Source organism: Pituophis catenifer, unplaced genomic scaffold, assembly GCF_029215685.1.
Source record: "Pituophis catenifer annectens isolate HBS135680 unplaced genomic scaffold, rPitCat1.0.hap2 SCAF_1, whole genome shotgun sequence".
NCBI classification, from domain to species: Eukaryota; Metazoa; Chordata; class Lepidosauria; order Squamata; family Colubridae; genus Pituophis; species Pituophis catenifer.
The window spans coordinates 338,949,224-339,236,796 of record NW_027256881.1 but is presented as its reverse complement, the minus strand read 5'-3'; the positions used below and the strand labels follow the sequence as shown (position 1 = coordinate 339,236,796).

At 45.0% G+C, this 287,573-nt stretch overlaps 8 protein-coding genes across 9 annotated transcripts in view; 5 read left to right on the top strand and 3 right to left on the bottom strand.

Annotated features, from left to right (window-relative positions):
* Positions 1-10,402, bottom strand: part of LOC139317263 (cytochrome P450 2G1-like) — a 14,282-nt gene extending 3,880 nt beyond the window's left edge. The window contains exons 1-5 of the mRNA XM_070944291.1: positions 10,219-10,402; positions 3,603-3,765; positions 3,365-3,514; positions 1,117-1,277; positions 25-201 (exon numbers count right to left, since the gene is read on the bottom strand). Of these exons, the coding sequence (XP_070800392.1) occupies positions 25-201; positions 1,117-1,277; positions 3,365-3,514; positions 3,603-3,765; positions 10,219-10,398 (831 nt within the window). The 5' untranslated portion in view covers positions 10,399-10,402. The remainder of the gene's footprint in view (positions 1-24; positions 202-1,116; positions 1,278-3,364; positions 3,515-3,602; positions 3,766-10,218) is intronic.
* A 22,425-nt stretch (positions 10,403-32,827) lies between these two features.
* Positions 32,828-42,954, top strand: LOC139317254 (cytochrome P450 2G1-like). The gene is made up of 9 exons (XM_070944278.1): positions 32,828-33,007; positions 35,858-36,020; positions 36,109-36,258; positions 38,343-38,503; positions 38,868-39,044; positions 39,948-40,089; positions 40,436-40,623; positions 41,573-41,714; positions 42,037-42,954. Exons 1-9 carry the CDS (start codon positions 32,828-32,830, stop codon positions 42,216-42,218), a joined length of 1,485 nt encoding a protein of 494 aa, XP_070800379.1. The 3' UTR covers positions 42,219-42,954.
* A 3,007-nt stretch (positions 42,955-45,961) lies between these two features.
* LOC139308339 (gap junction beta-3 protein-like) lies at positions 45,962-59,191 on the bottom strand. The gene is made up of 2 exons (XM_070931849.1): positions 59,131-59,191; positions 45,962-46,850 (listed from the first exon to the last, which is right to left on the bottom strand). The coding sequence occupies exon 2, from the start codon at positions 46,840-46,842 to the stop codon at positions 46,114-46,116; it is 729 nt and encodes a 242-aa protein (XP_070787950.1). The 5' UTR covers positions 46,843-46,850; positions 59,131-59,191; the 3' UTR covers positions 45,962-46,113.
* A 32,241-nt stretch (positions 59,192-91,432) lies between these two features.
* APC2 (APC regulator of WNT signaling pathway 2) lies at positions 91,433-145,454 on the top strand. The gene is made up of 14 exons (XM_070931848.1): positions 91,433-91,585; positions 105,300-105,390; positions 107,731-107,920; positions 108,637-108,745; positions 109,651-109,764; positions 112,128-112,205; positions 122,715-122,807; positions 125,532-125,916; positions 128,871-128,966; positions 131,291-131,430; positions 132,670-132,747; positions 134,489-134,605; positions 135,876-136,090; positions 139,733-145,454. The coding sequence occupies exons 1-14, from the start codon at positions 91,445-91,447 to the stop codon at positions 145,452-145,454; spliced, it is 7,569 nt and encodes a 2,522-aa protein (XP_070787949.1). The 5' UTR covers positions 91,433-91,444.
* An 8,515-nt stretch (positions 145,455-153,969) lies between these two features.
* Positions 153,970-226,972, top strand: TJP3 (tight junction protein 3). The gene is made up of 20 exons (XM_070931847.1): positions 153,970-154,031; positions 182,998-183,054; positions 190,788-190,912; positions 193,856-193,958; positions 196,416-196,911; positions 199,444-199,547; positions 199,921-200,083; positions 202,220-202,310; positions 204,532-204,599; positions 206,035-206,110; positions 206,983-207,139; positions 208,350-208,458; positions 210,356-210,575; positions 218,233-218,432; positions 220,219-220,314; positions 221,044-221,114; positions 222,093-222,404; positions 223,783-224,040; positions 225,006-225,058; positions 226,864-226,972. The coding sequence occupies exons 2-20, from the start codon at positions 183,007-183,009 to the stop codon at positions 226,970-226,972; spliced, it is 2,859 nt and encodes a 952-aa protein (XP_070787948.1). The 5' UTR covers positions 153,970-154,031; positions 182,998-183,006.
* A 3,906-nt stretch (positions 226,973-230,878) lies between these two features.
* LOC139317246 (amyloid-beta A4 precursor protein-binding family A member 3-like) lies at positions 230,879-261,425 on the bottom strand. Its single transcript, XM_070944268.1, has 12 exons — positions 261,292-261,425; positions 256,251-256,604; positions 253,537-254,383; positions 250,961-251,000; positions 250,154-250,299; positions 249,351-249,437; positions 247,592-247,750; positions 247,216-247,416; positions 242,007-242,219; positions 238,475-238,594; positions 237,788-237,928; positions 230,879-232,823 (listed from the first exon to the last, which is right to left on the bottom strand). The coding sequence occupies exons 2-12, from the start codon at positions 256,562-256,564 to the stop codon at positions 232,752-232,754; spliced, it is 2,340 nt and encodes a 779-aa protein (XP_070800369.1). The 5' UTR covers positions 256,565-256,604; positions 261,292-261,425; the 3' UTR covers positions 230,879-232,751.
* Positions 261,426-266,489: 5,064 nt separating this feature from the next.
* Positions 266,490-272,569, top strand: MRPL54 (mitochondrial ribosomal protein L54). The gene is made up of 3 exons (XM_070931846.1): positions 266,490-266,628; positions 268,740-268,896; positions 272,293-272,569. The coding sequence occupies exons 1-3, from the start codon at positions 266,526-266,528 to the stop codon at positions 272,423-272,425; spliced, it is 393 nt and encodes a 130-aa protein (XP_070787947.1). The 5' UTR covers positions 266,490-266,525; the 3' UTR covers positions 272,426-272,569.
* A 4,441-nt stretch (positions 272,570-277,010) lies between these two features.
* Positions 277,011-287,189, top strand: CUNH19orf25 (chromosome unknown C19orf25 homolog). 2 transcript variants are annotated; one of them, XM_070931845.1, is made up of 3 exons: positions 277,011-277,057; positions 281,857-282,018; positions 285,622-287,189. In XM_070931845.1, the coding sequence occupies exons 2-3, from the start codon at positions 281,883-281,885 to the stop codon at positions 285,816-285,818; spliced, it is 333 nt and encodes a 110-aa protein (XP_070787946.1). In that variant the 5' UTR covers positions 277,011-277,057; positions 281,857-281,882; the 3' UTR covers positions 285,819-287,189. The 2 variants fall into 2 exon arrangements, with proteins under 2 accessions (XP_070787946.1, XP_070787945.1); XM_070931844.1 differs by lacking the exon at positions 277,011-277,057 and adding an exon at positions 278,363-278,716.
* The last annotated feature ends 384 nt before the right edge of the window (positions 287,190-287,573 follow it).

Here is a 287,573-nt window from a genome sequence, read left to right as displayed (position 1 = left end):
CTGGGCTCCCTCCCCGTCTCCTACCTTCTCCATCTGGATGAGAAAGCAGTCGATGTAATCCCGGGGAGAGTTGGGGTCCAGGGTCTCCTTGTTCTTCTTCACCCTCCTGGCAATGAAGAGCCTCATGTCCTCCAGGATGTCAGAGATCTTGGTGTGGGGCCCTGGGAAGTATTTCAGGAGGTTGGCGTAGATATCGTAGAACTGCAGAAAATGAGAGGAAAAGAATATGGCTCAGTGGCTAAGACACTGAGCTTGTCGATCAAAAAGGTCGGCAGTTCGGCAGTTCGAATCCCTAGTACCGGTCTCCTGCGTGAGCAGGGGGTTGGACTAGATGACCTCCAAGGCCCCTTCCAACTCTGTTACCGTTACATATGACATGTTACAAAAGAGCTCATTCCAGCCGATGGATGCATAGCCGAAGGTACTCAATGAGATCGATTAATCAGTTAATGAATGCAGCATTTCAAGAATAAATCAGCAGATGCATTTGCAGAATAAAGCTGATATGAGAGGAACTTAAATAATCATATGAACTTAAATAATCAAATAAACATATGAAGAACGGTTGCAGGAACTGGGTATGTCTAGTCTGATGAAAAGACATGATAGCAGTCTTCCAATATCTCAGGGGTTGCCACAAAGAAGAGGGAGTCAAACTCTTCTCCAAAGCACCTGAGGGCAGGACAAGAAGCAATGGGTGGAAACTAATCAAGGAGAGAAGCAACCTAGAACTAAGGAGAAATTTCCTGACATTTAGAACAATTAATCAGCGGAACAGCTTCCCTCCAGAAGTTCCAACACTGGAAGTTTTTAAGAAGAGATTGAACAACCAATTGTCTGAAGTTGTGTAGGGTTTCCTGCCTAAGCAGGGGGTTGGACTAGAAGACCTCCAAGGTCCCTTCCAACTCTGTTATTCTAGTCTAATCTTGGAGATTTTTTCTTTCAAGGGCCCTTTCCTCCCTCCTGGCTGCCCCTTGGGTCTTGGACCAGAGTTCTCATCCTCCCAAGCCATGGCAGCTGCCCAGTGTTTTTGGATAGTGCCAGATTGTCCGAGGGAGGAGCAGTCTCGGATCCTCCCATTTTGCTGAAGAGAGGCGAGAACCTGTGTGGACCTACCTGAGCCCAGCTGTTGCTCATCTGCCGAAAGCTGTCGTTCATCATCTTCATGAGAGCCAGAAATTCCTTGTCTTTGTAATCGAAGCGATCGCCGAAGATGATCGAACAGATGACGTTGGACACGGCGCAGCTGAGGAGGAAGATGGGGTTGAAGGGCTTCTCTGGTGCGGAGGGAGAAAGAGAAAAGGAAGGGGGGGTCATGGTGTTGTAGGAACCGCTTAGGCCAGGGATGGCGAACCTTTTTGTCACCAAGTGCCAAAAAGGGAGCATGCGTGTATCTGGACCGCAACCCGGAAGACGAGCTGCCCAGGGCACATGCGCACGCCCAAAAATGAACTTCCGGTTTCAGCTGCTAAACTTCCGGTTTCAGCCAGCTACTCTTCCGAGTTTCTGGTCTGCATGCACTCTCAACAATCACCTGGATGGTGCGCATGCTCACGCAGGAAAACAGGAGACCAAGTCTTCCAGTTTCTGGCACTGCCGCATGCAAAAAGGCCAAGTGATCGTCGCGCTCGCATGTGCGCCAGAAACCCGGAAGAGAAACAGGTAATGCCGCGCATGCCAGGTGACATGGCTCTGCGTGCCACTTCAGGCCCACGTGCCATAGGTTCACCATCACGGACTTAGGCCAAAGAGGTGAACAATTTTCTCCAGATTTGTTTTAGGAGGGGTGTGGGGCAGTGGTGGGTTGCTACCAGTTCTCCCCAGTTCTTGCGAACCGGTAGTAGAAATTTTGAGTAGTTCGGAGAACCAGTAAATACCACCTCTGCCTGCCACCCCCCCCCCCAATCTATTCGCTGCCTCCCGAGTCCCAGCTGATCAGCTAGAAGGAAAAAAAATTGTTTAAACTCTTGCCGTGGTGCTGCAAAGGGCCGCCCTACAGCTGATCAGCGGTAAAAGGCAGTGTGGTGGTAGACCAGTGCGCTCCAAAAACAAATGGGTGGACCGGCTCTGCAAGCAGCTAAAAGCCTGGTAGACCAGTACCTCTGCTAAATCCTAAAGCCATGATGGCGAACCTATGGCACGCATGCCACAGGGGGCACGTGAGCGTTGCCCTAGCTCAGCTCCAGCGTGCTTGCACGTGCCAGCCAGCTGATTTTCAGCCTTCTAGGCCCACTGGAAGTTGGGAAACCGGCTGTTTCTGGCCTCTGGAGGGCCTCCAGGGGGTGGGGAAGGCAGTTTTTGCCCTCCCCAGGCCCCAAGAAAGCCTCTGGAGCCTGAGGAGGGCAAAAAACAGGCCTACTTGGCCCCACCATGTCATCGCATGCCAAAAGCGGGGGTCGCGTGAGGGGGTCACACGTACATGTGCGGGGGAGCAGGGCACATTGAGTTATGGGTGTGGGCACACACGCGCGCGACCCCCCGCGCTCCCCCTGCTTTTGGCACGTGACGGCAAAAAGGTTAGCCATCCCTGTCCTAAAGAATTGTCACATGACCATCAAACCACGCCCAAAAATAAGCCACGCCCACGGAACCAGTAGTAAAAAAAATTTAGAACCCACCCCTGCTGTGGGGTGGTTCCTATCTTCCCCTCTACGCAATTATTTAGAGAGGAAATGATGCCTGATGCCTGTTTGAGTCAGCAAAGAAAGAAACCACATTCTGTGATGGTCTTTTTCAGCCCAAGCATCTCCTGGACCAGAAGTTTTCTAGTCCGAGCCCCTCCTCAAGGTCTCCTGCCTCTCAGGTCCCCTCCGGCCGTGTGATTCTATGTTTATGTTCTGGACATCTTAATATCTGACCTCAGCATTGCTGCAATGGGTTGGATCCATGGTGGGATTCAGCCAGTTTGGGCCAGTTTGGGCAAACCCGTAGTTAAATTGTTGGCTGGCCCGCCCCTTCCCGCCCCACCCCTTCCAGGAGTCCCCACACACCCCATTTTGGCTCGCAGGTAAGTACAGTGAGGCCTACTAGCCCCAAAATGGGGCACGGGGGGCGTGGTGTGTTCCCCCACCCTCGCAGCCCGTTTTCACTCTTGGGAAGCCTCTTAGGCCCAAAATAGGACATGGGGGTGCAGCGCCTCCCTCGTAGCCTGTTTTCATTCCCAGGGGGCTGCAGGAGGCCGAGTGCTCCTTGTCACCCCCCTGGCCACGCCCACCATGGCCACGCCCACCCAGCCGGTCATTAGGGCAGAGAACTGGTTGCTAAATTATTTGAATCCCACCACTGGGTTGGATGGTCGGTCAATCGGTCCAGCGGCCTTTCAAACCGTCCCTTCCCCTCCTGTCTCCCCCTCCCGCAGCCTCACTTTGGGTCCTCTGAAATTCCTCCAGCAGGAACTGGGCCTCCTCTTGAATCCTCTCCTCGATGGATTTCTTCCCCATTCCAAAATTCCTCAGGATGGTTAGGGAGAACCGGCGCAGCTGCTTCCAGCGTTCCTCATTGGCAAAGGCCACCCCTGGGAACAGAGGAGAGCAATGGGCCCCGTGACCAGGAAAGGGGGGGCAGCCTGGCCTGCTCCTGCCCCACCAGCCTGGGGCCCTCACCATAATCCTGGAAGGTCTTCTGTAGGGTAGGGTTGGTTTTCCTCCCGGAGAATTCTTCCGCCTTGTCAATCAGGGCCTCCTTCACTGCTTCGTAGCCACACAAGACCACAATCGGGCGGTTTCCAAAGTAGACTGTGAAGACGGGGCCGTATTTTTCCCGCAGCTGCACAGGAACCAAAAGGAGAGATGGAAATACAACTTGCAACTACAATTGAGGCCAACATTTCGGTTGTTAAGTGAGATGTTTGTGAAGTGAGTTTTGGCCTCTTTTACGATTTTTTTCTTGCCATGGTTCTTCAGTGAATCGCTGCAGTCGTTAGTAACCCGGTTGTTAAGTGAATCTGGCTTCCCCATTGACTTTGCTTGTCAGGTCACAAAAGGGGATGATGGGACACAGGGACGTGGCAGCCATCAGAAGTATGAGACTGCTGCCAGGACTTCCGGTTTGCTCTTCGTAGCCACCAGACGGTCCCTCGGGACCGCCAGCCCCTTCGCCTGTAAAATGCCGCCTGTACAGCGGAAAGGCGGCTCGAAAAACTCCATTTCCAGGAGGAAATGTGAGACAGAGCAGGTGAGTGTAGGTAGAGCTCTCCGTAGCCCCCAGAGGTTTTTTTTTTACTCCTGGGGGCGAGCGGATGATGCTCCCTATAGCACTCGCCGTTTGCTCCGGGCGTTGGGAGACCTCTGCCTTTTGCAGAGCAAGGCTACGAAGACAAGCTTTCCAAGATAACTAACAGATTAATCAAAGAGGATGAGATCTGGATCTGGACCTGGACCCTAAATTGCAAGTATTAATACTTATTTTGCAAAGGATATTCAATAAAGTAAAAAAGGTCTTTTAAAATGGCGACTGCCGAAACTGGAGCAGAGAAGCTGAAAAGGGAAAGTCCTTCCGTTTCTTATTAAGCCACAAAGTAGCGGAATAAATGCTCCTGGCTACATTTGAAGAAAAAGCTACACTTTTGTGTTTTCTCCTTCCTGGAGATTTGATTTGATACTGATCCTGTTTGGAAAGAGGCTTGGGTTTTTTTTTCTTTTCTAAAAAGTTTGCCTGTGTGGAAATATGGCGTTTAGGCTTATAAAGCTGGACAAACAAGCAGGGGGGGGATTCCCCCATCCACAAATTATATGAACAAGTTCTTAACTTACAGTCTCAGAAAACTGATTTTAATATAATTGAATTTCTTTTGGAGGAGATTGTAAGAAGGGATGAGATTATGAATCAGAACTTTGAGAAATTTAAGCAGGAAACTAAAGAATTGGTGCAATTAAAGTTTGATATTTTGCATCGAAAGATTTTAAAAATGGCTAATGGTTTCTCAGAATTTATGATCAGGCTGGATACAAATACTAATCTATTAGAGTCCAAAGTGGAGGAAATTGAAGACAATTTGGAAAATAAAATAGAAAAAATTGAGAATGATTTGATAAATACTCAAGACAATAGTTTAGAAGAAAAACCTGAAATGGAAGCTGATTGTAATGTAGAAAATATACAGCAATGTATTGAAAAGGAAGTTTTATTGATGCAATATAATTTTACTGAATATGCGATCAGACTGAGAGGATTACATGAAAATAACAGAGAGGATTTAAGAAAAATATCTTCTGAAGTTCTGGCTGGGATTTTAAAGGTTCAACCTGAGGAGGTACTTTGTAGGATCGATAGAGTTTATAGAATAAACTCCTGGATTGCAAAGCAAAGGCAATTGCCTAGAGATGTGGTGATTTATTTTACAGATAAAGATATAAGAAATAATATTGTGCAGAAATCCTTTAAGTCTACTTTGCAATTTTTTCGAAGAAAGATTTGGATTTATAAAGAGCTCCCGCCTAAGATATTATTGGAAAGAAAGAAATTTGGCTTCTTGGTGGCTAAGTTTAAAAAAAGAAATATCTTATTCAGATGGAATATTCCAATTGGTATAATATTGAGATATCAAGGAGAAAGATATCAATTAAATACTGTTGAAAAAGCGGAAGAATTTTATCAAAAAATTTTAAAAATGAACTTAACATCTTTATGCACAACACAAGACAAGCAGAAGGAGCTAGAAATAAACGAAAAATATCGAGTTACAGAGGCCTTTGCAGATGAATTGCCTTTGGATTCTTCAGATACCTCAGATGGATTATTTATAAATAAGAGAGAAGTGGCATCGGATTCTAACGTGATGACTCGCCAAGTTACAGATAACCATGGAAACCAACCAATTGATATACAACTTACAGAAAAGAAATATGATTCACAAAAACAAAACCAACAGGATCAAGTTATAAAACAGAATGAAAATCGACCAGTTGATACACAACTGGCAGGAAGGAAATCAGGATGGAGAGCCAACCCACAAAAAGAAAGGAAAAAAAGAAACAGGTCTCACAAAAATAAAAATTTCTAAACTAAGCAACAGTAAAGCCAGTTACTTTGAAAAAATACATGACTGAATATATGAAAAGATGGATGAGGCGAAGTAGTGGTTGATATCATCCTGAGGAGAGTGACAGACCTCTGCAATGCTGTAATTTTGGGATGTGAAAAGGGCCTATGAATTGTTGGATTGGAATTATCTATTTTTGGGGTTTTTTTATTGATTAACGTATTATATTTATGTTGAGCTATAAGGCAAGAGAGTTATGCTGGGGCATGCAGAAGATCTGGATGTTACCCCATTATGAGAATGGGAATTAATAATCCTGAAGAAAGCCACTATTACAGATATGGATTACAATTATAAAGTCACTCGGGTGGTTGTTTTCTTTTTTATATATATATGTGAAGATATTCATTACTGATGGGGGCAGATGATAACTGAGGATTTTGAATACTCTGTTGCAACTGGGATGTTATGTTACCCTAGTCCGGATGATGGAGTCAGCAATCCAGTGGAAAGACATCAAAGAAGATATTATATGGATTATAAGTTTAAAGTCATTGATTTTGTTTATATAAGGGAATTTTTTTTTAGTGGGATGGGCAGAAGAATAAAGATATTAAGAATTGTTGTGCATGGTAATCTTGTAGGAAAGTGGGTGGAGACAGGCTAGTGTATTGATTGTATAGATTAAAAAAAGGGATGCTTAAGAGACATATATATGGGAGTGGAGGAAATGGATAGAGTAGAATAAATGTAAAACTAGAATTCATGGGGAAGGCTGCTTTGAAATGTTATATTAATATATACAAAAGATTAAATGTTAAAGTAGGATTTATTATATAGTTTTAAAGTGGAAGGTTGTTTTGAAATGTTATATTAATATACAGACATAAGTATGGGGAAGGGGGGAAAAAAAGGGCAGACTATCGATAAATTGGGAGTTATAATAATATTACTGTGTTAAATCAGAAGTTATACAGTGTTATAATGGAATGTTATTTTGAAGTGTTTGGTAAGAGGGGGAAGTAATAATATTAATAATATCACTAGAAGTAAGGGTCAGTATTTGGAGGGGGGAGTAAGGGGATGGTAAAATATTATATAATCTGTTATGTACTAGGTTTTTATTTTGAAGAAGTCACAGGGGGGATGGGGTGGTGAGGGGGGGTTAGGGAGGAGGGGGGGGGAAAGGGGGAAAAATTTGTAATTGAAAACTTTTTCAATAAAAAAAAAGAAAAAGAAATATGAGACTGCTGCCAACAGTCCAAATTTTGATCACGTGATCATGAGGATGCTGCAAAGACCGTAACTGTGAAAAAGAGTCATAAGCAGGGGTGAAATCCAGCAGGTTCTGACAGGTTCCGGAGAACCGGTAGGGAAATTTTGAGTAGTTTGGAGAACCGGCAAATACCACCTCTGGCTGGTCCCAGAGTGGGGGGGGAATGGAGATTTTGCAATATCCTTCCCCCACTCTTGGGGGAAGGATACTGGAAAATCCCCATTCCCTCCCCACTCCTGGGGAAGGATACTGCAAAATCCCCATTCCCTCCCTCTCCTGGGGAAGGATACTGGAAAATCCCCATTCCCTCCCCTCTCCTGGGGGAAGGGTACTGCAAAATCCCCATTCCCTCCCCTCTCCTGGGGGAAGGGTACTGCAAAATCCCCATTCCCTCCCCACTCCTGGCAGGAGGATGCTGCAAAACTCCCATTCCCAGCCCACTCTGGGGCCAGACAGAGGTGATATTTGCCAGTTCTCCGAACTACTCAAAATTTCTGCTACCGGTTCTTTGGAACCTGCTGAATTTCACCCCTGGAACCACCCATCTCAAATTCACCAATTGGGTAACCACGGAAAGCCAAGGAAGGTCAGTAACAGTAACAGAGTTGGAAGGGACCTTGGGGGTCATCTAGCCCAACCCCCTTGCTCACACAGGAGACCTCTACGAGGGATTCGAACCGCCGACCTTTGATCGGCAAGCTCAGCGTCTTAGCCACTGAGCAGCCTGAGGACAAACTCGGCTGGAGAACTGAGAGGGTTCCCAGGGCTGCAGGGCAGACGAAGGAGAAGGCGGCCCAGGAGGTGCCCTTGCCAGAGGCTGACCCTCAGTGCCATCCATGTGGAAACTTGAAAGGGTTGGCATGCATCCAAGCTTCCTTGGACTTTGCTTCCGAGCTCTTCCATCTGCCACAAATTGCATAAAACCAACAGAACATCTGGTCACTGGATTGGTAGAAATTCTTGGAACGTAATCAGAGGTTCTCTGCTGTGGAAAAGAGCCTCCACCGCCCTTTGAAGAACAGCAACAAGGAGGGGCCGCTTCACTTTTGCCTTGGACTGAATGACCGAGAGTCACTCAGCTGGCAGGACTGTTTTATGATGGACAGGCGCAGAGCGTTAGTTGCTCAAGCGCCTGGCGATTTACACAGTGCAGCCATTGAAGGTGCCGTGAGATACAATCTTAATGCCAGAAGATCTGCCTCATGAACCAGTTCAGTTCTTGGGAATAGGAAAATTAATATTAAATTAACATTCCTGTATTCATGTATTCATCCTGTAGCATAACACACTGTGTACCCAGGGGTGAAATCCAGGAGGTTCTGACAGGTTCTGGAGAACTGGTAGTGGAAATTTTGAGTAGTTCGGAGAACTGGCAAATACCATTCCTGGCTAGCCCCAGAGTGGTGTGGGAATGGAGATTTTGCAATTTACTTTCCCCAAGAGAGAGGTGGGAATGGGGATTTTGCAGTATCCTTCCCCCAAGAGAGGGGTGGGAATGGGGATTTTGCAGTATCCTTGCCCCAGGAGAACGTAGGGAATGGGGATTTTGCAGTATCCTTCCCCCAGGAGAGGGGTGGGAATGGGGATTTTGCAGTATCCTTCCCCCAAGAGAGGGGTGGGAATGGGGATTTTGCAGTATCCTTGCCCCAGGAGAACGTAGGGAATGGGGATTTTGCAGTATCCTTCCCCCAGGAGAGAGGTGGGAATGGGGATTTTGCAGTATCCTTCCCCCAAGAGAGGGGTGGGAATGGGGATTTTGCAGTATCCTTGCCCCAGGAGAACATAGGGAATGGGGATTTTGCAGTATCCTTCCCCCAGGAGAGGGGTGGGAATGGGGATTTTGCAGTATTCTTCCCCCAGGAGAGGAGTGGGAATGGAGATTTTGCAGTATCCTTCCCAGAAAAGACGGGTGGGAATGGGGATTTTGCAGTATCTAACCGCCAGGAGAAGGGTGGGAATGGAGATTTTGCAGTAACCTTCCCCTTCCACACCCACCAAGCCACCAAGCCACACCCACAGAACCGGTAGTAAAAAAAATGGATTCTTTGTGTGTACCCCTTAGTCCAAAGAAAAATTGCACAATGCCCCGAAGTCACACCAAGGCAGAACCCTAACTCTAAACACACACACACACACACCTAAAATATTGGAAACAAAGTTTCCACAATTCTAGAAATTGGCTCTGGGGGATCTTTTTGACAACGGTGGCAGCATTGGCATTCTTCAGGCGTGTAGCTTAGGAAAGGAGATATTTGCATTTCCTGATTTTTCCTTGTTAATATTCCAGACCCTAGACTCATTAAAAATGGGTGGTAGGGCTGGTTATAGCTCTAGGTTATAGAATTGCTCCCAAAACAACTTTGTGTGCCATGCCTTTTTGGAGGGGGGGGGGGGCGCTGGACATGCTTCCCTCTGCCAGCCTGTCAGCCAATAATCTTGACAAAGTTCCCCAAGGAAAGCAAACCATTTTCCCAGCCCCATCAAGGCTTCCTTTAGCCTAGAAAAGTGTTCTCTAATCTCGGTTTGTGTGGCTCCTTGGGAAACACGCAATCTGCTTGATCAGAAGGCGATTTGGCCAAATCCGAGATACAATGGCCAAGGGGGGGAAATTCCTTTCCCAGGCTTCATGTAGGTGTGAATGCCTAAATGGAAGCCGAAGAAGAAGAAGAAGAAACGAAAGACCCAGATTGGATCCCGAAAGAAGACATAACCCGGAGAATCTAGTCTAACAGTAACAAAGTTGGAAGGGACTTTGGCCACTCAGTGAATTGGCCACTGAGCCACCTAGTCATCTCACAGAAGCTACAAGGAAGGTGGTGCTGGAAAGAGATGGCGGGGAACGTTTGGGATCATGGAGAAGGAAAATCCAGGGCGCTGGCTGAGGAGACCCAAGAGGCCAGATGGAAGTGGACGAGGGGAGAACATCTCTGGGGCTTCCCCTGGGCAAGAGAGGTGGACTTACCTTGAGGAGGGAGGACAAGGTTTTGAATGCCTTCATCTGCAAGAAGTTCCCAACCAGAGGCAGAGGAGGGGGTCCAGGAGGCAGCCGGCCCCTGGCAGAGGACTTCCTCCGGACGAACATCAAGACGAGGCAGGAGAGGTAGGCGACCAAGAAGACGGAAACTGCACTTGCCAGCTCCATGGTGTCAGCCTCTATGCAGGCTCGGTGGGGTTGCGGGCATTTAACTGCGGCTGGGTTTGGCACCACTTCTGGGTTATGTAAGAGCACCAGGTAAATATATCAAGTGCCAAATCAGAAAGAAAGTATTTGTTGTTGTTTTTTGTAACATATGACCTAGAATTCATGAGTTGTATCTCTGCAAAGTGCTGATGCCATGCCTTATCGCCTGGTGCCCATAGGCATGGCTGCATTCCTGCCCAGGGACAGTCCTGGCATTGGGAGCCTCCCTCTGCCTCTCCAAGACTCAGGAGCCATCACCTCTGAGGCCAGCTCAAGCTAGGGCCCACTGGGGGCTCCAGCAGCTGCACCCAGAGACCAGGGAGGAGAGAGAGACAGTGGCAGGCCTGGGGATGGGGACCAGGCAGTTCCTCTGGGCAGTGCAAGGTTTGCTGGGGATTGATTCGATTGATTTAAAAGATTTATAAAGCCTCGACTTGCAGAGCAAGAGTCCAGAGGCTCCCCTTTAGGACCAGATGGGTCTGAACCAAGAAAACAGGAGTTGAAACAACAAATAGATACAATCAAACATAAATGGAATATTATTGAAGTGGAAAGTATGGCACAACAAATAAAAAGTATTAAACAAATTTTTTTTAAGAATGCAAATAAGCCAGGATGCTGGTTGCTGGTTTCAATTAAAAAAACGAAAGGAAAAAAGTCAGATTAGTCAACTATATTGTGATGGGGGAGAATTAATATGCCAAAATGAGGGGAGAGAAAGATAGCCTATGAGTTTTTAAAAAATCTGTATGAGGATAAAGAAAAGATAGAGGAAGGTAAGATACTCCAATATCTGCAAAAAATATGTCAGGGTAAATGCCTAACTGTATTGCCACCCTGGGCACCTGGCTCTGCAGGGGTTAACTAATCACATATCCCATCACCCCCATAGCCACTCCTTACCTCCTGGCCCCTCCTCCTGAGTATAATAGCTCTCACCACGAGGTACTCCAGTTGTTCCAGATATATACCTGAAAGAGAAAGGTTTAAGGTCAGTGACCTCTGGTGCCACAGGGCCTAGGATTCATCTAGGCCTGCAATAAAGGAATTCAATTGAAAACTAGAATTTGTCTTTGAGTTATCGGGCTAGATCCATCATTGAACAATATGGTAGCAGAGGATGGTTGCCCATAACTCCAAATGATGACTGAACCCAACATCTGCCCTGAAGAGACTAACAGAGTACAGACAAGAGCACTCACCAAGAAGATGGCTGAACTACTTGCATCCAAGGGCACCACCATGGAGGAAACAGCAGCTGAGAGCGAGCAGGACTCCAGCCTGGACTCACAATCAGACGAGGAAGGGTCACCTGAAAAGACCACCACCCTGGAAGAAAAAACAACACAGAAAATGAACAAATGTAAACTCTCCATCCTGAAACTGATGGAGGCAAGCAACGACAAGGAAAACCTCATTGCGGACCTTCAAAGTCTTCTCGAGCAGCAAGAAGCAGCAATCGAGGCCCCAAAGACACCCGAGGAAGAAACTCAACCTGAAAAGGGTAGGCCATCCCAGCCCAATGACCTCGAGCTAGCCGAACCCATTTTCACGCCTTCTTCCCGGTGCCCATCTTGGGATGGGCCCCAACCAATGGGAAGCCAGGATTTGAATCCCTTGGCGCGAAAATGCCCGAACCCCGAAGCAGACGTGGGGCACCCAGAAAGCGACCACGAAGAACATGCAACAACCGAGAAAAGGTTGCCTACCGATCTCGAAGTGCAAAAGGCAATCGAGACCCTCACCGCTGCACTTGGCTCCGCTTTCGAGCCTCCCGCAGCACTCAAGAACCGAAAAAAAAAATCCTGGAAGCCACAAGAACACCAGGACAGCCAACAACGACCGGGCGACTGAGTCACAGCCACCCAGAGAGACCATGCACACCAACAACCAGTGCCAAAACCCGGACACCTGCAGGAAGGCTCAACCGCAGGATTCGAACCCACCACCTGCAGCACCAACTACACGAGACTCCTCACTTAAGGAGAGACTGTCCTGGAAACCACAGGGATAGGAGACACAACAACAACAGAGGAGGGCGATCACCTGAGCGCAGGTACCCCAAAGAAAAAGGGCGAGGGTGGTCCCCCAACCCCAGGAGGCATTATGAACGCAGGGATAACTCTAGAGACAGTAACCGGGTTCTATGTATGGGCTCAGACACGATGACTCAGACACTAAACACAAGATAGAGAGAGACACATAGCTTCTGGATTCAGGAGCCACAAGTCACACAACCTGCAACCCCAGACTACTAGACTCACTCACAGAAGCAGACTTCGAATTAAAGGTAGCAAACCAAAGCAAAGTTCAAGTAGTAGGGAAGGGGAACACATACATTACACAAATAGGGAAAATAGAGGGGGTACTGTACGTGCCAGGGATACCCCACAACGTACTAGCTATTACCAAGCTGACACGGGACACAAACATCGAAGTAATGTTTAAGGATGGAAAGGCCTACATGATCAAGCAAGGGGAGGAGATAGGAAAGGTATCCATACATGAAGGTCTACCCTACTTCACACCCAAGGCAAGAGAGGGAGGAAGCATTAACACCAGCACAGACCGCAAGGCAGATGAAAACACAGAAACAGAGGGGGTAAAACAGGGGGCAGCCAAATGTAAACAAAATGTCAATGAAACTGTATCCATTGGGAAGCCATTGCATTATAACTGCGCCCACCTCCTTCACAGGAGGCTGGGGCACATCAGTTTTCCTATTGTAAAGAGAATGTCAGAGTGTACCGAAGGCCTCAAAGTAAAGAACTGCGAAAATTACTTGGAGTGTTCAATCTGTAAGCGTTCAAAGATTAGAGTTAAGGCCATACCCAAAAGGTCAAAACGAACCACAGAGTCCCCCTTCCAATTAGTACATATGGACTTGGTAGGGCCATTGAAGCCATCTGTCGGGCATAGGAAGCGATTCTTCCTCACCATTGTAGATGACTATACCAGATATGGGTATGTTTACTCCCTCAGACACAAAAACGAGGTGTTCCAAAGATTTAAAGAATTCCACAAAAGAATAGAAATGCAACACAATATGAGAATAAGGCAAATAATGACAGACAGGGGCTCCGAGTTCATGGCCAAGGAATTTACAAGGTGGCTGAGGGAGCGGGGCATAGCGCACTACACTTCTTCGCCTTTTTCGCCCTTCCAGAACGGGGTCTTAGAGAGAAAAAATGGAGTTTTGCAAACGATGATGAGATGCGCCTTGGAGGATGCTGGGATGGGGCAGCATTTTTGGTTAGAGGCATTGCACTACTCCAATTACACTCTAAATAGACTATGGTCAAGCTCCATCAATAAGACCCCATACGAGATGCTATACAACAGAAAGCCCAACATTGCACACCTACACATATTCAGCACCCCAGTTGATGTCCACATCCCCAGACAACTGAGAAAGAAGGGGGAGAGAAAATATCAAAGAGACTGAGATTCGTGGGTTATGAACCAGGCACAAAGGGCTACAGATTCATCGACAACAACAACAGGTTTGTCGTATCCAGGTCTGCCAATTTTCACGAAAACGCCAACTGGTCAAGGGTCCACTCCAACGACACCATCACCAATAGAGACACAGTCGAACATGGTCAGGGGGAAGGGAAGGTGGAAGCACATAAAACCAACCACCACAAAATAAACATCAAAGAGTGGAAAGCAGGGCATCCCTCTCTGAAGCTAGATAACCTGACAAACAAAGAGGCAGACAACATGCAAGAGACCGAGCCAACCCCCAGTAGGCCAATCAGAGAGAACAGGAACAAGCTACCGAAGAGACTGGAAGATTACGTCATGACCACCCATGACAACCACATCACACCCAATTCGTATGAGGACATACTTGGCCTTCCCCAGGAAGAGAGAGAGAAATGGATATCAGCCATGGAGAGGGAGATGGAGAGCCTCAGGAACCTGCAAGTGTATTCGCCCGCTCAAGTTCCAGAGAACAAAAAGCCGATAGGAACCAAATGGGTATTCAGGGTCAAGACACTAGAGGACAACAAGGCCCTGTACAAGGCGAGACTGGTTGCGCAGGGTTTCGCCCAGAGATACCCCGAAGATTACACAGACACCTACTCACCCACTGTCAGGGCCAAAAGTGTCAAAAGTGCCCTGGTAGTGGCCACCATCCTAGGGCTGGAAGTTTTCCAATTCGATGTACAAACTGCATACCTCCATGCCGAATTGGATAAGGAGATATACGTCAAAGCACCACCTGGATATAACGAAGGCGAGAACAAGACTTGGCTACTGAATAAAAGCCTATATGGACTAAAACAGTCAGTCAAGAGGTGGTATGATTGCCTAGCCAAGGCCCTCAGATCCATGGGCTTTGAAGCCACCTCAGCCGACAAATGCCTCTTTACAAAGAAAGAAAGTAACTCATTCGAAGGTGTGCTCATTTACGTGGACGACATCTTGTACATAGGCAAGCATAAGGACAGATGTGACAAATTTGCGACTGAACTGGGTAGCCACTTCTCCTTAAAATCACTAGGCAAAATCGATAAGTATCTAGGAGTCCACGTGATAAAAACTGATAAAGGGTTTTGCCTCTCCCAGAGAGAAAAAATCATCGAATTACTATCAAAATGTAACATGTCTGAGGCAAAACCCAGCGAAACTCCCATGCAGCCAGAGTTCCTGAAGAGTATGTACAATGAATTCGCCGACAATAGATTGTACAGATCAACTATAGGATCACTTCTATATATAGCCAACTGGACCAGGCCAGACATCGCCTTAGCCTTACTATCTAGGCACGTAAGCAAACCTACCATATCCCATTGGAACGCCATCAAAAGATTGCTTAGATACTTAAAATTCAGCATAGATGCCCAGCTCTGCCTCAAACCAGAAATATCAGAAAAACCAAAATTAACCTGCTACGCTAATGCCGATTGGGCTGGGGATATAAAAAGCAGGAAAAGTACCTCAGGCTACGTGCTGCTGCCCCATTCATTGGTACACAGGGAAGCAAAAACTGGTAGCCACCTCAACCACAGAAGCAGAATTTGTTTGCCTGTCCAAGGCCGTAAACAACCTGGTATGGTTCGACGACCTGGTCAGCAGTATTTGGACTGAACCCTCATACCCAATAGTCATTCATGAAGATAACAAAGCAGCGATTGAAATCTCAAGAGCCGATGCCGTAGGTCAGCGATCTAGGCACATTGACATCAAATGCAAACATGTCAGGCAGTTCTCAGAAATAGGTTTCATTAAGGCTGTACACTGTGATACTGAGGAACAAACCACAGACATACTCACAAAGCCCCTGCCACACAAACAACATGCATACCTCATGTCGAAAATATGTGTTTATATGTAACCTACGCATATACATGTGTATAACTTGTATGTATGTATGTATGTATGTAACTTTTGTATACCTGTACTCAGTGAGACATTTAGAGGGGTTTTTGTCATGGTAAATGCCTAACTGTATTGCCACCCTGGACACCTGGCTTTGCAGGGGTTAACTAATCACATATCCCATCACCCCCATAGCCACTCCTTACCTCCTGGCCCCTCCTCCTGAGTATAATAGCTCTCACCACGAGGTACTCCAGTTGTTCCAGATGTATACCTGAAAGAGGAAGGTTTAAGATCAGTGACCTCTGGTGCCACAGGGCCTAGGATTCACCTAGGCCTGCAATAAAGGAATTCAATTGAAAACTAGAATTTGTCTTTGAGTTATCGGGCTAGATCCATCATTGAACAAAATGGGACTGCCAAAAATCCCAGCGGAATGTAAAGATATATTAAATAATGAGATAACAACATTTGAGATATCCGAGGCACTCAAAAAACAAAGAAGTAACAAAGCACCGAGTCCTGATGTTTTTGTATTTACCAGTTGAGCTCATTATTTCTGGACTATCAGACTTTCCGTAGCTTGCCAAGAATCCTTATCAGTAAGCTAAACTGCACATGTCCACCCACATTCCTTCACACACTTTCCTTTGTTCTCTTGCCAAGAAAGGTCCGGCTGCTGAGAAGCAGCTGGCACGAACTTTATTTCAAAATGTAACTAATTAGATCAGTAAGATGTTTTATTTTCTTCTTTACAATAAATATGAGTTTAATTAGAAGATGCATTCCGGTTTTATTTTTCAAAAGTATACACAAGGAAAATGCCACGATCCAGGCAATTAACGGGGCTGATTGCCTCTGACAATGGTAGCAGACGATGGTTGATTTATGTTTTTTTTCTTTGCTTGTTACTTTTGATGATAAGCACATAGGCAATTAGTTTTTAGCTACTGAGGTACGCTAATTATTTTTTGCAAAAATGCCGAGAAAGAAGAAAAAGGGCAAAATGAAGGAAAAGGGCAAAATGAAGCCCAGAGCTTTATCCTCTTCGGATGAAGAGCAGGCGATAGAAAGACCCTCAAGATTTCAGCCCCTGGCATCAGCCACTCGGCTAGAAGCAGAAGAAACAGACAGAAAGCTTCAGGAGGAAGATAAGATAAAAACTGCTTTTATTTTATTTTTATTTTTATTTTATTTCCAATTTATATACCGCCCTTCTCCCTGAGGACTCAGGGCGGTGTATAGCCAGAATTAAGAACATGAAATACAAATATTAAAAAACAATTAATATATATATAAATTTGGCTCAAAAATTAAAAATCACAAACCAATTAAAACATTTAAAAATTTCTTCTTAAGCCAGCCCGGCTTGCTGGAAAAAATGGGTTTTAAGGGCACGACGGAAGGCACTGAGGTCTTGGATTCTCCTTATCTCTGGGAGCAACTGATTCCAGAGGGTAGGTGCCCCCACAGAGAAGGCCCTCCCCCTGGGGGTCACCAGCCTACATTGTTTGGCCGATGGCACCCTGAGGAGGCCCTCTCTGTGGGAGCGCACGGGTCGATGGGAGGTCGTCAGTAGCAGCAGGCGGTCTCGAAGATAGCTAGGCCCTATGCCATGGAGCGCTTTAAAGGTGATGACCAACACCTTGAAGCGCACCTGGAAGACCACCGGGAGCCAGTGCAGCTCGCGCAGGAGCGGTGTTACATGGGAGCGCCATGCTACTCCCGTCACTACCCGCACTGCTGCATTCTGGACCCGTTGGAGCCTCCAGGTGCTCCTCAAGGGGAGCCCCATATAGAGAGCGTTGCAGTAGTCAAGGCGAGAGGTGATGAGGGCATGAGTGACTATGCACAGGGAATCCTGATCAAGAAAGGGCCGCAACTGGCGAATCAGGCGAACCTGACAAAAGGTCCCCCTGGTTACAGCCGTCAGATGTTCCTCCAAAGACAGCTGCATATCCAGGAGGACTCCCAGATTGCGAGCCCTCTCAGTGGGGGCCAAAGACTCACCCCCAATAGTCAGTGATGGAGTCAACTGACTATATCGGGATGGCAGGAGCCACAGCCATTCAGTCTTGGCAGGGTTGAGCTTGAGCCTGTTCCTCCCCATCCAGATCCACACAGCCTCCAGGCACTGGGACATCACTTCAAGGGCATTGTTGGGGTGGCCTGGGGTGGAGATGTACAGCTGGGTGTCATCAGCGTACTGATGGTATCTCACCCTGAAGCCACGGATGATCTCGCCCAGCGGTTTCACATAAATGTTGAACAGAAGGGGCGAGAGGACCGATCCCTGTGGCACTCCACAGATGAGAGGCCTCGAGGTCGACCTCTGCCCCCCTGCCAACACAAACTGCGACTGGTCGGAGAGAAAGGAGGAGAACCACCGCAACATGGTGCCTCCCACCCCCAACTCTTCTAGCCGGTGCAGCATGATACCATGGTCGATGATATCAAAAGCCGCTGAGAGATCTAACAGAACAGAGGAGCAACCCCTGTCCCGAGCCCTCCAGAGATCATCAACCAACGCGAAAGAAGAAAGAAAAAAAAGGGCAAAATGAAGCCCAGAGCTTTATCCTCTTCAGATGAAGAGCAGGAGATAGAAAGACCCTCAAGATTTCAGCCCCTGGCATCAGCCACTCGGCTAGAAGCAGAAGAAACAGACAGAAAGCTTCAGGAGGAAGATAAGATAAAAGCTGCTTTTGAAGGCAAAGTACTACAACTGAGGTCAGTAGTGCCCCCTTCTAATTATGCGTGCTCTCAAACTGTCTCCCCAGAACTGTCTGAATTTGTAATGTTTGGTGCAGGGCCAGATTTCCTACAAACGGCCGAGCATTTTCACCCCCACGCAGAGAGAGAAATAATTCATTATTCTCCTCGAAGCTCTCAGCTCGCCCTGGATGAGCAAACTACAAAAGCCTATCATAACCATATAAAGTTTTATGAACATGAGCTGTCCCAGGCAAAAATGGCTTTATCTATGCTTGAGCAAGATAAGGGAGAATCTCGTGACTTCAAAATCTCTAAAAGTGCCATTTTGGCTTCTTTGGAGCCAAAGACACACCCCTGGTGGATTTTGTGTCAGGCCAATCAGAACAGAGAGCTGTGCACACGTCACATGTCTTACATAATCACTCCTACTCTAAAGTTCCAAGTGCCACGTATGCAGAGAGATTATCTGAGCTGCCTGAAACTAAAGGTGCAGCACCATCTGCTGGCGAAAGTAATTTACTAGAGAAAGCTGCAATGCAACAAGTGTCTCTACAGGCCCAAACTCAAGCACCCCCTGGTGGTGCTGGTGATGGAACACAACAACGCTTAATGCAGCAAAGGCAAATGACTGGGTCTCCAGCAGGCCATGTCAATATTGCAGCTCAAATGCCACAGCAGCCACAAATGCATGCACACGTGCCTCCAGCTGTACAACCAGGGCCAGCTCCTGGTCCACCTCCAGCACAACAAGTGCCTTTACTTCCACAGCCAGCATACCAAATGCACATTCCTCAACAGGCATCTTCTGTTGCTCCACTAGCTGGTGAGTCCAAATTAAAGATGTCAGGACAGAATTATAAGGCCTGGGTCAGTGAGATTGGATTGTTACTTCGCAGAGAAGGCACTCACTGTATGATTTTTAATCCACCTGCTCAGCCATGGTCTCCTGCAGTAAGAGATTTAGAAATTAAAGCTTGCACAACATTATTGATGTCCATGGATACTGAACTGCAAGTTACATTTCCGCCTGATGGAACGGCCCAACAAATTTGGGTCCAATTGGAAAATTGCTACAGGCCTGTCTCAATTGAGTCTTCATGTTTGCTCATGTCTGAATTCCATGGTTCGAGATTGAAACCTGGTGAACAAATTGGAGGACATTTGACCAAACTGAAAGGACTGAGAAAAGAATTAAGAGAAAGAGGCTATCCTATTGAAGATATTCAAATGATCAGCATTATCATTAATTCTCTGAACTATGAATGGAAAGATGCCATTATAAAGATTAACCAAGTGCCTATTGCTCAACGCACAGTGGACAATGTATGTAGACTTTTAATTGAAGAAGAAGCACTCATGCTAGCTACTCCACACGTGAGAGGACCACCCGCATCAAGAGCTCCAGCTAGGCGCCCCTTCTGAGGAAGGACCTATGCTCCAAGGATGCCAAGATGCTACATCTGTAATCGTGTGGGACATGCCACCCGGGATTGTCCCCAACGAGTTCCAGCTCCCGTCACGTACCAGCCCAGAGGAACAGACTCCAGAGGCAGAGGCAGAGGCAGAGGCGGAAGACAAGGTCGTCGTGGTCCCCGGCATGATCCACAAGCTCCACTCACCACATTGGCTTTAACCAATGATCCACAACCTCAACCAGAGTATGACAGAAGACTCCTGTGGACTTTGGACAGTGGTGCAGCGTTGCATGTTACCTACAGAAAGGAACTTTTCACAGAGATGCACGAGCCTGAACCTGAACTACGTGAACTTTATTCTTTTTCCAATCATCCTTGTCAGGTCAAAGGAAAAGGAACTGTTTATGTTGAAGAGCTCGATGCATTCATTCCCGATGTTTATTACATACCAACAGCAACCAGTAATTTGCTTAGTCAGTGTCACTTGTCTAGAATGTTAAAATTCCAGGTTCACCACCTTGAAAAAGCAAGTTACATAGTTAAAGATGGAGATATTGTTGCTGAAACCATATTAATTGATGGTGTTTATTACTTAAAGCCAAAGCCTAAACCACAAACACAGGCAAGTATACAAACTCCAAAAAGAGAGAGCACAGGCCCAGAGAGAGATGCTCCAGAGAGAGATCCTGTTGCTATTCCAAAGGCTCCTAAAGCCAACAAAAAGAAAATTGGGAAACAGGTTGCTCAGAGCAAGCCTGAGGTGCCTCATAAAACTGTTAATGTTGAAAATTCACTAACTGGTAAGCCTTTGCATTCTAGGTGTATCCATAAATGGCATAGAAGATTGGGGCATGCCAGTTTCCGTGTTCTTAGGAAGATGCCGGAGTTCGCAAAAGGTTTGGATCTAAAGGGGTGTAAGGTGTTTTTGGATTGTGCTGTCTACAAAAAGGCAAAATCCAAAGCAGCAGCCGTTCCCAAACGCGCTACACGCCTGTCAATACACATTTTTGATTTGGTTCACATTGACATAGTTGGTCCTTTTCCGCCATCATTTGGTGGTAGAAAATATTTTCTAACAATTGTTGATAATTACTCTAGATATGGATATGTATATCCTATGAAAGAAAAATCAGAGACCTTTCAGATCTTTAAAGACTTTGCAGCCCTTGTTTCTACCCAACACCAAGTTTGCATCGCCAGAATCCAGAGTGATTGTGGTGCTGAATTCACGTCTCAGCGTTTCCAGGACTGAATGCGTAAGAATGGAATTCTTCATCAGATGTCAGCCCCTTACACACCGGCTCATAATGGGGTCGTAGAGAGAAGACAGGGGGTACTGCAAACCATGATGCATTGTCTCCTAGAAGACGCCAACCTTGGTATGATATACTGGGGTGAAGCTATAAAATATGCAAATTACATTGTCAACCGTACTTGGAGCAGTGTAATGAATCAGACTCCTTTCTTCATGTTGTATGGCTACAAGCCCGATCTTAAAAACATCCATATTTTTGGTTCATATGCTATGGTGAACATTCCCTTAGCTCAAAGAAGAAAAGGAGGTCCAGCATCAAAGAGACTGAGATTTATGGGTATTGATGATAACTCAAAATGGAGTAAATTTATTGACTCTAAACATGTAATTGTGATTTCCCAATCTGCTAATTTTGAGGAAGATATTGACTGGTCCAGGATTCATTCCAATGATCCTGGGGTTTATTTTCCTAGAGAAGATACTGCTGATGCTACGCAGATTGATGATCAAGATTCCACTAGTTCTTCTCAACCTGATGTTCCATCTTCGCAAGCCATGGATGCTGATGCTAGCGACGAATGTGAGGACGAGGACGAAGCAGAAGAAGACTGGACTGTTGTCCCGAGACGTTCCAAGAGGGCCACAAAAGGAATCCCTCCACAACGATATTCTGGCAACTGACAAAAGCACCCTTGCCTTTGATTTGCAATGTTACACTTCCACCTGATAATTTCACACAAATCAAGCAGCTTCCTGATTCAGAGCAAGACAAATGGTATGATGCAATGCAGGTTGAAATGGGCAGTCTAAAGAAACTTAAAGTGTTTACACCTGCAAAACCTCCAGCAAACAAAAAGGTCATTGGCACTCGATGGGTCTACAGAATCAAAAAGAAGCCAAATGGTTAGTCACTGTACAAGGCCAGACTTGTAGCTCAGGGTTTCGTTCAACGTTATCCTGAGGACTACACTAATACCTATTCACCGACAGTCCGAACTGAGAGGGTAAAAATTGCTTTAGCAACTGCAACTATCCTTGGTTTAGAAGTTTTCCAGTTCGATGTTGACACAGCTTATCTACATGCAGACCTAGATGAAGAGATCTACGTGAGAAGTCCTCCAGGATTCCGACAGCAAGAAGGGGATACCTGGTTCCTAAACAAAAGTCTTTATGATCTGAAACAGTCTGGTTTAATGTGGTATTTATGTCTTACTGACAAACAAAATTCAATGGGCTTTATTAAGTCCGAAACTGATGAGTGCGTGTTCACAAAAAGATCTAACAATGCATATGAGATAGTTCTTGTTTATTATTATTATTATTATTATTATTATTATTATTATTATTATTATTATTATTATTTATTAAATTTTTATACCGTCCCCTCTCCCGAAGGACTCGGGGCGGTGAACAGCCAGAATTAAAAACACACAATACGAATATTAAAATACATTAAAACAAAATTAAATTATCTTAGGCTTCTCCAATTTAAAACCCCGTTACCCATAAAATTCACCCAATTAAAAATTTTTAACCCAGCCCGGCTTGCTGAAATAAAAAAGTCTTCAGGGCCCGGCGGAAGGTCCGGAGGTCCGGGATTAGTCGTATCCCTGGGGGTAGCTCATTCCAGAGGGCGGGTGCCCCCACAGAGAAGGCTCTTCCCCGGGGGGTCGCCAGCCGACATTGCCTGACAGACGGCACCCTGAGGAGACCCTCTCTGTGGGAGCGTGTTGGCCGGTGGGAGGTTATCGGAGGCAGAAGGTGGTCTCGTAAATAGCTGGGTCCTAAGCCATGGAGCGCTTTGAAGATGAGAACCAACACCTTGAAGCGCACTTGGAAGACCACCGGAAGCCAATGCAGCTCGCGCAGGAGAGGTGTCACATGGGAGCGCCATGTCGCCCCCATAAGTACCCGCGCGGCCGCATTCTGCACCAGTTGGAGCCTCCGAGTGCTCCTCAAGGGGAGCCCCATGTAGAGAGCGTTGCAGTAGTCGAGGCGGGAAGTAACGAGGGCATGAGTGACCGTGCATAGGGAGTCCCGATCCAGAAAGGGGCGCAACTGGCGTATCAGGCGAACCTGATAGAAAGCCCCCCTGGCCACAGCCGTCAAATGCTCTTCTAAAGACAGCCGTGCGTCCAGGAGGACACCCAAGTTACGCGCCCTCTCCGTGGGGGCCAATGTCTCGCCCCCAATAGTCAGCGATGGCACCAGCTGACTATATCGGGACGCCGGCAGCCACAGCCACTCAGTCTTGGAGGGATTGAGTCGGAGCCTGTTCCTCCCCATCCAGACCCGCACCGCCTCCAGGCACCGGGACATCACTTCAAGGGCATCGTTGGGGTGGTCTGGGGTGGAGATGTACAGCTGGGTGTCATCAGCGTACAGATGGCACTGCACCCCAAAACCACGGATGAACTCGCCCAGCGGCTTCACATAAATGTTGAACAGGAGAGGCGAGAGGACCGACCCCTGTGGCACCCCACAAACCAAGTGCCTTGAGGTCGACCTCTGCCCTCCAGCCAACACAGACTGCGACCGGTCGGAGAGATAGGAGGAGAACCACCGTAAAACAGTGCCTCCCGCTCCCAACCCCTCCAACCGGCGCAGCATGATACCATGGTCGATGGTATCAAAAGCCGCTGAGAGGTCTAATAGGACCAGAACAGAGAAACAACCTCTGTCCTGAGCCCTCCAGAGATCATCAACCAATGCGACCAATGCCGTTTCCGTGCTGTACCCGGGCCTGAAGCCGGACTGGAACGGATCTAGATAGACGGTTTCATCCAGGTACTACGGGAGCTGTCGCGCAACCACACTCTCAACAACCTTCGCCAAGAAGCGAAGGTTGGAAACTGGACGATAGTTTGCTAAAACAGCTGGGTCCAGAGAGGGCTTCTTGAGGAGGGGCCTCACCACCGCCTCTTTCAAGGTGGGAGGCAAGAACCCCTCACTCAAGGAAGCATTTATAATCCTCTGGAGCCAGCCTCGTGTAACCTCCCGGGTAGCCAGCACCAACCAGGAGGGACACGGGTCCAATAAACATGTGGTTGCGTTCAACCTCCCCAGCATCCTGTCCACGTCCTCGGGAGTCACAGGGTCAAACTCATCCCAGATAACCGTCTCAAGACAGACCTCGGACAACCCGCCTGTACCTACCCAGTCAGAGTCCAAGCCTTCCCGAATTTGAGCGACTTTATCGTGCAGATAATGCGCAAAATCCTCAGCACGACCTTGCAAGAGGTCTTCCCGCGCTCCCAGATGGAGAAGGGAGTGAGTCACCCTAAACAAGGCAGCTGGGCGATTTTCTGCCGACGCGATAAGAGCGGAAAAGTAATTACACTTCGCCACCTTTATCGCCACTAAGTAGGTCCTGATATAAGACCTCACTAGTGTACGATCAGATTCGGAGCGACTGGCCCTCCAACTACTCTCTAGGCGTCTTTTCCGGCGTTTCATCCCCCTCAGCTCCTCGGAGAACCAAGGAGCTGGGAAGATTCAGCGCCGGGTCAGAGGCCGCAAAGGCATGACCCGATCTAAAGCACCAGCGGCCGCCCTATCCCAGGCGGCCACCAGGTCTTCCGTCGAGTTGCGCGCCAGAGTCTCAGGAAATGGCCCAAGCTCCATTCGGAACCTATCAGGATCCATCAGGCGCCTGGGGCGGAACCACCTGATCGGTTCCGCCTCCCTGCGGTGGGGCATAGCGGTCAGGAAGTCAAGTCTAAGGAGAGAATGGTCTGACCATGACAAGGGTTCGACAACTATATCCCCTGTATCTAAGCCATTCAACCACTGACCAGAGACAAAAACCAAGTCCAGCGTGTTTCCTCCTATGTGAGTGGGGCCCTGAATTAACTGGGTCAGGTCCATGGCCGTCATGGAAGCCATGAACTCCCGAGCCACCTCAGATGCTTCACCGATAGATGGCAGGTTGAAATCCCCCATGACTAAAAGCCTGGGGGTATCAACCACCACCCCGGCTATAACATTGAGGAGCTCGGGCAGGGTCGCTGCCACGCAGCAAGGAGCCAGGTACGCAACCAGCAGGCCCATCTGCCTCCCATGGCCCCACTTCACAAGGAGAGACTCACAACCGGCTATCTGAGGTACAGTGGCCTCCCTAGGATCAAGACCTTCCTTTACAATAACCGCCACCCCCCCCACCCCTACCCTGGGCCCTTGGCTGATGGAATGCATGGAAACCCAGTGGGCACATTTCTACGAGGGGGACCCCCCCCTCCAAGCCCAGCCAGGTCTCAGTAATACCCGCCAGGTCCGCTCCCCCCTCCTGAATCAGCTCACAAATGAGGGGGGCTTTATTAGCCACGGACCTGGCGTTGCACAGCATCAGCCTAAGACCCAGGCTCTGAGACTCCGGACAACCCAGGGAACAAGAAGAGCATTGGGGGCCGGAGCATGTCACCGCTTGGAGACAGCGGATACGTGCCCCCACAACATGATATGGCCCCCTGCTCCCACCATAACTGCCCCTCCCACCTACGGTCCTGATGACATCGCCCTCCTCCCTACCAACACCAACCCCCTCCGATCCCCGCTCCGCACCTCCCCTAGCGCAACCCTGTGCCGGGCCTGGTCCCCTCCCCAACAAATCACCCTCCCTATCCTTTGCCAAACAACCCTCCCCCCTCCCAAAACCCCTTAAAAGATTGGCAAACGACAATTTTAAAAAACCCCTCAACCCCCTCTTCGCCGCATGCCACCTCTCGGGATTCCAAAATCCGTCATCGAGGTAGGCCCTCGATAGAGTGGAGGGCCAATCCTGCGAGAGGGGGGAGTCTCGCAGAACAAGAAGCTCAGCTGCCGTATACATTTTGCCACAGAGGATAAGTGACCATGTCCCAAGGGTCAGATGACAAATAAGAGGTCCAAAAGGGAGCAAATAAAGTGGGGGCATCCAAAGTCCGAGGTCCAAAGTCCACTGTCCCCTCACCACAGTGGGAAGGATCTCTTGCCAAGTTGACACAGTTCAAGGGGGATACAATCCAACCACCCTCTCACGGTGATTGGTCTGATGGTCGGTCCCCTCTACTGGTGAGATGGAAGTAGTGAACCTTTGCAATATCAGTTCAGCAGGGGTTAAGGTCCATAGCCACCCTCTCACAGTGGCTGGTCTAATAGTCCACAACCACCCTCTCACAGTGGTTGGTCTGATGGTCAGTCCCCTCTGCTGGTGAAGTGCAGATGATACCATACCGACTCCGCTCGAGGGGCACAAAAAACCAAGACCACCCTCTCACGGTGGCTGGTATGATGGGCAGTCCCCTATGCCGGTGGGATGGAAGAAGTGAACCGGCTCCCATAAGCTCCCAACACAATTTACAGTCCCCCTCCACGGCAGGGGGAAGGGCTCTGATGAATATGAGCTGGATTTCAGTGCCAGCTGAAATCATTATGTTGATGATATTGTTTATATTGGTCCAAATAAGCAAATGAGTGAAATTTTTGCCAAAGTTTGCAGAGATACTTCACATTGAAATCATTAGGTCACATTAGCACTTATTTAGGTGTTCAGATTAAAAAAAACACAGAAGGGGTTTAGTCTTTCACAAGAAGATAAAATTGAACAAATTTTGCATCATTGCAACATGAAGGATGCTAACACAACAAAGACACCCATGCAAACAGATTTTCATAACTTGACACAAGAAGCAAGTCCTGAGTTCGAGGATCAAACACTTTATCGTTCAGTTATTGGGTCACTGTTGTATATTAGTAGTTGGACCAGACCCGACATTGCACTTAGTGTTAATCTCTTGTCTCGACACGTAGGTAAGGCAAAACAGTTTCATTGGACATGCGTTAAGAAATTATTGACATACCTAAAATATACTAAACACATGAAGTTATTGTTAGAACCAACACATACTGATTATGCAGAATTATGTTGTTATGCAGATTCTGATTGGGCAAGTGATAAGAAATCATGTAAAAGTACTTCAGGTTATATGATGTTCTTAAATGAATGTCCTGTTTATTGGCAAACACGCAAACAGAATTTTGTTTCTTGTTCATCTACTGAAGCTGAATATGCTTGTGTTTCAGATGCATGTTATTCTCTAACTTGGTTTGATGCTTTAGTCACAGATATCTGGACACACCCAATCAGACCGATCACCGTGATGGAAGACAATGAATCGGTGGTTTATATTTTTGAATCACATTTCACAGGTTCTAGGTCCAGACACATTGACATCCGTTATCAAAACATAAAACATTTGGCGAAAAAAGGTTTTGTTAAAATGCAGTATGTATCTACACATGATCAAATTGCTGATATGCTCAACAAACCACTTCCAGCAGCTCAACACGAATATCTGCGTAAGAAGATGTGCCTTATTTGATGATGTACCTGATATTCGCTCAACTGGTAAAAGAAGGGGATTGTCACTGCGTTTTTGTATTTACCAGCTGAGCTCATTATTTCTGGACTATCAGACTTTCCGTAGCTTGCCAAGAATCCTTATCAGTAAGCTAAACTGCGCATGTCCACCCACATTCCTTCACACACTTTCCTTTGTTCTCTTGCCAAGAAAGGTCCGGCTGCTGAGAAGCAGCTGGCACGAACTTTATTTCAAAATGTAACTAATTAGATCAGTAAGATGTTTTATTTTCTTCTTTACAATAAATATGAGTTTAATTAGAAGATGCATTCCGGTTTTATTTTTCAAAAGTATACACAAGGAAAATGCCACGATCCAGGCAATTACCCCAGGAAGGTAACGGGGCTGATTGCCTCTGACAGGTCTGCCGTCAGAAATCTATAAAAATCACCAGGAGATACTAAGTCCATTGTTCTTAGAGGTATATAATGATGTATTGAATGAAGCCAAGATCCCAGCATTGTGGAAAGAAGCAAAAATCACACTGATCCCTAAGGAAAATTCCGATTTGACTTATGTTAAAAATTATAGGCCGATATCTCTACTAAATTTGAATTATAAAATTTTTATGACAATCATGGCAGACAGATTAAAGAAATTTTTAGAGAATTTTATTCATTCTGACCAAAATGGCTTCCTGCCCAGAAGGCATATAAGGAACAGCATCAGGACTATTATAGATACCATAGAATATTATGAAGTCCATAATGAAAAACAGATGGCACTGATATTTATCGATGCGCAAAAAGCTTTTGATAACATTAAATGGGACTTTATATTGGAACAATTAACTTATATGGATTTTGGGGAAAAATTTATGAAGCAATCTATTCTAGGCAGGAGGCGAAAATGGTAATCAATGGGGAAACAACAAAGAATTTTCCAATACAAAAAGGAACAAGACAAGGTTGTCCGCTATCACCATTACTGTTTATTTTATCATTAGAGATCTTAATTAGGATAATTCGAGAAGACAAACAGATCAAAGGTTTAAAAATAAGGAAAGAGAATTTTAAAGTACAGGCATTTGTGGATGATCTTGTCTTTATTATTGAAGAGCCCGTGTTAGGCTGATGGTGTTAAGCTGATGGAAGTGCTGGAGGAATATGGAGAAATAGCAGGCCTAAAAATAAATAAGGAAAAAACGAAAATGATAGTCAAAAATATGACTGAAGAGCAAAAAAAAAAAAAAAAGAATTGGAGGGAAAGATAAATATTCAGATTACAAAAAAAAAAAAATAGATATTTAGGAATTCAATTGACTGCAATATGCATCACACTCAAAGAAGACAATTACGATAAATTAATGGCACAAATTAGGTCCAATTTGGAAAAATGGGGGAAAATAACAGCTATCTTTAATGGGCAGGATAGCCACCATTAAGATGAATGTCTTATCGAAAATGATGTTTCTATTTCAGTGCATACTAATTTGGCTCAAAAATGATGTTTTTACAAATTTGGATAGACATATTTCAAAATTAATCTGGCAAGGGAAAAAATCAAGAATTAGATTAAAGTTATTACAAGATGCTAGAGAAAGAGGGGGATTTGGCTTGCCAGATTGGGGAAAATACTATCAGGCAGCAGCTTTGGTATGGATAAGGGAGTGGATGCATCTCAAAAATACAAGATTATTGGCACTAGAAGACCACAATCTACAGACAGGGTGGCATTATATTAGGAGGGCTCTATTAGATATTTGGATTAAGACAAAAAGAAGTAACTATATGGAAATTCCCAACTGGGTGTCAACATTGGAAATGTATACCCATCCAAATTTTACTAAATTAGGCGGGGGGCTGTCACCTATAAAGATATTCTGAATGAGAGAGGAGAACTGAAAGCGAGAAATATTTTAAAGGAAGAAGGAATTGAATTGGAATGGTGGGCATACCTTCAAATACAATCTAAATTTAGCAAAGACAAAAAGGAATGGGGCATAAAGCAAGAATTATAAGAATTAGATAAGATTCTATTAAGTAGGGAGGGCAAGACCATAAGTAAATTATATTGCTATTTATTGGAACAAGATACGATCGAGGAACAAGTCAAAGAAACAATGATAATTTGGAGTCAATATTTTGGTCATGGTATTGATTTGGACAATTGGCAGATTCTATGGGAAAAAAACTTAAAAATCACATTAGCAACTTCATATAAGGAAAATTTATATAAGATGTTCTATAGGTGGCACCTCCCCCCCCCCCAAGATTAGCATGAATTAATAAGGGAAATTCTTTGGCATGCTGGAAATGTGAGGTGGCCTCGGGGAATTTCTACCATATGTGGTGGGAATGCCCAAAGGCAAAAAAATATTGGAATCTAATAAAGAGTTGGTTGGAAGAAATTTTGTTAATAAATATAGAAGTCAAACTGGAACTTTTCCTTTTGGGAATGACAGAGGGTAAATACAAGAAGGACATAAATTATCTACTACTGCATACACTTACAGCGGCACCGATAACTTTTGCTCAGAAGTGGAAGGAGAAAGATACCCCAACTGAAGAGGAAATACTACTAAAAATTTTCAACTGCGCAGAAATGGATAAACTCACCTTGGAACTCAAGGATAAAAGCGAAACATCGTGCTATAAAATCTGGATAAAATTCTACGAATGGTTAGACAAAAGGAGGATAGCCGAGACAAATGTTTAGTGTTAGACTAGAAATATATAAGTTATTATAGTTAAATGAAGTGAATTGTATGGATAGGTACATATATGTATAGATATGTATAATTGTATAGAAATAAGGTATGAATTATTATTATATTATGTTTAAATAACGTATAAGGTTTAAGAAACATATTAGCATATTATTATGAGTATATTATGTTTTAGTTTAGTGTTGGAAGATGCTTGGGACCAGTGATGTCATATCTTTGTCCAATGTTTTTAATTTTGAATTATTAATGAAAAACTTTTTAAAAAATGGGTGGTAGGGGTGGTGGCTACTCTAGGTTATAGAATTGCTTCCCAAAACAACTTTGTGTGCCATGCTTTTTGGGGAAGGGGGTGCTGGACAGGCTTCCCTCTGCCAGCCGAAGAGTCTTGGCAACGTTCCCCAAGGAAAGCAAACCATTTTGCCAGCCCCGTTAAGGCTTCTTTTAGCTTAGAAAAGTGTTCTCTAATCTCGGTTTGTGTGGCTCCTTGGGAAACACGCGATCTGCTTGATCAGAAGGCGATTCTGCCAAATCGGAGATACGATGCCCAAGAGGGGAAAATTCCTTTCCCAGGCTTCACGTAGGTGTGAATGCCTAAATGGAAGCCGAAGAAGAAGAAGAAAGGAAAGACCCAGATTGGATCCCGAAAGAAGACATAACCCGGAGAATCTAGTCTAACAGTAACAAAGTTGGAAGGGAGCTGGCCCTGGTTGTACAGCTGGAGGCACGTGTGCATGCATTTGTGGCTGCTGTGGCATTTGTGCTGCAATATTGACATGGCCTGCTGGAGACCCAGTCATTTGCCTTTGCTGCATTTAGCGTTGTTGTGTTCCATCACCAGCACCACCAGGGGTTGAGTCTGCTTGAGTTTGGGCCTGTAGAGACACTTGTTGCATTGCAGCTTTCTCTAGTAAATTACTTTCACCAGCAGATGGTGCTGCACCTTTAGTTTCGGGCAGCTCAGATAATCTCTCTGCATACGTGGCACTTGGAACCTTAGAGTAGGAGTGATTATGTAAGACATGTGACGTGTGCACAGCTCTCTGTTCTGATTGGCCTGACACAAAATCCACCAGGGGGTGTGTCTTTGGCTCCAAAGAAGAAGCCAAAATGGCGTTTTTAGAGATTTTGAAGTCACGAGATTCTCCCTTATCTTGCTCAAGCATAGATAAAGCCATTTTTGCCTGGGATAGCTCATGTTCCTAAAACTTTATATGGTTATGATAGGCTTTTGTAGTTTGCTCATCCAGGGCGAGCTTACTGATAAGGATTCTTGGCAAGCTACGGAAAGTCTGATAGTCCAGAAATAATGAGCTCAGCTGGTAAATACAAAAACATCAGGACTTGGTGCTTTGTTACTTCTTTGTTTTTTGAGTGCCTCGGATATCTCAAATGTTGTTATCTCATTATTTAATATATCTTTACATTCCGCTGGGATTTTTGGCAGTCCTATTTTGTTCAATGATGGATCTAGCCCGATAACTCAAAGACAAATTCTAGTTTTCAATTGAATTCCTTTATTGAAGACCTAGGTGAATCCTAGGCCCTGTGGCACCAGAGGTCACTGACCTTAAACCTTCCTCTTTCAGGTATACATCTGGAACAACTGGAGTACCTCGTGGTGAGAGCTATTATACTCAGGAGGAGGGGCCAGGAGGTAAGGAGTGACTATGGGGGTGATGGGATATGTGATTAGTTAACCCCTGCAGAGCCAGGTGCCCAGGGTGGCAATACAGTTAGGCATTTACCCTGACATATTTTTTGCAGATATTGGAGTATCTTACCTTCCTCTATCTTTTCTTTATCCTCATACAGATTTTTTAAAAACTCATAGGCTATCTTTCTCTCCCCTCATTTTGGCATATTAATTCTCCCCCATCACAATATAGTTGACTAATCCGACTTTTTTCTTTTTGTTTTTTTAATTGAAACCAGCAACCAGCATCTTGGCTTATTTGCATTCTTAAAAAAAAATTGTTTAATACTTTTTATTTGTTGTGCCATACTTTCCACTTCAATAATATTCCATTTATGTTTGATTGTATCTATTTGTTGTTTCAACTCCCGTTTTCTTGGTTCAGACCCATCTGGTCCTAAAGGGGAGCCTCTGGGCTCTTGCTCTGCAAGTCGAGGCTTTATAAATCTTTTAAATCAATATCAATCAATCCCCAGCAAACCTTGCACTGCCCAGAGGAACTGCCTGGTCCCCATCCCCAGGCCTGCCACTGTCTCTCTCTCCTCCCGGGTCTCTGGGTGCAGCTGCTGGAGCCCCCAGTGGGCCCTTGCTTGAGCTGGCCTGGGAGGTGATGGCTCCTGAGTCTTGGAGAGGCAGAGGGAGGCTCCCAATGCCAGGACCGTCCCTGGGCAGGAATGCAGCCATGCCTGTGGGCACCAGGCGATAAGGCATGGCATCAGCACTTTGCAGAGATATGACTCATGAATTCTAGGTCATGGGTTACAAAAAACAATAAAAACTTTCTTTCTGATTTGGCACCGGTTTCAGTGATTAAGAATTTGATATATTTACCTGGTGCTCTTACATAACCCAGAAGTGGTGCCAAACCCAGCCGCAGTTAAATGCCCGCAACCCCACCAAGCCTGCATAGAGGCTGACACCATGGAGCTGGCAAGTGCAGTCTCCCTCTTCTTGGTCGCCTACCTCTCCTGCCTCGTCCTGATGTTCGTCCGGAGGAAGTCCTCTGCCAGGGGCCGGCTGCCTCCTGGACCCTCTCCTCTGCCTCTGGTTGGGAACTTCTTGCAGATGAAGGCATTCAAAACCTTGTCCTCCCTCCTCAAGGTAAGTCCACCTCTCTTGCCCAGGGGAAGCCCCAGAGATGTTCTCCCCTCGTCCACTTCCACCTGGCCTCTTGGGTCTCCTCAGCCAGTGCCCTGGGTCTTCCTTCTCCACGATCCCAAACGTTCCCCGCCATCTCTTTCCAGCACCACCTTCCTTGTAGCTTCCGTGAGATGACTAGGTGGCTCAGTGGCTTGACAAGACGCGTGACTAGGTGGCTCAGTGGCTAAGACACTGAGCTTGCCACTCAGAAATGTCGGTGGTTTGAATCCCAATATAGGTTTCCTGCGTCAGCAGGGGGTTGGACTGGATGACCTCCAAGGTCCCTTCCAACTCTCTTACTGTTAGACTAGACTCTTCGGGCTGAGTCTTCTTTCGGGATCCAATCTGGGTCTTTCCTTTCTTCTTCTTCTTCTTCTTCGGCTTCCATTTAGGCATTCACACCTAAGTGAAGCCTGGGAAAGGAATTTTCCCCCCTTGGCCATCGTATCTCGGATTTGGAGGAATCGCCTTCTGATCAAGCAGATCGCGTGTTTCCTGAGGAGCCACACAAACCGAGATTAGAGAACACTTTTCTAGGCTAAAGGAAGCCTTGATGCGGCTGGGAAAATGGTTTGCTTTCCTTGGGGAACGTTGTCAAGACTATTCGGCTGGCAGGCTGGCAGAGGGAAGCCTTTCCAGCGCCCCCCCCAAAAGCATGGCACACAAAATTGTTTTGGGGAGCAATTCTATAACCTAGAGTAGCCACCAGCCCTACCACCCATCTTTAATTAGTCTAGGGTCTGGAATATTAACAATGAAACATTAGGAAATGCAAATATCTCCTTTCCTAAGCTACATGCCTGAAGAATGCCAATGCTGCCACCGTTGTCAAAAAGATCCCACAGGGCCAATTTCTAGAATTGTGGAAGCTTTGTTTCCAGTATTTTAGGTGTGTGTGTGTGTGTGTTTAGAGTTAGGGTTCTGCCTTGGTGTGATTTCAGGGCATTGTGCAATTTTTCTTTGGACTAAGGGGTACACACAGTGGTGAAATCCATATTTTTTTTACTACCGGTTCTGTGGGTGTGGCTTGGTGGGCATGGAAGGGGAAGGTTACTGCAAAATCTCCATTCCCTCCCCACTCTGGGGCCAGCCAGAGATGGTATTTGCCAGTTCTCCGAACTACTCAAAATTTCCACTACCAGTTCTCCAGAAGCTGTCAGAACCTCCTGGATTTCACCCCTGGGTACACAGTGTGTTATGCTACAGGATGAATACAGGAATACAGGAATGTTAATTTAATATTAATTTTCCTATTCCCAAGATCAGAACTGGTTCATGAGGCAGATCTTCTGGCATTAAGATTGTATCTCCCGGCACCTTCAATGGCTGCACTATGTAAATCGCCAGGCGCTTGAGCAACTAACGGCTCTGCGCCTGTCCATCATAAAACAGTCCTGCCAGCTGAATGACTCTCGGTCATTCAGTCCAAGGCAAAAGTGAAGCGGCCCCTCCTTGTTGCTGTCCTTCAAAGGGCGGTGGAGGCTCTTTTCCACAGCAGAGAACCTCTGATTACGTTCCAAGAATTTCTACCAATCCAGTGACCAGATGTTCTGTTGGTTTTATGCAATTTGTGGCGGACGGAAGAGCTCGGAAGCAAAGTCCAAGGAAGCTTGGATGCATGCCAACCCTTTCAAGTTTCCACATGGATGGCACTGAGGGTCAGCCTCTGGCAAGGGCACCTCTTGGGCCGCCTTCTTCTTCGTCTGCCCTGCAGCCCTGGGAACCCTCTCAGTTCTCCAGCCGAGTTTGTCTTCAGGCTGCTCAGTGGCTAAGACGCTGAGCTTGCCGATCAAAGGTCGGCGGTTCGAATCCCTTGTAGAGGTCTCCTGTGTGAGCAAGGGGGTTGGGCTAGATGACCCCCAAGGTCCCTTCCAACTCTGTTACTGTTACTGACCTTCCTTGGCTTTCCGTGGTTACCCAATTGGTGAATTTGAGATGGGTGGTTCCAGGGGTGAAATCAGCAGGTTCCAAAGAACCGGTAGCAGAAATTTTGAGTAGTTCAGAGAACCGGCGAATACCACTTCTGTCTGGCCCCAGAGTGGGGTGGAAATGGGGATTTTGCAGTACCCTTCCCCCAGGAGTGGGGAGGGAATGGGGATTTTGCAGTATCCTTCTCCCAGGAGAGGGGAGGGAATGGGGATTTTGCAGTATCCTTTCCCCAAGAGAGGTGGGAATGATGATTTTGCAGTATCCTTCCCCAGGAGAGGGGAGGGAATGGAGATTTTGCAATATTCTTCCCCAGGAGTGGGGAGGGAATGGGGATTTTGCAGTATCCTTCCCCCAGGAGAGGGGAGGGAATGGGGATTTTGCAGAATCCTTCCCCCAAGAGTGGGGGAAGGATATTGCAAAATCTCCATTCCCACCCCACTCTGGGACCAGCCAGAGGTGGTATTTGCTGGTTCTCCGAACTACTCAAAATTTCCCTACCGGTTCTCCAGAACCTGTCAGAACCTGCTGGATTTCACCCCTGCTTATGACTCTTTTTCACAGTTATGGTCTTTGCAGCATCCTCATGATCACGTGATCAAAATTCGGACTGTTGGCAGCAGTTTCATACTTCTGATGGCTGCCGTGTCCCTGGGTCCCATCATCCCCTTTTGTGACCTGACAAGCAAAGTCAATGGGGAAGCCAGATTCACTTAACAACCGGGTTACTAACGACTGCAGCGATTCACTGAAGAACCGTGGCAAGAAAAAAATCGTAAAAGAGGCCAAAACTCACTTCACAAATATCTCACTTAACAACCGAAATGTTGGCCTCAATTGTAGTTGCAAGTTGTATTTCCATCTGTCCTTTTGGTTCCTGTGCAGCTGCGGGAAAAATACGGCCCCGTCTTCACGGTCTACTTTGGAAACCGCCCGATTGTGGTCTTGTGTGGCTACGAAGCAGTGAAGGAGGCCCTGATTGACAAGGCGGAAGAATTCTCCGGGAGGAAAACCAACCCTACCCTGCAGAAGACCTTCCAGAATTACGGTGAGGGCCCCAGGCTGGTGGGGCAGGAGCAGGCCAGGCTGCCCCCCCTTTCCTGGTCACGGGGCCCATTGCTCTCCTCTGTTCCCAGGGGTGGTCTTTGCCAATGAGGAGCGCTGGAAGCAGCTGCGCCGGTTCTCCCTAACCATCCTGAGGAATTTTGGAATGGGGAAGAAATCCATCGAGGAGAGGATTCAAGAGGAGGCCCAGTTTCTGCTGGAGGAATTTCAGAAGACCCAAAGTGAGGCTGGGGGAGGGGGAGAGGGGAGGGGAGGGGATGGTTTGAAAGGCCGCTGGACCTATTGACCGACCATCCAACCCAGTGGTGGGATTCAAATAATTTAGCAACCGGTTCTCTGCCCTAATGACCAGCTGGGTGGGCGTGGCCATGGTGGGCGTGGCCAGGGGTGTGACAGGCAGCACTCGGCCTCCTGCAGCCCCCTGGGAATGAAAACAGGCCACGTCCCATTTTGGGCCTAGGAGGCTTCCCAGGAGCGAAAATGGGCTGCGAGGGTGGGGGAACACACCACGCCCCCGTGCCCCATTTTTGGCCTAATAGGCCTCACTGTACTTACCTGCGAGCCAAAATGGGGTGTGTGGGGACTCCTGGAAGGGGTGGGGCGGGAAGGGGCGGGCCAGCCAACAATTTAACTACAGGTTTGCCCAAACTGGCCCGAACCGGCTGAATCCCACCATGGATCCAACCCATTGCAGCAATGCTGAGGTCAGATATTAAGATGTCCAGAACATAAACATAGAATCACAGGGCCGGAGGGGACCTGAGAGGCAGGAGACCTTGAGGAGGGGCTCGGACTAGGAAACCTCTGGTCCAGGAGATGCTTGGGCTGAAAAAGACCATCACGGAATGTGGTTTCTTTCTTTGCTGACTCAAACAGGCATCAGGCATCATTTCCTCTCTAAATAATTGCGTAGAGGGGAAGATAGGAACCACCCCACAGCAGGGGTGGGTTCTAAATTTTTTTTACTACTGGTTCCATGGGCGTGGCTTATTTTTGGGCGTGGTTTGATGGTCATGTGACAATTCTTTAGGACAGTGATGGCTAACCTTTTTGCCGTTGCGTGCCAAAAGGAGAGGGAGCACGGGGGGTCGCGCGCGTGTGTGCCCACACCCATAACTCAATGTGCCCTGCTCCCCTGCGCATGCATGCATGACCCCCTCACGCGACCCCCGCTTTTGGCATGCGATGACATGGTGGGGCCAAGTAGGCCTGTTTTTTGCCCTCCTCAGGCTCCAGAGTCTTTCTTGGAGCCTGGGGAGGGCAAAAACTGCCTTCCCCACCCCCTGGAGGCCCTCCAGAGGCCAGAAACAGCCGGTTTCCCAACTTCCAGTGGGCCTAGAAGGCTGAAAATCAGCTGGCTGGCACGTGCAAGCACGCTGGAGCTGAGCTAGGGCAACGCTCACGTGCCCACAGATATGGCTCCGCGTGCCCCCTGTGGCACACATGCCATAGGTTCGCCATCACGGCTTTAGGATTTAGCAGAGGTACTGGTCTACCAGGCTTTTAGCTGCTTGCAGAGCCGGTCCACCCATTTGTTTTTGGAGCGCACTGGTCTACCACCACACTGCCTTTTACCGCTGATCAGCTGTAGGGCGGCCCTTTGAAGCGCAGCAGCAAGAGTTTAAACAGTTTTTTTTCCTTCTAGCTGATCAGCTGGGACTTGGGAGGCAGCGAATAGATTGGGGGGGGGTGGCAGGCAGAGGTGGTATTTACTGGTTCTCCGAACTACTCAAAATTTCCACTACTGGTTCGCAAGAACTGGGGAGAACTGGTAGCAACCCACCACTGCCCCACACCCCTCCTAAAACAAATCTGGAGAAAATTGTTCACCTCTTTGGCCTAAGCCCGTGATGGTGAACCTATGGCACGTGGGCCCGAAGTGGCACGCAGAGCCATGTCGCCTGGCATGTGCGGCATCACCTGTTCCTCTTCCGGGTTTCTGGCGCACATGTGAGCGCGACGATCATTTGGCCTTTTTGCATGCAGCAGTGCCAGAAACTGGAAGACTTGGTCTCCTGTTTTCCTGCGTGAGCATGCGCACCATCCAGGTGATTGTTGAGAGTGCATGCAGACCAGAAACTCGGAAGAGTAGCTGGCTGAAACCGGAAGTTTAGCAGCTGAAACCGGAAGGTCATTTTTGGGCATGCGCATGTGCCCTGGGCAGTTCGTCTTCCGGGTTGCGGTCCAGATACGCGCATGCTCCCTTTTGGGCACTTGGCGACAAAAAGGTTCGCCATTGCTGGCTAAGCGGTTCCTACGACACGTTGACCTTCCCTTCCTTCTCTCTTTCTCCCTCCGCCCACAGAGAAGCCCTTCAACCCCATCTTCTTCCTCAGCTGCGCCGTGTCCAACGTCATCTGTTCGATCATCTTCGGCGATCGCTTCGATTACAAAGACAAGGAATTTCTGGCTCTCATGAAGATGATGAACGACAGCTTTCGTCAGATGAGCAACAGCTGGGCTCAGGTAGGTCCACACAGGTCCTCGCCTCTCTTCAGCAAAATGGGAGGATCCGAGACTGCTCCTCCCTCGGACAATCTGGCACTATCCGAAAACACTGGGCAGCTGCCGTGGCTTGGGAGGAGGAGAACTCTGGTCCAAGACCCAAGGGGCAGCCAGGAGGGAGGAAAGGGCCCTTGAAAGAAAAAATCTCCAAGATTAGACTAGAATAACAGAGTTGGAAGGGACCTTGGAGGTCATCTAATCCAACCACCTACTCACGCAGGAGACCAGTACTAGGGATTCGAACTGCCGAACTGCCGACCTTTCTGATCGACAAGCTCAGTGTCTTAGCCACTGAGCCATATTCTTTTCCTCTCGTTTTCTGCAGTTCTACGATATCTACGCCAACCTCCTGAAATACTTCCCAGGGCCCCACACCAAGATCTCTGACATCCTGGAGGACATGAGGCTCTTCATTGCCAGGAGGGTGAAGAAGAACAAGGAGACCCTGGACCCCAACTCTCCCCGGGATTACATCGACTGCTTTCTCATCCAGATGGAGAAGGTAGGAGACGGGGAGGGAGCCCAGGATGATTTCCCCAGCTACAAAGCTGTGGGTGGGCACAGGGCAGTGGTGGAATTCAATTTTTTTTATTACCGGTTCTGCGTGGCTTGGTGGGTGTGGTGTGGTGTGGCTTGGTGGACGTGGCTTGGTGGGTGTAGCAGGGGAAGGATATTGCAAAATCCCCATTCCCTCTCCACTCCTGGGGAAGGATATTGCAAAATCCCCATTCCCTCCCCAGTCCTGGGGAAGGATATTGCAAAATCCCCATTCCCTCCCCACTCCTGGGGGGAAGGATATTGCAAAATGTCCATTCCCTCCCCACTCTGGGGCCAGCCAGAGGTGGTATTTGCCGGTTCTCTGAACTACTCAAAATTTCCACTACCGGTTCTCCAGAACCTGCTGAATAGCACCCCTGGCACAGGGGGCTTTGCCACAGGGCAAAAGATGCGGCTCCTTTCCTGCAGAGGGCACTGGGGCACTGGTGGAGATGGGGACAGAGACAGGTGAAGCTGGAAAGGGGCTGGCGGCAGAGACAGTCCGTCCCCTGGGAATCCCTTGGCCAGTCCAGCCACTCGCTAGGACCAAGGGGCCATTTCTGTTTTGGGGAAACCGGGCAGTGGTGGGTTGCCCCCGATTTGCACCGGTTCTATAGAACCGGTAGTAAACCCGGAGGGAGGCTCCGCCCACTGACCCCGACGTCATCAGAACGCTTCTCCGCATGCATGCGGCCCCGTTGCGAACTGGTAGTAAAGGTAAGTAGAACCCACCCCTGAAACCGGGCGCTTAGTCAGCCTCCAATCAGGGCTTGTCTCGCCTGGTGTGCTCCCCCCCCAACCCAGCTGGAAAGCCTCCTTCGAGCCCCCCCCGAGCTTCTCATGCACTTGGGTTCTACTTTGCCTTCAGGAGAAGGACAATCCAGACAGCGAATTCAACCAGAAGAACCTGGAGATGACCACGCTGAGCCTGTTTTTTGCTGGGACGGAGACAGTCAGCTCCACCCTGCGATACGGATTTCTGTTGCTGATGAAGTACCCTGAAGTGCAAGGTATTTTGGGGGTGTGTGTGATTCAGCCCCAACGCAGCATATGTCTCTAGCCCAGGAAGCAGACCCCCCCACACACCCCGAGTGCCACTGGGATCACTAGGCCAGCGAGAAGTTGCTGTGAGCTGCACAAATGCCCGGATTCAGCCTGAGAGCCACCCATGGAAGAGGTCAGACCAGAAGCTGTTGGGTGAAGGGGAGGGATGCCAGCCCCACGGCCCTTGAGAACAGCCCCCTGAGTAGGTGGAGACCCCTCCTGTCCAGTTCTTTGGGGCCCCCCAGCCGCTGATCCAGGTGCATCAGAGAGCGTGCAGTTGAAGCCACTAACTTTAAGGCCACATTTTGCCAGCAAAGATGCAGGAAGAAATCGACCATGTGATTGGCCAGAACCGGATCCCCAACATTGAAGACCGGAGCCAGATGCCCTACGTGGACGCGGTTATCCATGAAGTACAGCGGTTCAGTGACCTCATCCCCATGAACGTGGCCCATGCGGTCACCCGTGACACGGAATTCAGAGGCTACCTTATTCCGAAGGTCAGAGCCTTGGGGAGGGGGAGACTGGCCCAGGGGCATCGGGCTGGCATGTTGCCACCTGTTCTGACCTAGGCTCCCTTAATAAGCCGGAGGCAGGAATTACTGGCAAAGCCTCTTTTATTTACATGACTGTGAATTACGTTCATTCACAGTCAGCAAGTTTTGTCCAAATAGTTTTTCAAAGGAATATTTCTCAACACACCTAATCTCGTTTGACAAGCTGCCACAAGTTTCTAACCGCAGTACAAGACAAAACTTGGCACAGCGTGTCTCAGAGTCATGGAACGAACAAATTGTTTCCTGCGAAAGCCCCCTCCCTGTTCACTCCTCTTTTGTTTCCTATGGGAGGGGCCAATCACCTCCAAAATGTGGGTTTAGTCCCGAGTCGACTCTGCTTTCTCAGTTGTTCTTGTCTTCTGGCAGCTCTGTGCATACGCACACTGGGAACAGGCTCCAGCTGTTCCTCTGCCTCTCTGCTAACTCCCTCTCTGCCTCCGACGCAGAGCCCTCATCCAAGCTTTCCCCAGCCCCCAGGACTGGCCCATGTTCCTCCCCAACCTCCTCACTGTCCGACTCTGCTGCCAGCTCTGCTGGCCACTGATGGGCCACAACAAAACCCTGGGCACTGGCTGGACTGCCCAGCAGGATCGGGCAGAGAGATCAAGGGGCTGAGGAGGGCTGGCCACGAGGCAGGAACCCCGGCTGGAGAGTTCTAATGGCCCAAAGGCAGTGCCCCCTCTCCTCCCACCCAGCCGGCCAGGTGCGATGAGAGGAGGGTGTCGATGGGGTCCCAAAGGATCCGCAGGACAGAAGGTACTCGGCACGTGTCCAAACCGGCCACCGCTCTGTCACTGCAAAAAAGGAGATCGTCTCTTGGCTGCCTTCCCCAGATCACTTGGGCGTTTTGTGCCAGCTAGGCGAAAGAACCTCTGCCCCTTCTCTTCCTCAGGGCACAGAAGTCTTTCCCGTGCTCAGCACCGTCTTGCATGACGGCACCAAATTTAAAAGCCCTGAAGGGTTCCACCCCGAGAACTTCCTGGATGAGAAGGGGTGCCTGAAGAGGAATGATGCCTTTGTCCCCTTCTCCGCAGGTACAGCCACACCGAGCCCACCTTCCCCCCACCACACCCTCCCAGGCCAGGCTTCTTGGCTGTCCTTGGGATTTTTCCTTTTACAGGCGGCTTTTCCGGTTTCCATACCAAGCTGGCATTGGGGGCTTCCTTGGCATTTCTTACGCATGCTGGACGCCCCTTTGGCCCCGCTGGCAACTCAGGAACCCAGGTGGCCCTCTAGGCAGCGGCCCTGCCTTTCCCAGAGTGTGCTGAGCAGTTCCTGGCCATCCAGCTTCCGGCCAGGAAATGGCTTGGACCTGCCCGGAGGCTCTAAGCCACTTCTCCCGGTCTCTCCTCGCAGGGAAACGCATCTGCCTGGGGGAAGGCCTGGCCCGGATGGAGCTCTTCCTCTTCTTCACCACCATCCTACAGCGGTTCCAGCTGAAGCCCGTGGTGGAGCCCAAGGACATCGACCTGACACCCCAGGAATTCGGCTTTGCCACCATCCCACCCTTGTACGAGCTCTCGGTCATCCCCCGCTGAGAGGAGGGAGCCATGCGGGCGGGCGAGTGTGCCCTGCCTCTGGACTCCTGTGCTTTTGCACCAGCTGGGCTTTCAGCAAGAGCTGCACGCAGTGGTGAAATGTAAAATTTGTTACTACCAGTGATGTGGGCGTGGCTTGGTGGGGATGTAATATGACTGAGTGGGCATAGCCAACTTTTTTTTTTTTTTACTTTTAAAATCATTTTTTCTACAATCTCTTCGGCAGAAGAGGTTGTAGAAAAAATGCTTTTAAAGCCTCTGATGATCCCAGCTAAGCCGTGCCATCATCAGAGGCTTTTTTTTTTTTACTCTTAAAAGCATTTTTTCTACAATCTCTTCGGCTGAAGAGGTTGTAAAAAAATGCTTTTAAAGCCTCTGATGATCCCAGCTGACTTCCCTGATTGGCAGAAGCTTTATTTCCTTTTAAAAACATTTTTTCTATAACCTCTTCGGCCAAAGAGGTTGTAGAAAAAATGCTTTTAAAAATTAAAAAAAGCCTCTGACGATTGCGCGGCTCAGCTGGGCAATGGGGGGGAGAGAGGAATTTTTGCTACCAGTTCTCCGAACCACCCGCCTCCATCGCTACCAGATCGGGCGACCCGGTCCAAACCGGGAGCATTTCACCCCTGACTGCACGGCCCCCTTCTCTGCACCCCACCCGGGGCCAGGATCTCTGAGGGGGATGGGAAAAAATACCTCTTCCAGGTGTTTGCCTTGAAAATATAAAGCTTTGCGAGGATGCAGATGATCTGAACTGGTGCAGCCCTGGTTTCTTCTAAGCTCTCTCTCTCTCTCTCTCTCTCTCTCTGTGTGTGTGTGTGTGTGTGTGTGTGTGTGTGTGTGTGTGTGAGGGCTTGTTTCCTGGTTGTTATTGTGCCCCAACACAATCACTGGGGTAAATCTATGAGAGGGGCCAATCACCTCCAAGGTGGCCTACGTGATGTTGCTTCAAAAGAGCAAAGCAAAAGAAGTATGAGAGAGCAAAAGCCAGAGAAACGGTCATCTGCCCAGCACGTTGCCATAAAAAGCCACAGGATCCCCTTGCCTCACCCCCACCCCTGGCCTGTCCCGGATCCGATGGCCCCGAATGTGACACTCAGGAAGTCCATGCCCCCTGTAAGTGGACTCCCTCTCGCTCAGGCCGTGAGCTTTGTGGGGTGAGGAAAGGGCTGGACAAAAGACCAGGGATCCTTCACCCCTGTTTCTTGGGCTAGTAGAACAACTGGTCTGCATTGTCTGGGGCTTCCTTCAGCCATCTTGGAGGGCTGGAGAAGAATGGCTACCAGGCAGCACCTGTGCGCACCAAGTCAGATACTTGGGCCAGATTCTGGGCCAATTCCAGGACAGGCCCATCAGTGCCAGCTGAGCTGGAGCAACTCTCTGGGCAGAACAAGAAGATCCAGATGGACTGGCCGAGTTTCAGCGGGATCTGGAACATATGCTGATGGGTTTCAGCCATCTGAAGGGAAAGCAGCTCACCCAGAAATGAGAGGACCCCCAAAGCAGCAACACCTTTGCCAAACCACAGTTCCCAGGCTGCCTTCACACAAGGTGCCTGTCGGTGGTGAAATCTGAACCGGTTTACTACCGGTTTACCGTGGTCAGCCAGGCTAGCTGAAGCCCAGTTGCCAACTTCTGGGCAAGCCGAAGCCTTCAAAAACTTTAGCAAGCAGTTCTCTGCCCTGTGGCCTAGTCGGAATCCTGCACCACAGCTGGGGGTGGGGGCGTTTTTTTCCCTCCCTGGGCTCTGGAGGCTTTCTTCGAGCCCCCGGGAGGGCGAAAACAGCCTCCCCAGGCTCTGGGAAGCCGGAAAGCCCACTCCTCAGTGGTGGGTTTCAAAAATTTTTACTACCGGTTCTGTGGGTGTGGCTTAGTGGGCGTGGCAAGGCTTGGTGGGTGTCCTTGGTAGGTGTGGCAGGGGAAGGATACTGTAAAATCTCCATTCCCACCCCACTCCAGGGGAAGGATACTGCAAAATCCCCATTTCCTCCCAATCAGCTGGGACTTGGGAGGCAGAGAATAGATGGGGGCGGGGCCAGTCAGAATTTTTACTACCGGTTCTCCGAACTACTCAAAATTTCCACTACCGGTTCTCCAGAATTGATCAGAACCTGCTGAAACCCACCTCTGCCACCCCTGCTTCCCATGCTTGGGACACTTTTGCAGTTGGAGAGCAGCTATTTTAAAGAGAGTCTTGTCTCTATTCTGTCTCCTGGGCTGTGAGCCACTGAACCCCCTCCCCCAATCCTCCTGGCTCCTCCAGGCCCTTTAGACAGACTCAGGGTCCCCCTGGTGAGCTCAGCAAAGCCTGGCCTGCGAAGGGAGAGAGCTTTGCATAAGCTGAATTTCGATCATGTGACTTATGGGGGGGGGTGCTGAAACAAGTTTTAAATGTGAGGACCAGGTTTGGGACAATTTTTTTCGGTGCCATTATAATTTTGAATGGTCACTAAACGAACGGTTGCAATTCAAGGACCACCTGTAATGCAAATTTCTGGCAGAGTTTGCAGAACTGAAGGAGCTTCTTGGATGAGAAGCGAAACGTCTTCAAGGAAAAACAAAATCCGGTTGCCTTTTGAAAAAGCATTTTTGTGACAACCACGACCTGGATGATTGTGAATCTCCACGGACACTAAGCCATGATGTGATTTTTTTTTTTTTCTGTAGGAGCCCAGCTGTCCATTTTAGGGGCAAAAAAAGCCTTTGGTAAGTTTTACTAAGTGAGTAAAAACTTTAAAATAAACGTACAGTGCTGCATTAACAGAAATGTCAATTGCAAATAGGCTGCGATTGACACCCTTAGAATTCCACAGTAGATTTAGCAAAAATCATCTAGAGAGGTTGCATTTAAAATCCTGCATAGATAAGCCCACAGGCACTTTGATGGGGATGAAGCACCACAAAGCCCCAGCCTTTCAACACATTCTCCGCCTCTCCTTGCAAGGCACCTGCGCAGGTAATTCTTGTCTTAACAACCATTCTTTTACCAGCTGTTCCAAGTCACGGTGGCTCTGACAAAGGTGACTTAAGATCTGCCCTTAGGACCATTGTGTCAGGGTCTGCCCCTCAGGCACATCATCAGATTTCCAGCTCTTGACAACCTGCATGTATTTATGACGATTGCAGCATCCTAGGGTCACATGATCATAGCCTGAACTCATCCTTTCTGGTTTCTGACAACCAAAGTCAATGGGGGAAGCTGGATTCATTTAACGATTGTGTGATTCACTTAAAGGTAAAGTAGTGGAGATAAAGTGGAGGAATTACAGGCTGGGAGAGGAGGTAGCGATCCATTTTAGATCTCCCAAAATGAACCTTGTTTCTGCAGGCAAGACAAACAATTGATAAAGGTTAAGGTTCCCCTTGCACATATGTGCTAGTCGTTCCCGACTCTTTGGGGCGGTGCTCATCTCCATTTCAAAGCCGAAGAACCAGCACTGTCCAAAGATGTCTCCGTGGTCATTTGGCCGGCATGACTAAATGCCAAAGGCGCACGGAACACTGTTACCTTCCCACCAAAGGTGGTCCCTATTTTTCTACTTGCATTTTTTAACGTGCTTTCGAACTGCTAGGTTGGCAGAAGCTGGGACAAATAACAGGAGTTCACCCTGTTACGCAGCACTAGGGATTCGAACCGCTGAGCTGCCGATCTTTCGAGCAGCAAGCTCAGCGTCTTAACCACAGAGCCACTGTGTCCCTGTGTGATTCACTTAAGTGATTCACTTAAGCGTGGCAAAAAAAAAAAAAGTTATAAAATGGGGCATGACACACTTAACCGCTTTGCTAAAGAACAAATTCTGGTCCCAGTCCTGGTTGTAAATCGAGGACGACCTGTAGTTGATCTCCAGACAAGGCCGCAGAGGTGATGACAAAGATTTCCAAATAGCCAGACCCCTTAAACTGGAACCCAGTTGGAAGATCTCTTCCACGTAAAGTCCCATTTGGAAGGGGGCGAGTGCACTGAACGAAGGAGAGGCGTTCTCCTTGGTGAGATTTTGCAGGCCGAGAAGGCAGTTTGGAGCATTTCCCTGATCGCAAGACACAAAGCAATGACGGTCACTGTGATAGAAATCCAAGATGTTGCGGCTATGAAGAGGCTGAATGCCTCCTTCCAGCTGGCCTCCTGGATCGTACACCGTGTGGCTTCAGGACAAGACACAGAAGGGGGAAAATAGAGCGTCTCTGGATAGTGGCTGTAGAGGCTGTGGAAGGTCATCACGAAGAGGCCCTCCAGAAGAATCTTGGCCAAGAGGTTGACCAAATGCGACCTGAGCTCTAGACCACTGCGCCACAGCTGGCTCTGTCCCCCAAGGCCTTTGCCCTGGACGTCCAGCGAAGGAAACAGGAACACGCAGGCCAAGCCGTGAGTGAGGAGGCTGGCCGCCTGCAACAGGAAGAGGTTGAAAGGGGAGATGGGAAAAGCTTCATCCCAACAAGCAAGGAGGCAGCTCCGCTGGGTGGAATTGCACCGCAGGTCAGCCGACTCGTCCCGCCAAACCGTTGCGGCTCCTAAGATCAGGAATCCCAGACGGAAAACCGCGAGACTGGCCAGGCTGACTCGGCACAGCCGTGGGGCTTGAGCGCCAGTGCCACTGAGCAGAGTTGTGACCGTTTCTTTCTCCATGGACTTGTCTGCAACGAAAAATATTGCATACGGTGATTGTTACGCTAGCTGCTCACGTTTGTTGGAAGCTGCCCTGTATTAAATCACGCCCTTGAATAGAATGGAAGGGACCTTGGAGCCTTCTAGTCCAGCCTACTGCTCAAGCAGGAGACCCTGTACAATCTCAGACAAGTGACTGTCCAGTCTCTTTTTAAAAACCTCCAGTGATGGAGCGCCCACAATTTCTGGAGGCAAGCTGTTCCACTGGTTAATTGTCCTCACTGTTAGGAAGTTTCGCCTTAATTCCAGGTTGCTTCTCTCTTTAGTTAGTTTCCAACCATTATTCCTTGTCCTGCCCTCTGGTGCTTTGGAGAATAATTTGACCCCCCCTCTTCTTTGTGGCAACCCCTCAAATACTGAAATACTGAACTATTATTGTCACCCCTAATTCTTCTTTTCTTTTAGGACTCAGAGATTGGTCCACAGATGGACCTGGTGCATAATCTGGGGGGGGCGGGGGGCGGGAGAGGAGTGTTCTCCTGGACTCACAACTGCCACTTGAGGAGCAGGTGGCAGTCGTGGCCAGGAGGGCCTTTACACAACTGTTGGGTTGTGGATCAGTTACACCCTGCTCACCATCGCCTACACCAGAGGCCTTCAAACTTAGCAGCTTTAAGGCTTGTGGACTTCAACTCCCAGAATTCTCCATCCAGCATAGCTGGCTGAGGAACTCTGGGAGTTGAAGTCCACAAGTCTTAAAGCTGCCAAGTTTGAAGGCCTCTGGCCTACATCCTAGTCACTTTTTTTTTAATTATTTTTTTAAAAAATTTGATTTATATGCCGCCCTTCTCCGGAGACTCAGGGCGGCTTACAATGCGTTAAGCAATAGCCTTCATGCTTTTGTATATTTATACAAAGTCAGCTTATTGCCCCCACAAACTGGGTCCTCATTTTTCCTACCTTAGAAAGGATGGAAGGCTGAGTCAACCTTGAGCCTGGTGAGATTCGAACTTACAGTAATTGCAGACAGCTGGTGTTAATCACAATGCTATCAATCTGCTGAGCCACCAAGCCACTACTTCCCATCTTGACTGCTATACTGTGGTCTATATGGGGCTGAACCTTGAAAAATATCCGGTAGCCTCAATTGATTCAAAATCCAGTGGCCCGCCTGGTTTCACGCAGGTCTAGATTTGCACATGTGTCACTTCTCTTGAGGGAGCTGCCTTTAAAAACCCTACATGGCCTGGGGCAAGGTTTTTTGAAGGGCCATCTTTTCTGGCCCACCAGAGCAGGGAAGAAGATATGTTATGGGTCCCCTCCAGTGGAGAAATCTGAACCGGTTTGCTACCGGTTCGCTGGCCCCGCATGCAGGCTTTGCGCCAAGTGCGCGCTGGGCACATGCATGCACATTACACACCAAAAGGAGGTTTGGGAAGGTAAGTAGAACAATCGGGGGGGGGGGTAATCAGCTGTGGCGCACAACCTTGGGAACCTTTTTTTAAAAAAAATTAAAGCATTTTTTACTACCGGTTCGGCCAAACTGGCCCGAACCGGTAACATTTCACCCCTCGTCCCCTCCCCTATGGAGATCTAGCTAGTACAGGTGTGTCAAAATCGATTTCATTGAGGGCCACATCAGGATTCTGTTTGACCTCGGGATGGGTGGGTAGGCGTGGCCAGGGTGGGTGTGGTCAGCTTGTCACTCGTGTCAGGGGCACCTATGCTGGCCCACCATTCTGCCAGAGGAAACGAACTCCCGAGCTCCGTTTTCGGCTGTGACAGCCTCCTGCAACCCTCTGCCAGGGTAAATGGAGCTCGGGAGGGCCACCCATGGACCTTCCTAAGCTCCGTTTTAGGTTGCGATAGTTTCCTGCAACCCTCCACCCGCAGCCCTCCCAAGCTCCGTTTTCGCTGGCAGATGAACCGTGGGTAAGGTGACCAGACGTCCCGCTTTTGGCGGGACAGTCCCGCTTTTGAGCAATTTGTCCCGCGTCCCGCGGCGTTTTAAAAAAGTCCCGATTTTTCATTCTGCCTCCTGAATCCCCGCTGATGGCTAGAGGGAAAAAAAACTCTTTAAACTCTTGCCGCGGGGCTTCAAAGGGCCGACCTACAGCTGATCAGTGTTAAAAAAAAAAATGAATAGACCCATGCCTGCAAAAATAGAAAAAATAGCCCCTGTTAACAGCTTCCGCTAGGTTAATTAGCTGCAAAAAGCTGCAAAAAGTTCCTGGAGCAGATTTCCCCCCCCCCAGCTATACTGAAAACAAAGGCGAAAGCGAAACTAAACCTGCAACGTGACAAAATGAGGCAGAGAGAGATTTCTTTCTTTTTCTTTTTCCTCACCAAAAAAGGTAGGTACAAAACTGCAAACAATGGGAAATTTTGGGCAAAAGAGGAGAGTTCAAGATTTTAAAACACAAAAGAAAAAAAGCTCTATTTAACTAGGGAATTGTAATAATTGAGATACTATTAATAATTGTATATTGTGTTGAAAGCAGAAATGGTTAAGTTGTGGTTTGGAGGAATATATGGGGGAAATTATTTGGTTTATTATTATTGGTAAATATAATTAATTGATTTGTAAGAAATTGGATTGCATGGAAATAATTGGAATATTCATGTTCATATTGATTAATATACAAAAAAATATAGTTATATAACTAATTGATTTATATTAAAATGTTGAATTTGTATTAAACAACTGTATTACATAATTACATAATTAACCAATGTGAGGATGGATATAAAAATAGATGACAATGGGAAGGGGTATAATATAGAATAGAAGGGAAAAATTGAATTTGATTAAGATTAGAGATGAGGATGAAGGGTAATATTGTTTTTTTAAAAAAATAGATGAGGAATAAATATGGCAAAAAGGAAATATAGAAATTGTAAATTTAATTGAAATGACTAAACGCTGTTTAAATTTGTGAACCAGCCAAATATTCTGTTCAAAGAAAATACATTGCATGTTTGTATGTGTGTTTCTAAATTCTAATTATTGCTATTTATTCATATTTGTTCTCTTTTATTCTTTAAAGTTTAACAATTCATTCTTAATCTTAATATCTTTATATTTGCTTGGGGTTGGCTTTCTTCCCTTTCATCTTTTTTATTGTACAGCAATCTTTCTCCTCAAACCTACCACCACTCTCTTTTCTTTCCTTCTTACTTTCTCTTCCCCCCACCCTCTTTTTCTCCTCCCTACTTCCTCTTCCTTTCTCCTTCTCCTCCTCTCTTCCTCCCTCTCTTACCCTCACTCCTACTCTAATTTCCATTCATTCATCCCTCTCTATTGCTGTATCCTTTAATGCAGTGGTCCCCAACCTTTTTATCGCCGCGGCCCGCTGAGCGCACGCAGGGGTGGGGGCACGGCCCAGGAGCCTTTGCGCTGCAGCGTTCATGTCCCCCGGCCGCTGCGTGGCCCGGTGCCAGGTACTCCACGGCCCGGCACCGGTCCGCGGACCGGGGGTTGGGGACCACTGCTTTAATGCATATGGACTACTCAGAGGGCTGAAAAAGTTATTTTTGACTGGTCCTCACACTTTTGACCAGTCCTCGAACTTATGACTGTCCTCACATTTTACATTTTTGCCCTATCTTATCATCATGGTGAAGAGAAGCAGTTGTGAAATGAGTGACATGGTTGTTAAGAATGCTGCATGGGCATAAATATGAGGATGGTCATAAGTGTGAGGACCAGTCAAAAGTGCGAGGACCTGTCAAAATGACTTTTTTCAGCCCTCTGGTTAGTGCTTTTGTGCATATGGACTACTCAGAGGGCTGAAAAAGTTATTTTTGACTGGTCCTCACACTTTTGACCAGTCCTCGAACTTACGACTGTCCTCACATTTTACGTTTTTGCCCTATCTTGTCACCATGGTGAAGAGAAGCAGTTGTGAAATGAGTGACATGGTTGTTAAGAATACTGCACGGGCATAAATGTGAGGATGGTCATAAGTGTGAGGACCAGTCAAAAGTGTGAGGACCTGTCAGAAATGACTTTTCAGCCCTCTGAGTAGTCCCTATACACATAGCCATGGCCACCCGGTCACATGACCAGCTAGCCACGCCCATCCAGTCACATGGCCTCCAAGCCACGCCCACACAACAAGTCACGCCCACAATGGTGTCCTTCTTACCAATGTTAAAATCTGTTCACCTTACCCTATACGCATAGCCATGGCCACCCGGTCACATGACCAGCTAGCCACGCCCACCCAGTCACATGACCAGCTAGCCATGCCCACCCAGTCACATGACCAGCTAGCCACGCCCACAAAATAAGCCACGCCCACAATGTCCCTCTTTACCAATGTTAAAATCTGGTCACCTTAACCGTGGGTCAGTCCTTCACTGTTTCCAGAGTGGCTCTGTGGGCCAGAACTAAGCAGCCCGCAGGCTGGATTCAGCTCCCGGGTCTTGAGTTTGACACCACTGATCTAATAGGATCAAGAAGGGCCTTGTCATGGCTGAATCGCCACACACCAGTGGTGGGTTCCTCCCGGTTTGGTCCGGTTCGGCCAAGCCGGTAGCGGTGACGATATGACGTCACCGAACCGGTTCTCCCCCCCACCCTCCCACCCCCCCCACCCACCCACATTATTCTTACCTTTTATTTGGTCCCACCCCCAATCTATTGCTGCCTCCTGAGTCCCAGCTGATGACTAGAGGGAAAAAAAACTGTTTAAAGTCTTGCCGCGGGGCTTCAAAGGGCCGTCCTACAGCTGATCAGTGTTAAAAGCAAACAAATGAGTCGGGTCGTAAGTGCGAGGACTGGTCGTAAGTGCGAGGACCTTCCAGAAATGACTGACCAGCTAACCACACCCACCTAGCCACATGACCTCCAAGCCACACCCACAAAATAAGCCACGCCCACAGAACCGGTAGTAAAAAAATTTAGAACCCACCCCTGCTTGGGAGGGAATTCAAGCGAGCCAACGCAACCCGGGACAGTCCCAAAACACGCTGTAAAGACAAACGCTGGGAAAACTCTGAGCTGCTCAGAATGTTCCCAAAACAAAATGAATACAATTTGATTGGTGGACAATGAACCGTGGGGAGGTCCAAGGGAAAAAGGGGATTTTAACTCTGCTGGTTTTCGCAGGAAAACTTTAGAACTGGCTTTGCTACTTCTGTGCCTATATGGAATCTTCAGTAAAGTTATATTCTTGGTAAAACAATGTCCCAGGAGTTTCTTTTACTGATTTTACCAACGGGACAGTTGACAGGCCTTCTTTGGGGTGGCCTCCTCCCTGTGGAACATCTTCCTATGAAGATAAAGTGGACTCTAACCTTGATACTCTTTCTAAATGCCCTGAAGACCTGTCTTGTCAGCAGGCCTGAGAAACTCAGGTTGATATGAAGCTGGTCAAGTGGTTGCTTTGATGGTGGTCACCAGAGCAATTGGGGTTTATTGGGTCCTGTTTTGGGGGTTTTATTTCTGTAACTGTTGTGGCCAGGGGTGGGTTCTAAATTTTTTTACTACTGGTTCTGTGGGTGTGGCTTATTTTGTGGGCGTGTCTTGGAGGTCATGTGACTGGGTGGGCGTGGCTAGCTGGTCATGTGACCGGGTGGCCATGGCTATGTGTATTGGGACTACTCAGAGGGCTGAAAAAAGTCATTTCTGACAGGTCCTCGCACTTTTGACTGGTCCTCACACTTATGACCATCCTCACATTTATGCCCGTGCATAAATGCATGTGACTCATTTCACAACTGCTTCTCTTCACCATGGTGACAAGATAGGGCGAAAAACGTAAAATGTGAGGACAGTCGTAAGTTCGAGGACTGGTCAAAAGTGCGAGGACCAGTCAAAAATAATTTTTTCAGTCCTCTGAGTAGTCCATATGCACAAAAGGACTACCCAGAGGACTGAAAAAAGTGATTTCTGACAGGTCTTCGCACTTTTGACCGGTCCTCGCACTTATGACTGGTCATCATTTATGCCCATTGTAGCATTCTTAACAACCATGTCACTCATTTCACAACTGCTTCTCTTCACCATGGTGACAAGATAGGGCGAAAAACGTAAAATGTGAGGACAGTCATAAGTTCGAGAACTGGTCAAAAGTGCGAGGACCAGTCAAAAATAACTTTTTCAGCTCTCTGAGCAATCCATAGGCACAAAAGGATACAGCAATAGAGAGGGATGAAGGAAGGAGAAGAGAGATGGAAGAAGGAAGGAGAGAGAGGGAAGGAAGAGAAGGGAGGAAGGAAGAGAAGGAAGGAACCGGTTCGGTGACATCATATCGTCACTGCTACCGGCTCATGGGAACCGGGCCGAACCAGGAGGAACCCAACACTGGTTGTGGCCCACGAGCAACCAGCGGAGCTCAGACAGTGAGGAGGTTGAGGAGGAACATGGGCCAGTCCTGGAGTCTGGGGAAGGCTCTGATGAGGGCTCTGCATCAGAGGCAGAGAGGGGGCCAGGGCCGTCTGATAGTTATCAGCTGCCTTCGGAGTCGGATATCAGTGGGGCAGAAGAACAGCTGGAGCCTGTTCCTGATGTGCGCATGTGCAGAGCTGCCAGGAGAAAGGAACAGCTAAGGAACAAGGGTCGACACGGAAGTAAAGCCACAGGTGAATGGCCTCTCCCATAGGGAATAAAGAGGAGCGAAAGGGGAGGGGAGTTTGCAGGAAACAATTAGTTCAATTCATTAGGGTTAAGATCTGTTCCTGATTTCTTGCCAAGTAACTTTTGCTCCAGCGTGGCGGTTTGGAAGATATCTGCCTGGCAACCCTCCAAGTTTGATAAAGGTCTGTAGTTATGAAATCTCTTAAAAGACTGTTTGCCGGGACTTTGCTGGAGAGGGATTTCCCTTTAGCCTAAATAAAAGAGGTTTAATCGGAGTGAGGAGTCTGCTTCGTGATCTTGGGAAGCCTAAGTCAGAACAGTAATCCTCCCAGTGAGCGAGATGGCCAGCTGTATACATTTTCTGAATAAATAGATAAAAGTTGCTCCCAGGTGCCTTTTCAAATAAGGTAGACTCCAGGCCCAAAGTTAGTTAGCCAGGAGCTTAGGATGGTGTCAAAATGTCCTTGAGTTGACCCAATTCACTTTCAGACCACTTGATGTCTATGGAGATTCTCAATTAACCAAGTCATGGTTCTCTCTAAGATGCTTTTCCAAAAGGCAACTGAACTTCCTTGGTTTTTTTTTTCCTTTGAAAACATTTAACTTCTCATCCAAAGACCTTCTTCAGTTGAATGAACTGAAGAAGCGTCTTGGATGAGAAATATTTTCAAAGAAAAACAAACCAAGGAAATCCAGTTGCCTCTTGAAAAAGCACCTTTGGGAGTTTCAGACCACATAAGCGCATAAACACGCCACAATAGCTGGGCTGCTTGGGGTTTGCAGGGGTTCGGGAGAATCTCTAGCTAAGAACCCACAAATCAGTGGTGAAATCCAAATTTTTTTTACGACCAGTTCTGTGGGCGTGGCTTGGTGGGCGTGGTGTGGTGTGGCTTGGTGGGCATGGCAGGAGAAGGATACTGCAAAATCCCCATTCCCTCCTCAATCCTGGAGGAAGGATATTGCAAAATCCCCATTCCCACCCCACTCTGGGGCCAGCCAGAGATGGCATTTGCCAGTTCTCCGAACTGCTCAAAATTTCCGCTACCAGTTCTCCGAACTGCTCAAATTTTCCGCTATCGGTTCTCCAGAACCTGCCAGAACATGCTGGATTTCACCCCTGCCCCAAATCCCACTCTTGGTTGGCCCACCCCGCCTGCCCCTCCCAGGAGTCCCCACACGGCCTGTTTTGGATGCAGGTAAGTGCAGGATGGAGGCCTACCGGAAGATCAGGAAGGCCGGAAACGGCCAGTTTCCAGAGGGAAATGAGAGGCTGGGGAGGGCCTCTGGAGCCTGGGGAGGCTGTTTTCGCCCTCCCAGAGGCTCGAGGAAAGCCTCCAGCGCCTGGGGAGGGCAAAAACGCACCACCACCACTGCCATGGTGCAGGAGGCTGACTAGGCCACACCCACCATGGCCATGCCCACCCAGCAACCAGTCAGAGAATCCCTTGCTAAAAGGTAAACCAAGTTGGACCTGGTTAATCCGTGGATGGGGAACCCCAGAAACAATAGACTAGCCAAGAGACTGAAAAACATTCTCGAAGAAGGCCCTGGCAAACCACTTCTGCACTTGTTGGCATGGGAACAGCAGACAGCCCTTTTGTAATGAGCAGGAGTTAAACTTGGCTCAAGGGAGAAAGTTATATTCAAACATCACACTAAGGCATTGTTCACCGAATAAGACACAATTGACCAGATTCGCACAATGCAAAGTTGAGGATGGGTGGTCTGTGAACCTCCTACAGCTTTATTTCCAGAGCTCCTGGAGGGCTGTGAAAAAAAAACAGACTTACACAGACTTGTTGGAGGCAAATTGTATTATAAATTTCCTGTAAGACTTTCACGTTGCAACATCTTAACTTTGTGTTTTAAATGAACCTCTTCCAAAACATTCAGCACCCCAGTACTGAGCCCAATGAACCCAATCCTGCATTTGGTTAACTAATAAAATACACACACACCATGTCAGTTAATCCTTAGGTGAGTAACCTTTAGCATGAATTACGGCCTTACAACATCTTCCCGTGGAGTGAACCAAGTCTTTTAGTTCCGCAGCTGTCATAATGTGAAACCAAGATTGAATGATGGCTTCTATTAACTGGGTTTTATTGCCGGGTCGCTTCTGACCAACAAGTTTCTTTAGTCGGCTCCATAGATTTCCAATTGGGTTAAGGTCTGGGCTATTCCCAGGCCATTCCAGCAATGGAATAGGATTATCTTGAAACTCCAAAAAAAAAAAGTGGTGTTATTAGCCATCAAACCTCAAAAATACACTTTTCCCAAAAGGTTTCCACAATTTTGGCCACTACTGTGTATCAGTGGTGAAATGTAAAATTTGTTACTACCGGTTCTGTGGGCATGGCTTGGTGGGGGGGTGAGTAATGTGACTGGGTGGGCATGGCCAACTTTTTTTTTTTTTTTACTTTTAAAAGCATTTTTTCTACAACCTCTTTGGCCGAAGAGGTTGCAGAAAAAAATGCTTTTAAAAGCCTTTGACGATCCCAGCTGAGCCGCATGATCATCAGAGGCTTTTTTTTTTTTACTTTTAAAAGCATTTTTTCCGCCGAAGAGGTTGTAGAAAAAATGCTTTTAAAAGTAAAAAAAAGGAAGCCTCTGATAATCACGTGGCTCAGCTGGGCATGGTGGGGGGGGGCAGGGATTTTTGCTACCAGTTCTCTGAACCACCCGCCGCCATTGCTACCGGATCGGGCGATCCGGTCCGAACCGGGAGCATTTCACTCCTGCTGTATATATATATAAATACGTGTTTGTGTGTATACAGGTAGTTCTCAACTTATGACCACAATTGAGCCCAACATTTCTCTTGCTAAGTGAGACGTCTGTTAAGTGAGTTTTGTCCCATTTTATGACCTTTCTTCCCACAGTTGTTAAGTGGATCACTGCAATTGTTAAGTTAGTAACACGGTTCTTAAGTGAACATGGCTTCCTCATTGCCTTTGCTTATCAGAAGGTCTCAAAAGGTGATCACATGACCTTGGGACACTGGGACTGTCATAAATATCAGTCAATTGCCAAGCATTTGAATTTTGCTCACGTGACCCTGCAACAACGGTTGAAAGTGTGAAAAACGGTCATAAGTCACTTTTGGTCAATGCTGTTGTAACTTTGAATGGTCCCTAAATGAACTGTTGTAAGTTGAGGATTACCTATATGCGCATTATGCATAGACACATAGAGACATATTAGGTAGCCCTCGACTTACAATCATTCATTTAATGACTATTCCAAGTTACGACAGTGCTGAAAAAAGTGACTTGCCATTGGTCCTCACACTTACAACCGTGGCAGAATTCCCACAGTCACGTGATCAAATTTCTGATGCCTGGCAACCAGCATGCATTTACCACAATTGCAGCATCTCGAGGTCATGTGACTGCCGTTTGTAACCTTCCCAGCCAGCTTCTCACAAGGGAAGTCAATGAGGGAAGCTGGATTCACTGAACAACCACGTGATTCGCTTAACAACCATAGTGATTCACCCAACCGTGGCAAAAAAAAAGGGTCATAAAATTGGGTGTGACCCGCTGAATAGCTGTCTCAAAAACAAAAGTTCTGGCTCTTAATTGAGGTCATAAATTGAGAACTACCTGTATATACACATAGATGTACCTTTTGTTGTTTAGATGCCTTTCTGTCTTGGTCTTCCTTGGCATGCTTATCCATGGCTAATCAAATTAGCCAGCTGAGTTTTTATGAAACGGTGGCCACAAATTAATCTTACAATGTTGGCTTGGACTATCTAAATCATGGCTTAGAGCAGGGGTCAGCAACCGCATGTGGCTCTTTCACCCCTCTGCTGCGGCTCCCTGTCACTCAAAATATGCGTCACAACCACCAATGTACGACAACTGCTGGCATGCGGTATGGCAACCAAAAAGTCCAGTTGGCTCTTGAAAAAAATATCTTTGCGGCAACCATGACCTGGATGACTGAGAATCTCCATAGACACATGTATTTGAGTGAAAACAACTCTTATATCTTTCATGGATTTTCTGAATTTTGTGAACACTTCTGGAAGCTTTTTAGGAGTGGGTGGTGAACAACAGCCCAAGAGGGAGATAGAATTCCAGCTAATTAATTATGATTAACAGTTGGAATTGAGGTAGTCACATTCACATTTAAAGGACAAATTATAATGACAGTTGCTAAAAATATTATTCCAAGGGAGATCATATACAGTATTTAAATACCCAGTGGGCTGCAATTACGATATTAAAAGAGTACGTCATCAACGTCATTTCCCATCCCATCCCATAATTTAAATCCTCCTTTTTCAATCTGGTAACCTCGGAGGTATGCAAATCCTAAATTAAGCCAATTAAAGTAAGCAAATCCTAAATTAGATGGGATTCTGGACTAGTAGTCTGGTTCCCAGGCTGAAGAAGTCCGATCAGAATAACACTGAGGGAAATACTTTTCTTTGTTATCCTCCAAGATGGGCAATGCCTACTTTTCATTTACTTCAAGATCTCAATTTTGAGCACAATCCTTCAGCAAGACTAGAAACTTGAAGCTAGAGTACTAATCACAACTTCCAAGAAGCAAACTGGGGTGGATTGTATTAACTGAGAGAAAGAATTTGCCTCATTGCCCTATTTTAACAAAAGAGTTAACTCTTTCCTCAAGTTTCAAGAAGCCGAAACGAGCTGTTGCTCTAAGGCAGGGATATCCAACTCTGGCAACTTTTAACACTTGTGGACTTCAGTTCCCAGAATTCCACAGCCACCCATGGTAACCTCAGAGGTGCTGGCTGGGGAATTCTGGGAGTTGAAGTCCACAGGTTTTAAAGTTGCCAAGGTTGAACACAGTGGTGAAATCTGAACCGGTTTGCTGGCTGCGAATGCGCACTGCGCGCCAAATGCGTGCTGCATCCACGCATGCACAGTGCCCACCACACACCAAATGCAAGGTGCGCGCATGTACGCAGTGCATGCCAAAAGGAGGCATGGGGTAAGTAGAACAGCGCGCGGGGGATGGGTGATCAGCTGTGCCGCGCGATCTTCGAAGATCTTCGCGATCTTTTCTTTACTTTTAAAAGCATTTTTTAAACAATCTATTTTCCCAAAAAGATTTTAAAAGTAAAAAAAAGGCTCTGACGATTACAGCTGTGGCATCGTCAGAGCTTTTTTTTTTTTTTTTTCTTTTAAAAGCATTTTTGGGCAAATAGGTTGTAAAAAATGCTTTTAAAAGGTTAAAAAAAGGCTCTGACGATGCCACAGGTCTGATCGTCAGAGCCTTTTTAAAAAACTTTTTAAAAACATTTTTACTACCGGTTCCAGAGAACTGGTATTTAAAAAATGCCAAAAAAGTTAGGAAAAAAAAGTTCCGACGATTGAGCGTCACTCAGCTGATCGTCGGAACTTTTTTTTTTTTTTTTTTACCTTTTTTACTACTGGTTCAGTGAACCAGTAGCCTTTACTACCGGTTTGGGTGAACCGGACCAAACCGGGAGTATTTCACCCCTGGTTGGACACTCCTGCTCTAAGGAAAAAGCAAATAGGAGGAGAACTTTCCATCCGAACTTTGTAGCGAGGAGTCTCCTAGGCAAATTTTGCCACCAGGATTATTGGTTTTATTCCTCTCTCTGGACTCCCAAAATAGGACTGACATGGATTTCAGATCCCTGCAAAAAAAAAAAAAAAAAAGTCTACAAGCTTCAGCCAAATCCCAAATCATGCAACACGCGAGTGCAATTCCAGCACACTCACCTAGCCCAGGTATAATCTCCAGATCTGCTCTATGGATGTCAGATTTTGCGGGGGATGATGATCCAGATCTCCTGAACAAATCTGTGCCTCTCAAGATCATTCGTCCTAGTCAAGGGCAGCAAGAAGAAAGAACAGGAAGTGCTTTCCTTCTGGGGGTATATTTTGATATAAATAAAGCTCAGGGCGGAGATTCCAGTTTGGAGCAGTTAGGAGCAGGTGAGACCAGGAAAGGGAGGGAAAGGAGTTGGGGGAGGAAAGAAAGAGGGGATTTAAAGCCGCCTGTGATGCAAGGTCTGAATCTGGTTATCTGGATAGCTCCACTGATTCCTAATATCCATCATCTGTAGCCATCCTGGCCTAGAATTTGAAGTTTATTTACTTATTGCTGAGTTTATAGTCCAGGGTCCAGTTTATACAAACCCTCCAGGCAGGTTATGAAAAGTAAAAGTCCCAGCCCATCTTCTTTTCCTCTCATTAGCTTGTAGAGAAAGAGGAAGGAAGGAAGGAAGGAGGGGGAGAAGGAGGGGGAGAGGAAGGAAGAAAAGAGAGGGGGAGAGTAAGGAAGGAAGGAGAGAAAGAGAGGAAGAAAGGGAGAAAGAGGGAGGGAGAGAGGAAGGAAGAAAAGAGTGGGTGGAGGGGGAGAGGAAGGAAGGAGAGAAAGGAAGAGAGGGAGAAGGAGGGAAGGGGAGAGGAAGAAAGAAAAGAGGGGGAGTGGGAGAGGAAGGAAGGAAGGAGAGAAAGAGGGAGAGGGAGAGGAAGGAAGAAAATAGAGGAGGAGGAGAGGAAGGAAGGAAGGAGAGAAAGAGGGAAAGAGGGAAAAGGAGGGAGAGAGGAAGGAAGAGGGGGAGAGGAAGGAAGGAGAGAAAGAGAGACAGAGAGGGAGAAGGAGGGAGGGAGGGAGGAAGAAAAGAGAGGGAGAAGGAGGGTGGGAGGACAGAAGGAAGGGAGAGGAGAAGATGTCATATGAAATAAAACAAATAACACTTAAAATGCCAACATTGAATCATTTTTTTTAAAATGTATCACAAGCTGTCTAAAAGACCCATGAAGAGGTTGTTTGTTTGTTTGTTTTTAGTTTAGTTTAAAAGGCTGGAAAGCAGGAGACGATGAATTCATCACCTGTGGACTCCCAAGTCCCACCTTAACCAGGAAAGCCAACCGGGTGACTTTTTTGCCAGTCCCTCCCCCCCATCTCTCCGCCCAGCCCACCTCACAGGGTTGTCGTGGGGGAAAACAGAAGGAAGAAGGTGTGTTGGATATGTTCGCCCACCTTGAATTCTTTGTAAAAAAGAATAAAGGCAGGATACAAACGAACCAACGAACCAATCAATCAATCAATCAATCAATCAATCAATCAATCAATCGTTACAGCCGCCTATTCTTTCACAACAGCAGAAGAAAGCTGACGAATTAAGAATTGCTGTTGAAAAGACCAAGAGCTTCAGAACTGGGGGGCTGCCCAGTGGTGGGTTTCAAATTTTTTTACTACCGGTTCTGTGGGCATGGCTTGGTGGGCGTGGCTTGGTGGGCATGGCAGGGGAAAGATACTGTAAAATCTCCATTCCCACACCACTCCAGGGGAAGGATACTGCAAAATCCCCATTTCCTCCCGATCACCTGGGACTCGGGAGGCAGAGAATTGATGGGGGCGGGGCCAGTCAGAATTTTTACTACCGGTTCTCCGAACTACTCAAAATTTCTGCTACCGGTTCGCTAGAACTGGTCAGAACCTGCTGAAACCCACCTCTGTGGCTGCCTTGAAATGGCCTTAAGGCTGCCTTAAGGCTGCCTTAAGGCTACCCCACTGTCCTATATATGCCCCAAGCACAGCCTTCCTCCCCGATTTTAGGGCCCTAGATGGGTAGCTCTAGGGGTGTGTGTGTGTGTGTGTGTGTGTGTGTGTGTGTGTGTGTGTGTGTAGGATACTGTCTTTAAAATACTCGTCTCCTGGCTCTTTCATTGTCAATAAAGATCTCCAGCTTCAAGCGCTACATTTCTGGGGTTCCTGACACAAACCGCCCCCTCACTCCCCCAAAGAAGATCAGGCCCACCGACGAAGTGTAAAAGATTATGTCAGCTCCTTTCTATTCGACATCAGATTGGCCCAGCTGAGCCCTAAGGCCCTGCCAATGTTGCATCTCTTCCCCCCCCCATCTTCATCTCAGCAACCCGCCAGGTGTTCCCCACTGCCCCCTGGCGCCCCCAGACCTGCAACTGCAACGCCTTTCTCCCTCTCCGGAAAGCCAAGCCCATCTCAGCAAGACAGGGAGAGAGGCTGGAGAAGGATGCGGGGGACTACATGGGTTTGCTGTGGGTCCTCTCCTTTCTCCATTCCACCTTTTTCGGGGATGAGGTAAGAAGACCTGTGTTGCTGTGTTTTGATATATTTTTTTCTGGGGGGGGGGAGGAAAAGGGTTTTTTTTTTCGCAGGTTGGAGCCAATGCAGCAGGATGGGGAGGGAGGGAGAAAAAAAATAGATGCAGAATGGAAGGGGCTGCTTTTCCAGCCTTCCCCCCCCCCCCCCCCACCCACATCCCGATGCCAGCCTGTGCCAACCTGAGCAGCATATTAAAAAGAGACCGACGACCCTCTCCGGGGCTGGATGTGACATGACAAGGATCCAGAGGGGGCCGGAGAATAAATTAGGAAGAAGGGGGGTTGTCGATGGGGGGAAAACCAGACTTGTCGTTTTCTATTTTTAACGATCCACATTGCGGTTTTGAAGACCCACAGATGGACACGTAGCGTCGTCTCTTCCTCTTGTTGGGGTTGGTTATGCTATAGTATCTGTGCACATATGTGTGTGCTCTCTCTCTCTCTCTCTCTCTGTGTGTATGCTCTGTCTAAGGATTGTCCATTCTCCCCTTCCCGTTGTGAGCGAGGCTCACGCACCATTTCTTCTCTCCGAGCCCAGCAATGGGAAGGATTGCCAAGGGTGTGTAGTCGGAGAGTCGGTGTTGTAATTGGCAGTGTCTGTCTGGCAGGGAGGGGACACTCCGTATGGATCCAGTCCCAAAAGGTGCCATCTTCCCCACCCACCCCCATCCTCCCCACCCCAAAGCCTAAACCGGTTGGCCGAGGTTGATGGGAGATGCCACTTGGGGCGAGCGAATGCCTCCCTTCAGGAGATGGGTTGTCCAAACGCTTGCCTGACCAGGGAAAATGATGCTGCCTTCTTGGATTGCAAGCAAAACAGGTCATATATCTCCCAGTCCCCATGGCTGACAGCCAGGTGGTTGGGAAGGAGTTTGCCAAAAGAAGGCGGTGACCTTCCCTTGTCATTTGCTCCGTTCTCTGGCATTCCGAGGTAGACTGCCTCTCTCTTTGGAGGGTCCATTGAATGTCCCTGGATGGATTTCCCACTTTGGACCTTGGCAGCTGCTTAAAAAAGGAAGTCAAATGGGCCTTTTGCCTTCAGTGGCCCGTTGCTGCTGAAGGGAGGGATAAGAAGGTCACTCAGATCCTTTATCAAAAATGTTTCAATGTCGTGCGGTCACTTCCACTGGGTCTGCCTTATTCTTTTGCCTGCCTTTGTAAGGTAGGAGGCCGAAGGTAGATAGGCTGTGGCTCTGCTTTGCTCAGGATGCCAGCTAGCTGCCAGGGCTTTCTGAGAAGGCCTGTCTACTGCACTGTGCACTCTTTTATGGTCTGCAATGCATGCTAAAAAAATTATGTTGCATCTTCAAAGTGCTCTGCTTGCTTTAGCCGTGCCAGGTTTTTGGGCCCATGATATGCAAGGCACCAGTTTCCTAGGAGAAAAGATTGGTAGTGGTGCCCCAATTTTGAGGCGTGAGGGGGCTCTGAACCCCCTCTGACCTTCCTGTCTTCTCGAATGGCCTCTCTAGGAATTCTCTCCATCGTTAACGGCCTTCCAGAAAGTAGTTATAAAACGAACTACCGGTAGCCCTCAACTTACAACAATTCATTTAGTGACCATTCTAAATTATAATTGCCACTGAAAAAAGTGACTTATAATCGGTGTTCATACTTAATGACTTTTGTAGCATTCATGGTCAAAATTTGGACGTTTGACAACTCACACATATTTATGACGGTTGCAGTGTCCCGTTTTGTGGCCTTCCCACCAGCAAAGTTAATGGAGAGGCCAGATTCACTTAACGGCCGTGTTACTAACTTTGCAACTGCAGTGATTCACTTAGCGACTGCCACGAGGCCTGTCGTAAAATGGGATAAAACTCACTTAAGCACGATCTTGCTTAGCAACAGAAATTTTGGGCTCAGATGTGGTCGCAAGTTGAGGACTGCCTGTAATTGCAGAGGGGTCTCGGTAAACACTTAATCTTTCCCCTGGCTTAAGCTGATGAAGGGCAGAGAACTTGTGGCTCAGAAGGTTAATTCAACTGCCTAACATGCAGGAAGCCCAAGTTCGAATCCAAGTAAGGGTATGGCTAGCTGATGAAAGCAAAAAAGCTTGAAATAGATCTAGTCTCCCTTTATTTCTTTATCAGCAAAATATATATTTGGTATAAAATGATTTGTCATGAATGCGACTGCTTGAAGGCTCCTGGATTGGAACTGAAAGGCAAAAGGGAGCAGAATGAATGCCCCCTCCCACATGTTGGGATAGACCAGGTGTCTCGGTAAACACTTAATATATAAATAATTATTATTCTATTTGTAATTGCTGAGAGAATTTAATATTACGAGGGTAGATGATACATTTAGTACTACCAAATGTTCAATATGGTTTTCACCCATGATGTAATGCAGTGGTGAAATCCAAATTTTTTTACTACCGGTTCTGTGGGTGTGTCTTGGTGGGCGTGGCATGGCTTGGTGGGCGTGGCTTGGTGGGTATGGCAGGGGAAGAATACTGTAAAATCCCCATTTCCTCCCCAATCTAGGGGAAGGTTACTGCAAAATCCCCATTTCCTCCCGATCAGCTGGGATTTGGGAGGCAGAGAATAGATGGGGGCAGGGTCAGTCAGAATTTTTACTACCAGTTCTCCGAACAACTCAAAATTTCCGCTACCGGTTCTCCAGAACTGGTCAGAACCTGCTAAAACCCACTTCTGATGTAATGATATTAATATACTGTGTAGTAGGCCAGACTCATTACACACCCACAGGCCTTATTTGAGGGGGAGGGACTGAGATGAAGAGAATTGTGTGATTTGAAGGAAGATTTGAAAAAGGGGAGGACTTTCTTGGCTTGTGCTATTCCTGGGTACCAAATTAAAGATGCTTTCCCCCCTATTGTGTTTGCAGTATGGCCTAAATCAGGGGTCTCCATTGCCTTGGCAACTTTAAGCCTGGCGGACTTCAACTTCAAAGCTGGCTGAGGAATTCTGGGAGTTGAAGTCCACCAGGCTTAAAGTTCCCACAGTTGGAGACCCCTGGCCTAAATCAGTGTTTTTTTCAAACTTGGCAACTTTCAGCTGGGTGGACCTCAACTCCCAGAATTCCCTGGGGCAGCTAGGAGTTGAACTCCCACCTGTCTTAAAGTTGCTAAGGTTGAAACCACACCGGCCTGAATGAAATTTCTTAATAAATTCAGCCAACTGCTGTGCGTAGAAAAAAAAAAAAAGAATAGAAAATTCTGCCTCTCGTGAATATGTCTAGAATGTTCTTCTGCATGGATGAAGCTGTTGTGAAGATGCTCCAACTACAGGCAATTATTGGGAGGATATTATTTGTACCTCTGTGTGTGTGGGGTGGAGGAGGGCTGACTTTAATTTTCCTCTTGTGGAAATTGCATTGGTCCCAATCTTTGGGGGCTTAAGATGTTTTGTAAATTTGCAGTCTCTTCTTGGTAACTGTGAATTGGGCATCTGTTTTTGTGCGACTTTTCATTTATGCTTTAGTTTAGTGTTTACTTAACTTTTGGGGTCTTTAATTAATGTAACTTTCCCATCGCTCAGTTTTAGAGAGGTTTTTTTTTTTTTAGCTAGGCACCCATCCAATTATTGATGAGTTGTGACTCTGCTTAACTTCCAAACTCGGATGCTGTCACTAGGCATCCAGCAAATAGATATCGGAATAAATCTTAATATTTACACAACAATTTAGGTCTCTGCCTTAATCTTCGCTGAATGAATATGTGGTCCCGTTGTGACTGCGATTTGTGACTTTCTAATAAACAGTTCAATCTTTTTGCTATGTGCTGCTATATCAGATCATTTTTGGGAAGTGCTATTTAGAGCCAGTTTGGTCTACTTTAGTGGTGAAGGCACCAGGCCAGAGAAAGTGAGTTCTAGTCCTGCTTGAATTCTAGTCCAGGCATGAAAGCTGGCTGGACCAATCACTCTTTCACAGTCTAATCCACCTCACAGAGTGGTTGTTGTGGAGAATATAGGAGGAGGAGGAGGAGGAGGAGGAGGAGGAGGAGGAGGGGAGGAGGAGGAGGAGGAGGAGGAAGGAGAATTAGGTATGTTCACCACCTCAAGGTATTTATAAAAAGAATAAAGATGGGATGCAAGTAAAATAAATAAATCATTAACTTGGGTTTCCTCCCCCCCCCATTTATTCACATTCTGTTCAGTAATTTTTTTTTTTCAAAACACAAAACATAAAATACATCTTTTTAGAGCAGGTGCTTGTTCCGTCATATAATAAGTACAATTATTAAGATTCCCACAATCAATTTTGTTCCCACTTTTATCCAATTACATCTTTTTTAAAAAAAGAAAAAGAAAAAAGAAAGAAAAAAATCTTATTCTAAACATTTATCATTCAATTATTTCGCCCAACATTCTAGACTATAAACACCATTCTAAATCTCTATCATTTTAACAATCAATATTTCATATACATTTCTCAATTTAAAACCCATTACACCAAATCAATATTTCACCTCTTCTTGATCACAACTAATATCCAAATCTTTTCAAAAATTTATTTCCATTTTCTCTTAGAATTTTTACAAAAGCAATCAACATTTCACTCTGTAGTTTATTACTTCCAAAATATTTTATTTTGATTTAGAAACTTTACAGGAGAATAATAATATAACTGTGAACCAGTTAAATAATCAGATTGGAGTTATATAAACTATGAATTAGCCAAAATAATTTTAATAGTATTCTGTTCAGTAATTTTCAACTAGCCTTTGCGCACCGTTTTTACACACTTTTGACATGAAATCCATCCAGCTCTTACTAAAGAGAAAGGAGTCACTAGGGTAAGGGTAACTCGGGTGTATAAAAATGTTATTAAAAGGTTTATAAAAATAGGCAGGTCTTCAATCGTGCCATTATAGTCACCACTTTGATTTCTTTCTTTTACTTCAACTCTGGGAGTTGAAGTCCGCAAGTCTTAAAGTTGCCAAGGTTGGAGACCTCTGTCCTAGGATACTAAAAGACCCCTAAAAGACTCTTCTCCCTGTCAGGTACTTTTGATTAATTTTGTTCCTATAAAAACATTGGTCATACTGCCTATCCTATTCATAGTCACGGCCTATTCGGGCTACTAAAAAACCAATGCAAAATAATAATGGCAAAGACAAAGGGACAATGCAACAAATAAAAGCTACCAAAGGAAGGAGGAAGGTACAGCGATTGACAAATGGCCCAAAACGCATCAAGAGGTGTTGTATGTTCCTTTGCTGGAGGTGTTTAAATGGAGGCTGAAGTGACGATTGATCAGGGATGCTGATTTCAGCACTGGGCAAAAAGCGGGTTGGACTAGATGATCTCTGAGACCCTTTTCCATCCTTATGGCCTATAATTCTATGAAACTTAATAAATACTGGGAAAGAAAGAGAGAGAGAGAAAGATGTGTGTGTCTCTGTGTATGTGTATGTGTATATGTGTATATGTGTGTGTGTATGTGTGTGTGTGTGTGTATACATATACATATCAAGAGCAACAAAGATGATTTGGGGACTGGAGGCTAAAATATATAAAGAACAGTTGCAGGAACTGGATATGTCTAGTTTTGATGAAAAGAAGGACTAGGGGTGACATGATAGCATATCATGGGGCTGCCACAAAGAAGAGGGAGTCAAGCTATTCTCCAAAGCACCCGCAGACAGGACAAGAAGCAATGGGTGGAAACTTATCAAGGAGAGAAGCAACTTAGAACTAAGGAGAAATTTCCTGACAGTTAGAACAATTAACCAGTGGAACAACTCGCCTCTAGAAGTTGTGAATGCTCCAACACTGGAAGTTTTTAAGAAGATGTTGGATAACCATTTGTCTGAAATGGTATAGGTATAGGGCAGTGCCGAAACTGGAGTGTGCCGGAACACCAGAGCGCCGGAACCTGGAAGCATGCGCATTTGGCCAGCTGCTCTCTTTCCGGTTCCAGCACACGCATGCACCAAGGCTTTTCCCATATTCTGTTCTTCTTCTTGGGTTTCGCTCTGTCCTGGTGTCCCTTGCCGGATTATACTTCTAATTTTATTTTCGTGGAACCCATTTGCCCTTAATACCTCTGTGAGAGTCTGAAGCTCTGTTTGTACATGTGCCTCATCTGCTAGACGTTTAGTTCTAGTAATTAAAAGTTTTGGCCACTGAATTTATTTGCGAAGGATGATGGTGTGAGTGTGCGTTTAGGTATCACGTGATCAACATTCAGAGACTTGGCCAACTGACTCATTATTTATGACGGTTGAAATGTCCCGTAAATCCCCTTTTGGGGACCTTCTGACAAGCAAAATCAATGGGGAGAAGCCAGATTCCCTTAACGACCGTGTTACAAACTTAACAACAACAGCCGCGATTCACTTAACAACGGTGCCAAGAAAGGTCGTAAAGTGGGGCGAAATTCACTTCGCAAATTGTTTCGCTGAGCGACAGAAATTTTTGGGCTCCATTGTGGTCGTAAGTCGAGAACTACCTGTACTTGTTTTTTTTTTAAAAAAAAGAAGGTTTGCCAGGTAGCTCTTTTGTTTGTTTGTTTATTTATTTATTTATTTATTTATTGTTTATTTATTTTAGAATTCTTGGCCCCCTTCTCTCCCTCCTGATTGTCTTCTCCTTCCCCAGATGTTGTAGAGACAGATCGATGTTCATCCTAGCGTACCTGGCCCCTGTCTGCTCTGTTCATCCAGGTTTGCTGAATCCCATCTGCCAGTGCAGAGAAAGCTAAGTTAGCTAGGGATAAACCTGGGTAACAGTCAGTCTGGTTGCCATGGCGATCCTGCTCTCTTTTGATTGGGTGACGACAGGGCATTCTCGCCGTTCAGCATCTTGCTTTTGATGTAGATCCGTGTGAAGAGCATCGCTGGGAGGGAAGGGCTGTAGATTTCTCTGGCGTCCGGAATTTTATTGACCTTACTTGGAAAAAGTCAAACGGGGATATTTTATTTATGCATTTATGCATTTGTTAGCTAGACTGTACGTGTGTGTCTTCGGCCAAATCAATAAGGATTCACAGCAGGATTTAAAAAATGCCCAACAGAAACATCCCTGAAAAGACAAAATGTCCACAAAAAGACAAATTGCATTTTAAAAAAACCCAATTATTTCTCAAAATGCAACAGTCACAGAGTTACGCTTTAAGATGAGCGGGTAGCCGTACAAATATTTTAAATAAATAAGTAAAATAAGCAATTCAATACAACTCGACTTACAACCATTTGTTTAGTGACCATCCTCAAGTTATAACGGCAGTGAAAAAAGTGACGTACAGCCAGTCCTCGCACTTACAACCAATACAGCGCCCCCCCCATGGTCATGTGATCATAATTTGCAACCTTCTCAGCTGGCTCCCAGCAAGAAAAGTCAAAGAGAGGAAGCTGGATTTGTTTAATGATTGCATGATTCGCTTAACAACTGCAGCAATTCCTTAACAATCATGGCAAAAAAGGGTCATTAAATTGGGCACAACTCACTTAATGACCATCTCACTTAACAACAGAAATTCTGGTTTCAGTTGTAGTCGTAAAGTGATGGCTATCTGTAGTGATGATGAGATTAATAATAATAATAATAATGATTAATAATGAAGTAGTCCTCAATTTGCAACTGTAATTGAGCTTGGCAATTATGATTGTAAGTTGTGACGGTTATAAAGCAAGTCATCATGTGACCCACCCAATTTTACTACACTTGTCTTGTGGCAAAAATGTTGTAAATTGTAGTCACATGCTGCAAACAGCCTTAAATGTGGGCCATTGGCCGAATGCCCAAAATGTGATCAGGTGACCATGGGGTGGCAGCCATCGGAACTTCAGCACCAGGTAAATACCAAGTTGTGGTGGCACAGTAGATAGAAGGCGGCATTACAGGCTGATTCTGTCCACTGCTAGGAGTTTGATCCTGACCGGCTCAAGGTTGACTCAGCCTTCCATCCTTCCAAGGTCCTTAAAATGAGGATCCAGATTGATGGGGGCAATAGACTGACTCTGTAAACCATTTAGAGCACTGTAAAGCAGTATATAAATCTATGTGCTATTACTATTGCTTCCTTTCTTCCTTTCCTTCTTTCTCTTCCTCCCTTTTCTCCTTCCTTCCTTCCTTCTTTCTCTCCCTCCCTTTTCTCCTTCCTTCTTCCCTCCCTCCCTCCCTTCTTTCTTTCTCTCCCTCCCTTTTCTCCTTCCTTCCTTCCCTTCTTTCTCTCCCTCCCTTTTCTCCTTCCTTCCTTCTTCCTCCCTCCCTTCTTTCTCTCCCTCCATTTTCTCCTTCTTTCTTCCCTTCTTTCTCTCCCTCCCTTTTCTCCTTCTTTCCTTCCTCCCTCCCTCCCTTTCTTTCTTTCTTTCTTTCCCTTTTCTCCTTCCTTCCTTCCTTCCTTTGTTCCTTCCTTCCTGTCATGGTGGCGCAGTGGTTAGAATGCAGCATTGCAGGCAAACTCTGCCCACTGCCAAGAGTTCAATCCTGACCGGCTCAAGGTTGACTCAGCCTTCCATCCTTCCAAGGTCGGTAAGATTGTTGGAGGGCAACTCTGTAAACTGCTTAGAGATTAATGGGCAGTATATAACTCTAAGCGCTTTTGCTGTTGCTCCCTTCTAGTGGGGTCTGTTGGATCTTCAAACGGTTGCTAAGCAACTGATCGTAACTTGAGGACTACCTCCAATTGAAGCAAAAGCGCAATTGAGCCAAATAGCAAAATGGAATAACACAATTAAACCCATGTAAGCCAAATCAAAGTAAAGTCTGAAAAGCAAAGCAAGGATTGCTAAGAACACCCAGCCCCGGACACCTGGGGCTGGGCTCCCATCTTGTCCCCCTCTGATCCTCGGTCTGGCAGGAACACCGGTTGCGCTCAGGAAAGCAGAAGGGAGGCAGGAGGGGGGGGCGTGAGATGGAAGGGGGGGCTCTAGGGGCTCCTTTGTTTGTGCTGGTTGGGTTTTCTCTTTCCCGTTCTCCTTTCATCTCCCGCCTGCCCTGGAACTCCGATGAAATTTCAGTCAGCAGAAATGGATAACAACAGCTTGTTTGTTTAATCGCCCTTGGGGGCTGCAGGCTGGAGACAGGGAGCCCAATTCTGTAGCCATTTCTTTGTTCTCTCTCCCCCCCCCCCCAGTTCTCTTTCAGGTTCAGGTTTTTTTTCCCTCTTTCTTTTTTTTTCTGTCCTTCTTTTCTTTCTCCTTCCTTCCTTCCTTTCTTCTTTTTTCCTCCTTCCTTTCTTTCTTTCTTCCTTCCTTCCTTCCATTCCTCCCATCTTTCTCCACCCTCATTCTCTTCCTTCTCTTCCTTTTTTCTTTTTCCCTCCCTCCTTTCTTCCTTCCTTCCTTCCTTCCATTCCTCCCATCTTTCTCCACCCTCATTCTCTTCCTTCTCTTCCTTTTTTCTTTTTCCCTCCCTCCTTTCTTCCTTCCTTCCTTCCTTCCATTCCTCCCACCTTTCTCCACCCTCCTTCCCTTCCTTCTTCCTTTTTTCTTTTTCCCTCCTCCCTCCTTTCTTTCTTTCCACCTTTCTCCACCCTCCCTTCCTTCTCTCCCTCTTCTTTTCCTTCCTTCCTTTTTTCTTTTTCCCTCCTCCCTCCCTTCTTTCTTTCTTTCCACCTTTCTCCACCCACCCTCCCTTCCTTCTCTCCCTCTTCTTTTCCTTCCTTCCTTCCTTTCTTCTTTTTCCCTCCCTCCTTCCTTTTTCTTCCTTCCTTCCTTCCTTTCTTTCCACCTCTCCATCCTCCCTTCCTTGACTCCCTCTTCTTTTCCTTCCTTCCTCTTTCCTTCTTTCCTTCCTTCTTTCTTTTTCTCTTTCTCTTTTTCTTCCCTTTTTCTTTTTTCTTCCTTCCTTCCTTCCTTCCACCTTCCTTTCTTTTTCTTTCTCTCTTTCTCTCCTCTTCTCTCTCCCTTCTTCCCTTCCTCCCTCTGTTCCTCCCTCCCTGCCTCTCTCCTTCCTTCCCTTCCCTTCCCTTCCTCCCTCCCTTCTCTCTCTCTTTCTCCTTCCTTTTACATTTCTATTTTTTAAAAAATTAAACCTCTCCTTTCTTGTTTTAATATTATTAATATTTTGGTTTATAACTCTTTTGCTTTAGATTTCTCTTTTTCCTTCATTTGATGTATTTGATTTACATTTCCTGCATCCTTTCTACTTCATGTGAAAAGGGGTAGCTTTTCTTTAATTTCATCATTGTGAGCTTATGCCTCATTAATTCACTTTCAATTAAAACAATTATATCCTTTGGTACTTTTTATAAAGTCAGCACCCAACAATTAATGGTTAATGCAATTGCATTATATCCTTATTTTATAATCTGTAAACCACCTAGAATTAGGACTAAAAATTAAAATATTTCAAGTAAAAACTGTCTAACCCAAAATAAAAATATCACTTGCTGTGATCCAAATTTAGTAAATTCCTTCTCTATTGTTATTTTTTTTGTTACTTTTTAAAATTTCCACACATTTTCTCTCTTGTAAAACAAGCATTTATTTTTTTGTTAAATATCCTCCTAGATACCTAAGTTATCCTCCCTTTCCTCCAATAGTACAATGGCTTATACCAAATGCTTCTTTTCACTTTCCCCCACAACTACCACACTCTGTAGGGCAGTGGCCCCCGACTCTTTGAGCACCAGGGACTGGTCTAGTGGTTAAGGCACCGAGCTAGAAAGCAGGAGGTAGTGAGTTCTAGTCCTGCCTTAGGCATGAAAGCCAGCTGGGCAACCTGGGGCCAGTCCATCTCTCTGTCAGTCCAACCCACCTCACAGGGTTGTTGTGGGGAAAGTAGGAGGAAGAAGATGTGTTGGATATGTTGCCTTGAATTACTTGTAAAAATAAAGGCAGGATACAAGCAAACAAACAAACAAGTGCTTTTGTCTTTAAGGCGCCCTAAAACAACCTTTTTTTTTGTTTTTCCCAATTAGCCTTTTCTCTGCCTCTCTAGGACAATGAAACATGGTGAGCAACAGGAAATATAAATGATTGCTTTTCCAGACCAGCAATTCCTCTAAAAACATCTAGGCTGATATCGAAAACCTATTGAATTTGCTCAGTGGCCTGGCTTTCCAACTAGAAATTTCATTCTCTTTTCTAATTTCAACAGAGGGAATTGGAAACACAGATGCCCCATTGCTGGCAGCAAAGAGAGAGAGAAAATGTGGGGGTTAGTTGCAATGTGGATGACTCTCCAAGCCTGGATGCTTGTTCAGATATGATTTTAATCGTTTGCAAATAAGCAGCCAAGCGGCACCATCTGACTCCTAGGAGGACCTTCTGGTGAGACACATTAAAGGCCACCTAGCTCAGAATTTTCTCTCTGTGTGTGGAGTATTTACTAGGGCTTTAAGCCTGCCAAGGGAAACCATGTGTAAAACTGTGACTCATAGCAGGTGGAACTATCTTCAGAATCCCCACAGTGGGGATATTTAGATGCAATCTCTGTACTTGTAGTCTAATAGATCCAGCGGTGGGGCTTCAAAAATTTTAGCAAGGGGTTCTCTGCCTGGTTGCTGGGTGGGCGTGGCCATGGTGGGCGTGGCCTAGTTGGCCTCCTGCATCATGGCATTTTTGCCCTCCCCAGGCTCCGGAGGCTTTCCTCAAGCCTCCAGGAGGGCAAAAATGGCCTCCCCAGATTCCAGAGGCCTTCCCGAACTTCCACTAGGCCCATTTTTCACCCTCCCTGAGCCTCCAAGCCCGCCTGCACTTACCTGCATCCAAAACGGGCCGCATGGGGACCCCTGGGAGGGGTGGGGAGAGGTGGGAGGGGCCAGCCAGGAGTGGGATTTGGGGGTTCTCCAAACGGCACAGAATCTTAGCTAGAGGTTCTCCCGAACCCCCAGCAGCCCATCCCTGAATAGATCTGAAAAGCGTTACCAGAAATGCTGGTGAGAATCACAATATTTGGGCTTGAGGCTGCCTCTGTCCAAGGTGCTGAAATGACAGCCGAGGCCTCTGGAATCTGGTTCCCGATTGAAATGCCCCCCTCCCCAAACTTTTTTTGATGGGCTCAAAGGATCAAAGGTGCATACATCTACGCTACAAATCTTAACCAAAGCAGGCGAGATTTCCCAAATTCTCACCTCAATGGCCCATTCTGATGACGAGATGCAGCTGAGCCTTTACAATTCGCCTTTCTCTCCAGATTTGTGGATTTCAACCACCAGAGTTTCTCCACAGGGTAGCCAAGAAGTTAGACAGAACCCACAAACCCCAAGTAAGATTATTTGTAGGATGCAAGTTCATCTTAAGGATCAAAACACTTTCCACATGGACTCTTGGTGGGAGTGATTTTATGTGTCCTTCCTTTTTCTCTCTCCCTCCCTCCCTCCTCTCTCCCTCCTTTCCTTCCTCCCCCTCATTCCCCCATCCTCTCTTGTTTCCTCCCTCCCTCTCTTCCTCCCCTCCCCTCCCTCCTTTCCTCTCTTCCTCCTCCCTCATTCCCCCTTCCTCTCATTTCCTCCCTCCTTCCTTCCCTCCATCTCTCCGTCCCTCTCTCCCTCCCTCTCTTCTTCCTTCCTTCCTCTCTCATTTCCTCCCTCCTTCCTTCATCCCTCTGTCCTTCTGTCCTTCTGTCCCTCCCTCCCTCCCTTCTGCCCTCCCTCCTTTCTTCCTTCCTCCCTCCATCCCTCTGTCCCTCCCTTCATTCCTTCCTCCCTCCGTCCCTTCTTCCTTCCTCCCTTCCTCCCTCCTCCCTCCCTTCTTCCTCCCTCCCTTCCTCCTTCCTTCCCTCCCTCTCTCTCTCCTTCCCTCTCTTCTTCCTTCCTTCCTCTCTCATTTCCTCCTTCCTTCCTTCATCCCTCTGTCCTTCTGTCCCTCCCTTCCTCCCTCCTTTCTTCCTTCCTCCCTCCATCCCTCTGTCCCTCCCTTCATTCCTTCCTCCCTCCGTCCCTTCTTCCTTCCTCCCTCCCTCCCTCCTCCCTCCCTTCTTCCTTCCTCCCTCCGTCCCTTCTTCCTTCCTCCCTCCCTCCCTCCTCCCTCCCTTCTTCCTTCCTCCCTTCCTCCTTCCTTCCCTCCCTCCCTCCCTCCCTCCTTCCTTCCTTCCTTCCTTCCTTCCTTCCTTCCTTCCTTCTTTATTTATTTATTTATTGGTTCAATTTATATGCCGCCCTTCTCCAGAGACTCAGGGCGGCTTACAATGCATTAAGCAATAGCCTTCATACTTTTGCATATACCTGCTTAGTAGGGCTTTCGGACCCCCCCCAAGTGGTGTTCTTTTTTATACAAAGTCAGCTTATTGGCCCCACAATCCGGTCCTCATTTTATCTACCTCAAAAGGTTGGAAGGCTGAGTCAACTTGAGCCTGGTGAGATTTGAACTTGCAGTAATTGCAGGCAGCTGGTATTACTTAACAGTGCTTTAGTCTGCTGCGCCACCAAGGCTCTTTTTCCTTCCTTCCTCCTCCCTCCCTCCCTCCCTAAAATGAATCTCAGCAGAAATATAATCTACACAATTTTGCCAGGTCTGGGAAGCTAAGCAGGATTGTGCCTGGCTACCATTTGTATGAGAGATGCCCATGGAATATCAGGGCTGTAAGTTAGACCAGGATGTCCAAGTCACTTTTCCTGCAAGAAGGAAGAGGGTGGGCACACCCTTTCCAAAGAGTTTCCAAGAAAATGTCATGCCGGAATCATTAATCCATATGAATCGAGTTCAATTCAAAGGCACCTTCTCAGCACTCACCTCAGTACTTTGGATTCAAAAATACAAGATGCTAAGCATATCCTTAGCATCCCTTGAAATCTCATTAAACTACAGACACCTTTTCTAGAATCACAGGGCAGTGGTGAAAGGTGCTTGCACTGTCCCAGAAAAAGAAGCAACTGATTAGAAGACTTGCACACAAGGATTTCATGACTATCCTTGTTTTTCTAAGCACCTTTTGCTCTTGAAACCCCAAAAGCCAGACAAACTTTGTGTCTTAAACATTTAGGAGGGGGAAGGCTACAGATTCAAATCCCAAATAACAAATAAACTGAAGCTCGGGATTTGCAAAGTACTTTAATTGTGCCACTTTGAGGTAGAATTCTGCAGGCATGGCTTTGTTTATACTGCCAAAAGACTTAATTGCATGTTTTTAAAAATGCTGCTATTTCCTCCTCCTTTTTTTAAAAAAAATTTCAGGTGATCTAGAAAAAGGTTCGTGTTAGAGGTTTGGAGTGGGCAGATGGATTAGACTAAATGTTTCAGCCACCCCCAGCTTGCTTTCATTCTCTTGGGTCTAATTAAAGTCTGATTACTTTAGTTACTTCCAGTAATTCTATATTGCTCTTCGTCTGAAAATGTACAGGGAATTCTCAACTTACCACTGTTTATTTAGTGACCATTTGAAGTCACAACAGCACTGAAAAAAGTGACTTATGACTGTTTTTCACACTTGAGACCTTCTGACAAGCAAAGTCAATGGGGAAGCCAGATTCACTTAACAACCAGGTTACTAACTTAACAACTGCAGTGATTCACTTAACAAATATTCACTTAACAAATTGCTTAGCGCATTGTAAACCGCCCTGAGTCTCCGGAGAAGGGCGGCATATAAATCAAAATAATAATAATAATAAAAAAATATGGCAAGAAAGGTCATAAAATGGAGCAAAACTCACTTAACAAATTTCTCACTTAGCAACATAGGTCTTGGGCTCAATTGTGGTTGAATGTCAAGGATTACCTGTAATGGTAGATCTGACCAGGTCAATATATTTTTTTTATATTTTAACATTTTGTTCTACACTGCCAGAATCCCTCTGAGGGAGATGGATAGTTCAGAAATGGGAAATTTTTAAAACATAATGATAGATCTCAGCAGGATGATGTATCTGCAAAATAAAATAGTAATCCTCCGCAGGATAATAAATTTGAAAATATAATGGTACATCATGCCAAAGGCAATCTATTTGAAAATAAAATGGCAGATCTCACCAAAACATTATATTTGAAAACATAAACACACTCTAAACAAGTCAAGCGCTACAAAGAAAACCAGCAATTTAAAACTGAATAAGCAGTGGTTAGAGCAGTTGATTAAACTGAGAGAAGAATTGGGAATTAAAAGTGGCATTTTTATTTTTATTTTTTCGCCAAGCTATCTATGTGAGATATTGGCTAATCTCCCATGCCAGTGTTAAGCTTTTGCTTAACACTGCAAAAGAGGTTGTAATATTGGGTGTGGCCACAGGGTGACCCGCTTAACAACTGGCAGGACTTAAAACTGTAATTCCAGGCTAGAATAGAATAGAATAGAATAGAATAGAATAGAATAGAATAGAATAGAATAGGCGAGGGGCGGGGAGGGGAGGGGAGGGGCGGGGCGGGGAGGGGAGGGGAGGAGAATAGAGAATAAAATATAAAGAATAGAATAGAAAATAAAATATAAGAAATAGAACAGAACAGAACAAAACAAAACAAAACAAAACAAAACAAAACAGAATAGAAGAATAGAATAGAATAGAATAGAATAGAATAGAATAGAATAGAATAGAATAGAATAGAATAGAATAGAATAGAATAGAATTCTTTATTGGCCAAGTGTTATTTGACACACAAGGAATTTGTTTCTGGTGCATAAACTCTCAATGTACATACAACAATAGTGATAGATCATTGTCATAGTCATTGTAAAAATACATTCATCATAAAACATTAGATACAACATTTAGTAATGGATACTAAATAAGCAATCAACATAAATCATACTAGTAAACAAAATCAGTTGTAAGATACAAGCAACAGAGTTATAGTCATAAGAAGATAAGGAGATAGGTAATAGGGAAGATGAGAATAACAATGGTAATACAACTTTTCTAGACAGTTTGACAATGTTGTGGGAATTAGTTGCTTAGCGGAGTGATGGCATGGGAGAAAAAACTGTCCTTGTGTCTAGTTGTTCTGACAAATTATGGTCCTACTGTAAGTCGAACACTATCTGTTGACATATAAACGGCTGAGTTTCTTATTCCAATCCACTTCTTGCAAAACTGGAAACCAGATCAAATCTTACAGTGGAGCTCTGATATCAAAAGAACTGAGTTATCGCTTTCGTTGAGAAATTGACTGAGGAATTAAAAATGCAAAGACTCCTGATAACCCAATCAACAACTTTCATGAGACAAAATATAATTTGATTAATTTTCATCCCTTGCTAGAATCACTCGGCTTTATCACTAAGTCCTTGTGGTCTTTCGGAGAGATTTATTCAAACAGTGGAAGCGGTTCATTCAAAGAGTCAGTTTTTATAAAAAAAAAAATCATCCAAGGATGTCTTGTTTTTTGTTTCTTGGTAATTAGTTCAGTGGTTTTGTGGAAAATAACATAAGAAGGAATTTTAAAATAATCCTTTGAACTCAGGTATGTTGTGGCCTATACGTGGCCTGTGCGGCTGGTGGCTGATTCGGACAGTGAGGAGGCTGGTGTGGTGCTGCGCCAGCAGCCTGTGCAGCTGGCACTCGAGTCGGACAATGAGGAGGCTGGAGAAGATGTGATGCCAGAGGCAGGGATTCAGCCAGGGCCTTCGGAAACTCCAGAAGCTCCCTTAAGTGAAGAGGAAGAAGAGGAGGAGCCTCTTCTCGATGCACGGGCGCGCAGAACTGCCAAAAGGCAGGAGTGGCTCCTCAGGAGGAGGTCTCCTCGAGAGTAAGGCTTGGGGCTAATTGGCCACTCCCTTAGCCTATTTAAGGAGGAACGCCGACTGAAGCAATTTGCAGGGAACAACTTCGTTCACTCTCCTTCGTGCCTTGATCTTAGTTCTTTGCCCCATTTTACGACCTTTCTTGCCACAGTTGTTCAAGGGAATCACCGCTGTGAATAAGTTAGTACAGGTGGTCCTCGACTTACAATGGTTCATTTAATGACCATTCAAAGTTATGACGGCACTAAATAAAGTGACTTATGACCGTTTTCACACTTACGATCGTTACAGCATCCCCATGGTCCCATCATTTATATTTGGATGCTTGACAACTGATTCATCTTTATGACGGTTGCAGTGTCCTGGGGTCATCTGATCAATTTTTTGCGACCTTCTCAGAAGCAAAGTCAGGGGGAACCAGATTCACTTAACAACCATATTATTAATTTAAGAACTGCAGTGATTCACTTAAGAAAGGTGGCAAAAAAGTCATAAAATGAGGCAAAACTCACTTAACAAACGTCTCACTTAGCCACATAAATTCTGGGCTCAGTTATGGTCATAAGTTGAGGACTACCCGTAACCGCTTGTCAAGTGAACCTGGCCTCCCCATTGACTTTGCATGTCAGAAGGTCGCAAAAGGAGATCACATGACCTTGGGACACCGCAACCGTCATAAATACAAGTCAGGTTTTTTTTTTTTTAATTTGATTTATATGCCGCCCTTCTCTGGAGACTCAGGGCGGCTTACAATGCGTTAAGCAATAGCCTTCATACTTTTGTATATTTATACAAAGTCAGTTTATTGCCCCCATAATCTGGGTCCTCATTTTATCTACCTTAGAAAGGATGGAAGGCTGAGTCAACCTTGAGCCTGGTGAGATTTGAACTTGCAGTAATTGCAGGCAGCAGATGTTAATAACAGTGCTTTAGTCTGCTGAGCCACCAGAGCTCCTACCAAGCATCTGGAATTTTTGACCATGTGACACTGGGCATGCTGGTTATAACTGTGAAAAATGGTCATAAGTTACATTTTTCAGTGCCATTGAGACTTTGGACGGTCACTAAACGAACAGTTGTAAGTTGAGGACTACCTGTAATTCCACCCCTGATCCAAAACTACCAGTATAGAAGCCAGGTTCAAAAGCATCTCCAGTTTATCTCAAAGGCATGACATTTATTCTTACAAATAAGCTCAGCAAGAGACGAAAAACAATGAGATGGAGAGCTCTGTGGGGAGGGGGAGAAAGGAAAGTAGTGGGGGGGGGAGAAACCCTTCCCCCCATTGCTTTTATCTACCAACTTCTTGGAAACAATTGGCCATCACCGTGGTTACTCAAGAAAAGAATTTGGGCTTTCAGTGGTTGACCCCATTCACCTTCCGGACACTTTTTCCTACGGTAGAACTCAGCTACGGAAATCAGCTGTGCTGCACGAATCAGCTGAGCCAGAAAGAAGGAAATATAGGGCAGGATAGGGCGGGGCCAGCTGATTGTTGGAACTACCGGTTCGCTAGAACCGGTCCGAACCGGCAGCAGCCCACCACTGCTACAACGGTTGTGTGAAAAATGATCATTTTCCAGGGCTGTAGTAACTTGAAACCGTCACTAAGTGGACTGTTGTAAGTGAAGGACTACCTGTGTCAGTTTGTTGTGGGCTGGGTTTATGGAATTATGACAGAGAATACAGGTAGTCCTTCACTTACAACAGTTCATTTAGTGACGGTTCAAAGTTACAATAGCCCTGAAAAAAAGTGACTTACGACGGTTTTTCACTCTTACGACTATTGTAGCATCCTTATGGTCATGTGATCAAAATCCTGACACTTGGCAACTTTGCGACCTGACAAGCAAAGTCAATGGGGAAGTCAGATTCACTTAACAACCCTGTTACTAACTTAACAACTCCATTGATTCACTTAACAACGGTGGCAAGGAAGGTCGTAAAATGGGGCAAAACTCACTTAACAACTGTCTCGCTTAGCAACAAAAATTTTGGGCTCAATTGTGGTCGTAGTTTGAGGACAAGCTGCATATATTTTTAAAAGCTGAGCTGGATTGGAGGACTTGTTCGTAGCTTCAGGGAAACTCTGTGTTCCCAGGGAGTCTGCTGAATCCTTCTTGCTCGGGGTGAACCAACTGGAAGGGTTGGTACATTCCTGCTCCTTTAATGGGATTCCCAAGGACAGGACAGCTTTGCCCTAAGGCTGAGTAGATGCTAGCCTAGGGCATCAAAGCTTCAAGGGGGCCCACGCTGGCCCATCCATCCAAATCTTTCTAAAAATGCAAATCTTAATTGCTGGGAGATGACACCATCAGTCAACGTGGCTTAGGGTGCCATGTACCCTTGAGCTGACACTGCCCAAGGATACTGTCAGAAATGAAGCTTTCCCTTTGATAATACAGTATCACAGCTATGAGCTTGATTAAGCACACTTAGGCTGTGAGGACTCAGAAACAGCCTCCCTCCCTCCCTCCCTCCCTTCCTTCCTTCTTCTCTCCATCTCCATATTCCTTCCTTCCTTCCTCTCTCCATCCCCTTCCTTCCTTCCCTTCCTTTCTTCTCTCCCTCTCTGTATTCCTTCCTTCCTTCCTTCCTTCTTTCCTTCTTCTCCCTCTCCTTCTTTCTTCCTTCCTTCCTTCCCTTCCTTTCTTCTCTCCCTCTCCGTATTCCTTCCTTCCTTCTTTCCTTCTTTTCTCCCTCTTCTTATTCCTTCCTTTCTTCCATTCTTCTCTCCATATTCCTTCCTTCCTTCCCTTCCCTTCCTTTCTTCTCTCCCTCTCCATATTCCTTCCTTCCTTCCTTCCTTCCTTCCATTCTTCTCTCCATATTCCTTCCTTCCTTCCCTTCCTTTTTTCTCTCCCTGTCAGTATTGCTTCCTTCCTTCCTCTTTCCCTCTCCCTCTCCTTCCTTCCTTCTTTCCTTCTCTGTATTCCTTCCTTCCTTCCTTCTTTCCTTCTTCTCTCCCTCTCCTTCTTCCTTCCTTCCTTCCATTCTTCTCTCCATATTCCTTCCTTCCTTCCCTTCCTTTCTTCTCTCCCTCTCCGTATTCCTTCCTTCCTTCCATTCTTCTCTCCATATTCCTTCCTTCCTTCCTTCCCTTCCTTTCTTCTCTCCTTCTCCGTATTCCTTCCTTCCTTCCATTCTTCTCTCCATATTCCTTCCTTCCTTCCCTTCCTTTCTTATCTCCCTCTCTGTATTCCTTCCTTCCTTCCATTCTTCTCTCCATATTCCTTCCTTCCTTCCCTTCCTTTCTTCTCTCCCTCTCCTTCTTCCTTCCTTCCTTCCATTCTTCTCTCCATATTCCTTCCTTCCTTCCTTCCTTCCCTTCCTTTCTTCTCTCCCTCTCTGTATTCCTTCCTTCCTTCCATTCTTCTCTCCATATTCCTTCCTTCCTTCCTTCCCTTCCTTTCTTCTCTCCCTCTCCATATTCCTTCCTTCCTTCCATTCTTCTCTCCATATTCCTTCCTTCCTTCCCTTCCTTTCTTCTCTCCCTCTCCTTCTTCCTTCCTTCCCTTCCTTTCTTCTCTCCCTCTCCCTCTCCTTCTTCCTTCCTTCCTTCCTTCCTTCCATTCTTCTCTCCTTATTCCTTCCTTCCTTCCCTTCCTTTCTTCTCTCCCTCTCCTTCTTCCTTCCTTCCCTTCCTTTCTTCTCTCCCTCTCCTTCTTCCTTCCTTCCTTCCTTTCTTCTCTCCCTCTCCTTCTTCCTTCCTTCCTTCCTTCCATTCTTCTCTCCTTATTCCTTCCTTCCTTCCCTTCCTTTCTTCTCTCCCTCTCCTTCTTCCTTCCTTCCCTTCCTTTCTTCTCTCCCTCTCCCTCTCCTTCTTCCTTCCTTCCTTCCTTCCTTCCATTCTTCTCTCCTTATTCCTTCCTTCCTTCCTTCCCACCCACAAGAGAGCTGAGTCTAGCTCATCTTGAATTCCATTGACTCTTAATCTACTGTCAATTTGCTTTAACTGTTAGTAGTTCCAGTTGTAGTAAAGCTTCCAATAAATCTTTATATGCCTTTGAACTGACTGGGTTTCCTTATTTCCTTGGCACCTGACACTCTCCATGTGTTGACCTAATTCTCTACTATTCGTAATGAAAACGCTTTTTAATTCCCAACTGTTTTGTTCCATTACCCTTTGTTATGAGAAAAGGGCCTCCAGGCTGAGATGAACAAGAAAGCTATCTAGATTTGTTTTCTGGCAATTCCTTCTCCCAGGACTCCACTGCAGAAGGCCCGGTGTGGCCCCGTGGCATGGAACGCATGGGACCCAATCAGCTGCCTAAGTAGAGAAAGCCAGGATGCTCTCCTGTCAGATCCCTGGCTAGCAAAGGGAGGGGGAAGCAGCACACGCACATGTATGTGTGTGTGTGTGAGCGTGCAAAGCTATGCCGTCGATCTATCTAGTCACATGACCTGTCATTTGCAATGGGGGGGGGAACCCTGAAAAGGAGAAACCCAGATGCATTGGAATGTTTTTTTCTTCCCTGCCTTTGAACCATCACCGTTCCAACATTTATATCTTGAATGATGGGCAGAGATATAGGCCTCCGATCCAAAAAGCCACTGGACTGGAGCGATCTTCTGGATAAGGCAGCATGAGAACGGCGTCGTCAGGAAGATCAAAGGTAGGTGGGATCAGATGCAGGATTCGGGGACCTGGAGGTTACCTCTTGCGAAATGAGCATAATCAAACATTTCCTAACCTAGGTTGAATCCAGCTGGCTGGCTGGCTTGCTAAGAAACAGCTAAGTCCGCTCGTTCGGCATCTTCCCTTTGTAATCAGGCGGTGATGTGCAAACCCCCCCCCAAAAAAAACGGGTCCAGCAGAGAGAATCCAAAGGGATCTACTAGACTGGAGGACAAAAGCGGGAGAGGGACGAGAAAAATCCATGCATTTGTAAAGGCATGAATTAGAGACTCCCCCACCGTGCAATTTCTCAAGGTGGGTGGAGGGGAACTGGAGAAGGAATTTGCTGCCAGACAAAGAGATGAAAGAGGGAAAGAGAGACAAAAGAGTGGGATGGTGGAGCCCGAAATGAAGCGGAGAAAAGACAATAAGGTCCCCCCCGAAAAAAATCAGATTAAATCAGTGGTTCCTTCCCTACCCCCACCCCACCCCCCAGCTCAGATTCCTTGGTCCTTCTAAAAAAAAAGAACACATTTGGTACAGGAGTTTTATTCATTCCGAGTCAATGGTCCAGTAGAAAGGTTTCTGTAATGAAAGAATAGTATTATTTTTGCTCTTGGGATCTGCCCAGGATTTGGCAGGGAAAGCTGGAATTCTGGTATTCAGAGAGTTTCTGAGCCGATTGGGGGGGCAGGGGTAGAGGGAGCCGAGTCCCTGATTTTGGGTCAAAAGGGGACAAGGGGCATTGCAAGGATTGACGTGGGTATGAATGGATCCGGCGCTGTTCTCGTTTACGCCCATTTCATTGGGGAAACCTGAAAAGTGGTGGTTTTGGTCCAAGGTGACACTTGGTCCTGATTTTAGAACAGAGACACCACATCTGCGTGTCCGGGAACGGAACCCGGTCTTACACTTTCGTGACCTTTTGATTGGATTACAGTAATAAGCCCTACACGGGGCTACACTTGAAGACCATTGGGAAGCTACCGCCGATCGGAAGGCAAGGAATAGTTAGTGATGGGTGTGTCATGGTGTGTGTCCGTGTGTCCCTTTTGCTTTTGCGAGTGCACTGGCTGCCCGCTTGGCTTCAAGGTGCCATTCAAGGTGCTGATTCCAATCTCTGTAGCTCAGGGTTGGACGGTGGGGTCCTTGATGCTCTCTGAGCTTGGTTGTTTTCTCACAGATGTTTTCATTACCCAGCTAGGTAACATCATCAGTGTTAGATGGTGCTGGTTATCAGGGTCCTTAGTAGTCTCTGAATAGGTTGTTTTCTTGCAGACGTTTCATTACCCAACTAGGTAACATCATCAGTGTTAGATGGTGCTGGTTATCGAGGTCCTTAGTTGTCTCTGAATTGGATGTTTTCTTGCAGACGTTTTATTACCCAACTAAGTAACATCATCAGTGCTGGTTATCACCTATAAAGCGCTGCGTGGCACAGGGCCTAGTTACTTGATGGTCCACCTCTCTACAGATATTTCCATTTCTGCAATTAAGTCAGCTAGAATGAGCTCTGGATACTGTCTATTAAGCAGTACAGGTAGTCCTCGACTTACGCCCACAATCGAGCCCAACATTTATGTTTGATAAGTGAAACATTTGTTAAGTGAGCTTTGCCCCATTTTACAACCTTTCTCGCCACAGTTGTTAAGGGAATCGCTGCAGTTGATCATTTAGTAATCCGGTTGTTACGTGCATCCGGCTTCCCCATTGACTTTGTTCGTCAGGTGGTCGCAAAAGGGATCCCATGACTTTGGGACACAGCAACAGTCATAAATGTGAACCAATTGCCAAGCGTCTGAGTTTTGATCACATGATCATGGGAATGCTGCAAAAAAGACTGTGCTCTGTGCATAGTCACTCACGCCCTCGTCACCTCTCACCTTGACTACTGCAATGCTCTCTACATGGGGCTCCCCTTGAGGGGCACCCGGAGGCTCCAGCTGGTCCAGAACGCAGCAGCGCGGGTAGTGACGGGAGCAGCATGGCGCTCTCATGTAACACCGCTCCTGCGCGAGCTGCACTGGCTCCCGGTGGTCTTCCGGGTGCGCTTCAAGGTGTTGGTCATCACCTTTAAAGCGCTCCATGGCATAGGGCCTAGCTATCTTCGAGACCGCCTGCTGCTACCGACGACCTCCCCTCTACCCGTGCGCTCCCACAGAGAGGGCCTCCTCGGGGTGCCATCAGCCAAAGAATGTAGGCTGGTGGCCCCCAGGGGGAGGGCCTTCTCTGTGGGGGCACCTACCCTCTGGAATCAGTTGCCCCCAGAGATAAGGAGAATCCAAGACCTCAGTGCCTTCCGCCATGCCCTTAAAACCCATTTTTTCCAGCAAGCCGGGCTGTCTTAAGAAGAAATTTTTAAATTTTTTAAATGTTTTAATTGGTTTGTGGTTTTTTAAATTTGGGGCCAAATTTATATATATTTTAATTGTTTTTAATATTTGTATTTCATGTTTTTAATTCTGGCTGTGCACCGCCCTGAGTCCTCAGGGAGAAGGGCGGTATATAAATTGAAAAATAAAATAAATAAAATAAATAAATAAAATAAAGGTTTGCAACTATGAAAAATCCTCATAAGTCACATTTTTCAGTGCCGTTGTAACTTTGAACGGTCACTAAATGAGCTGTCGTAAGTCGAGGACCACCGGCTCATCTTCCAGAGCTCAGGAAGTGGGCTTTTTCTGTTGTGCCTGGAGATTCATTCTTCTGATTTTTGTGAGTGGTTCAAGATCTGGTTTGTCTCCCAGTCCTTGAGCTAGCATGGATGTCCAACCTCTTTGATGGGTTATTGGCGATTTGGCTTTTAGTTCCTAATTGTTAGACTCTGCTTTTTTCCCCCCTCTTGATTTATTTAATTTTCTTTTAATTTTTTAGTCTGTAAGCTGCTGGGAATCCCTCTGAGCTTAGATGGTCCTGAAATTGAAATAATGTAATAAATTCCACTACAGAAGGGTAATGGACCGGTGGTGGGTTTCAATTTTTTTTACTACCGGTTCTGTGGGTGTGGCTTGGTGGGCATGGCATGGCTTGGTGGGCATGGAAGGGGAAGGATACTATAAAATCTCCATTCCCACCCCACTTCAGGGGAAGGTTACTGCAAAATCCCCATTTTCTCCCGACCAACTGGGATTTGGGAGGCAGAGAATAGATGGGGGCATGGCCGGTCAGAATTTTTACTACCGGTTCTCCGAACTACTCAAAATTTCCACTATCGGTTCTCCAGAACTGGTCAGAACCTGCTGAAACCCACCTCTGTAATGGACACCCCTGAAAACAGGGGTGTATCCAACCTTTAGCAATTTTAAAACTTGTGGACTTCAACTCCCAGAATTTAGCAACTTTAAGACCGGTGGACTTCAAGTCCCAGAATTCCCCAGCCAGCCATGCTGGCTGGGGAATTCTGGGACTTGAAGTCCACCGGTCTTAAAGTTGCCAAGTTTGAACACTCTTGCCTTAAAATTTAAGAGAAACTTATCACAGCAGAGTTAACTTAGTCTTGCAATTGTGCTTCCTATAATCAGTGGGCAGGTATAGCTTTTTTCTCCTGTTCTGTAATTAAAATTGGAAAGCCAACTTCCCTGGTTGGTGCCTGGAAGTGTTTATTTTTTAATGTATTAATGTATTCCGTTTCTATAGCCACTCATTTCAATAATTGATTCTGGGTGGCTTACAGTTCCCAGATGTATAAAAACAATAAAAATCGTTTTAAAAATAACAAACATTCTACTTGTCTCTAGGAAGAGCTAGACTAGTTCAGAGCAAAGGCCCACTTCACACAGCTGCCTGGTAGGGTTGTGGCTCCGTTGCCTGAGCCTGGGCTATCGACAGATGCAGACTCTGAGAATGAGGGAGAGGAGTTGGCAAGGCCTCCCTCTCCAGGACCCTCCTCTCTGGCAATGCCTCCGGAGGACACCGAAGGCCAAGAGATAGGCTCAGAGCCAAGCACGTCCCCGCAGCCACAGGTGGACAGCGACAAAGGAGATAAGTGCTGGCTGGATCCTCGACAGCGGCGCAGGGAGAAGCGTGCACAGCAGAGGGGAAGGCGTGCCAGAGATTAGCTGAGTTACTGGACCACACCCCACAGGGTATAAATGTGGGTGTGGTGGCCGGTTCAGTTTGTGACAAGCAAAAACTAGAAATAATCCATGATCTCTGCCTTACTGGACTTCTGCCTGCCTTGTCAGACTGCATTTGGACTAATCCTTGTATTGCTGAAACTTTGCCTGCTTTATCGGAATGCTTGCAGTCTAATCTTTGTTTTGTGTGAGTAAAGTCTGAATTGGCAGCTAGCCACTGGGTTGCTGCCAGCTTTATCTTCAAAGACTTTGTCGTGTGGCTTATTAACTCTGGGCCGGCTGTGTGTGTGTGTGGGGGGGGCGGGGACAGAACAGGTAACAGAATAACAGAGGTTATTCCCTTCCAGAGTTGGAAGGGACCTTGGAGATCTTCTAGACTGACCCCCTGCTTAAGCAGGCGATCGATCGCACATGATTCTGGACAAACGTCTGTCCAATCATTTCTCAAAAACCTCCAATGATGGAGGTCAATGTTTATGTTGCTAAGCGAGACAGTTGTTAAGTGAGTTTTGTTCCCATTTTACAACCTTTCTTGCCGTGGTTCTTAAGTGAAGCACTGCAGTTGTTAAGTTAGTGACACGGTTGTTAAGCGAATCTGGTTTCCCCAGTGACTTTGCTGGTCAGAAGGTCACAAAAGGGGAGTCAACATGACCCCAGGGACACTGTAACCGTCAAAAATACAGGCCAGTTGCCAAGCATCTGAATTCTGATCACGTGACTAAGAGGGGATGCTGGAACGATCATGTGAAAAAATGGTCATAAGGACTTTTTTCAGTGCCGTTGTAACTTCGAATGGTCACTAAAGGAACTGTTGTAAGTCGAGGACTACCTGTTTTCATAATAATAATAATAATAAGAAAACATCTCATTCTTTTGTGATCATCTGGTTTCCATTTACTCAACTGGTATCTACAAATAGAATAGAATAAAATAACAGAGTTGGAAGCGACCTTCTAGTCCAGGATCTGCAACTTTAAATACTCCAAGAGCCATTTGGACCCATTTTCCACAGAAAAGAAAACACCGGGAGCCATAAAACCTGGGTGGGCATGGCCAACTCGATGTCACTCACTTCCATCAGTCACATGACTCCCCCTAGCCACGCCTACCCAGCCGGTCATTAGGGGAGAGCACCAGTTGTTAAAAAACACCGGGAATCACAAAATCCTTTTGACATCTCTCTCTCTGCCCTCCCTCCGTGCCTTCCTCCCCCCCCCTCTCTCTCTGTATCTCTCTCTCCCACTCTCTCTGTTTCTCTCTGTCTCTGCCCTGGCCGCTTCTCCATCCCCGCCATCACCCTTACCTTCTCAGGCCAGACGAGGAGTGACTGGGAGGAGAGGGCGAGTGGTGGGGCCAGCCAGTGGTGGGACCACCTGACAGGGAGCCATAGCAGAGGGCCCAAAGAGCTGTATGTGGCTCCGGAGCCGCAGGTTGCTGACCCCTGTTCTAGTCCAACCCCCTGCCCAGGCAGGAAACCCTACACCACTTCAGACAAATGGTTATCCAACATCTTAAAAACTTCCAGTGTGGGAGCATTCACAACTTCTGCAGGCAAGTTGTTCCACTGATTAATTGTTCTGTCAGGAAATTTCTCCTTAGTTCTAATTTGCTTCTCTCCTTGATTAGTTTCCACCCATTGCTTCTTGTTCTGCCTTCAGGTGCTTTGGAGAATAGCTTGACTCCCTCTTCTTTGTGGAAGCCCCTGAGATATTGGAAGACTGCTATCATGTCTCCCCTAGTCCTTCTCTTCCTCAAACTAGACATACCCAGTTTCTGCAACCATTCTTCATATGTTTTAGCCTCCAGTCCCCTCATCATCTTTGTTGCTCTTCTCTGCACTCTTTCTAGAGTCTCAACATCTTTTTTACATCGTGGCGACCAAAACTGGATGCAGTATTCCAAGTGTGGCCTTACCAAGGCATTATAAAGTAGTATTAACACTTCACGTAATCTTGATTCTATCCCTCTGTTTATGCAGCCCAGAACTGTGTTGGCTTTTTTGGCAGCTACTGCACACCACTGGCCAGTGATGGGATTCAAAATTTTTTACTACCGGTTCTGTGGGTGTGGCTTGGTGGGTGTGGCATGGCTTGGTGGGCGTGGCTTGGTGGACATGGCAGGGGAAGGTTACTGCAAAATCCCCATTTCCTCCCAATCAGCTGGGACTTGGGAGGCAGAGAATAGATGGGGGCGGGGCCAGTCAGAATTTTTACTACCGGTTCTCCGAACTACTCAAAATTTCCACTACCGGTTCTCCAGGACTGGTCAGAACCTGCTGAATACCACCTCTGCTGTTGGCTCATATTTAAATGGTTGTCCACTAGGACTCCAAGATCCCTCTCATAGTTACTACTATCTGTGCCTGTTTGAGCTTGGAAGCTAAACAGGCTTTGGCTAAGAGTTGGATGGGAGATTATCAGGAAAGGCCAGGATCAGCTTCTGGGAATTTGAAAAGACACCCCAGAAGAAGACAGAGACAAACCACTTCCATGAGTCTTCCAGGAACCAGTTCATAAAATTCTTAGGAATTGAACTCAGTTTGAAAAAAAAACTCCAGAATAGAATAGAATGGAATGGAATGGAATGGAATGGAATGGAATGGAATAGAATAGAATAGAATAGAATAGAATAGAATAGAATAGAATAGAATAGAATAGAATAGAATAGAATAGAATAGAATAGAATTCTTTATCGGCCAAGTGTGATTGGACACACAAGGAATTTGTCTTGGTGCATATGCTCTCAGTGTACATAAAAGAAAAGATACATTCGTCAAGAATCCTAAGGTATAACACTTAATGATATTCATAGGGAACAAATAAGCAATCAAATCATATTAGGAAACAGCCAATATAAATCGTAAGGATACCAGCAACAAGGTTACAGTCATATAGTCATAAGTGGGAGGAGATGGGTGATAGGAATGATGAGAAGATTAATAGTAATGCAGACTTAATAACTAGTTTGACAGTGTTGAGGGAATTATTTGTTGAGCAGAGTGATGCCGTTCGGGAAAAAAACTGTTCTTGTGTCTCGTTGTTCTGCACACCAGAATGAGACACAAGAACAGTTTTTTCCCGAACGGCATCACTCTGCTAAACAAATAATTCCCTCAACACTGTCAAACTAGTTATTAGTTTGTTTTGAAGGTAGGAGTTGAAACAGTTTATGTCCAGGATGTGAGGGGTCTGTAAATATTTTTACAGCCCTCTTTTTGACTCGTGCAGTATACAGGTCCTCAATGGAAGGCAGGTTGGTAGTAATTGTTTTTTTCTGCAGTTCTAATTATCCTCTGAAGTCTGTGTCTGTCTTGTTGGGTTGCAGAGCCAAACCAGACAGTTATAGAGGTGCAGATGACAGACTCAATAATTCTCCTGTAGAATTATCTTCCATCTTAAAGTGATTAGGCGTGAATGGGGGGGGCAATTACTGAAAAATGCCCAGGCCTGACAACAGTTTTACAGGACTGCCATCTAATTAAATAAAATTAGTACAGGTAGTCCTCGACCTATGACCATAATTGAGCCCAACATTTCTGTTGCTAAGCAAGACAGTTCTTACGTGAGCTTTGCCCGATTTTACGACCTTTCTTGCCACAGTTGTTAGGTGAATCACGACAGTTGTTAAGTGAGACACATGGTTGTTAAGTGAATCTGGCTTCCATATTGACTTTGCTTTTCAGAAGCTTGCAAAAAGTGATCACATGACCCTGGGACACTGCAACCATCATAAATACATGCCAGTTGCCAAGCTTTTTGATCACGTGACCATGGGGATGATGCAACAGTTGTGACTGAGAAAAGAGCCTGTAGTACAGTGGACTAAAGCACTGTTATTAACATCTGCTGCTTGCAATTACTGCAAGTTCAAATCTCACCAGGCTCAAGGTTGACTCAGCCTTCCATCCTTTCTAAGGTAGGTGAAATGAGGACCCAGATTGTGGGGGCAATAAGCTGACTTTGTATAAATATACAAAAGTATGAAGGCTATTGCTTAACGCATTGTAAGCCGCTCTGAGTCTCCGGAGAAGGGCGGCATATAAATTAAAGCAAGAAAAAAAAATGGTCATAAATCACCTTTTTCCTGTGCCATTATAACTTTCCTGTGCCGTAGTAAAAATTTTTTACTACCGGTTCTGTGGGTGTGGCTTGGTGTGCATGGCAGGGGAAGGTTACTGCAAAATCCCCATTTTCTCCCGATCAGCTGGGACTTGGGAGGTAGAGAATAGATGGGGGCGGGGCCAGTCAGAATTTTTACTACCGGTTCTCCGAATTACTCAAAATTTCCGCTACCGGTTCGCCAGAACTGGTCAGAACCTGCTGAAACCCACCTCTGTCATAGGGTACAAATAAGCAATCAAATCATGTTAGGAAACAATCAATATAAATCGTAAGGATGTATTCTTACGATTTATATTGATTGTTTCCTAACATGAAGCAACGAAGTTACAGTCATACAGTCATAAGTGGAAGGAGATGGGTGATGAGATGTGTCTTTGAAGAGCTTCCACCCATTGCTTCTGGTCCTGGAGGAAAAGTCATTCCCCTCTTCTTTGTGGAAGCCCTTCAAGTATTCGTGAATGGCCATCATGTCCTCCCCTGGGTCTTCTCTTCATTAGGCTAAACATACCTAGTTCCCGTAGCCATCATACCTACATCTTATGATGTCTCCTATTTTCTCCTCTTCTCCAGGCAATGGAAGAGCTGAAGATGTCTGGATCCATTGCATCCTACGATCAACTGGTGAAGCAGGTGGAGGCGCTGAAAAAAGAGAACACCCACCTCCGTCAAGAGTTGGAAGACAACTCCAACCATCTCTCCAAACTAGAAAATGAGACTTCTGATATGAAGGTAGGGGGAGAGCATCATTTTTCCAACACTGATCTGGGTTTTCTTTTTCTAGTTGTGAAAATGTTGCTTTTCTGGGTTACAGGGAGTCCTCGACTTATGACCACAATTGAGCCCAAAATCTATGTTGCTAAGTCAAACATTTGTCAAGTGAGTTTTGCCCCATTTTATGAACTTTCTTGCCACTGTTGTTAAGTGAATTATTGCAATTTTTAAGTTAGTAACATGGTTATTAAGTGAATCTGGCTGCCCCATTGACCCTGCTTGTCAGAAGGTTGCAAAAAGCGATCACATGATTCAGGGACCCTGCAAACGTCATAAATATGAACTGTTAAGGAATATGTGCAGAGTAACCCTTGAGTAACAAGGTTGTGCACATGAGAAATGGCTGAGGGTGATTGTGAATAAGCACTGTCGATACACAGATACACTGAGTTGTGATATTCTTTTACTTTTAGGAAAAAGCAAAGCAAAGTCCAATAAACAATCCAGGTCATACACAAATAAAGATAGTTAAATTATCAATCCAAGGATATTCCAAGAACAAAGTCTTCTTACCAGTTGTTGTAGTCATATGCAATAAAACAGTTCTTTTTGGAGTTGCAAACAGGAACAAGTACAGCAGTAAAACAATCAGTAAAACAGTAGAAAACAAAAAGTAGCAATGATCAATCAGTGATCATGCAGAGAGAAAAGGCAGAGAGGAGCAGAGGTAGTAATAATAATGTAATAAGAAAAATAAGCCATGATTCAAGCTTCCTCTTAAGCACATTGGCTACAGAGCTAGCCAATCAGAATACAGTGTGATGCAATACAGCATTATAGTCTTAAAGCTATACATTACAGTTTGACTGCAAACATGCATTGATGGTTTATATATATATTGCCAACCCAACCAGTTAGGCAATAGCAATTCCCTAACCACTTGTCAAGGATCTGAATTTTGATCATGTGACCATGGGAATGCTGCAATGGTCGTAAGTGTGAAAAAAGTTCATAAGTCATTTTTTTCAATGCCACTGTAACTTTGAATGGTCTAAAAACTCTAAACAAACTGTTGTAAGTTAAGTACTACCCTTATTTGTTTTTTATTATCTTAATATCTCTCCAAATTCTGTTAAGCATCTTTTCCAAAAGTAACACTTTACAACTTTGAGTATCTGTCTATGGAGATTCTCAGTCATCTGGGTCATAGTTGTCCCAACGGGGCTTTTTCAAGAGGCAACTCGACTTTCTTGTTTTGAAGACATTTTGCTTCTCATCCAAGAGGCTTCTTCAGCTCTGATTGGATCAGTGGTGGCTTCCTCCCAGTTCGGTCTAGTTCGGCCGAGCCAGTAGCGGTGACGATATGATGTCACCGAACCGGTTCTCCCCCCCCGCCCTCCCACGTTATTCTTACCTTTTATTTGGTCCCACCCCCAATCTATTGCTGCCTCCTGAGTCCCAGCTGATGACTAGAGGGGAAAAAACTGTTTAGGGCCGGGGTATTTACGAGACCACCTTCTGCCACCAATAGCCTCCCACCGGCCAGTACGCTCGCACAGAGTGGGCCTCCTCAGGGTGCCGTCCGCCAGACAATGTCGGCTGGCGACCCCCAGGGGGAGAGCCTTCTCTGTGACGGCGCCCACCCTCTGGAACAACCTTCCCCCAGAGTTACGTATAATAACAGACCTCTGGATTTTTCGTCGGGCCCTGAAAACCTATTTATTTCAACAAGCTGGGCTGGCCTGAGTTAAATTTTAAATTGATTTTAAATTGGGTTATCTTAATTTCGGCCAAAATATTTAATTATTTTAATACTGTTCTTAAATTTTGTATGCTTTGTTTTTATCTTGGCTGTGCACCGCCCTGAGTCCTATTTGGAGAAGGGCGGTATAGAAATTTAATTAATAAATAAATAAATAAATAAATAAATTCTTGCCGCGGGGCTTCAAAGGGCCGTCCTACAGCTGATCAGTGTTAAAAGCAAACAAATGAGTCGGATCGTAAGTGCGAGGACTGGTCGTAAGTGCGAGGACCTTCCAGAAATGACTCTGATCAGCTAGCCACGCCCACCTAGTCACATGACCTCCAAGCCACACCCACAAAATAAGCCACGCCCACAGAACTGGTAGTAAAAAAAATTTAGAACCCACCCCTGGATTGGATGGTGGGGAATGGAAGGATGATATTCCTTACAGACAGCTGATCATTTGCATCCTTTTTAGAGAGTCATTGAGGGCACTTAGAGGTTTGTCTGTGTCCTCAGAGTCACCCGAGTAGTGCAAATGGGTGTGGAACCTTCTTGGAACTTCACAGTCCTTTCAGAAGTTCCAAGAAGGTTCCACACCCATTTGCACTTCTCACGTCACCCTGCGGAGATAGATAAACCTCCACGTGGCCTCAACGACTCTCTAAAAAGGATGCAAATGACCAGCTGTCTGCAAGGAGTATAAATCCTTCCATTCCCCACCATCCAATCAGAGCTGAAGAAGCTTCTTGGATGAGAAGCGAGACGCCTCCAAAGAAAAACAAGGAAGTCCAGTTGCTTCTTGAAAAAGCATCTTTGGGACAAGTTTGAGTATGTTAGCCAGTGGAGATCCTGAGGCTGGGATTTGTACTAATCCCTGAGTCAAGGATATTTGATGTGACAGTGGAATTGCAGAGTGGATGGGCCTTGTCTCTGTCGCACATATGTACCTGGACACATTGTGAGTGTTCGGACCAAGGCTTCCTGAGACAGTAACAATCACACGCTTAGTCCCAAAAACCCTCTTTTTTATTTCAACGGCTGTGAATTATGTTCATTCACAGCCCGTAATGAGTCCCAAGCAGTTTGTGAATAGTCCAACAGAAGTCTGCCACAGTCCTTCGGGATATGGCTGATAAGCACCCACCTTTATCTCCCTTGACACGCTGCCGAAGACCTAATTGGCAATTAGCTTTGCAAGGCCACACGGAGCACAGAGTCAAAACGAACTTCAAAATTTAAATTTATTTATTTATTTATTTATTTTATTTCTATACCGCCCTTCTCCCGAAGGACTCAGGGCAGTGTACAGCCTGATTAAAAGCACAAAGACAGACAAAATTTAAAAATAATTAAAATTATTAAATAATTGGCTCAATTATAAAACCCCCAAATTTAAAATCCCATATTTAAAATCAATTAAAATCTTTACATTGATAGCCCGGCCTGGCGGAACAACAAGGTTTTGAGGGCACAGCGAAATACATGGAGATCGGAGATCTTACGCATTTCTGGGGGCAGTTCATTCCAAAGGGCAGGGGCTCCCACAGAGAAGGCCCTCCCCCTGGGTGTCACCAGCCGACATAACTTGGCCGATGGCACCCTGAGGAGATCCTCTCTGTGGGAGCAGACTGGCCGGTGGGAGGCTACAGGTGGCAGAAGACGGTCTCGAAGGTACCCAGGTCCAATGCCATGGAGCGCTTTAAAGGTGGTAACCAACACCTTGAATCGTACCCGGAAGACTTTGTTCGTTCAACCAGAACGAACAAAGTTGCTTCCTGCAAAGGCTCACGTGCCTTTGCTCCTCATTTATGTCTTATGGGAGGGGCCAATCATCTCCAAGCCCTACTCCCGAATCGTCCCTTTTATCTTAACTGTTCTTGCCTTCTGGCAGCTCTGCGCATGCGTGCACTGGGAACAGGCTCCCCTGTTCCTCTGCATCGCTGATGTCTGATTCTAGAGGCTCCGGAGGCAGCACATAACTCCCAGATGGCCCTGACCCCCTCTCTGCCTCCGATGCAGAGCCCTCATCTGAGCCTTCCTCAGACTCCAGGACTGGCCCATGGTCCTCCCCAGCCTCCTCAATGTCTGACTCTGCTTCCAGTTCTGCAGGCTACTGGCGGACCACAACAGTGAGCACGATCTGTGTGAACCCTTACAGCTGCTATTTAGAAATATCCGTTATTGTTGTGGTTGGTTACACAGTCACTCAGATGTTCAGACTGGATTTGGCATTTTTATCCATCCACTGAGTCCTTCTCCAGGTTTAGGAATAGAATAGAATAGAATAGAATAGAATAGAATAGAATAGAATAGAATAGAATAGAATAGAATAGAATAGAATAGAATAGAATAGAATAGAATAGAATAGAATAGAATAGAATAGAATAGAATAACAGAGTTGGAAGGGACCTTGGAGGTCTTCTAGTACAACCTCCTGCCCAGGCAGGAAACCCTACACCACTTCAGACAAATGGTTATCCAACATCTTCTTAAAAATTTCCACAGTTGGAGCATTCACAGCTTCTGCAGGCAAATTGTTCCACTGATTAATTGTTCTAACTGTCAGGAAATTTCTCCTTAGTTCTAGGTTGCTTCTCTCCTTGATTAGTTTCCACCCATTGCTTCTGGTCCTGCCCTCAGGTGCTTTGGAGAATAGCTTGACTCCCTCTTCTTTGTGGCAACCCTTGAGATATTGGAAGACTGCTATCATGTCTCCCCTAGTCCTTCTTTTCATTCAACTAGACATACCCAGTTCCTGCAACCGTTCTTCATATGTTTTAGCCTCTAGTCCCCTAATCATCTTTGCTGCTCTTCTCTGCACTCTTTCTAGAGTCTCAACATCTTTTTTACATCGTGGTGACCAAAACTGGATGCCGTATTCCAAGTGTGGCCTTACCAAGGCATTATAAAGTGGTATTAATACTTCACATGATCTTGATTCTATCCCTCTGTTTATGCAGCCCAGAACTGTGTTGGCTGTTTTGTTATTTGTTGGTGTTATAAGGATCATCACAGGATGTAAACTGTTGTTCCAAATATCATTGTTGTTATTGGTATTGCTATTAATCAATTTAAATAGCAACCCACTCCATGAGATAGATTTGCTATATATTTGGATAGGTTTAATTGACCAGCTTTAGGTGAATTTCGTCTGTGTTTTGATGCTTGGCTTCTTTCCATATGAGAGAGAAAGCCATATTCCCATTCTTCCTTTCGTGGCTGACCTTCTGGTTGAGAGATTTCAAATTAGAGTTTATGACTATATTTTGCTGCTGGTTTAGTTATCTTCATTCTTTGTGTTTTCTGCAATTGGATAGGAGGGCTAGTTGCCCTTCTAGCTTTGAGCCGCTAAATGAGGCCACTCTAGCTACAAAGACTTTGTTGTTCCAATGACCCATTCACTTGCATCCCTCTCTCCCCCCCTCTCTTCTGTCATCTATCCATCATCCATCTATCTATCTATCTATCTATCTATCTATCTATCTATCTATATCCCTATCTCTCTCTCACTATCTATCTATCTCTATCTATCTATCTATCTATCTATCTATCTATCTATCTATCTATCTATCATTATCTATCATCTATCATCTATCATCTATCATCTATCTATCTATCATCTATCTATCTATCTCTATCTATCTAGCTAACTATCATCTATCTATCTATCTATCTATCTACCTATCCCTCTTTCTCTCTCTCTCTCTCTATCATCTCTCTCTTGCTCTCTATCTCTATCTATCTATCTATCATCTATCTATCTATCTATCTCTATCTACTTATCTATTTATCTATCATTATCTATCTATCTATCTCTATCTACTTATCTATTTATCTGTCATTATCTATCTATCTCTATCTATCTATCTATCTATCTATCTATTTATCTATCTGTCTATCTATCTCTATCTACCTATCTATCTATCTATCTATCTATCTATCTATCATTATCTATCTATCTATCTATCTATCTATCTATCTATCTCTATCTATCTATCTATCTATCTATCTATTTATCTGTCTATCTATCTCTATCTACCTATCTATCTATCATTATCTATCTATCTATCTATCATCTATCTATCTATCTATCTATCTATCTATCAATCTATCTATCATTATCTATCTATCTATCTCTATCTATCTATCTATCTGTCTATCTATCTCTATCTACCTATCTATCTATCATTATCTATCTATCTATCTATCTATCTATCTATCTATCTATCTATCATCTATCTATCTATCTATCTATCTATCTATCTATCTATCTATCTCCGTGATGGTGAACTTATGGCATGTTTGCCGGAAGTGGCATGCAGAGCCATCTCTCCAGGCACGCGAGCCATCACCCGTTGCTCTTCCGGGTTCTGTCGCACCGGCCAGCTGGTGTTCACACACGCAGGACTGCTGCAAATCAGAAGAGCAGCTACCTGCATGCGTGCACCAGGAAGATGATCTTTCGGTTTCCACCTGGTCTTCCAGTTTCTGGCCGAGGTACGTGCATGTGCTGGAAACCAGATCATTTTCCCAGGGCGCGCATGTGCCCCACTCCTGTTTTGGCACTCAGTGCCAAAAAGATTTGCCAACACTGATCTATCTAATCTATCTCTCATCTGTCATCCATCTCTCTGTGTGTATGTGTGTGTGTGTGTGTGTGTGTCTCTCTCTCACCTGTCATCTATCCGTTATCCATCCATCTCTCTCTCTCTCTCTCTCCCTCCCACTCTTCCTCTCTCCCTCTCTCTCACCTGTCATCTATCCGTCATCCATCCATCTCTCTCTCTCTCTCTCCCTCCCACTCTCGCTCCCTGCCCCCCCCTCCCTCCCTCCCTCCCTCCCTCCCTCTTTCTGTCCTTGTGAGGAATTGCAGTTATGGTAACACAAGTATAAAATGATTTCAGAAAATGAAATTTTAAACTCAAGAGTGGGAAATGTTGCCTCTGGTCTCAAAAGTGTATGTATTTAATGCATAGCTGATCATGGGATCTCTTAAGAGAATTCTGGGAGTTGAAGTCCACAGACAGGCCAATGACCATCCTTCCGTTCCAACCAATGCTACGATCTCTTTAAACACTGACGATAAGTATGGCTACTACAACAAAATGCAATGAGGATTACCCAATATTTTTTTTTTAAATGACAAAAGATGTGAATAGAAAGATATTGCAATCACTAGAATGCAGCTCATGCAGATTTGTTCAGGAGTAAATCTCAACAACCAAGAAGCATAAGGATTTAAGATGACCTGTGCAATACAGAAACGTGCTTTCTGCAGGAGGACAAAAAGGAAAACAACGAAATCCATTTAGCTCCCTTCATTATTCATCTGTAAAAGCTTAAAAGCTTAATTTCCATTTATCGATCTATAATGACAACATCTCTATTACAGTTTGGTTGCAGAATCTTTATGAGAGACAATCTGCTGCTTTCCCTAATTCTACTGCATTTTCTTAGTAAAACTAACACTACACAGACTATATCTATACCGTATATTAATATATTGTATATAATGTATATACAGATAGTCCTCTATTTATGACCGCAATAGAGCCTGCCCATTAGTTGTGAAGGTCACAAAGCAGGACACTATATGACTAGATTATTTTTATGACCTTTTTTTTGCAGCAGCCTTTAAGTAAATGTGGCGATTATAAGGTGAACGCCATGGTCATTCAACTAACCCATTATTTGCTATGGGCCCTATTTATTTATTTGTATCCCACGTTATTATTTTTACAAATAATTCAAGATGGTGAACATATCCAGCACACTTGCCTTTTTCCTATTTTCCTAACAACAACAACAATCCTGTAAGGTGGGCTGGGCTGAGAGAGCATGACTGGCACAAGGTTACCCAGCCACCTTTCATGGCTAAGGCGGGACTAGAACTCACAATCTCCTGGTGATTGGCCCAAAGTCACCCAGCTGACTTTCATGGCTAAAGCGGGATTAGAACTCACAATCTCCTGGTGATTGGCCCAAAGTCACCCAGCCAGCTTTCATGGCTAAGGCAGGACTCACAATCTCCACCTCTGGCTTGTCAGAGTGGCAATCAGCCCCGTTACCTTCCTGGGGTAATTGCCCTCAATTAGAGTTGGATTGTGGCGTTTTCCTTGTGTATACTTTGAGAAATAAACCGAAATACATTTTCTAATTAAACTCATATTTATTGTAAAGAAAATAAAACATCTCACTATCTAAATTAGTTACATTTTGGCAAAGATCCCAGCCACCTCTTCTTGGCCAGACCTCTCCTGGCAGGAGAACAAAGAAAGAGTAGAAGAAAAGTGAAGGAATGTAGACATGCGCAGTTAGCTTACTGATAAGAAACTTGGCAAGCTACGGTAAGTCTGAAAGTCCACAAATGAGAGCTCAGCTGGTAAATACAAAAACGCAGTGACATGGCTGGTCCCAGAGTGGGGTGGGAATGGAGATTTTGCATATCCTTCCCCTGCCACGCCCACCAAGCCATGCCCACCAAGCCACACCATGCCCACTAAGCCACGCCCACAGAACCGGTAGTAAAAAAATTTGGATTTCATCACTGGTTGTAAGTCAAGAACTATCTGTACTGATCTTTAAAATCTGTATCCACATCCATCTTGACTCTTTTTTTTTTTTATTGAAAAAGTTTTCAAATACAAATTTTTCCCCTTTTTTCCTTCCCCCCCTCCTCCCTAACCCCCCCTCGCCACCCATCCCCCCGTGACTTCTTCACACCAAAAACCTAATTCATAACAGATTACATAATATTTTACCATCGCCTTACTCTCTCCTCTATATACTGACCCTTACTTACTAAAAATATTATTAATATTGTTACTTTCCCCTTTTACCATACATTTCAAAAAAAAAAAAAAAAAGCAGTCTGCTATAACATTGTATGATAACTTCTAGTTTAGCATAATATTATTATAACCCCCAATTTAGCAATAATCTACCCTTTTTGTCCTCCCCAAAACTTATATCTATGTATTGTTACAACATTTCAAAACAACCTTCCACTTTAAGACTGTATAATAAATCCTACTTTAACATTTATTCTTTGTGTATATTAATATAACATTTCAAAGCAGCCTTCCACATAAGTCCTAATTTAACATTTATTCAACTCTGTCCATTTCCTCCACTACCCTAAATATATCACTTAAACATCCCTTTTCTTAAGCTAATCCATCAGTAGACTAACATATTTCCACCCACTTTCCTACAAAATTACCATACACAACAATTCAATTCTTAATATCTGCCCACTCTACTAATATATATATATATATACATATATTCCATTATTTTAAAAAAAAAGACAATAACTTTAAATTTATAATCCATATAATATCTTCTTTGATGTCTTTCCACTAGATTGTTGAGTCCCCCATCCATAATTGGGTAACATAGCATCCTGGTGCAACAGTTTGTTCAAAGTCTTCAGTCTTCATCTGCCCCCATCAGTAATGAATATCCTCATATATATATAAAAATAAAAACAACCACCCGAGTGACATTATAATTGTATTCCATATAGTTGTAATTGTGGCTTTCATCAGGATTATTAATTCCCATCATCGTAATGGGTAACAACCAGATCTTCTGCATGCCCCAACGTAACTCTCTTGCCTTGTAGCTCAGAATAATTATAATATATTTATCAGTACAAGAAAAGAAATCCAAAATAGATAATTCAAATCCAACAGATTAAGGCTCTTTTCACATCCCAAAATTACGGCATTGCAGAGGTCTGTCACTGTCCTCAGGATGATATTAACCAATACTTCGCCTCCACTATCTTTTCACATATTCATTCATTTTTTTTAAAATCACTGGCTTCACCGTTGCTTAGTTTAGAAATTTCTGTTTTTATGAGACCTATTTCTTTTTTTTTTCTTTTCTTTTTGTGGGTTTGATTTCCATCCTGTTTTCCTTTCTACAAGTTGTATATCAACTGATCGGTTTTCATTCTGCTTTATAAACTGATCTTGTTGGATCATCACGTTGAAATCAGATGCCGCTTCTCTCATATTTGTAGATAATCCAGCTGGAGTATCAAGAGAATCCAAAGACAGTTTGTCTACCACAACCTCTGTAATTCGATGTTTTCCCTTTATTTCCAACTCCTTCTGCTTATCCTGTATTGTGCCTATAGATGTTAAGTTCATTTTCAAAATTTTTTGATAAAATTCTTCCGCTTTTTCAACAGTATCTAATTGGTATCTTTCTCCTTGATATCTCAATATTATGCCAACTGGGGCATTCCACCTAAATGGAATATTTCTGTATTTTAACTCAGTCACCAGAAAACCAAATTTCTTCCTTTCCATTAACATCTTGGGGGGAAGCTCTTTGTAGATCCATATCTTCCTTCCATACAATTGCAAAGTAGAATTGAAGGAATTTTGCACAATTTTATTCCTAATTTCCTTGTCTGTAAAATAAATCACCACATCTCTAGGCAATTGCCTTTGCTTTGCAATCCAGGAGTTTATTCTGTACACTCTATCAATCCTACAAAACACTTCCCCAGGTTGAACCTTTAAAATCCCAGCCAGAATTTCAGAAGATATTTTCCTTAAGTCATCTCTGTTATTTTCCTGTAAACCTCTGAGTCTGATCGCATATTCTGTAAAATTATAATGCATCATTAAGACCTCTCTTTCAATCCGTTGTTGTAAGTTTTCTACATTACAAGACTTTTGTTCAACCTCCATTTTAGATTTTTCTTCTGAGCTATTGTCTTGAGTATTTGTCAAATCATTTTCAATTTTTTGTATTTTATTATCCAAATTGTCCTCAATTTCTTCCACTTTAGACTCTAATAAGTTAGTATTTTCATCCAACTTAGTCATAAATCCTACAAGATCATTAGCCATTTTAATAATCTTTCGATTCAAAATATCAAACTTTAATTGCACTAATTCTTTAATTTCCTGCTTAAATTTTTCAAAGTTCTGATTCACAATCTCATCCCTTCTTACAATCTCCTCCAAAAGAAATTCAATTATATTAAAATCGGTTTTCTGAGACTGGAGCTTTAAAACTTGGTCACGTAGTTTGTTAATGGGGGAATCCCCCCCCATTGCTTGTTTGTCCAACTTTAATGCCATGTTTCAACACAGACAAACTATTTTTCTTAAAAAGAAAAGAGAGGCAGCAGAGAAAAAAAAAACCTCTTTCCAACCAAGATGAATATCAAATCTCCAGGAAAAGAAAAAACACAAAAGTAGAGCTTTATTTTAAAGTGTAGCCAAAAATATTTATTCAGCTACTTTGTATCTCAATAAGAAACGGAAGGACTCTCCCTTTCAGCCCCTTCTCAAGCCTCGGCAGTCGCCCTTTTTAAAGATTCTTTTTTCCTTTTCCTTTTCCTTCTTCAATAATTGTTATAAAATAAGTGAAATACTTGCAATTCGAGGTCACAGATCCAGCTCAAATCCCTTCAAATGTAAGCAGGAGCATTTATTCTGCTATTTTGTAACTTAATAAGAAACGGAAGGACTTTCTCTTTTCAGCTTCCCTGCTCCAGTTTCGGCAATCGCCATTTTAAAAGGTCTTTTTTACTTTGTTGAATATCCTTTGTAAAATAAGTATTAATACTTGCAATTTAGGGTCACAGATCCAAATCCAAATCTCATCATCTTTAGTTAATCTGTTAAATATCTTAAAAGGCTTGTCTTCGTAGCCTTGTTCTGCAAAAAGGCAGAAGTCTCCCAACGCCCGGAGCGGGCGGCGAGTGCTATAGGGAGCTTCCTCCGCCCGCCCCCAAGAGTAAAAAAAAAAACCCCTGGGGGCTACGGAGAGCTCTACCTGCACTCACCTGCTCTATCCCACATTTCCTCCTGGAAATGGGGTTTTTCGAGCCGCCTTTGCGCTGTACAGGCGGCTCTTTACAGGCGAAGGGGCTGGCGGTCCCAAGAGACCGTCTGGTGGCTACGAAGAACAAACCGGAAGCCCACATCCATCTTGACTCTTGATCTCTCCTTGCAGACAAAAAAACACAAAAACCAACTGAAGTCATTTCACTAGATTTTTTTTTAACTGTTCAGAGACTATGATGATAACAATAATAATAGCAGGATGATGTTTTGCATAATATCTAAGCTTGAGGGAAGGCTCTTCAATTCTCGGCCCACAGGAATTCTTGCAATAAAAATAGACATGTTAAGAATAATGCTTTGTTTTTCCTCAGTGAAATGTTCGAGGACATAAAAATTGGATTGTTTGGGGAATTTATTGTTCTCATTATTAAAATTTATTGGCTACCCATCTCCACAGACTCTTGCTGATCAGCTATTGTCAGAAAGAGAATGGAAGATTAACTGAACTTGTAGTGTGCCCAAAATTCAATCTATATGAGCCACGGTGGTGCAATGCTTAGAGTGCAGTATTACAGGCTACTTCTGCTGACTGCCGGCTGCCTGCACTTTGGCAGTTCAATTCTTATCAGACTCAAGGTTGACTCAGCCTTCCATCCTTCCGAGGTGGGAAAATGAGGACCCAGATTGTTGGGGGCAATAGGCTGACTCTGTAAACCGCTTAGAGAGAGCTGTGAAGCACTGTGAAGCAGTATATAAGTCTTAAAGTTATTGAGGTAGAGAAATACTGCATTATACCTTCCAGCAGAGGTGGGTTTCAGCAGACGCTGACCAGTTCTGGAGAACCAGTAGCGGAAATTTTGAGTAGTTCGGAGAACTGGTAGTAAAAATTCTGACTGGCCCCATCCCCATCTATTTTCTGCCTCCTGAGTCCCAGCTGATCAGAAGGAAATGGGGATTTTGCAGTAACCTTCCCCTGGAGTGGGGTGGAAATGGGGGTTTTACAGTATCCTTCCTCTATCACGCCCACCAAGCCACGCCCACCAAGCCACACCCACAGAACCGGTAGTAAAAATCTTTGAAACCCACCACTGCCTTCCAGATGTGACTGTCTGCCTGCCTTGATACGATCAATTGACTAATCAATACATTAATTAATATTGTAGCCCAGCAAATTAGAACTTTAACCCTGGACACTGAATTTTGCAACAAGAAAGCTTTTACTTTTTTTTTTTTTTTTAAATTTTATTTATATGCCGCCCTTCTCCGGAGACTCAGGGCAGCTTACAGTGCGTTAAGCAATAGCCTTCATTCTTTTGTATATTTATACAAAGTCAGCTTATTGCCCCCACAATCCGGGTCCTCATTTTACCTACCTTAGAAAGGATGGAAGGCTGAGTCAACTTTGAGCCTGGTGAGATTCAAACTTACAGTAATTACAGACAGCTGGAGTTAAATTACAATACATTAGTCTGCTGAGCTATCCAGACTCCTTATACTCTTTATTACTAACAAGTCTTGCTCCCCCACTCTTATCCCTTCTATTTAAGGGATAAGAAATATTTCCAAATATACTTCTTTAGTATGTCAGAACGAAAATGCAATTTGTTAGGGATGAGTAACAGGTGGATAATAAGACCATGCTGCAGGGGCTCCCCCACCGTGTTTTGATTTTTAAAAATCCATTTAGAAGCTTAAACAATGAATAAAAAACAGCCCCAAAGAGTCTCCGTGCGCAATCACGCCGAGCAAAGGATAATAAAGATTTTTTTTTTAATTTGATTTATATGCCGCCCTTCTCCGGAGACTCAGGGCGGCTTACAATGCGTTAAGCAATAGCCTTCATTCTTTTGTATATTTTATACAAAGTCAGCTTATTGCCCCCACAAACTGGGCCCTCATTTCACCTACCTTAGAAAGGATGGAAGGCTGAGTCAACCTTGAGCCTTGGAGAGATTCAAACCAGCAGAAATTGCAGGCAGCTGTGTTAATAACAGGGTGCACTAAACCCCTGTACTATCAAGGCTCTTTTGCCCACATTTAGGGATTATCTCGTCACAAGAGCGAAAGCTGTGCAAAGAATGAGGACAAAAAGTTCTCTGAGCTTCATTCTGATCGCTTTCTTGTTCTCGCTTTCTTGTATTTTATTTTTAATTCTTCCCTTCTCCCCCAGGTGGTTTTGAAGCATCTGCAGGGCAAACTGGAACAGGAAGCCAAGGTTATGGTGTCTTCAGGACAAATGGAGGTTTTAGACCAGCTAAAAGGTGAGTGAGAGGTTTATACAGGGGTGAAATGCTCCCAGTTCAGTCCGGTTCAATCGAACCGGTAGCGATGGCGACTGGTGGTTCGGAGAACTGATAGCGATGGCGGCCGGTGGTTCGGCGAACCGGTAGCGATGGCGACCGGTGGTTCGGAGAAATGATAGCGATGGCGGCCGGTGGTTCGGAGAACTGGTAGCGATGGCGGCCGGTGGTTCGGAGAACCGGTAGCGATGGCAGCGCGAGGCTCCGCCCACCCGCCCGGTCTTCATTACTTCCTGGTTTTAACCAAGAAGTAACCTGTTTTTTACCCTCTGTGCATGCGCAGAAGGGTTTGCGCAAGCACAGAGGGTCCAAGCGCGCACGGGATGCGGCACATGCACTTCTGAACCAGTTGGGAAGGTAAGTAGATTTCACCCCTGGGTTTATATCCTAAAGATTAACTTCAAGTCAGAAGTTATGATGAAAATTCCTTAACTGCACATCACATGGACAGACTTCGCCATGGTTCCAATTGGGAAACTGGGAGCATCCTAGACAGAGGTCGTATTCAGCCAGTTCAGACCGGTTTGGGCGAACCGGTGGTAAGAATATGTGAAACCCACTGCTGATCCTAGACCAAGCTAAGTCCAAAAACAATCGAGTACGGTAGTGTTCCTCAGCCGTGGCAACTTTAAGATGTGTGGACTTCAACTCCCAGAATTCCCCAGCCAGCTGGCTGGGGAATTCTGGGAGTTGAAGTCCACACATCTTAAAGTTGCCAAGGTTGAGAAACAATGCACTAGAGCAAGGGGTGTCAAAACTCGTGTGGGCCTCATCTGGCCCACGGGGTGCTTAGATCTGGCCTGCATGGCCAGCCTGGAAACAGTGTGCAGCCCCACCTCCCGAAGCTCCGTTTTTGCTGGCAAAGGGCTATCAAAACAAACTAAAAACACAGCAAAAGGAGAAATGTTTCCCCTTTTGCATTTGAGCACGCAAGAAGGGACAGGAAAGGAGAAAGGGAAAGAGGAAAGACAAAGAAAAAGAAGGGAAGATAGGAAGAGGGCAAGGAAGGAAAAATAAGGAAAGAGGAGAAGGAAGAAGAAAGGAGAAGGAAGAGGGAAGGAAAAAGAAGAAAAGGGAGGAAGGGAGGAGAGTATAACGAGTTGTTAAGGGAGTTGCATCCCACTGCAATTGTTAAGTGAGTCTTGCGGTCATTAAGCGAATCTGGCCACCCCCATTGAGTTTGTCTGAAAGTTACCAAGGGTGATTTACATGAGCCCAAGGCATTGCAACTGTCATAAAAATGAGCCACTTACCTGAATTTTGGATCATGTGGCCACAGGGATGCTGCAAGGGCCGTAAGTGTGAAAACCGGTCATAAGTCACTTTTTTTCAGTGTCGTCGTAACTTCGAATGTTGCTAAATGAATGGTTGTACCCTGTTTCCCCGAAAATAAGACCTCACTGGAAAATAAGCCCTAGCATGGTTTTTCAGGATGCTCATAATATAAGCCCTACCCCAAATATAAGCCCCAGTTAAGATTGTCAGCCAGATGGATGCATTTAGTATCGTATTTCCCCAAAAATAAGATCTAACCAGAAAATAAGACCTAATGCAGTGATGGCTAACCTTTTTGCCATCGTTTGCCAAAAGCGAGGATCGCACCGTGTGTGTGTGTGTGTGTGTGTGTGTCACGCGCGTGCGTGCATGTCCACACCCATAATTCAATGTGCCCCGCACATGTGCATGCAACTCCCCCACCCTCCCTCTGCTTTTGGCACGCAATGGCACAGTGGGCCCGGTAGGCCCATTTTTCGCTCTCCCCAGGCTCCAGAGTCTTTCTAGGAGCCTGGGGAGGGCGAAAATGGCCTCTCCCCCTGGAGAACCTCCGGAGGCTGGAAACGGCTCATTTCACGACTTCCGGAAGTCAGCAAACAGGCCATTTCCGGCTTTTGGAGGGCCTCCGGCAGGGTGGGAAAGGCCATTTTCACCCTCCCCAGGCTCCTAGAAAGCCTCTGGAGCCTGGGGAGAGCAAAAAACAAGCCTTCCCCATCCCCCCGGAGGCCTTCCGGAGGCCGGAAACAGCCTGTTTCCCGACTTCCAATGGGCCTGGAAGGCCCAAAAATCGCTGAAGCTGAGCTAGGGCAATGCTCGGGTACCCACCAATATGGCTCCATGTGTCACCTGTGGCATAGGTTTGCCATCACTGCCCTAATTCGTCTTTTGGAGCAAAAATTAATATAAGACCCGGTTTTATTTGGGGGGAAACACAGTAAATTGAGGAGTTGGGAGATGGGGGGAAGGTGTCTGGTGGCTTAAACTAACCTCCTGGTGTCCTTTCATCGTCTTTCCCTCTTCCTTCAGCCCTGCAGATGGACATCACCAGTTTGTACAATCTGAAATTCCACCCTCCAGCCCTGCTTCCTGAGCCGGTATGCCAGGATCACAGCCCGGAGCACAGCCTGTCCCATTCGGCCCCTCTCCAAAGGAAGGACAGCATGGGAGATCTGGGTCGGGCCACCATTCGTCTCTTGGAGGAGCTGGACAGGGAGAGGTGAAGTTGTTGGAACTCTTAGGGGGACAGGAATGAATGTCATGTTTGTCTCCTCCTCCTCCTCCTCCTCCTCCTCCTCCTCCTCCTCCTCCTCCTCCTCCTCCTTCTTCTCCTTCTCTTTCTCCTTCCTCTTCCCTTCCTCCTCTTCCTCCACTTCTTCTTCCTCCTCCTCCTCCTCCTCTTCTTCCTCTTCTTCTTCTCACAAAGATGAATTCTTCATGAATTCAAGGGGAGCCAATCTTTCTTTTAACATGTTGCTAGAATCCAGCTGGATGTCCATGTGCGGAGGAAAAGAACCTTCAGTTTCTTTCTTGTTTTTTTTTCTTCAGCCAAATTCATATTTGTTTCTGTCCGTAGTTATAAAGACTCCCTTCTCTCTCTTCCTTCTTCCCCTCCCTCCTCTTTTTGCTTTTCAATGTACAATTGTAAGCCAACTTTCCTCTTTTCTCTTCCTCCCAGGATCTATATGGCTTTCCTTTCCTTTCCTTTCCTTTCCTTTCCTTTCCTTTCCTTTCCTTTCCTTTCCTTTCCTTTCCTTTCCTTTCCTTTCTCCATTTCTTTTTCTATTTTGTAACTTCTCTCCTCCCTCCCTCCCTTCCTTCCTCTATCTTTCCTTTCTTCCTCTTCTGTTTACCATTTTTTCCTTTTCTTCCCCCCTTTTTTGTTTCTGTCCTTCCTTCCTTCCTTCTCTCATTGCTGTCTTTCCTTCCTCTTAGATGTTTTCTGTTGAGTGAGATTGAAAAGGAAGAAAAGGAGAAACTCTGGTATTATACTCAACTGCAAAGTCTCTCTAAGCGGCTGGATGAACTGCCCCACGTGGAGACGGTGAGTTTCCAGGCTGCATGGTGGCAGGTCAGGCTCAAGGTTAAGGCAAGGTTTCTCATGTTTCTAGTCCCTGGTGCGCAGGCCCATATCTGGGATGGTATAAGGAGAGGGATTCCACAATAGGAATTACAACACAAGCTTTGCACTGTTGTAAAACCTTTGTTTCAAGCATCTGTGTGATTGTGTTGTATAAATCTCTACATCCTTAATTAAATTGTCTTCAGTTCTTGCTTTATTCTTTCTGACATCTTTAACTTGTGCTACCTGTTCTTTCTTTTTCTATTATAATATTTCATTATAAAATCAAAATACAGAAAACAAAGAAAGAAAGAAAGAGAAATAGTGCAGAGAGGGAAAAAGTGGTACCTTCTGACTTTTTTCAGTGCAGTAAAATTACCCACCCACCCCCCAAAAATACAACCTCAGCCATTTGCTTTGTGAAAATACAACATTTCAAGCTATTTCTATAATAACAAAATCATTCTAATCCAGGGGTCTCCAACCTTAGCAACTTTAAGATTTATGGACTTCAACTCCCAGAATTCCTCAGCCAGACCCCTGTTCTAATCATCAAAACCTAAAACCAAAATTTTGGTTTTTTTTCAGTTTTGAGCAAAAGGTCCAGAAGCAGTTTCCAAGCTGAAACCAAACTGGATAAATGCTTTTCTTTCACTGTTACAATCCCTGCCAACTCCATCACTTTTACTAGACTTGCCTGTTCCAATTTCCTGGCCTAGGTGGTCATTTTTCCTAAGTATATCTCAGCTACATCTTCAACATTCCTTTATCTCAAATTCGGGCCCTTAAATTTTGGGAAGGAGGAAAGACGCAGAAGGGAGTGATAAGCAGAGGGGGCATCTCTCTGCTTATCACTCTCTTACTTACTTCTTTTCTGTCTCCCCCAGTTTTCAATGCAGATGGACCTGATCCGTCAGCAGCTGGAATTCGAAGCCCAACACATCCGGACACTCATGGAGGAGCGCTTTGGGACGACTGATGAAATGGTACAAAGAGCCCAGGTAAGGAGGAGATGGAAGAAAAGGAGGAAGGGGAGGAGCAGGGGTGAAATTCAGCAGGTTCTGGAGAACCGGTAGCGGAAATTTTAAGTAGTTCGGAGAACTTGCAAATACCACCTCTGGCTGGCCCCAGAATGGAGTGGGAATGGAGATTTTGCAATACCCTTCCCTCAGGAATGGGGAGGGAATGGAGATTTTGCAGTATCCTTTCCTCAGGAATGGGGAGGGAATGGAGATTTTGCAGTATCCTTCCCCTGCCACGCCCACCAAGCCACGCCCACAGAACCGGTAGTAAAAAAATTTGAATTCCACCCCTGGGAAGGAGGAAGGGGAGGAGGAGGAGGAATAATAATACAGAATAATAGATCTGGATGGGACCTTAATGTCAGAGGCAATGAGCCCCGTTACCTTCCTGGGGTAATTGCCTGGATCGTGGCATTTTCCTTGCGTATACTTTTGATAAAATAAAACCAGAATACATCTTCTAATTAAACTCATATTTATTGTAAAGAAGAAAATAAAACATCTTACTAGTCTAAATAATTAAAATGTTACATTTTGAAAAGTTCCTAGCGGCTACTTCTCAGCAGCCGGACTTCTCTGGCAAGAGAACAAAGAAAAGTGTGAAGTAGAAAGAAAGGAATGCGGATGTGCGTAGTTAGCTTACTGATAAGAATTTTGGCAAGCTACGGAAAGTCTGACGGTCCAGAAATAATGAGCTCAGCTGGTAAATACAAAAACGCAGTGACACTTAAAGACCTTAAGTCCAGCCCCCTTCTCAAGGAGGAGACTCTACAGGTAGTCCTTGACTCACAATTATTTGTTTAGTGACCATTCGAAGTTACAACAGCACTGAAAAAAACTGACTTATGACCATTTTTCACACTTAGGACCATTGCAGCCACACCGTGGTCACATGATCAAAATTCAGATGCTTGGCAACTGCTTCATATTTATGACGGTTGGTTGCAGCATCCCGGGGTCACTTGATCCCCTTTTGCGACCTTCTGACAAGCAAAGCCAGTGGGGAAGCCAGATTCACTTAACAATTGGGGCAAGAAAGGTCGTAAAATGGGACACCTTCACAACTATCAAGTATCTCGCTTAGCAACAGAAATTTTGGGGCTCAGTGGTGGTCATAAGTTGAAGACTACCTGTATGCCATTCTAGACAAATGGCTGTCCAATCTCTTCTTGAAAACCTCCATTGTTGGAGCGTCCACAACTTCTGGAAACAAGCCATTCCACTGGTTAATTGCTCTCACTGACAGGAAATTCCCCCTTATTTCTAGGTTGGATCTCTTCTTGATAAGTTCTCCTACTTTCCCAAGCAGCTTGCAGGACGGGGGCATCTACAGTGGAGATCAGATGGTGGCAGGGGTGGGCTGCTGGGGATTTGCAGGGGTTCGGGAAAACCTCTAGCTAAGATTCTGTGCAGTTCGGAGAACCCCCAAATCCCACTCCTGGATGGCCCCACTCACCCCTCCCCTCCCTTCCCCGGAGTCCCCACACGGCCCGTTTTGGATGCAGGTAAGTGCAGGGCACACGCAGAGGCTTGGGGAGGGCGAAAAACCAGCCTACCGGAAGTTTGGGAAGGCCGGAAACAAGCCCGTTTCCAGCCTCCAGAGGGCCTCTGGAGCCTAGGGAGGCCTTTTTCGCCCTTTGCGGAGGCTCGAGGAAAGCCTCCAGAGCCCGGGGAGGTCAATCCCCCCCACCGTGGTGCAGAAGGCCGACTAGGCCACACCCACCGTGGCCACGCCCACCCAGCAACCAGGCAGAGAACCCGTTGCTAAAATTTTTGAAGCCCACCCCTGGATGGTGGCCATGATTGCACACTGAAAACCCAGCTCCGTTTTTAAGGGTGTCAAATGCTCCACCCATTTTGCACGCTTGTTGCAAAAGGCAATGAACGATTAAGCCCCCATCCATCTTAGACTGTGAATCTAACTGTAGATATTCCCCACACATAAAAATAGTCATGTTTTAAAAGGGTGTCTTCCCCCTCACCTGAAAAAGGTTTCCTGAACAGTACCAACCGACCATCCTATGGTAGGGCTCATCTCTTGGGAGAAGAGGAAGGACTTCTAATCATCATCTTCTTTTAATGACCCCATAATCTCTTGCCGGGTGGAGTCTGGGCAACTGAATGGAGCTGAGTGTTTACTGGCCGGATGCCCTTCCTGTCGCCAATGAGGAGTTAAATTGAGCAGATATATTCTCATTGTGCTCAGACAGAGAAATATCTGCCTCTACCTAGGATCGAACTCACAGCCTCCTGATTGTGAGGCGAGAACTCCCCCTCTAGGTCACCGTACCACTCATAAGAGGAATGAATTCTAATGCCACGTTTTATTTTAAAATTTGCAGATCCGGGCATCTCGTCTGGAACAGATCGACAAAGAGCTGATGGAAGCTCAGGATAAAGTGCAACCTTCGGAACAGCCGGTAAGAAGCAAGCAAGATTTATTTATTTATTTATTTAATGTAATTTGTATGCCGCCCTATCTCCGTAGGACTCAGGGGCAGCTCACAGCAAATAAAAACAAACCGAATAAAACGTAAAATACATAAATATGCATACATAAAATACATAAATGTATAAATATATAATTTAAACATATATTAAAACCCATTAAAATAATCAAAAACCCCCTCAGTCCAGGCTGGGCGATGTGAACAGCCATGTTGTTAATTCGCGGTGGAAGGTGCGAAGGTCAGGAGCCAACCGAAGCCCCGGGGGGGGGGGGGTTGATTCCAAACAGTGGGTGCGCCCACATAGAAAGCTCTACCCCTGGGGGCCGCCAGCCGACATTGTCTAGCCGACGGCACCCGGAGAAGGCCCTCCCTGTGAGAACGCACCGGTGATGGGAAGCCGTTGCTGGCTGCAGATGGTCCGACAACTATCCTGGGCCTAAGCCATGCTAGACCAGTGTCTCCAACGCTGGCAGCTTTCAGATGGGTGGACTCCAACACCCAGAATTCCCCAGCCAGCTGGCTGGGGAATTCTGGGAGTTGGAGTCCACCCATCTGAAAGCTGAGAAATGCTATTCTAGAGACAGTGGTGTCAGCATGGAAGGGTCACGAAAGTCAAGATGGCAGCTGCCGTTGCAGGATAGAGGCCTTCTCCATTTCATATGGGTGAAAAAGGATCAGGATGTTGACTGTGTGGCTGCCATTTTGACTTTTTTTTTTTTTTGACACATATTTCCCCCCCATTCTCCCCAAAGTGGAGAACAAGGATAAATGCTTGCCCAATTTCTTCTGTACCTATGCTGAGAGCTATTCTTTAGAGAAGGCAATTCCAGGAAAGAAAGAATTATATAATTATTGCATAATTATGGAGGTCTGTCTCAACTGCCTGAAATAAAATGGGCAGAAGGAGGAAAATGTAATTGCTTATTTTTAGAACACTTGCTACCATTCTTTTTCTAAAGTACATAGTGAACTCCAGGTGGGCGACTTTGGGTCAATCACTCTGTCACACAGGGAGGTTGTTGTGGGAAAGTATGTAGTAGGTAGGACTGTATTTGGTGTTTGCTGCCTTGAATTTTATTTCTCTCTCTCTCTCTTTCTCTATGTATCTAACTATCAATCTATCTATTATCTCCATTTATCTGTCATCTGTCATTTCTCTTTCTATCTCTCTCTATCTAATCTATCATCTATCTGTCATCCATCCATCCATCCATCCATCCATCCATCCATCCATCCATCTCTATCTTCTCTCGCTTTCTCTCTCTCTCTATCTTACCTATCTATCTATCTATCTATCTGTCTATCTATCTATCTATCATTTAACTACATATCTCTATCTATCTATCATCTATCTATATCTATCTTCTCTCCTCTCTCTCTCTCTCTCTCTCTCTCTCACTTACTCATCTATCTATCTATCTATTATATCTATTAATGCCTTGGTAAGGCCACACTTGGAATATTGCATTCAGTTTTGGTCGCCATGATGTAAAAAGATGTTGAGACTCTAGAAAGAGTGCAGAGAAGAGCAACAAAGATGATTAGGGGACTGGAGGCTAAAACATATGAAGAACGGTTGCAGGAACTGGGTATGTCTAGTTTGATGAAAAGAAGGACTAGGGGAGACATGATAGCAGTCTTCCAATATCTCAGGGGCTGCCACAAAGAAGAGGGAGTCAAGCTGTTCTCCAAAGCATCTGAGGGTAGAACAAGAAGCAATGGGTGGAAACTAATCAAGGAGAGAAGCAATTTAGAATTAAGGATAAATTTCCTGACAGTTAGAACAATTAATAAGTGGAACAACTTGCCTGCAGAAGTTGTGAATGCTCCAACACTGAAAATTTTTAAGAAGATAGCATATAAATCAAATAAAAAAAAAGATGTTGGATAGCCATTTGTCTGAAGTGGTGTAGGGTTTCCTGCCTGGGCAGGGGGTTGGACTAGAAGACCTCCAAGGTCCCTCTCAACTCTGTTATTCTATTCTATTCTATTCTATTCTATTCTATTCTATTCTATTCTATTCTATTCTATTCTATTCTATTTACCTATCATCTATCTATATCTATCTTCCCTCTCTCTCTCTCTCTCTCTCTCTTTATCTATCTATCTATCTATCTATCTATCTATCTATCTAATCCATCAGTATCAAACTTGCGGCGTCACATTGCTATCACGTGATGTTTCGTGACATTTTTGCCATTCGTGGAACTGGGGTGGGTGTGGCCTGCGGGTGACACATCTGGGCCACAGATTATCTAATCTGTCATCTAGCTGTCATCTCTCACTCTCTTTCTAACTATATCTGTCATCTCTCTCTCTCTCTCGCTATCTAATCTGTCATCCATCATCTATTTCTATCTATCTATCTATCTAGTCTGTCATCTAGCTGTCATATCTCTCTCTCGCTATCTAATCTGTCATCTATTTGTCATCCATCTCTCTCTCCCTCTCTCCCTCCCTCTCTCTCTCATCTATTTATCTATCTTGGGATAAAATTATTACGATTTTACTTTCATAAGACACATTTTGGCCTGGCATGTCCTACAAACTCTGATGCTGCAATGGTTAAACCATACTTTATGACTTAGGATGTTTACAGCAAGTTGTTTGGATTTATTGAAAAAAACCACGATCGGACAAGGTCAAAGCTTAGTACACTGTATGAATCACATCAGTGATGGAAAACCTTTTGGGCTCAGTGTATCGGAAGTCTGGAAAACGCCTAACTTGATTCTACTAGCATGTCACACTCTCCAATACCAATGGAAGAGAAACAATTCTATACAGATTTAGTTAGCTTTAAAAATACACAGTCCAATCATATGTGGTGCTATGTATGATATAAAGAAACATCAATTGTCCAGAAGTTGTGTGAGAGCATATCCTGTTCTCATGCAGTCTCTGAAAACCATGTGAGGACAGAACATGCTTTTGAAAATAGTTCTTGTCGGGTGTTGGCGATCGCTGGCATGTCACCCAAAATGTGATGTGTCACCTCTGACATATTTGTCATAGGTTCATCATCACTGAATTAGGTGGACACGTATGATTGTGTTTAGATCAGGGATGAAATCCAGCAGGTTCTGACAGGTTCTGGAGAACCGGTAGCAGAAATTTTGATCAGTTTGGAGAACTGGTAGTGGAAATTTTGAATAGTTTGGAGAACCTGCAAATACCACCTCTGGCTGGCCCCAGAGTGGGGTGGGAATAGAGATTTTGCAGTATCTTTCCCCTGGAGTGGGGAGGGAATGGAGATTTTGACTTATGACTGTTTTTCACATTACAATCGTTGCAGCATTCCCAAGGTCTTGTGGTCAAAATTCGGGCGCTTGCCAACTGTCTCATAGTTATGACTGTTTCATTATGCTGGAGTTGTGTGAACACCATTTGTGACCTTCCCAGCTGGCTTCCGACAAGCAACATCAATGGGGGAAGCCAGATTTGCTTAATGACCATGTGATTCGCTTAACAGCTGCAGTAATTTGCTTAACTGTGGCAAAAAAGCAACTCACTTAACAATTTAACAATTGCCTCGCTCAGCAATGGAAGTTATGATCTTTGTTGAGGTCATAAGTCCAGGACTACTGTACTTTTACAAAGGGTATCTCCAATATGTTGGGTCAGGTGGGGAGGGGAGGGTGGTGAAGAAATCCGAAACGAAATGATGAATTAAGGAAGGGAGGCCAGGCTGGAAGGACCTGGGTGTTGCCTTGCATGAGAATGGGGTCAAATAATGAGAGGGCAATTCCAGATTTGTTCCCTCCCTCCTTTCTTTGGCCCGGAGGCAATGGAGAGTGTGGGCTTTGTCTGCATTTCCTATACAGTGACAAAGAGGCAGTTGCCATGGAGATGAAAAATAGGCCAGCCGAAGGATGGAGAGCAGTTGGTGGCCATGCCAGGTTGGGCAGCTGGGATCTGAGACTGCTGGGGTGGGAGAGACAAACGGCTAGAGAATGATCTGGCTCGCGTCCAAAATTGGCCTGCGTCTGCTGTGAGATTTGTATGAAGAAGGGGAGGGTGGGGGGAAACGATCGAATTGGAATGGGATCATGGAACCCCCTGCAACTAATAATAAAAAGAAGGTCAGAAAATACAAAGGCCTAAAAAATAGAAGCAGAACGACTCTGGCAAAGGAAAGCAAAGTTAGCACCGATAGTAACAGGCCCCTTGGGGTGCAACCCCATAACATCGGGAGTACCACTCAAACACCGTTGGCATTGACAAATTCACCGTCGGTCAATTGCAAAAGTCAGCTTTGCTTGGAACAGCTGACATTCTGCGATGATACCTTTGGCACCATAAAGTACCAACATCTGCCTATCTATCTCTGATCCTTCGGAAGGACTCAGTGGGTGGATAAAAGTGTCAAATCCAGTTCAAACATCTGGCTGACCCAAGCATCTAAATATTAAAGGTAAAGGTTCCCCTCGCACATACATGCTAGTTGTTCTTGACTAGGGGGCGGTGCTCATCTCCGCTTCTAAGCTGAAGAGCCAGCGCTGTCTGAAGACGTCTCCGTGATCATGTGGCCGGCATGACTAAATGCCAAAGGCGCACAGAACGCTGTTACCTTCCCACCAAAGGTGGCCCCTATTTTTCTACTTGCATTTTTACATGCTTTTGAACTGCTAGGTTGACAGAAGCTGGAACAAGTAATGGGAGCTCACTCAGTTACGCGGCACTAGGGATTCGAACCGCCGAACTGCCGACTTTTCTGATCGACAAGCTCAGCATCTTAGCCACTGAGCCACCACATCCCCTAAATCTAAATCTTAGGTGCTCCTTAATAGTTCTTAGTTGGGTCTTGAACGATTAAGTTTCTACCAGTTTTAGATTGTGAGCCTAACTGTAGATTACGGACACACAATTTATTAAACGTACGTCACCCAACTTTCAGTGACTCAGGGTGGCTCAGAACAATTCACAAAAAATTATAATAACAATAATAAAAATTAAAGATAAAGGATGGCCAGCACGATGAAGTGAGGGATCTCGGTCTCCCTCATCTATGGCCTGGGTGAAGGGCCAGGTCTTCATGGCTCTTCTGAACAACAGCAGAGTGGAGGTCATCTGGACCTCATTCCAGAAGGCAGGAGCTACCACAGAGATTTTAGAAAGAGCCGGCATAGTCATACTACACTCAGTATCAAGGATGCAGCTGTAGAGATGGTCAACAGTATTAAGTATCTTGGGGGGTGCAGATAACTAACAATCTGAACTGGTATCTCCACATGTCATCCTTAGTGAAGCATTCAAACCGGCATCTGCATTTCCTGCTTTGGATGAGGAGAGCACATCTTTCTCCTTTCTATCCTGGCCACTTTTTACTGAGGCACGACTGAGAGCATTTTAACAAACTGCATCACTGTTTGATTTGGTGGCATCAGCGGCTCAGATAGAGAGTCCATACAGAGAGTGGTAAGGACAGCGGAGAAGATTATAGGACAGTGATGGTTAACCTTTTTGCTGTCGTGTGCCAAAAGCAGGGGGAGTGCAGGGGTGTCGCACATGTGTGTGCCCATACCCATAATTCAATGCCTCCCAAGTCCCACCCCCCTGTGCATGTGCATGCGACCCCTCCCCCCATGCTTCCCCCACTTTTGGCACACCACGGCAAAAAGGTTACCGGTGGGCCCAGTAGGTCCGTTTTTCACCCTCCCCAGACTCCAGAGGCTTTTTTGGAGCCCGGGGAGGGCAAAAACAGCCTTTCCCAGCCCCCTAGAGGCTCTCTGGAGACCAGAAACAGCCAATTTCCCAACTTCCAGTGGGCCCGGAAGGCCCAAAAATCAGCTGGCTCATGCGCTGGAGCTGACCTAGGGCAATGCTCACGTGCCCACAGATATGGCTCAGCATGCCACCTGTGGCACGTGTGCCATAGGTTCGCCATCACGGTTATAGGAAACTCGCTTTTTGTTATTCAGGATACCACTTGTAAGCACTAGAACTCGAAGCATTGTTAGAGACCCCACACACCCATTTTGCAGTCTGTTTCTGTTGCTCCCCTCTGGGAGGAGGTTTCAAAGTATCTATAGCAGGACTACCAATTTCTATAACAGCTTTGTTCCCTATGCCATCCTTCTGGTAAACTCACAAGATTCGTTTTTCTCACCATGTACATGTACACATCCGAACTAGACTGTGTTGTTTCTCCATGTCATATAATATATGTGCGTATATGCATAATTTTGTATTTATTTATTTATTCTGTCATGGTTATGTAGTGTATATTGGAGGTGGTGACACTTTGAGAGCTGTAGGCAACGAAATTTCGTTTTAATAGATAGATGAGAGAGAGAGATGATAGATAGATAGATAGATAGATAGATAGATAGATAGATAGATAGATAGATAGATGATAGATAGATAGATAGATAGATAGATAGATGATAGATAGATAGATAGATAGATAGATAGATAGATAGATGATAGATAGATAGATAGATAGATAGATAGATAGATAGATGATAGATAGATAGATAGATAGATGATAGATAGATAGATAGATAGATAGATAGATAGATAGATAGATAGATAGAATTAATTCTTTATTGGCCAAGTGTGATTGGACATACAGTACAAGGAATTTGTCTTTGGTGCATATGCTCTCAATGTACATAAAAGAAAAGATACATTCATCAAGAATCATAAGGTGCAACACTTAATGATAGTCATAGAGGTACAAATAAGCAATCGAATCATACTAGGAAACAATCAATATAAATCGTAAGGATACAGCAACAAGTTACAGTCATGCAGTCATGAGTGGGAGGAGATGGGTGATAGGAACGATGAGAAGATTAATAGTAATAGTAATGCAGACTTAGTGAATAGTTTGACAATGTTGAGGGAATTATTTGTTTAGCAGAGTGATGGCATTCGGGAAAAAACTGTTCTTGTGTCTAGTTGTATAGTGCAGTGCTCTAAAGCGTCGTTTTGAGGGTAGGAATTGAAACAATTTATGTCCAGGATGCGAGGGGTCTGTAAATATTTTCACAGCCCTCTTTTTGACTCATGCAGTATACAGGACCTCCATGGAAGGCAGGTTGGTAGTAATTGTTTTTTCTGCAGTTCTAATTATCCTCTGAAGTCTGTGTCTGTCTTGTTGGGTTGCAGAGCCAAACCAGACAGTTATAGAGGTGCAGATGACAGACTCAATAATTCAAAGTGACAATATAGTTATTCTATGTCTAAGTCTAAGTCTGAGAGAAGGATCCCAATAGATAACATTGTTTAATCAAAGGAACCCAAGTGCACCAACCCTGTAGGATTGAATTGGACAGGAAAAAGTTACAGGTAGATCTTGACTTATGACTGGTTGCTTAGTGACCATCCAAAGTTCTGATGAATCTCCCTAGGGCAGGGGTGGGCAAATATGGCCCCTTCATGACCTGTGGACTTCAACTCCCAGAATTCCTGAGCCAGCTTGGGAGCTCCCAATTTTGGGAGTTGAAGTCCACAGGTTGTAAAAGGGCCACATTTGCCCACTCCTGCCCTAGGGGCACTTACGACCCAGTTCCAAACTTCCGACGGCCGAGTAACCACCCTGTGGTCATGGTGACTGCATTTCAGGTTGCTCAGCAACCGTCCCACATATACAGCAGATTGCAGTGCCCTCATGATCACTCGACCCCATTACAACATTAATGCCCCAAACCAGCATTTACTTTTCTTTTCGGCAAAAACTGGCCCATAGCAAACAATGGGTTTAGTTAATGACAACAGGTGTTTGCTTAATGACTGTGGATTCACTTAATGACAGTTGTAATTTGCTTAACGCAAAAAAGTTCGTAAAATCATGTCCGTCATGTGGGTGAGCCAATTTACGATCATCACGACTTATGACCCTAATGAGCAGGCTCCATTATAGCTGTAGGTCGAGGACTAGCTGGAGGGGAGACAGGCAATCACTAAAGTAATTAGGCCCTTTACCAGAAATTACTTTTGCTATGCAGGTACTCCTCAACTTGCGACCAAAGTTCACCCCAAAATTCCCATTGCTAAGGAAGACAATTGTTATAAGTGAGTTTTGCCCAGAGGTGAAATATAAAATTTGTTACTACCAGTTCTGTGGGCGTGGCTTGGGGGGGGTGTAATATGACTGAGTGGGCTTGGCCAACTTTTTTTTTTAACTTTTAAAACCATTTTTTCTACAATCTCTTCGGCTGAAGAGATTGCAAAAAAAAATGCTTTTAAAGCCTCTGACGACCCCAGCTGACTTGCCTGATCGGCAGAGGCTTTCTTCTTTTTAAAAAAGCCTCTGATGATCCCAGCTGAGACGCGCGATGATCAGAGACTTTTTTTTTACTTTTAAAAGCATTTTTTCAGCCAAAGAGATTGTAGAAAAAATGCTTTTAAAAATTAAAAAAGAGCCACTGATGATTGCGTGGCTCAGCTGGGCAATGGGGGGGGGGGGCAGGGATTTTTGCTACCGGTTCTCCAAACCACCCGCCGAACCGGGAGCATTTCATCCCTGGTTTTGCCCCATTTGGCATCTTTCTTGCCACAGTTGTTAAGTGAATCACTGCAGCTGTTAACACAGTTGTAAAGTGAATCTGGCTTCCCCATTGACTTGGCTTGTCGGAAAGTTGCAAAAGGTAAATGACCTGACACTGCAACTGTCACAAATACACGCCAGTTGTCAAATGCCTGAATTTTGATCACATAACCATGGGGATGCGCATTTACAGCTGTAAATGCGAAAACCCTTTTTCAGTGCCGTTGTAACTTCAAACGATCTCCAAACGAGTGGTTATAAGTTGAGGATTACCTGTGCTCTCTTCGCAGGCTCAGCTCTGGATTTGAGGAGTTGGTCCTTTGACAAAATGCCTCCCCCACAGGAATATAAGCAAGGGCCTCTTGTTGTAGGAGGCCACTGATAGGACAACTTCATTCATATTTCTTAATCCCTCCTGTGCTCCAGAGTCTTATTTCAAAAATTAGGACAGATGCAGCAGGGCGGAATCAGCCGCTGCAGGCTGTATGATGCATGACTTGACCCTCTTTCAGAAGTCTGGAGAAAGAGAGAGAGAAAGAGAGGGAGAGAGAGAGAGAGAGAGGAGTCTCCTGAGGCCATCTAGTCCAACCCCTGCTAAGTTCAGGAATCCATATGCAAGCGTCAAGCAAATCAAGCTTGATTTATGCCACCCATGTAGAGGAGCTCACCATCTCCCTCATTAATTAGCTCCCAGCCCGAATGGCTCTTATTAAGATGGAGATGTTTCTTTTCTCATTAGCATTTAAGAAATAATAGCTGTGCATCTCTAGCTTTGGGCTACCTGCCATTGTGATAAGTATTTTGGGCATCTGCTGAGGTGTGTGGGCCAAAGTGCCATGACAGGAGCGGCCTCCATTATCTGTTTAAAAGCCCCACTGCTTTTTTTTTAAACATGTTGCATGTACAATGGACATAAAATAAAACAGGGCTTCAGTGGAGTCTGCCATCTTAACTTTTTTGACACACACGCACCCTGCAAGCATTCCCTCCATTGATTCATCCAAATCATTAATTAATTATATTAAGAGAGCCAGTTTAGTGTAGTGGTGAAAACATCACGTTAGAAACTGGGTGACTGTGACTTCTAGTCCCGCCTGAGGCACAAAAGCCAACTGGGTGACTTTGGGCCAATCACCAGGAGACTGTGAGTTCTATTCCCACCTGAGGCACAAAAGCTGGTTGGATGACTTTGGGCCAATCACCAGGAGGCTAGGAGTTCTAGTCCTGCCTTAGGTATGAAAGCCAACTGGGTGACTTTGGGCCAATCACCAGGAAACTGTGAGTTCTAGTCCTGCCTGAGGCACAAAAGCAAACTGGGCGACTTTGCGCCAATCACCAGGAGAAAATGAGTTCTAGTCCCGCCTTAGGTATGAAAACCAACTGGGTGACTTTGGGCCAATCACCAGGAAACTGTGAGTTCTAGTCCTGCCTGAGGCACAAAAGCGAACTGGGCGACTTTGCGCCAATCACCAGGAGAAAATGAGTTCTAGTCCCGCCTTAGGCATGAAAACTGGCTGGATAACTTTGGACCACTCACTCTCTCTCAGCCTAATCCACTGGGTGACTAGGCCAATCACCAGGAGCCTGGGAATTCTAGCCTTGCCTTAGGTATGAAAGCCAGCTGGGTGACTTTGGGACAATCACCAGGAGATGGTGAGTTCTAGTCCTGCCTGAGGCACAAAAGCTGGTTGGATGACTTTGGGCCAATCACTCTCTCTCTCAAACCAACTCACCTCACAGGGTTGTTGTTGTTGTTGTGGGAAAAATAGGAAGAGAGGGAGAAATATTATGTATAAGAAATATTATGTATATTACCCTCCCAGGAAATATTCTAAAACTCTCTTGATTTGCCCAACCAAGATTAAGACATGTCTGCACGTCCACCAAAATGGGCTCTGCAGATCCTGGCAGGCAGACTCTAGCGGGGGTGCAAGGATGCAACTTTTATTAAACGTTTCTCTATGTTTCCCAACTCTATCTTCCAGCCCTCTGGAAAACTGCGAAGCACCGAAGGGGATGGAAGGCTCGACATGGCAACCCATTCAGAGGAAGCGAAGGGTCAGCTGGGCAGCAGTAAGGTACAGGAGTATGTTTCTGTGGTCAAAAAAGTCAAGATGGTCTTTATGGACCACTGCAGGCCAGTAATGACCTGCAGACAGCCCTCTGTTGTTTTAAGACATGCACGTGATTTGAATAACAGAATGACAAGAGTTGGAAGGGGCCTTAGAGGTCTTCTAGTCCAACCCTCTGCTCAGGCAGGAAGCCCTATACCATTTCAGACAAATGGTCGTCCAATCCCTTCTTAAAAGCCTCCAGTGATGGAGCACCCACAGCTTCTGGAGACAAGGCATTCCATTTCTTAATTGTTCTCGCTGTTAGGAAGTTTTAATTCCAGGTTGCTTCTCTCCTTGATTAGTGTCCATCCTTTGTTTCTTGTCTTGCCTTCTGGTGCTTTGGAGAATAGGTTGGTCCCCTCTTCCTTGTACCAACCCCTTAAATATTGGAACACTGCTATCATATCCTTCTTTCCACTAAAGTAGACATACCTAGATATATTTGCACTGTTGGGAATGGAATGGAATGGAATGGAATGGAATGGAATGGAATGGAATGGAATAGCATAGCATAGCATAGCATAGCATAGCATAGCATAGCATAGCATAGCATAGAATAGAATAGAATAGAATAGAATAGAATAGAATAGAATAGAATAGAATAGAATCTGGAAAGGACCTTGGAGGTCTTCTAGTCCAACCCCCTGCTTAGGCAGGAAACCCTACACCACTTCAGACAAATGGTTATCCAACATCTTCTTAAAAACTTCCAGTGTTGGAGCATTCAGAACTTCTGGAGGCAAGTTGTTCCACGGATTAATTGTTCTAACTGTCAGGAAATTTCTCCTTAGTTCTAAGTTGCTTCTTTCCTTGATTAGTTTCCATCCATTGCTTCTTGTCCTGCCCTCAGGTGCTTTGGAGAATAGTTTGACTCCCTCTTCTTTGTGGCAGCCCCTGAGATATTGGAACACTGCTATCATGTCTCCCCTAGTCCTTCTTTTCATTAAACTAATAATAATTAGTTTAAATTAGTTTAAAAATAATCCCACCTGTGGTGACTCTAGGAGGCCAATAGAGGAGTTGAATGAAACACAATCACAGCGTAAATAAACATCCATACCTAATGTACATGTGAGGACTAAAATTAGCATTTACTTCATTTCTAGCAAAAAAAAATTTTTTTTCTCCCATTGCAGACAATGGATTTACTTAACAACTGTGCATTCACTCTACAACTGTCACATTCACTTAAGGGCCACAGCAAAAAAAAAAAAAAAGGTCGTAAAATCAGGCACAGCCACATTGTGATTTGCTTAATGACCACCACAACTTACAACCGTACTTCTGTGCTCAATTACAGTCATACGTTGACGGCTATCTGAGATAGTTAAGGCATCAGGTTAGAAACTGGGTGACTCCAAGTTCTAGTTTTGCCTTAGGCACAAAGGCAGCTGGGGTGACCTTCTGCCAGCCGTTTTCTCTCAGCCCTAGAAAGAAGACAATGGCAAATCACTCCTAAAAATTTGCCAAGAAAAAAACTTCAGGGATTTGTCCAGACAGTCAGTCACCAAGAATCAACAATGACTTGAAGGCACCCTCTACCCAAGCAAGAAAACAAACCCTAAACAGAGTTGTCTACGAAGAGGGAGTCAAAACAAAAGTCAAAATAATAGCCACAACCATACAATCAAAAGTTTTGCCCATTGTTTTTTACATGATGCAAATCATAGTTTCAAATCCCAGGTGCTGGGCCTTTACGTGAGTGCCATCTAGTGGCAGCATCAAAATGTGCAGCTCCCAATCTTCTCACTCTTAGTTTGTTAAAAAAAAAAAAAACCAAACATTTGTGCCAGGTAGTCCTCGACTTACGACCACAATTGAGCCCAAGTTTTCTGTCGCTAAGTGAGACAGATAAGTGAATTTTGCCCCGTTTTGTGACTTTTTTTTTTTTGCCACAGCTGTTCAGTGAATCACTGCAGTTGTTAAGTTGGAAACAGGGTTATTAAGTGAATCTGGCTTCCCCATTGACTTTGCTTGTCATAAGGTCGCAAGAGGTGAACACATGACCCCGGGACGCTGCAGCCGTCATAAATATGAGTCGGTTGCCAAGCATCCAAATTCTGATCATTTGACGGTAGGGATGCTGCCACATGGCAAGGGTGGAAATTGGTCATAAGTCACTTTTTTCAGTGTCGTCGTAACTTCGAATAGCCACTAAATGAACTACCGTAAGTAGAAGACTATCTGCATTGTGGAATGAAATGCAACAATACAGAATGAAATGAAATAATACAATCCGTTTAGTGGCTGCTCAAAGTTACAACAGCATTAAAACAGTGACTTATGACGGATTTTCACACTTAAGAACATCCCCATGGTCATGTGATCAAAATTCAAACGCTTGGCAACCAACTCATATTTATGACGGTTGCAGGCTCCCGGGGTCACGTGATCGCTCTTTGCAACCTTCTGACAAGGAAAGTCAACGGGGAAGCAGATTCACATAAGTTAGCGTTGCTAACTTAACATTTGCGGTGATTCACTTAACAACGGCGACAAGGAAGATCGTAAAATGGGGGCAAAGCTCACTTAACAACCGTCTTGCCCAGCAGTGGAAATTTTGGGCTCGACTGTGGTCGTAAGTCGAGGACTTCCCTTACAGAAGGAAAACAAAGGACCCGCAAGCTAAAAGAAATCATTGCATTGCGAAGTGTGAATAAAAAGGCATTTCTTTCTTCTGGTCCTCAGGTGGAGGTGGTTTTCTGGCTGCTTTCCATGTTGGCCACCCGCGACAAGGAGGACATGTCGCGCACTCTGCTGGCCATGTCCAGTTCCCAGGAAAGCTGCCTGGCCATGCGCAAGTCGGGGTGCCTCCCTCTCCTCATCCAGATTCTCCATGACTCAGACCGGGAACCGAGCGCCCCCGACAGCCCCGGAGCCACAGGGAAGGATTGTCGCATGCGAGCCAACGCTGCCCTCCACAACATCATCTTCTCTCAGCCCGACGAAGGACAGGCCAAGAGGGAGATGCGGGTGCTACACGTGCTGGAACAGATCCGCTCCTACTCCGAGACCTGCTGGGACTGGCTCAGGATGCAGAAGGAAGGGACCAAGATCCCCGAGGGGGGAGCAGGTAGAGGGAGGATTGGGGTTACCTATCAACCTTTCCAGGTAATCTAAAAACAGGGGTGTCAAACTCAAGGCCCGGGGCCTGGATCTGCCCCACGAGGTGTTTAGATCTGACCTGCGGGGCCACCCTGGAAACAGCGAAAGACTGTCCCGCGGTTCTTCTGCCAGCGAAAACGGAGCGTAGGAGAGCCGCGGGCGGCCCTCTGGAGCTCCGTTTTTGCTGGCAGAGGGCTGCAAGAGGCCGTCGCAGCCGAAAACGGAACCCGGGAACCCGTTTTCACTGACAGAGTGCTCAGGTCACCACAGGTGTCCACAACACGAATGACGTTGAGCTGGCCATGCCCACCCCGGCCCCCTGAGGTCGAACACAGCCCTGACCTGGCCCTCAATGAAATCAAGTTTGACACCCCTGGTCTAAAGAAAAAGATCACCCAGCACCAATATCTCTGTCTTTATTGTAAGGTTATATTATGAGAACCTTGTAAGTCTGGAAGGGCCCCTCTCTCTCTCCCTCACCTTTTCAGGGAAGGTCCCTTCCGAGAGGTTTCCCGTGCCCCTTCTCCTTCCGTCTTTTTAATTTCATTTTTTAAAAACATTTTTTTGTCACATTATAGAATAAAATACAAAAATATGAAAGCAAATAATGGGACACAGTGAAGAAATAGTCTGCAATTTTTCTCTGGAAATCCATTCCTACTCCTCCACCATTCCAAGAGTGTTCATCCCAAACTGTATAGCTAAAAGTCTGTAAAAAAAATTGCAGACTACAGGAACCAGGAGCACCACTCAGGTGACCCTGAGGACACAGATGAACCTCTAAGTGTTTCAAGGCCCCTCTAAAACAGAGGTCTCCAACCTTGGCAACTTTGGCGGACTTCAACTCCCAGAATTCCAAAGCCAGCAATGCCATCCATGCTCTAAAAGGATGCAAATGACCATCTGTCTGCAAGGAATATAAATCCTTCCATTCCCCACCACCCAGTCAGAGCTGAATAAGCTTCTTGGAGAGAAACAAAATGTCTTCAAAAGAAAAAACAGAAAGTCCAGTTGCCTCCTGAAAAAGCACCTTTGGGACAACCATGACCTGGATGACTGAGAATCTCTACAGACCTTTAGCTATATCATTTGGGATGAACACCCTTTGAATGGTGTGGGAGAAGGAATGGAATTCCAGAGGAAAAAATTGCAGACTACAGGAACCAGGAGCACCACTCAGGTGACCCTGAGGACACAGATAAACCTCTAAGTGTTTCAAGGTCCCTCTAAAACAGAGGTCTCCAACCTTGGCAACTTTGGCGGACTTCAACTCCCAGAATTCCAAAGCCAGCAATGCCATCCATGCTCTAAAAGGATGCAAATGACAATCTGTCTGCAAGGAATATAAATCCTTCCATTCCCTACCATCCAGTCAGAGCTGAAGAAGCTTCTTGGATGAGAAGCGAAACGTCTTCAAAGAAAAACCAGAAGTTCCAGTTGCCTCCTGAAAAAAGCATCTTTGGGACTGTTTTACCTGCTCTCTATTGCTCATGAAGACTATCCAAAGAAGTCCATAGCTCACCAGCTATAACTTGTCCACAATCTTCTTAGAGATGGGCTCCCAGTTTTTACAGAGTCCAGAGATCTATTTCCTTTGCAGGCCCTCAACCAAGCTGAAAAATGTAAATGCTGTTCAAAATAATTTCCGCCTGAACGTTACTTTGATTTTTTTTGTCCGTTTTGTTTTGCTTGAGTGTTTTTTAACGACCTAACTTTTAATGGAAATTGCCCTGAGCTATTTTGGAAGGGCGGTAGAGAAAAGGAAATGAACTGAATAAATAAATGCCACACTCTCCCTTTATTAGCATAACAATGCAATGATTACATTAGACCTGAGACAGAAACTGACTTGAAGTTACGCAATGGCAGATACTCAAGTTCTGTTGACTTTAAAAGTATTTCTTTACCTGAAATATTTCTGTGCCAGCTTTCAGTTGTTAAGATTCACTAAGAGGCTTGCTAAAGGATATTTGAACAGCATTTATTCAAGCCTCTCCCAATGAGAAACCAAACATTTAAGCCTTACCAACATGTTTTTAAAGTTATGTTGTTTTCCCAGATGTCTGTATTTTGCGTTGGCAGCTTTCATAAGCTCACTTCAAAATTATTGGTTTCAAAGCAACCGTTAATGTTCTTCATGCAGGAGAGTTTATTAATATTTCAGAAGAAGCTCGCTACTTCTCCTTTTTAGCTATCGTCTCTCCGCTCAGTAATCGCTTTCCATTCTCTAAACATTTTCATTCCTTAGATTTAGATTAGATTAGAATTCTTTATTGGCCAAGTGTGATTGGACACACAAGGAATTTGTCTTTGGTGCATACGCTCTCAAAGTACATAAAAGAAAAGATACATTCATCAAGAATCATAAGGTACGACACTTAATGATAGCCATAGGGGACAAATAAGCAATTGAATCATACTAGGAAACAATCAATATAAATTGTAAAGATACAGCAACAAGATACAGTCATACAGTCATAAGTGGGAGGAGATGGGTGATAGGAATGATGAGAAGATTAATAGTAATAGTAATGCAGACTTAGTGAAAAGTTTGAGTGTTGAGGGAATTATTTGTTTAGCAGAGTGATGGTGTTCGGGAAAAAACTGTTCTTGTGTCTAGTTATATAGTGCAGTGCTCTATAGCATCGTTTTGAAGGTAGGAGTTGAAACAATTTATGTCCAGGATGCGAAGGGTCTGTAAATATTTTCACAGCCCTCTTTTTGACCTTTTCCTCTTTCTAGCCCACTGATCTAACCAGCAACTTTCTGAGCTGGTGCCCAGTTCTCCAAATTCTACTTTAAATGGGTTCATATGGGGTATATAAACCACCAAGGGATGTGGATCCACTGAATTGCATCCAAAGTCGATTTGGGGTTTGGGGTTTCTGTTCCATTCACTGCATTCCACTTCCTTCTCTACAGCTCCTGTACCGATTGAGCCCCAGATCTGCCAAGCTACATGTGCCATCATGAAGCTCTCGTTCGATGAAGAATATCGCCGTGCCATGAATGAGCTGGGTAGGTTACATGTGGGAGCACTGCAGTCTGCCATCTCAGAGAAATAGCAATAGCACTTAGATTTATATACTGCTTCATAATACTTTACAGCCTCTCTAAGCAGTTTACAGAGTCAGCAAAATGCCCCCGACAATCTAGGTCCTCATTTTACCCACCTCGGAAGGATGGAAGGCTGAGTCAACCTTGAGCCAGTCAGGATCGAACTCCTGGCAATAGAATAGAATAGAATAACAGAGTTGGAAGGGACCTTGGAGCAGGGGTGAAATCTACTTACCTTCCCTACTGGTTCGGAAACGCGCGCTTGGATCCTCTGCACATGCGTAAAGATGTCTGCGCATCTGCAGAAGGTCAAAAACAGGTTACTTTCTGGTTAAAACCAGGAAGTAATGACATCTGGGCGGGTGGGCAGAGCCTCACGCTGCCACCACTACCGGTTCTCCAAACCATGCGCCGCCATCACTACCGGTTCGGTCAAACCGGTCTGAACCGGTAGCATTTCACCCCTGCCTTGGAGGTTCTCTAGTCCAACCCCCTGCTTAGGCAGGAAACCCCTATACCATTTCAGACAAATGATTATCCAAAGGTCGCAGAAGGTCCTGGTCGATTAGGGGCAGAAACCCCTTGGGAAGTAACCTGAATATCTTCCTGAGAACTAGGAAGCATAACCACCATGTGTGAAAGTAGTTACCTTGCTTTTGTCCACATTTCCAACAATTGGGGTTTAAATTTGGATATATTTTTGCCAGTCTAGAGGGTGCCAAGTACCAATGGCAAAACATTTTATATTGATTTTCTGTGACTGTGACTACTCTTAACAGTAGCGTCCAACAACTTTTTGGGAGGTTGAAGTCACAAAATGGCTGCTGTTAGAGAAGGCATTGGGGTTTTCAAAATGGCTGCCACAGAGAGTCACCAGGCCTAAATCATGTATTTTCAGAAGTCTTCCCCAACTGAGAGTGGATGTGGAACAGTGGCTGAAGTTTTGAACCGGCTGTAGGCCTGAGGTCAGCCAAGTCACTTTGGATCAGCCACAGTCTCCTTGCCCTAGAAAGAAGGCGAGGACAAGAAAAAATGATATATAGATAGGAAAAATGATGCCAAGGAAACAGCGAATTGCTCATTGAGCCCCCAGGAATTAAGACTGACTTGGGAAAATCCCATACAGATAGACCTTGACTTATAGCCATTCATTAAGCGACCATTCAAAGTTATAATAGCACTGGGGGGGGAAAGGACTTGTGACCAGGTCTCACACTTGCAGCTTCCTCAGGGTCAAAATTTGAGAGTTTGGCAACTGGCATGTATTTACAATGGTTTTGCAGCGTCCACAGGTCACGTCGCTGCCATTCGCAACCTTCCCAGCCAGCTTTTTTAGATGCAAAGTCAAAGAGGGGGGGGAGCAGGATTCGCTTAATGACCATGTGATTCACCTAACAAGTGCAGTGATTCACTTAACGACTGGAAGGAAACATTTGTAAAATCGGACACGGCTTACTTAACAACTCTCTTGCTTAGTAATGGAAATTCTGGTTCCCAATTGTGGTCCCAGCTACAGACCCCAAAGAACGCAGCACACACAAAGTCTGTACAAACCTTAGTTTACTAAAATAAAATCAGGGGTTTTTTTTTCAAGCAAAGGTTGTTAATTAACTTTCTTAACAGCCTGCAAGAATCCAAAGAATAAATAATCTTAATCTTACTATGGTTGGCAGAATGCCCAGAAGCAATTTGCAGGAAGCTGATAAGATAAGCAAGACAAGACACGAAGGTATGTGAACTAAGTTGTTCCCTGCAAATTGCTTCAGTTGGCCTTCCTCCTTAAATAGGCTAAGGGAGTGGCCAATTAGCCCCAAGTCTTACTCTCGAGGAGACCTCCTCCTGAGGAGCCACTCCTGCCTTTTGGCAGCTCTGCGTGCCTGTGCATCGAGAAGAGGCTCCTCCTCTTCTACCTCTTCACTTATGGGAGCTTCTGGAGGTTCTGAAGGCCCTGGCTGAATCCCCGCCTCTGGCATCACATCTTCTCCAGCCTCCTCATTGTCCGACTTGAGTGCCAGCAGCACAGGCTGCTGGTGCAGCACCACACCAGCCTCCTCGCTGTCCGAATCAGCCACCAGTCACGCAGGCCACGTACGGGTCACAACATGTGGTCGTATGTCAAGGACTATCTGCATAGTTCTTTATTTTCCATGGTTCTATCATCTGACTGCTCTTTTTTTTGCGTTGACCCTGATAAATGTGATTGGGAGAATCTTGCACCCTTGGTAGTGCACTGCTGTTGGGGGCTCAACGCTCACCGTTTTTCTCTTCTCCGTTTCCCTTCCCAGGTGGACTCCAGGCCATTGCTGAGCTGCTGCAGGTGGACTATGAGATGCACAAGATGACCAATGACGCCCTCAACCTGGCACTCAGGCGCTACACAGGCATGGCCTTGACCAACCTCACCTTTGGGGACGTGGTCAACAAGGTACGATGGGATCCAAGACAGAAAAACAGAATCAGGCGGGAAAGGAAGATATATATATATATACGTTTTTGCCTGAGTTGTAAAATGTTAATTCTTCAAGTATTTACTTAAATAGATTTTTGAGCCTCGGTGGCGCAGTCGTTAGAGTGCAGTACCGCAGGCTAACTTCTGCTGACTGCCGGCTGACTGCAATTTGGAAGTTCGAATCTCACCAGGCTCAAGGTTGACTCAGTCTTCCATCCTTCCAAGGTGGGTAAAATGAGGACCCAGATTGTTGGGGCCAAGAGGCTGACTCTGTAAACCGCTTAGAGAGGGCTGTAAAGCACTGTAAAGCAGTATATAAGTCTAGTACTATTGCTGTTACCCCATTTTTTAAAAAATGCAGTAGCAGGCTTCAGGGACAACTCCTGTTACAGATAGTCCTCAAGTTATTATTTTATTTATTTATTTTATTAGTCATATTTCTATGCTGCCCACTCTCTGAGGACTCTAGGCGGCTTACACCAAAGACAGTATACTAAATAGCATATTGCCTTCAACAATCTGGGTCCTCATTTTACCCACCTTGGAAGGATGGAAGGCTGAGTCAACCTTGAGCCGGTGAGATTTGATCCGCTGATCTGCTGAACTAGCAGTCAGCTGAAGTAGCTGCAGTACTGCACTCTAACCACTGCGCCACCTCGGCTCATCAGTTATGACTACAATTGAGCCCAAAGTTTATGTTGCTAAGTGAAACATTTGTTAAGTGAGTCTGCCCCATTTTACGACTTTTCTTGCCACCGTTGTTAAATGAATCATTGCATTTGTTTCATAACATGGTTGCTAAGGGAATCTGGATTCCCCATTGACTTTGCTTGTCAGATGGTCGCAAAAAGAGGATTGCGTGACCTTGGGACACTGCAAACGTCATGAAGTATGAACCAGTTGCCAAGCATCTGAATTCTGATCACATGTTCATGGAGAGGCTGCGAAGGTCGTAACTTTGAAAAATGGTCATCGTACATCACATTTTTCAGTGCCGTTGTAACTTTGAACGGTCACGAAACAAACCGTTGTAAGTCGAGGTGTTTTTGTTACAGGTAGTCCTCAACTTAAACCCATTAAACGTTGTGTGCCTGTTCAAAGTTATAACGGCACTGGACTTGTGACTCTGGAACTTATTTAGAGGAATATAAAATCAATCCTAAAAAAAAACATCCATCCCTAATTCCTATTTCTTACTCTTTTCTTGCCGTTCAGGCAACGTTATGTTCACGGCAGAGGTGTATGCAAGCTATCGTGGACCAATTGGCATCTGACAGTGAGGAACTGCACCAGGTACGGTGGGCCAGAAGACCAGATGCATCTTACCTGCCCTTCTCCAGTAGGTGCAGGCCCAGATGTCTCCTCCTCTGAACACGTAAAGTAGGCACTTCAAAGCTGCTTTACGTGACCTCAGATTCTCTATCTGGCCCATTAGGAAATATAGCTGCTGAAGGTAGCTCTCGTTCTTAAACACTCCTTGCCTGGAAAACTGAATATTATTTATTAGATTTAAAGCTCACCTTTTATTTAGGAGCCCAAGACAGTGCTAACTCCTTCCTTTTCACCCAACCATGAAGTTAGTTGAGCTGTAAGTGAGGAATTGGTGCAGAATCAGCTTCTAATCCAATGTTTGTCATCCTTGGCAATTTTAAGATGTGTAGACTTCAACTCCCAGAATTCCCCAGTCAGCCATGCAGCCTTTTCATGCCCCCCCCCCCACATGCCACATCTGGCCCTTCGGATGCCCCTGTCCGGCCTGCATGGATTTCTTTTATTTTGAAGAAGTTGAAGGCAACTGCTGTTTTTATTTTTTTATTTGCATGTATGTCTATGAAGATTCTCAGTCATCCAGGTCATGGTTGTCCCAAAGGTGCTTTTTCCGAGAGGCAACTGGACTTTCTTTTGTTTTTCTTGGATGAGAAGTGAAACATCTTCAAGGAAAAACAAAGAAAGCCCATTTGCCTCTCGAAAAAGCATCTTTGGGACATATTTGTGTGCCTGCATATCTACACACCTTCACAGCCCTTTTGGTTTGGTCCTCCACAACAGTCCAAGTTTTTCTTGTGGCCCCTTTGTTGTTGTTATTGTTGTTAGTTGTGAAGTCATGTCCGACCCATCATGACCAGGGGTGGGTTCTAAATTTTTTTACTACTGGTTCTGTGGGCGTGACTTATTTTGTGGGTGTGGCTTGGAGGTCATGTGACTAGGTGGGCATGGCTAGCTGGTCAGAGTCATTTTTGGAAGGTTCTCGCACTTACGACCAGTCCTCGCACTTACGACCCGACTCATTTGTTTGCTTTTAACACTGATCAGCTGTAGGACGGCCCTTTGAAGCCCCTCGGCAACAGTTTAAACAGTTTTTTTCCCTCTAGTCATCAGCTGGGACTCAGGAGGCAGCAATAGATTGGGGGTGGGGCCAAATAAAAGGTAAGAATAACGTGGGCGGGGGGGAGAACCGGTTCAGTGACGTCATATCGTCACCACTACCGGCTCGGCCGAACCGGACCAAACCGGGAGGAACCCATCACTGATCATGACCCCATGGACAACGTTCCTCCAGGCCTTCCTGTCCTCTACCATCCTCTGGAGTTCATTTAAACTCACGCCGACTGCTTCAGTGACTCCATCCAGCCACCTCGTTCTCTGTCGTCCCTTTCTTCTTTTGCCCTCCATCTTTCCCAGCATTAGGTTCTTCTCCATTGAGTCCTTCCTTCTCATTAGGTGGCCAAAGTACTTGAGTTTCATCTTCAGGATCTGGCCTTCTAAAGAGCAGTCAGGGTTGATCTCCTCTAGGACTGACCGGTTTGATCGCCTTGCAGTCCAAGGGACTCGCAGGAGTCTCCTCCAGCAGCATAGTTCAAAGGCCTCAATTCTTTGGTGCTCAGCCTTCCTTATGGTCCAACTTTCACAGCCATACATTGCAACTGGGAAAACCATAGCCTTGACTATACACGCTTTTGTTGGCAGAGTGATATCTCTGCTTTTTAGTATGCTGTGGCCCCTTAGGAAAATTAATTGCCCATCCCTTTCTTAGGTGGTATCCAGCATCCTTCGCAACCTCTCGTGGCGAGCCGATATGAACAGTAAGAAAGTCTTGCGAGAAGTCGGCAGCGTCTCTGCGCTGATGCAGTGCGCCTTACGGGCCAGCAAGGTAAGACGGAAGAGGTAGAATCAACTCTGCCAACTCTGCTAAAATATGGTCATCACTGATGGTCACACAAAATGGGCAATAGCCCTTCTGGCCATAGCTCCTACCAGCAGGAGCCACAAGCCTAGGCGGACTACTCCAACCCATCAAGAGTCAAATCTGGGTCTGTCTTGGAACGAGTAGGCTTCCAAAATAACCTTACCTCTGTTTTGTTGCCTATGTTAGGATTGATTGATATTGATTTATCATATGGCATGTTCACATTACATTTCGGTAAAAAGGAACAGTAAAATACAACACATAGAATATACAATCTGAAACCTTCACAGGAAGATTACAAATGTATATCTAAGTTGAAAATATAATTTTTTTTACCTCATAGGTCACAGCTGAGAATTCAGCGAAAATCTCCATTATGGGTTTTGTTTTGACATGCAGTCACTATGTGTTGGATAGTTTGTTTTTCAGCTCCACGGTCACAATTCAGTGATGGTATTGTGCCCCACTTATAGACGGCATCTGGGTATCTACCCTGGCCAGTGCGAATTCGGTTCAATGTTGTCCGTATCACATGGGGCTGGTCAAATCCGGGTGGTTTTTCCAAGAGGCAAGGCAAACTTTGACATTTCTGGGGGGCAGTATTGTTTCTCCATGTTGTGAGTGTCGAAATCATATTTTACAACTGCTTTAGCAGTAGAGGCAGAGGTGGGATTCAGCCGGTTCGGACTGGTTCAGGTAAACCGGATGTTAATTTTACGTCTGGTTCGGTGAACCGGTAGTTCCGACAACTGACTGGCTCCGCCCCACCCCTCCCCTCCCCTCCCAGGAGTCCCCACACAGCCCATTTTGGATCCCAGGTAAATGCAGGGGGCGTGGAGCCCCAGGAGGTGGAAAACAGGCCTCCCAGAGGCTTGTGGAGGGTGAAAATGGGCCTATTTCCTGCCTCCAGAGAGCCTCCGGAGCCCGGGGACGTGGAAAACGAGCCCTCCACAGCCTGTTTTTACTCCCAGGGGGGGCAGGAGGCCGAGTGCTGCCTGTCACACCCTCTGGCCACACCCACCATAGCCACGCCCACCCAGCCAGTCATTAGGGCAGAGAACCGGTTGTTAATTTATTTGAATCCCATCACTGAGTAGAGTTGGTTGAGGGTCTAGATCTCAACCAGTTTTGCTCCAAGCAGGCTACGTTGCTCAGTGTTGGCAGTTGGGAATGATCAATAACCTTCAAATATTCTTGAAAGAGAACCTTTCTTTCATCTTTTTTCCTACATTAGGAGTCCACCCTGAAGAGCGTCCTCAGTGCCTTGTGGAACCTCTCCGCTCACAGCACTGAGAATAAAACTGCCATCTGTATGGTGGAAGGAGCGCTCGGCTTCCTCGTGAGCACACTCACCTACAAGTGCCAGAGTAACTCGCTTGCCATCATTGAAAGTGGAGGTGGGATCCTAAGGAATGTCTCCAGCCTGATTGCCACCAGAGAAGATTACCGGTTAGTAATCTCTGTTTTCCTCCTTGTTCCGGTAGCTAACCTTTGCAGTCAGAAACATCTTCCTTCCCCAGTGGTGAAATTCAAACATTTCCCCTACCTGTGGGCGTGGCTTGGTGGGAGTCATGTGACTCGGTGGGGTGCAGCCAACTTTTTTTTTTTTACTTTTTAAAGCATTTTTTAACTACCGGTTCTCCCGAACAGGTAGTTAAAAAATGCTTTTAAAAGTTTTTAAAAAGTTCCAACAATCAGCTGTGACAATAAGCTGTGCTTGCAATCGTGGGAATCTTTTTTTATTTTTTTAAGGATTTTTTTATTACCAGTTCGGGCAAGTAAAAAATGCTTTTAAAAAGTAAAAAAAAATGTTCCGACGATCAGCTATGACAATCAGCTGTGCCACGTGATCCTCAGAACCTTTTTTTAATTTTTTTAAAGCATTTTTTTACTACCGGTTCGGGTGAACTGGCCAGAACCAGTAGCATTTCACTCCTGTACTTTTCCCATCAGTACAATGGTACCTTGGTACTCAACTGCTTTGGAACTCATCGAATTTGGTACTCAAAGCACTTCGATGTGAAAATTTTGTCCTGGTACTCACCGTTTGTTTGGTACTCAAAGAACAAGCTAGAACTTGTTGGTGATGGCTACTTTGTGACTCACTACATTACAGATAGTCCTCGACTTACAACAGTTCCTTTACTGACCATTCAAAATTACAAGAACACTGAAAAAAAGTGACTTATCACCGTTTTTCACAGTTACAACCTTGGCAGCTCATGTGATCGAAATTCAGATGCTTAGCAACTGGTTCATAGTTATGACCGTTGCAGCATCCCAGGGTCATGGGATCCCCTTTTGCGACCTTCGGACAAGTGAAGTCAACGGGGAAGCCAGATTCACTTAACAACTTACTTATTGTAAGGTTAGGTTACTCACTTATCAACTGCAGTGATTCACTTAACTGTGGCAAGAAAGCTTGTAAAATGGGGGCAAAACTCACTTAACAAATGTCTCACTTAATAACGAAAATTTCCGGCTCAATTGTGGTCATAAGTCGAGGGCTATCTGTTTCCCTTATGGGGAAAAAAAATGTTTGGTGTTTATCAGTTTTGGTGCTCATCATGCCTCCCAGAACCAATTAAAGATAAGTAACAAGGTACCGCTGTACATCACTAGAGTCAAAATCAGCCGTTGCAGTCCCCAATCTCATCTCTGACCCCTTCCCAAAGTCCTCTCGTCCAGGGGTCTCCAACCTTGGCAACTTTAAGACTTGTGGACTTCAACTCCCAGAATTCCACAGCCAGCTGGCTGTGGAATTCTGGGAGTTGAAGTCCACAAGTCTTAAAGTTGCCAAGGTTGGAGATCCCTGCATCTAGTCTGCCAGAAAACGAGTGGCGTTATTTTCATTTAATCTCCTGAAAATCCTTATATAGGTAGTCCTCGGTTTATGACCGTAATTCCATCACTAAGCAATGCAATCATTAAGTGAATCACATTCAATTTTACTTCCTTTTTTTTTTCTTTGCTGTGGTTGTTATTGACTTGGCTTGATGGAGTTTCTTGAGAAAGTCACAAATAGCAGCGACATGATCTCAAGATGCTGCATCCGTTACAAATACATTGCCAGACCTGAAATTTGGATCCCTTGACTGTGGGGACACTGCCGTTGTAACTTTGGTTGCTAAACGAATGGTTCTAAATCAAGGATTGCCTGTATCCTTTTTCCCGTCATGGTCCATTTTTCCTTTTGGATAGCCACATCTTGTATATGAAAGCTAAAACCCCACTTGTGTTATTGTTCCCAGCAATTGGTATTTAATTTTAATTTATCAAATTTCTATGCTGCCCAAGGAACTCTGAAGTAGACTATGAATTCAGAGCTCCTACAATAGCTCTCTAATTCCTCCCCTCCTTAAGTTATAATGATGTTATACCTTACGAATGAAGGTAAATATAGGTATCCCAGTAGAATGTTGCTGTGAAGTTTCCAAAAGATGCCCTAATTAATTCATGAGCCATGAGCTGAACTTCAAAAGAAATACAGTCATTTATTAGGAGCACCATTTCGGCAATATTCAGATGCAGTTAGAACTAATCCCATGTAGATTTACGTTCCCCTATGACCCTGTCTCTCCCCTCCTCTCTGGCCATGTCGTAAATCATATTCTCCAATTAACCACTTTGGCTGGCTGTGAAATCCAACACCCTCCTTCTGATTGCGGTCAGGAAGAATGTATGGAATGCACTTCAGTTAGGGAAATCAATCAGCTCTATCAGTTCTCCCTCCCTCCTGCTCATGGCAACTTGAAAGCTTTGCAAGTTCACAGTTGCAGGATCCAATCTGGGTCGGTCAGAGGTTTTGTCTTCCGAGTTTTCGGACTCCTACTGGAGCCCATCTTCAGGGAACTAGAAGCCTTAGTAAAACTACATCTAGAGTACTGCGTCCAGTTTTGGTCAACACACTATTTAAAAAGATGTTGAGACTAGAAAGAGTGCAGAGAAGAGCAACCAAGATGATTAGGGGACTGGAGGCTAAAACATACGATGAACAGTTGAAGGAACTGGGCATGGCTAGTCTAGTGAGGGACCAGGGGGAGACATGATAGCAGTCTTCCAATATTTGGGGGGCTGCCATAGAGAGGAGGGGGTCAAGCTATTTTCCAAAGCACCTGAAGGGCACACAAGGAAAAATAGATGGAAACTGATCAAAGAGAGATTAAACTTGGAAATAAGGAGAAATTTTCTGACAGTGAGAACAATCAACCCATGGAACAGAAGTTGCCTTCGGAAGTTGTGGGAGCTTCATCACTGGAAGCTTTCAAGAAGAGACTGGACTGCCATCTGTCAGACATGGTGTAGGGCAGTGATGGCTAAACTTTTTGCCGTTGCATGCCAAAAGCGGGGAGTCGCGCAGGGGGGTCGTGTGTGCGCATGCCCACGCCCATAATTCAATGCGCCTCGCCCCCTCTGCATGCATGTGCCTTCCCCCCGCGCTCCCCCGCTTTTGGCATGCGATGGCCCAGTGGGCCCGGTAGGCCTGTTTTTTTGCCCTCCCCAGGCTCCATAGGCTTTCTAGGAGCCTTGGGAAGGCAAAATCAGCCTTTCCCACCACCCCCCGGAGGCCCTCCTGAGGCCGGAAATGGCCCATTTCCCAACTTCTGGTGGGACCAGAAGGCCCGTTTTTTGCTCTCCCCAGGCTCCAGAGACTTTCTAGGAGCCTGGGGAGAGTGAAGGCCTTTCCCACCCCACCCCCCCTGGAGACCGTCCGGAGGCCAGAAACGGCCCATTTCCCGACTTCCGGTGGGCCCGAAAGACCCGAAAATCAGATGGCTGGCGCACACATGCGCACTGGAGCTGAGCTAAGATAATGCTTGCATGCCCACAGATATGGCTCCACGTGCCACCTGTGGCACGCGTGCCATAGGTTCGCCATCACGGGTGTAGGGTCTGCTTGGGTGGGGGGTTGGACTAGATGACCTATAAGGTCCCTTCCAACTCTGTTAATCTGTAAATAACAGGAATCCAAAAGCTCGGAAAACAAAAACTTTGGTCCCGGCGACCGACCCAGATTGGATCTTAGACCTTCCTTGTTTTCCTCTGGGATCTGCACTGATTTTATCTTACCCTCAATCTGCTCTTTCCTAGGCAAATTCTGAGGGATCACAACTGCCTTCAAACTCTCCTCCAGCACCTCAAGTCACACAGCCTGACCATCGTCAGCAATGCCTGTGGCACCCTGTGGAACCTCTCTGCACGTAGCCCCAAAGACCAAGAACTACTGTGGGACCTGGGGGCAGTCAGCATGCTCCGGAATCTCGTCCACTCTAAGCACAAGATGATCGCCATGGGCAGCACCGCAGCCCTCCGCAACCTCCTTGCCAACCGGCCACTCAAGTATAAAGATGCCATGGTCATCTCACCAGGTTCTTGTATGCCCTCCCTGTATATGCGAAAACAGAAGGCCCTGGAGGCTGAATTGGATGCCCAGCACTTGGCTGAAACTTTTGACACCATGGAGAAGCAGACGATGAAGAAGCAGAGCGTCGCCAAGAAACCAATGAGGCACATGGATAGCTTGGCCAAGGACTACGCGTCTGATTCAGGTTGTTTTGATGACGACGAAGTGCCCAACGTCTCTAGCAGTACTGAGACAGGAAACGCATCGGTGCTCTCCATGTTCCTAAATTCATCCTTCCTCCAAAGTCAAACTTTGCCAAGAACGGTTTCCCAAAGAAGAGGCCCAGAACCGGAGAAAGATCAAAGTGGGAAGTCCACAGAAGCCAAGAAGGTCTCCCCGTTGCTCGTGTCCCAAGACAACGACGTCTCCGTAGTGGCTGAGAAATTGGCCAACAAGATCACGACGACTGTGGCCAAGATAGATAAGTTGGTGGAAGACATAACCACGCTCCATACCTCCTCTGATGACAGCTTCAGCCTCAGCTCTGAAGACCACTGTCTTGACTGGCAATATGGTCTGGATGAAGTCCATGAGGCCCGTGCCCAGTCTTGCTCTCCGTGCCGCCTCTCGGACACCAGTGGGATTATGAAGCGTGAAAGTCTGAGCCGAGCACACACCCTCTTGCGGCTGAAAAACACGTATACGAGCTTGTCCAATGATAGCCTCAACAGCGGAAGCACCAGTGATGGTTACTGCCCAAAAGAGCACATGAGACCATGTACTCGAACAACCTTCTTGGACTTTAAAGATGAACTACACCGATATCAGAAAAGGCCCAGCCGTCTTGATTTGAAGAACATCTTGATGAGTAGGCCAGAAAAGATGGAACCGCCTGAGAAGAAGCAGCAAGAATCCAATGTGATGGTGGAGAAACCAGAAAAAGAGAAACTTCTTGAACAAGCCAAGGTCACGAGGCTTCCACCTGACCCTGATGTTGCTGAGAAGGAATCTGAATGTAAGAAGAAAGAGGGAGGCAGACAGCTGGATCCTGATCCCAAAGTCCACACAATCAAACTCTCCCCATCCTATCAGCATGTGCCCCTCATAGACAACAATGCCATAGCATCTGGGACTATGGGAGTCTTGGGGACCAGCTCTTACTATCCCAGTTTATCCATGAAAACCATAGATAATCTTAACAAGGTTCCGGAGAAACTGACCGCAGCAGAACCAACGAAACAAAAACGACTGCAGAAATACTCAATGGAAGATACGCCGATTTGCTTCTCCCGGTGCAGTTCCCTCTCTTCTATCTCCTCCGCCGACAATGTCTTAGACGGGCAGAGCCACAGTGAGAACGAGATGGACACGGATTCCTCTCTAGAGATCATTGAAGTAGAAGAAGTGGAGGAAGCTCAAAAGAACAATCAAGAAAAGAAGGCGAAGCAGGAGGTGGAACCCCTCACCTCCTCTTCACAACCCATTGCCATCCCCTTCCCTAAGAAAGACAAAATGTTCCTTAGAGGAGCGTCACCTTCTCGCCATGAGGACTTGACCCCTTCCAGCTCATCTGAAAACTACATCCAAGAGACTCCTTTGGTGATGAGTCGTTGCAGTTCGGTCAGTTCTCTAGGCAGTTTTGAGAGCCCATCCATTGCCAGCTCTATCCAGAGTGAACCCTGCAGTGAGATGATTAGTGGTACGGTCAGTCCAAGCGAGCTCCCAGATAGCCCTGGGCAAACCATGCCTCCAAGCCGCAGCAAAACACCTCAGTTTGAGCTCAACAGCCAGCCAGAGAAGGAGGCCAGCCAGTTCAACATCCAGTGGGAAAACAATGTCAAGAAATTTATGGACATCACGGATTTTAAGGAGCGTTTCCAGATGCCCCAAGACCTCGACTCCATGGTCTACTTCACGGTGGAGAAACCCAATGAGAACTTTTCATGCGCCTCCAGCTTGAGCGCATTACCCCTCCACGAGCATTATGTCCAGAAGGACGTTGAGTTGAAACTTATCCCGCCGTTCCCAGATAGGAGTGGGTTGAACTTCATGACGCATGAGAAGAGAGATGATGAACGGGCCATCGAGGGCCAAAGGAAACTGGAGTGCCTCGAGTTGACCTCTGATGAGGATATTGAAATTCTGAGGGAGTGCATCAATTCGGCCATGCCATCCCGTTTCCGGAAGATCAGGACATCCCTTGTCTCAGGCCTTCCAGGCCAAGTCCTAAACCCTCAGTCAAAGAAGTCAATGCAGGTTCCAGTCTATATGTTGGTTCCTGCCAATTCCCACTTGGGCATCCCCAAGCACAGATGGGCCACGGTCACCAGACCCAACAAGGACTACCTGGGCAATGAGGATTCCTTCACTGACTCGGCAGAAGGAACCCCCGTCAACTTCTCCAGTGCTGCTTCGTTGAGTGATGAGACCCTTCAGTACCCTATGAAAGATGAGGGAGATTCCCGGCATTGCTCTGGAAAAAGAAAGGAAGTAATGGGGGCTCCGATGGGGGGGCTCAAGAGGGAGATCCGTCAGCTTGAACAAAGCAGCTGCCGGATTGGAAGAATCACCTCCAGCCATTCAACACCAACCAAAATGGCCTCCTCCTCTAAGCACAAAACTGGATCGAATCACACCAGTCCGCTCCGTGCAACCCGGGCCCAATCGGCTGAGTCCAGGAGAGGAAACATTCCCCTCAGAAACCTAGAATTGCCGTTCTTGAGGCAAGGTAGCTCAAGGGCAAGTTCTGAGGGCAACCGTTCCAAAAAGAAGGAGGAGCCTCAAGAGAACAGCAGCCATGACAGCGACGGAGCCTTCCCTTCCTTCTGCCACACCACACCAACTGAAGAGGCTGTCTACTGCTTCTATGAGAATGACTCCGATGACCTAGTGGAGTTAGACATGAAGAACTCACCCAAGAGAAAGCCCAACCTGGCCAGCAAAGGTCAAAAGAAAGAATGCTGGGTTAAGAAAGAACCTGAGCTAAGTTCCAGTCAGCAGCTTCATGCTAAAAACAAGATGGCGCCCCATCTCCGGAGCAACCTGATTGCAGATGAGACTCCACCGTGTTATTCTCTCAGCTCCTCCCTAAGTTCCCTGAGCGATCTCGAACTCTATGGGACTGGAGAAAGGACCCAGATGTCCAAGATAAGAGCTAATCGCCAACTGACTATGAACCGTCGGCAGGGGATGAGAGCAGCCGTGTCCAAAGGGAGGGACAGCTCTGCCAGTTCCCTCAGTTACAATTCAGACAATGATCTCCTGCAGAAGGGCATCGGCTTGAGTGGGCCCAAGAAGAGACGCCATTCAGCCAAAAGGAGGAACACTGAGAAGGAGCAGAAGGGTCTCAAGGCCAAGGAATGGAAGCCCGATGGGTTTCCTGATGAAATTGCTTCTGAAAAAGGTTCAGATCTGGATAGCGTTGACTGGAAAGCCATCCAGGAAGGAGCAAACTCCATTGTTACTTGGCTGCACCAGGCTACTTCTTCCTTTGGCAAGGAGACGTCCTCAGAATCTGACTCCATTTTGTCTTTTATGTCTGGCCTTTCGGCAAGCTCTGCTTTACAGCTGAGTTTGGACAGAAGAGACAAGACCCGGGGCAGGAAAGGTCCCACCGGTGGTGTGGAGAAGAAAAACCTCCCCAAATCTTTCCAAGATGGCAAGAATCTGAATGAAACAAGAGGTGCTGGCAGCAGGAATAAGACGGAGAAAAACGTAGGGCAGCAGAAACCACTGAGCAACCTACCCGTCGTCTTCCGAGGCAGGACGGTGATCTACATGCCTGATGCGGCCAAGGAATCCCCAATGCAGAGCTCCAGGTCCACCCCAAAGAAAACAGGAGGGGCCCCTAAGGAGGAAATTCCTGAGAAAAATCTGAATCTCAACCAACCGAGATCGAGGAGTCTCCACCGGCCTGGGAAGATCTCAGAAATGGTGGAATTGATGTTGCCCAAAAGAAGCGCAACCCCACCTGCCAGGATGAACAGAGCACCGTCATCCGGATCCTCCAGAACGTCCACGCCATCCCAACCCAACCAAAAGAAACTCACATCCCCATCCCAGCAACCCAACAGACAGATGCCATCACGTGAAGCGGGAAAGACCAGTGGAAGCACCACACCCGTTGGCCCAGCTCCCAAACCGGTCCAGAAATCCCCTGTGTCTAAGCAACACAAGACCCAGAAATCACCTGTCCGCATCCCTTTTATGCAGAAGCCCGTTAAGAAGACGCTTCCGATGAGGAACACCATGCCTACGCTGGAGGAACGAGGAGGAAACGGAAGCAGTGAGCTAAGGCCTAAGGCCAACGGGAAAGGTATTCTCCAGGCCAACCGCCTTAATTTGATGCGCATGTCCTCAGCGAGATCCCTCAGCAGTGACTCCCACCAGTCAGGCTTCCTACGACAACTGACGTTCATCAAGGAGTCGCCCAGTCTTCGCATGAGGCAACGCTCTGAAGTCTCATCTTCCGGGTCTTTGTCCTCACTCTCTCAGGGTGCCTCGCCGCGGAGAGGCCGCCTTGGCCTGCCGACCGTTTTCCTCTGCTCTTCCAGATGCGATGATCTCAAAGTGGACAAGCCAACTGGGTCAAGCCAACATCCTGTCATCTCCCGGACACCTCTTCCCAGCCAGAATCCCTCTGCAGGGGGCACCCCAAGGCCGCCCCGCAGGACAAGCTCAGAAAGCCCCTCCCGACTTCCCGTCAAACCCAACAATGTTCCTCCAGAGACTTTCAAGCGTTACTCGTCCTCTCCTCAAATCAACATCATCAAGAAGGCCGCCAGCCCTACTTCTACTCCATCGGACAGCCCTGAGCCCTCAAGTGGGAGGAAGAAGAATGAGGAGGTTTCAAAACTACCGGTGATTCCTCCTGCAGAGAAAGGCACCGAAAATCAGCGGCAGCGGCAACAACAACAACCACAGCCACAGCCACAGCCGCCGCCACCACAGCCGCAGCCGCAATCACAGCTGCAACCACAGCAGCAGCAACCACCGCAGCAGCTGGCAATGATGAAAGGGACCTGGAAGAGGATCCGTGACGAGGACATACCCCACATTCTGAAGAGCACCCTTCCTTCAACGGCATTGCCCCTGGTTAGCGCTTGGCAGGAAGAAGAGAGCGATCAGACACCTGAAGTTCTCCAGCCGAAGACGAGTGACGCGGTTGTGCAGACGGAAGATTTCTCCACCACAAAGACTAATTCCAGCACCTCCCCTACCCTGGAGACCCAGAAGGTCGTCAAGATCCCACCCGACAGCTACGAAGGAGATGGCTTTGCTCTCACGAAGGCCACCACCCCGTCCATCTCCTTTACTCACGAAGGGTCAGTCGGCTCTCATGGGAATTTCCCTTCCAGCAGGCACAGCTCCCCAAGCCGGGCTGTTCGGGTGACCCCATTTAATTATACCCCCAGCCCAATGGTGGAGCCCACAGTCAAAGAGAAGCAGGTGGAGAAAACACAAGTTTGACAGCCTTCTATTGGTCTGATAAAACTATTGGAATGTTCTTAGCTAGCCACCAAGATATATAAAACCAAGCTTGGATGTATTCATTTTTTAAGAAGTTACATTTGTCGTTTTACCACCATTCTTAACAAAACAAGGAGGATTGGATGAGCGTTTCTTATACACACAAGACTAGAGGAGTTGCTTCTTGCAAGAGATACAAAAGACATACAGGAACAAGACGTACAGGTAAATCCTCGACTTACAACCACAACTCGGGCCATTGCTAAGCAAAGCGGTTGTTAAGTGAATCGCACCTGATTTTATGCCTTTTTTTTTTGCCCCGATTAAAGAATTCACTGAAGTCGTTAAAGTGAATCGCATGGTTGTTAAGCGAATCTGGCTTCCCTCGTTGACTTGGCTTGTCGGAAGCTAGCTGGGAAGGTTGCAAATGACAAATGGCGCTGGCTTGCCAAGCACTCAAATTCTGATCACATGACCACGGGGAATGCTGCCACGGTTGTTAAGTACAAGGACCGGTTGTGTGTCCCCTTTTTTTTTCCCCCCAGTGCCGTCGTAACTTTGAACGGCCACTAAAGAAATGGTTGTAAGTTGAGGACTGCCTCTATTTTTCTTTCTTTCTTTTGCAAAGGACATTTTTGGAATGAGTGGAGGGTTGCAAAAAAGAAAATGAGACCACCCCAAACTCAGCAGCTGTCGCTCTTGGCAAGAGTGGGGGTCAACTCGCTATACAGGAGCATTTTCCCTTCATTCTTGTGCAGAGAAGTGGGAATTTGAAGCCAAATTCTTTCAACCACCCAGGTTGAAAAGTTGACTCCAGAGTTGAACTTCTTGTAAAAAATTTGCAAGGGCGCTTCTGGATATCTCATGTGTTGGAAGGAGAGGCTTCATGCACCCCCACCCCCCAACAAAAGTCTACTATCTGACTTGAAAAATCAACCCAACCTTGAACTGACGCTCTGCTTTGGAAATCAGGGGTGGGCTTCCTCCATCATTTACAAAAGACCTACCTGAAGCTGACCGAAAGAGCAGGTGTGAATACAGCAGGTATGCAAAATTCACCTGCTTCATTTAGTTTAATCCAACGTTCAGAATCACCCACCTTTTACGTTGTATAGGACTATATATAGGTAGCCCTCGATTTACGGCCGCCCCGAGCCCAAAACCTCTGTTGCTAAGTGAGACAGTTATTCAGTGAGTTTTGCCCCATTTTACGACCTTCCTTGCCACAGTTGTTAAGTGGATCGCTGGCTGCGTTGTTAAGTCGGTGACTCAGTTGTTAAATGAATCTGGCCTCCCCACTGACTTTGCTTGTCAGAAGGCCGCAAAGGGAGGATCATACGACCCCGGGACACTGCAACCGTCATAAATAGGAGTCAGGTTGAATTTTGATCATGCGACCTTGGGGATGCTACAACAGCTGGCAAGCCGGCCCTAAATGAGCTTTTGTAAGTCGAGAAATACCTGTAACGAAGACCACGAAACGGCATTCTGCAAGGGTCCACAAACAGGCCTCCATCTCACGTTGAGAATATTTCTTGATCATCTTCTGCCAAATCCGTTTCCCCTTTTGCTCCATCTTTGGATCCAGGCCAGCCACCCAATTGGAGAATCGCATCGCCAGGGATCCACCCTGGATTATCCGACGGGCTGGCCAAGTTCACACATCAAAGCGTGCTCAGGATTCCCCTCCGTTAACTGCCAGTTTCTCTCCACCTGGAACTCTTCCCTTCCCCAAGTCTGTGAAGACAATCCTCTTTGCATTAGAGGAAAACTTGACTGCAACCGTTAATTAAAGTAATAAACCACAATGCTTTCTGGAGGGACGCGGGGGGGGGGGAGAGAGAGAGAGAGAAAGAGAGACCAAAAACTTTAAAACTCGGCTGCATGCTTTAGATTGCAATTTGGATGTGCAGCTGTTGGAAGGAAGACCTCTCGGGAACGCAGAGAGGCCGATTTCCGAGCAGACATGTCGAGAATTGCACTATTAGTTTTAATATGTGGGCATCAGTGCCACCCCCTCTCCCCCCCCTGATTAAAATCAAGATATCCTCAGCTATTTATTGGGGGTGGGAAGCGGGAGGAGGGAGGGTAGGAAGGAAGGAGAGGCGTTTATGCATCTGAGAGGGAATATTTGGCGGGAGAAATTTATACATCAGCGAAAAAGAAAAGAAAAAAAAAAAAACCAGAAGAATGACGGACAGACCAAGAAGAACTGGCACCCTTGGGGCTGTGAATAACATGATCTGTAATACTTTGCTGTGCCTCTAATTACAGCCGTTCCTTAATCTGCCAATGACTAATCTGTCTTTCTGTGGGTGCTGGGTGGTTTTTACGGAGGGGAAAAACACGTAACAGCATCTTAGCATCTTTGCATTCTGTAGACCAGGAATTGGCAACCTGTGGCTCTGGAGCCGCGTGTGGCTCTTTCATCCCTCTGCTGCGGCTCCCTGTCGCTCAAAATATGTGTCACAACCGCCAATGTGCAACACCCACCAGCACGCAATTTATTGAGCTTTTCGCTAGGTTTTGTGGCTCCCAGTGTTTTCTTTTCTCTGGGAAACGGATCCAAATGGCTCTTTGAATGTTTAAGGTTGCCGACCCCTGCTATAGGCAAATTCGGATTGATTGTGCGGGGAGTTTGGGAGGATTTTCAAGGAGGTTTAAGATGGTGGAAATGTTTGGGAGAGGTGATAAGAAGAAGAAGTAAAAAATCTGTAACTTCTTGTCAGACATGTTTCTATTTGCACCTCGATGTTTTTCAATCTTGGCTACTTTAAGACCCGTGGACTTCAACTCCCAGAATTCCCCAGCCAGCATGGCTGGCTGGGGAATTCTGGGAATTGAAGTTCACTCATCTTAAAGTGAGTGAACTTCAATTTAGCGCAATTTCTCAAGATAATTTCAGGCATCTTGTTAAAACGCTGGCAAATTAGTCCAGAATTGTATTTCCGTGAGGTCCTTGTGGTGAGGCAGAGCAGCCAGGATAACATAAATCTGAACCATGCCTCGGATGACATCAAGAGGAAATTGAAGCAGGCCTGAGACCATGAGACCAGGGCCCCCCAAGCCATCTCATCCAGCATTCAGATCCAACTGGGAGGATCTGAATGGGAGCAAGAAGAACAAGTAGCTTGATTATGGTTTATGGTGCCTAATAATTCAAAGATTTACTGATTAATAGCCCTTGTGGAATAACCTCATCCTCTTTGGAAGCTCTCCAAGGTACATCTGTTTCAGTCTCTTCACAATTTGCTCTTGAGCACTGGATCCCGATCACTGGGTTTATATCATTGGGCTTATTCTAGCATGGGATCATGGGATCATCTCCTTCAGGTGAACCTTAAGAACGGTATAATCAGAGATTATGCTATATTGCTCGGGATAAACAAGAGGACCATTAAGGAACTTTCAGGTTGTAATATTCTTCTGGGGCTAAATTTATAGCCTTAGGGCCGTGATGGCGAACCTATGGCACGGATGCCACAGGTGGCACGCGGAGCCATATCGGTGGGCATGTGAGCTCAGCTCCGGCATGCATGCATGCGCCGGCCAGCTGATTTTCGAGCCTTCTAGGCCCACTGGAAGTCAGGAAACGTTGTTTCCAGCCTCCAGAGGGCCTCTGGGGATGGGGAAGGCTGTTTTCGCCCTCCCCAGGCTCCTAGAAAGGCTCTGGAGCCTGGGGAGAGCAAAAAATGGCTCAACTGGGCCCACCATGCCATCGCCTGCCAAACGGGGGGGAGCGCAGGGGAGGCCCGCATGTGTGGGAGGACAGGGCACATAGAATTATGGGTGTGGGCACACGTGCACGTGACCCCCCCTGCGCTCCCCCCACTTTTGGCACGTGATGGCAAAAAGATTAGCCATCACTGCCTTAGGGTCTAACTTGGCGAGAAATTTCCTCTTAGTTCAAGTTGGTTTGCTCCTAAAACAAATTCTTTTAGGAACAAACCAAACTGCAGCCCCGTGGACCAGAGTTTCTCCACCACGCCGCCTTTAAGATGTTTGGACTTCACCTCCCAGAATTCCTACCCAAGCCTGTGATGGTGCTGCATAAAGATTGGCAGAGTTGGAAGCCCTTATCAGTAGAGAAAGTTTTTTTAAAAAAAATAAATCAAGATGGAAGCCACAAATGTACATTAAAATCCCACTACTTTTTTATGTATGTTGCATGTGCCTGCAAAGGGATGTGGCTTCCAGTGCACTATTGGGCTGCCACTGTAATATATTTACTAATTCTTTTAAAGAAACAGAGTAAAAAAAAAAAAAATCTGTAAAGGTTAGTCCTCGAGTTACGACCACAATTGAGCCCAACATTTCTGTTGCTAAGCGAAACATTTGTTAAGTGAATTTTGCCACATTTCTTGCCACAGTTGTTAAGTGAATCACTGCAGCTATGGTGTTTCCCCTCAAAATATTCAACTTTTTTCAGTGCTGTTGTAACTTTGGTCACTAAATGAACTGTTGCAAGTCGAGGATCACCTGTATCTCCCAGTTTCACTAAGCTGGGAAAAAAAGGCGAGCCAGAACATTAGACAAAGGCGCTATTCAAAGGGAAATATCCCATTAATTTTTCTTCTGAATCAATAAAACCATAAAATCCTCCCCAAATTACAATTTTTTAATTGCCAGTGGCTTCCAACAAATCAGATTTTAAGGCCAAAGAAGGAAAGAAGGATGCCCCTCTTCCTTTATGTCAGCCTAGAAAAGCTTACCTTTGTATCCTGTTAAGGAAATAGTGTAGTTCAGTGTCTCTCAACCATGGCAACTTTAAGATGGGTGGACTTCAACTCCCAGAATTCCCCAGCCAGCCATCTTAAAGTTGCCAAAGTTGAGAAAAACTGAGGTAGTGTAACTTGCAGTAGGCCGGGGGTTGGAATTGATGACCTTTTAGGTCCCTTCCAACATTGTGATTGGGCAATCTGCAGCTCTGACTCCTCTTTATTGTCGCACACAGAGATTCAGAGAATGAAAGACGCCATTTTCCACCATTTTATTTCATTGATTTATATATGACATTTATAACTAGCCATGATGATCTTACCTTATTTGGATAATGGATTGTCTGCAAGAAAACAACCAAGCCCAGACAGCACCAAGGACCCCTCATTTATAACTCTCTTTTTCTAAACAGGAATTCAAGACAGCTTACATAGTTTTTCTTCCTCCTATTTTTACCCACAACAACAATTTTGTGGGGTAAGTTGGGCTGAAAGGGAGGGATTGCTCCGAAATCAGTCAGTGAGCTTCCGATCTGGAGCGGGATTAGAACCCAGGTCTCCCCACTCCTAGTCCAGTCCCTTCTCCTCTAAACCTGATTGGCTCTTGGGCTAAGAGGGAAGGATCGGCGCAGTATCAGCCAATGCGCATCCGTGGTTGAGGCAGGACTAAAAATGGGGTCTTCCCACTTTAAGTCTAGCACCTAGGAAGTTGTGGGAGCTTCATCATTGGAGGCTTTCAAGAAGAGGCTGGACTGCCATTTGTCAGAAATGGTGTAGGGCAGTGATGGCTAACCTTTTTGCCATCGCGTGCCAAAAGTGGGGGGAGAGTGGGGGGGTCACATGCGTGCGTGACCCCACTCATAATTCACTCATAATAAACCCTCTGCACATGTGCGTGCGACCCCCCCCCCACACACTCCCCCTGCTTTTGGCACACGGTGGGCCCGGTAGGCCCGTTTTTCGCTCTCCCCAGGCTCCAGAGGCTTTCTAGGAGCCTGGAGAGGGCGAAAACATTCTTCCCCACACCCCGGAAGCCCTCTGGAGGCCAGAAACGGCCCGTTTCCCGACTTCTGGTCCCACCAGAAGTTGGAAAACAGGCCGTTTCTGGCCTCTGGGAGAGTGGGAAAGGCCGTTTTTTGCCGTCCCCAGGCTCCTAGAAAGGCTCTGAAGCCTGGGGAGAGCAAAAAAATGGGTCTCCCCCCCCACCCCGAGGCCATCTGGAGGCCAGAAACAGTATGTTTCCTGACTTCCAGTGGGCCCAGAAGGCCCAAAAATCAGCTGGCCGGCGCACGAATGCATGCTGCAGCTCAACTGGCGTGCCCACCAATATGGCTCTGAGTGCCACCTGTGGTACGCATGCCATAGGTTCACCACCATGGGTGTAGGGTCTCCTGCTTGGGCAGGGGTTGGACTAGATGATCTACAAGGTCCCTTCCAACTCTGTTAATCTGTAAATCTTCTCCCCTAACCCACAACGGCTCTGCTGCCATCCATCTTATTCTCTACAGGTAGTCCTCAACGTATGACCATAATGGATCTTGCCCATTAGGGTCATAAGTCACGATGGCCAATTTTATGACCTTTTTTTTGAGGCAGTCATTAAGCAAACACAGCAGTCATAAAGCAGCCGCAGCAGTCGTTAAACAGCACAGTCATTAAGTGAACCCATGGTTTGCTATGGGCATGGCTTCGTCGAAGTGCCGGTTTATGACAAAACTCAGTCATGTGACTGCAAGGACACTCACTGCAAACAGCCACAAATGTAGACGGACGCCTTGCCGAGCACCAGAAGTATAGTCACGTGACAATGGAGGAGGCTCAAATGTTGTGACTTCAGATTTGGGTCATTAGTAGCCCCAAGGGAGTTCCATCCATAACTTACGTAACTTGCTTTTATTACTTTTATAAGTGCCTCAAGGCAGTGAACATACGTAATACCTGAGAGTCGCTAAACTAGCATATACAGGTACTCCTTGACTTACCACAGTTCATTTAGTGACCATTTGCAGTCACAACAGCACTGAAGAAAGTGACTTATGACTGTTTTTCACACGACCCTTGCAGCATCCCCATGATCACGGGATCAAAATATGAGACATGTGGCAACTGCCTCATATTTATGACGGTTGCAGTGTCCTCGGGTCATGTGATCCTTTTTTTTCAGCCTTCTGAACAGCGAAGTCAATGGGGAAGCCAGATTCACTTAACAACCGTGGGACTAACCCCTGTGATTCACTTAACAACTGTGACAAGGACGGTTGTAAAATGGGGCAAAATTCACTCAACAAATGTCTCACTTGGTAACGGAAATTTTGAGCTCATTTTTTTTTTTTATTTGATTTATATGCCGCCCTTCTCCGGAGACTCAGGGCGGCTTACAATGCGTTAAGCAATAGCCTTCATACTTTTGTATATTTATACAAAGTCAGCTTATTGCCCCCACAAACTGGGTCCTCAGTTTACCTACCTTAGAAAGGATGGAAGGCTGAGTCAACCTTGAGCCTGGTGAGATTCGAATTAACAGTATTTGCAGACAGCTGATGTTAATCACAATGCTTTTAGTCTGCTGAGCCACTGGGCCCTGTCGTCTAAGTCAAGGACTACCTGTAGTAGTACTTGCATGATATCGGGAAATACTGAATTTATCAGATCTGAATGCCCTAATTTTACACAAAGGCACCGCACCCTGCTTGAAACTACCTATATTCTTAGACAGCACTTTAATAATTCTTAGATCCTAGATTAGGATTCAAATGACAGGTAGGTAGTGCTCAACTTATGACCAAAAGGTATGTCGCTAAGTGAGAAATTTGTTCAGTGAGTTTTGCCCCCTTTTACAACTTTTCTTGCTACATTCGTTCAATGAATCACTACTGTTGTTCAATTAGGAACACCGTTGTTAAGTGAATCTGGCTTCCACATCGACTTTGCTCATCCGAAGCTCGCAAAAGGGGATCCCATGATCCCAGGACCCTGCAATGGTCACAAATAGATGCCAGTTGCCAAGCATCTGAATTCAGATCACATGACCCTGGGAAAGCTACAACGGTCATAAGTGTGAAAAACGGTTATTGATTGATTGATTGGTTGGTTCGATTTATATGCCGCCCTTCTCCGGAGACTCAGGGCGGCTTACAATGCGTTAAGCAATAGCCTTCATACTTTTGTATACACCTGCTTAGTAGGGCTTTCGCCCCCCCCCCCCAAGGGTGCTCTTTTTTATACAAAGTCAGCTTATTGCCCCCACAAACCGGGTCCTCATTTTACCTACCTCGGAAGGATGGAAGGCTGAGTCAACCTTGAGCCTGGTGAGATTTGAACTTGCAGTAATTGCAGGCAGCTGGTGCTATTTAACAGCACTTTAGTCTGCTGCACCACCAAGGCTCTTCTTGTCATTCCCCCCCCCCCCAGTGCCGTTGTAACTTCAAACGGTCACTAAGGGAACTGTTGTAAGTCGAGGAGTACCTGTATTGAGCTTCCACCCATCTTAGACTGCAAATCTTTTAACTGTAGATCGCCCACGTATAATAATTATAATTATAATGGCACCTATAATAATGATCGTGGCAGCGGCGGCAGTGCCAAGAGCCCGTTCACCTGCTGCCGCCCTGCCCAGGAGCCGAGGGCAAAGGTGCCACGGTGCCACCCGCGTGGCTCCCTCCTCGCTCCCTCCTCCTCGGTTGGACCAGGAAGAGTTAAATTGGAGGCGGCCGTCAGGCTCTACCGCATACCTGGGCGAAAGGTTCACCTGCGCGCCGCCGGGGAGGAGAAAGTTCGCTCCGCCGTGCGGAGGGGCTCGGAGTGGGCGGGGGGGACTCTCCTGCCCGTCTTCTGCCGCCCCGCAACTCCCAGCCGGACGGTGAGTGTTTGGGGAAGGGGGTAATCCCGGATTTCCTCTCCCCTCCCGGCTCTTTCGCCCAAACTTTTCCCCCACCACTCCGGCAAGAGCTGCGCGCCTCTGGGCTCATGCCCGAATAGGGCGCGGCAGTTTCCCCGTCCTCCCGTTGGCTCGCAGCAACGACCGTCGGGAGCGAGGAAAAGGAGGATCGGGCGGCAGTGTGCTTCCCCCGGGACCCGATCCTGCAAGGCCACCCCCGTCCCCGGCTTTTGGAGAGCCCCGATTCGGGCCGAGGGCGCCCCGGAGGCGCTGAGATGGGCGCGCAAAAAGGCTCTGCGGAGTTCCCTTTCCCATTTGATTTTAATTTTCTGGGGATTTTAAATTGGCTTGTTTTAGCGTTGTTTTATTGTTATGTTGTTTTTATTCTGTGAGCCGCCCCGAGTCCTACGGGAGAAGGGCGACATATAAATTTGATAGATAGATAGATAGATAGATAGATAGATAGATAGATAGATAGATAGATAGATAGATAGATAGATTTGCGCGCTTCTTGCTGCGCCTCTGTTAAAGATGGGCTTTTGCTTTTGAGGGTGGTGCCCTTAAAACACGTCTAGGGCAGAGGAGATCCAGGAATATGGAGCCGGGGGATCTGGGATCCCGATGGGCGCAGGTTGTGGATCTGGATCGGCAAAGCGGCCAGCCCGCTTGCAGGTGCCTTAGGATTGTGTTACATTGGGAGTTGGGAACCGTGTACAAAGAGAAAACTGCTTGGATGGGCGTTCCCGGGGTGGCCCCATTGAATGGCTTATTTGATTTTGGAGAGAGCGGCTGTGGCAACCTCTGCTTTTGTTTCCCTGTGGTGGTGGTGGTGTTTTTTCTTTGTGTGTTTGAATTTTCAGCTCCCTGGTTTCCTTTTTGTTATGAAACTTGCCTTTAAAGAGCCAGAGATTAGGGGTGGGGGGGGGTGGGGGGGTGGGGGGGAAGGCAGGTTTGGGATTGCCCTAAGCAAATAGAGCCTTGGTACTACAGTGGTTTAAAGCACCCTGTTATTAACACAGCTACCTGCAATTTACTGCTGGTTCGAATCTCTCCAAGGCTCAAGGTTGACTCAGCCTTCCATCCTTTCTAAGGTAGGTGAAATGAGGACCCAGTTTGTGGGGGCAATAAATATACAAAAGTATGAAGGCTATTGCTTAACGCACTGTAAGCCGCCCTGAGTCTCCGGAGAAGGGCGGCATATAAATCAAATTAAAAAAAAAAAAAAAATAGAGCGCAAAATATTTGGGAAACTGCTGAAACTAAAATAGAAAGGGTCTAATAGTATTGGTAGCTCTGGGTTTAGTTTTAGAAACTCATTTCACCTGTGAGGTAGGCTGACTTCAAGAGGGAATTACCTAATCGAAGTCAACATTCAAGTATTTTCGGGATTTATTTATTTATTTATTTATTGGTTCGATTTATATGCCGCCCTTCTCCGGAGACTCAGGGCGGTTTACAATGCGTTAAGCAATACCTTCATACTTTTGTATATACCTGCTTAGTAGGACTTTCCCCCCCCCCAAAGCGGTGTTCTTTTTTTATACAAAGTCAGCTTATTGCCCCCACAATCCGGGTCCTCATTTTACCTACCTCGAAAGGATGGAAGGCTGAGTCAACCTTGAGCCTGGTGAGATTTGAACTTGCAGTAATTGCAGGCAGCTGGTGCTACTTTAACAACACTTTAGTCTGCTGCGCCACCAAGGCTCCTTTCACCAAGACTGCTGCATCACCAAGGATGCAGCAGTCTGAGTCTTCCCAATCCTTCAAAGCTCCATAAACCATTTTCAACCTTGGCCATTTTAAGGCACATGGACTTCAACTCCCAGAATTCCCTAGCAGCCAGCTAGGCAATTCTGGGAGTTGAAGTCCATGTGCCTTAAAATGGCCAAGGTTGAAAAACACCGCCATAATGGCTAGGTTCACACATCACGCTATGACCTAAATCAGATTTAACAGACCATAACAGCTGCCTGCACACATTACAGGAAGAGGGGAAAAAAAGTAAGTGGTGAAATTCTTTTAAAAAAACCACTTTATAAAGAGATGGTGGTTCAATGGCACGACTGTGATTCACCCCTGTCCCTAAAAGCTGCAGTTGAATTATAATTTTTGAAAGATTTGAGTGGGAAGTTATCCAATGTATCAGGAGTAAGTGCACAGAATTTGCTTCGTTTAAACCAAGTTTAAAATAAAACCAGACTTTAATGTTGGCTGCAAGATTTTGTTGTTCCAGGTCAACTTCTGGTGTCCTTTGGACGAAAAAAATAATGTCCCCTGTGAGATTAAGATAAGGAAATCTCTCTCCATCTTTAGTTGGAAAAAAACCAGACTGGTTTGGGGCTGGGAGTTACACGGAAAACAAAACTGAATTTTCTGGTCTTTTATTGTGTACATCGTAATCATATATATGCAATAGTGAATTTCATCACCTCTGAAGAACCGCTATTTATTATTCATGTATCTGTCAGACTTATACCAGGGGTGAAATCCAGCAGGTTCTGACAGGTTCCGGAGAACCGGCTGTGGAAATTTTGAGTAGTTCGGAGAACCGGCAAATGCCACCTCTGGCTGGCCCCAGAGTGGGGTGGGAATGGGGATTTTGCAGTATCCTTCCCCTGGAGTGGGATGGGAATGGAGATTTTGCAGTATCCTTCCACTGCCATGCCCACCAAGCCACACCATGCTCACCAAGCCACGCCCACAGAACCGGTAGTAAAAAAAAATGGATTTCACCACTGACTTATACCCTACTTTCTTCAGGAGCAAAAGGAAATTTGCAGGGGACTTCGTTCCCTCTGAGATAACTTGAGTCAAGAGAGAGGGGCTGGCCCCAGGTCCCCCAAATGGCTTCCATGGCTGAAGGGCAGAACCATAATACAGGTAGTCCTCGACTTATAACAGTTCACTTAGTGACCTTTCAAAGTTGCAACAGCACTGAAAAAAGTGACTTATGACCATTTTTTATACTTATGATCATTGCAGCATCCCGTTGGCCACGTGATCAAAATTCAGACTTAGGGCAACTGACTCATATTTATGACCGTTGCAGTATCCCAGGGTCATGGGATCCCCTTTTGCGACCTTTTGAGAAGCAAAGGCAGTGGGGAAGCTGAATTCACTTAACAACAAGGTTCCTAACTTATCAACTGCAGTGATTCGCTTAACAACTGTGGCCAGAATGGTCGTAAAACGAGGTAAAACTCAACAAATGTCTCACTTAACAACAGAAATTTAGGGCTCAATTGTAGTTGTAAGTCGAGGACTACCTGTATGTGTCTCCCCATTCCTAACCCAGCCCTTTTCTCACTACAGCTGATTGGCTCTTTGGGCTGAGAGGGAGGGAGTTGCCCAAAGTCAGCCAATGAGCTTCTGGGGTTGAGGTGTGGGAGGGTAACTAAAACCTGGGGCTTCCTGTTTCCAGTCCAGTCCCTTCTCCACTACACCTGATTGGTTCTTGGTTTGACCAGCTCAAAATCAGCCAATGAGCATCCGTGGTTGGTGGGGCTAGAACCTGAGGTTTCCCACTCCTAGTCCAGAACTTTTATTGATGCTTTGGGCTGAGAGGGGAAATCAGCTAATGAGCTTCTATATCTAAAATGAGCTTCCAGCCCCTTATCTACTACACCTGATTGGTTCTTAAGCTGAAAGGGAGAGACTGTCCCAAAGTCAGCCAATGAGCTTTGGGGCTGAGTAGGGCGGGACCTGAACCCAGCTCTCCCAACACCTACACCTACACCATTAAACCATCTGTCAGATAGGGTCTCCTGCTTGAGCAGAGGATTGGACTACATGACCTAGAACCATGATGGCGAACCTATGGCACGGGTGCCACAGGTGACACGCGGAGCCATATTGGTGGGCACGCGAGTGTTGCCCTAGCTCAGCTCCAGCGCACATGCGCGCACCAGCCAACTGATTTTCAGGCCTTCCGGTCCCACCAGAAGTTGGGAAACTGGCTGTTTCTGGCCTCCAGGGGGATGGGGAAGGCTGTTTTTTGCCCTCCCCAGGCTCCTAGAAAGCTTCTGGAGCCTAGGGAGAGGAAAAAATGGGCCTATCGGGCCCACTGTGCCATCACGTGCCAAAAGCAGGGGGAAGTGTGGGGGAGTCACGTGCGCATGCGTGGGAGGGCGGGGTGCATTGAATTATGGATGTGGGCACCTGCACCCGCGACCACCCCTGCTCCCCCCACATTTGGCACGCGATGGCAAAAAGGTTAGCCAACACTGACCTAGAAGGTCCCTTCCAATTCTGTTATTTTATTCTAAGCAGGGGTGGGCTTCAAAAATTTCAGCAACGGGTTGCTGGGTGGGCGTGGCCATGGTGGGCGTGGCCTAGTCAGCTTCCTGCACCACGGCGGGTGGGTGGGTGTTTTTGCCTTCCCCAGGCTCCGGAGGCTTTCCTCGAGCCTCAGGGAGGGTGAAAACTGCCTCCCCTGGGCTCCAGAGGCTGGAAACAGGCCCGTTTCTGACCTTCCAGAACTTCTGGTAGGCCCGTTTTTTCCCCCCTCCCCAAGCCTTGACGCAGGCCCTTACTTCGCATCCAAAACGGGCCGCATGGAAACTACTGAGAAGGGAGGGGCTGGGTGGGAGGGGCCAGCCAGTAGTAGGATTAGGAGGTTCTCCGAACCGGCCATAACTTTAGCTACAGGTTCTCCCGAACCCAGGCGAACCTGTAGCAGCCCATTCTGATTCTAAGCCACCTTGGTTCTGAAGCTGAGAGAGGGCGGGGTTGTCTCAAAGTCCTCCAGTGGGCTTCCATGGCTATGGGGGAAACAGATTAACAGAGTTGGAAGGGGCCTTTGAGGTCATCTAGTCCAACACCACACCACACCCCGCCCAAGCAGGAGACCCTACCTACACCATTTCTGACAGAGGGCAGTCCTGTCTCTTCTTGAAAACTTCCACTGAAAAAGCTTTGAACAGAACCCAACTCTCCACAAAGTCCATGCTTTCGGTGCTACAAAGTCCATATTGTGTGTCCTTCACTACTCCAGCGGCTTCACCAAGGCTCTACAATGGCTCCCTTTGTTTTTTGCTGCAAAATATTTACCCGGCTACTCCTTGGATGTTGTTCTTCGGGGAGGAGCTATCAAAGAGGAAGGACTCAAGCTCTTAAACTGATTAGAGAAGGGGAATTAATATTGTTTGTCATGTTTGACCTCTGTTGAATTTATCTAGAACTGCCAGCCAGTTATACCCCAAAAAAAAAAAAAGTTTGTTTGCAGGGCATGACTTTTGGAGACAAAAATGGACCTTGTGGCTAATTTTGGAGATTTCTCAATGTCTACCCTTGACTGGTCTTATCAGCTGCAATCTTTGTGCAGCTGATGATGGTTGCTTACTTCTGCATAGGATTTGTGAAATAAAAGGCAACACAAGCGATGTCCACAGGAGGGAGTCAAACAAATCAAGATAGCGGCTGCAATACCTTGATGCAGAGGTGGTATTCAGCCGGTTTGTACAGGTTCGAGCAAATCCACCCTGGCTGCCCTGGCAACCAAGTCAGGCATCAAATCAAAGCAATATAGGATTACAAGTGGTCCTCGACTTAACAACAGTTCGTTTAGTGACCGTTCAAAGTTACAACTGCACTGCAAAAAGTGATTTATAACTCTTTTTCACCTCACCATTGTAGCATTCCCCTTGGTCATGTGGTCAAAATGCAGACACTTGGGAACTGACTCACATTTATGACCGTTATGGGTCACGTGATCGCTTTTTGCAACTGTCTTATAAGCAGAGTCAATGGGAAAATCCGATACACTTAACTGTGTTAGGTAAGGTGACCAGATTTTAACATTGGTAAAGCGGGACACCCACCATTTTGTGGATGTGGCTTGGAGGTCATGTGACTGGGTGGGCGTGGCTAGCTGGTCATGTGACCGGGTGGCCATGGCTATGTGTATAGAAAAAAAGTCATTTCTGACAGGTCCTCGCACTTTTGACTGGTCCTCACACTTATGACCATCCTCACATTTATGCCCGTGCAGCATTCTTAACAACCACGTCACTCATTTCACAACTGCTTCTCTTCACCATGGTGATAAGATAGGGCAAAAAACGTAAAATGTGAGGACAGTCGTAAGTTTGAGGACTGGTCAAAAGTGCGAGGACCAGTCAAAAATAACCTTTTCAGCCATCTGAGTAGTCCATATGCACAAAAGGATACAGCAATAGAGAGGGATGAAGGAAGGGAAGGGAAATTAGAGTAGGAGTGAGGGTAAGAGAGGGAGGAAGAGAGGAGGAGAAGGAGAAAGGAAGAGGAAATAGGGAGGAGAAGAAGAGGGGGGGAAAGAGAAAGTAAGAAGGAAAGAAAAGAGAGAGGTGGTAGGTTTGAGGAGAAAGATTGCTGTACAATAAAAAAGATGAAAGGGAAGAAAGCCAACCCCAAACAAATATAAAGATATTAAGATAAAGAATGAATTGTTAAACTTTAAAGAATAAAAGAGAACAAATATGAATAAATAGCAGTAATTAGAAACACACATACAAACATACAATGTATTTTCTTTGAACAGAATATTTGGCCGGTTCACAAATTTAAACTGTTTAGTCATTTCAATTAAATTTACAATTTCTATATTTCCCTTTTGCCATATTTATTCCTCATCTATTTTTTTAAAAAACCAATATTACCCTTCATCCTCATCTCTAATCTTAATCAAATTCAATTTTTCCCTTCTATTCTATATTATACCCCTTCCCATTGTCATCTATTTTTATATCCATCCTCACATTGGTTAATTATGTAATATTACAGTTGTTTAATACAAATTCAACATTTTAATATAAATTTAATATAAATATAAATATAAAAAGAGCCTTGATAGTACAGTGGTCTACGCACCCTGTTATTAACACAGCTGCCTGCAGTTTACTGCTGGTTCGAATCTCTCCAAGGCTCAAGGTTGACTCAGCCTTCCATCCTTTCTAAGGTAGGTGAAATGAGGACCCAGTTTGTGCGGGCAATAAGCTGACTTTGTATAAATATACCAAAGTATGAAGGCTATTGCTTAATGCATTGTAAGCCGCCCTGAGTCTCCGGAGAAGGGCGGCATATAAATCAAATTTAAAAAAAAAAATCAATTAGTTATATAACTATCTTTTTTGTATATTCATCAATATGAACATGAATATTCCAATTATTTCCATGCAATCCAATTTCTTACAAATCAAATAATTATATTTACCAATAATAATAAACCAAATAATTTCCCCCATATATTCCTCCAAACCACAACTTAACCATTTCTGCTTTCAACACAATATACAATTAATAGTATCTCAATTATTACAATTCCCTAGTTAAATAGAACTTTTTTTCTTTTGTGTTTTAAAATCTTGAACTCTCCACTTTTGCCCTAAATTTCCCATTGTTTGCAGTTTTGCACCTACCTTTTTTGGTGAGGAAAAAGAAAAAGAAATCTCTCTCTGCCTCATTTTGCCACGTTGCAGCAAAGACCCTGCTTTACTTTCAGTTTCGCTTTTTCAGCATAGTTAGGGGAAAAAAATCTCCAGCACTCTGCAGCTAGCAACTACAGAGCCCTGAGCAAAACAGCTGAGAGCAAATCAGCTGAAAGTCGGGAAGCCGATCTAATCAACTTGTGCTAATTAACCTATGCTGAAGCTTTAAGGGGCTGTTTTTTCTATTTTTGCAGGCATCCGTCTACTCATTTGTTTTCAGCTGTAGGGCGGCCCTTTGAAGCTCCGCGGCAAGAGTTTAAACAGTTTTTTTCCCTCTAGCCATCAGCTGGGACTCAGGAGGCAGCCGGGAGCAACCCTCCACTGCGCCATTCCCTAGGATGTCGTGCATTCTATCCAAAAATCGGGACTTTTTTAAAACGCTGTGGGACGCGGGACAAATTGTTCAAAAGCGGGACTGTCCCACCAAAAGCGGGACGTCTGATCACCTTAGTGTTAGGTTAACAGCGGTGACAAGGTCGGTCATAAAATGGGCCAAAATTTACTTAAACTTTTCACTTAGCAACAAAAATGTTGGGTTCAATTGTGGTCGTAAGTCAAGGACTGCCTGTATTATGCTTGGTCACACAGTCTGATAAATTCAATATTTCCAAATATCGAGAACGTTTTCTAGGTATCGTTCCAAATTTCTGTTATAAGTATTATGGCTTGTAGCACACTCAGCCAGATGTTCAGACTGGAATTAGCATTTTTATCCAGCTATCAACTCCTTCCCAAGGACCTGGAATAGGCAGATGTTGATCTTTCATGGTGTTATAAGTATCATTGCAGGATGTAAGCTATTCCAAGTTAAGCTGCCTTTTGCAATTGACTCATGGTGATTTTGTCAAGGCCGATGGTGTTCAAGTAGTACTCCAGAATGTTTTGGAATTGCACCTCAGGCGCCTATTTGGAATATTTTTCCTTTCTTTTGCCACAGTTGTTGCACTTCTATTCGCAGATTTTCGTATTTGGGGGATTTTCTCCAGTTCTTTCTCTTCTAATTCTGCTGTCTCTCCGTAGTTCAACAGCCGCTGTCCAGATATCTTCGTCTTTCTTATTGACGGTTGCTGAATAATAAGGCCAACCTTTAAAGAAAACAGCTTGAATCATGTCATTGTCAACCACCATAGGATACTGACTGACGAGGAGGAAGTGGAGTAGGAGCAGGCAATATTTCTCAACTGGAGGAACTTTAAATTGTGTGGCCTTCAAGCCCCAGTATTCCCCAGACTGGGTTCCTCAGATGGAGAAACACTAAGCAGGAATATCCAGAATGGGGTGTCCCTGGCTGGTTGGGATCCAATGGTACTGTGTTTCCCCGAAAACAAGATCCTGTCTCATATTTTTTTGAACCCCGAAATAAGCGCTTGGCCTTATTTTTGGGGAGGACTTATTATTTTGAGGCGCGTGGAGCAAGGTGGGGCTCCTCTTGCTGTCTTACCTGATTTCCAGCACTGCGTTTAAATATTTTCAGGGAGGGCTTATTTTCGGGGGGAGGCTTATTTTAACACAAGTGCTCAAAAGCCCAATTGAGCTTATTATCAGGGGATGTCTCATTTTAGGGGAAACAGGGTAGCATATTCAAAATTGTTCTGTCTGCAGACTTGGGGTGCGGGACAATGGCAGGTATACACCAGGGGTGGGTTCTAAAATTTTACTACCGGTTCTGTGGGCGTGGCTTACTTTGTGGGCGTGGCTTGGTGGTCATGTGACAATTCTTTAGGATTTAGCAGAGGTACTGGTCTACCAGGCTTTTAACTGCTTGCAGAGCTGTACCGGTCTACCCATTTGTTTTTGGAGGCACTGGTCTACCCATTTGTTTTTGCAGGCACTGGTCTACTCATTTGTTTTTTGAAGGCACCAGTCTACCACCACACTGCCTTTTAACACTGATCAGCTGTAGGGTGGCCCTTTGAAGCCCCGCGGCAAGAGTTTAAACAGTTTTTTTTCCCTCTAGCCAATCAGCTGGGACTCAGGAGGCAGCAATAGATTGGAGGTGGGGCCAAATAAAAGGTAAGAATAACGCGGGAGGGCGGGGGGGCAGAACCGGTTCGGTGACATCATATCGTCACCACTACCGGTTCGGCAGAACCGGGCCAAACTGGGAGGAACCCGGTATACCACTGGTATACACACACACATTTCTGTTGCTAAGTGAGACAGTTTATCTGTATCCTCAGGATCGGCTGAGTGGGGTTCCTGGTTCCTATAGTCTGCAGTTTTTCCTCTGGAAATCCATTCCTACCCCCATACCATTCGAAGAGTGTTCATTCCAAATTGAATAAGCTAAATGTCTGTAGAGATTCTCAGTCATCCAGGTCATGGTTGTCCCCAAATTGCTTTTTCAGGAGGCAACTGGGCTCAGGTGACCTTGAGGACACAGATAAACCTCCAAATAGCCTCAACAGCTCTCTAAAAGGATGCAAATGACTAGCTGTCTGCAAGGAATATAAATCCTTCCATTCCCCACCATCCTTTCAGAGCTGAAGAAGCTTCTTGGATGAGAAGTGAAACGTCTTCAAAGAAAAAACAAGAAAGTCCAGTTGCCTCCTGAAAAAGCCCCTTTGGGACATTTAAGCGGAATGTGACACTGAAACCAATCCAGCTGAATCCAAAACAGGTACTGTATTTTTCGGAGTATAAGACGCACTTTTTCTCCCCCTAAAAGAGTCTGGAAATGTTGGTGCATCTTATACACCGAATACAGCCATTTTTGGCCTCCCAAAGCCCCATCCTGCTCGTCCCATTTTTGTGAAAAGTAGGTCAGTTTTTCGCAAAAACAGGGCACGCAGAGTGTTTGGGAGGCCTGCAGAGTGCTCCTGGGGGCTGGGGAAGGCCAAAAAAATTTTTTTTCTTACTTACCTCTTTGAAATTTTGGTGCGTCTTATACACCGGTGCATCTTATAGTGTGAAAAATACGGTACATTGAAAATAAAAGGAAAATCCTGATCATTACAGGGAGTCCTTGATTTACGACCAAAATTAAGCTTAAAATTTCTGTTGCAAAGTGAGACAGTTGCTAAGTGAACTTTGCCCCATTTTTACAACCTTTCTTGTCACAGTTGTTAAGTGAATCGCTGCAGTTGCTAAACTAATAGCACGGTTGTTAAATGAAGCTGGCTTCCCCGTTGACTTTGCTTGTCAGAAGGTTGCAAAAGGCGATCACGTGACCCCGGGACACTGCGACCGTCGTAAATACGTTGCCAAGCACCTGAATTTTGGTCACATGACCATGGAGATGCTGCAAGTATGAAAAAAGGTCATAAGTCGCTTTGTTCAATGCGTCGTAATTTTAAACGGTCACTAAATGAATTATTGTAAGTTGAGGACTAACTGTATTTGCCCTAAATTGGAAGTCAGAAATCCAAATGCAGGCAGATTCAAAGGAGCAAAGAAGGAAAAATGGACCATTCTTAGATGCCTCACAATCAGAGGTGGTATTCAGCCGGTTCGGACCGGTTCACTGGAACTGATAGCGGAAATCGCAGGTGGGCCGCCACTCCGCCTGGCTCTATGCCATCCTATTTAGGCACGTTTTTGAGGCCAGGCACATGCGTGGAAGGTGCGCGTGCCAACAAAGCGCATGCGCGGAAGGCCGGGCACATGCGTCGATGCGCGTACTCACATTTGTGAACCGGTAGGGAAAGTAAGTGAATTTCACCCCTGCCCACAATATACGCGCTGTTGGAAATGTCCAGAGTCACTGATTTGAAACGGGCAGCTATATCAATTGAATAAATAAATAAATACAGGTAGTCTTGATTTAGGATGAGCGGCGTGGTGGCCTAGTGGTGAAGACGCTCACCTCCCACTCGGAAGGTTGAGAGTTCAATCCTAAGTAGCGGCAGGTATTTCTCTGCTAGGCAGAAAGAAAAAATATTTGCTGCGAACTCTTGAGTAGGTGTCAGGAAGGGCATCCGGCCAGTAAAGGCTCAGCTCTACCTATTCACCCTGTCTCTACCCCAGATTGAGGGATTACACATTACAGGGTATTTTAAAAAGGGAGGAATCCTTGATTTAGGACCATTTGTTTAACAACCAAAGTTATGATGGTGTTGAAAACAGTAACTGCAACCACTCCTTGCAATAACAATCATTGCAGTGTCCTCATATGATCATAATTTGGGTGCGTTGGAACCAGCATGTTACAATGTTCCTGGCAGTGGTGGGATTCAGCCGGTTCGCACCACTTCGGGAGAACCGGTTGTTAACTTTCTGAGCAGTTTGGCAAACTGGTTGTTGAAAGAAATCATCAGGGCAGAGAACCGGTTGTTAAATTACTTGAATCCCACCACTGGTTCCTGGTGGGCCCCTTGGCAGCCGATACCAAGCTGGCAGGAATAGCCAACACTCCAGAACCAAGGCTTAAAATACAGAAGGGTCTTGACAGATTTGAACATTTGGTGCTATCTAACATTTGTCAGATATATATTGATGGTCGTGCTTATTGGTTCTATGAGGAAGTTATTTGGTCAATACAGCTTCAGGTTCAAAAAGTTGTTTTATTATTTATAAAGTATATATGTGCATACAATAATGAACAAGGTGTCCTGTTGCACCTTTTACCCTAACTGTATGACTCAGATGTTGAGAGGAGAGATAAGTTCCCGTGTTGTCTCGCTGAGAGATAGATGAGGGAGAGAGAAAAAACAGGGAAGATGTCCAAGTGGTTTCTGGGTAAGAGTCCAATAAAAGAGTTCATTGGCTGATATAGTCACATGTGATGTCTGTAAAGACTTAACCCCTTCTAGTCTCTGGTACATCATATGCAGGCAATATTCTGACATTCAATGCTGAAAAAAGCGTAGTATACACACCCAAGTGAAGTATAGGGGGTACCTGGCTCAGTAATAGTAACTGTGAGAGGGATCTTGGAGTCCAAGTGGACAATCACTTAAAGATGAGCCAGCCTTGCGCTTCAGCTGCCAAAAAAGCCAACACAGTTCTGGGCTGCATAAACAGAGGGATAGAATCAAGATCACCTGAAGTGTTAATACCACTTTATAATGCCTTGGTAAGGCCACACTTGGAATACTGCATTCAGTTTTGGTCGCCACGATGTAAAAAAGATGTTGAGACTCTAGAAAGAGTGCAGAGAAGAGCAACAAGGATGATTAGGGGACTGGAGGCTAAAACATATAAAGAACAGTTGCTGGAATTGGGTATGTCTAGTTAACTGAAAAGAAGGACCAGGGGAGACATGATAGCAGTGTTCCAGTATCTCAGGGGCTGCCACAAAGAAGAGGGAGTCAAGCTATTCTCCAAAGCACCTGAAGGCAAGACAAGAAGCAGTGGGTGGAAACTAATCAAGGAGAGAAGCAACTTAGAACGAAGGAGAAATTTCCTGTGAGAACAATCAGTCATTGGAACAACTTGCCTCCAGAAATTATGAATACTCCAACACTGGAGCTTTTATAAAGAGATTGGACAACCATTTGTCTGAAATGATATAGGGTTTCCTGCCTGATCAGAGGGTTGGATTAAAAGACCTCAAGGGTCCCCCCAACTCTGTTATTCTGTGATTTTGTTCTATTATTCTGGTCACATGATTGCCAATTGCTACCTTCTCAGGGGGTTTTTTTGACAAGAGAAGTCAATTAGGGAAGCCAGATTCACTTAATGATTATATGATTTGCTTAATGACCACAGCAAAAAAGGTATTATAATCAGACTCTCTTAATGAACATATCACACAGCAACCAAACATCCCATCCCGATTCTGATCATACGGGGAGGACTAAGATGTTGGATGTTGATGAGCACGACGCCCTCTGCTGTTCACTCCCTTATTATTATTATTCAAATTATTATTCAAATTTCTTCTGATATGGCATCTCAGAACTGGAGAAACTAGAAAAGTTGTATAACTCTTGTTCGATAAGGCTAAAACTGTATACAGGTAGTCCTCCACTTACAACAGTTCTTTTAGTGACTTCAAAATTACAGCAGCACTGAAAAAAGTGATTTACGACAGTTTTTCACAGTTATGACCTTTGCATCATCCCCATGATCATGTGATCAAAATTTGAATGCTGGTTCATATTTATGACAGTTGCTATGTCCCAAGGTCATATAATTCCCTTTTGTGACCTTCTCACAAGCAAAATCAAGGGGGAAGCCAGGTTCATTCCACAATCAGGTTGCTAACTTATCAACCGCAGTGATTCACTTAACAACTGTGGCAAGAAAAGTCATAAAATGGGGCAAAACTCACTTAACAAATGTCTCACTTAACAGCAGAAATTTTGGGCTGCATTTGTGGTCGTAAATTGAGGCCTGCCTGTATAAATAAATTTATATTCCGCCCAGCGTTGAGATGGACAGCATATAAATTTAATAATAAAACAATCAAATAAGTGAGTAAAAAACCAATATTATTTATTTATTTACTTACTTACTTACTTATTATTATTTATTTATTTATATCCTTCCTTTATTATTTTTACAAATAACTCAAGGTGGCGAACATATCTAGGACACGTCCTTCCTCCTGTTGGTTGCCACCTTGGGAGCATCCATGATTTTAAGGGGTTTGTTTCTGAGCAGAGCTTCTTCAGTTGTCCTTGTCAATTGTCTGTTCTATTTGTGCATCTAAAGAAGGCGACAATCTAATATGGACTGTTTGAGTTGACTGATTAGATCAGTGTTTCTCAACCAAGGCTGGCTGGGGAATGCTAGGAATTGAAATCCATACCTCTTCAAGTTCCTGAGGTCAAGAAACACGGCATCGGATTAAAGATTTCATTCCTTCTCTAGAGCTCAATTAAAAGTTCTTTTCTCTGTTGCTTTCTAACGTGCACAGAAGTTTGAAAACAGAGTATTTTTTTTTTAAAGAAAGGGAATGCTTTCATGTGAATAAAGCCCTTGTAAAAGCTTCCTATACTGATTGGGGATGCCTGATTACATTTGAGGCAGAAAACAATTTTTTTCCCCAAGCTTTTGAGATGCTGATCACAACCTCCTTTCCAAAGGAAAATCAGATTTTAAGAAATCCCTGGGTTTGACCTCTGCAAGAAACAGATCGGCCATTCTCAATCCTGCAACTACAACAATACCCATCCACCTGAAGGACTTCAGGCCGGCTCTGCCTAGCTATTTTAGCATTTTTGCAGTGTTTGAGATTTTGTTCAAATCTGGGATTTACCTTTGACCTCTGCCGAGCAATTTCCCCTCCTTTTTTGTCTGCTAACCCCAGTCCAAATCTTCCACAACAAATATTGACGCTGGCTGGGAGCAGAAGGGGAAACTAGAATGATCTGCCGTTTACTAAATTAGGAGAGAGATTCAGAGGCAAGGTCAGCAATTTTTCAGGCAGAATGTTGGTTTTTGAAATCCACCTCCCGAGTGTTTTGAATTCACCGCCCGAGGTCTAATATAGAGGTAGAAATTGGCTAAATAAAGGAAGGAAACTTTTGAACCCAGGACTTCATAAGACATCAGCCACTGATCAACAGGTCTGATAAAAAGATGTAAAGGAATTGTGAACAACGGCTCACACAGAAGGCAGCAAAACTTCCTCTCTCTCTTCTCCTGTTCTTTTGCTATACTGACTTTTCATCTAGGTTTAGAGCCAGCTTGGTTTAGGGGTGAAGGCAACAGATAGAAAGCAGGAGATTTGGTTGATCTAGGGCAGGGGTGGGCAAATATGGCTCTTTTACAACCTGTGGACTTCAACTCCCAGAATTCCTGAGACAGCCAAGCTGGCTCAGGAATTCTGGGAGTTGAAGTCCACAGGTTGTAAAAGAGTCACATTTGCCCATCCCTGATCGAGGGCAAGAGTGTCAAATTCAATGTCATTGAGGGCTGCATCAGGGTTGTTTTTGACCTGTGGGGGGGAGGGGTTGTGGCCAGGGTGGGTGTGACCAGCTCGACATCACTTGTGTCGGGGTGCCTGTGGCGGTGCGAGCGCTCTGCCAGCGAAAACGGGCTCCTGAGCTCCGTTTTCAGTTGCAATGGCCTCCTGCAACCCTCTGCCAGTGAAAACGAAGTTCAGGAGGGCTGCATGTGGCCTTCCTGAGCTCAATTTTTGCTGGCAGAGGCATCGCAGGCCGGTTCTTTGCTGTTTCTAGGGTGGCCTCATGGGCCAGATCTAAGCACCCCGTGAGGCAAATCCGGCCCCCGGGCCTTGAGTTAGACACCCCTGATCTAGGGGGTTAACATGATAGCAGTGTTCCAATATATAGGGGCTGCCACAAAGAAGAAGGGGTCAACCTATTCTCCAAAGCACCTGAGGACAGGACAAGAAGTGATGAATGGAAACTAATCAAGAAGAGAACGAAGTAGAAATTTCTTGACAGAAAAATTAATCAGTGGAACGGCTTTCCTTCAGAATAGCAATAGCAATAGCACTTAAGACTTATCTAAAGCGCTTTATAGTGCTTTACAGCCCTCTCTAAATGACAAAGTCAGCATATTACCCGCAACAATTTGGGGCCTCATTTAATCCACCTCAGAAGGATGGAAGGCTGAGACAATCTTGAGCCAGTGAGAGTTGAACTGCCAAATTGAAGGCAGGTGGCAGTCAGCAGAAGTAGCCTGCAGTACTGCACTCTAACCACTGCGCCACCGTGGCTCATAGAAATAATAGAAATAGAAATGGAAATAGAAATAGAATAACAGAGTTGGAAGGGACCTTGGAGGTCTTCTAGTCCAACCCCCTGCCCAGGCAGGAAACCCTACACCACTTCAGACAAATGGTTATCCAACATCTTAAACATTTCCAGTGTTGGAGCATCCACAAATTCTGCAGGCAAGTTGTTCCACTTATTAATTGTTCTAACTGTCAGGTGCTTAGTCCTAAATTGATTCTCTCCTTGATTAGTTTCCACCCATTGCTTCTTGTTCTACCCTCAGGTGCTCTGAAGAATAGTTTGACTCCCTCTTCTTTGTGGCAACCCCTGAGATATTGGAACACTGTTATCATGTCACCCCTAGTCCTTTTTTTCATTAAACTAGACCTACCCAGTTCCTGCAACCGTTCTTCATATGTTTTAGCCTCCAGTCCCCTAATCATCTTTGTTGCTCTTCTCTGCACTCTTTCTAGAGTCTCAACATCTTTTTTACATCGTGGGGACCAAAACTGAATGCAGTATTCCAAGTGTGGCCTTACCAAGGCATTATAAAGTGGTATTAACACTTCACGTAATCTTGATTCTATCCCTCTGTTTATGCAGCCCAGAACTGTGTTGGCTTTTTTGGCAGCTGCTGCACACTGCTGGCTCATATTTAAGTGATTGTCCACTAGGACTCCAAGATCCCTCTCACAGTTACTACCATTGAGCAAGGTACCACATATACTGTACCTGTGCATTTTGTTTTTCTTCCCTAAATGTAGAACCTTACTTTTTTCACTGTTGAATTTCATTTTGTTAGATAGCGCCTGTCTATAAGTCTGTTCAAGATGTTCAAATGTTCAAGAAATTGTAGGTGCTCCATCACTGGAAGCTTTTAAGAAGATATTGGACAGCCATTTGTCTGAAAAAGTATAGGGTCTCATGCTTGAGCAGGGGGTTGGACTAGAAGACCTCTGAGGTCCCTTCCAACTCTGTTATTCTGTGAAACAGGAGAAAGAGCTGCAATCTAGATTGTGAATTCTAGTCCCACCTCAGGCATGAGAGCTGGCTGGGTGACTTTGAGCCAGTTGCTCTTCCCCTCAGCCCATGACCTCAGGCTCAGCTGACAGGCTGATGACTCAATTCCTGTCACAACCAATAGATCAACACTGAGTTGATCTGAAGTAAAACAAAAAACAAAAAAACCTTGTACTCTGCTAAGTAAATAAATCAGTACAGCATCCAAAAATCAACCGTGGGAATATTGGTGCTTTAAATTAACTCATTGCTGGAAACACACCAGCATAAGTAATGAAGCATGACAGCATTGCTAAAGCTGGCATTAGGGATATATAATATATTATTGGGATATTTTAGGCTAAATCTCCAGAATGTACCCAGGCCCCTATCCATGCTCCTTGCAACTACACAAGTTCACTGCATAGGAAGCCACCACCATTGTTAAGCACAGGGAGACCGAGGCTGGAAGCTTTTAAAAGTTTGTGTGGTTAAAGATATGGTCTAGTGGTTCAGAAACCAGGCTAATTCTAATTCCGCCTTAGGCACGAAAGCTGGTTGGGTGACTTTGGGCCAGTCATTCTCTTTCAGCCCTCGATAACAATGTCAAACTCCGACAACAAGCCGGTCGGTCAATTCCTGTTGCAATCAATAGATCAACAGTCAATTGATCTGGGGAAAAAAAAAAAAAAAAAAACCTCAGAATCTGCTCTTGAAGGGAAAAAAAAAAAACCACCAGGAAGGAAAACAAACAGAGGTGGGAATCAGAAATCCTTCCTCTCTTGCAGATCACTCTGGCTTCTGGGCCAGCTGCAACCAAATGTGTGGCTCAAAACTACTATCCAAGTAGTTAAGTACTTGTAGTAGTACTTGTCCTTAACATCCACAGACACCTCCGGACTTTACATAGCTTGGCAGAGAACTGGCGTGCTCTGGCTTGGCCCCACCTGGAATCCGTGTGTGAGCGGTGGCGAGGGTTCACCTGACCCAGGTGCCTGGGCGGAGCTTGGGAACTCAAGGAAAGGGGCGGAGGGGAATGCAGGGGACCGCCCTGCTTCTCTGCCAGCCTGTTTTTTCCTGGGGAAAGGCTCCTCTGGAGCAGGTAGGGAACAAAGTCTTCCCAGTCTTTGGATGGGTTCCGGAATTCCGTGAGCCCCCCGCTTAAAACTCCTTGGAACCAACCTGTTTTGAGAAAGATGATGAGTAGTTCAGGCGACAACTGAGCAACATGGCTGTGCGGTTTGAGGCAAGTGCAAAGGCAAAAATATATATGTGTGTGTGTGTGTGTGTGTTTGTGTATGTTTGTCCACTAACTAGCTTTCCGTGCTGCAAAAAAAAAATAGAGTTAAAATTCCTGTTTGCACTGCTCCAAATTAAATCTTGATGATTTGATCCCGCCAGACAGGTTGGGCTGATTTGGGCCCAGCACTTTCATCACAAAACTGGCTGTGCAATTGGAGCTGGTCTGGGCCACAAAGGTGATCATATTATAGGCTGTTCCGACTGGGCAGTTTCCGAAACACGTTTGGCGTTTCCAAGATTGCAACCTTAAGTTGAATGAAGTTGAAAAATGTTTCCGCCGTTTTCCTTTGTAAACATCCCGGCTGGGTTGCTGACTGAGAAACAACGAAGGGGCGAGAGTTGCGTTTGGGACACCCGGAAGAATGCAGGTCATTGAATTGTTCACAGTCAACGTCTTGGCATGTGTGGGGTGTGGGATTGTTTTGTGTTTTGGGGGTGGAATGTGGTTTCTACGACGTGGCTGAAGTCCAAGTATCACGTTCCCAAGAAAGAAATAGGCTACTCAAATTCTGTTGTTCCATCCATGCTGAACCGGGGTGGGGGGCTTTTTTGAAATGGAAACCTGCTGCTGCTTTCTCTTCTCCAGATCTCAGTATCCCAGATAGCAAATGGACAAGATCAGGCAGTCATTCAACAGATGTATCCCTGTGGAATGGAGAGAATGCCCTGTGGGGAGGGAGTGGGTGGGGGGGGAGAGGAGGGGAAGACTTTCCTGCTTGTAAAACTGTTGAATTGTAGGCATTGGGAAGGCGATGGTGGCAGTCATATTCAGATCAGGGTTATTTGAGATAAACTAAAAACTTTCCAGATAGCTCTAACTAGTCACCAGTCCAGGAAAGTAGGTTTGTCACCAGCTGCGACAGCTCCCATTGTATCTGAGGGAACTGTTTGCCTTTCCAGAGAGTTATGGGCTATGGGGCACAAAGCCTGCCGTTTTCCCCATGGCCTTAATGAGCAAGGCTCCTCCTCACAGAGCTTGTGGGATTTTGTGGGGTCCTGGATTGTGGGTCCGTGACACACAAGGTTGCGGGTTCGAATTCCACCCCCCCCCCCCCCGCAGATGAAAAAGGAGACAAGAACCAGGAATAGAGAAGAAACGTTAGTCCGCTGGACTTTTTTGGAGAGCCTTTGCCGGTTCATGCAACTGCAAGCCATTATAAAATGGATGAGTTCTCAGAGGTCATCTAGTCCAACCCCCTGCTTCATGTAAGGAATCTTCTTAATGTTTCAGACAGAGGAGTTTCTATTTGAAATTCTCCATGATGGAGGAGCAGTCCTCTGTTTTAGGCAGAATTGTCACTGCTGAATGTAGTCCTGCCTTAGGCCTGAACGCCGGCTGGATGACTTTGGGCCAATCACCAGGAGACAGGGAGTTCTAGTCCTGCCTTAAGCATGAAAGCCGGCTGGGTGACTTTGGGCCAATCACCAGGAGACAGGGAGTTCTAGTCCTGCCTTAAGCATGAAAGCTAGCTAGGTGTCTTTGGGCCAGTCCTTCTCTTAGCCCAACCCACCTCACAGAGTTTTTATTGTGGGGAAAATAGCAGGAAGAAGGAGTATTAAGTATGTTTGACACCTTGAGTTATTTATGAAAACAGGGACACAGATCAATAAATAATCCAGAAATTTGTGCCAAGATTCAGCCTGAATTTCCTTTCCTTAATTTCTGTATTTCCAGCTTTCCCATTGGAACTGTAAGGCCTAAATATTGGTCAACCAAGCCCTAATTAATTTTTGTATTCTATTCATTGAATGAATTATTTTAAAATACAGATAGTCCTCAATTTACAACAGTCTGTTTAGTGACCACTCAAAGTTACAACGGCATTGAAAAAAGTGACTTATGACTGTTTTCACACGGCCGTGGCAGCATTCCCATGGTTAGGTGATCAAAATTCAGGTGCTTAGCAACTGGTTCACATTTATGACGGTTACAATGTCCCGGGATCATATGATCAACTTTTGGGACCTTCTGACAAGCAAAGTCACTGGGGAAGCCAGATTACTACACCGCCCTGAGTCCTTCGGGAGAAGGGCGGTATAGAAATAAAATTATTATTATTATTATTCCCTTAACAACCGGGTTACTAACTTAACAGCTGCAATGATTCACTTAACAACTAGGGCAAAAAAAAAGTCGTAAAATGGGGCAAAAATCATTTAACAAATGTCTTACTTGGCAATATACATTTTGGGTTCAATTATGGTGGTAAGTCAAGGACTACCTGTATTACCATTTTTTTCAAGAAAGAAGCATCTTTGGTCTTGGATAAGACTATGTGCTAAGGAAACCTTTCTCCTTTATTGCCATTTTGCTTCTTTTTTTAACCTTGGATCCATTAAGCATCATTAACAATTAAAGACACATGCTGGCTCTGTATGAGAGAGGCTGCCTAGGGTTAGAAGATGAGCACAGTTTGAAAATTGGAGGAAGAAACCTGTGATACCCTGATGATACTGTACTACTCGAACCATTGAAATTGCCCAGGATCTGGAAACTCTAGTACAGGAAGTCCTTGACTTATAACAGTTCATGAATAGAATAGAATAGAATAGAATAGAATAGAATAGAATAGAATAGAATAGAATAGAATAGAATAGAATAGAATAGAGAATGGAATGGAATGGAATGGAATGGAATGGAATGGAATGGAATGGAATGGAATGGAATAGAGAATGGAATGGAATGGAATGGACTGGAATAGAGAATGGAATAGAATAGGATAGAATGGAATGGAATGGAATGGAATGGAATGGAATGGAATGGAATAGAATAGAATAGAATAGAATAGAATAGAATAGAATAGAATAGAATAGAATAGAATAGAATAGAATAGAATAGAATAGAATAGAATTCTTTATTGGCCAAGTGTGATTGGGGACACAAGGAATTTGTCTTTGGTGTATATGCTGTCAGGATAATAAAATACATTCATCAAGAATAAAAAGATACAACACTTAGTGATAGTCAAGGTTACTAATAAACTAACATCATACTAGGAAACAAAACAATATAAATTGAAAGATACAAGCAACATGATTATAGTAACAAATGGGAACAGATAAATACTAGGAATGAAGAGAAGAATAATAGTAATACAGACTTAGTGAATAGTTTGACAGTGTTGAGGGAATTATTTGTTTAGCAGAGTGATGGCGTTTGGGAAAAAAAATGTTCTTGTGTCTAGTTGTCTTGGTGTGCAGTGCTCTATAGTGTCGTTTTGAGGGTAGGAGTTGAAACAGTTTATGTCCAGGATGCGAAGGGTCTGTAAATATTTTCACAGCCCTCTTTTTGACTCGTGCAGTATACAGGTCCTCCATGGAAGGCAGGTTGGTAGTAATTGTTTTTTTCTGCAGTTCTAATTATCCTCTGAAGTCTCTGTTAATGTGTTTGTCTTGTTTGGTTGCAGAGCTTAATGACCATTTAATGACCGTTCAAAGTTACAACAGCCCTGAAAAACTGTAAATTCACTTTTACAATAATTACAGCATCCCCGTGGTCACGTGATCAAAATTCGGATGCTTGGCAACTGGCATGTACCTTATGACAGTTGCACTGCCCCCCAGGTCACGTGATCCCCTTTTGCGACCTTCGGACAAGCAAAGTCAATGAGGAAGCCCAGTTCACTCAACAACCATGTGACTAACTTAACAACTGCAGCGATTCACTTAACAGCCGTGGCAAGAAAGGTCATAAATGATTTTAATTTGGAAATAATTTATGAAAATATCATAAATGATAAATGATTTTAATTTGGTCTTAATGGGGTTTTACAATTGGTTTTAAAACGAGAGTTTTAAATTCGGCCCATGATTTAATTATTTTAATCTGCTCTTAAATTCTATTTTTGTACATTGTTTTTATTATGGCTGTTCACCACCCTGAGTCCTTCGGGAGAAGGGCGGTATATAAATTAAATTAAATAAATAAATAAATAAGTAAATAAAATGGGACAAAACTCGCTTAACACCCGTCTTGCTTTCCAATGGAAATGTTGGGCTCATTACAGCTTGTGACCTTAATGGAGCCCAGAATTGTTGTTGTAAGTAGTGTGGGTTGTTAAACAGGTCATCGCATGACTGCACCCAGTTTTGTGACCTTTTCGGTGGCAATCATGAAGAGAATGCCATGGTCGTTAAGCATATCCATTATCTGCAATGGGTGTTTTTTTGTAGGAAACTGGAAGGTAAAGGTTGATTTTCAGCAGAAAATGTCATAAATCATAGTCAAGTGACCATAGGATCCTGCAAATGGCTGCCAAGCACCCAAAATGTGACCATGGGGGAGGGGGTGGATCAGAGGTCTTCAAACTTGGCCGCTTTAAGACTTGTGGACTTCAACTCCCAGAATTCTCCAGCCAGCATAGGTATGCTGGCTGGAGAATTCTGGGAGTTGAAGTCCACAAGTCTTAAAGCGGCCAAGTTTGAAGACCTCTGGTGTGGATGATGGGAATTTCGAATCTGGATTGTAACTAACCCTGGGGAGATCTGTCGTATCTTCAAATGGTCACTAAGCGATCGGTCGTAAGTTGAGGGCTATTTGTATGCTGTTGGGAGACCTAAAAGACAGACTAGGGACCGATCAACCTGGAGAAAACCTATCTATGTGGTCATTATGAGGCAATATTGACTTGGTACATAAACAGACAAGCTCACGACATTCTCATTACTTTGATACTCATTTAGCCTGTTGCCAAATTCTAAGTTACTCAGCCTTTGGTATAATTTTGAAATACTCACCTAATAAATTGCTTTGGAGCCATTGCTGATGTTATCTGTAGTGAGTTGTTTACTTGTTTGTTTCAACATACTGTATTTATTTTATCTAGCTAAGTGAGTGGCCTTTTTAGCACCAGTTTGGTTTTTAGGCATTCGTTGTTTAGGAATATTAAAGTATGTGCCTTCTTGGGTAAAATTGAAGGACATGCTAATCTAGCATCTTGTTTCCTGTGAGTTGAGCCTGAAGGAGCATTCATTTTATGTTCGGTTCTAAATAATCTTTTTTTTTAAAGAAGTAATCTAATTTTTTAATTAAGAAACAATCTAATTTTAAAGAAGAGACTGGATAGCCGCTTGTCTGAAATGGTATAGGTCTCCTCCTTGGGCAGGAGGCTGGACTAGAAGACCTCAAAAGTCCCTTCCAGCTCTATCCTATTCTAAATTCTAAATCTCAGGTAGACTGCTTGTTGCAGCTGGAGGTTCTATTTCCCCATCTTTATCCTCATCTCTTTTGGGTATATGAAGACCAGTGCCGCCTTCTTGTTGTTTTTCTCTTGAGATAGACTGCCTCTGAACCTAGAAGTTCTTTCTGGTATTCACAATACAGATAGTCCTCGCCCTTACAACCATTTTTAGCAACCAATTGAAGTTACAACGGCACCAAAAGAGTGACTTATGATGAGTCCTCGCATTTAGGACCGTTGCAGAATCCCCCACGGTCACATGATCAGAAATTCGATGTTTGGCAACTGGCATAGATTTACCAAATATTGCTATTTGCAACTTCCCCAGCTGGCTTCCCACAAGCAAAGTCAATAGGGAAAGCCTGATTCGCTTAATGGCCATGTGATTCACTTAACAACTGCAGCAATTAGCATTGAGTGCGATTCACTTAACAACCAGCTTGCTTAGCAATGGAAATTTTGGTCCCAGTTGTGGGAGTAATCCGTTATTGTGGCTGCAATTTTGCAAGTCTGCCTAAGCTCCATACCTTTGAAAAATCACGGTGTTACTAGAATTCTAAGACCCCTCGCATCCTGGACATAAACTGTTTCAACTCCTACCCTCAAAATGACACTATAGAGCAATGCACACCAGAACAACTAGACACAAGAACAGTTTTTTCCCAAACACCATCACTCTGCTAACCAAATATTTCCCTCAACACTGTCAAACTATTCACTAAGTCTGCATTACTATTACCAATAATCTTCTCATCGTTCCTATCACCCATCTCCTCCCCACTTATGACTGTATGACTGTAACCTTGTTGCTGGTATCCTTATGATTTATATTGATTGTTTCCTAGTAGGATTTGATTGCTTATTTGTCCTCTATGGCTATCATTAAGTGTTGTACCTTATGATTCTTGACGAATGTATCTTCTCTTTTTATGTACACTGAGAGCATATGCACCAAACACAAATTCCTTGTGTGTCCAATCACAGAATTCTATTCTATTCTATTCTATTCTATTCTATTCTATTCTATTCTATTCTATTCTATTCTATTCTATTCTAGTGTTACAGGCCAAGAAGGAAAAAATAAACAGGCCATTTTTTTTAGACAATGTACAGAAGGTCAATACAGTTATATAAGACTATATTCAAACATATTAAATGATTTTACTAGATAAATTCAAGCTTTTGTTCTTTAATTGCATATTTCTACAGTTTGCAAACATGGAGACTTCCTTATATGAAGTACTTTCAGTTCATAACATCATGTGCACCAAAACAGGTTGATTCCCACCACCCCCTCCCCGAGGCTGTGCATGAAATGTTGGTAGATGCCCTATTTGGAGTACAAACATTTTGAACAGTTGAGGATCATTTTGACCCCAAAACTGTACATTCTGAGCATCTTCTGGTCATATTTCCAGAGTACAGTACTCAAAATACGGTATTCTGAAATTCTTTTGAAATGCAGTTGTGCACTAAATTAAATGATGCACTTATGAATTGTTATAGTAGAGTAGTTCAGCACAAAATGTTTTGCAGTTTCCTTTATACTTTTCCCTCTTTTGTATTGTGAGAGGACTTTCCATTAATATCCCAAATGACATGATAAATGTTACAAGCTGCTAGATCTCAGTGAGTATAATTACTTTCCCCTCCCCAGCTGAAATGGGCTCAGGCAAGGTACTTGGTGGAGGGAAGCAATCAAAAAAGATGCTTCACCAATCACCAAGATGGTGATGATTGCAAGAATGCAATTAAAGTCTTGTCCCAGAAAACCAGTTTGGTCTAGTGATAAAGGCACCGGCTAGAAACCAGGAGACTGTAAATTCTAGTTCCGCCTTAGGTATGAAAGCTGTTGGGTAATTGTGCCAATCATTAAGAGACAGTGAGTTGGACAATTACAGAAATATGAGCCAGCCGTGATAGAATCAAGATCACGTGAAGTGTTAATACCACTTTATAATGCCTTGGTAAGGCCACACTTGGAATTCTGCATTCAGTTTTGGTCACCATGATGTAAAAAAGATGTGGAGACTCTAGAACGAGTGCAGAGAAAAGCAACAAAGATGATTAGGAGACTGGAGGCTAAAACATATGAAAAATGGTTGCAGGAACTGGGTATTTGTAGTTTAATGAAAAGAAGGACTAAGGGAGACATGATAGCAGTCTTCCAATATCTCAGGGGCTGCCACAAAGAAGAGGGAGTCAAGCTATTCTCCAAAGCACCTGAAGGCAGGACAAGAAGCAATGGATGGAAACTCATCAAGGAGAGAAGCAACTTAGAACTAAGGAGAAATTTCCTGTGCGAACAATCAGTCAGTGGAACAACTTGCCTCCAGAAATTGTGAATGCTCCAACACTGGATGTTTTTATAAAGAGATTGGACAACCATTTGTCTGAAATGGTATAGGGTTTCCTCCCAAGGAATGGGTGGAAACTAATCAAAGAAAGAAGAAACCTAGAATTAGAATGGGGATGGGAGACCACCAGTAAATCTAGATTGGTAATGAAGAAAATTGTAGAATGAGCAGCAGAACTTGGGGGTGGAGTTATAAGAGGGATCAGCCTAGAGAATCCCTGTGTAGCCATAAATGAGTCCAAAATCCCCCTTGAGTGCCATTGAATCTTACCTAACTCTAACCCGGTGCTGACCTTTGGTTGAGAAAATTCCTGTGCATAGCTTTTAGCAATAAATCAGTTTAATTGAACATATGGGCTTGGTCTTTCGCACCTGACACTAATATCCTACCTAGAAGAAAGCAGCAGCAAAATCATAATCATGTTCATGTTATTTTACTGAATGATTTATAAACAACAATAAAGGTGAGGTTAAAAATAAACGTGCAAATAAATAAAAAATCAGCGCCAAGAAAAAAATTACCAGAAGTTGCACATGACTCGAGGGAATTGTCTACACTTAGAATCTCATGGTGCTAATTGGTTTGCACGGCGGGACCAGGGGAACGTCTGAAATTAGTGTTTTCTTGGCATTTTGCAGCTCATCTCGGTAAATATACAACACTATCAGGGAGCCTGAGCTCCTGATTTTGAAATCCCATTTTTGAATTTAAAAGCACAACAGAAGGGCACGTCTCCCTTTGCATTTAATTACATTGGCAGATTTGTCTGGGGCATTTACTTGCAAATGCCTTGAGAATTGTTTCCATAAATATACCACAAAAGGCTGTGCAGAATCCCTCAAGGAGTTTGCAGGGAAGTATCTTACGTCTTCTGGCTCCTTGGCAAGAAGCGGGTGGTAAGATTTGCTTCAAAGATGACCTACTTTTCCTTTCCTTAAAATATTTCGGTGTTACGTTTCCGCTGCAAAATACCATCCAGTCCTTCCACTTAAAAGGAGGGCAGGAAAATCATATTCAAAGCCAGCTCTAAATTGCCTTTAGCTTTTCTTTTTCCAAAGCTGCAACGGTTGTGTAGTTATACAACTACACAGTAATTGTATAAAGTGCTGTGCAGTTATAAAAAAACATCCGTGGTTGTTGAAAAGGTTTGGAGAATGAAACGTCAATCAAAACTGTAAATCCTGGAGTCAACTTCATGTGTCTAGGACAGGGGTGTCAAACTCAAGGCCTGCAGGCCGAATCCGGCCCGCTGAGTGCTTAGATCTGGCCCACGGGGTCACCCTGGAAACAGTGAGGGACTGGCCCGCGGTGCCTCTTGTCAGCAAAAACGGAACTCAGGAGGGCCGCGTGCAGCCCTCACAAGCTCTGTTTTCGCTGGCAGAGGGTTGCAGGAGGCTGTCGCAGCCTAAAATGGAGCTGGCAGAGAGTTGCAGGAGGCCATCGCAGCCGGAAACGGAGTTTGCGAGGGTCCCGTGCATCCCTCCCGAACTCAGTTTTCGCTGGCAGAAGATTGAAGGAGGCCATCGCTCCTGGAAATAGAACTCGGGAGCCCCGTTTCTCTGACAGAGCACTTGGGCCACCACAGGTGCTCCCCCCTATGAGTGACATTGAGTTGGCCACACCCCCTGCCCCCAGCCTCTCCCCTTGAGGACAAACACAACCCTGATGTGGCCCCCCATGAAATAGAGTTTGACATCCCTAGTCTAGGACAATGCTTTTTAATTTTGGCCACTTTAAGATATTTGGACTCCCAACTCCCAGAATTCCCCAGCCAGCCTTCCGTCCTTAAGTAGAATCTATACATTCTGTAAATTTGTCGCCGACCAGGGTCACTTGGGATAGGCAACTATAGAAATTAAATACATAAAAACAGAGGAAACGGGCTGCTCATGGTTCTCCATCAATGGAGAAGAAGATTCTGGATGGCCATCTCTCAAGGATGGATTAAGTCAGGGTTTCCCAACCTTGTTAACATGCTGGGTGGGGAATTCTGGGAATTGAAGTCCACAAGTCTTAAAAACCTACCAAGATTGGGAAACACAGAATTAAGGCATTACTGTGCATGGCAGAGGCTGGATTAAACCAGTGGTTCTTTAAATGGTGGTGGTGCTTATGAAATCTAATAACAGAATAATAGAGTTGGAAGTGACCTTGAAGGTTGTCTAGTCCAACCCCCTGCTCAGGAAGGAAACCCTTCACCATTTCAGACAAATAGTTGTCCAATCTCTTCTAAAAAACTTCCAGTGATGGAGTATCCACAACTTTTAGAGGCAAGTTGTTCCATTGATTAATTGTTCTGCCAGGAAATTTTTCCTTAATTCTAAATTGCTTCTCTCCTTGCTTAGTTTCCCATTGCTTCTTGTCCTGCCTTCAGGTGCTTTGGAGAATAGTTTGACTCCCTCTTCTTTGTGGCAACTCCTCAAATAGTGGAACACTGCTATCATGTCACCCCTAGTTCTTCTTTTCATTAAACTAGATATACCCAGTTCTGCAACCATTCTTCATATGTTTTAGCCTCCCGTTCCCTAATTATGTTTGTTGCTCTTTTCTGCACTCTTTCTAGAGTCTCCACATCTTTTTTACATAGTGGCAACCAAAATTAGATGCAGTATTCCAAGTGTGGCCTTACCAAGGCATTATAAAGCGGTATTAACACTTTATGTGATCTTGATTCTGTCCCTCTGTTAATGCAACCTAGCACTGCATTGGTTTTTTTGGAAGCTGCAGCACACAGCTGGCTCATATTTAAGTGATTGTCCAGTAGGGCTCCAAGAGCCCTCTCACAATTGAGCCAGGTACCACATATACTGTATCTGTGCATTTTGTTTTTCTTGCTTAAATGTGGAACCTTTTTAATATTCTTACATTTCTCAGTTTTAATTTTTTCAGTCAATATCGATAGATATGTCATTCACATAAAACAAAGCTCTTAGAGATTCTCAATCATTCTTCAGCATGTAAAACAATAAACAAACCAAAATGTTTGGGAAACCATTAGATAGATGATCCTGGCATGTCTTTCACTTCCAGAATTCTGGGATTTTTCAATAATTTTTCCCCTTTTGGTGCTCTTTTAGGTTGCAGAGATGGAGGAAATGACCATCTGGGAGCAATATACCATTACATTGAATCGGGTAAGTAGAGGCATTGTAGCAGCCACCATAAGAATTGAATAAATAGTAATAATTTCACGCCACAGGTGTTTTATACTTCCATATTTCCATGTTTGAAATGTTAGTTTTCATATTAATATTTTTTCTTTTGTTTTTCTATCTGCGATATTCATAGATTTTTTTTAATGTGGAATAAATTGACTTGTATTTTATATATATATATATATATATATATATATATATAATAAATTTTATTATATTAAATTAATATTATTTTGTTATATAATTATTTTATTTATTTATTTATTTTTAAATATAGTTAAAAAAATAAAAACCAAATGTATAATAATTTTTCTATCAAAGTGTAACATCGCCAAAATATCCATATATATTATACGCCAATAATCAGAGAGTAAAAATAGAAAATATTTACAATTATTTTATTTTAATAATTATTTTATTTAGAATGCATTCATTGTCTATGGAGATTCTCAGTCATCCAGGTCATGGTTGTCCCAAAGGTGCTTTTTCAAAAGGCAACTGGACTTTCTTTCTTTTCCCTTGAAGACATTTTGCTTCTCATCCAATAGGCTTCTTCAGTTCTGACTGTCAGAACTGATGAAGCTTCTTGGATGAGAAGCGAAACTTCTTCAAGGAAACACAAAGTCCAGTTGCCTTTTGAAAAAGCACCTTTGGCACAACGTGATCATTAGAATTTGTGGACTTGCTGGGGTTTACTCAGTCCTTGAATCTCAGTCAATAAACAATAAAACAAAAGAAATAGAAGAGAATATTTGTAGCTCAGGGTTAAACTGTGGGGACCTTGGTGCTTTGTGAGCTTGGTGGTTTTCTTGCATTACGGTATCAATTTAGGTAGCGTCATCCATGCTAATAGAAAGTGCAGTGTTGTGACCTAGGCTCACTTAGTCATTACACTACAATTAGTCCCAAACAAACCTATTTTATTATAACAGCTGAGAATTACTTCATTCCCAGCTTAGTCCAAATTAATTGCAAACCAAGTCTTCCAGAAGAAGTCCTTCGGGCTTATCACAAACCTTTATCTTCTTTGGCACCCTGCCAAAGGCCTTTCTTGGCAAAGATATACTTTCTTGTATATCTATGTGTTTTATTTCATGGCTGTGCACCGCCCTGAGTCCTTCGGGAGTAGGGCGGTATAGAAATTCAATAAAATAAATAAATAAATAAAAAAAAGCCCCACGAAGTTCAGAAACAAGAGACGCCAACTGGAAGCAGATTTAGCAACGTTGCTTTCCTACAAAGAGCCCAAGAGCCTTTGCTGCTCTATTAAGCCTTATGGGAGGGGCCAATCATCTCTTGGCCTTACTCCCGAGTCGTCCTTTTTGCTTTAGCTGCTCTTGCCTTCTGGCAGCTCTGCGCATGCGTGCACTAGGAACAGGCTCCTTCTGTTCCTCTGCCTCTGTGCTGTCCGACTCTGGAGGCTCCGGAGTCCATGCATCACTCACAGATGGCCCTGGCCCCATCTCTGCCTCCAATGAAGAGCCCTCGTCCAGGCCTTCCCCAGACTCCAGGACTGGCCCATGATCCTCCCCAGCCTCCTCACTGTCCGACTCCGCTGCCAGATCTGCAGGCTGCTGGTGGACCACAACACTCAGAGCAAAACCCCAATTTCATATTAACACTGATCATGTTACCTAGTTTGGTAATGAAACATCTTCAAGAAAACCACCAAGCTCAGAGCACCAACAACCCACCCAAAAGAAATTTTGCATTTATTTCTTATATCAGTTGCTATATCCTTATATGTCAGGCATAAATGCTCTGCCCGTGCCAGGGATCAGCTATAGCGCAGTAGTGCAAGGGTTAACCCAAACACCCACCAGGTCAGCTCCGCCCATAGACCCCTCCTTACCTGAATCCCCGCCCACAGGTATAAAAGGTGGGTACACTCCTCCATGTTCCAGATCCTGTTCCTGATGTATCCAAGTGATGATATGATGAACCTGCAAATAAAAGAGAGATATTTTACTTGATGACTCAAGTCTCTTTATTGGGCCTGATCCACCATTCCTCGTAACAAAATGGTAGCAGAGGATGGTTAGTAAGGCCCAGAGATCCCAAGACACAAGACAAGGACCCATACCTACCTGCAGAATGGCGACACCCCCGAGGCAACGGGAAAGCAACCCATCGGACTCGCCAGGGAAGGCAGGAACCTCAACCACCCCCAAAGCCACCGAGACGGAAGAAAGGGGGGAGATCGAGAAAGGGAAAAGGGCCCACCACTACGATCAAGATGAAGAGAAGCTGCGACTCGACGTCCTGCAGCTGTTGAAAGAGCGAGCCGGCGACAAGAACCTCCTTGCCGACCTGCGGAACTTCATAATCGACCGCGAGGTGGCAAGGAGCGAAGAGGGCTCGGACTCCGAACTTGAGGAGCTGGACTCGGTGAGTGGATCGCCCAAAAGGGCACCCCCAACGGCCACCGAGCCCCAAAGCCCCGCTCTAAATTTGAAATGGCGGCCATCTTTGTCCACGTGGTCAGACAAGATGGCCGACCCCCAACCAATCAGCAAACAGAATTCAAAATGGCCGGCGCGCGAAAAATGCCGGACCATAAACAATGATGAAAGTGACCAGGGAGAGGGGATCGAATCCGACTCCGACCCCTGGTACACCCCCAGCGAGCGGCAAGTGGATAGGGCCATGAAGACCCTTGCCGCCGCCTTCGGCCCAGGCCTCAAGATCACCAAAGAGAAGCCGGAGAGGCCAAAACAAAAGGGAAGGCGAGGAGAGGGGCAACGGAGCACCCACCCAAGAGCTACCGACGCCCGTGACGATTCGCCAGCCCACCTTCGCACCCCAGGGACACCGCGCCTCCGATCGCCCAGGCCGCGCACCCCGGACCGCATGGATTGGGGCAGCTACTTACAACCGTCGCCGGAGCCCCAGCACCGCCAGGATCTTCATTCCGGGGAAGCAGCTGCTGGACGACGCCTTCCGGAGCACACCTGGACCCCCAAGGCCGAGGCCGAGGCGAACAGGTCCTTCCTCGGCGACGGCGGAGCTGAAATGGACTTCGCGCATGCGCTCTTCCGCCTAGAGGAAGAAAAAAGAAAAAAATTACAAAGCGGGACTTTTAAACTACCGGCAAGCGTTCCCATGCCTTACTGCTGCTATAGGCACATAAGGAACCATGGACAGCAGCCAGCAGTAAGTAATTTTACTACTAGTGCTGGGAACTTACCTGTTGACTTTCCCAAGTTGAGGATGGATGGGGGTAATATCCTAGAGCGGTCACAGCAGCTCCAGGTAGTATTCCTAAAAGAAAACATGTCTCATTTTATTAATGACCCCCCAGAGAGGCCATGGACTTTAGAGCTGGATTGCATGCACCATAGGGCATTCTATCTTTTAATTGCCAGTATTTCCCCCACAATTTACCACTGTATTGGCCATAACCTCACAGTATCAGAAATTATAGGGAAAATGTTTGGATTGTTTTACAGTGAGAGTGTGTCCACCACCACACAAATTTCCAAAGACTTCTTTTCCGCCAGACTTAAGCCAGGGACCCCCATGAGTGAGCACCTAGTGTCCTTAAGCGGTACCAGAGCAGAGCTACACCTTAGGGGAGAAGTTATTTCCGACCAAATCATGAAGAGTGTGATAATCAACTCTTTAGATCACTCATGGAATAACTTCCTGACACACTTAGACACCGTTAGCCTAGGGATGCTGTCAGTGGAGAAGCTATCCAACAAGCTTATCGCAGAAGATAATCTGAGGAGGAGCCGCCCCGGCCCTCCCAGAGAACACAAAAGTGAGAAGAGAGTAGTCTTCCAAGAGAAACAACACAACATGCCCGAGTGCTACATCTGCGGGTCGAGGGGACACATCAAAAGGGACTGCCCCAAGAACTATAGGGAGACGGGCAGGCCAGAGCATAGATACAGACAAACAGAAAGACACACATCCGAAGAAAGGTATAGGCGTAGAGACTCACCCATTCCCAGGGATAAGAGGGGGAACAGAGACAGTTCACGCGACAGCAGGACAGGGTCCCTATATGGGATAGGGGAGCACACACACACCACACACCAAGACAAAGACACCAGCTCTTGGCTCCTAGACTCGGGAGCCTCCAACCACACCACATACAATCAGAAGCTACTCTCATCGTTCAAGAGAGAGGATTTTTCGATCAAAGTTGCAGACCAAAACCAGGTTAGAGTAACAGGCAAAGGGACAATTACATTACCAGGCGTAGGAAAAATAGAGGGGGTACTGCTAGTCCCGGAGATACCCCACAACATCCTGGCCGCAGTAAAGCTTAGCAAGGAATCAGGGGTTGAGGTAACCTTCACAAAAGGCAATGTCAAAATTAGCAAGGATGGGGAAGATGTAGGAAGAGTAACCGTTAACCAAGGGTTACCTTACATAACTTTCCATGAGAATTACACCCACAGCATAAACACCAGTTCAGAGGACGCAGAGGACACTGACCAAGACAGGACTGAGGGTGAACAGATAGGCGGGAGAGAGATAGATAGCGATGACAACACGACACCAGAAACACAACACAACAAACACACCCAAAAGAGGCCCTCTATAGGCAAACCAATGCATGACGACTGTGCCCATCTGCTGCACCGGAAGCTTGGACACGCCAGTTTTCCCGTGATACAGAAAATGGCTAATTGTACCGAGGGTGTCATAATAAAAAACTGTAAAAACTACCTCGAGTGCTCGGTGTGCAAGTGTTCAAAACTAAAGGTAAAACCCAGACCCAAGAAGTCGTTACATGCCGCCAAACAAATATTCGACTTAGTACACATGGACCTGGTAGGGCCCCTAAGGCCATCCATAAATTATAAGAAAAAATACTTCCTCACCATAGTGGATGACTATAGTCGATATGGCTTCGTCTACACCTTAAGAAAAAAGGATGAGGCCTTCCAAAAATTTAAAGAGTTTTATAAAAGGGTAGAAACCCAAAACAACAAACAAATCAAACAAATCATGACCGACAGAGGGTCTGAATTTCTATCTAAGGACTTCTCCCATTGGCTCAGGTCCAAAGGCGTGATTCACTTTACGTCGTCCCCGTTTTCCGCCTTTCAGAACGGGGTCGCAGAACGACGGAACTCCACGCTGCAAACGATGGTCAGGTGCGCCTTAGAGGACGCGGGCATTGGCCAACACTTCTGGTCTGAAGCCCTGGTCTACTCCAACTACACACTAAATAGAACGTGGTCCAGTGTGATAGACAAAACATCGTACGAGATCATGTATAACAAGAAGCCACAGATAGCACACCTACATGTGTTCGGTGTAACTGCTGATGTACACATACCCAAGCAGTTGCGCAAGAAAGGGGATAAGGTATCCAGAAGGCTCAGGTTCATGGGATACGAGCCAGGAACCAAGGGCTTCAGGTTTGTGGACAGCAATAATAGGTTTGTGGTCTCTAGAACAGCGGCATTCCATGAGCAAGCCAACTGGTCCAGAATACACTTAAACGAGGTACCCACCAAGCGGGAGGATAGTCCAATCGAGCAAAATCAAAACAAAAACGAGACAGTGGGTAGACAGGAAGGGAGCAGGCCTAAGCCCAACCTCCAAGGCATCAAAGTTGAGGGATGGAAAGAGAATCATCCCAAGATAAGTGTCGAATCACTGACACAAAGAGAGGCCAGATATCTGCATGACACTGAGCAGACAGCAACCAGACCGGTCAGGTCAACCAGAAACCAGCTGCCAAGAAGGCTAAATGACTACGTGATGCACGTGCACACGAACCACGTTACGCCAAACTCCTACGAAGAGGTACTGAGACTACCCCAGGGGGAGAGGGCAAAGTGGGAGTTAGCCATGGCCAAAGAACTGGACAGCCTGAGGAAGCTGGAGGTATACACCCCCACCAAAGTCCCAGAGGGCAAGAACACAATAGGCACCCGGTGGATCTTCAAAGTCAAGAACTTAGAGGGTGGCCAAAGCCTATACAAAGCAAGATTAGTTGCCCAGGGGTTTGCCCAAAGGTTTCCGGAGGACTACACAGACACCTATTCGCCCACCGTAAGAACAGAAAGCGTCAAAAGCGCCTTGGTCATCGCATCCTTGCTAGGGCTGGAGGTGCACCAGTTCGACGTGCAGACCGCCTACCTGCACGCCAAACTAGACAAAGAGATATACATCAGAGCCCCCCACAGCAAAGAAACCAACAGAGGGGACACCTGGGTACTTCATAAGAGCCTATACGGACTAAAACAATCAGGCAAACGATGGTACGAATGCCTGGTAGAGGCCCTGAAGTCTATGGGATTCACGGCGACCATAGCTGACAACTGTTTCTTCACCAGGAAAGAGGGGGACTCACCAGAATACATCCTAGTTTACGTGGATGACATTCTATACATCAGCAAACATGAAGCCAACCGCAACACCTTCGCCAGCAGACTGGGCGAGCATTTCACCCTAAAATACCTTGGAAGGATAAACCGATACCTGGGGGTACAAGTCAACCAAACACCAAAAGGTTTCCAACTGTCACAGAAAGAGAAAATAGAAGAGTTACTCCATAAGTGCAACATGGCAGACGCCAAGGGATGTGATTCACCCATGCAGGCGGACTTCCTAAAAAACATGCATGATGAATCACCCGAATTTGGAGACAACACGCTGTACAGGTCAATCATAGGCTCCCTCTTGTATATCGCTAATTGGACAAGACCGGACATTGCTCTATCCATTAATTTACTATCCAGGCACGTGAGCAAACCCACCACATACCACTGGGACGCAGTGAAAAGGGTGCTAAGATACCTGAAACAGAGTGTCAATGCATGCTTAACCCTAGAGCCTGAAAAATCCGAAGAACCCATCCTCTCATGCTACGCTGATGCTGACTGGGCCGGAGACGCCAAAGGCCGCAAAAGCACGTCTGGGTACATATTCTACTTAAATAACTGTCCGGTGCATTGGTACACAGGCAAACAAATCTTGGTGGCAACCTCGACTACTGAAGCTGAATACATATGCCTCTCCAAAGCCGCCAACAATCTCATCTGGTTCGACGACCTACTCGCCAGCGTGTGGAGAGAACCAGCTTACCCAATAAATATCTACGAAGATAACAAAGCCGCCATAGAGATATCCATGTCCGACGCTGTAGGGCAAAGGTCAAGGCACATAGACATTAAGTATAAGCACGTTAGACAGCTCTCCAGAATTGGTTTCATAAAGGCCATACACTGCGATACAGAAGAGCAGACCTCAGACATACTCACGAAACCCCTACAGGGCAAGCAACACTCACACTTAGTTTCCAAGCTCAACATCCACCCCAGGGTACCAACCAGTCAGTCAGGCCTACAGACACGGGTCAGGCATTTAGAGGGGGATTTGTCAGGCATAAATGCTCTGCCCGTGCCAGGGATCAGCTATAGCGCAGTAGTGCAAGGGTTAACCCAAACACCCACCAGGTCAGCTCCGCCCATAGACCCCTCCTTACCTGAATCCCCGCCCACAGGTATAAAAGGTGGGTACACTCCTCCATGTTCCAGATCCTGTTCCTGATGTATCCAAGTGATGATATGATGAACCTGCAAATAAAAGAGAGATATTTTACTTGATGACTCAAGTCTCTTTATTGGGCCTGATCCACCATTCCTCGTAACATTATACCTTCTTCCTTTGGCCTTGGGTTGTTTTTGATTTTCTTGCAACAAGAAGTTCGGGGAAAGATCTTAACCACTTCTCCTTTCGTGCAGGATCCCCGGAAGGGTTTTGGCATTGCCATTTCGGGTGGCCGCGATCGTCCAAACAGTTCAGATGGCGATACCTCTATTGTCATATCAGATGTGGTGCCTGGAGGCCCGGCTGTTGGAAGACTCCAGTGAGTACTTTAAACCAGCGTTCACCAACTGGTGGTCCGTGAGAAAATTTTGATGGTCCGCAGAAAAAATATTCACATTTTTTATATTACACTAAATCAGGGGTCCTCAAACTACGGCCCCTGGGCCGGATATGTGCAATGAAGGTTTGTGTTGCTGCAGAGAGTCTCCCCCTTCAGGGTCTTTTTGTGCAGATCGGAGGGGGACAGAAATTCTGACTTGGGGTCTGCTTCAGCCTCCTGGTGTGGGGCTTTGGGCAAAGGCTGGAGGGAAGTGCTGCTGGTGGCAAGGAGCCAGAGGGCCTCGTTCCAGTGGGATTGCATCATGTCCTGGAACTGCTGACCTTCTCAGCCCACTGAGCCTTCAGGTGCCGGTACCTGGCCTTGCACTCCTGCAGGTCTTCCCTCTGCTTGGAAAGCCTCTGCTCATAGTGAGGTGCTTCTACTGAGATTCCTTCTCAGTCAGATCCAATTTGAACTGAGCTCTTTTGCCAACTCTTTCTCGTGGTGGCTGCTTAGCTCCAGCAACTGCTTCCTGTTGGGGCCCTAAGGAGCCCGGGCGGGCAGGTGAGGTGTAGCGAGTAGAGGCTGGCAAGGCGTCCCTCAACATGAGTGACATCGAGTTGGCCATGTCCACCCAGTCCCATGACCACCTAACCACGCCCACCTGGCTGGTCAGGCAGATTAGGCAGATCATATTAGTGGTCCGCGGGATTTAAAATTATGAATTTAGTGGCCCCTGAGGTTCGAAAGGTTGGTGATCCCTGCTTTAAACAAGCAAACTCACGAATCAGGGAAAAATGAAAGTTTTTCTCTGGGACTGCCAAGACCCAGTTGCTGTTTGCTTTCTGTGATGTCATAGCAGTTTAACCAAGGATGAAATCCAGCAGCTTCTGACAGGTTCTGGAGAACTGGTAGTGGAAATTTTGAGCAGTTCGGAGAACCGGCAAATACCACCTCTGGCTGGCCCCAGAGTGGGGTGGGAATGGAGATTTTGCAGTATCCTTCCCCTGCCACACCCACCAAGCCACACCCACCAAGCCACACCCACAGAACCGGTAGTAAAAAAAATTGGATTTCACCACTGAGTTTAACCAATGGCTGACCAACGGGTCATGCTTTGTGGGGACAGCAATTGTGTAAATTATCTCTTTGGGCACTAACTTGCTTGCTTGCTCAGTGCCTACACTGTACCCACCTTAGCTGAGATGTTTCTGGTGAAAAAAACAGGCTAATATTTCTTACTTATAGCACTTAGAGGTAGCCCTCCACTTACGATTGGTCACTTAGCAAGCATTCAAAGTTACAACAACCACTTGCCCCAAAAAGGGACCTATCATCCGATTCTGGAGTGCTAAAGGTGGCGCACACAAACAAACACACACATACAAACACACACACAATGCACACAGAACAGACACGTGACTGCATTTTGGTCACATGGCAACTGGTTCATCTTTATTACCGGTTGAAGCATTTTGCAGTCACATGATGCAATTTCTGATTTTGGGGGCTGGAAAACCTACCCTTTGGGTCAGTTTCCACCCATAGGAATGAATAATTTGCTTAACGACTGCAGTGTTCACCCTGCAAAAAAAAAGGTCACAAAACTGGGTTTGTCATGTGAGTGCCTCAGCATTATTTTCAGCTGCTGCTGGTTCAGACTGGTTCAGGCGAACCGGTAGTTCTGACGATCAGCTGGCCCCGCCCATCTGGCCCCGCCCTATCCTGTGCTATATTTCCTTCTTTCTGGCTCAGCTGATTCACGCCGCACAGCTGATTTGCGCACCTCCGCCGTTCTACTTATCGGGGCTGCCTTAGAAGGTAAGCAGCTGACCTTCAAATTGCTATATTTCGAACGCTGCACGCAAGCGCGTTAGGCAAAGTGCACGCTCACCGAACCGGTTGTTAAGCCGGTTGCAGCCCACCACTGATTATTGCCATATTTTCCTTTATGATGGAAATTCCAGGCTCCATTGTGGTTGCAAATTGAGGACTATATGTAAACGTTAAATGGTCAAATGGTCAAACTCTCTGCTTCGGGTGGGTGATCTTGGCATCCTCTTCTTGGCACTTTACTTCCATTGTGCCACATTATGCCACGACATTTCTTTGCTATCTCAAACAACTGTATTTGTGTGCATGCTACTCAGAGGTGGGTTTCAGCAGGTTCTGACCAGTTCTGGAGAACCGGTAGCGGAAATTCTGAGTAGTTCGGAGAACCGGTAAATACCACCTCTGACTGGCCCCGCCCTCATCTATTCTCTGCCTCCCGAGTCCCAGCTGATTGGGAGGAAATGGGGATTTTAAAGGATCCTTCCCCTGGAGTGGGGTGGGAATGGAGATTTTGCAGTATCCTTCCCCTGCCATGCCCACCACGCCCACCAAGCCATGCCACACCCACCAAGCCACACCCACCAAGCCACGCCCACAGAACCAGTAGTAAAAAAATTTGAAACCCACCACTGATGCTGCTTTAAAAAATATTTTTATTGGTTTTTTACATGGAGAAGGTCTCAAGATGGGAAATAGGCTGTGTCCTTGGCTTATATGCCATAGATAGATCCAATTCTGACATCTCTAAATACGGGTGCATTAAACCCCATTTGTGATTTCTGAAGAAGCCAGGAACAGGAATGATCGTAAAAAATATAGGTTAAAAAGTAAGCTGTGTAAGCCAGCTTCCTATGTTACTATTATATTCTAGTCTGTTCATTTGGAACAATGAGGACTAGAACCTTATGGTTTCCTAAAGGAGCACAGTAAAAGTACTTCCATTTGCAGACCACGGCAGGGTGGGTGAAATGTCCCATGTGGTAAAAGCAGGTTGAAGAGATTTTTAATACTCTTTTAAATGTTTTGAGAAAAGAAAGAGGAGAGGGGAAACGTCGTGGCTTCTTTCTCACTTGTTAGGCCTTGACTTAACTCCCTGTTTACATTTGGCAGGACCCGGGACAAGATTGCCATGGTCAACGGCCTCTCCATGGAGAACGTGTCTTCGTCTTTCGCCATCTCCACTTTGAAAACCTGTGGCAAGGTGGCTAATATTGTGAGTGCAGCTGAAGCAGCTCGGTTGGAGAAGGGGCAGGACTTCCAAATCTTTTTGTCCTTTTCTTTCTTTCTTTCTTTTTTTGCAAGATTAGCTAAGGTCAGGGGTGGGATTCAAAAACGTTAGCAACTGGTTCTCTGCCCATTTGATGGGTGAGTGTGGCCTACTCGGCCTCCTGCACCACAGCGGCGGGGGGGACATTTTCACCCTCCCCAGGCTCTGGAGGCTTTCCTCAAGCCTCTGGGAGGGCGAAAATGGCCTCCAGAAGCCTTCCGGAGGCCGGAAATGGGCCTGTTTCCGGAACTTCCGAAAGGCCCGTTTTTCGCCCTCCCAGAGCCTCCGTGCGGGCCCTGCACTTACCTGGCATCCCAAAACGGGCCACGTGGAGACTCCTGGGAGGAGAGGGGCAGGCTGGGCGGGGCCAGCCAATCCTTGCAACTACCAGTTCGGCAAACCAGATGTAAAATTAGCATCCGGTTTGCCGGTCCGAACCGGCTGAATCCCATCCCTGGCTAAGGTTAACCTATACTCAGAATGAGCCAAGAAGCTGAAGTCAAGTTTGATAATGGTTGAGTATCCTGACTTGTTCAGATAATGATAGCTTTTCAGTTCAGAAAAATGAAAGCTGAGGTTACGTAAAGATGTCCTGGTTTCTGCGCCTGAAGGTAGAACAAAAAATAATGGGTGGAAACTAATCAAGGAGAGAACCAACCTAGAATTAAGGAGAAATTTTGTGGCAGTTAAAACGATTAACCAGGGGAAGAGATGGAACAACCATTTGTGTGGAATAGTATAGGTAGGAGTTCCTGCTTGAGCTGGATTAGAAGACCTTCAAGATCCCTTCCAACTTCGTTATTCTGTTATTCTGGTTTCCTTGCTCGTCCTATAAAAATAGGAGTGACAGATCTACGTGCGCTCCCACAGAGAGGGCCTCCTCGGGGTGCCATCAGCCAAACAATGTAGGCTGGTGACCCCCAGGGGGAGGGCCTTCTCTGTGGGGGCACCTACCCTCTGGAACCAGCTGCCCCCAGAGATAAGGAGAATCCAAGACCTCGGTGCCTTCCGCCCTGCCCTTAAAACCTTCTTTTTCCAGGAAGCTGGGCTGTCTTAACATATTTTTTAACATATTTTTAATTTTTAATTGGTTTGTTATCTTAAACTGGGGCCAAATTAATATATATCCTTTTAATTGTTTTTTAATGTTTGTATTGTATGTTTTTATCTGGCTGTACACCGCTCTGAGTCTTTCGAGAGAAGGTGCGGTATATAAATTTGAAATAAAATAAAAAATAAAATAAATGTATCATACTCAGTGGTGGGTTCCACTTACCTTCACTAGCGGTTCGGAACTGGGAGCGTGCACGCAGCACTTCTGCCCATGCGCAGAACCTTCTGCGTATGCGCAGAGTGTCCGTGATGACGTCTGGGCGGGTGGGTGGAGTCTTCCGCCGCCGCCACTACCGATTCGCCCAATCTGGGGCAAACCGGTAGAAACCCACCGCCGATCATACTGTATATTTATATTTATTTATTGGTATCCCACCTTTATTACCTTTACAAATAACTCAAGGCAGTGAACCAGGGGTGGGTTCTACTTACTTTTACTACCAGTTTGCAACGGGGCTGCACACGCGCGCTTGCTTTGCTCGCCCGCGTGCTTTTCTGCGCATGCGCAGAAGCATTTTGATGATGTCAGGGTCAGTGGGCGGAGCCTCCCGTCGGTTTTACTACTGGTTCTATAGAACCAGTGAGAACTGGGGGCAACCCAACACTGCAGTGAACATACCTAATACTCCTTTCCCCTCCTATTTTCCTCAGAACAACAACCCTGTGAGGTGGGTTGGACTGAGAGAGAATGACTGGCTCAAAGTCACCCAGACAGCTATGGTGCCGAAGGCAGGATTTGAACTCACGGTCTCCCAATTTCTAGCCTGGTGTCTTAGCCATTCGATTAAACTGGCTCTGTTATTAAAGTTGACTATGGTTTGACTGCTAGGAAACGGCATCAAAATCCAGTTTCAGTTATTTTGTAGCCCTCGTTATTTTTTAATGTTGAGGCAAAATCTCTGTCAAGCTTGAAAAAAAAAATGGTTGAGGAAAACCATTATGCCAAAGTTTTTGCTGAGTGGGAGTTGAATATTCTCCTCCCCATGACAGGAAAAGTGAACAAGTTGCCTAAAAAAATTACAACTTTTCATACTTCCGTTTTAATTCACCTGATGGTTTGAATCTTTTGTTGCACAGATTTTGGGGTGGGGTTTTTTTATTTATTTATTTAATAAAGCGGACAGCCCCGAGCTGTGTTTGTCAACCTTAGTAAGTTCTAACATGTTTGGACTTCAATTCCCAGAATTCCCCTGGCTTGGGAATTCTGGGAATTGAAGTCCACATATCTTTAAGTTACCAAGATTGAGAAACATTAGCCCAGATGCAAATTCTCTTTTTTTCTTATTGCAGACGGTAAAAAGACCCAGAAAAATCCACCTGCCAGTTGCCAAATCCAGCCAGCCGAGAAGCCAGCCTTCCTTGACTCCTACTAAACATGTAACGGATGGGAGAAACGATGACTCGGATGAGGATTATGGGTACCAAGGTGGTGAGTCAGCCCCCTCGGGCAGACATCCCGGGCAGAGCCGGCAGCGGACAGAAGCAGAACATAACCGCGGTTACGATGGGGACTCGTCCAGCGAGAGAAGTTCGGGACATTATCGTGAGGATGACAATGACAGCACCCGCAGGCATCCCCTCAGGAGCCGGAGGCGGAGCCAAGAGGGGGGCTACCAGAGGCGGAGCCAAGACAGCGGGTCTGATAGGCCCCCTCTGGCCAATGGGCACCATCACAAAGGAAGCACCAGTGGGCTTGTCCTGATGTCTGGCTTTAAGAGACTGCCAAGGCAGGACGTGCCAATGAAACCCGTCCGCTCGGTTTTGGTGAAACGGAAGGAGAGTGAAGGTGAACAATTAACTTTCTTTTTTTCACCCATTCATCCTGTTCTGCTGTGCCAAATTAAGGTACAGGTAGTCCTCCACTAACAACAATTCGTTTAATGACCGTTTGAAGTCGCAACGGCACTGAAAAAAGTGACTGATGACTGCTTTTCACCCTTACGACTGTGGCAGCATCCCCGTAGTCACGTGATAAAAAGTCAAATGCTTGGCAACTGGCATGTACTTATGACTGTTGCAGGGTCATGTGATCAATTTTTGTGACCTTCTGACAAGCAGTTGGTGGGGAAACCAATTAACAGCCATGTTACTAACTTACAACTGCAGTGATTCACTTTACAACTGTGCCAGGAAAGGTCATAATATGGGGCAAAACTCACGTAACGATTGTGTTGCTTAGCTATGGAAACGTTGGTTATAAGTGGAGGATCAGCTGTACACTTCTCTATTTTTCTCTCTGCTACTTTCTCTGACTAATGCAGTTCATCTATCTCAGTGTTTTTCAAATTAAGCAAGTTTAACATGGGAGGACTTCAATTCCCAGAATCCTCCAGTCAACATAGCGGAATTCTGGGAGCTGAAGTCCACCCATCCCCATTCCCCACCATCCAGTCAAAGCTGAAGAAGCTTCTTGGATGAGAAGCAAAACGTCTTCAAAGAAAAAACGGAAAGTCCAGTTGCCTCTTGAAAAAGCACCTTTGGGACAACCATGACCTGGATGACTGAGACTCTCCGTAGACACCCATTTTAAATTTGCCTCGTTTTTAAAAACACCAATCTGTCTGATCTGCCAAAATTCTAATTTTTCATCTGAATGTGACAGACTTGTGCATTCAGTGGAACCCTTTGTACAGTAAAAGTCAAATGATCAAGATAAAGGCCAAAAGTGAGTGTTTAAAAAATAAATAATTCTAAGGGGAAACTGTCTGAAATGAAAGGCTTGTCCCTTGTACATGCAGTCCTCGAATTACAACCATTCATTTAACAACCATTCAAAGTCACAACCAGGGGTGAAATCCAGCAGGTTCTAACAGGTTCTGGAGAACCGGTAGCAGAAATTTTGAGTAGTTCGGAGAACCGGCAAACACCACCTCTGGCTGGTCCCAGAGTGGGGAGGGAATGGAGAATTTGCAGTATCCTTCCCCCAGGAGTGGGGTGGGAATGGAGATTTTGCAGTATCCTTCCCCCAGGAGTGGGGTGGGAATGGAGATTTTGCAGTATCCTTCCCCTGGAGTGGGGTGGGAATGGAGATTTTGCAGTATCCTTCCCCTGGAATGGGGTGGGAATGGAGATTTTATAATATCCTTCCCCTGGAGTGGGGTGGGAATGGAGATTTTACAATATCCTTCCCCCAGGAGTGGGGTGGGAATGGAGATTTTGCAATATCCTTCCCCCAGGAGAGGGGAGGGAATGGAGATTTTGTAATATCCTACCCCCAGGAGTGAGGTGGGAATGGAGATTTTGCAATATCCTTCCCCCAGGAGTGGGGTGGGAATGGAGATTTTACAATATCCTTCCCCCAGGAGTGGGGTGGGAATGGAGATTTTGCAGTATCCTTCCCCCAGGAGTGGGGTGGGAATGGAGATTTTGCAGTATCCTTCCCCTGGAGTGGGGTGGGAATGGAGATTTTGCAGTATCCTTCCCCTGGAGTGGGGTGGGAATGGAGATTTTGCAGTATCCTTCCCCTGGAGTGGGGTGGGAATGGAGATTTTATAATATCCTTCCCCTGGAGTGGGGTGGGAATGGAGATTTTACAATATCCTTCCCCCAGGAGTGGGGTGGGAATGGAGATTTTGCAATATCCTTCCCCCAGGAGAGGGGAGGGAATGGAGATTTTGTAATATCCTTCCCCTGGAGTGGGGTGGGAATGGAGATTTTGCAATATCCTTCCCCCAGGAGTCGGGAGGGAATGGAGATTTTGTAATATCCTACCCCCAGGAGTGAGGTGGGAATGGAGATTTTGCAATATCCTTCCCCCAGGAGTGGGGTGGGAATGGGGATTTTGCAGAATCCTTCCCCTGCCACACCCACCAAGCCACACCATGCCCACCAAGCCACGCCCACAGAACTAGTAGTAAAAAAAAATTGAATTTCACCACTGGTCACAACAGTGATTCATGACTGGTCCTCACACTTAACAACTGTTGCAGCATCCCCATAGTCACATGATCAAAATTTGGGTGCTTGGCAAGTGGCATCTATTTGCAATGGTTGCCGCATCCTGGGATCTTGTGAGTACCATTTGCAAACTTCCCGGCTGGCTTCCGACAAGAAAAATCAATGGAGGAAGTTGAATTCGCTGAACAGCTGCATGATTCATTTAACAGCCATGTCAAAAGAGGTCATAAAACTGGGCAAAACTTACTTAACAACCCTCTTGCTTAAGGACATAAATTCTGCTCCCAATTGTGGTCATAGGTCGAGGACAACCTGTAATAACCATACCCTCCCACTACTAGAAGAGGACTTTATGAATGAGGACAATGTTCATTTTGCTAACTGACCCTTCTAAAAAAATTTTCCTTCCTGAAAACTCAAGAATACGGACTGAAGCTGGGGAGCCAGATTTTCATCAAACACATCACTGAGACAGGATTGGCGGCCAAGGATAACTCCCTGCAGGAAGGGGACTTGATCCTCAAGGTGAGTTGGGAAAGGTGGCTATTATCACAATAGTTTGTGGGGTGCATATCCCTGTTTTTGAGGAACGATTCCCGTCATGTCACTGAAAAAGCAAATATGTTCCTTAGACATTATATGCAGTGGTGGGATTCAACCGGTTCGCACCAATCTGGGTTCTCGCGTTACTGACCTCGGAAGGAGGGAAGGCTGAGTCAACTTTGAGCCGGTCAGGATCGAACTGCTGGCAATGGGCAGAGCAATAGCCTGCAATACTGCATTCTAACCACTGTGCCACTATGGCTCATCCGCATTTTGCTCCTAACATAAGGTGGGGGATAAGCTTTTGAGTAAAGAAAACATTACTTGACCTGACTCCTTTCTTCATCTCTTCTAGATCAACGGCGTTGTCAGCGAGAACATGTCCTTGGAAGAGACGCGGCAGCTGATCGAACAGTCCGAGGGAAAACTTACCTTACTTGTTTTGCGTGATAACAGCCAGTTCTTGGTCAACATCCCTCAAGTGAGAGACAGCGATACGGAGAGTTCCCACCTGGATGGTGAGGGGGGACTCTGGAGAAAAAACTGGGGCGGGAAAGAGGATGTGGGGAAAATGGAAGTGGATTCCTGAGGTTGCCGAGATAGCAATAGCATTAGCACTTAGACTTATATACCGCTCCATAGTGCTTTACAGCCCTCTCTAAGCGGTTTACAAAGTCAATATCAGCGTTCTGAGTAACGCATCTGCCAAAAGCAGAACTCCGAGGCAAGTAGATTCCTCAAAGAACATCTTTATTGGATACATCAGATTGGCACAGCTAGTGAAAACCAACTCCCCAGATGTCACCAGTCACATTGTCCAATGAAAAGTAGCTGGCAGGCTGCTTGGTCACTCCTCTCCTCCTTCCACTGCCACCTATTGGGACGACCTTGGTTCCCACAAGAAAACTTTTTTGTTTTGACTATTAGCCAGCCTATCTATTTCCCACTCTCAGGGTTCGTGGCAACTAAGCAGCACAAAATGGCTTCAGCCAGGTTCACTTCAGAGTTGACAGTCAGCATATTGCCCGTGACAATCTGGGACCTTATTTTACTGACCTCAGAAGGATGGAAGGCTGACTCAACCTGAAGCCAATTGGGATTGACCTGCTGGCAGTCGGCAGAATGACTCTGCAATACTGCATTCTAACCACTGTGCCACCACGGCTCAGATGCTTCCACACTACAATTGTGGGTATACCACACTTGTGGGTATATTTGTGGAACTGAATGTCTGAATTCATTTAAACCAGTGACTAAATTAATTCACTTTTCTGAGTTGGTGTCTTACATCAACTCATCAACTTCCCAAATGACCTATTTTGGAGGTGCCCTTAAACTCTCCACAACTTCACTGAGATTGAAAAGATGGAAGGCTCAGTCAACCTTGAGCTGGTCAGAATCGAACTGCTGGCAGTTGGCAGAATTAGCCTGCAATACTGCATGGTGCAGTGGTTAGAATGTAGTATTGCAGGCTAATTCTGCTGACTGCCACGAGTTCGATTCTCACTGGCTCCATCCATCCAAGGTTGGTAAAATGAGGACCCAGATTTTGGGGGGCAATATACTGACCCTGTAAACTGCTTAGAGAGGGCCATAAAGCACTATGAAGCAGTATATAAGTCTAAGGGCTATTGCTAAGTGAAGCTGCAATAGTACTTAATGTTTTTAACAATTGCTTCACTTAGCATCAGAAATTTTGGGCTCGGTTGTGGTCATAAATCAAGGACCATCTGTACACAGAGCCCCCCAAAGAAACTAAAAATAAACCAGAAGTCTTGAAGATATGATGTGTCTCATTTGACACACACTTCAGGCCAAAGTGGCAATTAGTAAGCCATCCAGCAGTCCTCAGAATTCATTGGCAAAGTTCACACAACACACTGAGCCGAAATGTGGTTTGTTGGTGATATAACCTACTGTATTCTGAACTGAGCTAATGTAATCTTTAAACCAAGCTTTATTTAAACATATTAAGCGAACCTTCTAATTATGATTTATTCTGCAATAATTAATAGTTAAGCAAAACAGTTAGTTGCAAACACAGTATTTCCAAACAGCAGGCAAAATTTTTATTAAGATAATTTTTTTTCCCAATTTTTTTTGGACTCTTGCTATGTGAGTGGAATATTTTCTCTAAGATGCTGATTATCTTTATTAAGAGACAACTTTTAATTGCCTTGAGTTTTTATGCTCTATTTTTATTGTCTGTTTTCCTTAATTGTGGCATTCTGTGCATTTTAAACCTCCCTCTCTCTCTCTCTCTCCCTCCCTCCTCTCCCTCCCTCTCTCTCTCTCTTTCTCTCTCTCTCTCTCTTTCCCTCCCTCCCTCCCTCCCTCCTTCCTTGTCTTGACCTGGACTTTTTGAAAGGGGGCTTTCCCACACTTTGCAGTTTAATTCAGAAATGAAACCAAACAGATTTTTGCTAAATTCAAATGTCAGACTAGCGGCCAATTCAAAACATAGCTTGTAGTGGCCATTGTGGAATGGCCATGGTGGTTTACAAACAATATTAAGTATAAATCATTGTTTGTAAAAACAACCAAGTTTATAAAAAACAATTTTACAAATTTATCATTTGCTTCTAAGCAGAGGAATATTACTCGGAACAAAGAGTCTGCCTTGTATAATTCTAGTTACTTTTCTGTTTTTTTAGATATATCTGATCTTGGTTCAGACATCTCGCCTCCCCCTCCTGTGGGAAGCCCACCACATTCTCCTCAGTCTCCAACAAGGGATTCCCTCCGGTAAGAATATCTCTATAAACCTTAGTTGGTTGCTGTTCTCATTATAGATGCTATAGTCCGGTTGCAAAAATAATCTAGATAATCCAGGTTAAATGGTAACAGATTTAGAGATTTCAGGGTCTCTTTGTTTCCATCTAGTGGCCAACTGAATTCTAACAGCCCAGGTAAGGGCATTTTTCCATTGTCCAATTTTAAAACTAGCATTTCCAACTAGGTGGCAGTAACCTGGTTGATCTAAAAATAGCTAACCTGGATTGGGTTTTGTTGGATGAAGTCTACTAGAAAATTCCATGGCTGGGATGTTGAAAAATCATGCTTTTTTCCAAAAAATTTCATGACAGTGATATCAGTAAGAGCTTTAAACTTGACGGAAGCATTGCTTAATTATAGATTACCATAAAATCATAACACTGGAAAGGGTCATTTTGCTTCTCAAATGGAGTCCTTTGTAGTAAAAAGTTGATTAGAGCCATCTTCAGGTTGGGTTAGGGTTAGAGTTAGTCTCCCACCACAGTTATGACCCCGTAATCCCTTAATTTGGGGTAGAATTGGGGCAGCTGGATGGATCTGAGTATTTACTAGCCGGATGCCCTTCCGGACGCCACACTGAGTTCACAGCAGATATTTTTTCTTTGCGCCCTGACAGAGAAACATCTGCCGCTACCTATGATTGAACTCTCAACCTTCCGAGTGGGAGGCAAGAATCTTCACCACTAGGCCAGCACGTTGCTCGCGTTCTCCCACCACAGAATTAGAAGCAAATTGATAACCAGGGTGACAGAAAAGTGAAGGGCAAAACCTAGGCATGTTTTACAGATAATCCTCAATATATTACTGATCACTTAATGAATGTTTGAAGTTATAATGGACCACCCAACAGCTACTTTCAGCCCAATTTAAAAGTTATGATCACCACAGAGAGAAAGAGAGGGGGGGGAAGAGAGAGAAAGAGAGAGGGGGGGAGAGAGAGAGAGAGAGAGAAAGAAAGAAAGAGAGAGAGCACACACACACACACAAAACACATACGTACATACACGCAGACACTACAGTGAAGTAACATATTTTGGGTGCTAGGCAACCAGCTCACCATTACGGCTGTTTGCAAAATCACAGTTTATGATGTTTTTTGCCCATTTTCAGCATTTACTTCCTGTTTCCAGTTTTCCAAAAAGCACCCGCTGGGCAAAATATATTTGTTTAATGACTGTGGCACTTTCTTAATGACAGCCATAAAAAATATTGACAAATTGGATCCAGTCACACGATGCTTTGAGTTACAACTGCAATGAGTTACCACTGTAATTCCAGGCTCAATTACGGTTGTAAATTGAGGAATACCTCTAGAACCGTTAAATCCATTATATTTTGGACAAGCCTTATGTACAAGAAGAATAATATGTTTGAGTTACCACAAATCAGGAAATTTAATGGCTCAGTTTAAAAGGGGGGAAATAGTGCCCTTGTTTCTGCTGAGATAACTTCCTGAATGTATTCGTTCGTTCATTCATTCATTCATTCATTCATTCATTCATTCATTCATTCATTCAATTTATATAGCTCTGATTGGACATGCAGCATGCTATATTTTGTAAAATAATTTATTGTGTGAACAGTTCTTTTAAACTATCTGTATGGCTTTTTCACCCAGTAAGTAAGATATAGTAAGATCACTGCTTAATTATCATAATTGGATACTACTTAACTTTTTTTTCCTTTTTTTGCTTGTTGCTCTTTTCAAGTTTCTGGCTCTCATTGTGAATGACCCTAGATTTGTCAAATGTATTCTTTTATTTGTTCCCCTCTTATGTAGTGATTTTGCTGTCCTAGATTGTTTGGGCCGATTTTGGATTTAATTTTATCGATTTGATTTTGGATTTAATTCTGCTCTAATTCTAACACTCTTTGTGTTAATACATAATGCTGAGGCTGAAAAACAGGAAACAAATAAGCCGGTCATAATTGCTCTTATAAATCAGGGGTCTCCAACCTTGACAACTTTAAGATTTGTAGGTTTCAAATTCCCAGAATTGCCTAGCCAGCATGGGTGCCTGGGGAATTCTGGGATTTGAAGTCCACAAGTCTTAAAAGTTGCCATGTTTGGAGACCTCCGATTTAAATAATAGTTGCAAAAGATACCCTGGAGACCTTTGAGATATTGTTGTTTCCCTCAAATTTTCATTATGAGTTTTGTCTTCTTCTCTCATCCCACCCACTTGGCCAGATCAAACAGGGATTACAGCAGACAAGAAACAACAGCAATGGAAGAGTTGACTCCATCACCAGTTCTTAGTAAGTGCCTTGAATTTAGCATCTCTTGTAAGGTCAATGATAATGAGCAATGTCTCTTGAAGGAGAAAAATTGCTTCTGGGATCATTTGCAAACACAGACATCATCATCATCATCATCACTATTATTATTACTATTATGCACAGTCAGCCAGATGTTTAGATTAGATTTGGCTTTTTTGGCCACCCATCGAGTCCTTCCCAAGGACCTGAGATAGGCAGATGTAGAGGTTTGATGGCGTTGAAGATATCGCTTCAAGATGTAAGCTGTTCCAAGTCAAGCTGCCTTTTGCAATTGACCAATGGGGATTTGGTCAATGCCGATGGGGTTCAGGTGGTGCTCCGGATGTTTTGGGATTGCATTGCACCCAAGACCCCTGTTGCTATTCGTACTTATCTTTGCTTTCTTTTGCCACTGTTGTTCTACTTCTAATTGCAGGTCTTTGTATCTTGTGATTTTTCTCCCGTTCTTTCTCTTCTATTCTGCTGTCTTATGCTGCTGTCTTATGCAAGCAGTCCTTGATTTACAACAGTTCGTTTAGTGACTGTTCAGTGGGCACTGAAAAAAAGGAGCTTTGCCCCATTTTACGACCTCTCTTGTCACAGTTATTAAGTGACTCACCGCAGTCGTTAACTTAGTAACACGGTTGTTACGTGAATCCGGCTTCCCCATTCGCTTGTCAGAAGGTCGTAAAAGGGGATCATATGACCCCGGGACACTGCAGCCGTCATAAATATGAGTCAGTTGCAAACTGTCTGAATTTCATGTGACCGTGGGGATGCTGCAACGGTCGTAAGTGTGAAAAATGGTCATATGTCACTTTTTTCAGTGCCATGGTGATTTCGAAGGGGGACTAAATGAACTGTTGTAAGTGGAGGACTACCTGTATTTTATTTTTTTGAAAAAAAAAATATTTTTAAACATAAAAACACCATCATTCAATACAATCACAGAAAGTGTGTCGATTGGTTAAGATTTTTTTATGCATAATCCCACATCCAAAATTACAAAATAATTTAATTTCTCTTATTTGACAACTTTATATATCCCTTTATATTATTATTCTCATTTAACAATTATTTAACAAAGGCTTAACTCCCATAAAAAAACATTTCATATATTTTATCATTACCTATATTTCATATTTCATACTTCATCTCCATGTTTATTATCTAGCCATTGGTAAAACAAATCCCATATCAAATAGTAGTGTTTGTCTTCCTGTTCTCTAATTTCAAATGTCAATTTACTCATTTCAGCACATTCCATAATTTTCTTAATAACTTCATCATCACTAGGTATCTTCTCTCCTTTGGACTACCTGTATTTTAGATTTCATGCTGCATATTTTTATCTCTTGTGTTTTTATCGAAATGTAAGGTGAATGCGCCATATGATAAATAAATAATTCAATGGGTTCTTTCTACCTCCTCCTAGATCCCAAGGAATCCCCCATCAATGAATACAGTTTCCGAAGGAGTAATTCCATTACGCAAAATGATGGGCTTTCAGGGTAAGCTCCAGACTGGCAGACTCTTCATTTAAGCATCATTAATATGGAATTTGATAAAGCGACAGCAGGATACGATGTAAAAAAGATGTGGAGACTCTAGAAAGAGTGCAGAGAAGAGCAACCAAGAGGATTAGGGGACTGGAGGTTAAAACATATGAAGAATGGTTGCAGGAACTGGGTATGTCTAGTCTAATGAAAAGAAGGACTAGGAGTGACATGATAGCAGTCTTCCAATATCTCAGGGATTGTTACTGCAAGTTCGAATCTCACCAGGCTCAAGGTTGACTCAGCCTTTCATCCTTTCGAGGTAGCTAAAATGAGGACCAGGATTGTGGGGGCAATAAACTGACTTTGTATAAAAAAGAACACCGCTTAGGGGGCCCCGAAAGCCCTACTAAGCAGGTATATACAAAAGTATGAAGGCTATTGCTTAACGCATTGTAAGCCGCCCTGAGTCTCTGGAGAAGGGCGGCATATAAATCAAACCAATAAAAAAATAATAAAATAAAATTGTCACAAAGAAAAGGGAGTCAAACTATTCTCCAAAGCACCTGAGGGCAGGACAAGAAGCAACAGGTGGAAATTAATCAAGGAGAGAAGCAACTTAGAACTAAGGAGAAATTTCCTGACAGTGAGAACAATTAATCAGTGGAACAACTTGCCTCCAGAAATTGTGAATGCTCCAACACTGGAAGTTTTTAAGAAGAGATTGGACAACCATTTGTCTGAAGTGGTGTAGGGTTTCCTGCCTAAGCAGGGGGTTGGACTAGAAGACCTCCAAGGTCCCTTCCAACTCTGTTATTCTATTCTCTTTTTGGCATGGCAGCATCCGAACGCAGAGTATGGATTTGAACCGCGTTCTGTTTTTACAGGTATAGCCCCGATTTGAAGGTGGTGCGTTTTGTCAAAGCCAAGAGCATTGGGCTCCGTCTTACCGGCGGGAATGACGTTGGGATATTTGTGTCTGGCGTGCAGGAGGGCAGCCCGGCTGAGATGCAAGGCATCCAAGAAGGCGACCAGATCCTTCAGGTATCTTATGGGTGGGGAATGACTAATGAACCATCTCTGATCTTGGTGGATCTGGAATCTTGCCTATGTGTAGGATGATTACTGGCTCCAAAGGAGAACATTAGAGGTAATGGGAGGAAAGGAGAAGACTAGAAGTAATGGGAGGATTGTATAGAGAGCCAGTTTGGTCTTATGGTTAACACACCAGGCTAGAAAGCGGGAGATTGTGAATTCTAGTCCCGCCTTAGCCATAAAAGCCAGCTGGGTGACTTTGGCCAATCACCAGGAGACTGAGAGTTCTAGTCCCGCCTTAGCCATAAAAGCCAGTTGGGTGACTTCGGGCCAATTACCAGGAGACTGAGAGTTCTAGTCCCGCCTTAGTCATAAAAGCCAGCTGGGTGACTTTGGGCCAATCACCAGGAGACTGAGAGTTCTAGTCCCGCCTTAGCCATAAAAGCCGGCTGGGTGACTTTGGCCAGTCACCAGGAGACTGAGAGTTCTAATCCCACTTTAGGCATGAAAGTCAGCTGGGTGACTTTGGGCTAGTCACTCCCTCTCAGCCCAAGCCACTTCATAGGGTTGTCGTTGTGGGGAAAATAGGAGGAGGAAGGTGTGTTGGATATGTTCGCCCACCTTGAGTTAGTTGTAAGAATAACAAAAGGTAAAGGACTCCCTGCACATTTTACTCCAATAGCGTTGCCAACTGTAGGGGACAGTGCTCATCCCGGTTGCAAGGCCATTGAGCCAGTGCTGTCCGAAGACATTTCCTCGGTCATGTGGCCAACGTGACATCACAGAGCGCTGTTACCTTCCCACCGAAGTGGTACCTATTTATCTACTCGCACTTGCATGCTTTCAAACTGCTAGGTTGGCAGGAGCTGAGACAAGGACGGGAGCTCACCCTGTCGTGTGGTGCTCGGGTCTCAAACCTGAGCTGCTGGCCTTTCCAGCTGACAAGCCCAGCCTCTTAACCGTTGAGCCACAACGTTGCCATAATAAAAGTGGGATACAAATCAATCGATCAATAAAATGTAGTTACAAAATAAACCGGTGTTTCTCAACCTTGGCTACCCCTTTAAGATTTGTGGACCTCAACTCTGGACGTCACGTTGAGTTCCTGAAGCAAGGCAACGTACCTCAAATAATAATAATTTTAAGAACAATAAAGATGGGCAAATGAGATGAGCAGTGCTGCTGGCCAAACCCTCCTTTTGGCCCTTTCTCTTGCCAGGTGAATGAGAAGCCCTTCCAGAACTCGACTCGTGAGGACGCTGTGCAGTACTTGATGGAGTTGCTCCCAGGGGAAGAAGTGACGTTCCACGTTCAGAACAAACAGGACAGTAAGTGATTTATTCCTCATTGGTAGATTTTATGTCCCTCCTTCCCCTCCTATCATATGTGTGTATATTTCCTACCAGAGAATGTGGTTATAGGCAAGTTAACACCCTCAAACTTTTGGAATATTGCATCCAGTTTTGGTCATCACGATGTAAAAAATATGTTGAGACTCTCTAGCAAGAGTGCAGAGAAGAGCAACAAAGATGATTAGGGGACTGGAGGCTAAAACATAAAGAAAGTTTGTAGGAACTGGGTATGTCTAGTTTAATGAAAAGAAGGACTAGGGGAGACATGATAGCAGTCTTCCCTTGGGGGGCACCCGGAGGCTGCAGTTGGTCCAGAATGCGGCCACGCAGGGGATTATGGGAGCGACGGGGCGCTCACATATAACACCTCTCCTACACGAGCTGCACTGGCTTTCTGCGGTCTTCCGGGTGCGCTTCAAGGTGTTGGTGACCACCTTTAAAGCACTCCATGGCTTAGGGCCGGGGTATTTGCGAGACCGCCTTCTGCCGCCAATAGCCTCCCACCGACTGGTTCGCTCGCACAGAGAGGGCCTCCTCAGGGTACCGTCAGCCAGACAGTGCCGGCTGGCGACCCCCAGGGGGAGAGCCTTCTCTATGGCAGCACCTGCCCTCTGGAATGACCTACCCCCTGAGATACGCACGATATCAGACCTCCGGACTTTTCGTCGGGCCCTGAAAACACACTTATTCCATCTAGCCAGGCTGGCTTGATCCCATCCTCTCAGTTTTTAATTGAATTTGGTTTTAATTGGGTTGTTTTAAACTGGGCCAAAATTATTTAATTGTTTTTAAATTGTGTTTTAAATTTTATATGCTATGTTTTATCTTGGCTGTACACCGCCCTGAGTCCCGCAGGAGAAGGGTGGTATAGAAATGAAATAAAATAAAATAAATAAATAAATAAATAAATATTACGGGCTGCCACAAAGAAGAGGGAGTCAAGCTATTCTCCAAAGCACCTGAGGGCAGGACAAGAAGCAATGAGTGGAAACTAATCAAGGAGAGAAGCAACCTAGAACTAAGGAGAAATTTCCTGACAGTTAGAACAATTAATCAGTGGAACAATTTGCCTCCAGAAGTTGTGAATGCTCCAACACTGGAAGTTTTTAAGAAGAGATTGAACAACCATTTGTTTGAAATGGTATAAGGGCCGTGATGGCAAACCTATGGCAGGCATGCCCGAGGTGGCACACAGAGCCATCTGTTCGGGCCTCCGGTGCGCATGCATGCAATTCAGGGGACCCAGCTGGTCTTCAGAGCTTGCAGTGTACTTGCGTGCAGCATGTGCATGCATAGATGGCATTTGTGCGCATGCATTGCGTGCGCAAAAACCCCACGCATGCAGATGCTGCAATTGCATTGCGCGGCACACGGGGTGAGCCGTGCGAAAGCTGCGCACATGTGCAGATGGTACAGTTGTGCATGCAGCACATGGGGGAGGGCCTGTTTGGCACTCGGTGAGTTCACCACCACTGGTATCGGGTTTCCTGCCTAAGCAGGGAGTTGGACTAGAAGACCTCTAAGGTCCCTTCCAACTCTGTATTCTGTTATTTCATTAAACGTTCTATCAAAAAGAAACAGCCCCACAAATTTTCCTCAGCCAGATAAGCCACCTAAGATTCCTGAAAAGCAGATGAATGGATAAAAACGGGGATGGATGGATGGAAAGATGGATATATGGATACATGCCTTTAAAAAAAATATTGCCCACCTGTGCTTTATTGGTATTCCAAAATTCCATCAACTTCAAACAGTCACGTGTGGAGAATTCTTCCCTTTTTTAAAAAAAAAAAAAATCTGTGTAACAATATCCCTGTAAGGTAGGCTGGGCTGAGGGGGAATGACAGCTTCCCATTTGGTCTCTTCTCCCTAGTTTACAAGAAGATGGTCAAATCCAACCTGGGAGATTCGTTCTACATCCGCACCCACTTTGATTTTGAGAAGGATACGCCTTCCGCCCTGAGCTTTACGCGGGGAGAAGTTTTCCATGTGGTGGACACGATGTATCGGGGCAAACTGGGAAGCTGGCTGGCTCTGCGGATGGGAAAGGAATTTCAAGAGCTGGACAAGGGCATTATCCCAAACCGGAGCAGGTAGAAGCGTATCTTTTTTGTGGGGGGAAGATTGTTGATTTTTAAAAGATTTTTTTAAAAAGAGACCGGACAGTCATTTGTCTGAAATGGCATAGGGTCTCCTGCTTGAGCAAGGGGGTCAGACTGGATGACCTCTGATGTCCCTTCCAACTCTGTTATTCTTTTATTAATATTTTAACCGTCCCTATTGGAGTATCGGCTCCATAATCAGTGCAAAAAATTAATTCCAAGCAGGGGTAACATAAGTAAAAATAAAAATGTCACTTTCATTATTACCGTGTTTTTCGGAATATAAGACACTCCGGACTCTAAGACGCACCTACCATTTTTGGGGGAGGAAAACAAGAAAAAAAATCTGCCTCTGCTTCTGCCTCCCAGCAATTTGCCTCCTTGCAGCAAACAGCCTGTTTCAGTTTCATTTTCAGCACATCCTGATTAGCACAAGAAAAAAAAATCTGCCTCTGCCTCCCAGCAATTTGCCTCCTTGCAGCAAACAGCCCTGTCAGATGTAAATGCCTTATTCTCTAATGTGTAAATAGTATATGAATGGGGTATCAGGGGTTAACTTATTCTTCACTTCTTAATGTATTCATAATTCACCACTCCCACTTATAGCTCCACCCATTGTATATATAAGGAGCCACCTACACCCTTTTCCTTGCTTCTATCTGTGAATATTCAGTGAATATAGAATGCCTATTGTAAATAAAAGGAAGTATATTTAAACCTTTAACTCTCACTAATTTTATTGAGTCTGATCCTGAAAATATTGCAACAAGCTGGTAGCAGAGGATGGTTAATTGACTCAATAAAAAACTTAAAAAATGTCTAAGAAAGATAGGCCCAACACCAGGGCCTACAGCAAAGAAATGGAAACAGAACAAGAAATAATCAACGAATCCACAAACGCAATTTCGAGAGAATCCGAAGAATACACCACTGAAGACGAAGAAATAATAGACGAAAATGATGACCAGGAGGAAATCGAAATAGAGAATAACGAACTCAGGTCAGAGATATTAAAACTATTAAAAAGCCAGAAGAATGATGAAAGCCTCATCGCGAACCTCCAAGAAATGCTGAAGAACAGCGGAGCAGCGAGAGAGAAAAACATCACTAATGAGAAGTCTAAAGACCCCAAAACAGTGAGTGATATGACTGCAGAGAAAGTCATTACGAAGAAGAAAAACAGTGATCCCGCGCGAAATTTTGAATGGCAGCCATCTTGGTTTCAACAGGCCTCCAAGGTGAGCGAAGCAGAGCCAATCAAAATGTTCAATTCAAAATTTCTGGCGCGAAAAACGTTATCAGACAACGAAAATGAAAAAGAAGATTCGAACTCCTCAGAAGAATCAGAATCAGAAAGTGAAGATGACTCAACAAAATCCCAAATAAAATCAGCAATGAAAACACTTTTTGCTGCATTTGGGCCAAAACTAAAAATTACCAAAGAGCCACCGAAGAAGCGAGCGAGCAAGCCGATACCTCAAGACCTGCCCGCTCCCATCCTGACTTCGAAAGCGACGACACCCGAACCCAGAGAGCCTTGTCGATTCCGCCCTACACCACAGACCGAAGCAAGTACCAACGCCCCCAAAAGAAAAAGAAGAGCAGCCGCCGTCGTCAGAACTCCCAAGGTCGAACCAGAGACCGACTCGTCTGAAGCAGAGCAGAGCGAGCGAGCCGCAATGGAGAGAACCTTCCACGACGACTCCAAAGAAGAAATGGACAACGCGCATGCGCGAAACTACGCAGACGGTCCGGGAAGACATGAACTGGCGAGAGAACCACGCAGACTCGTTGCGAGCATCCCCATGCCGTTTTGCAATTTTCTACACTTGCGAGACCACGGACTACCTCAGGTCGTAAGTAATGGACAAAATAATGTCGGAAATTTACCCAGTGACTTCCCAAAACTAAGGGTTGATGGCATTAATTTGCAAGAATGGTATCAACAGCTCCAGGTTGTCTTTATGAAGGAAAATTTACTATTTTTTATCACTAGTCCCCCAAAAAGACCTTGGACTTTAAAAATAGATTGTTTACACCATAGAGCATTTTTCTTAATAATATCTAGTGTGTCTCCTGCAATGTATCATAGCATCAAACCTAATCTGACTGTTTCAGAAATTATTCAATGCATGTTTAATTTGTTTCACAGCGATAGTGTGGCTACCACCACAAGAATGTCTAAGGATTTCTTTTCATCTAGAGTGAAACCAGGGGTTTCCATAAGTGAGCATTTAATATCTTTAAACAAAATAAGAGCTGAGCTGCATTTGAGGGGGGAGGTGATTTCAGACCAAACAATGAAAAGTGTTATTATCAACTCACTTGATTCATCATGGGACAGTTTTATGTCACATTTAGACACTATCAATCTAGGATATTTATCCATAGAAAGTCTATCCAATAAATTGATAGCAGAAGACAATTCAAGAAGAAATCGTTCTAGCAATCACACCACTAATAACAAAAATATATTGTCTTCATTTACAGAAGATAAATTTGTAATAAAGGTAGCTAACCAAGAAAAGGTTCAAGTATTAGGCAGAGGAAATGTAACCTTGCCTGGTCTAGGAAAAATAGAGGGGGTATTGTTAATACCTGAAATACCTCATAACATACTAAGTGCCATAAAACTAAGTAGAGATTCTGACATTAATATAGTTTTCTCAAAGGGAAAAGCGACTTTGGAGAAGAATAAAATAAATATAGGCACTGTGATGATTAAAGGAGGCCTACCTTATCTGATAACAAAGGAAAAATGGTTGCATAACATTGATTCAAATATGGAAGATTGTATTGAAGCAGATGATGAAAATATTAGCAACAGTGACAATGATGAATGTAAAATATCTCATGATCACGCAGATGCACACAATGAAAAAAAACCAAAAATAGGTAAACCAATTCATGATGAGTGTGCTCACATCTTACATAGGAAGTTAGGACATGCCAGTTTTCCTGTAGTACAAAAAATGACTGAACACGCAGAAGGTGTCAAAATAAAAAATTGTGAAAACTATTTGGAATGCTCAGTATGTAAATCTACAAAACTAAAAACTAGTCCCAGGCCAAGAAAATCTACTAGATCAACTAACAAAATTTTTGACTTAGTACACATGGACTTAGTTGGCCCATTAACTCCATCAATCACCTATAGAAAACGTTACTTCCTGACAATAGTAGACGATTATAGCCGTTATGGGTTTGTTTATACATTAAAACACAAAGATGAAACCTTTCAAAAATTTAAGGAATTTTACAAACGCATAGAAACACAACACAATATCAGAATAAAACAAATTATGACAGATAGGGGATGTGAATTCATGTCTAAAGAATTCTCCCAATGGTTAAAGGATAGAGGAATGCTACATTACACGTCTAGTCCATTTTCTGCGTTTCAGAACGGGATTGCAGAGAGAAAGAATTCCACATTACAAACCATGATTAGATGCACATTGGAGGATGCTGGCTTAAGCAAACAATTTTGGTCAGAAGCCTTACATTATTCAAATTACACACAAAATAGAACCTGGTCCAGTATTGTAAATAAGACACCATATGAAGTAATGTATAATAGGAAACCAAAATTAGCACACATGCACATATTTGGAGTCACTGCAGACGTACACATACCTAAGCAGTTGAGAAGAAAGGGAGAAAACGTATCCAGAAGACTCAGATTTATGGGATATGAAACTGGCACCAAAGGGTACAGATTCATTGATAATAATAACAAATTTATAGTTTCCAGAACAGCTGTGTTCCATGAACAGGCCAACTGGTCTAAATTACATCTTAATGAGATATTTCCAAATAAATGTAAAGATACAAAATCTCATGAGAAAGGGACCATAGAAAAACAGAATATCAACAAATATAAAAGCAAAACCAAAACTTGGACAAATAGCCAACACAAAATAAAGACAGACACACTAACAAAAAAAGAAGCAAGATATTTGCATGATAACAATAGCAAACCTGAAAGAGTCATTAGAAACAACAGAAATCAAATGCCAAATAAATACAGAGATTACATAATGCATATGGATGGTGAGCCAATAACACCTAATACTTATGAGGAAGTGTTAAAACTCCCTCGTGAAGAAAAAGAAAAATGGGAATTAGCTATGAAAAAAGAGATGGAAAGTTTACAAGGATTAAATGTATTTACACCTGCAATTGCACCTAAAGATAAAACAATTATTGGTACCAGGTGGATATATAAAATTAAGAACTTAGAAGGAGGCAATACTCTATATAAAGCTAGATTAGTTGCACAAGGTTATGCACAGAAATATCCGGAGGACTATACTGACACGTATTCCCCCACTGTAAGAACAGAGAGTGTCAAAACAGCTCTAGTGGTAGCTTCAGCACTCAATCTTGATGTATTTCAATATGACATACAGACTGCGTATCTACACGCAAAACTAGATAAGGAAATATACGTAAGAGCACCTCACAGTCAATACACCAACAAAAATGAAATTTGGCTGTTGAACAAGAGTTTATACGGATTAAAACAATCTGGTAAAAGATGGTATGATTGTTTAGTAAAAGTACTTAAGACCATGGATTTCAACGCTACCACTGCTGATAACTGTTTCTTTGTCAAAAAGGGTGATGATTACATTGAATTTGTGTTGATTTATGTAGATGACATTTTATATATAGGAAAACACAAAGAGAGAAGAGAAACTTTTGTAAATAAGTTAAATGAACATTTCTCGTTGAAATCTCTAGGTAAAGTGAACAAATATCTTGGTGTTCAAATTAATAAGACTAGAAGGGGATTCAAACTTACTCAGAGAGATAAGATTATAGAACTTTTAAATAAATGCAATTTAAACAATGCCAAACCCTGTGATACTCCTATGCAAACTGATTTTCTTAGAAATACTGATGAATCTTCCCCTGAATTCAAGGATAACACGTTTTATAGATCAATCATAGGTTCACTTCTTTATATATCTAATTGGACTAGACCAGATATCGCCTTACCACTCAATTTATTATCCAGACACGTCAGCAAACCAACAATGTATCACTGGGAAGCTGTTAAAAGAATTTTAAGATATCTGAAAAGTACACTAGATTTTTGCTTAGTATTAGAACCTAGTGATAATAAAGAACCAAAGCTTGCATGTTATGCAGATGCGGACTGGGCTGGAGACACATCATGCAGAAAAAGTACATCTGGTTATATTTTTCTCTTAAATGACTGTCCAGTTTACTGGTATACTGGTAAACAAGAACTAGTAGCCACTTCAACGACAGAAGCGGAATATGTTTGTTTATCCAAAGCTGCAAATAACCTTGTATGGTTTAATGATTTAATTTCAGATGTTTGGAAAAAACCTGCTTTGCCTTTTGTTATGCATGAAGACAATAAAGCAGCCATTGAAATATCTAGATCTGATGCCATTGGACAAAGGTCCAGGCATATAGATATAAAATTTAAACATGTGAGGCAATTATCTCAGGATGGATTTATTAAAGCAGTGCATTGTGATACTTCAGAACAATTAGCTGACATATTGACAAAGCCTTTACCTTCTAAGCAACACAAATATTTAACATCTAAATTGTATGTCTTGTATTGTCCTGAATCTGAATGTAATTGGTGTTGTATAACGAATCGGCATTTAGAGGGGGATTTGTCAGATGTAAATGCCTTATTCTCTAATGTGTAAATAGTATATGAATGGGGTATCAGGGGTTAACTTATTCTTCACTTCTTAATGTATTCATAATTCACCACTCCCACTTATAGCTCCACCCATTGTATATATAAGGAGCCACCTACACCCTTTTCCTTGCTTCTATCTGTGAATATTCAGTGAATATAGAATGCCTATTGTAAATAAAAGGAAGTATATTTAAACCTTTAACTCTCACTAATTTTATTGAGTCTGATCCTGAAAATATTGCAACAAGCCCGTTTGAGCTTCAGCACACCCTGATTAGCACAAGCAGCTGATTGGATCGGCCTCCCTGACCATCAGCTGTTTCAGGCTGCAGGGATTTTATCAATATTTGCCAGATTAAAAATTAAAATGAATACATTTGTAAATATTTATTTATTGAAATGTAAAATAACAATATTAAACCCATTAGACAGTAACATACAAAATTTCCATGGGAAACCCTGTATTTGTAGCAAATAAAAAATAATATGAGTGACATTGTTTAATATTTTTGCAAATATCTTCAATATTGGGCAAATAATTTTTATTTTGCAAACCCCTAAGGGGATTTTGGAGGATGGACCCCCAGTGATCCTTGGGCCACCTTTTAAGAAACACTAAGTTATAGCAAATTCCACTGAGTAGTTATGTCACTGGGTAGAGGTAAGTCCTCAACTTCTGACCACAATCATCATCATTGTCGGGATGGGGTTGAGGGTTGTCCCCGAACCGTGAACCAGCTCACGAGCAAACACACTAGGACTGAAATAAAATTAGCAGAGGAGTCTTGTATAAAAATATACTTTACTTCAAAATGTTTAAAAAACACTATATCTTTAAAAAGGCACATTATCTTGGTTAAATGAAGCCAGGCCATCTCCCTGAATTCCTCTCCACAATACCAAAACAGTCCATAAGAAAAAACTAACATGACATTAAACAGCTTCCGTGTCGATACATCATCGAGGTGGTAGAAGGGCAGCAGCGTAGGCTTCACAGCTAAAAGTCACCTGTGAAAAACAATTCAATCAGCAAACGTGGCTTGAAGCTCCTGGGAGGGAAACTGTCCAGCAGCAACAGTTCAGATGTTGGCTTGCGTGCTTCAACTCAGCAAAAGGCAAGCCGAAATTGGAGACTTCAAAAGGCTCCCAGCTATCTCAACTCACAGTTGCAGCTAGCTCCGTGGGAGTATCTTTACACAGCTTTTCGGCTCCTTTTCTGCTGCTATCTCTGCTGCAGCCGTCAGGACTCCTTAGCTGAGTTCTCCTCCCTTCTGCAGCTCTGCTCTGGGCTCTGCATCCAGGTGCTTCAGCACTGGCTCTGCATCTAGGCCTAAACAGCGTCTAGGCCCGAATAGCAAGCAGAAAGGTCCGTGCTTATATGGGGAGTTAACCTGCAATTAACTAGGGCGGGGAAGGCTTGCAGTTAATTGCAAACAGGAGATGGCTTGATTGGATCCATACTGTTTGTAACTGATCAAGTAGCTACAGCAATTCTGAAAACACTCGTGACAATCATCATCATTTATCGACCCCATAATCCCTTGCGGGGTGGAATCTGGGCAACTGAATGGAGCTAGCAGTGTTTTAATGGCCGGATGCCCTTCCTGTTGCCAATGCGGAGTTTTGTTCAGCAGATACATTCTCAGTGTGCCCAGAGAGAGAAATACCTGCCTCTACCTAGGATCGAACTCATAGCCTTCTGATTGTGAGGCAAGAGCTCCACCTCTAGGCCACCGCACCACTCTAACTTATGACCACAATGGAGCCCAAAATTTGTAAGTCATAAGTCACTTTTTCAGTGCCGTTGTAACTTATCCCAAGTCTGTTGAAATCACTTCTCCAGCCATGGCTTTACCCTGTACCACCATGGTTGGTTTAACCGGCTGCTTTAACTGGAAGGAAAAGGTTGCCTCTTCTACCTCTCGTCCTCCTGATCCCGGCCTTTTCTGATCCCAGGGCAGAACAGTTCGCCAGTCTGGAAACGGTTCTCAAAGCGACGTCCAAGCCCTCCAGTGCTTTAGGGGCTCGAGCAGAGTTCTGGAAACTCCGAGGTTTGCGGGGAGCCAAACGGATGCTGCGCAAAAGCCGGGAAGATCTTTCAACCCTCACCAAGCAGGGCCACTACCCACCTTACGAAAAGGTTGTACTCAAGGAAGGTAGGTGCTTGTCGTAGTGAAGGAGGAAGGCTTTTCATTACAGATAAGTAGTCCTCGACCTACAACCAGAATTGTGGTAAGAATTCTAAATGGTCTGTGATTAGTGTGTGTGTGTGTGTGTGTGTGTATACATATATGTATATCTGTATATCGGGGTGAAATGCTCCCAGTTCGGACCAGATCGCCCAATCCGGTTGGTGGCGGGTGGTTCGGAGAACCGGTAGCAAAAATCCCTGCGCCCCCCCACCATGCCCAGCTGATCCGCACGATCATCAGAGGCTTTTTTTTTTTACTTTTAAAAGCATTTTTTCTACAACCTCGTCCGCCAAAAAAATGCTTTTAAAAGTAAAAAAAAAAGCCTCTGATGATTGCGTGGCTCAGCTGGGATCGTCAGGCTTTTCAAAGCATTTTTTTCTGCAACCTCTTCAGCCAAAGAGGTGGTAAAAAAAATGCTTTGAAAAGCCTCTGACGATCCCAGCTGAGTTGCCTGATCTGCAGAGGCTTTTCAAAGCATTTTTTTGCAACCTCTTTGGCCGAAGAGGTGGTAAAAAAAAATGCTTTGAAAAGTTAAAAAAAAAAAAGTTGGCCACGCCCACCCAGTCACATTACCCCACCACCACCAAGCCACGCCCACAGAACCAGTAGTAACAAATTTTACATTTCACCCCTGCTGTATATCTATATATCTGTATATCTAGATATAATAGATAGATAGATAGATTGGATTACATAGATGATAGATAGATAAGAGATGAGAGAGATATTAGATAGATACAGTAGATAGATAGATAGATAGATAGATAGATAGATAGATAGATAGATAGATGATAGAAAGATAGATAGAAAGATAGATAGATGATAAACAGACAGACAGACAGACAGATGAGAGAGGATAGATAGATGATAGATAGATAGATAGATAGATAGATAGATAGATAGATAGATAGATAGATGATAGATAGATAGATAGATAGATAGATAGATAGATAGATAGATAGATAGATAGATATTGAGAGCAGGCATCAGAATTATATTGTTTAATGTTTCCAGTGTGTTCACAAAAAAAAGTGACAATCAAGCTTGTCTTGTCCTGTCCTGTCCTGTCCTGGTCCTGTCTTGTCCTTGTCTTGTCTTGCCATTTGGGACCAGGATTTCCATTGCTAAGCAAGGCAGTTATGGAGTGAGTCACACCCTGTTTTGTGAACTTTTTTTGCCAGAGTTAAGGAAATCTCTACAGTTGTTAAGTGAGTCACACTTTCATTAAGTGAATCCAGCTTCTCCCATTGACTTTGCTTATTGGAAGCCATCTTGGAAGGTGATCACATGACCCTGGGATGATGTAACCATCATGAAAATATCTGGGTTGCCAAGCAGCCATATTTTTATCATGTAAATATGGGGATGCTGCAAAGATTCATAAGTGTGAAAAACGATCATAAGCCATTTTTTTCCAGTGCTGTTGTAACTTCAAACGGTCACTAAACAAATGCTAGCAAGTCAAGGACCACCTGGCTACCTTTTTCAGTTTTGCACATAACCCTGAAAATATTGGGCTGCTTTAAGCGCTGATAAATCATTTTTTGAAGGGTGCCAATCCCTAAAAAAAAAAGAAGAAGAAGGCAATACTTCCTCTGATATTTATTTATTTATTTGTTTCCATTTCTATACCGCCCTTCTCCAATAGGACTCAAGGCGGTGAACAGCCAAAGTAAAAAACAGAACATATCTTTCTTCTAATCTCTTATGGACTAGAAACTTGGTTTACAAGGTGTCTTTTCTCATGCAGCCACTTTTAAGCGTCCTGTGGTGATCCTGGGCCCAATTGCTGACATCGCCATGCAGAAACTGAGCACGGAGATGCCAGATCAATTTCAGGTTGCAGGTGAGTGTGCTTGGGTTTCAGGGACGAGGAGCAACATTTCCGACCTGGTGAATCTCAGCCCCGTTGGGACTCTCCACTGTTCCAACGGTGCCTTGAAATCCCCTGGACGCTTTAAGATGGCTTTAAGACTTCTCCCACTTTAAGACTTCAACTCCCAAAATTCCTCAGCCCAAACAGTGGTGGGATTCATCCGGTTCGGGCCGATTCAGGCAAACCGGTAATTAAATTGCTGGCTGGCCCCGCCACTCCCCTTCCCGTCCCTTCGAGGAGTCCCCACCTGCCCCATTTTGATTCCCAGGTAAGTGCAGAGAGGCCTACTAGGCCCAAAATGGGGCACAGAGGTGTGTGCGGCATGCCCCCTCTGCGCGGCCCGTTTTCGCTCCCAGGAGGCTGCAGGGAGGCCTACTAGGCCCAAAACGGGGCATGGAGGGGCAGTGCATTTCCCTCCCCCCCCCGGTGGCCTATTTTTGCTCCCAGAAGGGTACAGGAGGCCGAGTGATGCCTGTCACCACCATGGCCATGCCCACCCAGCCAGTCATTAGGGCAGAGAACCGGTTGTTAAATTATTTGAATCCCACCACTGATAATGGTTATAAGTGCAAGGACTGGTTGTAACTCACTATTTGAGCAGTGTTGTAACTCTGATCGGTTGCTAAACCAATAGTCGTAAGTCAAGGACCAGCTGTATTCTCAAATCCTTTCTCTTTCTCCCTCTCTCCGTTTTTCTAGAGAGTGTTATCAGAGAAGGAGGAACATCTAAAGTGATCAAACTGGACACTGTGTGGCAAGTTGCAAAGCAGGTGAGGAAATAATATAATGAAACTTTTAATGTTGGTGTTTAAAATTACAGTCCTCTTCTTAAAAGCCTCTAGTGTTGGAGCACCTAGAACTTCTGAAGGCAAGTCATTCCACTGATTAATTATTCTCACTGACATGAAACTTCTTCTTAGTTCTAGGTTGCTTCTCTCTTTGGTTAGTTTCCATCCATTGTTTCTTGTGTTGCCTTCAGGTGCTTTGGAGAATAGCATGACTCTCTCTTCTTTGTAGCAACCCCTGAGATATTGGAACACTGCTATCCTGTCTCCCCTGGTCCTTCTTTTCATTAAACTAGACGTACCCAGTTCCTGCAACTGTTCTTCATGTTTCAGCCTTCATCCCCTTAATCATCTTAGTTGCTCTTCTCTGCACTCTTTCTAGAATCTCAATGTCTTTTTTTTTTTTAATTTGATTTATATGCCGCCCTTCTCCGGAGACTCAGGGTGGCTTACAATGCGTTAAGCAATAGCCTTCATACTTTTGTATATTTATACAAAGTCAGCTTATTGCCCCCACAAACTGGGTTCTCAATTTACCTACCTTAGAAAGGATGGAAGGCTGAGTCAACCTTGAGCCTGGTAAGATTCAAACTTGCAGTAATTGCAGGCAGCTGGTGTTAATAACAGGGTGCTTTAAACCACTGTACAACCAAGGCTCTTTTTCACATCGTGGCGACCTGCTGTGCTATGCCATCCTATTTAGCCACGTTTTCTAAGCCGCGCAAATGTGTGCAAGCCCCCCCCCCCGTGTGCGCAAAGTGCATGCACGGAAGGCCATGCATATGTGCGGTAGGCATGCATGTGAGTGAAGGAAGCATTCACATTTTCAATGCGCGGTGAACCGGTGGTAAAATTCTGTGAAACCCACCTCTGGTGGCGCCCAAAACTGGATTCAGTATTCCAAGCGTGCTTTTACCAAGGCATTATAAAATGATACTAACACTTCACTTCTCCTTTTAACAGGATAAACATGCATTGTTAGATATCACGCCAGCTGCTGTCGAACGTCTCAATTATGTGCAGTATTTCCCCATTGTGGTCTTCTGTGAGCCCGATAGCCGGCAAGGAATCAAGGCCATGAGGCAGTGGCTGGTGCCAGATTCCAAGAAGAGTTCGCGGCGTCTCTATGCACAGGCCACCAAGATGCAGAAGTATTGCAGCCACCTCTTCACAGCTACCATCAGTCTCGCCGGAGGCTCCAACAACTGGTATCAGACCCTGAAGGAGATCATCCAAATTCAGCAGGCCCGCCCTGTCTGGATGACGGAAGAACAGGTGGGTGGGCACCTCATAGTAGAGTGAAATTTTAACCTAATTTGTGTGCAACAAGGCTATTTCCCTATCCTGATGCTCTCTGGATTCATAAGAACTGCTTCCAAGGTTCCAGCATGTGGAATGCTGCAGTAATATAACTTTAAAATCCAGATTGCAGTCCAGATTTGGTGGTTGTGCAACGTTTTAGCTTTTTAATCCAAAGGAAGTTGTTGTTGTTGTTGTTTTAAAAAAATCCAGGTTATTTATTATCTGGTAACAAAAGTTTTCTATTTAGTCTTTGCTTTTCATTTTTGTTTTGTTTTTTATATTGGACATGAATAATTTATTTTATTGGGATTCTTTGATTAGCTTGTCCGAAACTTCTTAAGCTGCTCAACATTTTAGCTAAGGGTCATCTTCCAAAGTCTATCGCAACCAATGTCAACTCTGAAGCGAACCTGGCTGAAGCCATCTTGTGCTGCCTCATCGTTGCCACGAAGCTTGAGAAGGGGAAGGGAGTGGGGAAGTAGATAGCCCGGCTCCAGTCAAAACAAAAAAATTTCCTGTGGGAACCAAGGTCATCATAACAGGTGGTTGTTGAAAGAGGAGAGGAGCCTGCCTTCCATCTTCATTGGACAATGTGACTGGTGACACCTGGGAGTGGGAGAGTTTGATTCGTTTAATTAGGTGAAAACAGCAGGAACTGTCAGAGTTGGTTTAATGTCAGCCTTCCGAGTAATGCACCCATTGAAAGCATAACTCGGAGGCAGGTAGATTCCTCAAAGGATATGTTTATTGGCTACATCATATCGGCACAGCTGGTGAAAACCAACTCTTAACAGTTCCCACGGTTTTCACCTAATTAAACGAATCAAACTCTCCTCCTCCCAGGTGTCACCGGTCACATTGTCCAATGAAGATGGAAGGCAGGCTCCTCTCCTCTTTCAACGGCCACCTGTTTCAACGACCTTGGTTCCCACAAGAAAGCATTTTGTTTTGACTGGAGCCTGGCTATCTACTTCCCTCCTCTCTTCCTCCTCTCAGGCTTCATGGCAAGTATGAGGCTGCACAAGATGGCTTCAGCCAGGTTCGCTTCAAAGTTGACAGTTCTCCAACAGCAACCCCCAACCTTTGGGTCCCAGAGATCGGTACCGTGAAGGGTGCTTTTTCTGCGGACCAGGTGGTGGTGGTTTTGTGCACTATCTGGATCCCACACATGGATGGATGGGGCTTCGCTCACTTCTGTAGCCTGGTTCCTGGCCGGCCGTGCATCAGTACCGGTCCATGGCCCAGGGGTGGGGATCCCTGTTCCACAAGATCTGGTTTAGTACAAACTCCTTCCTTCTCCAAACATCCATCTGCTTCCTACTCTGTAATTTTCCACTCCTTTTTTCTTCAGGTGGATGCTTCGGTTGAGGAGAGTCTGGACATATTAAACCAGACCTCAGCCATCAGTATGGGTGACCTGACTTGTGACAGTCGGGCCAACAGTGATTATGAGGAAACGGACGCAGAAGGAGAACCTTACACAGACCAGGATCTAGACGAGCCCTATCAAGAGGCAGCTCTGAGTCGTTCATCAGAGCCAGCAGAACAAAACCTCGATCGGGAGCTGAACGAACGTGTGGCAGCTGCATTGGCCTACCCCATTGACGTGGTAAGGACAGTCAGCCGTTTGGCTTTGGAAGGGATTCCTAAAAGTGATGTACTAGTCTAGCATACTAGTTCGTCCTCTTCATTTATTTTTCTGCCTTCGAGGCCCTGATCTGGCCACTAGCCAGACAAATCCCTGCTGTTTCATTGGCAACGTTTTCCAAAATGGTTTGTCACTTTAATAGTTTTGAATTCATTCTAATTTTTTTGCTTGATTGTTGTGAGTCACTCAAAATTGGATGGCACACAAATGTAATTCTTCTTCTTCTTCTCTTCCTCATCTTCTTCCTCTCCTTCTCCTTCTCCTCTCCTCCTCGTTCTCCTTCTCCTCCTCCTTCTTTCCTCTTCCTCCTCTCCTTCTCCTTCTCTTCTCCTCTCCTCCTCCCCTTCCCCTTCTTCTTCTCTCCTCCTCCTCTCCTCCCCTTCCTCCTCTTCTCTCTTCTTCTCTCCTCCTCCCCTCCTCCTCCTCTTCCTCTCCTTCTCGTTCTCCTTCTTCTCCTCTCCTCCTCCTCCCCTTCTTCTTCTCCCTTCCTCCTCCTCCTCCTCCTCCTCCTCCCCTTCCCCTTCTTCTTCTCTCCTCCTCCCCTCCTCCCTCTCCTCCCCTTCCTCTTCTTCTTCGCTCTTCTTCTCTCCTCCTCCCCTCCTCCTCTTCTTCCTCTCCTTCTCGTTCTTCTTCTCCTCTCCTCCTCCTCCCCTTCTTCTCCTCCCCTCTTCCTCCTCCCCTTCTTCTCCTCCTTTCCCTTCCTCCTCCTCCTCTTCTTCTTCTTCTTCCTCTCCTCCTCCTCTCCTTCTCCTCCTCCTCTTCCTCTTCTTCCTCCTCCTCCTCTTCCTCCTCCTCCTCCTCCTCCTCCTCCTTTCTAGGACTGCATCACAAGCCACATTTTGAAAATCTCTGCCATAAAGTGATTTGTAATACTTGAGCCAACATTCTGGATATCACTTATATCTATATTTCTCTCTTTCTTCTAGCATGAGAGTGATCACCAACCCCAAGGACAGTGGCACAGCAGTTATGACATCAGGTATAAACTTCTCATTTGAAGCTTCATGATGGGTCAGGGAGAATTTACTTAAGGCTGCAGTTGGAATCAAAATGCAATCAGCCTGTCCATCTATGTGGTAGAATTTGAATTATATCCGAAAAGAACATAACCAATTCAACTCCTGCTGGAGACATATTGCCTGGAAAATCTAGATGTCCCGATCACTTCATGAGGCAAGTGTAGTGACTTTTGACCCAGCAAGTGAGAATGAGTTACTAAGATGGCTGATCTGGATTGGTGCTGAAGTGGGTTAAACATGTTGTGTGAACCCATCCAGTGCATTCTAAGTGTCAGCACTTCAACCTGCATTTACTCTAGTGCTGACATAAGAAGGAGAAGAGGGGGCAGCTGGCAAGAGGACGCTTGACATTTCACCTACTTATTTTCCTTGAAGATAATATCCCCTAGGAGATGAGATGGGAGGGGGGACATTCCTGGGAGCTTAGGTAGTAGATATGGGGAGAGTGATTTGGAAGAAGGCCAATGAGACACAGAGATTTGGGGAACGGAAAGGGAGGGTTTGGGGTCAGGAAGGCAGAGTTGGCTACGCCACGATTGGGGGCAGATTGTCGTGCTTAATAAAATGAAAGATTTCTTCAAAGACTATCTGTTTGGAAATGCAATTTATTTTATTTGAAGACGATATCGAAACCTGACACTAAGTTTGCATCTGGTGTTCGAAAAAGTAGTATGCGTTGTCTAGGAGACAAATTCCGGTCAAATATCTCAAGGCCTATTAGTAGGGCAGAAAACAGAACAACAGAGTTGGAAGGGACTTTAGAGGTCTTCTAGTCCAACCCCCTGCTCTAGCAGGAAACCCTATACCATTTCAGACAGATGTTTGTCCAATTTCTTCTAAAAAACCTCCAGTGATGGAGTACTCAAAAATTCTGGAGGCAATTTCACATGGCAACTGGGCTTTGCTTTTCCTTGAGGAAAAGTTGTCAAAAGTCCAGCAGCCTTTTGAAAAAACACCTTTGGGTCAACCATGACCTGGATCACTCAGAATCTCCATAGGCATTCTGGAAGCAAGTCATTCCATTGATTAATTGTTCTAACTGTCAAGAAATTTCTCCTTAATTCTAAGTTAGTTTCCATCCATTGTTTCTCGTCTTGCATTCTGGTGCTTTGGGAAATAGTTTGACTGCCCTCTTCTTTGTGGCAGCAGCTCAAATATTGGAAGACTGCTATCATGTCTCCCATAGTCCTTCTTTTCACTAGACCAGACATATCCAATTCCTGCAACCATTCTTCATATGTTTTAGCCTCCAGCCCCCCTAATCATCTTAGTTTATTTATTTATTATTTATTTATTAGTTCAATTTATATGCCGCTCTTTTCTGGAGACTCAGGGCGGCTTACAATGCATTAAGCAATAGCCTTCATACTTTTGTATATACCTGCTTTAGTAGGGCTTTCGCCCCCCCCCCCCCAAAGTGGTGTTCTTTTTTATACAAAGTCAGCTTATTGCCCCCACAATCCGGGTCCTCATTTTACCTATCTTGGAAGGATGGAAGGCTGAGTCAACCTTGAGCCTGGTGAGATTTGAACTCGCACTAATTGCAGGCAGCTGGCAGCTAAGTGCTACATAACAGCACTTAGACCGCTGCGCCACCAAGGCTCTTGAATGCAGTATTCCAAGTGTGGTCGCACTAAGGCTTTGTACGGTGGTAGTAATACTTCATGAGATCTTGATTCTATCCCTCTATTGATGCAGCCTATTTAATGTGCATATGTAAATCCATGCAGTACATTGATTTGCAGCTGTGCCATCTCTTTGTCAGGGAATACGAACATGAAGCGCTGTGGAAGAAGTTCACCCATGCGCAGACTTACGACTCTGAATCAGACCAGGACTATGGTTACGACTGGGGACCTGCCACAGACCTGTGACCGCACCAACAGCCACGTGGCCTCCTGCAACTTTCTTGGATGGCCATGCAAAGCTGTCGTCGTCATTCCAATTTTGGCGGAACCCTTCCAAGGCCTTTGATCTCCTCATAGAGCGCTAAAAACCTAGGCCCTAGGGCCGTGATGGCGAACCTATGGCACGCGTGCCACAGGTGGCACGCGGAATCATGTTGCCTAGCACCCCGGCTCAGCTCTCAGCCTCTCTAGGAGACTCTGGAGGCTGGGGACAGCAAAAAAGTCACTTCCTGTCTAACCGAAAGTTGGAAAACGGGCCCTTTTGTGCCTCCGGAGAACCTCCGAGGGGGTGGGGAAGGCTGTTTTTGCCCTCCCCAGATGCATAGAGAGGATCTGGAGCCACGTGAGAAAGAAAAACAGGCCTACTGGGTCATCGTGTGCCAGAAGCGGGGGTGGGGCGGGGCACATAGAATTATGGGTGTGGGCACACACGCACGTGAACTTCCCCTGCCCCCCCCCTTCCTGGCATGCGATGGCAAAAAGGTTAGCCATCGCTGCCCTAGGGGATGTGGCAAAATTTTCAGCCGCTGGAAGTCCTCATGACCAGCTTTGTGCTCGTTCCAGAAATGTTGCTTTTCTCTTTCACCGTCTTGCCTTAAGTTGTGGACACCCCAGAGCAGCCAGGAGGAGCAAGCCACCTTGAATGGAAGTTTGGTCTTCAGTTGAACCTCTCCACCGGCCTTTCTTTGGTTTGTTTCATCTCAAGCTCGATCTCCGGTGCGTTCAAGCTACTTCTGCCCTTTGATCTAGAAGATCAAGGGTTTCCACCGGCCATCTCAACAAGCTCATCATATGGCTTTGGAAGGACTTTACAACCATTTAAATGTCATCCTGGATCCATTTAACCCGAATAAAGAGCTTCAAGTTGCCTATACATCAATGTTTCTCAACCCTAACTTGAAGATGTCTGGACTTCAATTCTCAGAATTCTGGGAGTTGAAGTCCAGATATCTTCCAGTTGCCAAGATGGAGGAATACTGTACACAGCGTCATTAGGCCACTTCTATACTTCAAGTGAGGCGAAGAATTTCCACCTCATGTTTTAACTTGATACACAATGCTTTTAAGAAACCATTCTATGCCCATTCACAAAGTTGAGGATTTTCTCAAGAATTTTAAATCTACACCTCACGTATTGTCTTTCCCCACCAAAGAGGACTATTTTTGCTTACAAACCACACTCCGTGTTTTATCTTTTTAAATCTTTCCCCCTGCGTATATCACCAGCTATAGTAATATAATTCCCTACACGCCAGTCAAGAGCCCCTTCCATACCCTTTCACTTCAGGCCTAAAGTGTCACTTTATAATCTCACACGACTGCAAATTAAGGCTGACATTTACGAAATTGCCAATTTTGACTACTATACAACTCCAAAATCTCATTCAATCTGGCCTGAAATCGTTCATGATTCAGCTTTTTTTCAAAAAAAGTTCAATTGGAAGGTTACACATTTACGGTACAGATAGTCCTCGAGTTATGACCGTAATGGAGCCGGCCCATTATGGTCAAAAGTCGACATAAATCTTATTGGGGCACTATTGTTCTGGTTCCCTAGAATTTTATAACTCCCTTTTTTATAATTTGTAATGTGGTAGTCAGAGGGTGATTTAATTCTGCCTTTTTAATCAAAAAATGTGAAAGAGTATTAAGCATACTTAATTGCTTTTTTAAAAATCTGTATAACCTCCCTTTGGGATTTCTCTCCCCTTTTGCATTATTGTGCACCTGCTGACAAGGAGCAGCCTGGGATGAGGGAATCTGATGTATTGCCTTAATGTACATGTCAATCTTCTTTATATGTGATGAGTGAAGATGGAAGAGCCGTGGATTGCCCGTCCATCATTTGTGCCTTTTGTACTATTAAAGCATTCCTTTTCAGCTAAGTTTGCATGGATCCTAATAGTGAAGAAGACAAAATGTGGGATGCTGACCAACTCGCTCGTTTGGAAGGGGGAAAAAAGCAAGATATTTTGCGGTCTCTTTGTTAATTTAAACCAGGGGTCTCCAACCTTGGCAACTTTAAGACTTGTGGACTTCAACTCCCAGAGTTCCTCAGCTGGCCTGGAGAATTCTGGGAGTTGAAGTCCACACCTTCAAGTTGCCACGTTTGAGGAAACACTGGTCAAGGAGGCAGAAAAGGCATTGATATCACTCTGAAGGATTAATAACCTCAGTACAATTACAACCTAGCTCAATGCAAGTACAGGTAGTCCTTGACTTATAACAGTTCATTTAGTGACCGTTCGAAGTTACCACGACACTGAAAAATGTGACTTATGACCGTTTTTCAGTTACGTCCTTCGCAGCATCCCTATGATTATGTGACCTTCTGACCAGCAAAGACAATGGAGAAGCCAGATTCACTTAATAACCGGGTTACTACCTCAGCTGCAGTGATTCACTTTACAACTGTGGCCAGAAAGGTTGTAAAATGGGGCAAAACTCACTTAACAAAATTTGGGCCTCAATTGTGGTGGTAAGTCAAGGACTAGCTTAACTAAATAATACAGGTAGTCCTTGACTTACGACCACAATTGAGCCCAAATTTCCACTGCTAAGCAAGAGGGGTGAATTTTGCCCCATTTTATGACCCCTCTTGCCATAGTTGTTCAGTGAATCAATGTGGATGTTAAATTATAGTAACATGATTATCGAGTGAATCTGACTTTCCCATTGACTGCTGTATTGAGCAAATCTAGCCTTTCTCTTTTTCCAAACTGATTTTTTTTTTTGCTCCTGTTATGGGAACCGGGAGGTTGTCCTATTCTTTAAAGCAGCAGCCTTGAGAAGTAAACCTCTTGGCAGAAGCTTGAAAAGAAAAGCAAGTTTTGTTTGTTGCTAGGCCCAATGCCAATTAACATTTCAAAACAGCTGTGTTGTTGCCTCAGTTCCTCTCCTCACAGTTCGCACGCACGCAAAACCTATACAAATTGCATCCAGTGGCTCAGAGGCTTTGAAAGGAAACGATTCTTCCAATGTGTTAAAAGTATTATATTATCCGGAATTTGAAACCTCGGGGTAGAGGGAAGGGCTCAAACAACGGAGGCTAATTTTGCCTTAGTTCACTGCAGTGCAATGTGTGAATTCAGCCACTGTGGTTTTTAACCATGGTTTATTATCAGGGGTGGGCTTCAGATCCTTTAGCAACGGGTTCGCTGCCCCATTGCCGGGTGGGTGTGGTCATGATGGGTGTGGCCTAGTCGGCCGCCTGCACCACGGCGGGGGGGTGAGGGCTTTTTCGCCCTCCCCAGGCTCCGGAGGCTTTCCTCGAGCCTCTGGGAGGGCAAAAACAGCTTCCCCCGAAGTCCGGAGGCCAGAAACAGGCCTGCTTCCAGACTTAGCTGTCCGGTATTTTAAATTTGTCTCAGCCAAACTATTTAATTTCGTTTTTATTCTATTTTAAATTTTTGTATTTATGTGTTTTATTCTGTGGCTGTTCACCGCCCTGAGTCCTTCGGGAGTAGGGCGATATATAAATCCAATAAAACAAACAAAAACAAACAAACTTCTGGAACTGCCAGGAGGCCCATTTTTTGCCTTCCCAGAACCTCCGCGCAGCCCCTGCACTTACCTGGAATGATAAATGGGCTGCGTGGAGACTCCTGGGAGGGGAGGGGTGGGCGTGGCCAGCCACGGGTGGCATTTGGGGGTTTGCCGAACCCTAGCGATCCTTAGCTAGAGGATCGCCCGAAACCCTGCCAAACCCCCAGGAACCCACCACTGTTTATTATGTAACAGAGAGGTCAGCAGATTGACAGACCCGAAGATAAGAGTCCCAAGGAAAAAAGAAAAAACCAGAATTCTACAAAATCACCCAAATATCGTAAGAAAATATGGACAAGAATGCAAACACAACATGGTGGATTTTATTATTATTATTATTATTTTTGGGGGGAACTGGGAGCCAGGACATGAGTGTTGCTGACCCAGGCTTAGCACATACGGTAAAACAAACCAGAACTTAATGCAGTTTCTAAGACTTTCTAGACATTTCTGAAAGCTTTTGGAGAGACGTTTGCAATTCTGCTATTACTTTTAACATTTACAAAACAAGTTCAAACTTCAGCTGCCTGAGCAGTTAAGGCTGCTTAACGTGGATTGTCTTGCCAAAAGGTGTCAACTCTTACAAACTCTTCCCATTCTCCAATGAGAGCAAGAAGATGCTTTAAAACAGCAAATAATATTCATTTCTCTAATCTTTGGTGTGCGGAGAATAGAGTGACTTTTTTTTTTAAAAAAAAAAAGAGCACTTAGTCCCACTTTTTCTCCCTCTCTGATCTGCTTTGGGAAATAATAATTTTAGTATTTTGGTCATCTCAAAGTTTGTATTAGTAGTTTAAATTTAAAAAAAAAATCATACAATAGCTCTAAAGCAACTTCTAGAATTGTCAGCAGTATGTTGAAGTCCAGACACCAGGAGAGTTTGCTCTGATTTCTAAGGGGCAAAAACCAGACTTGTATGATTGCAGAAATGAATTTTGGGAGTAGGATCCCACACAGCCAGGGAGAGTAGGCTATGTACCCCAATTCTTGCTGGGCAGAATCTTGTAAATTTGCCAGGAGATCTTGACAACGATGTCAAGGAACCTGATTCTGGACTGAACCACTTCAAAGAGCATTTTCCAAATGCTATATTTTCGTATTTCCCTTCTTTTAAGGAAAAAAGGCTCTGTAAAGAGAACAGCTTGGGAAATAAAGCTTATTTCCACCTGCGTTGCAATCTTTAGGACTTTAAAAAAAATTAATAAGGAATTCTTCCCAACCTGCACCATTTCTCTACCCTGGAAGTGGTAGAGTCTAATCCCCCCATTTTGATTCAAGTCTCCCCTGCAAGTGGTAGAATCTAATTCAACCACTTTAGTTCAGGTCTCCCCTGCAAATGGTAGAGTCTAATCCACACAGTTTAGTTCAGGTCTCCCCTGCAAGTGGTAGAGTCTAATTCAGCCACTTTAGTTCAGGTCTCCCCTGCAAGTGGCAGAGTCTAATCCACACAGTTTAGTTCAGGTCTCCCCTGCAAATGGTAGAGTCTAATCCACACAGTTTAGTTCAGGTCTCCCCTGCAAATGGTAGAGTCTAATCCACCCACTTTGGTTCAGGTCTCCCCTGCAAGTGGTACAGTCCAATCCACCCAGTTTAGTTCAGGTCTCCCCTGCAAGTGGTAGAGTCTAATCCACCCACATTGGTTCAGGTCTCCCCTGCAAGTGGTAGAGTCTAATCCACCCACTTTGGTTCAGGTCTCCCCTGCAAGTGGTACAGTCCAATCCACCCAGTTTAGTTCAGGTCTCCCCTGCAAGTGGTAGAGTCTAATCCACCCACTTTGGTTCAGGTCTCCCCTGCAAGTGGTACAGTCCAATCCACCCAGTTTAGTTCAGGTCTCCCCTGCAAGTGGTAGAGTCTAATCCACCCACATTGGTTCAGGTCTCCCCTGCAAGTGGTAGAGTCTAATCCATCCATTCTAGGTCAGGGACAGCACAGTAGTGTAAGGTTCAATCTCCAATATCTCTTGCTTTCTAATGTAGAAGCCAACCTCAAGCAATAGGCATAACCTCCAAGTTCACACCCCAGATAAATTGTCCCCAGCAAAGGAAACCAACAACAAACTTGGCTGGATGGTTCGTGCAGCAGAAACAGTCACGAAACTCTTGCGAATCTGGGGCACTGAGCCCAGAGGCCGGCTTCAGATTTGGGAGTGCAGCAAGCTTACGAAGCGGACACGGGAAGCCAGTGGCCAAGGCAGGGCCCATCAGAGGAAGATGGGTTGCTCCTGGCCAGTTAAAAGACGATAGGTGGAGGCTGGCATGGTTTTGATATGGACCTGCAAGGAAGGAGAAGTGCAACCAAGTCAGGAGGCATGTTTGAAGCTTGAGTAATGGCACACTAGGGTTCACATGGGGAGGCAGCAGTGGTGGGTTCCTCCCGGTTCGGTCCGGTTTGGCCGAGCCAGTAGCGGTGACGATATGACATCACCGAACCGGTTCTCCCCCCCGCTCTCCCACCCCCCCACCCCCCCACGTTATTCTTACCTTTTATTTGGTCCCACCCCCAATCTATTGCTGCCTCCTGAGTCCCAGCTGATGACTAGAGGGAAAAAAACTGTTTAAACTCTTGCCGCGGGGCTTCAAAGGGCCGTCCTACAGCTGATCAGTGTTAAAAGCAATCAAATGAGTCGGGTCGTAAGTGCGAGGACTGGTCGTAAGTGCGAGGACCTTCCAGAAATGACTCTGACCAGCTAGCCACGCCCACCTAGTCACATGACCTCCAAGCCACACCCACAAAATAAGCCACACCCACAGAACCAGTAGTAAAAAAATTTAGAACCCACCTCTGGGAGGCAGGATGTTGCCTGGTCACAAAATGGCTGCCATATGTGTGATGATTTATATCGGGGTCCCCAACTTTCTGGGTCAGCGAGGTGGTGGTGGAGGTGCCTTTAGGTGTGGGTGCATGGTGCCACGATTGTGTACGCAACGCAAATGAGGCCATGAGCGCCTGTGCGAAGCTCAGGTGAAGCAGTGAGCGCACACTCCCCCCATTCGTGCTTGGGTCGCTAGCGCTCGCACGATGCTTGCGGCATCACTAGTGCCGGCATGACGCTAGCGCGAGTGGTGGGGTGCGCTGGTACCGATGCTAGCACCTGCATGACGCTCACAGCATCGCTAGCGCCCTCGCGACGCTAGCGTGAGTGGAGGGCGCACACGCGTGCACTGGCCAGCTACTCACGTGGCCCAGTGGTCAATAGCCCACGATGGGCCGTGGCCCACAGGTTCACAGAATCACAGAACTGATCCGCATCAGATTTTTTTCAAACTTGGCAACTTGGAAGATAGGCGGACTTCAACTCCCAGAATTCCCCAGCCAGCAATGCTGGCTGGGGAATTCTGGGAGTTGAAGTCCGCCTATCTTCCAAGTTGCCAAGTTTGAAAAACATTGGCCTATATTTACTGCAAAAAGTAAAGGAAGATCTGCCCATCTCATTCCTCTCTTCTCTTATCACACCCATTTCAATTTGGGTTTCCGGGATTCGATTATTATACCCAACGAGAATTAGGCCGCATTCCAAGAATCCCTGCAAACTCTGCTTCCTTGACCCGGCCTGCTTCGAAGGGCTGGCCTCAATCTTGAAACCCTGTCCAAGTTTCTCTCTGTCCCAACTTCTCCTATAGAAAATCAAGGTGGAGTTCTTGGGTTTCTGTGCCTTGACTGGGTGACGGCTTGTCTAAGATACGCTTTAATATGGGTAGTCCTTGATGTACGGCCATTGGTTTAGTCGCTATTCAAAATTACGATGGCACTGAGAAAACTGGACATTTACGACTGTGGCAGGATCTCCGTGGTCATGTGATCAAAATCTGGACACTTGACAACTGGCATGTATTTACGACGGTTGCAGACGGCCTAGCCTAAATGGTTTTTAATGGGATTTTTAAATTTTATAGACTTGGGGTTTTAAATTGGGAGGCCGATTGATTTAATCTCTTTTAATTATCTTAACTTTTGTATTGTATGTATTTTAATTTTGGCTGTTCACCGTCCTGAGTCCCTTTTGGGAGAAGGGCGGTATACAAATTAAATTAAATTAAAATTAATTAAATTAATTTTAAAAAAGTGTCCTGGGGTCATGTGATCATCACTTGCGACCTTCCCAGCCAGCTTCCAACCATTAAAAATCATTGGAGAAGCAGATTTGATTAATGACGATGTAATTCGTTTAACAACCATGGCAAACACATAAAATTGGGCCTGACTCACTTAATGGCTGCATGACTTAGCAATGGAAGTTCCAGTCCTAACAGTCTATGGAGATTCTCAGTCATCCAGGACGTAGTTGTCCCAAAGGTGCTTTTTTCAAGAAAGTAGCTGGATTTTCTTGTTTTTTTTTTCTTTGAAGACGTTTCGCTTCTCATCCAAGAAGCTTCTTCAGCTCTGACTGGATGGTGGGGAATGGAAGGATTTATACTCCTTGCAGACAGCTGGTCATTTGCATCCTTTCTGAGAGTCGCTGAGGCCACTTGGAGGTTTATCTGTGTCTTCTGGGTCACCTGAGTAGTGCAAATGGGTGTGGAGCTTTCTTGGCTGCAGGATGTTTTCTGCCATGTCTCTTCACTGATGAAGGCAGGTGCAGGGCGTTGAGGATGAGTCTGGGTTGTCTGCCTCTCAAATTGAAGTGCAAATGGCCCCTGCAGGGTCCTTGCTCTGGGTGTCAGCGTTTCAACGCTGGCATAGAGAGCAGAGGAGAGCGAGAGATAAACTCTAAAACTTTTTGCCTGATAAATCCCTTTGAAGTCGGGTTGTCGTGGAAATGAGGGGAGGGGGCACATTCCTGGGAGATGACGAGAAAAGAAGTCTGAAGAATGACTTGGAAGATAGCCAATGAGAAGCAGAGATTTGGGGATCGGAAAGGGAGGGATTGGGGGGCAAAAGGTCAGTGTTGTCCGCGCGGAGTCATGATCCGGTAGCTGTGCTCAATTAAAGAAAGATTTCCTTAAAGATTGGCAGTTTGGAAATTCATTTAATTTTGAGATAGCATCGTAGTCTGACACTAGGGTCCTTGCTCTGAGCTTGGTAACATCGTCAGTCTTAACACTGATGATGTTACCTTGTTGGGTAATGAAACATCTGCAACTGAGTTCAGATAGCACCAAGGATCCCACAGTCTTCCTTCCTTCCTTCTGTTGTGGCCCGCCAGCGGCCTGCGCAGATTGTTGTTGATCCTGATGACAAGGAGGCTGTTGTGGTGCTGCGCCAGCAGCCTGTGCAGCCGGCGCTCGAGTCGGACAGCAAGGAGGCTAAAGAAGATGTGGTGCCAGAGGCAGAGATTCAGCCAGGGCCTTCAGAACCTCCAGAGGCTCCTTTAAGTGCAGAGGATGAAGTGGAGGAGCCTCTTCTCAATGCACAGGCACGCAGAGCTGCCAAAAGGCAGGAGTGGTTCCTCAGGAGGAGGTCTCCTCGAGAGTAAGGCTTGGGGCTCATTGGCCACTCCCTTAGCCTATTTAAGTTTGCACACAGCTTGTAAAAGTTGCAGGAAACAACACATGTTTGCTCGATGATCATTGAAATCTGGATTTTCTTTGCAAACCTTGCTTCTGGGCTTTTTTGCCAACTCTTGTAAGATTTTATCTTTCTGTGGAATTTCTGGCAGGTTGTTAAGGACGTTTTAGTTAACAGCCTGCATTTGTAAAAAAAACCTACGTTTGGAAGTAAATTGAGTTTGGTTCATAGTTTGTGTAGTGCTGCATTCTCTGGGATCCGTAGCTGGGGCAGAACACCTTCCTTCCTTCCTTCCTTCCTTTATTCCTTCCTTCCTTCCTTCCTTCCTTCCTTCCTTCCTTCCTTCCTTCCTTCCCTTCCTTCCCTTCCCTTCCTTTCCTTTCCTTCCCTTCTTTCTTTCTCTCCCTCTCTCCCTTCCTTCCTCTCTTCCTCCTCCTCGTCCCCTTCCCACAAATCTCATCCTCTTCTAACACTGATGATGTTACCTAGTTGGGTAATGAAATGTCTGCAAGGAACAATCAAGCTCAGAGATCCTTCTTTCTCTTTCTTTCTTTCTTTCTTTCTTTCTTTCTTTCTTTCTTTCTTTCTTTCTTTCTTTCTTTCTTCCTTCCTTCCTTCCTTTCCTTCCTTCCTTTCTTTCTTTCTCTCCCTCTCTCCCTTCCTTCCTCTCTTCCTCCTCCTCGTCCCCTTCCCACAAATCTTATCCTCTTCTAACACTGATGATGTTACCTAGTTGGGTAATGAAATGTCTGCAAGGAACAATCAAGCTCAGAGATCCTTCTTTCTTTCTTTCTTTCTTTCTTTCTTTCTTTCTTTCTTTCTTTCTTTCTTTCTTTCTTTCTTTTTCTTTCTGTCTGTCTGTCTGTCTGTTTCTTTTCTTTCTCTCTCGCTTCCTTCCTTCCTTCCTTCCTCTCTTCCTCCTCCTCCTCCCCCTTCCTACAAATCTCATCCTCTTCTAGCACTGATGATGTTACCTAGTTGGGTAATGATATCCGTTCGTACTCCCACACCTTCCAGCCCTAATTGTGGTTGCAGGTCAAGGAGTTCTTGCAGCTCTTTCAGAAATTCCCCCAAATCAGCTCTAAAGGCCTTTATTGAGGCTCTGCTTCATTGCTTCAGCCTCAACCTGCACTTGCCATTTCAGCCGATCGATACAGCTCAGCTTCTCCTCCACTTATGACCACGATTGAGCCCCAAATTTATGTCAGTAAGCAAGACAGCTGTTGAGTTTTGTCCCCTTTTACAACCTTTCCTGTTAAGTGAATCACTGCATACCGTTACATTAGAACAGTTACATTAGCTTTGCTGGCTGGGGAATTCTGGGAGTTGAAGTCCTCCAGACTTAAAGTTGCCAAGGGTGGAGACCCCTGACTTAGAAGGTTGCAAAAGGGGATCACATGACCCGGGGACACTGCAAAGCACCCTAAATATGAACCAGTTGCCAAACATCCGAATTTTGATCACATGACCATGAGGTAGCTGCAACGTTCGTTAAGTGTGAAAAACCGGTCAAAAGTCACTTTTTTCAGTGCTGTTGAAAATTCCGTCACTAAACAAATGGTTGTAAGTCGAGGACTTGGGTTTGCAATCAACCCCAGTTCCAAAAACCTTTTCACAAATTTGCTAAGGCAAGTGCGTCCGATTTTTTTTTTGGTTTGAATTGTTTCTAATTCTCACCCAAGATTTCACACCGTGAAATCCTCAGGAAGAAAGAAGACAAGAGGAAGCCCGTTCGGTGTGGCTTTTTCACAATCAGCTTTTCACAACTAGAGAATCACGCTCTGCACGTACCTCGCTGACTGCCTGGCTCAGGATCTGGATGATCTTTTCGTGCGGCATTGCCACCACGCTCTGCCCATTGATCTCAATGATGCGATGTCCCACGCGGACGCCACCACGCTCTGCAATCCCACCACGCATGAGGCTACAGATCTGGGCACAGGGAAAAGTCCAATGTCAACTGGCCCACTCTCGACTTGCCATAGGCAAGGGGGATGGGAAAACCAGCGAAGCAGCACGGTAGCCGAAAACAAAAGCACATTCCAGACATATCTCTCTCAAGGCTGTCTCCCAGGGTTATCCACAGCGGCCGGAGAGGAGTGATCTCTACAACCCACGAAATTGCTCCATTGGCGAATGTGACTCCCCTGGGGGGAGGGGGCAAACAGGGTCTGGGTCGTACATTACGTGGGTTCGTTTCACTTAGAACATGCCAACATGAAGCTCCTAATAAATAACTGGATTTCTTTTGAAGCTCGGCTCGAGGCTCATGATTTGATTAGGGCGTCCGTCGGAACCCTGACATCCAATTGTATAGCTGGCCATGCCCACCCGCGTGCCAAAATTTTGGTCAGGTGCACACCCCGATTTCCAAAACCTCACAGTCGATCCGATACGGAGCTACTTGTAATTTGGATTCCCTTTAAACAGTGCGCTTGGCTTACTTCTCTCAGCCCCCCCGCCCCCCCAATTACTCACAATGCCGTTTTCCACAGAGAATCCCAGAGGGTATTTTGTGCCAGGCCTTCGAACAATTGCTGTAGTGACAGGAGGGCAATGAACGATACTGAGGGTTACTTCAGTCTGGTTTTTCAAATCCTGGGAAGAAAGAAACCGTAAGTAAAGGCCTTTAGAGCTGATTTGGGGGAATGTCTGAAAGACTACAAATACTCCTTGACCTATAACCACATTAGAATTCCACTGCTAAGTAATGGTGCAGTTTGGCAAGATTGAAGTCAGAGTCCAAAACCCATGAAAGACACGTTGAAGTTCTTCTAAGCAGCTTCGTTCCTTGTTCCTCACCCATAGAGAGAAATCAAAACTGCTTGCACTACAAAACATATACTCTGGGGCTATGAGGGAGGAGCTGTCTTCACCCTCTTTCTCTCACACAAACTCTCTAAACTGTGCTGTTTCTTACTCCCCTGGAATGCAGCCCCTCATAATCTATCTCTCTTTTGGGGGGGAGGCTACCAATCTCGGGTACAAACATTTGGACAGTCCTTGAGGGCAACAATAAAATTCAGATCGTCCTCAACTTACAACCACAATTTCCGTTGCTAAGCAAGAAGTTGTCAAGTAAGTTGCCTCCCATCTTACGATTTTTTCCCCCCACAGTTGTTAAGCGAAACACTGCTGTTGTTAAATATCAGTTACCATATTTTTCGGAGTATAAGACGCACCTTTCCCCCCCAAAAAAGAGGGTGACAATCTGGGTGCGTCTTATACTCTGAACATAGCCCCACCCAGCCTCTCAAACAGAAGTTTCAGAGGCTGAAAAAAGCCTCTGAAAGGAAGCTTCAGAAAAAAAGCCTCCGAAATGGAGGTTTCAGAGGCTGAAAAAAAAGCAAGGCACAGAGCTCACAACCAAGGAACCTGTTGCTAAAATTCACCTCTGGGAACAGCTAATTGGGGGTATTCCGGGAGGCCAATCCACCTACCAATCAACTTTTTTCTTATTTTCCTCCCCAAAAACTAAGGTGCGTCTTATACTCCGAAAAACACGGTAGGCAAATCTGGCTTCTTCATTGACTTTGCTTGTCAGAAACCAGCTGGGAGGTTACAAATGGTGATCGCATCACCCAGGAGAGTGAAACCGTCAGAAGTACATGCCAGTTGCCAAGCGCCCAATTTTTGATCATGTGACCATGGGGGAATGTTACAATGGTCATAAGTATGAAAAACAGTCATAAGTCATTTTTTTTCAGTGCTGTTGTCACTTCAAATGATCACTAAACAAATGGTTGTAAGTCAAAGACTACCTGTATTTCAGACCACCTGTCAACTCTGAAGCTGGCCTGACTGAGGCCATCTTGGAAGCTTCAGTGTTGCCACAATGGTGCTGAGGGATAGGGAGGGGGGATTTGAGATAGCTGGGATTTTGTAGCCAAAACAAAATAAGTTTCTCTTGGGAACCAAGGACAGTCTCACAACTGGTCGGAGGAAGGAGGAGTGATGTCACCAGGCAACCAGACGGCGGTGTGATTGGACCATGTGATTGTTTTGAGAAAGTGACAAACTTTTACTTTTAATTAGGTGAAAACCGCAGGAACCTTCAGAGTCAATTTTCACCAGATCTGTGCCAATATGATATATCCAATAAAGCTATTCTTTGAGGAATTCACCTGCCTTGGAGTTTTGCTTGCCATGGGTGTATTACTTGGCACCCTGACACTAGCTGTATGTCAGACCACCTATCTAATGGTCTCCTGTTTCACTCAAGGCACAATTGACCTGGCTCAAACCATCCTACTTTGGACATATGATACAATGATCTAACTCTGGAGTAAAGACTGATGGTAGGAAGGAGAAGCGGTTGACTAGCAATAAATGGATGGACTTAGAGTGGTGATGGGGAGCAGTGTGGTGGCCTAAGGGTGGAGCTCTCGCCTCACCATCAGGAAGCTGTAAGTTCGATCCTAGGTTGCGGCAGGTATTTCTCTCTCTGGGCACAATAAGAAAATATCTGTTGTGAACACAGCTTAGGCGTCAGGAAGGGCATCCAGCCAGTAAATGCTCGGCTCCATTCAGTCGCCCCGACTCCATCCCTATGCAAGGGATTACAGGATTGTTTAAAGGGGAAAAAAAAGTTACAGTGGTGATGGGGCCCCTATTGGAACCAAATGGGGAAAGATCCTCCTGGAGAAGAGAACTACATTTCATCATATTTTTGCTGAAAACTGACATTTACTTCCGGTTTTTGGCAAAACCAACCCATAATGCACAACTGGTTTGTTTAATGACCACGGCATTTGCTTAACAACTGCCACAAAAATCATAAAATCGGGTCATTCATGTGTGACCCGCTTTAGATCGTCATGACTTATGATCCCAATGGAGCCTGGCCAGTCATAAGTCAAGGACTACTTTTATCTTGCTTCCACAAAGCCTAGAAGAGATCATCAGCCGCGATCTTTGATCTCCTGGAAATTATGCTCCACCCTTGGCTTTTCTAGCACGTATTCAGCCTGGGAGCAACAACAATTTTACAATCTCTTTTGCGTGCCAGACAAACTGGTTTGAGTTCAAAAGCTAAGCAGGGCTGGGTCTAATTAATATGTATGTGTGTGGGTAATATTTATTATGGCCAAAAGACCTAAATAGGACATAATGAGTTGGCAGATAAGAGAAAATCCCAGGGCTGGAGGCTAGACTCAGATGTTAAAAAAGGATATTCTAGAAAAAAAAGAAGAATGTCAGAGCACATCTACAGAGATATGATTTGCCAAGTCCTTTCTTCTAGGACATGAGTCTCCAAACCTGGTACTTTTAAGACTTGTGGACTTGTGGAATTCCCTGGGAGCTATGCTTGCTGGGGAATTCTGGGGGTTTTAGATTACAGATTACAGATTAACAGAGTTGGAAGGGATCTTGTAGGTCATTTAGTCCAACCCCCCCCCCAAGCAGAAGAGTACACCATTTCTGACAAATGGTGATCCAATCTCCCCTTGAAAGCCTCCAGTGATGAAGCTCCCACAACTTCTGAAGGCAACTTCTGTTCCATTGGTTGATTATTCTCACTGTCAGAAAATTTCTCCTTATTTCTAGATTGAATCTCTCCTTGATCAGTTTCCATCCATTATTCCTTGCCTGGCCTTCGGGTGCTTTGGAGAATAGCTTGACCCCCTCCTCTCTGTGGCAGCCCCTCAAATATTGGAAGACTGCTATCATGTCTCCTCTGGTCCTTCTCTTCACCAGACTAGCCATGCCCAGTTCCTGCAACCGTTCATCACAGACCCCTGTTCTATGGTATTTTTGCCAAGAAAGCGAAATGAACACGCTCACATGATTCCCCAGAGATTGAAAGAATCCTAAAATCACACCGTTGGAAGAGAATCTAGAGGTCATCTAGTCAACTCCCCCCGTTCTCTGCCAGATGCTCATCTGATTACTAAGAATTCAGCCTTGATTTGAAGACCTCTAGCTTGACTTGAGGGCTGCTTTCTCTTTTATTCTGAAGCAAAAAAGTAATAAATATTCTCTTACAATAATCAGAGCCTGGCTTTCTCACCCGTATGATGTTCTGGCACGAGATGAGGGGAAGCCCCACCAGGCTCGTTCCATTGATGGACATGATGCGGTCTCCAATGCTCAGCTTGCCGGATCGCTCAGCTGCTCCCCTGTGCATCAGGTTTGCAATGACCACGGTGGGAAGGATGGATCCCCAACCAGATTCCACAATCACCACGCCCAGGATCTCGCCCTTCTGTTTGGAGATGATGATCTGTACGGAGACACCGAATGGCAGAGGAGAGATCTATTGGACTGAAAGAGAGAGGGATCAAGTGTTTCATATCCTTTAGGGTGCCCTTGAAATCTATCACTTACTTTCCCTACTGGTTTGCAAATGTGAGTGCGCACGTCCACGCATGAGGCCAGCCTTCTGCGCATGGGCTTTGCGTGTGCCTTCTGCACATGCGCCCAGACACAAAAATGTGCCTAAATAGGATGGCATAGAGCTGGGGCAGGTGGGCGCCCACCCGTGATTTCTGCTACCGGTTCGGGCGAACCTGCTGAATACCACCTCTGCATCCAAAGCACTGTTTCTCAACCTTGGCTATTTGAAGACGTGTGGACTTCAACTCAATTCTCAACTGAGAATTCCTCAGCCAGGTTGGGGACTGTCGGAAGTTATGACAAATGCCTCAAAAACTGCTTATCTGGTTTTGAAATTCCAACTTAGGCCTCTCTTTTTCCAGAGCCACATGATCATATTTTAGACATTCAGCAAGCAGCCCACAGCTGGTTTTGTGGGAAACCAGCATTATTTCCAGTTTCCATCAAAAAAGGGTCCATAGCGAACAATGGGTTTGCTTAACAATTGTGGAATTTGCTTAACGACGACCATAAAAATGGTCATGAAAACAGGTCCAGGCACATGGTGATCCACTTTATAACTGTCACAATTTACAACCATCATTCCAGGCTTAATTATGGTTTGTTAAGTAGCTGTAGAGCTGATGGAAGTTGAGAACAGACGTACGTGCTTCCAAATCTTATTATTATATACAGGTAGTCCTCCACTGACATCAGTTCATTTAGTGACCGTTCAAAGTTACAACGGCACTGAAAAAGGTGACTTAACACCGTTTTTCACATTTACGACTACTGTAGCATCCCCATGGTCACATGATCAAAATTCAGATGCTTGGCAACTGGTTCATATTTGCAACCGGTTGCACTGTCCCAAGGTCATGTGATCAGCTGTTGCGACCTTCTGCCAAGCAAAGTCAATGGGGAGTCCAGATTCACTTAACAACCATGTTACTAACTTAACCAATGCAATGATTCACTTAACAACTGTGGCAAGAAAAGTCGTAAAATGGGGCAAACTCGCTTAACAAATGTTTCACTTAGCAACATAAATTTTGGGCTCAATTGTGGTCGTTTACTCGAGGACTACTGTATCTGTCCAGAACAGGGGATAAGGAAGGGGATTCTTTTAATCTCCTGTGGCTGCCAGAGACTTTTTAAAAAATAAAAAAAGCCAATTGGTGGATAAAAATGCCAGATCTAGTCTGGACATCTGGCTGACTGTCCAACAAACCTCAATATGAATAACCATAATATAACAACTCTATGGGAACACAGAGTTGAAAAATGGTCCAGAATGAACAGGTTAAAATACTGTGGGATTTCCAAATTCAAACTGATAAAAAGTGTTGGCACATAACACACAAGATTTAACGGTGGCTGAAAAGACAAAAGTGTGGAAAATGTTATGTGGCAATACCAGGGGATAGTAGAATAAAAGACAAAGAATTGGTGGAGATCACAAAGCATCAAGACCTGACAATCGAAGTTGAAAGATTATGGCATAAACCAGATATGGTGGTCCCAAGTGGTTATCAGTACCATGCCCAAAAAATCCCAAAGGTCTTTTTTCAAAAGGCAACTGGACTTTCTTGGGTTTCGGGAGAAGATTTTTGGCACAACCAAAAGGATGGTCAAGAATCTCCACAGATATATCAAAAATTCTTGGATGGCACTTAGAAAAATCTAAATGGCAAAAGGCTAAATTGCTTGAATCCACACACATATACTATGCCAGTGCTTTACAACATCCTAGGTTGTTGGGAAGAACTCAACGCAAGTAAAGGTCAGTGCTAGCTAAAGGACTGGCGGCCCTGACTTCACCTTGCTCCGTATATAATTGAATTTATATATTGAATTTATATACTGCTTGACCTCCTAAGAGATTTAAGTGTGTGTGTGTGAAACCAGATATGTTAAACACAACAAAGGCTTAACACAGCTATTTTAGCACGTACTTGGTTTTTTTGTAAAAAACAAAAACAGGAAAATATCATGCAACTGAAAATACTTTGTGCAACTGGAAATCAGCAATTTGTCATAGATTTCAGAAGCTCTGGGGACAGAGAACAAGAAATTGCAACCAACCGCAACAGAGAAGGTGGGTTCCATGTTTTCGTTTTGCTGTTCACGTTTTGGCCTGACAAACCAGAGTATTTCCGCTGCAGGTTGGGACATGATTTCTTTGTCCCAATGAGTCTTCCTTCCCCCCACCATCACTGAAAGAAAATATGTCTATTGCTGCTTAAACCTCTTTGTCTTTGTTTCACACACTTTAGGAAAGCATTTTTTTCTTTGAAAAAAATAACTTGCTGAGAAGAAAAACAAAAAAAACATGGGTAAAGATTAAAAAAAATCCAGGAGATGAATTGTTCTGAGGAGAATATTCTGGTTTTTCAGGACAAGACTAATTGGTCTGTTCCAGGGAGATTTGTAGCTTTTTGGATATTACTCTTCCAGAACCACTTCCTATATCAAGAATATTTATAGCCAGAAAACTGTCAAATCACTCCCTCCGGGGTTAAATTTCATGGTCTGGGGAAAAGATGGAACATTCTAGAGAATCCTGGCATGGTCTCAGCCTGGGCAAAATGGAGGCAGCCAATTGAACAACTTAAAGGATCTTCTATTGGCTATATATTGTGATGGCGAACCTATGGCACATGTGCCACAGGTGGCACGCGGAGCCATCTCGCTGGGCATGCAAGCTCAGCTCCGGCACACTGATTTTCGGGCCTTCTGGGCCCACCAGTTGGCAAATGGGACATTTCCGGCATTCGGAGGGCCTCCAGGGGGTGGGGAAGGCTGTTTTCGCCCTCCCCAGCCCCCTAGAAAGGCTCTGGAGCCTGGGGAGAGTGAAAAATGGGTCTACCGGGCCCACTGTGCCATCACGTGCCGAAAGCAGGGGGAGCGTTGGGGGGTTGCGCACACACACGTGGAGAGCATAGAATTATGGGTGTGGGCACACGCGCGCGTGACCCCCCCTGCGCTCCCCTTGCTTGTGGCACGCAATGGCAAAAAGGTTAGCCATCACTCGGCTATAAGGATCATTTATTTTTTTTATCCATTAATATTATTGGAATACCTTACCATAAAATGTGACAGAATAAGGAAGTCCTCCACTTACGAAAGTAATGGGGCCTGCCCATTATGGTCATAATTCACGATGGTTGTAAAGCAGGTCACCCACATGACTGGCCTGATTTTATGAACCATTTTTTTTATGAGCGTCGTTCAATGAATCAATTGTTTGCTATGGGCCACTTTTGCTGAAAATCAGAAGTAAATGCCAGCTTTCGACAAAAAACATTATGTGGCCATGTGGTCGATGCTGCAAATAGCTGTAAATGTGGTTTGGTTATCAAATACCCAAAATGCTGTCACATGGCTACAGGGTGTGTATGTGTGCCCACTGATGACCGGTCACATGTCAGTGACTACTTACAGATCTTTCCCAAGGTTTATCAAATCCAGTACATTTTATATACCCTTTTTAGCAGGGGTGGGCAACTATAGTCTTTTCATGACCTGTGGACTTCAACTCCCAGAATTCCTGAGCCAGCAAGTTGAAGTCCACAGATCATGAAATGGCCCATACTTGAGGCACAGAGTTGGGGGTTTTCCCATTTTCCATTCACTACAACCCTCAGCAGGCTGCCTTTTCAAAAACAACCATTTTACAGTCTTGGTTTTTTCTTGTGTATCTGCCTGAAATCAGGGGTGGGCTTCAAAAATTTTAGCAAGGGGTTCTCTACCCGGTTGCTGGGTGGGCATGGCCATGATGGGCGTGGCCTAGTCGGCCTCCTGCACCATGGGGTGGGCGCTTTTGCCCTCCCCAAGCTCCGGAGGCTTTCCTCGAGCCTCCAGGAGGGCGAAAACAGCCTCCCTAGGCTCTAGAGGCCCTCTAGAACTTCCGGTAGGCCCATTTTTCGCCCTCCCTGAGCCTCCATGTGCCCCCTGCACTTACCTGCATCCAAAACGGGCCGTGTGGAGACTCCTGGAAGGGGCAGGGTGGGCGTGGCCAGCCAAGAGTGGGATTTGGGGGTTCTCCAAACTGCACAGAATCTTAGCTAAAGGTTCTCCCAAACCCCTGCGAACCCACAGCAGCCCACCCCTGCCTGAAATGCAGCTAAACAGCAAGACGATGGAAATAATGAGCTTCCTGCCAACAAAACAGTGGTGGGTTCCTCCCGGTTCAGTCCAGTTCGGCCGAGCAGGTAGCGGTGACGATATGACGTCACCGAACCGATTCTCCCCCCCGCCCTCCCGCCCTCCCACCCCCCCACATTATTCTTATCTTTTATTTAGTCCCACCCCCAATCTATTGCTGCCTCCTGAGTCCCAGCTGATGACTAGAGGGAAAAAAAATTGTTTAAACTCTTGCCGCGGGGCTTCAAAGGGCCGTCCTACAGCTGATCAGTGTTAAAAGCAAACAAATGAGTCGGGTCGTAAGTGCGAGGACTGGTCGTAAGTGCGAGGACCTTCCAGAAATGACTCTGACCAGCTAGCCACGCCCACCTAGTCACATGACCTCCAAGCCACACCCACAAAATAAGCCACACCCACAGAACCGGTAGTTAAAAAATTTAGAACCCACCCCTGCAACAAAAGCTCAATGGGTATGCCAGACTACAGCTTCCATCATTCCAGCCAGCTCCAGGCTGTTTGTATGTGTGTGTATGTGTGTGTGGTATGTGTGTGTATTATGTCATGGAGTTGTAGTCCAATGCACCCAGCCAACCAGGTCAAGACAAAGATTAGTGGAGATTGAGTGGCCTGCCAAACCACTGGCCAATTCTAAGGCCCAACAGAGGGGAGCATCCAAGATGGGTAGCCATTTCCTCTGCGGTGGGTATGCGGTTCCAATGCTCTCCACCTCTAGCAAAACACTTCCTCTCCATTCTTACTTCCTTACAGTTCTCTTGCTTGGAGAAGTGAGCCAGGTCTCCGTTATATAGCTCCTCTCCTTCGATCAGGCCAGGATCCTTCTCATCATCGTTCCGGTCTGGCACGGAGCCAAGCTGGCTGGGGTCAATGCCACTGGCCCGCAGGAAGTGCTGGTAAGCCACGCTAAAGACCTGCCCAATGGCTTGGGCTATCAGCTGAGCCTGTAGGACAGGAAGCAGCAAGTGACAAGCATTTCTACAGTTACAGGACTAGCTTCTTTCCAACTGTGCAATTACTCTGACAAAACAAGATCTAATCTAATCTAATTGAGGCAGCAGTGCACATCTGAACTCTGATTTTCAGCGTTGTCCACCACCAACATCTCCCCACACTCACGTCAGACGAGTGGAACACGTGGCAGATCATTTTGTACAGCTGTTTTTCGGTGGAAGCATCTGCCCGGCGAGGGAGCTTCCGACGGGCCATGAGCACCACGATGTTCCCAATGTCAGCAATGTAAGAGATGGTCTGGAGGGGGTGATCCATCATGGTTTCCTAAGGTGGCCAGAAGGAGACCAGGAAAGAAAGAAAGAAAGAAAGAAAGAAAGAAAGAAAGAAAGAAAGAAAGAAAGAAAGAAAGAAAGAAAGAAAGAAAGAAAGAAAGAAAGAAAGAAAGAAAGAAAGAAAGAAAGAAAGAAAGAAAGAAAGAAAGAAAGAAAGAAAGAAAGAAAGAAAGAAAGAAAGAAAGAAAGAAAGAAAGAAAGAAAGAAAGAAAGAAAGAAAGAAAGAAAGAAAGAAAGAAAGAAAGAAAGAAAGAAAGAAACCAGAAGCATTGAAGTGACAGGTTGCCATTTCACAGAATATTCTCCAATTGTTCTGTAAAATATTCTCAACTGTGTCCTCTGGATGTGCTGAACTACAGCTCACATCATCCTCTGCCAGGCTGGCCTCTATGCCTGTTGCAGGAGGCCCCAGTTCATTGTTCGACAGCTTGATTCAGAGAATGTACTGACACAAAAATCTCAAGTGATGTGTCATTTTCCAGAACTGACATAAAAATCACATTGTTGTAAAATTGAATTAAAATATGTGTGTGTGTGTGTGTATTTTCCATACACATACAACAGAGATAGACAATTATGGTGCCAATACACTCCCAGACACGGCTTGTGATTGATTTGATTTTAGAACAGGTAGTCCTTGATTTTGGGTGCTTGGCAACTGGCTTACATTTATAACCAGTTGCAGTATCCTGAGGTCATGTGATAATCTTTTGAGATTTTTTTCCCCAGCAAAAAACACCCATTGGATAAGCTGGATTCAGACTTACTAGCACTAGCACTACCACTTATTCTTATATACTGCTTCATAGTGCTTTACAGCCCTCTCTAAGCGGTTTACAGAATCAGCATATTTGCCCCCAACAATCTAGGTCCTCATTTTACCCACTTCGGAACGATAGAAGGCTGAGTCAACCTTGAGCCTGGTGAGATTCGATCTGTCAAACTGCTGGCAGCCGGTGATCAGCAGAAGTAGCCTGCAGTACTGCACTCTAACCACTGCCCCACCACGGCTCACCGCGGCTTACAACCACATGTTTCACTTAACGGCCACGTGATTCGCTTAACAACTATGGTGACTTGCTTAATGACTGTCATAAAACAGTCATAAAATCAAGTCTGATCTCATGGTGACTCAACTTACAACCTCAACAACTTGCAAGCAAAATTCCAGGCTCAACTGTGATTGTAAGTTGAGGACTACCTGTACTGTAAATATTGCAATTATTATAATTTTTTTAAAGTTATTATGCCCAAAGGAAAAGTGCAATTCCTTCCTGTCAGCCTGTCCCCAGTCATTTTGCGAGAAGGCAACCCCTCAGTAGCCATTTTGAGAACACACCACAACACATTCTCAACATTTCCAACAGCCTGCCACCCTATCTAAAAAAAGGGATATAGCTAAATGAAACACCATCCTGTAGGGAGGGAACAATGGCATAGATTCATCTGTGGGTCTTCTGGCTAAGGAATGCTTTGTTTGTGGCCATCCTCCCGCAACCCCAAAGCAGCCATTTTGGGCCTTGCCCACTAGACATGATCTCAAACGGAGGCAGCAGGACGAATGCTTCTTGAGCAGGCAGCTGTCAATGCACCTGTGTGTCAGCACTGAGGACCTTGATCCGTTGAGTGGAGACAAAGAGATCTACTTCGGTCATTGGCTGGGATTCTCCTTCAGGAGCCTGGATTGCAAGGAAAGCAAGGAAAGGAAAGAGGTCAGGATTGGAGAGAAAGCAGGTTAAGGCCCCAATAGATCTGGCCTAATTTAGCCCAACATGGTCGACCAAAGACACAAAGCCCAGATCAGCGTGGTACAACTCAATCATCCTGTTCGCCACTGTAATGCTCCAGTGACTGCACTGAAAAGGTATGCTGCTCTTGAACATGGAGGCTCCATTTTGCTGCAACTGGAACAGAGCCCCCTTTTCTTCTATGTAACTGAGTACAAGCAGTCCTCGACTTACAACAGTTTGTTTAGTGACCGTTCGAAGTTACATCGGCACTGAAAAAAGTGACTTATGATTGTTTTTCACACTTGCGGTTGTTGCAGCAGTCACGTGATTAAAGTTCAGAAGGTTGGCAAGTGACTCATATTTATGACGGTTGCAGTGTCCTGAGGCCAAGTGATCACTTTTTTGACCTTTTTTGACCTTCTGACATGCAAAGGCAGAAGTGGGGAAGACAGATTCACTTAGCAACCGTGTTATTAACCTAACAACTGCAGTGATTCCATAACAACCGTGTCAAGAAAGGCCGCGAAATGGGGCAAAACTCACATCTGTCTCGCTTAGCAACAGAAATTTTGGGCTCAATTGTGGTTGTAAGTTGAGGACTACCTGTAGATGTAGCTATCAAGGTTCCCCCTTGGTGTCACATCCCTGCTGTTCCCCCATCCCACCTTAATCCTATCCACGGCTTCCTGGGCCTGAGCCATGCGAATGCTTGTGGACGGGTTTTTCTCGGAAACCAGCTGCGTGGAGCCCAGATATTTGGCTCCAAAGATCACCCCTTCCAACAGATCTTCGGGATCACAGGGACCTGGGACTGAGACATACAGAAAAGGCTTGTTTAATAACATTATTATTGTCATCATCATTGTCATCACCATTATCACCAAAAGGTACCATATGTAGCATATGTTAACAACATCCCTACGAGCTAGGTTAGATTGTGATAGAAGTGCCCCCAAGTTCCATAGGGAACCTCTGTGGCTGGGGAGGAATTAGAATCAGGGTCTCTTTGCTGTTAATCCAGCACCTTACTTTCTATACCTGATTGGCTCTTGGATTGAGAGGGAGGAACTGGGCCAAATTCAGCCAATGAGCTTCTGTGGCTGAGGAGGGACTAGTATCCGGATCTTCCCACTCTTAATCTGTCTCCTTCCCACTACACCTGATTGGCTCTTGGGATGAGAGGGAGGGACTGGCCAAAGTAAGCCAATGAGTTTCGGTAGAACCTAGGTCTCCCTGCTGTTAGTCCAGCACCTGCCTTTCTACACTTCATTGGCTCTTGGACTGAGAGGGAGGGACTAGCCCAAAGTTAACCAATGACTTCTGTAGTTGAAGAGGAACTAGAAACTGGGTCTCCGGTGCTCTAGTCCCTCTCGTTCTCCAGTACATCTGATTGGCTCTTTGGGCTGAGAGGGAGGGAGGGGCTGTCCCAAAGTTCACATGACATAATAAATCAATCAAAATTCTTCACTTACCATCTTTATAAGGTGGGAAAGATGACACATTGCCTTTATTCTGTTATAGAAAGAGGAAAGGGGAAAAAGAATTGGCTTTGTAAAGCCGGGGAGGAGATCTTAATTATTTATTTATGAAATTTATCTGATCACCTGAAACCAACTAGACACTAGGCAGCTTACAACTTTACATAATAAAAACGGGATGCAAAATCAGAATAAAATTACTTAACTAACTAACCTCAAAGGCTAAAAATTGAGAATTACAGAAATCAATCCAATGAATCCCCTTCAAATTCTGGATGCCTAATATTTTGTTTTAGAAATTTGATCTAAGCATATTTTACTGTAAAGCTAGATAAACCTTGATTCCTGGTGTCAGCATCTATGCTGTTTTCTTGATATTTCCCCCTGCCTTCTTCTGATTTTTTTAAACTCCCCAGTCTAGCCAAGAGCACTGGAATTTTTTAGAGGATTCTCATTAAAGTATTAATTAGGCCCAACCCTGCTTAACAGGGTGGATAAAAATCAATGATTTTTTTAAAAAAATCAAAAAAAATGGATTTTTTTTATTTAAATCGGATTTTTTTATTTTTATCGAATTTATTTTAATAAAAAACTTTTGGGGTAAAAATCTATCATAAGATAGTTTTCTATTTAAGATACATAAATAATTTAGTTTATTCAGCATGAAATGGAGCTTAGTTATGTAGCATGAGGCTGTATATTCTGCAACACTGGTGAGTCAACAGTGGGTCAAAGGAGTAGCAGAGATGACAGTTGCTCTTTAAAAATTATGATTTAAATCGCGTTGATTTAAATCAAGCCTTTTTACTAGTGATTTAAATCATGATTTAAATTGTGATTTAAATCAACTCGATTTAAGTCAAATCCACCCTGCTGCTTAACATCTGGAATTAGCCAAGGTTGGCTATGTACTAATCATTTTATTGCAAGCACATCGTAATGACTTTGTGCAACTGATGCAAACTATATAATTTATGTTGTTGTGTCATGATGTCACAATGCACACCTGATATCACTGGGGGTTTTACTGTATGGTGATCAGTCTAACCCAGAGGTCTTTAAACTTGGCAGCTTTAAGACTTGTGGACTTCAACTTTCAGAATTGAGTATGCTGGCTGGAGAATTCTGGGAGTTGAAGTCCACAAGTCTTAAAACTGCCAAGTTTGGGGACCTCTGATCTAACCAGAAGGCAGTTTATACTAAACTTCTGGAGACAATCTCCCAGAGATTATTTGGTTTGTGGCAGGATATAATGAATGCATAAAATTATTAAAGTGGTGCCTCTCAGCTATTGTGCATGATCCTTAAGACTGCTAACTGCACAGATAAGAGAAAGTGGGAAGGCAAAGATGCCACTAATACAGGTAGTCCTCAGGTTACGACCACAATTGAGCCCAAAATTTATGTTGCCCAGTGAAACATTTGTTAAGTGAGTTTGCCCCATTTTATGGCTTTTCTTGCCACAATTGTTAAGTGAATTATTGTATTTTTTAAGTTAGTAACACGGTTGTTAAGTGAACCTGGATTCCCCATTGACTTTGCTTGTCAGAAGGTCACCAAAGCTGATCATGTGACTCTGGGACACTGCGGCCGTCATAAATATGAACCACTTGCCAAGCATCAGAAATTTTGATCATGTGACCATGGGGATGCTGCAACAGTCATAAGTGTGAAAAACGGTCATAAGTCAGTTTTTTCAGTGCCTCTGTAACTTTAAACAGTCACTAAATGAACTGTGGTAAATCGAGGACTACCTGTATTTGAATTGCAGCTTGATAAATCAGTCTCATGATTTCTACATCCAAAGGAGGATATATACAGATAGTCCTTGTTTTGCAACCAGTCGCTAAGCAACCATCTGAAGTTATAACGGACCTCCTTCAACCCGATTCCTAAATTCTGAGGCCCACCCACGGTCACATGACTGAATATCAGGCACTCAGCAACGGATCCACATTTATGGCCATTTATAGTGTTCCATAGTCACATGACGGAATTTTATGATGGTTTTGCCCCAAACCATCATTTTTGTTCTTCAGAAAAACAGGCCCATAGTGAACCATTGGTCATAAAATCAAGTCCTTCACAAAGGTCACAATCAGAAGGCTGTGAGTTCGACCCTAGGTAGAGGCAGATATTTCTCTCTCTGGGCATGATGAGAATATCTCTGCTGAATATAACTCCGCATTGGCGACAGGAAGGGCATCCGGCTAGTAATCACTCAATCTAGTTGCCTAGACTCCACCCCACAACGGATTATGGCGTCATTAAAAGATGATGATGACCGTATAACTTTTCAATCAACAGGATTCACACAACAAAGAACAAACCAAGACCAAACCAAGGAAAACCACATTGTGGTTTTACGACGATTTCATAAGCCCATCAATGCAAACCAAGCTTGGTTAAACAAGCCACAGCATCGTTTGCGCGTGGTGCTAAGCCATAAACCCATGGTTTGCAACAACCCACCAGGTGCCAAGGTCATCACCCACCAGGTCAAAAAAGTCATCAAGGGCCCTTGATGACTTTCAGAGCAATGTGTGAACATTGTCCTGCAAGATACTCACCACCGGATCGGAGGTGGGAGAGGAATCCTCCATGCGGTTCAGGGCAGGTTCCCCCACTGGATCTGAGGAGCCTTCCCAGCTGCGGGCCTCCAAGTTGGAGTCAGAAGAGGCAGCTGCTTCTAAGCCAGTGGATTCTTTTAGGAGCCTCGATCTGGACCTACGTCCTTTCCTTCTTCTCTCTTCCAGATCATCACAGGCAGGTTCTGGAGGGAACTTTCCTGGAGCCACAGCCGTTCCTTCAACTTCCATTTTCTGACAACCAGTCCTGATCATCACATCTGAGTGGGCCAGGGCTATCCGGTCGTCATCCTCCTCCTCCATGGAAACGCCCCCTTCGTAATGGAGGAGACTAAGCAGGTTCTCCTGGTTGGTTTCTGAGGAAAGCAATTCTCCGCTTCTTTGTCCTTGGACAGATCTCAGGAGGTGCTGAGCGGCTGCCCGAAGGCCCTGCCCTGTAGCCACATGGAGTAGAGAAGGGACAACTTTGTCTGGAGATCCCTGGAAGTCCTCAGGATGCTCAAGGAGAGGTCTCCTGTCTCCATCTCCTAACCCGTGGCTTTCCTCGCTGTCAGAGGCAGCCAAGAGGTCATCTTCAGAAGTGGGCAACTTGTCATGGAAGCCAGGGTTAAGTCTCTGCAGTCGGGCAAAAAGCTGTAAGAAGTCGGGCTGGTCAGCCTCTGGAATCTCCTCTTCCACATCCTTCTCCTCTAGCTCCTTCAGAATTTCACTCTGGTCAATAGCGATCTTGAGGTCGCTCTCTACCTCTGAGGAGACTTGCTCTGGTTTGGGTGTCCAGCATATGTTCTCTTCCTGAGCTGAAGCTTTGGCACCCTCCTCCGTACCATTCCTGTTGAGGAAACCTACACTTTTAACGTTTCTCCAAGTCACAAAAGAGGCTGCCTGCCCCAGGAACAAAATATATTTGTATTCATATTCATTATATATAAATTGTGGGTCTTCACCACTGGAGGTTTTTAAGAAGGGACTGGACAGCCACTTGTTTGAAATGGTATAAGGTCTCCTGCTAGAGAAGGGGGCTGGACTAGAAGACCTGGGGGAGACATGAAAGCGGTCTTCCAATATCTCAGGGGCTGCCACAAAGAAGAGGAAGTCAAGCTATTCTCCAAAGCACCTGAGGGGAGGACAAGAAGCAATGGGTGGAAACTAATCAAGGAGAGAAGCAACCTAGAACTAAGGAGAAATTTCCCGACAGTGAAAACAACTTCTGGAGGCAAGTGGAACAACAACTTGCCTCCAGAAGTTGTGAATGCTCCAACACTGGAGGTTCTTAAAGAAGATGTTGGATAACCATTTGTCTGAAGTAGTGTAGGGTTTCCTGCCTAAGCAGGGGTTTGGACAAGAAGACCTCCAAGGTCCCTTCCAACTCTATTCTATCTCATCAAGTCATAATTTTAACGGGCTATTTATGGGCAAAGGGTTTTAAATTTTGGGAAGCCAATTTGATTTAATTCTGTTTTAATTCATCTTAATTTTTATATCGTATGTATTTTAATCTTGGCTGTTCACCGCCCTGAGTCTTTCGGAGAAGGACGGTATACAAATTTAATAAACCATAAACCATAATTTGCCTTAACTATACTTTGTTGGACCGGCTGCACTGGTTGTTTGCATAAAACTCTGAGCCATAGTGAGCAATTTGAAGATTAACACGGGGAGCTCCTTCTCAATTGTAGAAATGAAGAGGGATAGTTTCTCCCATTTTTGAAGCAAGAAATATACAAGACGCACAGAGAATCCATTTACGTTGTCCAACTGTCAACTTCCATGTACTAGAGGTGTGTGTGAGCATGTGTGTAGATGGATGGATCAATCTATCCATCCATCCATCCACTCACCTACCCACCCACCCATCTGTCTAACCATCAGGGGTCCCCAACCCCTGCTCCGCATCCCAGTGCTGGGCCGCAGCCCGTTCAGAACTGGGCTGCGGAAGTGTTGCACAAGTGCACATGCGACGCTGCATTTGTGAAAGCAGCATGTGCCAACGAAATCATCTCCTCCTCCACCCACCCACCGCCTCCCACAGTCCACTGAGCCGTAAAGATTGGAAACCGCTGATTCATCTGTTGTGGCCCAGCAGCCAGCGGATCTGGCAGCAGATTCGGACAGTGAGGAGGTTGGGGAGGAACATGGGCCAGTCCTGGAGTCTGGGGAAGGCTCTGAGGAGGGCTCTGTGTCGGAGGCAGAGAGGGAGCCAGGGCCATCTGACAGTTATCAGCTGCCTTTGGAGTCAGACATCAGTGAGGCAGACGAACAGCTGGAGCCCGTTCCCAGTGTGCACATGTGCAGAGTTGCCAGACGAAGGGAACAGCTAAAGAACAAGGGTCGACTTGGGAGTAAGGCTACAGGTGGACGATGAATGGCCCCTCCCAGAGGGAATAAAAGAGGAGCGAAGGGGGAGTGGAGTTTGCAGGAGACAATTAGTTCATTACTGCATTCTTGCCAAGTATTGCGGCGTCTGAAAGATATCGTCCTGGCCACTCTCCAAGCCTGATAAAGGTCGGTAATTGTGAACTATCTTGAAAGACTGTGGGAGAGGAAAGACTTTGGAGAGGAATTCACTGTAAATTAAATAAAAGGGATTTATCGAGACGAGGACTCGGCTTCATGTTGCTGGGGAAGCTTAGGTCACTATAGCAGGAAAACATAGATAAATAATAAATAAACTGTGAAAGAGAAGAGAGACTGTTTACCTGGAGATCTCAGGATCCAAAGAAGTGATATCTTGTGGTTCCGAGCTTCTTTTGGATTCACCGTCCCCATCCAGGCCAATCCTGATCTCTTCTGCTCTGGGGTAGCAGGGATCTGAATCCAGATCTGGAAGGTTCAGGAGAACCTGGTTGTCATCAGGAGAAGTGGGCAGTTGTTGGATAATGGAAGCATCTTCTCCAGAATCAACAGGACCCTCAATCTCATCTTCCAAATCCGTGGAGGGAGGCACTAGAGATTCTGAGGGGTTCCCAAATCCCTCAGTTACATCTTTCTTAGTCTCCATGCCACTGTCCATCGTGATCGCTCCTCCAGGTCACGACAACAATGACCCTACACTTGGAAACAAAATGGGAGTGTGTAATCTTGGACTCAGGTAAAAGTCAGGAGTTTTCAGCTTTGTTCCTTTTCTCACAGGACATCACTTTCAGGGGGTGGGAGAGAAATCAGTCATTCTTCTGAAGGCATGGTGGGGCAGGACTCAGGGTAGTTAAGTACAGGGAGTCCTCGACTTATGACCGCTGATTCAACCCAAAATTTCAGTTGCTAAGTGAAACATTTGTTAAGTAAGTTTGCCCCGTTTTACAACCTGTCTTGCCACAGTTGTTAAGTTGGATCACTGTAGTTGTTAAATTAGCCAAAATTGTCGTGAAGTGAATCTGGCTTCCCCATTGACTTTGCTGGTCAGAAGGTTGCAGAAGAGGATTACGTGACCCCGGGGACACTGCAACCGTCATAAATATGAGTCAGTTGCCAAGCATTTGAATTCTGATTATAGGACCCATGGGGATGCTGCAACAGTTGTGTGAAAAAGGTGATACGACACTTTTTTCAGTGCTGCCGTAACTCCAAGTGGTCACTGAATGAACTGTTGTAAGTTGAGGATTTACCTGTACTTCAAAGGAGGGACTTAAACTGTTCAGGTAAGAGGCAGGCTATTTCTGAACAGAGTTTAGTGTTCTTTAGAGCAGGGGTCTCCAACCTTGGCAACAGGGTGGATAAAAATCAATGATTTTTTTAAAAATCGATTTTTTTTATTTAAATCAGATTTTTTTGATTTTTATCAAATTTATTTTAATAATAAACTTTTGGGGTAAAAATCTATCGTAAGATAGTTTTCTATTTAAGATACATAAATAATTTAGTTTATTCAGCATGAAATGGAGCTTAGTTATGTAGCATGAGGCTGTATATTCTGCCACACTGGGACTATCGATGAGTCAACAATGGGTCAAAGGAGTAGCAGAGATGACAGTTGCTCTTTAAAAATTATGATTTAAATCGAGTTGATTTAAATCAAGCCTTTTTACTAGTGATTTAAATCATGATTTAAATTGTGATTTAAATCAACTTGATTTAAATCAAATCCACCCTGCTTGGCAACCTTAAGACTTGTGGACTTCAACTCCCAGAGTTGAACTATCCAGAAATAGTTTATTTCACCAATCTGAGAAAAAGCACGGGAGAGTTTGTCACATTAAAAGGATTGTATCATCGTTAGGAAGACATGAGGATAAGCCGGGCCTGTCATACTGGCGGCCCACAGGCCGGATAAGTCACACACAGGCCACGCCCACCCCAGCTCTGCAAAGGCAAAAAAATGTTGCAATACCTCATGATACGTCACGTGACACGATCAAATTTGACACCCATGGGATAAGCCCACAGTGATGCAGATACCCCAAATGCACAGGTCCACAGGTTAAGACTTAAGGAGAATTCCTAAAAATGAACGAGCTGCCTTCTACAGGCAATCCTTAACTAACAACAATTCATTTAGTGACCGTTCAAAGTTACAACAGCCCTGAAAAAAGTGACTTATGACCATTTTTCACACTTATGACTGTGGCAGCATCCCCGCGGTCATGTGATTTACATTCGGATGCTTGGCAACCGGTTCATATTTATGACCATTGCAGTGTCCCGGTGGGGGGTCATGTGATCCCTTTTTGTGACCTTCTGAAAAGCAAAGTCAATGGGGAAGCCAGATTCACTTAACAACCATGTTACTAATTTAACTACTGCAGGGATTCATTTAACAAATGCGGCGAGGAAATTCGTAACATGGAGCAAAGAGTCATTTCACAAATTTCTCACTTTGCAGCATAAATTCTGGGCTCAGTTGTGGTCGTAAATCGAGGATTACCTGTAGAGGTAATCCTTAATTTACGGCCACACAACTGGGATCAGAATTCCATTACTAGGCGTTGTTAAGTGAATCATGCTCAATTTTACCTTTTTGCTACAGTTGTTGAGTGAGTCATCATGAGGTCATTAAATGAATCCAGTTTCCCACATTGACTTTGCTTGTCAGAAGCCAGCTGGGAAGATTGCAAATGGAGATCACATGACCCTGGGACACTATAACTATCATAAACACACTTTGGTTGCCAAGCACCCAAATTTTGATGATGTGACCACTGGAATGCTACTACAGAGATGTTATTTTTTTTTCCATGTCACTGTAACTTTATACAGTCAGTAAACAAATGGCTGTAAATCGAGGATTAACTGTATTAAAAATGGTGGACGGCATTCTCCTTTCTCCAGGCAACAAACTGCTGATACCGCCCAATACTTTCAGAAACCAGTGAAGTTGTGTGTTTTTAATACACAGCTTGTTCCAGAAAGCATGGGATGGCTTCAACACTTTGTTCAGCTTGAGGAAGGACAACACGATCCACCATTTTTAATAACATAGTCCATTTGTACCAGCGGTGGGTTTCAAAAATTTTTACTAACGGTTCTGTGGGTGTGGCTTGGTGGGCATGGCATGGCTTGGTGGGCGTGGCTTGGTGGGCATGGCAGGGGAAGGATACTGTAAAATCTCCATTCCCTCCCCAATCCAGGGGAAGGTTACTGCAAAATCCCCATTTCCTTCCGATCAGCTGGGACTTGGGAGGCAGAGGATAGATGGGGGTGGGGCCAGTCAGAATTTTTACTACCGGTTCTCCGAACTACTCAAACTTTCTGCTACCGGTTCTCCAGAACTGGTCAGAACCTGCTGAAACCCACCTCTGATTTGTACCTACAAATTTGGGTTAAAGCCAAAGTTAGCAACCGGACTCCTCCTTAATCTGTAGTTTAAAGCTGCCAATTCAGCAGAAATTAAGTGCTTGCCCTATGTTCCTAACAATAGTGTAATCTGGTTTTTTTTAAAAAAGCTGAACTTGTAACATTGTGGTAGGTTAAATTTTGTAATTTATCTACAAAAGTTGACAGACCATGGGGTTTGAGATGGATTACAAAAAATAGGGTTTTTTTTAAGGCTTCATCCTTCATTTTTTCTTTTAAAAAAAAAACTTTTTTCCAGCTCAGGAAACAATTTCTAATCCTGACAAAAGTTTGGATTTTGCTAAAATGCAAGCAAACGGAAAAAAAGGAAATGGAAAATGAAGCTACCATAATGTAATGGGAGGAAGACCCAAAACAGGACATTGAAACACACACAAAACTCAGCACTAGAAAAGATACCATATGTATCACAGGCTATTTTACATGCATTTGATTAAGGGCAAGATCCAGTAAATGAAATCAGGCTTTTTTTTTGTAGGCACACACAGTTAAGATCTAATACCTGTTTAAAAATTGGTACATTTTACTGCAGTGAGAATTTTCCAGATATAAAATTATAGTTGCAACTTTCTTTGCATGCTTCACTGAGGGAAAAAGGTGGATTGAAAACGGGATGGCTATCTGCCAAACAGACCTACTACATTAACTCAATCTTCAAGGCTATCATCCTAGGCAAAGGGCACTGACGCTACACAGCAATTGCGCTAAAACATAACAACCAAGAAAGTCTGTTCAAAGTCCCAGCCAGCTGAATTCTCTTTCATTCCACCCACTCAATATTTTTTTTTAAAAAATTGTCAATCAACATTCCATGGTTATTTGAGCATGCTCAGTCATCTCTGCTTTAAAAAAAAAAGTTGACTGCCCTGTTTTATTTTACTGTATTTAGTTTTAAAAACGTTTTGATTTTAATGCTTTTAAATAGAAGGGACATTTTTCTCCTGGACTTCTCAGTTGACCCTGTTTGTAGAAGGAGCAAGGCTTAAAATCCATACTGTGCTGTATATCAAATGCAGCGTGTATGCTGCAGAGTAGGAATGTTTATATGAAGCTATTAAAAATAGCATCATCCTTTCCGATCCTTTCACAAAACTTGGGTTTGTTAGGATTGTTATGCGGCAGTTTTGTGCTGCATCTGCTGACAGGATCGATTTTGAAAAGCCAGCACCCAATAATCTTGCTGAGACTTATTTGCTTCCAAATAGGCAGGATATTATGCAATGCCTGCTTTTTTAAAAAAACAAAAGAGATACATACAGTGTGGTTTGGCTGCTGAAGAAAAGTACCATATAACTGATTTATTGCTACGGCTAAAGATTTAGCAAGTCTTAGCTGCGGAAATGCAATGATCATCCCAAATTAAATTTAAAAGAGGGAAGAGAAAAACAGCTATGCACAGTTTGAAGGTGGTGAACATTTTTATTTTATTTTTTTGCTCCACCTTATAGGACAGAGAAATTCTTAGCATGTTTACTTGAAAGAAAATCTCTAGGTTTAAAGCCCTCTCAATACTCCAGTCTTCTGCACAAATTATTCTTATTTCTGGATTTATTCTCCCCTTTTGTTCAGTCTGATCCAGACTGCTTTCACTATCCCTCTGATGTCAATTGTCTACCTGATGCTCTTTTCTTTTAAACTTATGTTTTCATCTCTCTCTCACTCACTCACTCACTCACTCCCCCCTCCATATATGGGAAAGTTTATAGATCTCGAAAAGAAATAAGCAACCTTAGGAAAACCAAAATTTGCCCGTTTTCAGAAGATTTCACTTCAAAAATTTCCCAAAGATCTAGCAAGGGGCTTAAGAAGTTTGCAACAATATACGTTTTGAAGAGAACAAAACTGAATCTGCACACTGTAGAAAACCTTTTTTTCCCCCACCCCTCTTTTTTTTGGGTGGGTGGGCGAGTGCAAGGCTTAAAACAAAAGCATCCCCTTGGACAAACTTACTTCTAAGAAAAGTTTGGCTCTCAAGTTTGAAGAGAAAGATGAACCCTTTGTGAATCGCAAGTTCTTCGGAATCCCTTGCGGGCCGGGATCCAACACCCAGCCAGGATTAGGCCAGCAAACTGCGGATTAAAGCTGAACATATATTAAAAAAAAATATTCAATCACGTATTTTTCTTCCTGGGGTTCGCTCTCGCCCGCTCGCTCGCTCGTTCGTTCGTTCCCATTAGGATTGAGCATGTGCTCCGAGAGGATTCTGGGAGATGTAGTTTTGTCGTGTGGGTAAAGGTTTAGCTTTCCAAAATAAAAGTATATCCGCCTACAAATTTGAAAAAGGAGAGTTTGCCTAGCTTTCCTAACGGGAGGATCCAGATTTCTGTGCTACGCAGAAGTCTGCAATTTCTTCACCAAGTCAAAAAAAGAAGTAGTTTTTTTTTAAATGCATTTTTCCCCCCAAAATGAATTCAGTTGTTGCAGAGTTGAATCTATTTTCTTTTCAACCTGAAGAATTGGTTTCCTATGGTGCAAAGCAGACCTTGCCCTCCTGTTTGCTGATGTAATGCAAAACCTTGCTCATGTTTCACCTGTTTTCTTTGTCAAATGAAGCAGAGCCTGGAACAGCATGTGTCTGGTGATCAGGTTGCCTTTTGAAGATGTGGATTGAATTGCCTTTAAAAATCTATGATGCTGTTAGCGCTTTTTGTCACAGTTCCAGAATAAGTACAATTAGATTCCGAGTGATCTGCTGGTCTCTGGCAACTTGTTTTGTGTTAGGGCACTGATAGCTAACCTTTTTGCCGTCGTGTGCCAAAAGCGGAGGGAGCAAGGGGATTGTGGGCGCATGTGCCCACATCCATAATTCAATGCGTCCCGCCCTCTCGTGCATGCGCACGCGCCCCCCCCCTTCCACACTCCTCTCCACTTTTGGGACATGATGGCATGGTAGGCCCGTTTTTCGCCCTTCCCAGGCTCCAGAGGCTTTCTTGGAGCCTGGGGAGGGCAAAAACGGCCTTCCACACACACCCCGGAGGCCCTCCAGAGACCAGAAACGGCCCTTTTCTCGACTTCCAGTGGGACCGGAAGGCTCATTTTTCACTCTCCCCAGGCTCCAGAGGCTTTCTGAGAGCCTGGAGAGGGCAAAAACGGCCTTCCACACATACCCAGAGGCCCTCTGGAAACCGGAAATGGCCCATTTCCCGACTGCCAGTGGGTCCAGTTGGCTCAAAAATCAGCTGGCCAGTGGCATGTGCATGAGCGCTGGAGCTGAGCTAGGGCAACACTCCTGTGCCCACCGATATGGCTCCACGTGCCTCCTGTGGCACGCATGCCATAGGTTTGCCATCACGGTTTTAGGGTATACCCTAACTCTACAATATTTTATTATATTTTATTTATTACATTTATTGGCCATCTATCTTACCAGAGGTGGCTTACAATATAGCTGTTTGTTCAGGAATGTAATGTAATGTAGTACAAAGCAAGATTTCTCTTCCCTTTTTCACATAGTTACAACAAGGGAGGGAGGGAGGGAGGGAGGGAGGGAGGGAGGGAGGGAGGGAGGGAGGAAGGAAGGAAGGAAGGAAGGAAGGAAGGAAGGAAGGACATGGAGAAAGAAAGAGAGAGAAGGAAAGAAACAGACAGAAAAGTACACTCAAAAACAGCCAATTTTCTGTCCTAGAGTTTTGCCTTTTGATCAGGGATTCTGGGAATTTATTTTTCCTCACAGCCTGAAAAGTTTGGGACCCTCGCTTAGAATACAAAGCAAGGGGAAAAATCTGCTGGGCCACACCAATTTTAAAAACAAAATAAGACTAACTCTGAGCATGGACAGGTGTTTTTTTTGTAATCATTTAAACGCACAAAATCATCTTATTTAAGAATGAGTTCTCAGATTGAAAAAGGTTCTGGATGAATCATAGATGAACAACAAGCTTTTAGATCCACATCCTTGGTCAAGTGAAAAACCCTTGTGCCAGATCATTGGAAGATGGATTCATTACAGGTAGTCCTCATTTTACAACCATTTGCTTAGCAACTGCTTGAAGTCACAATGGCACTGAATAAAGTGGCTATGATCGGGTACTCACATGTATGATCATCATAGCATCATCAAGGTCATATGATCAAAGTTCAGACACTTGGCAACTGGCATGTATTTATGAAGGTTGCAGTGTCCTGGGATCATGTGACCACCATTTGTGACTGGACATACAGGTAGTCCTCGAGTTATGACCACAATTGAAGCCAAAATTTATGTTGCTAAGTGAAAAAATTTGTTAAGCGAGTTTGCCCCTTTTTACGACTTTTCATGCCACAGTTGTTAAGTGAATCATCGCATTTGTTAAGTTAGTAACACGGTTGTTAAATGAATCTGGCTTCCCCATTGACTTTCCTTGTCAGAAGGTCGCAAAAGCGGATCACATGACCCCAAGACGTTGCAGTCGTCATAAATATGAAACAGTTGCCAAGCATCTGAATTTTGATCATGTGACCATAGGGAGGCTGCAACGGTCATAAGTGTGAAAAACTGTGGTAAATCACTTTTTTCAGAGACATTATAACTTTGAATGGTCATTAAATGAACTATTGTAAGTTGCGGACCACCAGTATTGACTACCCATTGGGGTTCAGGCAGCTCTTTGCTTCTGGAGTTTAGCTTGAATACTTTGGGTTTTCCTTTTTTTAACTTGACTAAGAGATATAATCTTGATGATGGTTGTCAGCATTTTTCCCTGTTCCGTAGTCCTGGCTTGTTCCAGTTGCTCCTTGTGTTTATCTAAAGGGTGCTGGTATATGTTTAGTCTGTGGTGAACATCCATGTTAATTAGCCATATCATTTTTCAGGTACTTTGTTGAACTATTTTCCATCCAGTTATGCAATTTAATGGAGGTTTATATCTGACAGTGGTGGCCAGTGCATGCTGTCATAGGCATTTATGCAAAAAGAATAAATATCCTTGGTGGAGATTTGCCATGGGAATTCTGGGAAATTGTGGGAATTAAAGTCCACAAACCTTAATGTGGCCAAGGTTGAGAAACACTTCTATCATTCTTAGATTGTAATTTCCACCAATGTTTAGTCATAGAAACATAGAAAACTGATGGTTGAAAAAGACCTACCAGCCCGTCATTTGTTTTTTGTTCTCCTTTAATTAATTTATTGTTTTTAATTATTTTTATATTTTATTTAATTTTTAATTTTTGTCGGGTGATGTTTATCCCAAGCGTGTTAAAAATCAAATGTTTAAACTCTCAAAGCACCTGAGGGAAGGACAAGGAGCAATGGATGGAAACTAATCAAGGAGAGATCCAACCTAGAACTTTCCTGACAGAATAATTAATCAGTGGAACTGCTTGCTTTCAGAAGTTGCAGATTCTCCAACACTAGAGATTTTTAAGAAGAGATTGGACAAAAATCTGTCTGAATTTGTATAAGGTTTTCTGCTTGAGCAGGGGGTCAGACAAGAAGACCTCCAAGATCTTTTCCAACTCCATTATTTAGTTACTGATGACTGACCCACAACCTCCCTTGGGAGTTTGGTTCCAAAGTTGCACTCCTCTTTCTGTGAAGGAATACTTTCTAACATTACTTTTAGAATAGAATAGAATAGAATTTTTTATTGGCCAAGTGTGATTGGACACACAAGGAATTTCTCTTGGTGCATACGCTCTCAGTGTACATAAAAGAAAAGATACGTTCATCAAGAATCGTAAGGTATAATTTTTGAACTTTCCTCTTGTCAGTTTGAGGTTATGCCCCCTCCCCGTCTTCATTTTTGCTTAATGTTGAAAATACTGCCTTCTAGAACCTCATTTTCACCCTTAATATATTTAAAGTCCCACTGATTACGAGAGATGTGGGCTGTAATTCAACAGCATCTGCCAGCCAACGTAATTTTTAAAATCAGCAATCTTAAATGAGTGGGCTAACTTAAAAGAAATGTCCAGGTGTGTAGACATCAACCCACAAATTATTCTTTGTTGACTGTGGACTGGAAATGCCACATATTTGGAAGTTGTCCAAGTTCCCTAGGAAGTGAATTATAAGTACTACAGTACTAGTAAAGTTTATTTACAATAATTGACAGATCAGATGTGGCATACTCAAAAACCACACTGAATATTAGAATGAAAATAAAATCATAAATAAAAATAGCTGAATCACTTGGGATTGGGTGGAATATAATATACTGTACTATAATATATAACTGAAAAATAACTAGTTATTTTTGTAGTGAGGGATTAATTTGAGCTGTATATATTTTCTTCTTTACACAGGATTGAGCTGTACACTAAATATCTCTTGCAACACAGATTCTATTTTAAAATCATCTGGACTATCATGAAAAACCAGAATATTTTATGATAGGGAAGGAAAAGAATTGCACCAGCAGCCCGTTCTCCCAGTTAGGGCAAATCAGAATCCAATAGAATATACTGTAGACACTTTTCTGAGCAAATGTACAAAATGCTATCAAGATTGGGCTTCAACGACTGCGCCCAACTGATTATTTTATATTCTATTCTATTCTATTCTATTCTATTCTATTCTATTCTATTCTATTCTATTCTATTATAATATATTATTATATTATTATATTATATTATATTATATTATATTATATTATATTATATTATATTATATTATATTATATTATTATATTATTGATTGATTGATTTTGTCAAGCATATATAAGATAACAGGTAAAAATATAAACATAATTTGAATAAATGAAAAGAGTAAATAAAAAAGGAGTATTAGGACAGGGACGGTAGGCACGCTGATGCACTTATGCATGCCCCTTACAGACCTTTTTGGAATGGGGTAAGGTCCACAGTAGACAGTTTAAGGTTAAAGTTTTGGGGGTTTGGGGAAGAAGCTACAGAGTCAGGTAGTGCATTCCAGGCATTGACCACTCTTACTGAACATTTCATAATATTTCATAAGTGCAGGATTCTGTGGGGATTTTTCCGTGGAAGAAACCTATCGCAACCTATGAAATATTTGTCCAGGCGGACTGGAGAAGACGGATCTTGCGATGCAGCACGTTAATGAGGCGGGCACCCGGTTGGGGAAGGGAGATATTAAGTCTTCTTTGTAATCAGCGCTCAGCGATCGCAAAAGGAAACGGGGAGGGGGTAGACGAACTACGTTTCCCAGAATGCTCTCTGCTTCTGCGCAGACTCCGTACGCCTGAAGCTGCCAGCCCCAGCAAGAGGGTAGGTTTCGAGGTCGCATGGCTTTGGTTGGGCTGCAGCTCCGGGCCGCTGTTTGCTCCTCGCTTTCCAGCCTTTCATGGTCGCGGCTGACGGTCAGAAACTATGCTGCCAAAAAACCGGGTAAGCCAGACTGGAAGGGAGCGCTTTGGGCGTCCTCCATGGTCGGATGGGATGGGGTGGGGGCATCTAAAGAAGAGCCTTGCACCCATGGACAACCATTTGTCTGAAATGGTACTATAGGATTTCTTGCCTGAGCAGGGGGTTGGACTAGAAGACCTCCAAGGTCCCACCCAACTTTGTTATTCTGTTAAAGTATTCTTCCTTTGTTTATTGGAAGATTGCTCTTCTGCATGGTGCTGTCAACCCAGCCTTTTAGAGGGAAAGCGCCAGTGGGTTAGTTTAAAACCTTATTGCTTTTAAACGTTTTTATTTTTTTATGCTTGCCAGAGTTTCTCAACACTGTCAATTTTAAGATGTGTGGACTTCAACTCCCAGAATTCCCCTGCCAGCATTTTTTTTTTTTTGCTGAGGAATTCTGGGAGTTGAAGTCCACACCTGTTAAAAGTCACTGAGATTGAAAAACACTGAATCTATAGCCTACCTGGTCTGCCTTTAGCCACTACAGCAAACTTTCTTTTAGTTGTGTTATTCTAAGCTTTATATATTTTTATAAAGGAACACAAGCAGAAGACATCCGAGATCTGAATGAATTAGTCCTTCGGGAGAAGGGCGGTATACAAATTTAAACAATAAATAAATAAATAAATAGCCTTATTAAATACTTTGTTCGTTACATACAGTGGTTTTGTGTTCCCTTTAGTTGTTTGAGCAGTGTATAAACTACTGCATGTAAAGAACAAAGTATTTAATAAGGCTATTTCATTCATTCAGGTCTCGGATGTCTTCTGCTTGTGTTCCCATTATTGTTTTGAGCAGTATATATACTACATTGGTGGAAGTTCAGGAAATACACTAAGTCCAAACTAATCAAAATACTGGTTTACGACCACAATGAGCCCAAAATTTCTGTTGCTAAATTAGAGTTGTTAAGTGAATTTTGCCCCACTTTACAAACTCTTTTGCCACAGATGTTAAGTGAATTACTGCAGTTGTTAAGTTAGTAACATTGTGTATGTCTAGTTTAATGGAAAGAAGGACTAGGGGGTGACATGATAGCAGTCTTCCAATATCTAAGGAGCGTCTATAAAGAAGAGGGAGTCAAGCTATTCTCCAGAGCCACCTGAAGGCAGGACAAGAAACAATGGATGGAAAATATTCAAGGAGAGAAGCAACTTAGAGCAAAGATGAAATTTCTTGACAGAACAATTAATCAGTGGAACAACTTGCCTCCAGAAGTTGTAAATGCTCCACCACTGGAAGTTTTTAAGAAGAGATTGGATAACCATTTGTTTGAAATGGTATAGGGTTTATTTATTTATTTTATTTTTATTTTTTATTTACGGTTGCCTGTTTGAGCAGGGGGTTGGACTAGAAGACCTCCAAGGTCCCTTCCAACTCTGTTATTCTGTTCTATTCTAATATGGTTGTTACATGAACCTGCCTTACCTGCCTGACTTTGCTTCTCAAAAGGTCACAAAAGGTGATCACATGACCCTAGGACACTGCAACCGTCATAACTATGAGTCAATTGCCAAGCATCTGAATTTTAATCACATTGGAAGTGTGAAAAATGGTCATGAGTCACTTTTTTTCAATGCCACTGGCAGTTTGAATGGTCACTAAATGAACTTGAGGACTGTCTGTATACTGTATAGCTTGAGGGTTATGTAAACCAGATGACTGACTGTGCAGAAAGTAGCTAGTCCTCATGATAGCGATATTTGCAGAGCTTGTATCACAAAAAGGTGCCCTCTTCTCTGAGCTGCTTCCTGAAAGTATTTTTCTGGGGGCATTAGCCTGAGTTCCTTAGAGCAGGGATCTCCAACCTTGGCAACTTTAAGACTCCTGGACTGCAACTCCCAGAATTCCCAGCAAAGCTGGCTGAGGAATTTTGGGAGTTGCTGTCCACAAGTTTTAAAATTGCCAAGGTTGGAGACCCCTGCCTTACAGTGTGAAAAAGGAATGTAAAAGCTTTTTTCCATATCCCCAGAGATGCTTTGACTTGCAGAGTGGTCCCCTTTTCCCCCCTACTCCTGAATAACGTGCTCATGTTTTATGCATACGCCAAAACAACTTCTGAAATATATATATATATATATATTTCTTTTTAGCAGCGAGAGGCAAAATGAAAGGTCTTTCCAAAGAAGAACTGAAAGGCCCTGAAATATGCAAGGACCCGGTTAAGCTCACCACTCATGCTATGGGGGTGAACATCTACAAGGAAGGGACAGACGTAGAGCTGAAGCCAGACTCCGAGTATCCTGAATGGTGAGCAGTGGCCCTTTTCGGTTACGATTGTGGGCAAAAGAGGAATGAGATTGGGGCCACAGAAGTCTTTTGCTTCTCTTTGCTATTGTGTGGTTCTGGGTAAATTAAGGACTCTATTTACGACCATCATGACAGAAATTCCAGATGCCATGATGATCGTAAGCTGTGGATTACTTGGATCAAATTTCCATTGCTTCCGAATGTCACTTCTTGTTTGAAAGCCCTTTGCCAACTGTCCAGTTGTACTGGGCCCCAGTTTCCAGACTCTGCAAACATTGGCTTTCTTAATAAAGTTTCTAGTCCTTATGGCTGCAAAGGCAAGACATAGGCTAGGACTGAACAAGTAAAGCAGATGTTCCAGAACATTTTGGATTAGAGAAACAACGTTACGGTTAGTCCTCAACGTACAACCACAAGCGAGACCAACATTTCTGTTGCTAAACAAAGTTAAGTACATTTTGCCCCATTATGCAACCTTTTTTGCCACAGCTGTTAAGTGAACCGCTGCAGTTGTGAGATGAATTGTGCGGCCGTTTAATAAATCTGGCTTCCCTCTGTTGACTTTGCTTGTCAGAAGACAGCTGAGATGGTTACAGATGATCACGTGACACACACACACACACACACCCCGGACAGCGCAACTGTCATAAATACACACCAGTTGTCAAGCACCCGAATTTTGATCATGCGACCCTGGGGATGGTGCTAGGGTCATAATGGCATGGTGCCGAGTAATGGCCCAATCAATTCAGGACTCGGCGGCTTTTCTCAAAGATCCATTTTGTTGGGTACATCATATTGGCACGTTCAAATAATAATTAATAATAATAATAATAATAATAATAATAATAATAATAATAATAATAATAATAATAATATTTCTATACCGCCCTTCTCCCGAACGACTCAGGGCGGTGTACAGCCTGATTAAAAGCACAAAGACAGACAAAATTTAAAAATAATTAAAATTATTAAATAATTGGCTCAAATTATAAAACCCCCAAATTTAAAATCCCACATTTAAAACCAATTAAAATCTTTACATTGATAGCCCGGTCTGGCGGAACAACAAAGTTTTGAGGGCACAGCGAAATACACGGAGGTTGGAGATCTTACGCATTTCTGGGGGCAGTTCATTCCAAAGGGCAGGGGCTCCCACAGAGAAGGTCCTCCCCCTGGGTGTCGCCAGCCGACATAACTTGGCTGATGGTACCCTGAGGAGACCGTCTCTGTGGGAGCAGAGAAATGTGAAACCAACTCTAAATATTTCCCGCGTTTTGTTATAATAAAAGGAATAGATGTCACCCACCCACCCCTAGTATCACTGGTCATGTTAACCAACCAGGTGGATAGCAGGCTGCTCAGCTGCTCCTTCTCGTTGAGAAAAACTTGATTCCCACGGGACTTTTCGCTGTTACGTCTGGCATCTGGAAAGAAATTATCCCACACCCCCTCCCCCTGGGGTGAAATGCTACTGGTCCACACTGGTTCGGGCAAACCGGTAGTAATAAAAGCTATTGGTTCGGGTGAACTGGTAGTTAAAAAAGCTACTGGTTTGTCTGAACTGTTATTTTCAATGATCGGCTATGCAGCACGATTTATATTCGTTAGAAAGCAGGAAATCCTGCTTTCTAGCGAATCTAAATCGCGCGGCACAACTGTTCTACTTACCTTCTTAAGCCTACTTTTTCTGCACGCAGCATGCATTTGGTGTGCATTGTGCATGCACACACAGTGTGCATTTGGCATGTACTGCACATTGCACACAGAATGCGTTTGGCACGCACTGCACATGCGTGTGCCAAACTGCATGTTCGCGTGCAGCGTGTGTTTGGCATGCACTGTGCATGTGTGTGCACAGCGTGCGTTTGGCACATACTGCGTATGTGTTCACTGTGTGCATTTGGTATGCACTGCGCATGTGCGTGCAACGAACCGGTGGCAAACCACGGAGGATTTCATCACTGCCCTACCCCCATATATATGACAACTAAGAAACGAAGTAAAATGAATATGGCTTCAGCTACAGTTGGTTTGTGTTCTGCCCCAGTTACGGGCCCCAAAGAACACAGCACACACAAAGTTTGTACAAAACTTACTTTACTAAAATAACTCAGTCTTTTTCAAAACAAAGGCTGTTAATAAACTTCCTTAACAGCCTACAAGAAACTAAAGATAAAGTAATCACAATCTTACTAAGGTTGGCAGAAAGCCCAGAAGCAATTTTGCAAAGAATCCAGACGCGAAGGAGAGTGAACTAAAGTTGTTCCCTACAACTTGCTTCAGTCGGCGTTCCTCCTTAAATAGGCTAAGGGAGTGGCCAATTAGCCCCAAGCCTTACTCTCGAGGAGACCTCCTCCTGAGGAGCCACTCCTGCCTTTTGGCAGCTCTGCACGCCTGTGCATCAAGAAGAGGCTCCTCCTCCTCTTCTTCACTTATGGGAGCTTCTGGAGGTTCTGAAGGCCCTGGCTGAATTCCTGCCTCTGGCACCACATCTTTTCCAGCCTCCTCACTGTCTGACTCGAGTGCCAGCTGCACAGGCTGCTGGCACAGCACCCACACCAGCCTCCTCACTGTCAGAATCAGCTACAATCCGCACAGGCCACTGACGGGCCCCAACAGTTTGAGAGTTGACACATAAGCATGAAAACCAGAATTCTGGGAGTTGAAGTCCACAGGTTGCAAAGGGGCCATAGTTGGCCATCCTTGATGGAGAGCAGGGCTATCAAACTCAAGGCCCGTGGGCCGGATCCAGCCTGCAAGGTGCTTAGATCTGGCCCGCGAGGCCAGCCTGGAAACAGCGAAGGATTGGCCCGCGGTGCAGTGTCCCAGGGTCATGTGATCCCCCTTTCTGACCTCCTGACAAGCAATGGGGAAGCCAGATTCACTTAACAAACATGTTACTAACTTAACAATTCACTTCATGGCAAGAAAGGGTATTTAACAGAACAAAATAACAGAGTTGGAATTATAAAATGGCGCAACACTCAATACCATTAGCAATGGAAATTTTGGGCTCAGTTGCAGTCGTAATTCAAGGACTACCTGTACAGAGGTTTGATTACAGCCGTAGTGGCGCAGTGGTTAGAATGCAGTATTGCAGGCTAATTCTGTTGGCTGCCAGGAGTTCGATTCTCACTGGCTCAAGGTTGATTCAGCCTTCCATCCTTCCGCAATCGGTAAAATGAGGAGTCAGATTGTTGGGGGCAATATGTTGACTCTCTAAACTGCTTAGAGAGGGCTGTAAATCATAATATAAGTCTAAGTGCTATTGCTATTGCTAACACTGTTTCAGTCAGTCAGTTTTCTGTTGTTTACAAACATTTCAAGATGCTGCATGACTCAATTTATTTTATGATGGCTGTTTCTCTCCTTCTCCCTGTCTCCCCATCCCAGGCTTTTCAATATGGACCTAGGGCCCCCTAAGAAGTTGGAAGAACTGGACCAGGACACTATGCAATACTGGCGTCTGCTCCGGAAAGAGAATACAAAATTAGGGAAAAAGTATTGGAAGACAAAACCATTTTGATGCTAATACTAAGACGTGAAACGGAGGCCACCTCAGGAAGGACTTGGGATATTAGGAAGAGGGATTCTGTTTTGTTTTGTTTTTTTTAATTATTCTTATTCTTCTCTCTAAATAATGACCAATAAAAAGCTCTACTCTCTATAATTCTTAGATTTTCCATTATCTCAAGTTTTCGTAAGGCCTACTGGTTAAAGATTATAGCAGTACAGGTAATTCTCGATTTACAACAGTTTTAGTGACCATTCGAAGTTACACTGGCACTGAAAAAAGAGACTTATGACCGTTTAATCACACTTATGACTGTTGCAGCATATTCATGGTCACATGATTAAAATTCAGACATTTGATGACTGACATATTTATGACGTTTACAGTGTCCTGGGGTCATTGACAAGCAAAGGCAGTGGGGAAGCCAAATCCACTTAACTGTGTTAACTAAATAATTGGAAAGATTCACTTAATTGTGCCAAGAAAGGTCGTAAAATGGGGCAAAACTCAACTGTCTCGCTAGGCAACAGAAATTTTGGGCTCAATTATGGTCGTAAGTCAAGGCCTATCTGTATTTTTTGACCTTGGCAACTTTAAGAAAGTGGGATTCTGGGAATTGAAATCCATGTATCATAAAGTTGAGGAGGTTGAGAAACACTGAGTTCTAGAATTTGAACTCTTAAGACATTTGAAATAGCCTGAAGGGTTTGATTTCATTTGCACCATGAGAATTACACCATGAAAGCTTAATTTAGGATATATTGTCTGTTCTTGTTTAAACTGTGAATCTTGCAAACATACAGAAATAGTCCCTGACTTACAACAGTTCATGTAGTGACCGTTCAAAGTTATAATGGCACTGAAAAAGTTACTTATGACCATTTTTCACACTTATGACCGTTGCAGCATCCCCACTGTCATGTGATTTACATTCAGATGCTTGATAACTTGTTCATATTTATGACGGTTGCAGTGTCCCGCAGTCATGTGATCATCTTTTGCGGCATTCTGACAAGCAACGTCAACGGGGAAGCCACATTCACTTAACAACCGTGTTAGTGATTCGTTTAACAAATGTGGCAAGAAAAGTCGTAAAATGGGAGAAAACTTATTTAAGAAATTTCTCACTTAGCAACATAAACTCTGGGCTCAGTTGTGGCCAGACAAGAAACAATGGAGAAACAACTAATCAAGGAGAGAAGCAACCTGGAATTAGGGAGAAACTTCCTAACAGTGAGAAGAATTAACTAGTGGAAGAGTTTGCCTTCAGACCCTGAATGCTTCATCACTGGAGGTTTTTAAGAAGAGACTGGATAGCCACTATCCGAAATTGTATAGGGCCGTGATGGCAAACCTATGGCACAGGTGCCACAGGTGGCACGCAGAGCCCTCTCTGCGGGCACACAAGCAGTCGCCCCAGCTCAGCTGTGCCACGCATTTACACGTGCCTTCTGCCAGCCAGCTGGTTTTCAGATTTCTACCATGCATGTGTGGGGGCAGGGCACATGCAGGAGACACTCGTGTGTGCATGGGAGAGCGGAGCACATATGTGGGGGTCACACGTGTGCAGGGAGCGGGTCGTGCATCGGGTCATGCACGCAAGTGCAGGGTCGCACATGCATGCACAGGCGGGGTGCATGCGGAGGTCATGTGTGCATGTGCGGGGTGCATGCACATGGTCGCACGTGCATGCCTTGGGGTGGGGTGCACGCAAGGGGGTCACGCACGTGTGTGGTTCTACTTACCTTTACTGCCGTTTTGCAATAGGGCTGCACACGCTCACATTGCTCGCGCAGATGCACTTCTGCGCATGCGCAGAAGCATCCTGCTGACATCGGGGTCGGTGGGCGGAGCCTCCCGCTGGTTTTACTACCGGTTATTACCGGTTCTTGTGAACCAGTCCGAACCAGGGGCAACTCACCACTGACGCACGGGGACACGGGGGGGGGTTGTGCAGATTGTATTATGGGTGTGCGGCACACACACAATTTCGCGCGTGCACAGCACGTTTTCAGCACAGTGCTGAAAAGGTTAGCCATCACTGGATTAGAAGCCCTCTAAGGTTCTTTCCAGTTCTATTCTAATTGACTTAATAGCTTCCTGAGCACTTTTATTTGTCTATTACAGACTTCCCTACCTCCCTTCTTTCTTTCCTTTTCTTTTTCATTCTTTTCTTTCTGATATTTTTATCCTGTCTTTTATTATTTTTATAAATATCTCACGACAGGGAACATACTTCCTCCCCCTGTTTTCCCCACAATAACTCTGTGAAGTGGGTTGGGCTGAGAGACAGTGACAGGCCCAGGGTGATCCATACCAACTTTTATGCCTAAGGCGGAACTAGAACTCAATGTCTTCTGGACCGATTGGACTGAAGTCATCCAGCCAGTGTCCCACCAACTACAACATCCATGTAGTGTTTTCACACACAGCCAGCATACAACTAGTCATTGCCAGGATTAGTTTTTATACAAATATAAAACATAGCTCTCATGCATGTTTTCAAACATCTTAGATTAATCGGACCATTACCGAGCGATGGGATTTGGAACCCGCCCCGATGGTCAGTTTCCTTAGATATCCAATTATAGGTAGTCCTCGATTTACAACCACAATTGAGCCCAAAATTTCTGTTGAGACATTTGTTTTTGCCCCATTTTACAACCTTTCTTGCCACGGCTGTTAAGTGAGTCACTGCAGTTGATAAATTAGTAACCCGGTTGTTAAGTGAATCTGGCTTCCCCATTGATTCTAAAACATATGAAGAACGGTTGCAGGAACTGGGTATGTCTACTTTGATGAGAAGAAGGACTAGGGGTGTTCCAGTATCTCAGGGGTTGCCACAAAGAAGAGGGAGTCAAGCTATTCTCCAAAGCACCTGAGGGTAGAACAAGAAGCAATGGGTGGAAACTAATCAAGGAGAGAAGAACCTAGAACTAAGGAGAAATTTCCTGACAGTTAGAACAATTAATCAGTGGAACAACTTGCCTGCAGAAGTTGTGAATGCTCCAACACTGGAAATTTTTAAGAAGATGTTGGACAACCATTTGTCTGAAGTGGTGTAGGGTTTCCTGCCTGGGCAGGGGGTTGGACTAGAAGACCTCCAAGGTCCCTTCCAACTCTGTTATTCTATTCTATTCTATTCTATAGTTTCATCCCTTTCTGAAGATGAATAAATTTTGGAATATTTTTGGATTCTGCTTGTCAGAAGGTCGTAAAAGGTGATCACATGACCTTGGGGCACAGCAATGGCCTTAAGTATGAACCAGTTGCCAAGCATCTGAATTTTGATCACGTAATCATGGGGAATGCCGCAAAGGTTGTAACTGTGAAAAATGGTCATAACTCACTTTTTAACTTTGAACAGTCACTAAATGAAGTGTTGTAAGTCAAGGACTACCTGTATAACCTGTATCCTCCTGCGATTCTATGGTGTTTGAGCAAGGGGTTGGATTACAAGACCTCCAAGGTCCATTCCAATTGTTATGTCTATTATTCTTTTGTTGGAAGAAATATCCTTCTGGGTTCAGCTCCAAGTGGGGAAAAGGACACTGGAAACATGGAGACTGCTTGGAAAGATGGTTTAATGGTGGACAGGATCACATGGTTTTGAGTTCCTGAACAGAAAAAGGGGCCGAGACGCAGTGAGTCCCCGGATTTTATGCCCTCTCTGGCTTTGAACTTCCTGGGGCCCAGAAAGAGTATCCTGATTGGTTGTCAGACTCCCAGGGGGTGGGGGTCTTAGCTAGCCTTGCTGGCTGATGTAATCTTCCCAGGTGCCATGTGGTGAGTTTCTGTTGCTAGATGGATCCTATTGTGTTGCAGATGATGGTCCATTGACAAAGGGAGGGGGCAGGAAGATGGGAGCTGTTTTGTCTTTAAAACATGCTTCTCCATTTCTCATCCAGGGAAACATAATATTCTGCTTTTTTAATATTTCCCAAAATATTTTCATTCCTCTAGGAAAGGGGTGGGTGCTAACTTCCTACACTTTTATTTACATTTACATTTGTGCTTGTACGTACAATGAGTTGTATTAGTGTTGCGTATCAGTGATTGCACATCTGTAGATGCCACACGTTAAATATAAAAAATAATAAAAAAACCCGAAACCATCGCAAAAGTGCCAATCCAAAAACCCGTCTTCTTCGTGACACTCGACCCAGAGGAAAAAAAAAAGTATTAAATTCACATTTCGGTCTTTCACAAGCAACCACGCCTTTGCATAGCGAAGGAACTAAATAAAGCAGGACTTTCCCCCCCCCTCCTGTATTTCTTTCACCTTTTCCTTAAATTTATTTATGTATTAAATTATTTATTTATTTATTTATTTTATTAAATTTATACGCCGCCCCTCTCCGGAGAGTCAGGGCGGCTGCAAATCAGCCAGAAACAATGATAGAGATCAATCTTGGGGGGGAAGAGTGGGGGGGGGGTGGAGTGGGAGGGTGTCTCGAGCGTTTCTCCGCCCCCATTGCGCATGTGCCACGTTCGCACGGAAACCGGAAGGGGGCGATCCGAAAGCGGAGAGGGGGGGTTGAAAAGGGGGGAGAACGGGTAGGCGTGGCCTGCTGTGGGGCGTGGCTTGGGAAAAGGAAGGAGGGAGGGAGGGAATCAGGTGGTGGAGAGGAGGAGAGAGAGCAGGTGAGACGAGGAAGGGGGGGGGTTATTTGGGGAGGGGTAAAGGTTAAGGGGGGGGGGTGTCTGTAAATACAGAGGAAGTTTAGGGGAGCCTGATCTGGAGTGGGGGTGAGGGTGGGGGTTGTGCAGGAAAGAGGTTGTGGCTCCTCCTGGGGCGGGCGTCCTGTTGGAGAAGGGGAATTGGGGAGGTGGGCGGGGGGGGGGGGACTTGGAGGAAATGCTCCGTCTCGTGTGAAGGGGGTGACGCGGGAAAGAGATCGTGGTCTGTTGCTAAAGAGGGGCTTTTGGGTAGGGCGTGTGTAGGCTTGGCATTGGGGGAGCTGGAGCTTGGGAGGAACGAATGGTGGGGAAGAGAGCGAGGGTCTCCCGGGTGGGGGGGGGAGCCAGGAGTAGAGCTGGTGGGTGGTGAGAATATGGTGGGAGTTGCTGGGAGGTGGGTGGGTTGTTGCTAACTGAGCAGGAAGAACTGGAGTCTGTTGGTGGAGGGGAGTGGGAGGATCTGGTTATGGGGAGGGGTTCAGGATCCTTCCAGAGGAGCAGAAGAGAGCAGGTCTGAAGGAGAAGGTGACCCTTGGGTAGAGCCACCTGGGGTGGGGAGGGGGGGGGCTGGGACAGGAGCCTTCCAGGAGGGGAGGGGGCTTGAATCAGGTGGGTTGTGTGTTCATGTCCTAGATAGTTTAGCATGGGGTGGAGGGGGGGGAAGGGAAAGTAGAAGTAGGGGAGAAAAGAAGGGAGGATGAGAAAGGAAAGAAAAAAAAGGTGGTGGTGGGGAATTCAGCCAGGTGGGAAAGAAACGTGTATTACACCCCCACCCCCTCCTCCAATGCACACTGCAAGGCATGGAGGAGAGGGGAGGTTTTGATGCAAACTCTGCTGCTGGTAGAAATGGAGGAAGGGGGCTGTTATGACAGAGGGAGGGGGCCCGGGTGGGTGGGAGTAATATGCCAGGGGAAGGAAACGAAAGGGTCCAGGAAGATGATGGATCAGAGAAAGAGGTCTGTGGCATGATTACTGGAGGGTAGAATCGAGGCTCTGAGGGTGTGTGCTTGCAAAAGAGTGGGTGTGGTATCTGCAGAACGGGTGTATTCTGTATCAGCTGCCCCCCCCAACCCTTCACCATCCTCTTTTTTTTTTCCCTGCATGCATCTTGCATTAGCCATCCTTGGCGAAAGGGACTGCAGAGCCAGTAGTGAACATTCTGGAACGTGGTTGGGATGCATGGGCTGTCCTTCCTGCTCAGGGCAGGAATGAGGGCTTTTTTAAACTGGGAAAGGGAAGGGGGAAAAAAAACCCAAAACAAAACAGAATTTCACAGCATCAGAGCCTTCTGCTCCTCCCCAACCCTTCCAAAAAGCCTTTCATTCTCTAAATGCATCTCACTCCCCCCCTCCCACCTTTTTACACAACGACATCTTCACACACCTGCAGACGGGACTGCAGAGTTTCACACAGTAACGTTGGGATGGTGTGTGTCTGTGTGTGTGAGAGAGCGATAGCGTGCTTGGATAAGCTGAGAGAGCAAGATAATTAAATTTAACTCCTCCTGGTTCCCACTCCTGCATTGACAAACAAGGGATGTTTTGATTGTGGTTTCTAGCCTTGTTGGAAGTAGAGGGAGGTGCTGAATGGAGACAAAACTGAGATGGAAGCAAACTATTCTTGGTAGGTGGAGGAGAGCTTGGATTAACTGAGATAATTTGTGGTGTGGATGCCCTGGGATTTTTGGTTGAAAAGCCCTGTGGTTGTATTTTATAGGGTTTTTTTGTTTTTTTTAGGAGCGAGGGCACAGATGATTAAATACCTAAAATTCCCATAGAAATCATAGGACTTTTCTTTGAACAACTCTTAAGATTTTTTTTTTTAAAAATATCAAGTTTTAATTAATTGCTTCTGTGGGGCAATATCCTTTTAACTTGCATCAGGCGGACTATGCCTTACGAGAAAGGTGATTTTAAAACATAAACAGGAACTAGGTTTTTTTTTAATTTTTACAGGGGTTTTTTTGGCTTCAGAGGACTGCAAGGGGGTGTGATGTTGATGCAGTAGCTTTTTCTACTTGGGCACTTTTGGGGAGCCCTTTTTGACGATAAAGGGAACTATTAGATAAAAGTGTTTTCAGTTTATCGGAGGCATAATGCATCTTCATTTGTTTTAATTTCTTTTTTTTAAATGCATCACAGTGCTTTTGATTTTCAGCGGTTGGCCACTGTATTTCAAAAGTGTGGTTCTGGGGGATAGATTTTATAGATATTCCTGAAGCTGGCTGATAATGAAGCAAGCATCTTTTTTCTTTTTTTACTCTTTATTATGCTTCCCTCCTTACCTACAATTAAATCAGGCACAGTTTGCATTTGATAAAACTATTGGGGTTTTTTTTTGGAAAGCGAAAACCATTTTTTGAATGCATTCAAATGAATAGCTTCTAGCGCTGACAGTCAAAAGGTTGTGTATGTTATTCTATTTCTTCTTTTCTAATTTAAAAAGTGGGGGGGAAAGGTGATAGAAGCAATGTTTAGAACATGGGTTTCATAGAAGATAGCGTTATGCCTCCTGCTGTAAAAATCATGTTTCGAAGCAGAGCAGAGTTGCACCAATGTCCTTTCTGGAAGCATTTTTTTTTTTTACCTTTTGGTGGATTAAAATAATTATTTTAAAAGCAACGTTCTGTTCTGGGTTAATGCAGAGAAGCCGGAGGGGAGGATGCTGGTGTTTTTAAGATGGCACCTGCCAACTAATTTTTTTTTTAAAGTTACATAAGGAAAAAAATTAGGTTGCCTTTTTGTTTAAATTGAAACGTTTTAGTCTGTTCTGCATGGGTTTTTATTCCCCAGAAAGGAAGGTGAAGCCTTTTCGTATGTAGAGTACAGTAAAAAAATATCCAGATTTAGTAGTTGAATTCATTTTTTTTTTTTTGGTTCAGATGACTAAGTTCTGTTGCAAAATAGGCACATTGTAAAGGAAAATTTCAGCAGCTAGCCCTTCTTCAGTGTGACTTATGTAACTTTTTTTTTTAAAAAAAAACCCAGATGGCAGGTGCCATCTTAGAAACAGCAACATTTCTCTCCCCCCCCCACCAGCTTCCCTTCTTAAATTGCAGGTACCCCTTCCTCACCCCACACCTGTACAAAGAATACTTTGAGCTGGTCTGACCCATTTAGGATATTTATTCTTTCCAACGATGGTGATTTGGGTCGATCGGGGAGTGATTTGATCAGTGGATGGATCAGATTGTGTTTTCCTCAGACTCAAAAGGCTGCTGTGTGCGTGTGCACGCACTCACACCTTCAAGCGAGACTGAATTTCTGATGGCTATATGGAAAACATATTTGGAAATGGGTTGCCCTTGCCTCCTGCTCCTGAGACTGAGGGAGAGGGACCAGCGCAAAATCCCACCCCCCCTCAGCTGGCTTGGTGCCTAAGGCAGGATTAGAACTCGCAATCTCCTAATTTTGAGTCTGATGCTTTCACCACTGCGTCAAACTGTGCCTATTAGGGGTTTTTGAACTTGAGAATGCAAATGTCTATGGAGATTCACAGAAATCCAGGTCACGGTTTTCCCAAAGGTTTTTTTTTTTTTTTTTCAAGAGGCAGCTGGATTTTCTTTGTTTTTCCTTGAAGACGTTTCACTTCTCATCCAGGAAGCTTCTTCAGCTCTGACTGGATGGTGGGGAATGGAAGGATTGATATTCCTTGCAGACAGCTGGTCATTTGCGTCCTTTTTAGAGAGTCGTTGAGGCCACCTGGAGGTTTTTGTGTCGGTACAGTCAGCTGAGTAGTGCAAATGGATGTGGTGGAGCCTTCTTGGAACTGCCAAGAATGCAAGTTCATACAGAGGACTAAAAACCCCTGACCAAACAGTTTCTTCAGCTTGAACTGCTTGTAATTTAAGATTGGAGTTCCTTTTCACGTGGACAGGTAGTCCTCGACTTACGACCCCAGTTGAGACCAGCGAATCACTCTCAGTTATTAATAACATGGCGGTTAAGCGAATCTGATCCCTCCCCCTCCTCCCCAATTGACTGCTTGTTGGAAACTGACTGAGAAGGTCGAAAATGGCGACCGTGTGACCTCGGGACAGTGCAACTGTCATAAATACACGCCAATCGCCAAGCGTCCAAATTTTGATCCCGTGACCATGGAAATGCTGCCATGGTTGCAATTGGAAGTACAGGTAGTCCCCAACTTACAACAGTTCATTTAATGGCTGTTCGAAGTTACAACAGCATTGAAAAAAAGTGACTTACACCCTTATGACCATTGCAGCATCCCCACGGCCGTATGATCAAAACTCAGGCACGGGGTCATATTTGCGACCGTTGCAATATCCCCAGGTCAGGCGATCCGACATTGGCTACCTTCTTAACAAGCAACGTCAATTGGGGAAACCAGGTTCACTTAACAACCGGGTTACTAACATAACAGCTGCGATGATTCACTTAAGAACTGTGACAAAAAAAAAAGCTATAAAATGGGGCAAAACTCAATTAACAAATCTCTCAGCAACATAAATTGTGGGCTCAGTTGTGGTCGTAAGTCGAGGACTAACTACAGGTTTTAAGTCACTTTTTCCAGGGCCGTTGTAACTTCAGTCACTAAGTGAGTGGTTGTAAGTTGAGGACTACCTGGCAAGCCGGTCCATTTCTATCCAAGCTTTATCACACGGGTCTCCAACCTTGGCAACTTTAAGCCTGGAGGACTTCAACTCCCAGAACTCCCCAGCCAGCAAAGCTTGGAGATGCCTGCTTTATCAGAAAAAAGATCCAACCCTTTTGTTTCTCTCTCCAACTCTTCTGTCGTTCCAGTGCCCTCTGGCACCTGTTTCCAAGCAATGACCTCAAAGGCCAAGAAGCGGGTGGTACTCCCCACACGCCCTGAGCCCCCCAACACAGAACAGATTCTTGAAGATGTCCAGCGTGCCCAGCCCAACGACCCCGTTTTTGTCCTCCTGGTGGAGCCCAATGAAGGTATGAAGATCCTGGCCCATATATTGTCTTCCGAACTTTGGGTTGCAAAATAAATGCAGGGAAGGGATTAGGTTACCCCAGTTTTTTTTTTTTATTTGAAAAAAATAAAAGACTATAACTCAGAGGGTGGGGATCTCATGGCAAATGAGAATCCAGACCAAAACTTAACTTGGATGAAAAGGCATGTAAAGGATAAACATTGTGCCAAGGTGCAGGCATAGTGCCCTGAATGCAAAGGAAAAGGCTGGAGTTTCCATCCGTCACTAAAAAAGTAAATTGTAATGGTCTGTGTGAATGACCTTGGGAGACAGAAGGAAGAGCTGCAGACTAGGCAATGGTCAGATCAGGAACGGCTTAGTCTGCTGGAGGAATGGGGGCAGAGCAAATGTAACAGTAACAGAGTTGGAAGGGACCTTGGAGGTCATCTAGTCCAACCCCCTGCTCACGCAGGAGACGTGTACTAGGGATTCGAACTGCTGAACTGGCGACCTTTCTGATCGACAGGCTAGTCAGGTATATAATGTCTCAGAAGGGATCCTCTCTATAATTTCATGGACTGTCAAGACGAGGGAGGAGAGTTGTACGTTTAGGTTCTGTTAAACCACCACCATCATCCTTAAAAGATCTGCCAATTTTGGGGAGGTGAATTGGGCTTTCCAAAAGCCCCTTCAACCCCACCAGATGGAAAGGTTGATGAAAGATTTGGCTGTGCTGGCTTATGGGTGCTAGGAAGGTGTATTCAGGTTGCCCACCCAGCCAGTGTTGTGACCAAGGCCCAAGTAGTGATTACCAAACACAATTCTTAATAACCAGTCCCTCGGCCTTATCACCAACCTTTGATGTCTTTGGCAATCAGCCAAAGGCTTTTCTTGGCAAAACCCCCAGAAAGTTCAAAACACGCTGACAAGAATCAACATTGCTTTTCTACAAAGAACCCAACGGCTAGTTGCTGCTCTTTTAAGCCTTATAGGAGTGGCCAATCATCTCCTGGCCTTACTCCTGAGTTGTCCTTTTCTCTTCAGCTGCTCTTGCCTTCTGGCAGCTCTTTTCATACGTGCACTAGGAACAGGCTCCTCCTGTTCCTCTGCCTCTCTGCTGTCAGCCTCTGGAGGCTCCGGAGTCCGCGCATCGCTCCCAGATGGCCCTGGCCCCATCTCTGCCTCCGATGCAGAGCCCTCGTCCGGGCCTTCCCCAGACTCCAGGACTGACCCATTGTCCTCCCCAGCCTCCTCACTGTCTAACTCCATTGTCAGGTCCGCAGGCTGCTGGCGGACCACAACAGTCAGCATATTCAAAGTCAGCACATCCTTTGAGTTTACAGACAACGCTAAGCCACAAAACCTGGTTTGTGAGCGCGTGCACCCACGAGCGGACCAGTAGCGATGGGGTTTGAAACCTGCCCCTGAGCCAGATCCATTAAGGCAGAGGCCCCCGACCTTTTGGGTACCAGGGACTGGATCTGTGGAGAGAGGTGCTGCCTGCATCCGCAGATGGGGCTTTGTTTGTTTGCGCAAACTGGTTAGTGGCATGCCATAGACCAGTGCAGGTCCAGAGACCAGGGGGTTAAGGACCCCTGCATTAAAGAATTTCCCAACTTAGCATGATGTGTGAACCAGTCAGTTTAGTGTTAACTGCAGTCTGTCCTTTATGACTTTTTAAACAAATCCTAAGTCAAGGGTGGGAGACTATGGCCCTTTTTTTAATGACTTGTGGATTTCCATGCTGGCTCAGGAATTCTGGGAGTTGAAGTCCACAAGTCATAAAGTTCCCCACCTCTGTGACCTAAGTAAATGCACTGTGGATTGAGTGTCAGTGTGGTCTTAGCATTCGGTGGTTTCCAGTCCTGTTGAAGCTGCTGGATTGATCCTAATATACTTTGCTTGAAAGTGAAATATTTAGACATTATAGAAGAAATTTAATTCTCATTGTTTTGGATGAAGCTCAGCTTTTATTAGAAATGGAGGAAGTTGTCTTAAATTGAATCCAGCTGGAAATCAAATAAGTTTCTTTTGGGGAATAGCTGTTCTCCAGAACTTCTTTTTAGATGGTTTATTACAATTATCTTAATATAAAACAGAAATGAGGATGATAGGAAAAAGGGAAGAAAAGGGTAGGAAAGATGTAGGTACAATGGAAAAGAAAAAAAGATCATTGACTTCCAACTTTTTTTCAGCATAGTAAAGTTCAGAATGGAATTACAGCCTTCACTTTTTACTTTTACAAACTTAACAAATATTAGGTAAAGTTAAAGGTTCCCCTTGCACCTATGTGCTAGTCGTTCCCAACTCTAGGGGGCGGTGCTCATCTCCGTTTCAAAGCCGAAGAACCAGCGCTGTCCGAAGATGTCTCCTTGGTCATGTGGCTGGCATGACTAAACGCCAAAGGCGCACGGAACGCTGTTACCTTCCCACCAAAGGTGGTCCCTATTTTTCTACTTGCATTTTTTACGTGCTTTCAAACTGCTAGATTGGCAGAAGCTGGGACAAGTAATGGGAGCTCACCCCATTATGCAGCACTAGGGATTCGAACCACTGAACTGCCGACCTTTTGATCGATAATCACAGCATCTTAGCCACTGAGCCACCGCATCCCTCTAACAAATATTAGCCACTTCTATATCAGCCAGTTCTATCAGTCAGCAAAATCAAGAGTTCATTTTTTTTCTGTCCCAAGCACAAAGTCCAGAAGTGGTTTCCAGGTAGAAACAAAGCTGGATATGTTCTTTTCTCTAATAGGAAATGTCAATTTTGCCATTTTTGCTAGCTTCACCTTTTTTCCATCCATTTTTTAGTGGTGGGGATTGAGGTATCTTTCCATTTCTGTGCATATTAAATTCTCGCTGCGGCCAACATATACAATGATAAAATTCCAAATCTTTTAGGGAGGTTTATTGGGGGAAATCTTATCTAGTAATCCTAAAAGAAAGATTTCAGGTTTCAATTTTATATTAGTTATGATTGCACTATAACATGAATCTGACTGCATTGTAACATAATCTGAACCCAATTGTTCTCCGAAACCTCTGACTGGGTTTTTTGTTGCTGAGCCGAGATGTGTCATATTGAAACTAAGAGGATCTCGGTGCCAATCAATGCATTTATTACGGTATTAAGCTGTTGTTGTGTAGGTGCTCCACAAAGGTAGCACACTTTATTTCTGTCTGAGGAGTCCTTGGTGCTCTCTGAGCTTGGTTGTTTTCTTGTAAATGTCTCATTACCAAACTAGATAACATCATCAGTGCTAGTTGAGAGCAGAGATTAACACCAAGATTAACATCAGACCCACAATCAAGAAGTAAACAGTACCCCAATTAAGGATCTGCCAAACAAGCTAATAGTAAACAGCCCAACCAAAGAATCTACACCAAAAACTGACAGGGCAAGTCACTAGAATATAAAACGAGAGCAAACACCACTCGCTACTAGCACTGATGATATTGCCTAGTTGGGTCATGAGACGTCTGCAAGAAAACAACCAAGCTCAGAGAGACCAGCGGCCCCTCATTTCAACCCTGAGCTACAAATGTACTCCTCTATCGTTATCTCTGTCTCTCTTTTCTCTCCCACCCACCCCCGCCCCGGTTCCCATTTTGCCTGTCTTCAGATTTGCCCACCCCAACGAAGAATGAAGATCCAGAGGCCAAGAGGGAACGCCTCTACCGGCTGACCCAGTCCTACGTGGAGATGAATCACCGGCTCCAGAAGGCCTGCAGTTTGCTCAAGGAGAAGTGCGAGGAGCTGAAACTGGCCGGAGCAACCCTGGAGCAGGGCATTTTAGAGATGAAGCAGAGAGCTTTGTGAGATACTTTTTGGGGGGGAAAGTGACCACAGTCGAGTTCGACCCGCGTTCCCCCCTCACCCCCCCCTTTACAGGATCCATGCCATGCTTGAAAAAACTAAAGACTCGCCATTGTGATGTGATTTCAGCATGCCTACGCTACACATCTTCAACACCGTCTGTGTTTTAGGTTCCGTGAATTGTGTATCCAAGCCAGCCGCCCCGCTACAATCCTCTTGAGGGCCTGGATCTCTTCGCTGTGCTCACGCTGAGATGCCCAGTTGTGCAGTTAGCGTTGTTTTTATTGTTTTGGCCCTAGATTCACTGTTGCTCTTAGTTCTCCGCAGCTCCATTGGCCCTCGTTTTGTTTCCTTCACACAGACGTTCAGAACAAAACACCTCTCTTCGGGGAAAGCCAAGGGGAAGTTTCCGCAGAGTTCACACACACAGATAGGCTGGGACAAGTGGGCTTTGTGGGAAGGGTGCGGGGTGGGGTGAGAAAATCCCCACTTGCCCTAGGGGTAGTTCCCCCATACTTTTTACGCCATGACATCTTCGTTCCAATACGATTTCTCTCTCTGGTACTGCCTGGAAGACGACGCCATTGCCACCGCTATCCGCGAGATGCTGCTTGCCTCTGGTTTCCATGGCTACGTTGAACATCAGGACCACGTGGCCGGGAAGCCGGTGTTGGCCTCCGTGAACGAGATCATCCAAAGCAGCCGACTGGCCATCGTCCTCTTGACCCCCCATTCAATGACTGACCCTTGGTGCCAGCACATTTTGGAATGGAACCTGGTCCATACCGTACACCAGAAGGGGGCGAAGGTCATCCCGGTTTATGTGGACGTCTCTCCGGAACAAATGCCTCCCACTTTGAGACACCTGACCGGACTCAAATACCGCGAGAGATTCTTTAAGAAGCGGCTGCTCGACAGCTTGAAGAAAACCAGAGCATCATGCTGTCCCAGCACCACAGGCTAAAAGCACCATTGGCTTCTGATGGACTTGAGAAGTAGACCTGGGGAGGGGGTGGTCGGGTGGGAGGGGAGATGGCCGAGGCAGCTTGGTCATTCCATTTGGACCATCACCAGAAGTGTATCCGATTCATTTTGGTGTTTGACATAGGCCCCATTGTGTCGTGGGTGATAACCGTAACAATGGAACCCCATAGTTGTAGTAGTAGTAGCACCTAGAGCTGATCTGTAAGAAGGCCTTTAAAAACAAACCTTTAGCTGTTTGGGAAGAGAGGCAGGGAAGGGGAGGGGGATCGTGTCCGTCTGCTACTAAGGGGTGAGGGTCGGTATAGAAAGCCAAGCCAGGTTCTTAAGACTGCTGGTTGTGATACTTGACTTAATTTAAGGAGCTCTTATTAAAAAGCAGTTTTTGGACAACTTTTTGAGCGTGTGAGCTTCCTCCGTCTCCAGCTTCGTGGGCAAACTATACTCTTTGAATTGGAGGGGATATGGATACGGATGGTTTTCAACCTGTGTGGAAGAATCTGCAATAACATCAAGTCCAAAAACATTTTTTAAAAAATCCCTTAAAATTCCAAGCTTGAGAAACACTATACAGCTAGTCCTCAATTTACGGCCACAGTTGAGCACAAGGTTTCTGTTGCTGAGCGAGGCATTTGTTAAGTGAGCTTTGCCCCGTTTTTACGACTTCTCTTGCCGTACTTTTAAGTGAATCACTGCAGTTGTTCAGTTAGCAACACGGTTGTTAAGTGAATCTGGCTTCCCCATTGACTTAGCTTGTCAGAACGGTCGCAAAAGGGG

Bases quoted from the DNA above. Each gene is read 5' to 3' on its own strand.
- LOC139317254 (XM_070944278.1), top strand. From the start codon at position 32,828: ATGGAGCTGGCAAGTGCAGTCTCCCTCTTCTTGGTCGCCTACCTCTCC. The intron at 40,624-41,572 runs GTCAGAGCCTTG...TCTCTTCCTCAG, and splicing joins GAGGCTACCTTATTCCGAAG to GGCACAGAAGTCTTTCCCGT. The intron at 41,715-42,036 runs GTACAGCCACAC...CTCTCCTCGCAG, and splicing joins CTTTGTCCCCTTCTCCGCAG to GGAAACGCATCTGCCTGGGG.
- LOC139308339 (XM_070931849.1), bottom strand. From the start codon at position 46,842: ATGGAGAAAGAAACGGTCACAACTCTGCTCAGTGGCACTGGCGCTCAA.
- APC2 (XM_070931848.1), top strand. From the start codon at position 91,445: ATGTCTGGATCCATTGCATCCTACGATCAACTGGTGAAGCAGGTGGAG. The intron at 109,765-112,127 runs GTAAGGAGGAGA...TAAAATTTGCAG, and splicing joins AAATGGTACAAAGAGCCCAG to ATCCGGGCATCTCGTCTGGA. The intron at 112,206-122,714 runs GTAAGAAGCAAG...TCTATCTTCCAG, and splicing joins TGCAACCTTCGGAACAGCCG to CCCTCTGGAAAACTGCGAAG.
- TJP3 (XM_070931847.1), top strand. From the start codon at position 183,007: ATGGAGGAAATGACCATCTGGGAGCAATATACCATTACATTGAATCGG. The intron at 204,600-206,034 runs GTAAGTGCCTTG...ACCTCCTCCTAG, and splicing joins GACTCCATCACCAGTTCTTA to ATCCCAAGGAATCCCCCATC. The intron at 206,111-206,982 runs GTAAGCTCCAGA...CTGTTTTTACAG, and splicing joins CAAAATGATGGGCTTTCAGG to GTATAGCCCCGATTTGAAGG.
- LOC139317246 (XM_070944268.1), bottom strand. From the start codon at position 256,564: ATGGACAGTGGCATGGAGACTAAGAAAGATGTAACTGAGGGATTTGGG. The intron at 254,384-256,250 runs GTAAACAGTCTC...TTTCCTCAACAG, and splicing joins TTGGATCCTGAGATCTCCAG to GAATGGTACGGAGGAGGGTG. The intron at 247,751-249,350 runs GTGCATTGACAG...TGGCCACCTTAG, and splicing joins TCCTCAGTGCTGACACACAG to GAAACCATGATGGATCACCC.
- MRPL54 (XM_070931846.1), top strand. From the start codon at position 266,526: ATGGCTTTGGTTGGGCTGCAGCTCCGGGCCGCTGTTTGCTCCTCGCTT. The intron at 266,629-268,739 runs GTAAGCCAGACT...ATTTCTTTTTAG, and splicing joins CTATGCTGCCAAAAAACCGG to CAGCGAGAGGCAAAATGAAA. The intron at 268,897-272,292 runs GTGAGCAGTGGC...TCCCCATCCCAG, and splicing joins GACTCCGAGTATCCTGAATG to GCTTTTCAATATGGACCTAG.
- CUNH19orf25 (XM_070931844.1), top strand. From the start codon at position 278,680: ATGGAGACAAAACTGAGATGGAAGCAAACTATTCTTG. The intron at 278,717-281,856 runs GTAGGTGGAGGA...CTGTCGTTCCAG, and splicing joins ATGGAAGCAAACTATTCTTG to TGCCCTCTGGCACCTGTTTC. The intron at 282,019-285,621 runs GTATGAAGATCC...GCCTGTCTTCAG, and splicing joins CCTGGTGGAGCCCAATGAAG to ATTTGCCCACCCCAACGAAG.